Below are 288,358 nucleotides of genomic sequence, written 5' to 3'. Positions count from 1 at the left end.
GACAATAAACATTACTAAGCACTTTGTGGAAAACACTACAGAAAACAGCTGTATCCTTATCTTCCTCCACATCAAAGGCTAAGAGAAGACAGACCCATGCTAAACTGTAATGAAGCACCCTATCCCCCGACTCCTCAAGGGTGTTATTAGAGGTACACAAGTAAGGAACTGGGACTTTTATCCCTGCTCCCTCCCCACGCCCTGTTGTCAGTAGAGACCACATGGGAGCCTGGGCTCAAACCTTCACCCAGGTAATGAGGTACCCCTCCACCCAGGTAGTGAGACCTTAGGAGTCTAGTGAGAATCAAGTCTTTCATCCCTGCTCAGCAATAATGAACACACCCCCATGGTGTTAGTGGTGACCGTGTTAGGGGAAGTAATAAGGTGCCCTCATTCTCTCAGATAAGGGGTGTAAAAGGGGATCTAATGGAGAGTCTGAATGTCCAGCCCCACCATGTACAACAGGAATCCCCTTTGCCCAGATGTTCAATCTCTCTTGGCAGTAACAGGGCAATGCCCCAATCATGACGCAATGTCAGAGAAGACCTCCTGAAACAGTATTTCCAGACTCGTGATACCCAGCCATACCCAAGTTTCAACTGAAAATCACTCTCATACCAAGAACCATCACTTTCTTAAACTAAATATTCAGTCAAAAGAGGTTAACAGGGCTGGGGTTGTAGCTCAGTGGAAAGTGCTTGTCTATCATGTGTGAGGTATAGGGTTTGATCCTCAGCACCACATAAAAATAAGTAAATAAAATAAAAGTATCATGTCTATCTACAACTAAAAATAATAATAATAAAATTTGTAAAAAAAAAAAAAAAAAAAAAAGAGGTTAACAATTGCATGGCATAAGATGTCAGAACTTAAAGTAAGAATTTTTGAACAGATCAGTGGCCATGATCACCTCTCAAATGTGGTGCTCTTTATAAACACCTTTTCCCACACTAAGGAACCAAGACTGTGGAAGTGGAATTTGGTCACATACATTGCAAACATATATATTTATATTATAGTAAATATAAATCTGCATGGTACAGCGGAAATATCTTCATATCAGAGCTGAGGAAGGTATCAAGAACTATTGGAGTCATGTCAAAAGCACTCTGAAGGGTCAGGGATGTGGCTCAGTGAAAAGAGCACTTGCCTAGCATGTGCTAGGCTGTTGGTACAATCCCCACATTGCAAAAAAGAAAAGAAGCAAGCCAGTCAGCCACATGCAGTAGTTCATGTCTATAATCCCAGGAGGAGGCAGGAAAATCACAAGCTCAAGGCAGGAAAATCACAAGCTCAAGGCTGACCAGGGCAACATAGCAAGACATTATCTCAAAATAGGGTTAGAAAAAGGTCTGGGAGTGCAGCTCAGTGGTAAAACTCTTGCCTAGCATACATGAGACTCTGGGTTCAATCCCTAGTGCTGCAAAAGAGAAATGCGACTCTAGTGACTCTGACTGGCCAGCATTGGAGCAATTTAAGCCTTGATGATGATGATGATGATGATAATGATGATGATGATGATGATGATTGCAATTGTTATGGTTTGAATGTGAGGTGTCCCCCAAAAACTCAAGTGTGAGACAATACAAAAAGGTTCAGAGAAGAAATGAATGGGTTAGGAAAGCCTTAATCCAATCAGTGAATTAATCACCTAATAGGATTAATTGAGTAGTAACTGAAGGCAGGTGGGCTGTGGCTAGAGGAAGTGGGGCAATGGAGGTCTGGCTTTGGGGTATATGGTTATATCTGGCAAGTGGAGATCTCTCTCTCTGCTTTCTGATCATTATGCGAGCTCCTTCTCTCCACCCCACTTTTCTACCGTGATGTTCTGCCTCACCCAGAGCCCCAGGGAATGGAGCCTGCTGTCTGTGGACTGAGACCTCTGAAAACAGGAGCCCTCAAATAAACTCTTCTTTCTCTGTAATTGTGCTGGTCAGGTCTTTTAGTCGAAGTAGTGAAAAAGCTGACTAAAATAGCAATGGATTGAAGCACATCAGAAACCTTTAAATTTATGAATTGATAATGATCTAATAAAGAGTCATTGACATATTTGGTAGACACAAAGGAAGCAACATTGTTTTTTAAAACTGGCAAAAAAGGAGTATTTATTTTGTTTTTCCTATATAATTTTACCTCAGAATAGTTAAATATCAAATATTCTTTATAGAATTACACAAGGAAAGAAGAATACAATTAGAATATTTCTGGTTGGCACCCTTTAATGAAATAATGAAGACAGGTAATAATTACCAATGAGCATTGCAATAAAAGAGATAACCAGATGAAACCACATAATACCACACAGGAAGAATTCTAGGGGAAACATCTGAAGTAATTATGAGCACCATAGGGACCAAAAAGTACCTTTATTTGAGGATGTAATCAAGAAAATTCAGACTGGGTAAATTGCTACAGGAAAATTCATCATTTAGTAGTAACAAAAGATTATGAGAGAAAAAAAAATGGGAGTGTATAAAATAAAAAAAATTATTATACATATCAACCAATTACAACATATAAACTTTTGTGGATTTGGATTCAAAAAATCTGTAGGGTCTATTCATAAGACTATTTCAACATTGAGTATTTCATATGAGAGAATATCATAAAATTATTGATTTTTAAATGTGATAATACTATTATACTTATGAATTTTTAAGGATTCCTCTCTTTTGGATATGTAATCTTAATTTTTAATGGATGAAAGTATATAACATCTGAGATTTATTTCAAAATAACGCAGAAGAAAGAGGGGCATGGGGGTAGGAAGGATACAGAAGAAACAGAATTGATCACAAGCTATTGATTGTTGAAACTTGATTTGGGGTATGTAAATGTTCATTATGGTTCTTGTCCTGCATATATAAATATATACATATTAATTTTTACATGTACATATATAAATCAATTTTTCACAATTAAAATATTAAAAATAAGTTGGGCCCATTGTATTCGTTTCTTGTTTTATTGACACATTATAAAAATTACCATATTTATGGGCTACAATGTGATGTTTCAGTACATGTATACATTGTGCATTAATCAAAGCAGGGTAATTAGCATATCCATCTCCTTAAAGCTTTATTACTTCTTTGTCATAACAACATTCAAAATCTTCTAGTTATTTGAAATATAAAATGCATCACTAGTGCTTATAGTCACCCTATTATAATGTCATTCTACTATAACATAAAATGCCAGAACTTATTCCTCCTATCTAATTGAAACAATGTATCCATGAACCCACCCCTTCCCATCTCTCCCAGCTACCTATTCTCCCCAGCTTCTAGTAACCTACAATTCTACCGTGTATTTCTATAAAATAATCTTAGATTTCAAATATGAGTGAGATCTTGCAATATTTGTCTTTTTTTTGTGACTGACTTATTTTGTCTAAAGTGAGTTGAGTCCTTCTTAAAACTATCTGCTAATGGGCTGAGATGTAGCTCAGTGGTTGAGTAATTGCTTAGCATGCAAGAGGCCCATATTTGATCCCCAGCACCACACACACACACACACACACACACACACGCACGCACACAATCTGCTAATAACAATACACATGAAACCCAGTTATACCTAACATCATAAAAGTGAGCTCAACTTTCATGCAGGCCTGAAAAACTGCCATAGACAAAGTCATAATGTCAGCGTATGTTTATTGGTACTGTTTAACCACTAAGGCAATTTGTCTTGGTCCTGAGTTGGTTTTATATGACAGCTTCTCTTCCAAAGTGCCCATTAGTCCTTTCCACATTCTCAAAAGGCAGGTAGGAAATCTCATCTCCATCCACAATGACATATACAATGTCAGGTACCATTGAGTCGAAGCTTTAAAATGCAACCAGCAATTATGTGCTCTAGACTCCTCATGAATCTGTGGACCATGGAAGATGTTGACCAGTAAGGCTGCTGGGAGTCTCAGCCCCAATTTGTGATATGATGACTATGATCCAGTGGGACTGCCCTATCCACATGGGAAAAAAATAGCAAGTGAAAACAACATGTATTTTTGCATCTTCTGGCATGTTCCAGAATTCAGGCCATGTTCCAGGGTGTTTAGCTCAGCTTAATATTGGATAAACTGACAAAGTCCTCCTAGTCCCATTCAATATTTTCCAGACTGATTTACTCCTTTCCTCCCATCACTTCCTACTTTTCAGATGCACTGAGATTATCCCACCTTGGTAAAATTGTCACAGTGTTTCCAAAGATGCATCCATTTCCCCTGGAATTCAAGTTTTCTCCAGAAGCAGATAAGCTTTCTGCAAGGATATAATACTGGTATACCTTACCTGAGGATATATTTTGATAACATTAACATGTTGTAAGCATCTTACTCATATAAAGAACTTCATAATTTTCAAAGTACTTTTCTTGTTGAATAAATAATATCAAATATTATTGTTACTAGTATTATGGTACATACACACAGGAATATGTAAATATTAGGCACTATTTAATTCTCAAAAATATAAACTAGACATATGCCATTTTTTCTACTACATAGAAAAGTCTAAGCTACCATCTTACATAGTCATTCATTTATTCATCACATCATTGATTAAGGATGTGCTTGCTAATTGCAGAAGCGCTTACATATAATCCCAGCAACTCAGGAGGTTGAGGCAGAAGGATCACAGATTCAAGACCAACCCTCAGCAATTTAACAAGACTCTCAGCCACTTAGAGAAACACTGTCTCAAAATTTAAAAATAAACAAATAAAAAGGACTAGGAATGTGGCTCAGTGGTCAAGTGCCCCTGGGTTCAAACACTAGTACCAAAAATAAAAATAAAAAATGCACTCTGTGCAAGAAGGGCAGTGCTTAGACCTACAAAGTCCCTGCTCTCCTATATTGTATTCTCATTATAAGAATAGAAATAATTGTTTCATTCAATATTGGCAAAATGCAAATTGACAACCATATTCATATGAACCATATTCACAAACTAAAGTATGCAAGAAATAATACACAAATTTGTTTCCCAATAAATATACGTGGTTTCTATTTTGAGCCCTCATTTCCACCAAACATGCAAAAGAAATTAACCTCACTCATGTGGGAAGTTTCCTTCCATCCTTCTGCTGGCTCACATCAGAATTCTCAGGTACAATGCTGTGCAAGCCCATAGCAGGGTCCCTCTTACCCGTCCACCCATGAAAGTCACAACCAGAGCACCCATTTCCTGTTTATATCCCCTCTTAGGTCAACAGTATTTTTGCTGCTGCATCTCAGGGACATGGAAATCTGTCAATCTGTCAGTGGTCCTGTCCAATGGCTGCACCACCTGACAGTTCTGGACTCCTGGCCTGAGCACTGTGAGTTCAGGACACCCTGACCAGGACTCATAGCTTCTCTTCCCATCTGACCTCAGCCAAAAAAATTGCTCGAAGTTCAAAAAAAATTATTCCCCTTCATATTTTCATCCAAGCTATTTCATCTATACCATGGAATTCTCCAATCTCTTTACTTTCTCTGGAAGCCTGCACATTTACGTCAAGAACTAATATTTGAAGACTTAAAAGAAAGAGGAGTTTGCAGTTATTTCTGATCTCCACCACACCAAGTAACTTCCCTCAGGCAATGTGCAGACTACAAAGTCAGATGCCTGCTCGACTCCAGAGAAAAGAAACAAGAAAATAGTTGGAGAAAAAATAATATGCAACACAGTATCCTTGAAGATATCCATTGGCTGTATATTAAGAAAAATTACTTCTAATGTAGGTCTCTTCCCCAAATATAAAACCACGAATCTGGTGTTTAGCAAAGAATTATCCTGTCTTTATTTACAAGTGTGATATCTTATTCATCATGGATTTATTTACATTGCAGCCCACTCCACCCCCAGTTCATCCATACAGTAAGTCACAACTGGAACATCCATTGTCCTGTTTCTAAATATTGCATTAAAGGGATTTATCTCAATGACTTAATTCTGGCTGCTCCATTCCAATTACCCAGGGAAAACTCAGACTCTTCTATGCTATGAAAATGGAGCCCAGGAAATAGCCCAGAGTTAACAGCACTTAACTGTGGATGACAATTTATTTTCTCTCTTATTGAACAGTTAACTTCTCAATTAACTTCTTTATCCAAAAAGTGCTTTTCCCCCACCCAACCCACTGTGCTCCTCAGTCCTAAATACAGGATACCAATAAAGACTTAAAAAAATTTTACAAGAAACACTGTTTCAATTTTTTAAAAAATAAATAAAAAGGACTGGGAATGTAGCTCAGTGGTCAAGTGCCCCTGGGTTCAAACACATTAAAAAATATAAATAAATAAATAAATAAATAAATAAATAAATAAATAAATAAAAAGCACTCTATCAGGAAAAGAGTAATGTCTACATAATTGCTCAGTTTAATTTTTATAGGTGTCCTATATACAAGATGATGGGACAGAATGGGCTAAGCTAACAGAATATCCCCACAAGCAGTGAAAACGTTAATGCCTGTCAGCTACACTGCAGATACTGAGGGTCCCTGTTACTTGAAGTTTATATTATTTATTTATTTGTTTATTTATTTATTTTTGTGCCAGGGATTAAACCCAGGGCACTTAGCCACATACCCAGCCCTTTTTTATATTTTTTTTGCCTTGCTGAAGTTTACACTTTAGAAGGTTCACAGGAAAAAGAAAATCATTCAAGAGCATTTTAGCCCATCAAATGTGTCCAAAGTCAAGAGTTCATTGCATTTTAATTATTCAGGCACCACTTTGCATGTTTAAAAAAATAATAAAACTTAGAAAATAAGCAAAGATAAGAAATGGTCAACATTCTGTCCAAATAGATGAAATTTTTAAAAATTTTGTTTATAAAAAAACATTTTTTAAAACTGTATACTTCCAGAAAGAAATCATCTTAATGAATCAAGGTTGTATTCCTCCAAGATATTTTGGGAATAACATTTATAAAACCATAAATTCCTCTTTCAGGGATATAAATATCCATAGCATCAATAACATGTGGCCACACAAATAAAATCTGGTTCAGAAAATAAGAAATAAGACTGTGTTTTAGCATAGAGAGATTAGGTGATCCATCAAGACCCTATAATCTCATATATTTTAAGATGTATTCCTTTTCTTGTCCTAGAGAAGATTTAAGATAACCTAAAAGGATACATAAAATTCAACCAGATAATACAAATCAAAACAGGAAAGAAAAGAAAAAGGAAAACAACCTCCCAGACAAAATGAGGCCAAGAAAGCAGCTGTAATGTTTCCCCAGAATAATTGATTGTGAGCAGAATCATGTCTCGTGCTCTTGATACTGCCTTTTATTGGTGACAAGTTCTGTTTCCTCAGATGTTGAAGTATAACACCAGAGAAGCATGCCAAGGCAAGCATATTAAGCAGGTTTTATTTAAAGATAGTAACACAGACTTCTCCAGGGAGAGAGAAGGGGGCCATGACTGATGTTCTAGAATCCCAAGAAGCGAGTGCACCCTCTTATAGATTAGGGTCTCCTTTGTTATCCTGTTCTCTCCCCACTTATCTCTCCCCTTCCTGCCCACGTGACCAGGCCCAGGACATGCCGGTGAGATGGCAAAAAGGTGAGAGGCAGATGGGCAGGGGAAGGGCCAAATGGAGCCCAGGGGCCCAGGATGCATTAATTAGCAATTCCCTCCCTGCAGGTTTTTGGGAGGGGTAGTACAGGCAGGTAATTTTGGTGATCAAATGTCCTTCAATTGATGAATGGATAAAGAAACTGTGGTATATATATACAATGGAATATTACTCAGCCATAAAGAATGATAAAATTATGGCATTTGCAGGCAAATGGATGAAATTGGAGAATATCATGCTAAGTGAGATAAGTCAATCTCAAAAAACCAAAGGACGAATGATCCCGCTGATAAGTGGATGATGACACATAATGGGGGGTGGGAGGGGTTAGTGTTAGGGTTAGAGTTAGGGTTAGGGAGGGTGGCAAGAATGGAAGAAGGAAGGACTGTATAGAGGGAAAAGAGGAGTGGGAGGGGTGGGGGAAAAGGGTAAAAAATAACAAAATGAATCAAACAGCATTACCCTATGTAAATTTATGATTACACAAATGGTATGCCTTTACGCCATGTACAAAAAGAGAAACAACATGTATCCCATTTGTCTACAATAAAATAATAAAAATAAATAAATAAATAAAACACATTGAAAAGAGAAATTAAAAATAAAAAAAATTAAAAATTAAAAAAAAAAAAGGGCTCTGGAGACACTGACATTCCAATCTCCCAGGGGCTTTAAGCAACTTCCCAGACACAGATGACCTCCATTCTTTGATTTGACCAGATTCCCTATTCTATACTAATGGCCTGTCCTCAATTCTGGCTTCACTGTGATTTCACCATTGGCAGAAATATTAACTTATATTGAGAGGAAATTTATATTTAGGGGATATTTATCCGTTACTAATCCTCATCATATAGAAGAGAAACTGCAGAGAAAGGCACAGTTAGTCAGCTGGGCACAAAGTTGATCTTCTTTCCTCCTGGCCTCACATCTTTTCTAATTTGTTGCTTCCACCTTAGACCTTGTCTCTTCTTTTCCCTGTGAGCAAATCCCCAATGGATAACCACAGAGGAGGAACAAGAATGCAGAGCCTGAGAGGCAATATACTGAGCCCAAGAGGTATTGACAGAGCTGACTAATAGTCAATTAATCAACCTGTATGTTAAACGCCCCTCATGCACCAGTACCTGTGCTAGCCATTGGTGTGATGAGGAAGGTAGCCCCAAAGAGCACCAACAGGATGTAATCGTCAACATCAGTCAACTATCACTTTGGTGCTGTTTTCTACCTCATCAATAGACAATGGTTTCTAAATCATTATGGGATTTATTGGTGATAGTTATACGTATTAAATTTTTCTTCTAAAATCCTAAACAGAATAAAACATTCGCCGTACCATTAAAACCTTTTGATTTTATTGCCAATATATTCTTAGCATATGTATTAAGAAACTTATGAGGGAAAGGAATGCAGATGTTATAATTTAAACTCAAGTGGACCACCAGGCTGTGTCACATGAGGCCCATCTGAAATATACTTTTAACTTGCTTACTTTTTCCTATTAGCACCTATTCCCATAAAAGGTGGGAAGAAAACCATATTTGATCTTATCTCTTTATGGAAGCAGTAACCAGCTAGAAAAATAACCCCGCTGTTGCCATAGTAGTCGTAAATTATGGAGCCATTCCACCAGAAATTTCATTCACTTGAAAATTGAAGTCCCCAAGTGACAATAAGCTGAGAAAACTGTAATATCGGCTAGATGAAGAGGACGTTGCCAAGTCTAAGACACAGCAAGGCAAGTAGAGGAGAAGTGAGTGCCTCAGTCGACCTCGTCTCAAGTCACAGGCAGAATGGACACACTCAGGAACCTAGTGTTAGAGATCAGATAACTTCCACCCTAAAATATCTATCTGTTGGGGTTTTTTAAAATTGATTTTTAGGAAAGTGATGAAAAGAAAAAGATGTGCTGGCAAGATACTGAAGTTTGTCTTCCATAAACTTGACCTGAGAAAGTGAAAGTAATATATGTAATAATCTTTGGAAGGATGGGGTTTACTGGGGATGGACTCCAGGGCACTTTACCACTGAGCTACATTTCCAGTCCTTTTTGTTTTTTAGTTATTTTTTTTTAATTTTGATATGGGGGTCTTGCTAAATTGCTGAGGCTGATCCTCCTGCCTCAGCTTCCCAAGTCCCAGGGATTATAGGCATGCATCACTGTGTGGAGCAAATGCATATAATGTACTTAGTAGTTATGGTGTACTGATTTATAAACAAAGAGGTGTGTATCACCATTCAGAAAGTCACTGTGGAGTGACAATGCTCCCTGGAGGTCTCTTCCAAGATGGCTGGTAGGTCCCCTACTGCTATGTTGATTTGGTGTGACTACTAACTTCCTTGGTCAACCGTGTGTGGTCAGCACTAAGGATAAGAATAGGGGCTTGTCATGTGACACTGCTCTAACATGTGGATCAGGGAGCTGCTGGTGGTTACCTTCAGTCCAACAAATCAACTGAGAAGCAGGAAATGTCCTTCTGCAGAGTGAGATCCCTGAAACAGAAATAGCTAAGAGAAGGAGAGAGTGTACCAGGAATCCCAACAGCCCTCCTGCTCTCTGTCTGGTCTCTCCTGAGGCCTAGGGGATTCCTGTCCTTGGGTCCATGGGTCTTCCCCAAAGCCTCACTGTCAATTCCCTGTTTCATTCACACCAGCTGCTTTTAAAACAATTAAATGTCCACATCCATTCACCTGGAGATAAGGAAGCTTCTTTAGTCCTTCTCAGGGTCACCTCATTACCATGTCACCCATGTCATCAGCCCCACCTCCTCTTTCCTCTGCTGTTAGGGGAGTTCCCTCAACATTGTCATCTTCTACTGGCTTGTCTCATCTCACAGTGATGAGATGATGTGTGCCTAACACATCATGCCAACATGATGTTTCCCTGGACGTTAGGCTGGTTATCTGGTTTAAGTTTTATCTCTCAGTAGTTGACTGTTTACATTAACTTTTTTTTTTGAGCTGTTAATATGTGTTACACACTGTTCAGAGTATTTTATAGTTATTAATTTATTTATTCAATTAGTTCTCATAACAATCCTGTTGAAGGTACAATAATATCCCCATTTTATTGCCAGGAAAAGTGAGGAACTGAGGGGTAAAGCGATTTTTCTCAAAATTATTTTACAAGAAAATTGTAGAACAAATATTTTAATCCAGTTTTCTGGCTCTAGCGTCTAAGTCCACAACACCAGCCAGCACGGTCTCTCATATGTACACAAAAAAGCAATCAGGAATAGCCCCCAGGTGAAGCTACATTTTAATGAGTGTTCCTGGATTCTGGAGAACTGCTAGCTTTTGGAGGAAAAGTGCTTTAGGCACCTCTAACTATTTTCAATGATGTGTGCAGGCACACAGAGACAAACAATACACTTACACAAATATACAAGTACGAACACACAATACACACATGCAAATGCACACATAACTAGATCCACAGCTGATACAACACTGGCATATATCAAGCAAGCTGTTAAAGTTTTGAGTCTTGGGACCAATACCATCTAAGACAAAGTACGTCATAAACCTACAGCATTGGGGAGAACAGCAAGCTACCAGCAGGCACTTTACTATCCACCAGCTTTAGCTGAACCACTTTGAAATACACAGATAGATTGGAGCTTAAGGACTGATAGGACTCTGAGGACTATTTGTTTGGATTTTTTTAGTTGTTGTTTTTAATGGAGGATCTATCTTACTCCGAAAAAATCTCTTGCTTCCAGATTAAGCTTCATGTCCACAAGAGAAAAAGGCAATCTCTAGTAACTGTGCACGTGTATTGTGCACATATTGAAATATGCCCATCAAGCAGTATATCGAACTAGGGGTATAGCTCAGTGGTGGAGTGCTTGCCCACCATTTATGAGGCTCTGGGTTCAACTCCCATTAGTGCAAATTTAAAAAAATAAAATAAGTAAATTAATCAAATAGCAATGCACCAAACTATAATCACATGTAAATATAGGCTTCAGACACACCAGATATAAATACTGGTATAGTATATAAATATCCCAGATTTATAGAAATTATAGGCTCATACAGAAAAATACACGGTTTGCAACAAGAGATGTAAAATTTGTAGGAGGGAAATTGAGCTCTTGACAGAAAAGTGAAACATTTTCTCCTTAGAATTTTTAGAAACAAATAGCTTCCTGTCAAATACAGCCCTCTGTATAGCATTATAGAAATGCCAACAATATCTCTTTTTTTAAGGCAGTTGATGTGCTAATTTTCATATCTTGTGCAATCTTCGAAGTAAAAACAAAATATTTATCATCCACAAAATTATCTTATATCCTTGGCCCTATATACAGAGAGTCAAAGAAATGAAGAAAACAGGTTGTTACTTATTCTCAACTGTATTGCTCCTGACTTACAAGTGTTGACAATTTAAGAGGCACAGAGCAATAATGTGGAAAACATTTGGACCTAGAGTGAAGAAGTGTGAACTTTGGTTTGGTGTTCAAGGTTGAAACATTCACAAGAATTAAAAAATTATTTCAGCAACCTGTGCTTCAGTTTCCCACATACAGAGTGAAAAGTCTTGGATTTGATCATCTCAGATGCTTCCCAGCATTGGAAGTCAGTGATTCTCTCCCAAAATATTAACTCAAATTTACTGTGAGATGTAAATACTATAGGGTGCTATAGTTGAATGGGTCTCCCAAAATCATGTGTCAGAAGCTTAGTCCCCAATGCAATGGTGCTTGGAGGTAGGGCCTAATGAGTGGCTATTAGGTCATGACAGCTCAACCTTTATAAATGAATTAAGGCTGACTATAAAAGGGCTTTTGCTGCAAGTTCAGCCTCTCTGACACACACACACCACTACCACCACCACCACCACCACCACCACCACCACCACCACCACCACACCTTTGTCTCTCCCATGTGATGCCTTCTGCCATGTGTGACACAGCCAGAAGGTCCTCACCAAATTCCAGTGCCTTGATCTTCAATACCTCAGCCTCCAGAACTGTGAGGAAACAAACTTATTTATTTCATAAATTACCCAGTCTCTGGTGTTCTGTTACATCAGCAAGACCTGGGTTTGGAGTTCCAGATCTGACTGAGGATTCTAACTCCAGCTTACAAGCTTTGTTATCTTGAGCACCTCAAACATAATTTCTTCCTCTCTCAATTGGGGTAATGATGTAAGCAATATATAGACGGACATCTGCAAACAGAATTAGAGAGGATTGTAAGCATCTGTGACAACAGGCCAATTGTTGTCACACAGCAAAAATTAAAGAAAATAGTGTGATAAGTAGTGAGTATTTGAAAATAGAGAAGTAGGGGGAAAGTGGAATCAAGCCCATGGGGACAGAGTGAAGGGATGCAGGGACAGGAAAGGAAGTGGTTGGGAGTACCACTGAATGGAAAACCAGCAACCTACACTTACACTTCAGAATTCTACAAATATGCTTTGTTATCTCAGGAATCTGAGGAGCAGAGAATTTGAACAGCTCATTCACTATAACCCAAAGATTTGTTTTTAACATGGGTAAATGAATACATGAATAGAAGCTACTATAGGAAGTGTGGAATCCCTTAACCACAAGCTGCTGCAGTTGTACCTCAAGGCATTTGTTACTTTGCTCCCTAGAGTTGGGCATTTCCCAGAGGGGGATCTTCAAAATGCCTGCTGTGGAATCATCTAGAATGTTTAAAATGGAGAATAGTAGTTCAGTGGTAGAGTGCATGCTTAGCATACATGAGGTCCTGGGTTTGACTGGCAGCACCCAAAAATAGAAGGGGGAAAAAAAGCAGAATCTCAGATTCCACCCAGGCCTCCCAATTCAGAATTTCTAGAGTGGCACACATTTCTGAAGTGATTAGGGTTATTTCCTAAGTGATTCTGAGCACACTCCACCCTAAGAGCCACTGGAGGACAGGATTAAAGAGTCCCTAATGGTCAAGTCAATATTTCCAATAGCCATTGTCACCCTGGCTGCTGGCTCTTTATGTATAGGTACTTTCAGATACTTTCCAGAGTAACTGGCCTCTGCGGTCTTTTTTTAAGTGCACAATGCCACAAGAGCTTTCTATCCCTGGAGGTTTTATCTGTAAGTCTGTCCAAAAGAATTTAAACAGATTCTTAAAGTGGAATTTGCCCTCTTCCTAGAAAATTTTTAAATGCAGGGATTTAAGACTAAATAACAGAAAATTCATACAGGCTACATCACAGGAAGGAATTTTTTTCTTTGACTCTTAAAAGCATGATAATAGAGTACAACTGTCCTGGCTTCCACAGATTCTGTGGGCTACATATACCACAAATGAAATTTTCATTGGAAATCCAAAGAGATGTGCATAGGCCCCATTTCTGTCTCTACCATCACAACAGAAAGTTATTGTTGCCCAACAGGCAGCAGGAGGAAGTACAAACGTCTCCAGAGAATGGTGACTAATCTCTCTGTGAAGAGGCTGACAGCACCCATCTGATCTGAATTAATGAGACTTTGCCCTTTGCCTGTTCTCTGAACACTGATTTCAGTGGAAAAGATGGGTAGCTGTTGAGTTTCCCAGACGAGTGTGGAAAGGTCGAAGTATTTATGGCAGAAAAATAACTCTCAGATTGCAACTGACTTCAAAACTGCAAATTGTTCTCTAACGGTCTCTCCCTTTAGCCAGATGAACAGATCTAGAATTGGGATAAAGGTTTGTGCATTTCACAGGATATCTTTTTCTAAGCCCCAGGTAATATTCCATAGATTTCAAATAGTTTGGGGGAGTTTACTTAAGTAATCAAGTGATTTTCCCCAAGAGTGAATGGGGAGATCATTCTGGAAGAACCACAAAAGGGAGTTTACGAAAATTTTACAGTGGATTTAAAGGATAAGATGCTGAAAAATAGGCCTACTAATTTTCGAATCATTCATACTAGACAAGTAACAGGGAAGCAACAATTATGTAAATAACCCAAACAAGAAGTTGGTATGTACACCAAGCTCACATAATCTTCTTATGGGTAGAAAGGGTAAATTTTAGTTGCCTTCCCAATAAAGCTCATCAATGTCATTCTCCCTCCAAGTTTTAAAGATGCAAAAACTTGCCCAGAATCACAAAGTCATTTCAAGTTCATAAATACTAAAACAAATAAGTGCTTCTTTAGAGAAGAATAAAACTAACTTTGAGAAGAAACATTTTATTAGGAATTATCATTATGATCATTTTAAGCCTAACTTAAAGGTTTAAAGATCTTCATGAATTATACAATGTCATACTTTATCCTAATTTATAGAAGAAAAATTAAGAAAACACTCATTTTTAGGTATAGAAAAGTGACTTCAAATCAACTTTCTATAATCCAACTGATAGGATGTAAATAATAACTTGGAAATTCCAAAATAAGAGATAATTTTTTAAAATTTATTTACCCTTGCAATTATTTGGAATTATTTAAATCAGGAATATGACACACAAAAAAATATAATAGAACTATTTAAGTTACATTTTAAGTCCCTTATCAGATAGTCAGTAAAAGAAGGTGAATAAACAGAGAAGGAAATTTTTTCTCAATTTGGGAGGAAAATACACTGAAATATTCTTCATTATATTCATTATCTTATTCAAAAATGAGTATAAAGAACTGACTATTGCAGACTGTGAAGAGCTTGCCTATTAAACAGCAGCCCTATAGCTATTAGGAAATGTTCTGCCACTATGTTCAGAATTTTAGCAACGATTGATGGGAAATACATACACACCCATGCACATATATGTGTACATACATAAAATACACACACATATGTAAATTCTTATATACACACATATATTAAGAATTATATGATTCTTTCATAGACACACATATATGTATATTTTATGAGAGTTTAAAAAAGTAAAACTGCTTGTGATTTTTTTTGCTTAGAGAACATAACAACCTACTCAACAATCCTGAACAAGAAGCAGAAGCAGCACTGAAATCTTCAGAGATTTGGAACAGTCACTGCTTGGCCATGAGCCCAGAGCTATAAGTGCCCAGGCCAAGACCACACCAACAGTAAAACTGCAGTCCCAGCATTCATTGCAGCATACCAGGTGTCTGCATTTGCATTATTTTAAGAACACTATTCTGAACCAAGACATTTATATGGAACATCAAAGACTGGAAAGGTGGAGATGCTACCCTATTCCACATCTTTGTCCTTTGTGGTTTATTCATTAAGTTCTATGCTTCTGATAAAAAGAATAAATATATCAAATGAATAGCTTTCATTGAAACAGCAGTGAGCAATAGCACTTTTTCAAGCCATTAAACATTGTTTTAAATGTGGGTGCATTTCTTAAAGCTCTTAGCAGGTCAAAGGGGGGATTGCCAAATTCTTCCTCCATTTCCCAAATTTGGATGATCTGGCAGTGTTATTTTCTCCCTTAACCAGCTTTGTGTGTGGTATGAATTGATCCTCATGCCCATCTATTCTGCTAGAACCATTATACTCAGAGTTCTTCTATCAAAGTAGTTTCACCCTTGGACAAGAAAAGATGAAATTTAAAAAAAAAAAAAAAAACTCACTAGGAAGATGGCACAACTTCAAGGTAGTTTGCCAGAGATCAAGTCAGAAAGAGAGATGACAAGATTTTGTTCAGGTTGGCTGGATTCAGCTAGATTTTAATTCACTCTTGAATACCACTCCAAACTGAGCACAAAGTCCACACTGCACCACACTGCACTCAACATAATCACGAGCCTTTGATACAGGAGGAAAAGAGGGGATAGCTCATCCTCTCACGTGGAAAAATAAGGGGAGGGTAGGAGACAGATGATTACTCTGATCTTTACTGAGGGAGGTGGAATCTGCCACTCTTCCTCTTTCTCCACTTCCATACAGCACCAGACAGCACATATTGCTTAGAACTTTTTAACAGCGGATGGAAGAGCACCCAGAAACACTGTCTTATAATGCAGACTTGTTTAGTTCATGGCCTCAGTCTTTGGCAATCTGTTGTTCCAGAAAAACCTTTCGCAGCTCTTGAGAACAGGAAGGAACTTCGTGTAATGCATCCAGATATCTTTTTGTCACGTTACCTAGTCCAACTTTGGCCTTGGATATCATGCCTCTATCCATAATCAGCCTTAAGCAGCTAAAGCTCAACTTTTGAGGATTTTGCACACATACACACAAAAAAAAATTCAGAGAGTCAGTTTATGGGGGAAAATGCCAGCAGATAATGAATTAGAAAATTTTTTTTAATTTTTAAACTGTGAATAATCTAAGTTTTGCTTTCAGAGCAAAAGAAGAGAAGGGGAAATGAGGCCAAGGGGAAGATCCACAGGAAAGAATTTTCTCTGGCTAAGTCCTCCAAGCCCTTTGTTAATTAAACTGACACCCAACTGGAGTTGTCACAGGGACCTACTCTTCAATGCTTGTGGGTTCCTCAGAGCACCTATAGGCACAGGGTGCCATAGCAGAAAGTATATAAACTTGTAGCATTTGAAAGTGCAGAAAGAATTTAAATAGTATCCATCCAAATCCTTTATTGGTAGGGAAACTGAGGCCCAAAGAGGTAAAGGGTCTTGTCCAAGATCACAGAAATAATCAAAGTATTTCATGGACTTGGTTCTCATCTTTACTATAGGAGCTGGAAGCTCCACTCAGGCCCTCTATACCTGCCAAACTAAATTCATTTTGATGAAGCTCAGCTCAGCTGAGCTTTGTTCCAGCTCCCAGCAGCCACTAGGTAACACCTGTGAGAAACAGTGAAGCTGGCAGAGATTCCAACCCCCCCCACACATACCTGTCAAGGTCAACCAATTTCTCAGAAAAACAGATCAGAACAGACCCCAGAAGTTGGCACCAGTTTTTCCATTTTTTTTCAGACCCCCACCATTTGACCTAATATCCTTCTGAAAAGTACCATATTTTACTTTACCTCTGCCCTTTTCAGTTCTCAGTGAAGTGATTGAGAATGGTAATTGAATTTCAGAATCTTTCCTAAAACATTAGCATACTGTGTGGAAGAGGGAAGATAGTGATTTTACTCTGAGCCACCCTACTATGCTGGAGAGTACCCTCACTCCAGAAATCAGGAATGAATGAAATCTGAAGACTATAGAAAGTGACACCCAAAGAAAGGCAAATGTGATTAGAAGAGAAATGGGCCTGCTGTGAACAGCCAAGAGAATAGGGAGTGTTCTGTTCTCCACTAAAATAGTGGGACCAAGGAGACTCCAGGGAGCATCTTCACAATGTTTTCTTGTGTTTATGGGCAGCTATTTTTTTATTCTACTGAGGAGAGAGAGAGAGAGAGAGAGAGAGAGAGAGAGAGAGAGAGAGAGAGAGAGAAATTGGAACTGAGAGGAGGTGAAAACAAAGATTGAATGAAGTCAAATACTTCAGTCCATTGGAGTGGTTTTAAAAGTGACTGATAATTGGTTTTGAAATTATTGTCTTGGTTTTAAAATCCTGGACCCCTAATTTTCCATGACGATGTGTTTTGGGGGTGAAGGAGGTTGAGCTCTGGGCCTCATTCTTCCCACCTGGCCCACAGATCCTGCCCCAGCTCTGCACTCAAGAAAATTCAGTTTCTTGAATTTGTCACATGAACTCTGATTTAGTTTCCTTGCTCAGTACTATGAACTCTTTCTCTCTCTCTCTCTCTCTCTCTCTCTCTCTCTCTCTCTCTCACACACACACACACACACACACACACACACACATACACACTCACACCATCTCTTGAAGGGAAACCTATCACATAAGAATGACAGAATAAATTCTGTTTTCTTTAGTTGCATTTTAAAATGTGCAAGAAGGAAAAGTTTAAAAATATTTGGGCACTTCAAAATCCAATAAGTGATTTTGTATGGAATCAAAACAAAAATGGAATGATTTTTAAGAGGAAAGATATGATTGAATGAATGAATTAGAAGTGAGTTGCCAAAGGAAATCCTAATTAGGAAGATGCTAGGCCCCCAAATTCCAGGTGCCAAGGTAATCAGTGTAGGCAGCTTCATCAGGAGATTCAGTTCACGCAGCTACAAGAAAGTACACAGGGACTGAATGTCTCAAGTCTCACTGTCCACTTTAGAATATTCTTGGAGAAATGAAAAAAGTGGTGAGGAAGAAAGGATAGAAAAACCTCAGAGTTAGCAAAGGAGTGTTGAAGAGGCGGTTGACATTTTCACTTTGATGAGTAACCTGGGCTGGGTATCATGAGCAGGGTGTGTTGACTGTGTTTCTATCCTTAGGCTTTTAATATTGGTTTTCTTCAATTGCTCCATCACAGGTTTATCAGAAAGCTATATTCAATTAATATGTGTCACTTCACATATTAGGTCCCCAGCACACACACAGGGCCTTTCTGTTGTTGTCATTTAATCCTCAAGGAAGATTCAATTTTTTGAAGAAAATGTGAGTAAGGCCACATGCTAAGCCCTGCTGGTCTAAGTTACTCCCCTAGGAGAGCCTCGCTGGAGTTTGCACACTCTGGGAAGTGTGGGGACTCTGCCAGGTAACCCCCTCACTCCGTATCCTGAAGGGGGAACTGCACCAAACTGTTGTTCTCTGGAACATTCTTCCTCCTCTCTGCTCATCAAGTTATATTCACCTTTCCAAGTTCCAAGGAAAATCTCCCCCTTTCCAGAAGTGTTTTAGTTCTATGTACATTGAACCCTCTTCCATTAACCCCTATCAACACATGAAACTCAAAATTTCCTGGTAATGTTTCAGTGTTAAACATCTCATCTTTCCCTCAATAAGCAAGTTCTCTCAAGAGGTAATGACCAAAAATCTTATTTCTTGAGCATCTATCTCCCACCATCCCTAACATGGTGTTGGACCCGTGAAGTCTCAGTAAGTACTCACCAACTGAAAGACAAGGAGGCTGAGGCCCAGTTAGGAAAGGTGGAAAAGTGAAGGACAGAATGGAAGTAAAGAAGCTCTTCAACTGGGAATGACACTTGAGGATGTTCATGGAAGAAAGAAAAAGACCCAAGGAAGAGACATGGAAGGGTTTGTGAGAGGAAACCCCAGGTCAGAAAGTCTGTGGCAGCTACAGAAGCATCAAAGTGTGGAAAGCCAGCACTTGCACAGGGCTGGTATTGTTTAATTAATCCTCACAGCAAATCTGTGACGTAAGTACTGTCATGATCCCCATTTTACAGATGAGGCCGGAGAGAGGTTAATCGACTTGTATGAGATGGAAGAGCTGAGCGGTGTCGGAGCCACAGTGCAACCCCAAGCATTCCAGCTCCCAGGCCTCTGCCTCTTACTAGTAGGGAAGGTAAGGAGGGAAAGATGCAGGATGGTACCCAGCTTTTGAGGCAATGTCTGATCATTGATAAGAGTTCAAGATAAATTTTAAATATTTTCAAATTCAAATAGCTTTATTTGCAAACACAGAGAACCAAATACAGCTTGGTTTTTCTTTCCATGCACCTCATAAATTCAGAAAATTGTGAAAACACACAAACACACACACACACTCATACTACATACACACAACATGCCACATACATACAACACAGATATATACACATACCTCAGCACACACCACATATACATGCATATGCTACACATACACCTATATATAGAGAGAGAGATTGATATATATCTTCTACAACATACCATACATATATACACACAACACACAACAAACATGCATGGGACACACATACATGCAGACCATACTGCATACTATACCACACAAAATTCATTCTGCTCAGACAACACATACAGCTCACATACACAACACACACTATGCTCCACAAACATAAAACATACAATCACAATACACACACGATATATACACACAGACACACAGACATACAACCACCTACATACATACCACACACATACACACACATGCGCGCACACTTGTAGCAATGTTTAATACACCTGTGGCTGTGTGCTGTCCCACAATGTGTTTCCTTCTTGTGGAGTGGTGGCATATAGGACAGCGTTCAATGCTCTGACAGCTGCAGCATGCACAAATCTCATTGCCTAGTGGCCGGCAGGGGTGGTCAGTGGGGCAAGTGTGACCAGACCCACTAGCACCAAGTCCTGAGCCTGATAAGCCCCAGGGCCTACTGGGGGGCCCTCACTACCCCTCTGCAACCTTAAAGCCAGGCCTGAATGTCAACCCTGGGATGAGGGCCCTAAAGCCCCCACCGCCAGCTGCTGCCCTTGCCTGGAGCTGGGCAAACTCCTCAGCCTGGACTCTGCTACTAAGAATACAGCCACTAGAGCTGGTCCAGTTTCACCCACATGCTCTACTGGCACAGCCATGAGTCCACCAGGGCTGCAGGTGACCCTGTCCCTTCAGTGCAGGTGCCCACCCCTCTGTGGACACTAGTGCTGGCACCGAGGGCCCCACCAGGAACACCCTTCCCCCTCATTCTTCCCCAAGCCTGGTGAATCCAGTCTCTCCCCACCTGAGACTGCCAGTCACTTCATGGCTCAATTCATCCAGGACTGTGAAGCTCCCATTGTCCCAGTATACAGGGTTCATCTTATAGCAGCTGTCCCACCAGAACCACCCCCATAACGCTAGGGAATCAGGCCTTGGATGGAGTCACATGGTAGCAAACATAAGTCCAGATGCAGCCGTGGCTCTGACTCCTCTTGGTTAGGTCCTACAGAAATTAGGGCCATGACCATGCCATACACAGTTCATTTATTAGCTCTGTCAGCCCTGTCCTGGAGAGTGACTCCAGTCACCATGTGAGAGGGAATGTCGCTCTGAGCAGTGTGCACTAAGCACCCTCATCCCAGAATGCTACCTAAACCCATGTGGGCATCCTGAGATGAAGCAGGATGCAGGCTGACTACCTGCGTCTGGCCAAGTCCCCCGGCATCCCCAGAAGGGTCTAGATCCACAGCCTCATTGATCCCAAAGGTCTTATGTCTGGTTGGGCTGGTCTTTTTAGCCCATTTACAATGACTCCTACCAAGGAGCTTCCCAATAAACTTTGGAATCTCTAGAACATATAACTTTTTTTCTTTTTCCCTTTCCCATGAGCCACATGATTACAGCAGTTCAAGCTGTATAAAAGTTGTAAGAGCCGATGGCAAGGTTTGAAGTCAAGCATCCTAATCCATGGGGGAATAAACAACTACCAGTCAGAGCACTTTGTGACACTTAGAAAGTCCAGTGATACTGTTGAAGGTTCAAGAGTGGGTTGTACTGAACACTCAGTTTAGGATTTGGTCACAATTGTGGACAAACACAAAGGGATAAGCAACACCCAAAGGCCTCCTATCTTCAAGTTGAGGCACAGAATTTTTAAAAAGGGGTAGCGGGAGTAGGATCCTAGATTTCAGGATGGTGTTAGTGTCAGTTCATTACTCATTCATACAGAATGAAAGTTTATTTAGCTCACTGTTCTGGAGACTGGGAGGTTGTGTTAGTCAGCCTTTCATTACTATGACGAAGTACTGGGGAAAATCAACTTGAAGGAGGAAAGATTTATTCTGACTCACAGTCTCAGAAGTTTCAGTCCATGGTCACTTGACCATTGTTTCTAAGTCTGTAGTGAGGCAGAATATTCTAGCAAGGAGGGTATGGCAGAACAAAGCTGCTCACTTCATGGTGACCAGGCTCACTTCATGGTGGCCAGGAAACAGAAAGAAAGAGAGTGTGGGAGAGGAACAGAGAGAGGAAGGACACCAGGACAAAATAAACCTTTCAAAGTCATGCCCCAGGAATGAATCCTCCAATTAGGCCTCATATCTTAGTTTCCATCCCTGCCCTGAATAAATAAAGACTGCAGGCTGGCAACCAACCTTTTCTTTGGGGGACTTTCTAGATCCAAGCCTTAATAGAGGATAAGGACTGCATCTGGTAAAGGCCTTCCTACTGGTGGGGACTCTGTAAGGCAGAACAGGACAACATATGGCAAGAAAGGCATATCCAAGAGACAGCCAAAGTAGCTTTTATAGCAGACTGGCTCTTGAGATACCCCATTAGCCTATTCACCCACTAATTCATTAATCTATGAATGACTGATGCATGGCCCTCATGTCCTAATCTTCTTTTAAAGGTCCCACATGGTCTACCTCTTAATAGCTCACAATGGGAATTAAATTTCAACATGATTTTTGGTGAGAACCATCAAACCAGAGCAGATGGGGATGTGTATCTAAGGAAATTGAAGTCTCTGAAGTCCTGAGGCCAGGAAACATGCATGGCCAGGAAACAGAAAGAAAGAGAGTGTGGGAGGCTGGCCTTCCTTCTTGCTAGAAAAAAGTCCAGAGAATAGTTGCCCTTTCCTAGAGGCCTCACATGTAGCAGATGTTTACTCAGATACCACAGCCTCTGACAGCTGGCACACAGCAATGGTCAAGATGAGTGTATTCTTTTTAGTCCTCATCACTAAAGAGGACCAAAATCCATTGATACTCAAGGTATAATGGCAGTATTCACTCTCTTGCTCCAGGTCTGGGTAATCTCTGCAGTACATCCTAAAATAGTTCACAGGGAACTGTTTCATCTGACAAACCACAAATCTTCACACAATGGTGTGTACATGGCACACAGGAGTGGGAAGGATTGTAAGAACAAAAGTAAGAAATATGCATTCCACAGCTGAGAGAGAAACCCTGAAAATAGTCAGACAGGGCCTACCACATTGGTGGCTCTTAAGAGTCCAGTGGTCTTGGAAAAAAGTCAAAGACAAGTCATTACACCCCTACCACTAAGAAAGAGGTGCAGCACTTGGATTTTGAAGACCGCACACACTGCACTTTGTAATTGCACCTTAGTGTCCAGGTTGGGTATCTCAGAAGGCTACCGGAGTATTGAGGGGTCTGAGCACAGCAGTTTCTGGCTCCAGGACAAGCTTCTGAAACAAGTCATTACGTGACAGATCCAAAGGGTTAGAGGTCTCCGTGGTAGATTAGAAGACCACATGGAATGCTTAGAAAACCCAGTGTAAGTGCAACACTCACCCCTAAGTCTCTGGAACATGCAGAGAACTAATTGGCTCTTTAAACACAGCTCCTGTACATTACTGAGCCCAAATAAGGAGTAAGCCCCTATTCACACTTCCAACTGAAGCCTCCCATCATGAGCTGGGTATTGATCTTCCACATTTCAGTTGTTTATTAAGGTATAACAAACTGCCCTCAAAATAAGCAGCATAAAACAACAATTTTATTTGCTAATAGCTCTCTGGGTCAAGGTGGTTGATTTTCTTACATAAAGACTCAGGACTCTCAAAAGTACTAAAGTGGAAGTAGATCAGCCTGCTAAAGACCCTCTCAATTCATATTCCAAATATAATGCCCCCTTCTAGCATACCTAAAAGTCTCATTCCATTATAAAATGAGACCAGGCTCTAAATCCAGAACTTCACCATCTCCTTGGGTCCAGGTACAAGGGAGGTTCTTGGAGCAGCTCTACTTCATCAGAAGAAACTATACTCAAAACACAAGGGGTTCACTCCACATGCACCAAACCCAACAGCAAGATCAGGAGAGGAAAACTACAACAGGCATTCCCAATCCAAAATAAAGAAAATGGAAGACACACAGTGTTCACTGATCTGTAATTATGTGAAACCCAAATGGGCACATGGGCTTTGAACAGATTCTAGTTGTGGAGGGTGGAGAGGGAATGAGCTTTATTTTAGTCACCCTCTTTGTCACTGTGACCAAAAGACCTGACAAGAACAATTTTAGAGGAGAAAAGTTTTACTTGGTGCTGATAGTTTCAGAGGTCTCATTCCATAGATGGCCAACTCCAATGCTCTGGGCCCAAGTTGAGGCAGAACATCATAGCAGAAGGGTGTGGCAGAGGAAAGCAGCTCAGGACATGGCACTAAGAAGCAGAGAGACAGCTCTGCTCACTAGGGACAAAATATATATCCAAAGGCACATACAGTAACATACCTCCTTTAATCACACCCTACCTGCCTATAGTAACCATTCAGTTAATTCATTTAAGTGGTTTAATACATCGATTAGTTTAGAGCTCTCATAATCTGATCGTTTCACCTCTAAACTTCCTTGCATTGTCTCTCACATGAGCTTTTGGGGACACCTCAGATCTATACCACAACAGATGTTAAGGACTTTCAGTGTACACATGTGTGGGTCCACATGTCTCACATCGGTTCCTACCAGAGAGCATGTGTATCACAGGAGACAACATATTAAACAAGATAACTCCTCCAGGAGATGTTATTGGTGCTTATAAGTTGTTGTGTTTCTCAGCTATTTATTATTGTAACAAAATCTGAGATAATCAGCTCAGAAAAAAGAAAAACTGTATTCTGGCTCAGAGTGTGTAAAATTCCAGTCCATGATCAATAGGCCCCATTGCTTTGGGGTCTGTTGTGAGGCAGTACATTGTGGTGGGGTGCTCATGGTGGAGCAAACTACTCACCTGATGGCCAGGGCATGAAAACAGAGGAGGAAGAGACCAGGGTCCCACAGTCCCCATTGACCCTAAAACCCTTTACTAGGCTGCATCTCTTAAAGATTCCACCATCTTCCTAGTAGCACCAAACAGGGGACCAAGTATTTAACACATGAGACTTTGGGTGATAGTTAAGCTCTAAAGAGCAGCAGGTATCACTTGAATAAAGCAACCATGGTGGCAGGAGAGCATTCACTGGCCCAGACACATGGCCTCCACTGTTACTGTTCATCTGGATTCCAGTCTGCCAGCAGTAGAGCCTTCAAGTCAATCGATGTCAAGCAGTAATTAATCTGCTAGTTGGTTAATTACGCTATACATATTTCACCCTGGAGGGAGTACAATTCATCTTTACAGAATTGACTCAAGACACTAGTCCATTTCCCTATGTGCTATGTTGCTGCCACCATCATTATTTGAAGAGTACACCTTTGTTAACCCTGAATCTGGCAATATGGAATAAGGTGATGATCCCTTGTCATCTAACACTAAAGGACCCAATTAATAGTGTGACAAGGGTCACATATTACATTACTTTTAAGAGTCTACTGAGCCCATCTCCCCACTTCCATTTATCTTCTATATCACTGTCAATTTTTCTCGTAAATAAAAATCTCATATTTGTACTTCCCAGGCAAAAACAGTCTGATGGTTCCCTGAAATCTGCAGATTACAGACCTGACCCCTCAGAATATTACATAATGTATGATATGGCCCCGATTTTCTCCTCCAATCACATGGAGCACTCTCCACCCCTTCCACACTGTCTTGCCTTGTTTTCTGAAGGCTCGTGCCCTCTTAGGCAATGTCATCAGCACATTCCTTCTGGATTATCCTTGTCTCAATTCTCATTCTAGAACCACCCCCAACTCCTTAAAGACCTGTATAAACAATCCACAATTGTGAAACAAGTTGCCACAAATTTAGCAGCTTAAAATAGTACACATTTCAGTGCCTGTGGAACAGGAATCCACAGCTGCATCCTCTGCTTCAAGGTCTCTCACAGGGTGCAATCAAAATGTCAGCTGGGGCTGCAGCCTCATCTCAAGGTTCAACTGGGGAGCGATCTGCTTCCAAGATCATGTGACTGTTGACAGGATTAATTTCTTGCAGGTTATTGGATGAAGGTCTCATTTTCTTGCACACTGTCAACTAGAAGCCACCTCAGCCCCCAGCCACAGGGGCCTTTCAATAGGGCAACTCCCAAGATGACAGCATGCTTCATAAAGGCCAGCAAGGGAGAGAGTGTACTAGGAAGATTCAAATGACACACTAAGGCAACATAGTCACAGAACTGTCATACCACCACCTTTGCTAAACTCTATTGATTAGAAGCAAGTCAGAGGTCTCATCCATGCCCAAGAGGAGGGTTATACAGGGACGTGAATACCAGATGTGGCATCATAGTTGCTGTCTTATTGCCTACTGACCACAGGACCTAATTGTATCACCAATGAGGTCTCCCTAAGTCCCCTTTGTCCTGTGTTGACACAGTGCCTTATGTCTCAAAGAAAATCTTGCTTATATCCTCGCAGCACACCCAGGAAAAATATCTTGGCCTGGCATCTTATTACTCATGGTTCTTCATGTCAGCCATCCCCAGTGCCTGTCCCAGAGCTCTATGCACAGAACAGGGACCAGGGAGTAAATCCTTACAGCCTAACTCCTCCCAGTCTTGGCTTTGCTTCCTGGAACAGAAGAAGGTGGGAGGTTTACAAAGGTGGATTTCTATACATTTACTCTCTTTCCAGTTTTCTGCTTCTCATAAGAAAAATGCTCGTAGATTTGACGATCCAATCAAACAATTATTCTGTTTAAAACTGAAATCAAAACTTAGGTTGTATGTGTACCTGATTCAGCCTAAGGTAACTTATATGCTAAAAAAATTTTAGTCATTGTTTCCACGGAAATGTTTAGCCAGAGGAAAAAAAGATGTATTGCATTTATTCACACAACACTTCAAAATCCTCGTGAACTCCCTGTGGCGTAAGCTTTATTGCCTCCATTTCGCAGCAAGGGAATGGAGCTCAGTTTAAGTAATTTGTTCTTGACAGAACCAGAGCTTACACTTTGGTCTGGATGCTGGTATCCTTTCATTCTACCACTCTGCAGCCCCTAGGCAAGGAAGCAAGATCCCAAACTACTGGGTTTCACACAACTAGGCAAATGTAAGTGTCCTAGTTGGTAACTCCAGATTCTCCTCTCTGGAAGCTTCAGCAGCCCCATCTGGTGGGTGGAGTGACCTTGGCCAAGCAATACAGGGCAGTGAAGGTATTGTAAGCAGAAGCAAGAACCAAACTCTGGTTTGGAGAGCTGTTGCTTGAATAGAGCTTATGAGACTTAGAAGTATGGTCATTCCTCAGTACCCTCACTGATTGATAGGTTCTAATTTCTATCTCCAAGCCCCACATTCCATCCCCTCACAGATTCCCCAAATCCTTGACTGCTCAAGTCCCTTATATAAAAATGGCATCCTTTTGTATATAATCTGCATACAACCTCCTGTACACTTTAAATCATCTCTAGATTACTTATTACATCTAATACAATTCCTACTTGTCATTCCATTTGTATAAATTCTGCACAGTCTTCAGCATACAGCAAGTTTTGCTTTTTGGAACTTTCTGGATTTTTTTCCCTAAATGTTTTCTGTTCACAGTTATTTGAATCCATGAATGTGGAACCAGTGAATGTGAAGGACTGACTGTACATGGAAGAACCTCTAATTCTCTAGCTACTAAATCAGCTTTAAAACCCTTGCTTAAAGAAGTCATTTGAAAGGATGCTGTAGTCAATTTCATTCATTACACCTCTGTGATTTCCCCAGTTTGCCTCAGAAATGCTGGGTTATGGGCAATGTCCCAACAAGTACTGATTTACTCTATTAAGACCCCTCTCATGGGCAACGCCCAAAACTAACCATCAGCTCTAATTCATCTTAGTCCACCCAGTAAGAGGGCAGACACAGAGCCTCCCTGTCTCCTTTAGAGGAATTTTACGGTCACACTTGGTGGAGGCCAGCTGGACAGGAGTCATTCTGGGGAACAGAAGAAGATAAGGAAACCAACAACAATAACATGATTCACCCAGCCTCCCTGCGTGAGTATTACCATGTAGTACTGAGTGGTTTAGTGGTTTACCATTATCAGAGGAAAATCTTATTTTAATGTAAAATATCCTCAGGTGCCACCAGTTCATTTATTAACAAATTTGTTGTTTTCAGAAATATTTTCTGCATGCCTACTTGGCCTCAGAGCTCTCTTCTGATCACAGGCTTCAGTCTTCTTCAGGTTCTCTGCCTAATAAAGTAGCAAAATGTACTAAAAAGCGCTGCAAACCACTCTTCAAAGGCCCTGCTAACAGGATCCAAAATGTTTATTTACTTCCTCCCAACCTCAGTGAGAGGAGAGAACAGAGAGAGAGGAGATGACTCCAGGGTTTATTTCAGACCCTGAGAGGGAGGAAATTGAATTATCTGTTTAATCAGCTCATTGTACCATTTTTAAATATGACTATTACTGACTTACAGTGGATTAACTCCCTCCAGGGCAGTACTTGAAAAGGCAAGCATAAAATATGGCCAAGATTTTCCCTTCTTTAGAAATGCCATGTCATGGGAAAGAATTGGACTCTATCCCTCACATCCCCATCCCCCTGTCTCCCTCTCCCTCTCTCCTTTTCTCTTCCTATTATTAATAAAAGAGATGTGTAGGAACTCAAAGAAGGATCTGGGTTTGGCAGACTCTGGGCTCAAACCAGATAGGACACTTGGTGGGGTGAATGGAGCAATGCATCAGAGAGCTAGACACTCAAATGTGTTCATGCCCCAAGAAAATTTGGCACCAGCAACATGGACGAGTCACCATTTTGCTATATGGGGAGAATTCTAGAGCAAGAATTCTCAAGAAGAACCCTAAGGTCCTCCACTGAGTCAGAAAGAGATTCTGACTTGAATCTTCAAGCCCTATAAACTGCAGCTCTGAAAATGTTCTTGTAAAAAAAAAAAAAAATGTCGAAAGTCCTGACTATGAGCCTGCAAGGCCTGGGAGCCTGCAAGTGTTCGTGGTACATGGAGTATGAAGACTCTTGGGTTACCCCTTACGCAGGTAATGAACCAAGTCCACTGCCAGGGCCATCACCAACACCAGCTGGAACATGAAGGGGGCCCATGGGATCAGGTGGTATGTCCCTGGGTCCATATGAACTTGAGAAGGGCAAGAGATAGTCCCAATGTTACAGAAAGAAGCCATCAGGCTACTCACCCCAGAGACAAGGCAAATTGCCATGGACCCCTCTCTGGCTCAGGAAACATGAAGAACCAGGTTTTGGAGCTTTGTCATGACTAGTTACAGACATTGAGAAAGCACCTTAACTCTTCATCTCAGGTTCCACATCTATACAATGGAGATCATAGGTTTGATCATTTGAAGAGGTCAATAATTTGTGTAAAGTGATTGAAACAGAGACTGGAACACAAACGGTGCTCAACACCTGGTCGCTGATGCTTATTAGACCTGTCCAGGGATACCTCGGGGAAGGAGGGGTCTCTGGGCACCTCTGAGAAGAGGCAAAAACGGGATGTGTCTGTTGGATGCTGTGACTTCATTTCACTCCATTCCAATGAAAAAGTTAGCAATCAGGAAAATGCCCAAACCAAGGGAATTAAAATTGTCATTAATTAATAAACCATAATTCTAGTACTCTAGGTAGAGAAACAGAACTTTCACTCAGACTCAGTGACAAAACCAAACTTAGCTCCCAGGGAATGTGTGATCCAAAGTTCTCTGATCAAGCATAAGTTTCATCCTCTTGTGTCCTGCCCTGTGTATAGATGATATTTACTAAGTGTCTTAGTCTGTTTTCTGTTGCTATAACAAAATATATGAGAAGAGGAAATTTATTTAATTACTTATTTTGGTACCAGAGATTGAACCCAGGGGCACTTAACCACTGAACCACATTCTCAGTCCTATTTTACATTTTATTTAGAGACAGGGTCTCACTAAATTGCTTAGGGCCTCTCTAAGTTACTGAGGTTGGCTTTGAACTTGCAATCCTTCTGCACCACATGGTGACATGTGCCACCATGTGATGCTAGGAAATTTATAAAGAATAGAAGTATATTGAATTCATTGTCTGGAATCTGAGAACCCCAAAAACATGGTGCCAGCATCTGCTTGGCATCTGGTGAGGGTCTTCTTGCCACACCATAATGTGGGAGAGGGCATCTTTGCTGTGATAGACCAAGTGTGCTAGTCCCAGTCTGATCTCTCTTCCTCTTCTTATAAATGAATTGATGCCATCATGGATGCTCCAACCTCATGGCTTCATCTCATTCTAATTACCTCCCAAAAGTTCCACCTCCAAATACTATTAGCATATGCTTTTGGAGAGATTGCAACACATGAATTTTGGAGGGCATATTCATTCCATAGCACTCAGCAAAAGTATTAACCTGGTGTTTTTTTTTTTTCCTTAGGAAGCATAATAAGCAATCAACAAATATTTATTAATTAAGTAAATGAAATCAATGGGCATTTTGTATTTGGTGTAAGTATCTGGAGGAATACAATTTGGTGAAATAAGAATCATTTGTAATCCATGTGGACACTAAAATTAAAATACAATATACTCAAAGAAATAACTTGTAATCTATTTTGGAAAAATAAAATTAAAATACAATGTGAGGCCAGAGATTCTAAGGAGACAGTTGAGACTCCCTTTCAAGTTGTTAGGTTTTTTTGTTGTTGTTGTTGTTGTTGGGTTTTTTGTTTTGTTTGTTTGTTTGGGATTGAACCCAGCGGCACTTCACCTCTGAGCCAGATCCCCAACCCTTTCTATATTTTTATTTTGAGATCCTTAGGACCTCCCTAAAATTGCTGAGGCTGCCCTTGAAACAGTGATCCTCCTGTCTCAGTCTCCCACATTACAGGGATTACAGGCATGTGCCATGGCACCCAGCCCAAGTTTGTTTTTAAGATACATTAAAGATAGAACCATATTCAAAACACCATAATCCCATTTGTCCTCTTGGTTGAGATTGCAAGCTAGTGAGAGGGGACACACAGCAGGAACAGAGAAGGGATATACCGACCCCAGAAATTACAGGTTTGCTCAACTCCAGAAACTGGAGTCAGATAGCAGCAATCAGAGATTTGATCTCTACAGGGTCAGCTGGAACCAAGTTTCCTGTGTGATAGGAGACCAGAAACATTCCCCCCATCACCAAGAAACCAGGAACTGATACAAGAATCCACCCATATGAAAGGACACCAAAATATCTGCAGTGATTGCTGCTTGATGCTGTGCCTGAATATAGCAGCTTCCTGGGTGACAAACAGCCAGGACACCAGGATATAGGCCGAATCATTTTCCAGTCCATGTGCTCTCCCACATCAACTCCACACAACTACCCCAAAACTGCCAACACAAGGACTGATGCTAAACCAAGCTTCCAGGGGGTGACAGGAAGAAATCACACAATGGATTTTTACAGCAACACAGTAAAAGAACCAAATTTCCTACTCAGAATAAATCTGCAAATCAAAACTCCAGAACAAATGAGAAAAGGTTTGATTGGAGAGTCAACAAATCAGAATATAAATTTACTCCTGACAGAATGCAAGTAGAACAACCCTAGAATGACTTTTAAATAAGCATACCTAATATTCTCAGGATAAAAATATTAACAAGAATAAAAATGTAATTAAAAATAGAGAGTTCTGACTAAGAACAGATGGATGTGGAAAATATCAAATTAGAAATTCTGGATATCAAATTAGAAACCTTAAATAGTTCAACAGATGAAAATGTTTCGACTGAATTCACTAAAATAGAGAATTAAAGTTTATATAAAAGCAAATATAGCACACTGTTAGATTAAGCGATATGATTAAAAAGACTGAGAACCCAGACAAGGGAGCTATTCTGTAACTTGTAGTTGCTTCTGGAAGTTTCTGGAAGAACTTACTTGAACAAATCCTAGATGCCCCTAACAAAAAGTCATCTTAAAAAGTGAATCAGCAGAAGCAGGAGGGCAGGAAAAGGGAAGGTCCTGGAGAATGAGACTAATCAAATAGCATGTATGAATGAATACAGCATAATAAATACCACTATTGTGTGTAATTCTAAAGCACAATAAATAAAATTTTTAAAAACTCAATGAATTGCAGGTATACATCCTAGAGTAGTACTCTCATTTGTGAATCATTTCACAAATCCTTTACAACAGAATCCTCTAAGTTCAAAAAGCAATAAATTTTTTAAAAAAATAAATAAAAAGAAATACACAGAAGTTAAAGAGAAAATGGAACACCTACATACATCATTGGTGGAAATGTAAACTGCTACAACCACTGTGGAAAAGAGTATGAAGTTTCCTCCAAAATATTAACATAAAATTATCATGTGACCCAGAAATGCCACTTTTGGGCATGTACCCAAAAGAATTTTCAGCAGGAATTTGAACAGATATTTATACATAAGTGTTCATAGCAGCATTATTCACAATAACCAAAAAAGTGGAAACAACTCAAATGTCAATAAATGGGTAACAAAATGTGATACCTATAGAAAGGAATATCCCTTTAAAAAGAAGGGAATTCTAATACATGTGGCAACATGGATAAACCTAGAAGACATTAAATGTGAAAAAAAAAAACTCCCACACATAAAAGTACAAATATTCAACTTATATGAGAGATGTAGGGTAGTCAAATTCATAGAGACAGAGGTAGAATGATGGGGATGGGAAGAAAGGGGATGTCAGTGTTTAAGGGAAACATTTTATTTGAGAAGAAGAAAAGGTTCTGGAAGTGAGTGGCCCTGATGATTGTATAACAATGTGACTATATTAAATGCCACCATTTGAAAAGGGGGACATGGTTAAACATATGTTATACATATGTTACTACAATTTGGCAGGGGGAATTGTCCTGGAGATTAAACCCAGGGTTGCTTAACCACTGAGTCACATCCCCAACTGGTTTTTAATTTTTTTATTTTGAGATAGGATCTTGCTAAGTTACTTAGGATCTTGTTTTTGCTGAGGCTGGCTTTGAACTTGTGATCCTCCTGCCCCAGCCATCGAAGTAGCTGGGATTACAAGCATGCGCCACCATGCCCAGCAGTCACCACAACTTTTTAAATGAAGGAAAGAAAGTAGAAACAGACACTAAAGATCACTGGGTCACAAATAATTGGAGGCCTTCTAAGTGATGCATAATTATTCAGCTTCCTCACTTGCCTCAACAATCTCATATTCATGGACCTGTCTCACATATCATGTTAGGCCAGAATCAGTAAAAAGTTTTGATTATTATCAAAGGAGGCCAAATGTAAAAAGGCCTTCTCAGGGGGTATCACAATACCAGATCTTCAACTCTATTACAAAGCAATAGTAACAAAAGCGGCATGGTATTGGTATCAAAATAGACAGGTAGATCAATGGTACAGAATAGAGGACATAACACAAACCCAAATAAATACAATTTTCTCATACTAGACAAAGGGGCCAAAAATATGCAATGCAGAAAAGATAGCCTCTTCAACAAATGGTGCTGGGAAAACTGGAAAACCATATGCAACAGAATGAAATTAAACCCCTATCTCTCACCCTACACAAAACTCAACTCAAAATGGATCAAGGACCTCGGAATCAGACCAGAGACCCTGCATCTTATAGAAGAAAAAGTAGGTCCAAATCTTCAACTTATTGGCTTAGGATCAGACTTCCTTAACAGGACTCCCATAGCACAAGAAATAAAAGAAAGAATCAACAACTGGGATAGATTCAAACTAAAAAGCTTTCTCTCAGCAAAAGAAACTATCAGTAATGTGAAGAGAGAGTCAACAGAGTGGGAGAATATCTTTGCCACTCATACTTCAGATAGAGTGCTAATTTCCAGAATCTATAAAGAACTCAAAAAACTCTACACCAAGAATACAAATAACCCAATCAACAAAAGGGCTAAGGAAATGAGCAGACACTTCACAGAAGAAGATCTACAAGCAATCAACAAACATATGGAAAAATGTTCAACATCTCTAGTAATAAGAGAAATGCAAATCAAAATCACCCTAAGATTCCATCTCACCCCAATTAGAATGTCGATTATCAAGAATACAAGCAACAATAGGTGTTGACGAGGATATGGGGAAAAAGGTACACTCATACATTGCTGGTGGGGTTGCAAATTAGTGCAGCCACTCTGGAAAGCAGTGTGGAGATTCCTCAGAAAGCTTGGAATGGAACCACCATTTGACCCAGCTATCCCACTCCTTGGCCTATACCCAAAGGACTTAAAATCACTTACTACAGAGATACAGCCACATCAATGTTCATTGCTGCTCAATTCACCATAGCCAGATTGTGGAACCAACCTAGATGTCCTTCAATTGATGAATGGATAAAGAAACTGTGGCATATATATATACAATGGAATATTACTCCACCATAAAGAATGATAAAATTATGGCATTTGCAGGCAAATGGATGAAACTGGAGAATATCATGCTAAGTGAGATAAGCCAATCTCAAAAAACTAAAGGACAAATGATCTCGCTGATAAGCGGATGATGACATATAATGGGGGGTAGGAGGGGTTAGCGTTAGGGTTAGGGTTAGGGTTAGGTTTAGGGTTAGGGTTAAGGAGGGGGGCAAGAATGGAAGAAGGAAGGACTGTATAGAGGGAAAAGAGGGGTGGGAGGGGTAGAGGAAAGAAAAAAATAACAGAATGAATCAAACAACATTATCCTATGTAAATGTATGATTACACAAATGGTATGCCTTGACTCCATGTACAGAGAAACATGTATCCCATTTGTTTACAATAAAAAATAAATAAAAATTAAAAAAAAAATAAAGAGGCCTTCTACTATGGTGTGGAACCTTAACAGCTTTAAGAAAACCAGTAGAATCTTTAAATCTACCAGGACATTATACGCTCAAATAGATTTTTATTACCCATGCTATGTACATGTTTATACCCCATCTCTTGTAGATATATAGTATAAAATATAAGTGAAAGTGTATTTCGAGGCAGAAAAATAAAGCCAAATGTGTTGGATATTATATGTAAAAGATCATTATAGTGCCTTGAACAGGATTGTCTGGGGCAACTCAGAACCTACCCTCGACCATGATCAGATGGGGCCTGAGATCTCTCTTCTCCTGGACAGGGGGAGCTGCAGGCTCAACTCAGCTTCATCTGGATGCTAGTGTCCCCACAGTACTCATATGTTGAAATCTTAATACCCAAAGTGATGCTATTAGGAGGTGGAGCCACTAGAGATGGTTAGGTCATGAGGGACTGGTGACCTTAAAAGAGACTGGCTGGCACATCCATGTTTATAGCAGCTCAATTCACAACAGCTAAACTATGGAACCAACCCAGATGCCCTTCAACAGATGAATGGATAAAGAAAACGTGTACATATACACACGGAATATTGCTCAGCCTTAAAGAAGAATGAAATTATGGCACTCACAGATAAATGGATGGAGCTGGAGAATATCTTGCTAAGCGAAATAAGCCAAACCCAAAAAACCAAATGCCAAATGTTTTCTCTGATAAGCAGATGCTGATTCATAATGGCAGCAGGGTTGTGGGGAGTGAAGGGACTGGAATGTGCAGAGGTGCCTGTACACATGTATGATCACACTACTGGTGTGGCTCTGCTCCATTTATGTACAATGTGTCAAAATACATTCCATTTTCATGTATAACTAATTAGAATGAATAAAAGAAGAAGAAGAAGACTCTTGTGTAGGGCAGGCCCCAAATGGCTGTAATTAGACTCTTGCTGAGACTTTTGACTTGCTATGTTTTTAGTATGTAACCAAAGTCATGAACACCCCAGTTCAGGTAGGTACTCCAGGTATAAACATTTTCTTGTGAGTGTGCACCCACGTAGGTAGCCTCTTGAGAATGTGCCTTCTCTGTCTGGTCTACATATATAAAAGGCCTATGTAAATGGCTCAGGGGACTAAGTGGGGCTGGAGCTGGAGGCTGGGAGACTGCTGCCACTTCTGAATAAAGAATATCTACTTCAAAAGAGAGGAGCGGGGGCCTAGCTGGTTCTCTTTCAGCTATGTGAGAGAACAATGAGAAGTTGGCTGGCCAAGAACCAGGAACAGGGCCCTCAACAGAACCCAGCCCTACTGGCACCTTGATCTCTGACTTCCAGCCTCCAGAACTGTGAGAAATAAAGTCTGAATATCACTCAGTCCATTGTATGCTGTTACAGCAGTCAGAACCAAGACACCACAGAATCAGTGGTCTGCCAGCAGGAGGGACTGCTTAGCCCCATGGACTCCAAGAACCCCAAGTTCTAGATCTCCACAAATTCAGACTGCCCTTCCTATTGCCGGTGCCTCAGTCTGATAACAAGGAAATACACAAACCTCTAGCTTTCCCCATAAAAAAGGCAGAATTAAAAGGGGATTAATTCAGGGGCTGGCCTAGTACACACAAGGACCCAGGTTCAATCCCCACAGCCAACAAAGACAAAACGAGGAGGCAGGCAAATTCCCTACGCTGAAACACAAACCCTGTCTGAAATACCCACAGGGACCCAGAATAACTGTGGGAAGAGGGGATAAGGGGACATGGGACTTTTATTTTTCTTTTCCTAGTCTGTCCTGTGTGACTGGACTTCATCCCACCCCAGCCTGACACTAGGCCCTGTGGTCCTTGATCCTTTGCTCTATCACCATTAACAGTTGGGTTCAGAGTTGAGAAGTGACATCCACTGTAACAAAGAGTCCTGTAGGAAAGCCACATCCCTGCTTGCAGATATCTGGATTTAACATGCACTCAATTGGCATCAAAATCACTCCAGAACGTGGTAAGAATACTAACATATCTAATGCTGGAGTAATTGCTGCAGGTGCCTCTCCTACTTTCCCTCTGTTTGCCAGCAGAGTTTAAATTCAGAGAATATTGAAATTCCATATGCCATAGCTCTGAACCAGAAGAGGGAAAGACCAGGACAGGAAATTAATGACTATTAATTATAAGCCCAAGAGTAAGACACTTTTCCTATTATTTCTTGTTATTTTTGTTACTAAATATATATATATGCAAAAAGCACATAAGAAATAATAAAGAATAAAATATTTCTTTACACTATAAATACTATATACCACGTGGTACATGAACCATAATCTATAAATATTCAGTTTAAAGAATAATTATAAAACAAAAATGTCAGATTACATAAACGTGTCATATATTACTCAATTTAATTTTTATTTATAATGAATGTGGTATGCTAATCACCTTTTTATGGTTTAGACATGAGATGTCTCCCAAAAGCTCCTGTGTACATGCAAGAATATTCAGAAGTGAAATGATTAGACTCTGAGAGCTGTGATCTAATCGGTTCATCCTAGTTTGAATGGACTGACTGTGGGGGATAAGGGAGCTTGGCTGGAGGAGGTAAGTCCCAGGGGGTGTGCCCTGGAAGGGTGCCTTTCCCTCTCTCTCTACTTCCTGACTGCTTGAGCAGAGCAGCTTCCCTCTACCACTGCCATTCCACCATGATGTGCTGCTTCATCTTGGGCTCCAAATGATGGGGTTATGAACTAAACCTCTGAAACCATGAGCCCAAATAAACTCTTCCTCCTCTAAGTGGCTCCTGCCAGGTATATTGGTCACAGCAAAGAAAAGCTGACTGACATACAGGTTTTCATAATTGTACAATATTTTATAACATTTAAATCTCCCCACTACCTACAGCCATCATAGTTCATCCTGAGAATTGGGAGAATGGGCACCGACTGAGAGTTGAGGGTGTGCCAGGCACATCACATGCCTCCTTTCATTTCATTTCACAATGGGAAGTGATTATCTGCACTTATAGATAAAGAAACTGAAACTCAAGCTTAGTATGATTTGCCAGGTCTTCCAGCTACTGAGTGTCTGAGCTAGGATTTCAGCTCCTAGCACCCCCGTGCTTACACCACCAAAGGGGGGGGCGCTCCACCACCCTCCACGGCAGAGCCACGGCACCTTGCTCCACCCCTCTGCCTGCTGCTCATTATCTTTTTCAAATGAAGACTTTAAGGACGTGCTAGCTTTGAATCACATTTCAGTGTTCTGTCCTGTACATGTGTGCTTCTCTGTGTGTGTGTGTGTGTGTGTGCTATCAAATGTAAAATTATGAAAAGCTGATTAGCACACCACATTTATTGTGAATAAAGATTGGATTGTGTAATACGTGACATATTTGTGTAACCTGACATTTTTGTTTTGTAATTATTCTCTAAAATGGATATTAATAGATTACAGTTTATTTTGTTTTGTTTTTTGTGGTACTGAGATTGAATCCAGGGGCACTCTGCCACTGAGCCACATGCCCAGTCCTTATTTTATTTTATTTTATTTTATTCAGTTTTGAAATAGGATGTCGCTAAGTTGCTGAGGCTGGCCTAGAACTTGTGATTCTCCTTCCTCAGTCTCCCTAGTGGCTGGAACTATAGGCATGCACCACTATACCTGGCAATAGATGACAGTATTTATACTACATAATATACAACATTTGTAACTTAAAGAAACATTTTTTTTCTTTAAACTATTATTCTGCTATGTGCTTTTTTGCAACTATATAGAAATATTTATTGGCCTTATTTTCAGTGTGGGTTTTACTATTATTCAAGTAAGGTAAGGCCAACAAATCAGGGAACAATTGCCATTGAAAGATAGCTAATTACTCACAGGACAGGAAATGGCACCATGGGGACCATATGAGGAAGCATCAGGGTTGGTCAGCAGACAGCAGAAGAAAGGAAAATTAGACGAGAGTCTTTTTGGTAGTTTCTAGAGGAAGGAAAAGACAAGTCAGGGTAAACTGAATTAGAGTGGCTGGTTTGAATCATTTCAGTGGGCTCTGGGACTCAGAGGCTGTCCTAGTGCCCAGGTGACTCTGGAGAGATTAGGGGGGAATAGTAGCCCAGAGTGTAAAAATTCAGTAAATGATGCAACTGGGGTATGGCTCTGGATTGGCTGGTTTACATATGAAAGGTAAGCTTGCAGGCGAGTCCTTTACTATCTGTAGGAATTGGCCAGTCCTCAGAGGGAAACACCCCCAAGACCAGCAAGGTCCCAGATGTCACAGCATCTGAGACACACAGGTAATAGAGATCTATGTACAGAAGAATTAACACAGCAGGCCCGATGCTTATCCTTTGAAAGATCTGCTTATGAGGTCAGCCAGGTCAGCCCTTTGCTAGATTCTGAGAATGGGGACTTTGGAAGGGTTTCCGCCACCCTTAATAATAGAGTGGATCACCATAGAGCACTGTGCAAACAATACGGTTTATGCTGAATATCAGCTTTCCTCCTGGGAGTCTGGGATTTTGGCATGTGTCAGGCAGCCACCAGTAAATCCCTGGGCACTGAGTTGCTAATGAGCTTCCCTGGCAGACAACACTTTGCACAAGTTGTCATAACTTGTTGCTAGGGGAATTAAGCATATCCTGTGTGACTTCCCTGGGAGAGGATTCTTGAAGGTTTGTGCCGGTTTTTCTCTAGATTTTGCCCCACGCATATTTTCACTGAGCTGATTTTGCTCTGTGTCCTATTACTGTAATGATTCACAACCATGAGTTCCACTGCATATTCTGTGAGTTCTCCTAGTGAATCATCAATCCTGGGGATGATCTTGGTGACCCACAACACAGCCTATCTCTCCATCCAATGCATACTAAAGCCAAATACATTTGTAGTGCCCTTGTTCTAAAGAACTTATTTTTTAAGCAACATTAACCACCATTACATTTCTGATATGTTGAATAAAAATTAAACTTCTGATGGGCTTCATCCATGAGGGTGTTTTGTGATTATGCCGTTCCCCAGCTCTCTGAAGCTGTTTTTGATTCTTAATTCAGTAACACAAGGGAATCCCTCCCACACCCCTCCCTCATGAACTCCATTGCTCCATTGATGCCCGTCTCTGGACTTTGTAAAATGTTGTCAATTTTGGAAAAAAAAATTTTTTGACTCTTTATTTTTTCAAATAAATATAAATACACATGCAGTTATAAGAAAGAAACAGTCCCCCTTCCTTGCACCTTTACCCAGCTCCCACTGGTAGTAACATTTTACAAAACTATAACACAATGTCTTGACATCAGTAGACTCCACTATCTTATTCAGAATTCCCCAGTTTTATCTGCTTTCTGTGTATATATTAACTTCTATACAGGTTTATCATCAATGTAGGTGCCTATATCCACAACCACACCCAAGATACCAAACTGTTCCAACTACAGAGGGATCCTGCAATTTATCCTTTTATAACTACAACCAATTCCCCTCCCCCAGAACCATAAATCTGGTCTCCATCTCTAAAATATTATATAATGGACTCATTCAGTATGTAATCTTTTGTGATTGTTTTTTTTTAATGAGTAAAATTCCCTGGAGATTCATCCAGGTTATTTCAAGTATAAATATGGCCATCCCACCAGACATAGTGATGCACACCTGCAATCCCAGTAACTTGGATGGCTAAGGCAAGAGAATGCCAAGTTCAAGACCAGCCTGGGTAACTTAGTGAGACCCTGTCTCAAAATAAAAACTAAAAGGTCTGGGTGTATAGCTCAGTGGTTGAGCATCCCTGAGCATCCCTGGGTTCAATTACCAGTAATGACAAAAAAAAAATACATACATATATATATATATATATATATATATATATATATATATATTTATGTGTGTGTGTGTGTGTGTGTGTGTGTGTATTTATTCTCTCCCTCCCTATAAACGTATCCTTATCCATGGTTTTACTTCCCATAGTTTCATTTACCTGTGGTCAACCACACTATTAAAATATTAAATGAGATTTGCAAAACTAAATAATTCAAAAGTTTTAAATAACTTTTACTATGATCTACTATTATAATTGTTCTATTTTATTATTAGTTATTGTTGTTTATCTCTTACCATGCCTAATTAGTTTAATTATAAATTAAACTTTGTCAAATGTATACATGTATAAGAAAGAACATAGTATATATAGATTTGGTACCACATGAGGTTTCAGGCATCCCTTGAGGATCTTGGAACATATCCCCTATGGATAAAGGAGAACTACTGTATGTAGTTTGTGCCCTTTCATTACTAAGTAGTATTGCACAGCACAGCTGGACCACAGATGGTATATCTATTCACCTGTTGAAGGACACCTGGATTGCTATTTGGGAACTTATCAATAAAGTGCAATGTACACTTCTGTGCACACCTTTCTGTGTACATCTGTTTTCATCTTCTAGACAAATGCCTAGGTCAGACCACAATTGCCTGTGTCATTTGTTGAAAATCTGCCAAACTATTTTCTGAGCAAAAACTATTTGCTACCCCAGATCCCATTTGGATTGACAGCAGAGGTAATTATAAGACACCACAAAACCACATTCCCCCTCTTAAAAATTTGCTTAAGTGTTATGAGTCTGTCTCTAAAGGAGCTAAAATAGATAACAGAACACAATATGCCACTGCCCTTCCCATGCCAGCGCAAACACTACCTGTCTGTTTCCTCCCCACCCCCACAAAGCTTTCTAAGGGAAGCTGTCCAAGATCCCCCCCAGGCCAAGTGGATGTTTCATCTGTACCTTACCTGTCCTTACAAAGTGTTGCCACCTCTTTTGAAATTACTGCAGTAATTGTCTTCATTGCTATGCTCTCAATTCTCTGAGAGCAGGAATGGGGAAGGTCTCATCTGCCATCCTACCCTCAGTATCTAACCTCCTGCCTTCACACAGTAGGTGGTCAATGAACCTTTTTTGTGGCTGAATGGGCAGTCCTAATCTCAAAAGTCCATTAAATACAGTACTTCAGGCACCCCTTATCAACTGGTTAAAGTTGACAAGAGTTAAAAACCTAGTTAACCTGAGGACAACACTCACCAACTGTGGTTGACATGAATTCATGTTTCCTACATATTACCAAATATGTATTAATGAATTAACAGTTTCTTCTAGAAGAACAAATGGACTTTTTTTGCTTGCCATAAGCAAAACTCTTTGCTGTGCTTATAGATGCATATGTCAACCTTCAGTGTTTAGATCTAAACAACTAAACTAATCTGTCTTAACTGCTTACTAATAGAATTCGTGATCTCTAACACAATTGTTTTCTGTATTTTCAAATTCCATTTTATGTCATTAAGTTTCTTTTAGTGCTAGGAGACATGTTTCCAAAGGCAAGAATTCAATATTGCCCTAGAAATGATTATCGCCCTAGAGATGTATGTAATTGAATGCATAAACTAATTCCTGCCAAGGGGCTTGGATACTTCTAATTAGTCTGAGTGCACAAACCCCAGAACAGGAATTCATCCAGGCTGTTTCTACTGCTTCCAAAGATGCCAGTGTCCTTCGACTCATCATTCATCCCAGAAGGTCTCAGATTCCTGCAAAGGTAAGATGAAATAATAACTGCAAAGTACTTAGAAAAATGACTAGAAAATAGTGAGCATGTATATTCATCAGGTCTTCCCCAAAAACCAGAATTAATGGTACGTATATACCGAGAAGGAAAGATTTCAAGAAATTGGCTCATATGATTGAGGGGGCTGCTAATCTGAATTTGCAAGGTAAAATCTGGACATGGTGGCACATACCTGTAATCCCAGTGGCTCTGAAGGCTGATGCAAGAGGATTGCAAGTAAGGCCAGTCTCAGCAATTTGGCAATGCCCTAAGCAATATACTGGGACCCTGTCTCAAAATAAATACTAAAAGGGCTAGGGATTGTAGCTCAGTGGTTAAGTGCCCCTCGGTTCAATCTCCAGTATGAAAAAAAATGTCTGAATTTGAAGGACAGGCCACCTGCAGGCAGAATTTCCTCTTCCTAGGGAGAGGGGGAGCCATTCCATTTTTCTCATAAGGACTTCAACTGATTAAATGAAGTCAATCCATATGGTAGAGGGTAACATGTAACATGTTTCATTCTACTGATCTAAATATTAATTGCATAAAAAAAAAAAGACATGCACAGCAACATCTAGACTGATGTCTTTTTACCAAAAGCTGGGTACTGTGGCCTAGTTGATTTAACAAAATTAGCCATCACAGCACAGTATAGGGGTAAACAATTATTACGATTTCTGTGGGATTTTCTGGGCACAAGGTTTACTATCAGTTTCAGAAGTTCTGAATTTTGCTGGCACAGTGTCATACACTGGTAATCCCAGCTACTCAGGAGGCTGAGCCAGAAAAATCACAAGTTCAAAACCAGTCTAGGCAATTTAGCAAGATCCTGTCTCAATTTTTTATAAAATAAAAGGGGAAGGGAGCTGAGAATGTAATTCAGTGGTAAAGCATCTGTGGGTTCACTTCCCAGTACCAAAAGAAAAAAAGATGTCCCGAATTTTATCCTTCTAACTCAATGCTCCTCTGCGCCCCTCTCTCTCAGTTCTTTCCACTGAGCTACTATGACAAATAAACTTCAATAAATTCATTGTGCCCTCCCCTTCTTTTACACTGAAACTCATCCTTCCTGAGTTATTCCTGATTGTGCTCCTGTGCCCAGTAAAGCTCAGGGCAGGGGTGTGCCTGGCCCTTTTCTGTTCTCATTCTTCTCACAGGTTGAGACTCTCCTACCCACAAAGAAAAAATCTTGTTTCTTTTTGGTTCCTGCCATTCAGCTATACCACCTCCTCTTTCCACACCAAAAATTGCATGCAGTTCAAACCTTTCTCTCCACCCTCATCCAACCATGGTCCTGGGAATCAGGCGTGTGCTCGAGGGCAGCTACCCCACCAGCTGGCTTCTCAATACTTGCTTTCCTGAATCCTTTGCTCTTCCTCCTTTGCCACCCTCATGTTCCTGGACACTGTGAAAATTGTCACGCCTTGGTAATATCTTCCTATGAAACTGTAGACTGAAACACACCTCCCTGACCTTGTAGACTCTGCATCTGGTATGCTCATTCCATGAATTCTACTATAATATCGTTTTTACCTTATTACAACCTCCAGGTCCCTGACTTCTGAACTTAATCCAGTGTATGACTTCCTGACAACTTCTTCTTCTTCTTTGTCCATCCAGGTTCTTATTTCCCTCTTCTGTAACTCTGCCCTCTCTCTTCATTCCCTCTCCTTTCCTCACCATCTCTGCTCAATGAAAATACAACTTCCTGCCTTCTCTTACCTTCTAAAACAGACCCACCACAGCCTCGGCCCTCAGCTCACCTGGACCCTAAACACCACCTGGGAGGACTGTTATGCTTCCCTTTTTTTCATGGTAACTGGTTCAAACTCTCCTCTTACCCAATTATCCATTGACAAAGAGTCTTTATTGGTACACTGTTTCTAAGTCCTGTTTCTCTCATTTTCAAGTTTGTTATTTGTCTGCTTGTCTCTATTTTTTCTTAAAATCCATAATCTAACAGAAATAAGCTAAATATTTCTTGAGTCAATTTTCGGTTCTTTGCAAGAAATAAAGATCCATCCATCAAAGCTCAGAACTGACAATAATGGAACATTTTAACACATTACTAGGTCTGATTATAGGATTGGACAGCCAGCACTTTCTCCCGGTGACTCTATAATGGAAAAATAAAGTTGGCTGCAGAAATTGAGAGGAAGAACAAGTATAATGTCTTGCAAAATTACATACAGATATGAAGTTGCCAAGCCACCCACATTATCATTATTCTGCTGCCATTGTCCCCTGTGTTCTTCTTGGTAGCATCTGAAGAAAAGATTAACCTTGAGAACTCTGATAAACTTACAAAATATGAAAAAGTTCCTTAGTATATCAGGGCCACACAAATGTTTGTAGATAAGAAACCAAAAAAATTATAGTAACAAGAGCAATCAAAAGAAAAAATATATCTGCAGGGAGTTAGAATTATCTTGTGTACTTCAAAAGCATTGAATATATCCAACTAAAATATTTTAAAAGAGTTCTCTTCTCTCTCTGGATTTTTTAGTCAGAAATCACATCTACTTTGTGCAGAAGCCAATACAACTTGCAAATTCTACATTCTGGAATTTCTTTTCCACTTCTGATGAAATGGATGCAAAATTTGCTCTCAGTGTAGGAGGTAGACTTTCCTGAATCAAGAAGAAGCCAAGAGGATGTATAGCTCTCACATGAATTAGTAATCAGAAAACAGACTCCTGTCTTTATATTTTATTCATAAATCACTCCCAGGGACTTGGTCTATCTGCCCCATGACTTCAGGCACCCAGATACCTTTTCAAAAAGCTCATGATTCTGTCTCTGTAGAAACAAGTTCTCCCCCACTGATGAAATGCCTCCCTTGGCCAATACACCAGACACCGGTAGAAGAAAGTTAAATATGTCAGAAACGATTTTCCAAACCATTTTCATATGACCTCCTGAATCAATGGTAAATTACAGAAATGAACTATGGTTAACTCAGGAAGAATTTAGTAGAGGAGTTTGAGATATTCAAAATATCTCTCAGGGCCTGGAAAACCAGCAGCCAAGATTATATGATCAAGCTAAAAATCCAAAATTACAAGTTGGCCCAGGGAGACCTCTCCACTGTCACTGCCTTCCCAGCTTCCATCCCCAACAGCAGGCTCTGGATGCATCACTAGGAACTACAACTCTCATACTGGCAGGACTTGGGAGTGGACACTGCCCATACTACCACCCATACCTGTAAAGAAGTCCCTTCTTTGGAATACCAGCTTCTGAGCCAAAGATTTACCCAGATGCTTTTGAGGGAGGAACTGATGTCACTGTGAGCCCATGAGAGCTACATACTAAGCATGGTGCTATGAGCTTTACTGGGATTATCTCACATAGGCCTTCGAACAAACACAAGGCAGATGTTACTATCACTATCATCAAGAACATCATTTTTGTTGAGGCATATGAATGTCGTAGAGATTAAGTCACTTTCCCTAGATTAGAAGACAAATCAATGGTAGAGCCTGAATTTAAACATTCAGACCACCATGCCATATGACTTTTTATTAATATATCTGAAAGGATCTCCAAAGGCTGTCCACCACAGCCAGCTTTCTGGATCATTTCTGGTTTATTTCTTTTATTAAGTGTAATTGTTTAATCACTACTTTCCAAGTTAATGTTGATGTCAACTACTTAAGTTTTGACTCCAAGTCATCTGTGGTTTATACCATATTCCTCAGTATGTGCAAATACACTTTAAAGTGCACATTGACACTGCAATCAAAGATGTCTGCTAGTATAGTGGATGCACATATACATACATGTGTGTGCCTCTACTCCATGGATAGGTAGGTAAGTAGGTAAACCCTCAATGTGTGCTATTTTTAAAACCCTACCTGTTGTGGTTCCAGGCTAAAAGTTGAAATTTCTCCGTGGAGACACTTTATCTTTGTCCTGGGAGGGACCATTTTTATGATCAATTTTGTTCATATGGGTATAAGCTTTTCTTGAACTTTGGTGAATTTATCCAAATGCATCTGGCTCTATTCTATTTTATTATGGTTAAATATGGAATAAGTTACCTCTCTGGTGGATGGAATATGACTCTATAGGGATGATAAGGTAAGGAATTTGGGGTTCACACCACTCATACTGCTGGTTATCTTGATGAGTTCTGCTTGCTCAGACATTGAAGTACAACACCAGAGAAGTGCCAAGGCAAGCATAGAGTAGAAAGTAAGAAGCTTTATTTAAAGAATAGTAAACCAGACTTCTCTGGAGAGTAAAAAGGGGTCCCAAAGGCAGAATCTGTGGGATGAGGAAGTCTTGTCCCTTTTATACATCTAAAGTTTCCTTTGTTCTACTGCCTTCTTCTCCCTTATCTTGTTTATTTTCCACCATCCTGGGAAATCGCTGGTGGGGGGCCAGAGGTGAGGAGCAAGGTGAGGTTGCAAGGGTCAAGATGGAGTGCTGGGCAGAAAGGGAGCAGCAGCACAGGGGGGCATTAATTAACAGTTCCCCGTCTGTTCAAGAGTTGCTTCATTAACAACCTTTGGTGGAGGGAGGTAGCATAGGCAGGTAATCTTGGTAATCAAAGGGTTCCGAAGACATAAACATTCCAATTTCCCAGGGGCAGTCTCCAACTTCCCAGACCCAAATCAGCCTCCATTTTCTCAATCCAACCCAATCACCTATCTACAGTCACTGCCCGTCTTTAATTCTTGCTTCACCACCAGACTTGTAATCTGGGAATTCAGGGTCCTGAGGTTCTGTGGGGAGGGAAGACATGAGTCAGAAGCCTCCCGCTCAACCGCCGCTCCACCACAGCCCAGAAGATGCCGGGCAGCAACCCACCACAAGATTGGCAAGGCGAGGCGAGGCGATGTGAAGGACTCTGCAGGTGAAGGCAATGGCTATGAGAACGCAGAGGAGCAAGCTGTTTCCTGTTCTGAGCGATGATCTGCTATGTCACCTCCCAGTGTGTATACCAGCTTTGAGTTCATTCACTCTGTTTTACAGCAAAGGGGACACCGCTCTTTCAGCATTTGGGACACGGATGAAATGGACTAGAGAAAGTCACTGTAACAAGCAGAGACAGTGGCATCATGCCTGGCCAGAGATGATGACCACCAACTCAAAGCCACTTGAAGCAAGAGGAGATAAACAAGGACGGGCAAGGTGAATGCTGAGAACAAACCAGGATCTTTGGGAAGGGGACCAGCTTGCTACCCCTCCAAGTGCTCAACTGTGTTGTTTACATGTTTAAGGAGAAGGTGAGTCCTGAGGGCTATAGGGTTCAAAGACAGAGACACCAAGGTAAATATAAAGGAGGAGTTTTCAGAAAGAAAGGTAATAATGGTAATAATTAAAAGTTGATAATCAGTTCCTGAGGATAAAAGTGAGGAGTCTAAATGTATTTTCAGATGTGTGAAAGGGAAATGAGATTTTTAAAACTGAATTTTCTCTAAAGCAATAATACTATGCCAAAATCCACGGCAGTAACAAAATTCCCCTAAGTTATTGCTTTATTAAAGTATAATGTATATCCCTGAGGAACTCTAAAATAGGATTCTGGCTAAAATCCCTTTTTTAACACTCACTTTCATTTAACATTAATGACTAAAGCTATGAGATATATACTCTATAACTTGAAAAGACTGTTAGTCATTCTCAAGTGTTTTATTAAGATGTCAAGATACCATGTACAAATAAGAAATTGTTTGACTTTTTTGTCTTATCATCTCTCACCCAAGGCAGGGGGCCTTTGACTTGGAGAGGATGATTTAAATAATGGGTAGTTTGATGTCCTTTTAAAGTGAGAGGCACAGTGGTTTTAAAGTACAAAAGAAAAAAGGAGAGAAAAAGAGACACAATTAGAGGAAACTGCATTTTCAGAGGGCAACATGAATGCCTTAGTAAACAGACTAATGTCCACCTCATTGTTACTGTGTTGTCACTTGTAAAGCCCCATGTGGCTTTTAGAAATGGAATAAATCTTCATTTGAAAAGGTCTTTGAAATAAGGACATGAAAAGCTATTGGAGGGGGGAGTGATCACAGATTTCAAATGAAAGATACTGTACAGTTTTTTTCCATTTGCCACTGAAGCCTTCTATACATTGTCTCTGAGGCTCCAGGCTCCTAGTTTCTCTGGCTTGACCCCTGCTGTGTTTAAGGCAAATATGGTCAGTAGCCCTTTGTCCAAGCCCTTGCTTAATATAGTCCTCCAATTTGACCCCCTCAGATCACCAAGTCCTCTTCCTCCAGTATTCCCTAATACCCCACTTCCTGTCAGTGTGGTAGCCAAGACTGGAGATAGGTGCAAGAGGAGCCACCAGACCAATATACCTCAGAGTGTCTAGATGGCTTCCATGAGCCACCTCCTGACCTGCCCTAGTACAGACTATGCACAGATTGTGCACAAGTGTAGGTAATGATTTATCTATGATTCCTACTTGCTGAGAACTTTCAGTAGAACCATCTGCACCAGCTATAAGCTACCAGTAGTTTTTGCTTTATACAAACTTTGTTAGTCAGTTCTGCATAACTGTGACCATAATACCCAAAGAGAACAACAGAAGAGGTAAACATTTGTTTTGTTTCACGGTTTCAGAGGTCTCAGTCCGTGATTAGCTGACTCCATTACTTTGAACCCAAGGTGAGGCAGAACATCACGGCAGAAGGGTGTAGCCTAGAAAAGCTGCTCAGCTCGTGACAGATAGGAAGCAAGAGAGTGCAAGAAGCCAAAGACCAAATATATAATCCCCAAGGCATGCCTCCAGTGACACACTTCCTCCAGCTACACCCCACTTGCCTAAAGTTACCACCCAGCAATCCATTCAAATTATTAATACATCAAATGGATTAATCCACTGGTGACATTACAATTCTCATAACCTAATCATTTCCCCTCCTACATTTCATAGGAGCTTTGGAGGGACAATCTCACATCCAAATCATAACACAGACTTTTTATAATAAAGAGTTTAATACAGCTTTAGCATGATAGATACAACAAACACAGAACTGAATATCTCCTATGAATTTATCCTTGTGAGTGTGTTTTGAGGTCTCTAAACCCATGATTCTCTTGATGAATACAAACGTTTTACATGTGTTTCTTCTCACCTTTCCTGATTGGGAATTACTAAATGTTATTAGAATCATGTACTCCTAAAAACTAAAAAGCAAACTGAAAACCTACAAACAACTGGTCTACCACCTCTAGGTCCTGGATCTCTGCATCCCACCACCCCTTGGAAAGCCAGTTCTCGTTCTCTTCTTAGTTAACCTTCTGTAGTTAAAGGCTGCAAGAACAGCTACTTGCATGATAAGGTAAGGCAAAGAGTTCAACATTTTAAATGCCCATCTCTTCCACACTGTGCTTTCCTGATCAAGTTTGAAACAGCCTCATAGATTTAACTGGCAATGCTAATTGTATCGTCTGACTGGCCAACAACAACAACAAAATAACAAAATCCTAATACCAAATCACATTGGCATAAATTTTAGGAGTAGTCCCTTCTGTTCTTGGTTATATGCTTTCCAAATTTATTCATCTCTTGGTATTTTTTTTAATTTCTCTTTTTGCCCTTCTTAAGATAACTCCTGCAAAGAAAAAAAGTATTTGAATACAATTGAAAAGAAGCATGAATTAGTCTTACTGGATGCCCAAATATTAATACATATAAAGCATAATTGACTTTATTTTTATTTTCCTTGCTGGAATTGAAGCTACAACTCTTTCTCATTTTCTTGAGAACATGAGGGAGATAAAATAAGACTGATTAAATCACATGTATGACTAAACACCACTAAAGAAAGTATTTACATTTTATCTATATTAAGCAAGTCCACAATGACAAAGTTAGAGAGAAAGCAAAAATAAAAATTAGGTGAAATTCGAATAATTGAGCACAGAGCCTTTAATTTTAAAGAGGCCTCACTAGTATAGAATCTGAAAATGTACAACTGATTTCTTACTCAAGAATGGCCATCTTTGAGCAAACTTAATTTAAATGTCTCAATAAGCTAAGAAATTCTGGGAAAACAAACTCAGAGAATTTTATCCATTTTGATGGGAACAGTTAAAAACCTAATAATCAATTAAATAGTACTCTTTTCTAGGTAACCACTTTCCAGTAGAAATATAAAGCAAACCACAGGTGTAATTTTAAATTCCCTAGTAGTCACATTTTATGAAGTAAAAAGAAACACAAATTATATCAGTAATATATTTTAATTAATCCTATAAAATCAAAATATTATCTCAATACATAATCAATACACAACTTATTAAGACATTTTGTTTTCTCTTTTTCATACTAAATCTTTTAAGTTGGTACATATTTTACATTTACAGCACATGTCAATTTGGACCAGCTGTAGTTTAGTACTCAAAGCCACATGTGACCAGAGACTACCTATTAGCATACCACTAGATGATTAAGATATAGAGTATGATAACATAGATTCTATAAGTGTTCAATTCTTAGCTATAACTGATAACTACCTTAATTATACAAATAAGTTGTTTTTAGTTTAAAAAGACAGAAATAATGATTCCTGAAATTGCCATTTTGCAAACTATTACATCCATTTACATATAAAATATTTAGTTCCATCGAATGAATAAATATGTAGTTTATCAAACATAGGAAAAACCCTTTAAGACATTTTAAATAAATAAGAAACTAGAAACTAGTAAGCAATAAGTTTGTCAAACACAAACAGAATTCACAAGACTTGTTAAGCATAAATAATAAGTAGACTGCTACACATGGAAGGAAGCACCTTCCAAATATATCTAATATGCATGAGGCACTTGTGTACTAAATATTCATAATATAATAAATATACAAGAGACACTATATATATACATGGGATTTACTAAATATGCATGAGTGCTGCATATTCATGAAACCTTCGTTTGGCTGCCCATTGGTGACACCATTCCAGTCTCAGGTGACATTCCGTAAGACTCACAGATGGTCCTTCCATCTGGTTCACCCCACCTGTTAACTTGCTCTTCTCTTTTCCTTGCTTCTAACTGTGATTTCAACTGATGGAATAAGCCATGTGATTAGTGTATATTACCTGGGTCTGTGGGCCCTTCTGTTCTGTGGCCTCTGGGCCAGCCTGGCTTGTAGTGCATCACAGTGATTTCCCACAATTCAAAGTACAACAAGTACTTTGAAATGTTTCAGATGCCTCATTCTAACAAAAAATAAGCCTTATCTAGCTGGGCATAGTGATGCACATCTGTAATTCCAGTGACACAGGAGACTAAGGCAGGAGGATCTCAAATTCAAGGCCAGCCTCAGCAATTTAGCGAGACCCTGTTTCAAAATAAAAAATAAAAAGTGCTGGGGATATAACTCCGTGGTAAAGTACCACTGGGTTTAATCTCAGTACAGGGAGGTGAGGGGTAGACAAGAAACAAGCTCTTTTTTTTTTTTCTGTAAATAGTTCAATCAAAATAACAAATTTGCAGCAGATCAAACACAAAATCTATATGAGAATCCAGCTGCTTTCTGTTGAGACAAACATTCAAAAGACGATAAAATATACAATAGTGCTACTCTTCCCACTATTTTTTGTTTTGAAAAATGTATTTTCATTAAAATGTTATTTATGTTAATATGTAATTAGTGTTATTATTTTAAAACAAATCAATAAAGATGCTTAAAGTTAATTTGCAATATGGTAAATATCAATAGATATAACTCCCATAAATAAAAGCCCTTTTGCAGATCATTTTTAAGAGCTTCAAAGGTTGAAGGCCAAAAAGATGAAAAACTGTTGCTCTAGAGAAGGTCTGTGTTGTGCCCAGATCACGAATCCCCAAAGACCACCAGGGAGCCGTCTCTGATGCAAAAGCAAAAGGGTCTTTATTGCAAGCTGAGCTCGGATTCACAGCATTCACTGACATAGCAGGTACTGGCTGAGAGTCCTGAGTCTCTATTCAGCGGGATTTTTATGAGCTCCACAGTAGAGCAGGAAATTTGAACAAAGCAACATACACAGTTGGCTGATCTTTCAACATGTGTGGTTTGGCATGTTTCCATTGGCTTAGGGTATCCATGTCTTAACATTTTGACATATATAGTTTGGAATGCTAGGCATTGGCTTGTTAGCTCCCTATTGGTTGTTTGCCAAAGGCCAGTCCTAATCTAGTAGCCTTCCTGGAATCGGCTATCTAGGCCTGAAATCTTTCATGCCCTAGACCCAGCCTGTCATGGTCGTGGTTCAGTCTGATGCATGCATGACTTTTTCAAGTATGTCCACAGCCACACTGGTTATAGAAGCAAGAAAATCCAGCCGAACCTGATAACCACCAACAGAACAGATAAGTAAACTATGGGATACTGTAGGAGGCCGAGCGCACATGTGCGCCGCCCCTCCTCCCCCGTGCGCAGGCGGCCACCGCGCAGCAGCCCCAGCAACCTCCTGCGTGAGGCCGCGTGGGCGAACCATCCCTATGCAGCCCGCGCCGGTGGTGGCGGCCCCGGCCCTTCCCCACCCCTCAGGGGGCTGCCCCGGGAGCAGGACTCTGTGGCCGGTGGCCGAGAACGGCCACCAGTGCCCCTGAGCAGCAGTGCTTGCGCTGCCAGCGGAGAACCTTGTGAGTGAGGCCTCAGAGGAGGAAGATACAGAAAGCTGGGCTCCTGGGGGCGCCACCGCAAGACCGCAAGACCGCAAGTCCGGCACTTTAGCCTGCAAGACCTGCAAAGAGAAGCATGCAAGGAAGCATCCCCCAAAAGTAGAATAAAGAAGTTGGTCCTTCCCAGTCCGCCTCCAATTCCTTCCCGCGGTCTCTGGCTGCAGGCAGCAACAGGATACTCATTTCACGAATTAGAGAACTGAGGTTAAAGAAGATGGAAACGCAGCTATAATCATTCATATAAGATGAATCTTGAGAAATAACATTGATATTTTGAAAAAATTAAGACTACTTATGGTGTAATTGTATTTATATAAAATTTAAAACATGAAAAGCTGAATAATATGCTGATTAAGAGTATATCTGAGGTAATAAGAAAGCAAGGAATGCTAACCACAAAATTTAGGGTAGTGGTTACTTGGAAGATAAAGAAGAGGAAGTGGGGACAAAGAGGCCAGGAAGACACTTCTGACCTGGTAATGAGCATTTCCTCAAACAGCTGGGAACAGAGGAAAGGTGTCCAGGTGTTTATTTGATGATAGTGAAGCCAGAATTGGGGACAGGCAGTCAGTGCAGAAATAGGGGATCAGGTCAAATTGAGGAAATAGAGGCCATGAAAACCATCTGCCTCTGGAATTTGGAGACTGCCCCTGGGAGAATGGAGTGTCAAGGGTCTCCAGAGCCCATTGATTACCAAGTTTACCCACCCTAATCAAGGACTGCAGGCAAGGAGCTACTAATTAATGCCCCATGGGCCCTCGCCTGGCTGAATCACTTTGGCCCTCCCCCTGCCCATCTGCTTCTCACTTTATGCATCTCACCTGCAAAACCAGGCCTAGTCACATAGGCAGGAAGGAGAGATAAGGGAGGAGAGAACTGGAGAACAAAAGAGACCTTAACCTATAAAAGATGTAGGGTGTGCTCACTTCTTGGGATTCTAGAACATCAGCCATGGCCCGCTTCTCCCTCCCGGGAGAAGTCTATATTATTACCTTTAAATAAAACTTGCTTAATATGCTTGCCTTGGAGTGCTTCTCTAGTGTTCAGACTTCAACATTAGAGGAAACAGAACTCTTCACCAATAAATGGCAGTATTAACAGGATAATTACAATATTATTTATATCTTTAAAAATACATTTGCCTTCCTATATCTGCAGGTTCCACATCCACAGATTCATCCAACCACATATGGAAAATATTGAGGAAAAAGATAGATTTGTGCTGACTATTGGGTAGTCTGACCAGCAATGATTGTGTATGTGCTGAGCATGCACAGACTTTTTTCTTGTCATTATTCCCCAAACATTGCAGTATGACAACTATTTCCATAGCATTTACACTATATTAGGTTTTATAGGTAATCTAGAAATGATTTAAAGTACACAGAAGGATGTGCTTGGATTACATGCAATCACTATGCCATTTTATATAAGGAACTTGGGCACCCCAGTGAAGCCAGAATTGGGGACAGGCAGTTAGTGTAGAAATAGGGGATCGGGTCAGATCAAGGAAATGGAAGCCATGAAAGCCATCTGCCTCTGGAAGTTGGAGACTACCCTGGGAAATGGAATGTCAAGTGTTGGGGGCTGTGCCATGCTCACATCGGCAGTGAGGAGGTTAATTAATATAAGCACACTCAGGTGATTTATCACTGGCCGTATTCAGTTAAGTCCACGCGCACAACGCATGCACAGGTGTTCCCGAGTGCACCTGCTCGGGCCTGCTCGTTTTAACCCTTGCCATGATAGGGCAGCTGGCTCCTCCCCTGATTGCAACTGGCATGGCCCTGCCCTCCGCCTCCTGGAGGGAATATAAGTGGGCAGTTGGTGGGGGCACAAGAGTAAGAGCAGCAGCTAGCAGAAAGAAGTGAAGTAGAAGCCACTAGCAGAAAGGAAGAAGAAAAGGCAGCAAGCAGATAGAAGCAGCTCGCAAAGAGAAGCAGCAGGCAGCAGTGGAAGGCAGATCACAGAGTGGAGAATTGAGAACACACCTCTAGATCACAGATAGGTAGATCACAGTATGCAGGACACATCACCAAGAAGCACCTCAGATAGACGCACCCTTAGTTCACAGGATGCAGGACGCACCTTTAAGAAGAAGCAGCAGAACTAAGAAGAAATAGATCTCTGATAAGCGTAGAAGCCTCTCTTTCTCTAAAACTTTCTCTCTAAGCAAAGTCTCTCTTCCTGATAAGCAAAGTTTCTCTTCCTCTAAGCAAAGCCTATCTTTCTCTCAAAGTCTCTCTTCCTCTATAAATTAGTGAATATAAGAAAAATAGTTTATTTCCAGGTCCCTCCAATAAATACCTGCGCAATTGTTGCCGCGGGAGGCGACAGTCAAGGATCTTCGGAGCTCATTGATTACCAAATTTACATGCCCTTGTCAGGGACTACAGGCAAGGAGATGCTAATGAATGCCCCCCTCCCTTACCTGCCTGAATCATTTTGGCCCTCCCCCTGCCCATCCACTTCTCACTTTATAAAACTGAGCCTAGTCACGTAGGCAGGAAGGAAAGAGATAAGGGGGAAAGAACAGGAGAATAAAACCTATAAAAAGGACAAGATTTGCTCATCCTATGGATTCCGCCTTTGGGTCCCCTTCTTCCACCTGGAAGAAGTCTGCTTTTACTTTTCTTTAATAAAGCTTCTTACTTTCTACTCTGTGCTTGCCTCGGCTTGCTTCTCTGGCATTATACTTCAACACCTGAGGAAGCAGGACTCATCACCAGTAAACGGTGATATCACCAGGACTTTGGTAAGGAGGGTGGGGATTCCTGGAACCTATTCCCCGCGGATACCAAAGGAGGTGTAAAGGAATGCTAAACCCAAAATTCAGAATAGTGTTTACCTCAAAGATAAAGAGGGGGAAGGGGAAATAAATTTTATAGGTATCCAACATTAGATAAAAATGTTTCAGCTTCAAAAGCAGAGAGATGTTAGTGCCCATGCTGGGGAAGGAGGTAGGCTGATTCCATGAAATGCCTAGCACTTTCAGTGGAAGACAGAAAATGCTAGTGCCTTCTGCTTGCCCCCACCCCTCCTGTCTCTTGGCTGTCTTAACAATAGACATTCTGTTTTACATACCAAGTGACATGGGTCAGCTTAGGCTCTGAGAGCAAGGCTAACCTGAAAGATGCTACTTCACTTGACCAATTGCCAAGCAAGTTGTGTGTAAGTAACCTTTGGAGGTTCCCCAATATCTGCCTCCTTTAATGCTTTTAAGCAAAACAAGTATTAGAACAATCATGAACACTATGATCCTCTTTCTTTTTTAAAATATTTTTTAGTTGTAAATGGACACAATACTTTTATTTTACTTATTTATTTTTATGTGGTGCTGAGTATCAAACCCAGGGCCTCACACATGGTAGGCGAGTACTCTACCACAGAGCCCTAGCCCCAGCCCTATGATCCTCTTTCAACAGAGAAAGATGTTCCAGATGGAGGCTTCAGAAAGAGACTCAGCACCAAGGTGAGCCCTGATGACTCACCCTGTGGTGCGGGCACTATGTGGTGCATGTAAACTGAGCCAAGCTCAGCCTGAAGCATCCATCCTGGCTAGTGCAGACTTTGTGCACAAGAAATAAATTGATTGCCATGTATGGCATTTGAGTTGAGGTCATGACACTTCCTGTAAGAAACCCACAAAAACCACACCGGACATGGGAAATCACATAAGGGAGTTTATTAGGCAAACAAAGTGTCTCCCTGCAGGGTAAGAGAGAAAATGAGAGGAAAAGAGAAAGGACACGTGCAAGAGAGAGTGTGAAAAGCCAGGAGGAGAGAGAAAGAAAGAGAAAAGCAAGAGAAAAGATGGCAGGGGAGCTATCCTTAAGCAGTTGAATTCCGGGCTAACAGGGCACCAATAACGGAGAAGGATATTTGCAAGCTGACTGATGAACCAATAGCTAGCTAGGATGTTCACAGACTGACAGTAGTTGGGAGGCAGGGAAAATGACTGCACCGGAGAGGGCGGGGAGAGCAGCTTTCAGACTGACAAGCTAGGTTGTGATGCAACTGTAAAGGGAATGGAAGCAGCTTTGTATTACACTTCCCAATCTGAAAATCTTTTCCACAAATTCATCAAATGACCCTTTATACCACTTTCTACTAGACAAGCCACCTGTGATCCCTCTCTTCCACTCCCACCAAGACATGATAAAGGAAAAGGAGAGTATACAGAGAGGGTAGGATGAAAAGCTCCAATTGCCTCCATCATCAAGGTGACAGTCCCTCCCAGTCAGGAAGGAGCACCCTTGGGGCCTTCTCTCAGCAGGAACTGAACTGCTTCTGGTCCTCACTCAGCTGGCTGCTTCTGGACCCTGGGCCACTTGGGGATCCCCAGACAATGGGGCTGGGTCATTTCACTCCCTTTGGCTGGCTTTTCCTTCTCTTTTGTCATTTACCTTTGTTAGCTGTTGTGTGTGGCTCAAAGGGAGCTCCTTCTGAGCTGGATAGAGCAAAGGAAGAAGAACAAAAAGAGAAAAAAGATCTCAGTGTTGCTTAGCAGCACAAACTCCAAACAAACCAGCACAATTAGAATAAATTATCATGGGAGGAAGCAAGGATCACTCCCTCCTGATCATCCAGACAAATTACCGATTTCAAATGGGTTAGAGGCAGGCAGACTTGAAAACAGGGGACAGAATAAAAATAATTGATGGAAATGCAGCCATGGATTCTGGGGCTGTATGTAAAAAAACAGAACTTCCTCACTCAGTTCAGCTCAAACTTTCAGCCCAGACTCGCTCCTCAGTGCTGGAAGTGTCTGCTGCTAGTGACAATGTGGTGTGTGTGGTTAAACTTCAAACAATCCAAATGCTGGAAGGGTCATCAGGCAGTAAAGATGGGGTTTGTTTAATACATCTACAGTTTATTATATGTCAAATTCTATTCTAATGTCATATAAATGTTATCTCATGCATTCCAAATAACAACACAATGAGTTAGGTACTCCCATTATCAGAAGCCAAAACAGTGGCACATAGAGGTTAAGTCAGTTGCTCAAGGTCACAGAGCCTGTGACCAAGTAGCAGGACCAGGACATGTGTTGAGGCAGTCAGGTTCCATAACCAGGCTCATCAGGTCACTATAAAAAAAAGCACAAAATGTAATGCTGTGTGTGGAATGATGGGGGAGGGTAGTTTCTGTGTGACATCACTAAAGTGTGTGCTGATACAAATGCAAAGGATGGTAACCTGCAGGATGCTTCAGAGATGCCCTTGATCTCAAAACTCACTCTCATGAATGCTTTTATATTTGCAAATAATTACAGTGAAGAAACCCTTGCACAAAACAAATAATGTACATCCTGAGCGTGCAGACTCTGATCATGAACATGCAGAATGTTTTGCCTTGAAGCTGTTGTGAGTTGGAAAGGAACCTGGCCCCATCTTGCCCCAACCTCAGAACTTACTTGTTGTGGCTTGAGATTCTTGGCTTATGCTCTTATAGCCTATGGGCTGATGGAGCATCTGTAGTACCTTCACAGTTGTCTCATCTGGGTAGATGGTCCCAGGAAGGATTAGAGGTAAGGACAGAGTGTAATAAAGGGATGAGATAAAGTTGGTATATGTGTGTGGCGGGGGAGGCAAGCAGGAGGAATGACAACAGAAATCCCAAAAGTTTGAGAAAGGAGTCAAATAGGTTTTCAAAATAAAGGGTCAGTGAAACACGTGCAGAAAATTCAGAATCGGGAAGGAGAGGCAGAACGCAGCATTGGCTGCGGAGTTCTCATGGGCTCCCAACAGGGAGGTGGCTCTGCTACAGCTCCAAGAATAAGGGTAGTGGGCTCCATTTTATTCTGATATTAGAAATTGTTACCAAAATATAAGGAATGCTTATATACACTTTGCCTTTATGGTTGACTTGCTTATTAATGAAACTGATGCCCAGGAGATATAAGAGCATGAGCCAAGAATCCCAAGTCACAAGTGAATCAGCCCAGAAACTTCTGCCTGTACCTCTCCTGGTCCTTCCACTTTCACACGAGAACCTGAAGTGAGCAAGGACGTGACTCAGCCGCACCATGTTCTTTTGTCTTTGCCCCAGTTTTCTCCCACTGCAGCTCACAAATTTTTCTTCCTCTAGTGTGAAGATTGACTTGAAAATTCAAAATGATGTTATCTTCAATGCACCTTTGAGAATTTTAAGAAACTGCTGCCTTTCAATTTGTCCAGATGTGCACATAAAAGCAAGCAAGCAGGAGCACAAGTATCACTTTCATTGTCTGCTTTGCAGAAAGGAAGAGTGGAGATTTTGCTCGTGGGTCAAGGTCCTAGAAAAAACAAACCTGCTATTGGAAATGACATTTCACGATGTCCACCCACGAATCAGTGACCAAAGCAAGGCCATGATATTCAACTCCACAAACCCATTTGCATTGATGGGAAATTTTAAAGGAATCCATCTGTGTTTTATTCACATAAATTAGCATAGCAACGATAATTGCTGAGTGGCATTCAAAAAGCAGATGTTGGCAGGTAACTATGAAAACAACCACACTCAGTTTGGAAATTTAGGCCATGAGAAAGTATAGACAATTACAGACCAGTGAGTCCTTCATGCTAATGACTCCCAAATTTGATTCTAACCTGAATTGGATAGCATAGTTGTGGAGTGCCATTCAATCTTGGGAAGCCCCTTTTTTATAAGAAGATGATCCCACTAGACTTGTTCCTGGTTATTGGAGTAATTCAGTACCAACAATGAACTAGGGCATGTAATTAACCCCTCTAACATCATGCATGATAATAAAATGCACAATCTCATTTCATCTTCATAACAAAGTTATCAAGTAGTCATTATTAACACTATTGATGGAAAAATTGCACTTCCAAAAAGTGTTCTGCCCTATGAACCATAACCATCCTTTCTCAAGAAATATCCTACCAACCTGTCTCACAGCCTCCCAGACCCTCCTACCATGTCCATTATTGAAGAAGTCAAGCAATTCATTCCATACCTCTTGATTTCTTTAAAAAAGAGGATGATTTAGTCCCAAAGTTCCCTTCATTTTCAGCTGCTCAACCTCCCTGCCCTGCCATAGCTGAACACTGTCCATTCTTCTCAAGAACCCTAAGACCTTCAGGCTGCAGAAGCAGCTCAGCATGGTCCATCCCCTTCTTTCCTCACACACTGGAGCCCATGCCCCTTCAAAGACCTACTTTCTCACAAAGCTTTCTCAGGTTCTGCAAGAAGTGGGGCCCTGTAATCCCTCTGCTTGCCAATGAAACCTCAGGGGGTAAACATTCTATCTTTGATGGGCTCTCCTATTTTTAAGTCTTCTCTCTGATTACAAAATTAATTCATTTGCAGCTCAAAAAAACTGAGTAATACATAAATATATAAAGAGAAAACTAAAATCATTCCTGATCCACCAGAGATAAATGTTGTTGAACACTATTATCTATTCCTCCCTTGGGTTTCTTCACTATACCTTATTGCATTCCTTCTGTGTGTTGTTTCACACACACACATTGAGCATCTAGTGTTTACCACCTCCTATGGCAGGGGTAGGATACAGGGTAGTGGGTTAGACACCCTCTATTTTAAGGAGCTCACTGCCTTGAGGAGGTAACCTGAGCCAAAAATATAAAAATCAGAAATTATCACCTAGTTACTAAAAGAAAATTAGAGATTGCTGTAAAGAAAAATAAGGAGGGAATGCCAGTTAGTCAGGGGGTTGGGGCAGACATCCAGGAGGAAGTAGACTTTGAGGAAGTCTCATCCTGAGTGGTGAGCAGTTATCTCCTGGAAAGAACACTTAATACACAGTACTGCAGATCCCAAATGAAAGGTCGGTCAAAGGAAACCAACGATCAGCCTGGTCTGAAGGCCATGCTCCTCAGCTTGGGGACTGGACCTTATAATTTAAAAAAAAAAAAAAATGAATACAACTCTAGCTTCATTTGTTTTTAGTTGACTTTGAAAATCACTAATTTGGGAAGTCACACAGCTAAGCAATATATTAGTTTCCCACTAGCTTACAGTGTCTATGATATGTTGGTTAAAGCAGTTGCCTAGATCACTTTCCAGGGACTGGAAGGCCACTTTTATGGAAACCACCAACTCTTCCTTGAGCATGCCAAAGTTCCTGATAGGTGGCCTTTTGACATCGAGAGATTGAAGACACCATCATCAGATCACATGGATACTGTCATTCTCTGAGCATGCATCCATGAAGAGCCATGAAGTTTGATTACACATGAGCAGACCACTGATTACTTCTCCTCCAACCTCCTCTCTATGTGTTTTAAATTGCTCTGTTTCTTTGTCCCACAAATACCCTATCATTGGAGAGGAAGATCTGAGATTTGGGTCTCCCTCAGTCTCTTCGAGAATAAACACTTTCTCTTTTGCAAAGCTCATGGTCTCAGCAATTGGCACACTGTGTAACTGGTAAAACAGGCCTGGTCTGGTAATAGACCCTGGTGGAGCATTCAGTGGGAGAAGCTAATCAAAGAGTGACTCACAAGGTCGCCAGGACCACCATGGGCCAGGAAATCAGAGGAGGAGCCAAGGCAAGAGGAAGGAATGGAAGATGGTCATCAAGAAAAGCTGTTGATCCAAGATACTTTTTGTAGGTAAAATCTGAAGGAATGCAGAAGTGTAGAAAGAGGGAGAAGTATGAGCTTCAGTATTCTCATTCAGTCTCAGTTGAAATCATCTTTAAAACCAAAGGACAAAAAAAAAAAAAAAGTGCTTATCTATTCACTATGGTCTGTTTTCAAAAAGGAAAGGGAACCTCAGAGAACATGAGAAGTTAGAGCCACAGACAACACTAATAACCATCAGATGAGCCAAATCGTGATGATTTTTCAAACCTGTTTACATTTTTCACCATGAAATGGAATAACTTATTTATAATAAATACTCCTGTGAGCATATCATCTAATCATGTTAATTTTTTATAAAAGCTTTGGTTTTGAGACTATAAAATCTGTCCTACTAATTCACGAGAAATTTTACTTATTTATTAGATAGGGGCTATCAAAATTTAAAGTTACTTATCAAATATGTGGCAGCTAATTCAACTTTGACTTTACTAATCTTGTTCTAATTGACCTAAATCACAGTTAAACATTTCTTAGCGTTATGAAAAAGCATTTGTAAGTTTTCATTCTTCCCAATACAGGTTATATAAGTAAAAACACATTGTGATCATAGCAAATTTAAACTTTAAATATAATACAGCACTGTATTTAAATTTTTAAGTGCTTTCTGATCATAGCCGATCCAAATTTTAAATATAATTAGAAATTGTTTTTCTATAAATGTACACATACTGTCATATATCTATTCACATTAATTGAAATTATAACCCTATTTTATTCTACTTTTACTTAAAATATCATAAATTTGCTTTATATCATTAAGAATTTTTCAACAAATTGATTTCCAGTTGTGGTGGGGTATCCCACAATATAGATATCTTCTGACTGATAGATTAATTTCCCCATTAATCATTTTGATTTTTCCAATCTATTGCAACAGCTATGATGAATCTCTATGAAAATCACTTATGGTTTCCTTAAAATAGTCTCCTGCCAATGTAGTGACAGATTCAAAGTGTGTAAATACACCTGAAGATCTTGAAATTTACTGCTTTATTGCTTTCTAACACAGGGTCACTGATTAGTACTTCTGCACTCCTCTGCCCAGCAATCTACATTCCCTGACTTTGCTCTTGCCTTCTCCTTCTTCCCTCTATTTGCTGGCATTGACTTTCCATCTCAAAAATGTTAAGACATGTTCTGCATCCTGTGCCTTTTGACATGTTTCTAATCAAGCCAAATTCTAAATAGCATCATCCCTCCCCAGGATTGTAGGTTATTCTCACCAACGGTACCTGGATTGGTCACTCCAACCCGATCACTCCCTTTGAGGTCCCCCACTGACAGCTGTACTGAAACACAGTTTAGTCTGGTTTCCCTTTCTGAGACCTACTCCATCTTCCTTCTTGAGATGATATCAAGTACTCCTACCTGCCTGGAATAAATTAATACATGTTCTGAAGCAGGAATAAGAAGTGATTTCCAAGACCTCTAAATGCAACCACAATGTAACCCAAATGCATCCTTCCAAGGCTATAGTACTTTGGGGAACTGAGGAATGTAAGTTCACATAGGCTATTTGATGTAATTGTAGGAGGTTTTTTGAGTTCATGATATGGCCACACCATGAGAATTGGGCCAAGTCCCCAACAATTCTGACTCCGGGAGAAGCCAAATCCTACCCAGTAGCCCCCTGTCATTACTATGGTAATCTTCGAAACAGAACTGTGCAAAAGAGTTCTGATGCTGACTGCTCCCCAGGCTTGGCTTGTCGTCAGGTGTCCCAGATATTCCCACACCAAACCCTTCAGACCATTGCCTCACATAATTCCCCAGGGCAGATATTTTGCAGATGCATACTTGTTCACTGGGAGCTGTAACTTATCTTCCAGCCTAGAGGGACCCAAACTGTCTCTGTAAGATAAACAATTGACTGCAAGTGGGCAAGTAGAGCACCCTGACCTAAGAAGGGCCCAGGTCCCCTGGGATGAAGGTCAGGTCATATAACTGAAACCGAGCCATAACACAGCAACTTCCCTTCTCCTAAAAATTGTTCAAGTTATTTTTCAGGTGCAGAACACTAGGACCTGACCTAAAATGACATTCAGAGCCTGGTAGAACCTAGTCTCCCATAGGGAAATCTGAAGAAGAAGAACAGAACCTAGAGGACTCTCCAGATGAGAAGAAGGGTACCATCTACCATTACAGAATGGACAGAATTATCCAGAAGTTTCACCAGGACCACAGTACCCAGTGCAGACTACTTGCCAGTACTCCCACTTTCAACCAATCAAACCTCTATTACACACTTAAATTCCTTCCCTATTGACCAGTCTAGAAGACAGACTTGAGTGTGCTTCTGGTCTTCTTGCTGGTCAACCTTCAACAAAGTTCTTTCTTTTTGCAAGAAACTCAGCACCACAGTATTGGCCTCCATGCACACTGGGCAAATAAGTCCTTGCTCCTCATCATAACCAGGTACACACTAAGGCCAGCAGGGGAGCTGCTTGGATGAAGGGGCCCCTGGAAGGTGGCAGAGAGAAGTGATGAGTAGCAAGTGAGGCTCCAAAACCAACTACTGCAGCAGGACTGCTGTCTTGTCCCACTAACTTCCCCCTTCCCAGTTCCCCCTCAGCAAGAAAGACCCATGAGAGCTCTGCTCCCCACACACATATATATGTGAGAGTGGGTCTCACTGGCACAGGGCAACCCATGGCAGACCCAGTGCAAGCACCATGTCCTCCTTGGGGACTGAATGCAGCCCAGCTATGAGTATATGGTTGGCAGATAACCTCAAACCTCTTTTCCTCAGATCTTAGCTCACTTGCAGAGAAGGATGAGCTACCTCACCCTTTACTCAGGAGAGGCTGAGCCAGGAAAAAGGTAAAAGCCCATCCATGTTGGCAATGTTTGCTCCAGACTCCCTAGGGTCCAGGCATGCTCTTTGGGGTCTCCTCCATCTTCTTTTCCCACTGTTGATCCATAATAAATATCTTGTACCCCAAAGTCTGCTTCAGTGGCTACTTTCAGACAATGCAGTCTGCAACCATAAGAGATACCCAGATGATGCTGGATTATACTCAGACTATGGGCAACTGAAAGGAGAAAAGAAAGGGGGTGGGAAGGAAAAGACAGTGAAGAAAGGAAAGGAGGAAAGAAAGGAGGGAGGGAGGGGAGAAAAACTACATGGTGAGGGAAGTGCCTTAATTCTTTCGAGGAAGGAAATCACAACTTCCCAGAGCAAGTAACCAACCCAGATGATCTAGTCTGTGACACTGAGGCCTAGTTTGTGACAACAAGTTCTTTTCCTGCCTAAAGAGTACTACGCAAACTAGATAGTGTGTCTGACTTAAGACAGGGACTCAAACACAGTGTCCTTCACCAGCAGCTGACTGAGTGACCTGGGCTCCTCTTTGGGCTTTAGTTTCTTTATCTTTGAAATAAAGACTTCTAGAAATCTTTCCTATTACTTTGTTCTAATAACTACAATTCTAAAGTGCTATACATATATTTTTAGGATATTCTATCCTAAAGAGTTTTCATTGTTCTGGAAATTGTGGTAGCATAATTTCTGCCTGGTGCATTACCAAGACCAGTGGCTATTATCAGGGACATGAAGTCTTCATCTTCAAAAAGGTCCACAAATCCCCAGAAACAGTAAATGAACTCACAAGTGTGTTTATGGGAAAAGGACCCATGAAGTTTATGGTAGCTTTAAAGGGGTCTATGACACCACAAAAGGTTGAGAAAACCTTATTTAAATCCCACAAATACCATGTCTTTACTAAATGGGACGATTTTCCTGAAACAGATGTGGCAAATAAACAACAGATTTGGGCAGTGAAGACGAAGAGACAGATTTAATAATAAACATTCCACATGTTTGGAAAGAAGAATTCAGAGAAGAAAAGACGTAAGAGGCTGTCACAGCCAGGTAGGGGTCCCTACCTCACCCCCTCTAGAGGGAGAAGGGCTCCAGTTCTTACACATGAACAACAGGAAGATGAGACTCAGAAGGAACAAACAGACCCCTCTGTGGGTTTAAGGAATCAGAGAGCAGAGAGAACTGAGCCATGTGTTGCAAATGAGGCTGAGGAGGCAGCCAGACTCCTAGAGGCTCCATTGCTCGGCAACAGCAGGAAAGGGCTACATGGCCTTTCCCATGGTGTCCCAAGTTCCTCAGAGTCCAAAAATGAAAACACATAGGCTCCCTACTTAACCCTCTTGAACTCTCGAGAGGGAACATTTATTTATTCAACAAATAATTTGGTAGGGTGTGGGGGGAGGCAAATCAGTGCCAAGCAATAAAGAAAAAAATCAACAACAAAAATAGGACTTCCCCATGGGTGGCAGGCTGAGGTAGCCTTATCATGAGGACACAGAGTGGCTGTGAGATGCTGAGCAAAGACAGGAAGGTCTGCAGGCTCCTCGAGGCAAACTCCAGTACAGACAGAACCAAGGGCTACTGCCAACACCATGGCACTGCCCAAGAAGCAACCTCAAGGAGAATGAAGCAGCCCTGGACTGACCCAGAAAGGCTTAAATGAACTGAATTGACCTCAGTTCAAGTTTTACCATCAGTAGACAGAGGTCTCAAAACAGAACTGAGTTAAGTTCTTTTAAAAAGACCAACTTTGGGGCTGGGAGTATAGCTCAGTGCTGGAGTTCCATTCCCAACACAGCAAAACATAGATAAATAAATAACCTATCTATAACATAAAACTTGCCATTTAAAAATAACAAATAAATAAATAAAGACAAAAAAGAAATTAAAAGGCAGGATTTGCACATTGTGTTTGTGGCATGTGTTCGACCAGTTTAGTACAGATCTCCCCTTCCCTAGAATGAAGGAATTAACAGTCCACACCACAATCCAAGATTCTTGTACAGGAGAGAAATTAGTGCTGGGAATGTTGAATTAATAACGCAGCAAAAATCTTCCATTCACAAAATAACTGTCTAATGCATGCCAACTTTAAGGCAATGCATATACTCACTGTGGCACACTAGTAACACCCAAGCTCTTAATTCAGAGACTTACCCTATACCATGCTTCTCTGCATGCAAGCAACACAAACAAAACCCTAATAATCCAGTTCAGTCTCTGGATTGTGATTCCATTGTCTATCAAAGCAGACATTCAGTAGACATTCAGCAAATGTTTAAAAGGATAAGAGAATGAATTTCATCTGATATTTTCTTTACTATCATTTCCCTCTTTTCAGACCTTTATTCCATATATAGCATTGACATCTGGATGTCAAAGCACAATGGAAAGTGGTTGATTTCCAAATACATAGCTGGAAGAACACCAGGTGACAATCTCAAGGGCACCACTGTTGCAATCACAGCAACAGCCCTTTCACCATAGTTGAGCCTCACAGTCACACTCTAAGGAAAGTATAATCCCTATCCCCCCAAGTACAGGAGAGAAAATCAACATCCTGTAAAGTGAGACAGCCTGCCCAGGGTCACAGAACCAGTGAGTTGTCAAGTTGAAACTTGGCCTTGGACCAGTCTATGTCCAAAGGCCCCATACTGGCTGTCAGTCCAGTTGGAGCTTTTAAAATTACATTATAGGTCTATGACCAAACTACCATGAAGGCATCCAGTCTTATCTGAAATTATATCAAGGTCAAGCCCAGTCTGACCTCATGCTTAATTCTGTTGCTATGGACTATACAGGCTACACTTGCAAGCTTCCTTGCAGTCACTAGCCTTTAGACACAGAGCCATGTCCTATTCTTAGTGCAGAGGAATTAAAACCTCATGAATAGACCAAGGAACCCAGGCCTGTTGGATATTATCAGCCTTCAGTAATCTATGTTGAGGTTCTGCATCCTTGAAATGGAGAATCAGTACTTAACTGTATCATGTAAGAAGCATTAGCAACAAATTGCTTTAGTTTGGATTTAGAATGTATCCCAAAGACCCATGTGTTAAAGGCTGTCCCCAAGGTGACAGTATTGGGAGGTGGTGGAACCTGTAAGAGGTGGGGCTTAGTGGGAGGTCTTTAGATCCTTGGGGGCATGCCAGTTAAGGGAATTATGGGGCCCCAACACCTCCTTATCTTCTTTGTTCCCCAGTCATGAGGGGACCGTTTTACTCTGCCCCATGCTCCCATCCATTATGTGCTTCCTCAACACAGGCTTTAAAGCAATGGGCCAGTGGATCATGAATTGAAACCTCCAAATCTGTGAGCCAAAATAAACCTTTTCTTTTTATAAATTGATGATTTCAGATAGTTTTTTATAGCAATGAAAATCTAACACAGGTTTTAAAAAATTGTGATATAAGCCTTGACTATGGCCTCCAAAGCCTGCATTCAACTCCTGTTTTTAGGTGGTGGTGGGGGTGGGGGTGTTGTGTTATTTATTCTGGTCCCAAAAGCCAGGACTCAGGGGATCTTCCTGCCTTTGGTACAGAGGGTACACTCAGCAGAGAAATGAAGATCAGGGTACAAATGTAACAAGCAGCATGTTTATTGCAAAGTAAAGATTACAAAGTGAACAGATCCAAGATGGCGGACTAGAGGGAGGCTGCATTCTTTGTTGCTCCGTAACTCCAGTTTCAAGCAGAGGATATCTGTTTCTTGGTAAGGCAGTTTTTGCTGCTTATCAATCCCCTGCTGTTTACCCCATTTGTCTGCTGTGATCACCTTCAGTCTGCCAGCATATCGATGCACTTTTTGAGTGCAGATTGCTCACTGTCAGGCACCTATCATCTGCCATTTGCCTGCCTCTCGCCTGTCCATCGCCTGCCTTACAGCTATCCATCACCCAATGCACAAGGTTCACCTCCCGATCGACAGTGGAGCACCAGCTGCCTACTGTTGCCTGGAAGTTCTCTGTCACAGTACCTGCAGGTTTGATTACACATGGCTGCCGCCATTTTGAGACAAGAGCCAGGCCCCGTAGGACCCCTGGCCGGACTGACTGAGCCCCATCTCCAGGATCCCTCAGCCGGACCCATCACTCCCTGCCTCTGGGGCCCTCACATCGACTGACTGCTCCCTGCCGCCAGGACCCCCAGACCAACTGACTGCGCCCTATCACTGGGACCCCAGACCAACTGATTGCAACCGGTCTCCAGGATCCCATACCACACCAAACACACCCGACCTCCAGGACCCCTGCCTGAATAACCGCATCCCACCTCCAGGACCTCCTTCTGACCATGTCCACACCCTGAGCTTCAACTCCCCATTCGCCAACACATTTCGAAGCCAGAGCGGCCATCTTGGATAATCCTGGAAGCCATAGCTCCAATATTTAGGTGGGGCAAATCCCATCCTGAGACGCCTGCTGGAGGCTTGAAGCTCTCCTGCATCAGGCTACTGAACTCTGGGAGGTTTCATTACTATATGACTGTTATACTGTAGATTTTCTTTTTTCTCCTTATTGAAAATTTTTAAGTTTTTATTTCTTTACTTTTCTTGCTCTTTTCCTTTTGTTTACCTGTTCCCTCAGAGTCTCTTTCTCCCTTTTTTGCATGTTAACATCCAATTTCTTTTGATTACACTCTCACACTTTCTATTTTCTAGAACTTCTGTATATTCTTTTCTTATCCTATTAACAACCACATTCTACATCCCTCTGCATCCTCCATTTGAAACTGCAGACTTTATTGCAAATCTGTTTTACTGAAGATAATATTTGAACTCATTCTGTTTATTATGACAATTTTGTTATTGTCCTCATAGGGGCTATTTGGTCTAGGATTGCATAGTGTCTGAATTGGGCACTGCTAATATTGATCTCCCCTTAAAGAAAGGGTTTTGGAAACCTATAGGGCCTCTATAAGCCTATAGGGGGAAATCTGTAATACCCCAGATCTGCACTGCTAGAGGGGAAGATACATGAACAACATGAAAAAACAAAGGAAGAAACGGATCCAAACAAATCTAGATTCTATATTAATAGAATCCAATGACAGTATGTTCAAAGAAATGTCAGAAAAGGACTTCAGATTATACATGATTAAGATGATTCATGAAGCAAAGGATGAGATAAGAGAGCAAATGCAGGCAATGAATGATAATACCAATAAGCTGAAAGAGCAACTGTAGCAAATGATCATTTCAACAAAGAGATAGAGATTCTCAAAAAAAAACCAAATGGAAAAATTGTGATATAATACTCATAAAATTTACCATCTTAATCATTTTAAGAATTCCTTTTGGCTTTTATTTATAAAATTAAATAAATTGCTTAAGCACATATTACCTTGAGCACCCCTATTCCTCCTAGCAGTGGGAAATACAAAACCACTTCCAGTTTGCAATGCTGAGAAAAGCAAGAGATTGGGGACCAACATTGTCCAACATCAGGCTGAGCACAGCATACAGCAATCTGGTCTCCAGAGATAGGAAAACAATTACTGCTGCTTTCAATACAGCACCTCCTTCAAGTTCAGGCTCGGGGGGACAATGATAGCTTCTTCATGTCTATTCACTTCTGCTTTCATACTGCAAAGTTAACCTTAAATTCAAGCTACTCTTTCTGATAAAGTGAAACTATCTGGAATTATCTGGAACTTTAGTATTTGTATTTATTTGTGTATTTTATCAAACATTATTATTTGTATAGTCTATTAATTATAATTTATCTGAAAGTTAATCATCTGGAACTGTATTTATCTGAAATTTGTACCATCTCTCCTTGAAATTGTTATAGAGTTAGAAGTTAACTCTATATACACTACATAAGTTGGAGAGTTCAGAATAGGGTGAAATTTTTTCATAATTAAGGATATTCTCTTATCTAACCTCACTACCTCTACTGTAAAGAGAGATAGAAATAAGATATGTCCCATAAACCCCACAAGGTCATAATGAAGATTATATATTAGAAACACATGGAATGAGAAAGCTCATAGCTAGTATAACAGGACAGCTGGAAAAAACAACTTACTAAGAGAGAATTCTAATGAACTATGTTCTTTATTTGGAAGGTTAGGAACCAGAATCTTTGCTTTAAAATTCAGGAAAGATCTATGCTTCCACGCAGTCTGCATATGAATATAAATCAATCCCTAAATGACTTTCTTGACACAGGGCTTAGACAAGGAACATAAGAATATTTTGAGGAACCAGAATCCAAACTTAAGTATTTACATGCTCATAGTGAAAGAAGTACAGGGCAGTGATTTGTAACATTTTTGTTTACACATTCCCTGTCTTAGTCCATTTGTGCTACTATAACCAAATACCTGACACTGGGTAATTCATCAAGAACAAAAACCCATTTCTCACATTTCTGGAGCTAAGAAAGTCCAAGATAGAGGTTCCAGCAGATTTAGTTGTCTGATGAAGGCTATCTCAGTGTTCATGATGGTACCTTGCAGTCTCATCCCCTGAAAGAGAGAAACACTATCTCTTTACATGACCAAAGGCAGAAGGGCAAAAGTGACAAAGAGTTCCTGTCAAGTCCTTTTATAAGGGCATTTAATTTCATTCAGGAGGAAGGAGACCTTATGGAATAATCATCTCTTGAAGCCTCACCACTTAATATAATCACATTTTAATAACTGAATTTTGGAGAAGAAACCAAGCCATAGCACCCCTTCAGGGAATCTTGAAAAAATGAACCCTATTATTTTAAAAAAATTGTATCATTCTTTCTTCCTCTCAAATTCATGTCTACCATCTATTCCTCCTCAAAGTTTGGCCTATTTGACCTAATTGTTGTGATTACAATCTTTTAATCTCTCTATAAGACAGATGATAGATGATACCATTAATTTTTTAAATTTCCTAGCTTCTTCTGGACTTAGTTATTTTCAATATCAACTTTTCATAAATTTTAATAATTATTTAATATTAACAAGTAAAATTTTCATTAGGACTGGAGGTGTAGTTCAGTGATAGAATCCTTGCCTAAGGTATAGGTCATGTATAAGGTCATGGATTTGATCCCCAGCACTATGAAAAAAAAATGAAAAAATAAATGATAGATAAAACATTTCACCAGCTAAAAGGGGCTATGTTGAGTTTTTTCATGTATCTATGTCTGAAGATTGAGGAGAGGAGACAGGAGTAAGCATTAATTATATGCTTACATTTTCATCGATATAGCTCTAGGTGCTAAGGATTATTGTCACATAAATAAGCATATGGAAAAGGAGGAAATCTTTTATACTCTGTCACTAGAGTTCTTTAAATTGGCAGGTCTTTTAAAACAGCAAATACTTACTGAGCATTAAAACATTATTTTAAATGGTCTACAAATCAACTATTTACTTACATTCTAATTCAACTGGAGATACCATTTGATTTATAAAATGAGTTAGTACTAAGTCACTATCCTTCTCAACATGGAGAAAGAATTTGCAAGAAAAAAAGGAAGCTTTACTCAGACTTACCCGATAACCATTCATTATACTTTTTCTCTTAACCTAGAAACAATTAATTCAAGCTAAAACTGAGTAAAAACAAAACTTATAGAATTGAATATTCAATATTTGTTGTACTGATTAGAAGCTAAAACATACAGATTCATACTGAATTGCAATATTTTTGGTTGTGTCTATCTGCCTTAAAAAGATGAGACTGGCTACTGACATGCATGCAAGTCAATACCATGGTACCAGTTTTTGTAAAAAGAAAGATTTTTTTTAACAAAGAATTTTATTAAAAGTCAGATAAGGAGACTGAAGGCAGGCTCAAATCTGTCTCCCAGATCAGAAAGTGAGAGGGTTTTTAAGGGCTTATGGGAGCCGAAGGGTCTGATAACATCTTGGATCCTGATTGGATGCAGCTGTCCTTCACAGTTTTCACTATTTCAGTCCTGCGCTGTAACTGCATGGTCAGCTCCCCTTGCCCTTGACTGTAGTTCATGGAACTCCCGGCTCTGAATCTTGGGTTCCATTGGTCTGAGACATTTTAGTCCAGTGTAGTTTAGAGTCATCCATAGGTTATGCACCCGGGTAGAAAGGGGTTTGTCAATTCCAGTATCTCAGACTGCTCCTTTGTTTTGTAAAGTAGGAAATAGGTCATCATTGAAAGGAGAAGAAAGAAAGAAGTATGATTTCCAAAGCATGGCCACATGAAGGGTGCTGTCACAGCAGATGCAGCTGGATGCTGAGATCACTTTCTGTTCCTTCCTCAGCAAACGCCCAGTGCCCTTTCATCCACTTTAGTGCTCGTTCAGTCTGAATGCCCCTCTGAGCTCCATGTGGCTCATTCCAGGTGGACTGTTTGGGGCTTCTGGGGAATGGCCATTTCTAGTTGATGCATGGTCATGGTGCCATCTTTATTGGCTGCATCTTTGCTCGGGGATCCCAAGGATGTCAGTGTCCATCCAACTCTAAAGGCAGCTCTTCTGCTTGAGCGCAGCAACTCCTCTCCTGCGTGGGTAGGGAAAAGTCTCATCCAGATGGGATTGAAGCCAAAACTGAAAATGGATCATTCCTCAAGGAAAGCAGGGATAGTTGAGAATGACAACAGCTGAGGAGTCTGGTTGGATAAGGACTGGCAAGTACCTGCTGAATTTAGAAACAAGGGCATCACAGTTACAGTATTTGAGAGCAGTTAGATGAGAGGAATGCAGCCAGTCAGCTGAATGGGAGCCAAAGATGCAGAAAAAACCCCTTGCAGAAGCCCAAGAATCACTACCTTGTCATTCCCCTTGGAAAACGTTTCCCAGTTCCTCCATGTCAAAACAACCAGGAGTCCTGACACAAGAAACATTAATTTTTCTTAAGATATTCATCACATTCTGCCTTTTAGTGGAGACATGATTTATCTGCCTTCCTATGTTATAAACTTTATGAAGACATAAAGTCAATCTTCAGGCACCCTTTAATTCACTCACCACATATACAACACATTCCTCACACACACAACGCATACATACACTCTGCACACATGTATCATGAACACTATGCACACATAAATGCACAGCACGCACAAACCACATATACACAGGATGCACCACACTTACACTCCTCACACACACCACAACTACAATACACACTACACGGATACTACACATACAAACACTATACATACAACAAATCACAAAATGCACGGCTCTCACTATATACACATACACCACACACACACATCACAAACGTACTACACATACTGCATAGTTATGCACACAGACACCACACATGCACAACACACTTACATACACCCTAGGCAAAGTGTTTAAATTAGTTCCCACACACAATAGTTGTTTCACCAACATTCACTTGAATTGAATTAATGTATTCCACATTGAAAAACTTATAAGCAATTTTTTTATTATTTGTTCTAATTAGTTATACATGACAGCAGAATGCATTTTGACTCATTTGTGCACAAATGGAGCACAACTTTTCATTTCTCTGGTTGTACATGATGCAGAGTCACACCATTCATACATGTGCAATCATACATGTACATAGGGTAATAATGACCATCTCATTCCATCATCTTTCCCACCCCTATACTTCCCCACCCCTCCCCTAACCCTAACCCTCTGCCCAATCTAAAGTTCCTCCATTCTTCCCTTGTCCCTTGAATCAGCATTTACATATCAGAGAAAACATTTGGTTTTTTGGGATTGGCTTATTTTGCTTAGCATGATATACTCCAACTTCATTAATTTACCTGCAAATACCATAATCTCATTCTTCTTTAAAATGAATAATATTCCATTGTGCATATATACCACAGTTTCTTTATCCATTCATCTGTTGAAGAACATCTAGGTTGGTTCCATTGTTTAGCTATTGTGAATTGAGCTGCTATAAACATTGATGTGGCTGTGTCACTGTACTATGCTGATTTTAAGTCCTTGGGGTATAAACTAAGGAGTGGAATGACTGACTGGGTCAAATGGTGGTTCCATTCCCAGTTTTCTAAGGAATCTCCATACTACTTTTCAGAATGGTTGCACAAATTTGCAATCTCACTTGCAATATGAGCGTACCTTTTCCTCCACATCCTCACCAACACTTATTGCTGACAAGCAATTATTAAGATAAATATTCTACCTCACTGATGCATTGTCACATTCCATGGTGGTGAACTGGAAATTCTGTTCTTAATCATTTGATTTATTTTCATCTCAGCATCAGGTTTTCACCTTGAAATACAACAATTTAAGTAAATCTGCACCAGACATTAATCATATGCTTATTAAACATCTTTTTGAAGCCTGGATATACATGACACACCTTTTCAAGTTCATTGCTTGAGTTAGTTTTCAACTAGGTTGTCAACCAAATGTGAATACACTTGGCAAACAGTGGTTCTGTGAATAGTGTGAGGATTTGTCACACACGGCTCAGCTTGAAGCAATGCTTGTTGAGGTGCACTGGCCTCTCCTAGGTACCTCTTCTCTGGGGCACCATGTTCCAAGAGCTGATCCTCAACTTCTTAGTCCCAGGACCATGATTTCACCAAAACACTGAAAACCAGTCAGCCTTCCAGAGGTTCAGCTCCACAGATGGTGGCATTGTGAGCATAAGACCACCTCAACAGTTCAAAAAGTGAGTGACTGTCCAGGATTGGGACATCCAGGTAGTCCACTCAGCATGCACTTCTTCAGTTTACAGTCTCATCCATAGTGTTTATCAGAATTTCTTCTGGCCTGGAACTCTTTGGAACTGAGGATGACCCTGCCAGCAAACACTCTCTGGAATGAGTGTGCTTCTGCCCCGGCTAGAAAGATGGCCAGGTACCTGGTCACCTGAGGCAGCCTCTCTTCCCTGGATGGTGTTAAGTCACTCTTCATGCATTCAGTTCATTTTTCTCTCTTTTGGCCCATCCAGACAGTGTGCACAAAATGATTCAGACATTTACCAGGACTATACCTTGAGGTCTTGATTTTTAGGACTCATTTATATGTTGTTATCCAAAATATGTCTTATATAAGTCATATTTTGTTCCCTTCATATTTATTTCTTTTTCTGTGTGTGGTGCTGTGAATAAAACCTGGAGTTGCACACGCTAGGGAAGTGTGCTCCACCACTGAGCTACACGCCACCCCAGCATGTTTCTGATATGCAATCAGCTATTTCCTGCTGACAGTACTATCTATGTAAAGGTTTCTCTGTGGATTATGTGGAACCAGGACACCAGGAAGATGGGACCTGCCTAATCCACACTTTCAAGATCTCATTCTCAATCAAAATACCAGCCTTAGATGCTTTAAAATATTTACATTATTAGGAATATTGAAGTATACAAAGACCAACAAATAAGAAAATGATTGTCATTGAAAAGATAGATTATCAATCACAGCTTCCAAGAAGGGGTATGTCATTCTATTAAGTGAGGTGGTTCTGGAAAACACCAAAGATGGTCAACAGTAGGGATGGGGAGTGGGGACAAGAGACTTCATTGTGTTTTCCACTGAAAGGAATGAACAAGACATAGTAAGAAATTTCAAGGTTGACTCATTTGAGTAATTCCAGCAGACTCTCTAGAGCTAGTTTCCCAGGGTGATTATGGTGGGTGGTTAGGAACTCAGAGTGTGAGACCCTAATAAAGGAGGGACTTGTGGTATCAGTTCTGAATTGTTCAGCTTATATTTGAAAAGCATACTCATAGGCAAGTTGTTTACTCTCTCTAGGAATTGGCTAGCCCTGGGAGCATCAATATCTCCAGGGGTCAACAAGGCTCTAAATGTCAAAGCATCAAAATTCAGAAAACAAGAGACCTGATTAATAACTCCTCAGGGAGTCTGGAAAGGGTAGTTTTGGCTCTACAACCTCTGCAAATGAGACAAACACACTAGCAGGAGGTCTGGGTAGATGCTAAAGGCCATTGCACCTGTTCAATGCAGGACTTTCTGTATGGCTTGAGGAAGACTCAAGAGCCTTGTGCTCAGGCAGTCACAGCCAAGAAAGAAATGAGAGGAAACAGCACACACCACTGTTTGTTATGGTTCGGATATGATGTGTCCCCCCAAAGCTCATGTGTGAGAGAATATAGGAATGTTTAGAGGTGAAATGATTCAATTATGAGAGCTGTGATCTAATCTGCAAATTAATCCATTTTATGGGTTAATAATTTGAATGGATTAATGGGTGGCAATTTTAGGCAGGTAGGGCATGGCCGAAGGAATTATGTCACTGGGAGTGTGCCCTTGGGGATTATATTATCCCTGGCTTCCTATACTCAAGCCCTTTCTCTCTCCTGGCTGTCATGAATTGAGCAGCTTTCCTCCACCATGCCTTTCTGCCATGATGTTCTGCCTCACCTCAGACCCAGAGCAATGGAGTCAGCCTACCACAGGTTGAATCTCTGAAACCACGGGCCAAAATAGACATTTCCCTATCAAAGTTATTCTTGTCAGGTCTTTTGGCACAGTGACAAAAAAGTTCATTAGCTTTTACAAGGTAAAGGGAAATAAGGGACACTAGAGTTGGCATAGGTACTTATCTGAGTTAATAAAAAGGACAGGAAACACTCATCTGAGGAGTCTTAAGGAAGCCTATGGAAATTGCATTGAAGTGTATTTTGGGAGATTGGTAACATTTGAGAGAATGGAGTCAAAGGATATTCCGGGTAAAAACAAGAACCAGAGCAGCAGCATTGGATTAGTCAGTGTTCTCTAGAGGAATAGAACCAACAGGGTATGTGGACGCATGATTATAAAGCAGAATTTATTATGGTGACTTAATCAAAAAATATATGATCACAATGGCCATCTCCAAGAAGTTGGAGCCTTGGAACAAGAGGAACCAATGAGGTATCTTCAGTTCAAAACCAAAGGCCTGGAAGTTCCCTGGAGAATCATTGAGGAGAGTCCACATTGAATGAGTGAAGAAGTTGAAGTCTAATGTATACAGGTGATGGCAGCAGCAATAGATGTACCCACTCAGAAGAATGGAACTTGCACCCACTGTAACTTCCTCCTTCTTCCACCTTTTGATCCATCTGTACCTCAACCTATTGAACAGAGATGCCCACATTCAGGGTAGGTCTCCCCCTTCAGTGCTATTCCACATGCCATTTGTCTCTTGAAACACCTTCATAGACACACCCAGAAGTCTCTTAACACTAGATGTTTTCTATCCATTTCTCATACCAATCACATTGACAATCCAGACTAACCATCATGGGGACAGTAGGGATTAGAGTGGGGTGTGCTTTTAGAGAACAGTAAGTGTCATTCAACTCCTAAACTGTCATGGAGGAGAAGAATGGACTCTAGGCTAGACAGAGATTTTTAAAAATTCATCCTTGCCAGCATTTATCATCATCTGTATTCTTAAAACTGTCACATTTTTAAGTCAACATTTAAAGTCCTCTGGAGAGGATGTGAAGAAGGAACACTTTTACACTGTTGGTGCGATTGTAAGTTAGTACAGCTGTTGCAGGAAACAGACTGGTCTAGAAGCAGCAAGCAGCACTTGGAAAGGAGGAGAACTTTATTTTACACCGGAGGGCCCAGAGGAAAACAAAAACACCAAATTCTGAGCCCTGATCCACAGTTTCCCAAAATATTTACAGGTTATTTGATCATCTTAGACCCATCCTATCATTGGGGTTTTTTCCTCTTTTTTAAAAAAATTCCTAATCTATGCGACTGAAGGTCTTATTCAGGGTCTCTATCATAAAGCATGCTCACAGAACAAATAAGAAGAAATGGCTCTTTTCACAGACATCTATTACATTTCAGGAGGGAGGAATCAGACTCTTGGGGCAGTAATTGACAGTGTAAAAGGTAAGGAACCATGGTTAATTAGGCTTCCTAGAGAAAGGCAAAGAGAATGAAAGGGAGGTGACCCATTCCCCGGGCCTTGGACTCTTACCGTAACATTTTTGTAATTTCATTTCACAACCACGTCTGGTTTTGCCATCACATTTCCCCCACTTTGATGCCATTTTAAACCCTTTTAAAGGCATCCCCTCTGTCCATGTTCTCCAAGTTAATCCACTGGGAACTCCAGAGGACCATTTGGAATTTCATGGCCTGCTAAACAGGAGACAAATCAGAACAGTGTGTTAAGGATGCAGGGACCAAACAGGAGTGTCAGGAGGAGCATGACAGTAAACTAGACCAAGGTAGAAAATAAGAGTAGTCCATTTGTCCCAGGTAGCAGTTGGTTCCTCAAGCTTCTGCCATGTGAAGATTAGCCAGCTTCTGGAGTGACTAAAGCAGACCTGTTGTCCTTGGGAGCTGTCAGGGTATAGCTTGTTTATTTTGGATGGTCAACTGGCCCAGTGCAGTTGGATCAAGAATGCACTGCCAACCACCAGAGGCTACTTCTACCCTGCTGTGATGAATCCAAGGGACTACCTTTTCTATCTTTACTGTAATAGGGCTGGATGAAAAGACAGTGAATGGACCCCTCCAAAGAAGCTTTTGGAATTGGACTTGACTATATTATTGTTTCAAAAAAAAGCAAGTAGCATCTCCTGCTTTAAAGGGGTGGGCATGATGCTTTTTAATTTTAGATCTTTTTATATACTTCTTATAATGAGAGGAGGGTGCCCACAGAGAATCTCATAGGGGGAGAATCCTGTCTGCCTAATAGGGCTTGATCTAATTATTAACAGAGCAACTGGCAACACCTGATCCAGCGTAGGTTGATTTCCTGATACAGTTAGTTGTAACTTCCTGGTGATCTCTAACCCCTTTGCTGTCAATTTGCCACCTTAGCTATGGATGTTGACCCTTGAGCAACTGTGCTTTATAACTCTCCTGCCAGGTGTTTAAGACCAACTTGGTCAAAATTGACCTTGTCCCTATCCACCATTAAGAATCAGCTGAAATTCCTTAGGGAACTTATGAGAAGACTCTTAGCTTCTCTAGTGCCATATGCTAGGATAGATCAAGGTCTTGCTGATATGGCTTCCGTTGGAAGCATTAGGCAATCATTTCCCTTTTCAGTGACCCTCCTCTTTGCAGAATGTGCCCTAGTCGACTTCCTATTATCTAGGGTTCCATTGATCTCTCTGATTGGGAGTTCATGTGGCCCACAGTTGTAAAACCCTTAGAGAAGTCCCTGTTGTTCCCTGGGTTTGAGCTGACCTCAGAGAGCAAGAGCCAAATATTGGCTATTTTCCTTGGCCCTTTTTATCTTTAGTCTCTAATTTTGGTTTTAATCACTCAGCAGGCCAGTTTTACCAGTCTCAAAATAGGAGTACTGGGTTTTAACTTTAATGTCTATACTTTTATAGTTACTTACCTCTTCCATTTAATTGAGGTCAGTATTATACTGGAAAGTCAGTTTTATATTTTGTCTAGCTTATAGCTAATGGCTCATTATCTCAAATTAACTCTGGTTATTATATTAGAAGCTGTGCTTCTGTAAAGTACTAACAGATAACAGTTATAAAGTTTAAAAGGAAAAATAAAATGAAACTAACAAGAGTAAAAACATATTTAGTTTATATTATAGCTATGAACCAAAAAATATAATTTTGTAATTCTAAACTTTTAATTAGCTACATATTATATTTTCTTTTTATTTTAAGATCAAAGTAATCCTTGTAACAAAAACCTATCTTTTGAACTTAACTTTAAATAAACTTGAGTGGTTATTCTAACATGGAATAAGGTGAGAGACAGAATTTTAACTCAGGTGTGGTGGCCTCTTGACAAAACTTAAGTCTTTATCACCTTTAAACAGGTCAGGCTCTCCTTATTATCTTTCAAAAATGCGTTTAAATTTCAATTTCAGTGTGAAGAGTAACACAAAATTGTGTATATAACTTATTAACAACAGGTTACTTTATCCAGCTATAAAACATCAAATGACATGAATAAATACCAACCAAATTTGTTGTTTTTATACAAATCTGAGACTTTTGCTACAGATATTTTTAGTTTAGAGAACACCAACTTGTCAAAGTGCTCTCCTAACTTTCACATTTAACTAAGTTTACCTTTTAAAATACAATTTAGAATCTAGAGTGTATGGTAACAATAATCAGAGGTCTGCACGGATTAACAAAAAAATCAAAGGATAGCCTTAAGCCTTAAATCTCTTATCCATTTAGGAAATAGTGTTAGTGATCAGAAATTGACTTAGTCAAACAAAGTAAACAGATATAAGACAGATCTTCAAATGACAGTGTGGCCATGTACAAAAGAGAGCACTAATTGGTTATTTTTCCAGTAAACTTACATAAACTTTCATTTTATAAACTTTTAAAAATGTTAATGGACCTTTATTTTATTCATTTATTTGTATGTGGTACTGAGAATTGAACCCAGTGCTTCACACATGCTAAGCAAGCTCTCTACCACTGAGTCACAACCCCAGCCCCTCATTTTATAAACTTTTATATAACATTTAGACAAGGCCTAGACAGATGGAGTTTTCAGATGCATACATGTACCTAGTCACATATTTTGGGTCTCAACTATATTGGTATAAACTAAATAACAGCTGTTTGTTTAACCAGTTACAAAGTAATCATTTAAGACTTTAAAACAGGTACAAACCCTAATTCCTTTAACATAGTTTCCCTAAGTAATAAAACCTAACAAATACAAGAAAATTATCTTGATAGATAAGAGCAAACCAATGTTTTAGACTCTACTTCATATCAGCATATTAAAGTTCAAATAACTGATTGTGCTAATTAAAGCCAATTTAATCACAGATTAAATTGAGATTCACCTTCTGCAGAACTTCTGCAACTTACTTAGATATTTGCAACTTGCTTACATCCTTAGTTCTGTCCTCTCATCTTGGACTTTAGCACAAGAATATTACTTTACCAGACAAAATACTTTCTCATTCAGGAACATTTCTTTTGCCTTCTAATATATTTTCATACCATAACTGTCTTTTACCTTTTTTCCTTTTTGGATTCTGACCATTTTTAAAATTTATACTTTGAAACAATCCGTATGAATATTTTTATTTATTTAATTTACATGACAAATCTTATCCCAGAAGAGGGATCAGACAATCTAGTACATACAAAAACTTTTCCTTAATATTTTTTTTTTCAGGTTGCTGTCAAAGTGTTGGAGCACAGGATATTTTGAGCCTGATCTGTCTCCCTTATCTTCATCATAATGTCATCAACTTTACGTGAGTTCCCCACTGTCAATTGTACACAGAGGCTCCTTTTGGGACTTTCTCTTACACTAGGCATATTAATATGCAATGAAGGAGGGCCTTTCCATCCTTTTCCTAAGGCTTCCTTGAAGATCCCTTTGCGGAAGCTGCCTACAAAGCCACATATGGCCTTAGTTCCTGTCTTTTTTTTTCCCCCCTCTGGGTACAGTTACTTATTCTGCCAGTTTCCTCAGGCATTTAGTTTGATGAGATACTCTAAAAATAAGAACTGCTTTGTCCTAGTGATAGATATCCCCTGGCCAAATGGGGTGTCCTGTCAGAGCCTAAAAGAGGAGACTATCCCTGTCCCCAGGTCATAAACTAACAGTGTACTGAAACCTATTGCCACATACTTTGTGACCAGCAGCTTCCCTCTCCCAGGGTTAAAGGGGCTGGAAGGCAGGGAAGAGGCCAGGTTCTCTGGTCATTTTTTCTATAGCCCAGGTAAATTTTCTGGCTTCCCCCTGTAGCACACCCCTCACCCCCCACCACCACCACTCCCCACCCCTGGTTTAGGGCTATGTCCTTGACTCACAGTGAGATGATCATGATCTGTGGCTGCCTAGGCCAGGCTGAGAAACAATACTGGGTGTGCCAGCCCTGGGTTTAAAAGACTTAAATCTTTTTTTTTAACCCTTTATTCTGGTGTCCTGTTATCCTTGCACACCAGAGGCAGTGCCTTTTGGCACCTTTAACTTAGTGCCTGACTGTTCAGACTCCTTATAAAGTGACTGAATAAATGCCTGCACATATAGAATCTCTTTTATATATTTAACCCCTGACAGACCAACTTTAACTGTAAGATTGTATAATTATCCAGAAAACCATTTAAAGGCCAGATAATGACAGTGATACATGTTTCTCTTAAATAGGCCCATACCTATAGGTCACATATTCAGCCAAGATTTTTTTAAGAGACTACTGGTAAGATCAGTATAATATGGCCCATATCCTAAAGGTCCAGTAACAGATACGAAAAAAGATAAACAAGAAAGCAAAGCCAGGACTGACAGGCTCTTGAGAACCTTTAAAACAGAAGAACATGCACATAGAAATTTTTCCTTAGCTTGGAGAGCGAAGGACACAGGGCGGGTAGAGGAACGAGAGCCTCTGCAGCTGGCTTCCCCCTCTCTGCTGGCATCATTCCCGGAGTCAGAAGTCGGGTGGGTTGACCTTGAGGGGGCCGAAAGATTGAGCCAGAATACTGAAGGATTCTTGGGACCAAATAAAACAACAGTATTTTATCATCCTCTGAGTTTTTTTTTTTTTTTTTTCCTTCTTTTAATCCTTGTATGTAGAACATACCTGAAGGTAGAATTTTAACCCTTAATCATCTTGTTTTTAGTGAAGACTAGAAAGAAAACAATCTTAAACTTTCCATTGACCAACAATTAAAAACACACACATTTATGATATTTATCCCATTTATGTTAAATCTGATTTACCCATTTTTTAACTTAGGTAACCCATGAAAACCAAGTTTAGGTAACATCTTAAGTCATCCGTTTTTGAAGGGAAATCCTAGAAGCAAAGGACATTAATCATACTTTAAACGATTTATACAAAAGAACACCCTCCATCATCTGATCACCTAGGGAAAAAAAAGTGTGGGTTAGTGATTTTAGAGACATCTTTATTTTTATCTCTATTCATTTTAAGTCACATGAAATTAATTTTTTAGTGTATTCGAGAGTTAACCCTTGAATAAAGACAGCAGAAAGAAAAGCAAAGGGCAATAAATTTCAGTTAGACAAAACAAGACTAATTGGCTCAGGAGAAAAGATGAATTTGTCATTAAAAAAGAAAAAAACAAAAACAAAACTTGAGCTCAGAAAAACAGACTAAAAATGGTACGGCCGTAATTACACATGGAACAACTTCCACAAGTATTTTCATACTCACACACTCAGGAATTTTAAAACACTGTCTCCCCCCTTTCAGAGTGTCCCTTACTGATGACTCCCCTGCTGGAGTCCCTGATACCTGTGGCCCCACTACAGGGGGCCTTGGGAGGTGACCAAGCTCCCGTTTGATCCTACTGACAGGTCTGATCAGGGTTCCAGATCCCAGGATTTTACCTTTATCTTGACAATTGTGCAGGTGCGAGTCCAACTCTCCAGGGAGTCCAGTGGCAGTCGCTGTGGAGGTGCAGGTCTCCCAGGTGAAGGAGATTCCAAACTATAGGGTGGCACCACCTCATTCGATTTGAGGGGCACCACCACTCCAGCATAAGCGGCCAGCAGCACCGGTAGCACAAAGGGCCAGCATGATTGTTGCTTCCCAGTCAGGGAACCAAAATGTTGCGAGAAACAGATTGGTCAAGAAGCACTCAGAGAGGAGGAGAACTTTATTGCATACCGGCGGGCCCAGAGGAAAACAAAACTCCAAATTCTGAGCCCCGGTCCTCAGTTTCTCACAATATTTATAGGTTATTTGACATCATCTTAGACCCATCCTATCATTGGGGGTTTTCCTCTTTTAAAAAAAAAAATTCCTCATCTATGTGGCTGAAGGCCTTGTGCAGGGTCTCTAACCTAAAGCACGCTCACAGAACAGATAAGAAGAAACAGCTCTTTTCACAGACATCTATTACATTTCAGGAGGGAGTAGTCAGACTCTTGGGGCAGTTATTGACAATGCAAAATGTAGCGACCCATGGTTAATTAGGTTTCCTGGAGAAAGGCTGAGAGAGGGAAGGGAAACTGACCCCTTTCCTAGGCATTGGACTCTTACCATAACGTTTTTGTAATTTCATTTCACAACCAGATCTGGTTTTGCCATCACTCAACCACTATGGAAATCAGTATGGAGGTTACTCAAAAGACTAGGAATGGAACTACCATATGATACAGGTTTACCACTCCTTGGTATTTATCCTAAAGAATTAGTCATCTTACTACAGTGATATATGTACACCTATGTTTACAGCAGCACAATTCACAATAGCCAAACTATGAAATCAGCATAGGTGTCCATCAGTGAATGAATGAATAAAGAAAATGTAGTTTTACTCAGACATAAAGAAAAAAGAAATTATGTCATTTGCAGGAAAATGGATGGAACTTGAGGACGTTGTGTTAAGCAAATAAGACAAACTCAGAAAGTCAAAGATTGTATGTTTTTCTCATATGTAGAAACTAGAGAGGAGAAAGGAAAAGAAAGGGGGTGGGGTGGGGGATCTCATGAAAATTAAAGGGAGACCAATAAAGTAGAGGAAAGGGGCCAGAGGAAGGGAGGAGGGGAAGGAAAGCAGAAATGCTAAGGAATGATATTGGACAAATATTCTGTGCATGTACCAATATGTAACAACAAAGTCCACAATTATGTACAAACGTAATGCACCAATTTAAAAATAAAAAAGCATGGCCTTAAGTTTTTCATTCAGGTTGTTGACCCAGTTTGAGCTCTTTTTTAATATGGTGTCAGATAGAGATTTATTTACCTTCCTATTTGTTTAGCATATGGATATGTAATTGCTCAAGAAATATTTGTTGAAATGACTATCATTTTTCAAAGATACTGAATTGCCCATGCACCCTGACAAATCAGCTGTCATATTATTTGTGATCTAGTTCTGTACTAGAGACTTCTAAATCCCATTGACTTATATGTTTATTTTTATGCCAAAATCACCATCACCAATTACTGTGCCTTTAGAGAAAATGTTTACATTAGGCACTCTAAGTCTCCAAATTTGTTATTCCTTTGGGTCTTCTAAGTCCTTTGCATTTCGGTATAAATTTTTAATTCAAGTGAGTTCATTCTCTTTATTTTCTAATTTAACATAGGCTGTTCTAAAACCTTGCCTTTCATATAGTATGCAGTTTCATTGATTGATTGCTAAGCGATTGACATAATGTCAAAAAGGTAATAAACTCTGCATCCATGTGCTGCTATTCAAAATGGTGTAAGCGCAGTATTTATCTCTTAAAATTATCTTTTATTCAAAATTCATCTTATGTGATCAAGTAGAGCACGTTAGCATACAAGAAGACCTGCATTTAACCCCCAGCATAACACACACACACACACACACTCAAAATCAACTTGCCAAGCATATATTATATATCTGTTCTATGCCAGGTGTTCTGCATGTATTGTTTTCTTCATCTTCAGAGTAACCATGAGCACCTGGCATGAGGGCAGAGTTTGTCAAACTCACCCGCAAGAGGTCTGTGTTGGTGCAGACCTGGCAAAAACTGATTTGAAGGGATTTCCAAGAGAAGAAAGGAATTTTCACAGATACAGAGGTTATGTCCCAACAGTTTCCCTCATGCTCCTGGGCTTGTCCTCCAGATGCTTCATACCATTGAACCCCTATCAGGATGATGACCATGACCCCGACTCACAGGTAGCACATCTCAGCTTGTGTTCCTGAACCTACAATGATCATAATAACCTAGAAAGCATTAAAAAAACTATTTCTGGACCTTAGACCAAATCTATTAAAGCTGAATTTCTGAGTATTTCTAGTACTGCCTTTTTAAAAGTTCAATAAATCTTTTAGAAACAACTGCAGTAAGCCCTGAACCATACAGATTCACTTGTTATTGTTTTTCCCTCACCAATAAACTTGTTTTCTACTATTCTCATCCCTTTTGCTAAGACAGCAAAATTTAAACAGAACCCTGTGTCCCAAACCTCTATCATTGGTTTAATTTCTAAATTAAAAAGACACTTATCTGGTTCACTCCAAAACTTTTTTAATTACACAGTGACATGAAAACTGTGTGAAATACTTAGCCCTAATCTAGAGTCAGTACTGAAAAGGAAAATTAAGGACACTGAAGTGATGGACATTAATTCAATTGAAAAAAGCTGGATATGGATAGTAAATCAGATAAAAGTGAAAACACACTTATTCAGTTGATCAGTGTTCTGTGGTTGTATAAGAGGATACTCCTATTTTTAGAAAATACATATTGCTATATTTAAGCCTAAAGAATCATGATGTAAAGGCATTATTCACAGAACTTGCAAAAGACATTTCTTTAATTCATTCAAAAGAATAAGAGACTCAGAATAGTCAGCACATTTATGAGCAAGAGCAATGCAGAAGGCATGACAATCTCTGATCTGAAATTATACTACAGAACTATAGTAACAAAAACAGCATGGTATTGGTATCAAAATAGACATAAAGACCAATGGAATAGAACGAAAGACACAGAGATAAACCCACATACCCACAGTCATCTGATATTTGACAAAGGCCAAAAATATTTGTTGGAGAAAAGACAACCTTTTTAACAAATGGTGCTGAGAAAACTGGATAACCACATGTAGAAGAATGAAACTAGACCCCTATCTCTCACTGTTAGGTCGGGACTTTAGGGGCTACATGAGAGAGAGCAAAATGACTGAGGCAGTGGACAGCACGCCAAACAGTGACCAATCAAACAGGGGCAGGTAAACTCCACTGGTCCTTATGTTCACCTATCACTCAGCAGGACCCCTGCCTATTCTGGCCTATAAAGACCCTGGGCAGTTGGGGCTACGTGCAATTTTCTCTGGCTCTTTACCCTAACCTGTACCCCCAGGGCTGGGAATTTTGCAAAGAGCCAAATTCCAATAAAGTTTGCTTCAGCCCTTTCTGTCCGCTTTTGTTTGGCCACCAGCCCCTGCCTTCGAGCTTACATTCACTTCAGCTCAAAAGTCAAATCAAATGGATCAAAGACTTAGGAATTAGACCAGAAATCTGGCAACTACTAGAAGAAAACATAGGGTCAACACTCTATCATATAAATGCAGGCAATGACTTTCTCAACAAGATCCCTAAAGCTCAAGAAATAAAACCAAGAATCAATATGTGAGATGCCATAAAATTAAAAAGCTTCTGCACAGCAAAGGAAACAATTAAGAACATGAATAGAGAACCTACAGAATGGGAAAAAATCTTCACCAGCTATTTCTCTGACAGGGGATTCATATCTGACTGTATAAAGAACTCAAAAAATACCATCAGAAAAACCTCAGATAATCTAATCAATAAATGGGCTAAAGAACTAAACAGATATTTCTCAAAAGAAGAAATAAAAATGGCCAATATATGAAAAAATGTTCAATATCTCTAGGAATCAAGAAAATGCAAATCAAAACTACACTAAGATTTCATATCATTTCAGTTAGAATGGCAATTATCAAGAACACAAACAATAATAAATGCTGGCAAGGATGTGTGGGGCAAGATACACTCATACATTGCTGGTAGGATTGCAGACTAGTGCAACCAATCCGGAAAGCAGTATGGAGAATCCTTGAAAAACAAGAATTGGAACCACCCTATGACCCAACTATTCTACTCCTTGGTATTTATCCAAAAGAACTAAAATCAGCATGCTATCATAATGCAGCCACCTCAATGTTTATAGCAGCGCAATTCACAATAGCCAAATTATGGAATCAACCCAGATATTCATCAATAGATGAATGGACTAATAAATTGTGGCATATATACACAACAGAGTTTTTTCAGCCATAAATAAGAATGAAATTAGGGCATTTTCTGGTAAATGGAGAGAAATGGAGAATATCATGCTAAGTGAAATAAGCCAGTCTCAAAAAATCAGGGTCAAATTTTTTTCATATGTAGAAGCTAGAGCAAAATAAAGGAAGGAGGGGAAGACCAGATATCATAAAGCTGTAGGGAAGATCAATAGAGTAGAAGGAGATCAAGAGGAAGAAAGGAATGATGGGAAAAGGGAGGAAATACAGAATGAATTTTTTAAAATTGTGATAAATGAATATAAATATACCACAGAGGATTTCACCTTTATGTATAAGTAGAAAGAACCAATCAAAAATAAATAAATAGATGAACTAAAGGAAGATCAGTAGACTAGAGAAAGGAGAATAGGAGGAGGGAGACGGGAGGGAAAAGTGGGGTGGACATGAACTGAAATCAAATTTCAAGAATGTACAAATTTGTCGAGATGAACTCAACTACTGTGTATAACTATAAAGCTCTAATACAAAATTAAAGGAAAGAATCATGATGTATATAACTCACCATCAAGTGGCTCAGGAAAATAATGTGTGTGTGTGTGTATGTGTGTGTGTGTGGAGAGAGAGAGAGAGAACAAGCACATCCAAATGATAAATTGGGTAAAATATTTTTTTAATTGTGAATTTGTATAAACAGTTTTGTGCTACTTTTTATTTAGAAACTTTTTGTAAATTTGAAATTATTGCCAAACAGAAATTAAGGGGAAAATTTAATTTCATGTTGATTTTTAGCAGTCTTTTACATCAGTCAAGCTCTTCACACAGAATCAACTCATAATCCCTGGGAAATTTTCTGCATTTTAAAGGAACTAAATGGAACCACCAGTTCCAGTGCAATATGCTTGCATAAATAGAACAGTGTGAAGTTACTAAGCAACTCAAGGCACCTTTCCCTGGCTCTATTTAAAGACTAAGTCAGGTTTTCCTTTTTAAAACTTATTTGAATAGAATCCAACTATTTTGTGCACTTCGATTCTTTTTTCTCTTATTTTCCAATTCTCCAAAATCCTTCACGAGGGTTGGTTTACAGGTATGCATTTCATACAAACTACCAATATTGACCAAGCAACTACTGCATGTAGGAGCTCATGTTAGGCATTGGGAAGAGCAGGCCTAGCAACAGTCTGGGGCAGGGGACGGGTTTTGGGGGCGGGCGGTGGCAGGGGCATGCTTGACATAGCCTGATTCCAAGTCATACCTGAAGAGGCAGGAATGGGCATGCATGTACTGTGTGTGTGCCTGCACCACACACACGCGCACACACACGCACACACACAAAGTAACTTTCTACAAGGGTTGGAGGACAGGGCAATGCCCTTTTTTAAAAAAAGTTTTAGTTGTAGATGGACACAATACCTTTATTTTATTTGCCTATTTTTATGTGGTACTGAGGAATGCCCTTTTAAAGAATCCTGGAAGGGCAGCTCAGAAAGCAACCTCAGGACTCAGCAGAGAACACCATTAGCTGAAACCAAGAATTGACAGGAAGACCAGTGTTCACTGCGCGTGAGCTGGGTCTGAGGCTGACTCCCCATTCTCACTGAACCCTGTCAACATCCAAGTGGAGAAACTAAGTTGTAGTCAACCTCAACAACACAATGGGGTGGGAAGAGATCCTCCAATAATTCTTCAGAAATGACAGAATACTGCATTGCAAATATTCACGCCACAGTAAGCTAGGGGCATGTTCAAGAAGGTTGAGGCAAGGGAAAGTTTAAGAGGTAAAAAGGGAGAGATTTATGTAAGCTACTAAGATCAAAAGTTCATTGGTCTTGGAGACCTGAGGCAGAAGTTGGCAGCAGCTCATTGGTGGAGAAGCTGTTACTGGGTCAGTGCTCTGTCCAGAGCATCTTGTCTGAATTGCTGCAGACTTAAAGAATGTTAAACATTGTTACAGAAATCTGTGCACACATAGGCGGCATGCAAAGTACAAGGCGCCTGCAGAACAAGAAATTTCCTTGGAACCTTTAGAAAGTCCTTGAGAGTGTACTTATCTCAGACAGGCAGACATGTCCCTCCCCTCTTCATCACTTCTAAGTTCCAATTTTGTCTGGGTCTGACAAGTATAATTTCATCTTGGTATCATCAGCTTTCACAGTCACATAGCTGATGGGTAGGGGAGCAGAGATTTCAACTTCTATCTCACCTCCACAGCCATGGCTGGGTTTTGTTTGGTTTTTATTTTAAGAGTTACTCTAAATATTTCACCATGAATATTTAACAATAAAATTCTGAAGATCAGCAACATCTTTTTCTTCCTCCTGAGCAAAGTGAGGACTTTAGAACACAAACTCAGATCATGATCCTCCAAGACGTTCAACTACTATACAATATTTTTCTTCTATTTTTTAAAAATGTTATCCTCCCAAATTAGTTATCATTCATTTTTCTTATTCCCTCAAGTTCTATTTCTGAACTCCATTCTGTCTACTGGGTCATATGTTGACCCTTATTTGATATCACATCAATTTGAATGCTTTAAACCAGATACTGTTAAGTTCCCCAAATGTGTTCTTTTTTTCAAAATTATTTTGGTTCTTCTAGGTCATTTGTATTTCCATATAAATTTTAAATTGGCTTGTTGATTTCTTGAAAAAAGGATGGCATTGTTTTGAGATTTATTGAATTTATGGACCAATTAAGAAGTATCAATGTGTCAATCATATAGCATCTTCCAATCCATGATCATCATATAGCTCTTCATTTATATTGTCTTCTTTAATTCATCTCAGCAATCCTTTATGGTTTTAAGTGTACAGGTTTGTGCATATTTTATTGGATTTTATGTAGTATTTCATATTTTCTGCTATTTTAAATTTTAATTTGTACTTATGGGCTGCTAGCAAAGAGAAATGCATTTGATCTTTATATATTGACTTTGCATCTCATTTGCTAGTTCAAGGAATATTTATACCTTATTTCAGATTTTCTACAGAGATGATAATGTCATCTGTGAATAAATACAATTCTATATTTTCATTTCCATTTCCTTGCTTTCTTTTGTTTGCTGTCTTATACAAATGAGAACTTACATTTCAACATTAACTAGAACAAACATTGCTGACTTATTCCGTATTTTAGGGGTAAAACATTGAATCTTCAACCAGTTTATATTTCAACTGTAGATTTTTAGTAGGTTGCCTGGTAAAATTGAGGAATGTTCCTTTTATCCCTAGTTTTCAGGGAGTTTTATAGTGAATAAATATTGAATTTTGTCAAATTATTTCTTTGCATATATTGAAATTATATGATTTTTACATTTAGTCTATACATTTAATGAGCTACACTGATTGATTTTTTAAATGTTAAATCTACCTTGAATTCCTGTGATAAACCCTACTTGTATAAAAAAGATGTATTATCTTTTTTATATATTGTTGGATTCAGGTTGCTCAAATTTTGTTAAAATTTTTACATCAACGTGCATGGAAAATGTTGGCTATAGTTTTCCTTCTTGTAATTTTTATTTATATATTTACTTATTTACTTTTTTATTTATTTTTGGCTTGTGGTAACATAGTAATTTTGGTCTCTGAAAAAAATAAATTCAGAAGTATTTCCTCCTCTTCCTTTGTCAGAGAAATTGCTATAAAATTGCTATTTTTTCCTTAATTGAGTATATTTCATCAGAGAAACTACTTGGATATGAAGCTTTCTGTTCTCTGTTGAAATATTTTTACCTAAAAATTCAATTTCTTAGCCAGGCGAGGTGGTACATTCCTATAATTCCAGTGGTTCAGGAAGCTGAAGCAGGAGGATTATGAGTTCAAAGCCAGCCTCAGCAAAAGCAAGGTGCTAAGCAACTCAGTGAAACCCTGTCTCTAAATAAAATACAAAATAGGGCTGGGGATGCAGCTCAGTGGCTGAGTGCCCCTGAGTTCAATTCCTGATACAAAAAAACAAAAAACAAAAACAAAAAAAAGGTAAAAAAATTCAGTTTCTTTGGTTGTTTCAGAACTGTCGAACCTTAAGGGAAATTGAGACATAAATTGATTAAGAAGCAAAGTCATTATTTCTTCATATATTTGATCCTTCCTGTCCTCTCCTCATAGTTTATTATTCATATGCAGATCACTTGATATCTTTTCAATCTTTTTTCTCTCTGTGCTTTTATTGTTGTTTTCAGTATTACTATGCTTTTCTTCTGCAACGTCTAATTTTCTATTAATCCAATCAAGTGTGTATGTCATATCTAATAATATCCCTTTTATCTCCACAAGTTTAGGTCTTTCTTAGTATCTTCAATCTCTCTCCTCATCATATTTATGTTTTCCTTTAGATTCGTGAGCATTTGAGAGTATTAAAATAGGGTTATTTTTCAACTTTGTTGTCTATTAAAAGTCTCATTTTATAATTTCTGGGTTTGTTTCTCTTGAGTGATTTTTCTCCTGGTTTTGAATTATTTCCTTTCTTTCTTCTTTCTTTTTTTTTTTTTTTTTTTGTCTTTGCATGTTTTAGATATTTTTAATTGTATGTTAGACATTGTGACATTTATATTGTATACTGGATTTAATTTTATTCTTTTGAAGTGAGTTGACACACAGGTTACTTAGGAACAATGATTATTTCACAGCTTGCTGTTAAGCTTGTTAGAGCAGTTCCCAAGCAGCCATTATTAATCTAAGGATAATTTAGCTCCACAGGTAAGGTATGACTCTTCTAAAATCTCAAGCTGACTTTCCATGTATTACAAAGTCTCTCCACCCTACAGGTTAGAATATACATTGTTCCCAGACATGTATGAGTTCTGGGTTTGTTTAGCCTACTGTTCTTCAGCTTTGTGGAGACTCCCTCCATGAATGCAAAAATCAGTATTCAAAAATTTTGAAGGGGTCCCTCTTTAGATCTTCAGAGTTTGCACTATATAGCTCCCTTCTCTCCAGTATCTGCCCCACAATTCTGGCAGCTTTGGTCTCTACAAATGCTGATACTCTTCTCTGCCACTGAGCTGAACCACTAGGCAGTCAGCCAGAATGATCCCAAGGCATATCTTAATTTCTTCTTTCAGGGATTGCACCAAAAGGGATGTTTTATATATTTTGTCTGACTTTTTAGTTGTTTACTGTGGGGCAGTTTGGTGAACAGATTCAAGGGCAGTCCATGGTACTGCATCCTAGTGATCATACCTATGTGTGCTCTTGTCCCCTTGAGTGTGGGCAGGACTTAGGACTTTCTTCTAACCAATAGAATCTGGTAAAAGTGGCAGGCTGTATGTAATCGTAATACCTAAAATTTGAATGTCCACCTTGGGAGAAGATAGTCTCTCTCCCTTGATAACTTTGAAGAAACAAGTTGCCATATGAGCTGCCAGTTGGAAAGGCCCACAGTCAAAGGGCTAAGTGTGACCTCTGGCCAAAAGGGAGTAAAATGTTGAACCGCTCAAGCCAGCAGCCTGCAAGAAACTCAACTTTTCCAATAGCCATGTGAGCATGAGAGTGAAGTCCTCCCCAGACTTCAGAGACCACCAGCTTGGACAACCTTCATTACAACTAGGGAACAATTAAAATAAAACAGATAAAGGCAGATTGAGGTGCCCCAAATCATTAGACCAAAAGAACCTAAGAGATCAGCCGTCAGTCCCACATACCTCCATGTAAGATTTTGACCCTGTGCAACATGCTATAGTGTATGTAACTGAGAGTTACAGTTTTCATTAGAGCAGAATACTGAAATGTCGGAGATAGCCACGAGGGTCATCTAGCCCCTTTCTCAGTTCTTTTCCCCAAAATTTCTTTGATTTTTCCTTTCTCTGCTTCCTTCCTGAAAGCTGAGTTAGGTATATTTTCTAAGTTCCCCAATCCCTTTCTTCCAAGACAGCTTGCCAGCCTGTTTGCACCAATCTGAATTCCTGACAAACAACTGATATAACCCCTTTCCCTTCTTGTGCTTTTTGCCTTTAAAACTTGCTTAAAATCTATAAGACTCCAGAGCATATTTCAGTCAGCCTAAAATTTGTGTCCAAATAAACCCTCTTTTTTCCTCAATCACTTTGTGCCTCAGTTTCTCTCTAAGGGACTACAAACTCTAAAGCAAAAGACCCAGTGGAGCCACACACAGATCTCCGACCCACAGGATATAATAAATATATGTTATTTGATCCTCTGAGTTTGTAGTAACAGTATTGTATAGCAAAAGAAAACTAATGCAGAGGTAATCCTTAGAGCAGTTAATGCTTCATGGGCAGAAGCAGAAGTCCAGCTCCACTCCCCCTCACTCCTGAATCCAGACACATCCCTAGACCCTTTTTAATCTTTTATTTCAAGACAGGGTTTTGCAAAGTTGCCTAGGCTGGCCTTGAACTTATAATTCTCTTGCCTCAGTCTCCTGAGTTGCTGGCATTACAGGTGTGCACCATCTCACCTGGCTCCAGATCCACTCTTAAAAGAATATATTCTATTTCTACTTCCTCAAAAAGAATCTAAAAATCTATACACATTCTTGTTTTCCATAGAAGACATAAAATAAGAATTTATTCTCATTAAAATAAGAATAAATGTGAGAGAACGATCAACTGGCCCACATATAAAGGTCTTTTACAGGGTAGAGATTAAGAACACAGTGGTTGGAGTTTAAATCCTGGCCTTGCCACCTGTGTCCTGTTACCCCTCACCCCCCTTCTCCGCAGTGCCCTTCTCTGTAAAGTGAGGCTAACACCTACACACAGCAGCCCCGAGGGCCACAGATGGGCCAGTTCAAGGAGAGTGCCTATCACAGTGCCAAGGGCATGAGAGTTCAACACATTCTGGTTATCAGTTTGTTCTTTCTGGTGAAATTAGTAGGATTAAATAGCATTTTTTCAGTCTTTGGTTATCAGTAGTAGGAACATGCAGATCTGGAGGAGTATTCTAGAATAACCATGCAGCAAATATTTATCAAGCTCCACTTTGTACAGGTATTGGCTGAACTTTAGATATATTTTGGTGAATAAAATATACATAGTCTCCAATCCTGTGATCCTTACAATCTAGTGTGGAGGACATTAAATGATAGATAGACGGATAGGAAGATAGATAAAACAACGACTATAATTAGTTTGATCAAGAAATCTCATTGAAACTAATAAATAAGATGATATTTTTCCAGCAACTATTCCTATATTACTCCAGTAAGTCCCAAGTTTTCCATTCTGCAAATATTTCAATGAACTTGATGCATGAATTAAAATAGGTTAAAAATCTTAATCTAGAGCTTATATGCTAATATTAATTAGTATTATGATCATCAAAAGTATATTATCATTTAATTACACTACATATTATATAGTATTACCAAATTTAAGTTTTTATAGGTTTTCCACATTTGGGACAATCAGGCAAAATAGATTAATTTCCTCCATCAAATTAATTTGCTCCATTTTACCAAGTTAGTACCCTTAATGGAGTTTCAGCCTGATTCTCTACTTTACAGTTACTTTTAATTATTAAAACAATCTGGTCAATCTATCAATTTCATAGCCAATTAAATTTCTTCTCTCATTGATACAAAGTTTCAGTTAGACATGGGAAATAAAATTTAGGGATCTATTCACACAGCGTGGTGACCATAGTTAATAATAATGTATTGCATATTTCAAAATTGCTAAATGAATAGGTTTTAAACATTTTCACAACAAAAAGTAGGTAAGTTGTTGTATATTGTAATTAGCTTGATTTAATCTTTGTATAATATACACATACATTAAAGCAACACACTGTAGCCTATAAACATAATTATCATTTGTCAATTAAAAATAACAAATGAACAAACAACACATTTTTAAAAATTACTCTCCCTCTTCTGCAGCACTCCTTCCTGCTGGGTGGGAGGGCTTCTGCAGCTGGAGGGGTGGAAGTACAAAGAAATTCTGTTTTACCTCTCACACAAACACCACCTTTTAACTGCCCATCCCTTTGCTTTGGAAAGAGCAAGAAAAAGAAAAATGATATTTCCCTTCATGATTCTGCTCCTGTTGAGTTTGCCTACTTGGTTATAACTGTTAATCCATTGTATGAGCAAGAACATGGTGAGCATGAGACTGCTGCTGTGTTTTTATTAATTTTAGTTGTCTGAAATTGGTTTATTGTCCCCAATAATTCCCACTAACAAATGAATCCCAAGCAGCCCCCTGACATACAAGTGGTACTTTGCAAGATTTGATGTGTCTTTCAGCTGTTTCCCAGAAGTGGCATTATGCAAAAGTTCTCAGATGCATCTACTTACCTTTTCCCACCTGCAGTGATCACCAGAGAACCACAGTTCCTAGTCTCTCCTGTCTACACAGCCCCAGTTCCCTCACCCTAAAGGAGATCTTGCTCCTCTTTCTACTTCTCCAAACTATCATTCCATCTTTCTTCATGTATGTTCCCCCAGGTCTGGCAGCAAAAGGATATGCCGGCCAATGCCATAGTTCAGAGGATATCCTAATGAGAAGTAAATGAAACACCAGTATCCCTTACTTTCAGCACTCACAAATTTTGTAGCTTTGTATAATCATGATTCAGGGAGGGGGCCCTCTTGGTTATAGTAGAGGCACCCTCTCACCCAACCTGTGGGCCAGTCCATAGTCTTTTCATAAACATTGCCACCTTCCCAAAGGTCACCTATCTCTGTATGTCCCCTGCCATACTACCATTTCATCTCCCATTTTTGAAGATTGAAACCTGATGCCTCCTTGGTTGCCAAGGTCAAGGAAGAAAAGTTAGAGCTTCTCCATTGTGGGTCTTTCACAATCTCAGCCTGAAAGTAACAAATCTCACCAGCCCCTCCAGCCATTTCACTTGTGTTTTTCGAATGGGAAGGGACTGGGAGGAGCAGTCTTCATGGACCCAGAAGGAAAGAGTAGTGTCCACCTTGAAAAGGAAAGGAAGGTGTTCACCTCCCTGTTAAAAGTTTCAAGTTATTACAAATTAGGTTGCATTTAATGATATCCCTAATCTCTAATATCTGATTTCTGATTTTCTATAATACATTTCTAGACCACTTTTGGGGATTCCAGAGGTGGATGTTCACATTGTTTCAGAAAATTCCATCCTTTTTAGAAAGATGGAATTGCTTATTTTCTTTGGTTTTGCCTGTAAGTATTTTACCTCAATGTGAAGGTTCCCAGTGCCCTAACAAGTAAGTGCCACCCTGTCCTCCATTGATGAGAAGGCCCAGGCATCCACTCAAGGTCAGGACCCAGAACAGTGATTAGAATGTGGGAGACCCAGAAAAGGCAAAGATATGAAATCCAGAGAAATGAACATAAAGTGTGGATAGTGGGCACCTTCTCAACCTTTATGGTTAGCAAGGCACTTCTTCCAGTAACTTCCTCAGGGCAGGTGAGCCCACTGCACATGTATATTTCTCTAAAAGTTTCCATCAGAATAGGAGCCAGCTTTTAAAAAGAGTCCTTTTATTTTTACTTAATCCATGCTTTTCCACACCCTTGGTTCTCCTAGAAATTCACTACCTAGAGAATGTACACCCTCATGTTACTTCCAGAGATGCTAACAGCTTCTGAAGAGAACTGGGCATAAGCTCTTTCATGGTGCCTTGGGTCTTTAGAGCACATCTTTGTTTATAACAGATGCTAGTTATGTTATGATCATAGCTTGGTATGGACCAAACCCAGCCCATAAATGATGAACTTTCTAGAAACTGCTCTCTCTTACAGTTTGGTAAAAATATTAAGCTCTAGTGTCTGAGAGGTTAGGTGAGGTTCAGCCTTCCAAGGACAAAAATAAGAGAGAGCAGGAGAGGTAGAAGACAGCAAACTGAAGTGGATGTTGAAATTTCTGAGTTGATGGGAACATTGACATCCCCTTATTATTAGTAAGAGCATGAGGATCTGGGACTCTGGCAGAGCTTTCTATAGCAATTTATGAGTCACCCCGATTCCCATTTAAGGCAGCCCTGCAGCTCTGTGTAATTACATGGAACACAGTCTCAGCAGTAGTCTCTTGACAAACTTAAATTATATGTAGAAACTTGCTGTGCTAGTTAGTTTTCCTTATTGTAATGGAAGACTGAGATCATCAGGTTATAAGGAAGAAAGATTTTCTCTGATTCATGGTTTTGAATGTTTCAGCCCAGCATCATTTGGCCCATTGCTTTTGTGCCTTTGGAAAGGCAATGTATCCTGTCGGGGAGCACATAGCAAAGCAAAGTCATTTATTTCATGGCCAGAATACAAAGAGGGTGAAAGAGGATGAGACTGGGGTCCTACAATCCCCTTTGAGGGCACATCTCCAGTGACCTGAAACCTCTCACTAAGCCCTACTTCTTCAAGTTCCCACTACCTCCCAATAGCACCATGCTTGGGACCAAGCCTCTAACACTTGGGCCTTTAGGGGACACCCCAGATCCAAACCATAGCCCTGGGTCCCAAAGGCCCATGTCAGTCTCACAATCAAAATGTACTCAGTTTATCCCAAGAGTGTCCAAAGCATTGCTTAAAAGTCCAAATCCAAAGTCTCTTCTAAGGTTCAGCATAAAGAGCTTTGAGTCCTATAAAAAAAATTTTAAGTTACGTACTTCCAAAATATAATGGTGGGAATGGCACAGGTTACATATCCCATTCAAAGCAAGAACGAATTGAACCAAAGCAACACTAAAACTCAGCAGGACAAACAACAACTCCTACGGCTCTATGTCCAGCATCCAGGGATGCTTTGGGATGAGGCTCCCAAGGGTGTAGGAAGACCAGCTTAGCTGGTTGCAGCACACATGGCCACTCTCCCAGGCTGGCTTTGCATGCTGCCTGCAGATTCCTTTGGCAGGTGTTCCACATTCATTTCACGGCCTTCCAAGCTTTCCTTTGAAGTCTTAGTGGAAGCCTCCGCATCCCTATAAAACTCTTGTTTTCTGCATCCCTACAAAACTAGCATTGCATGGATGATGCCAAGATCTGCTGCTGGCACTAACTGTACTTGGGCCCACTTGACCACTGCAGTCTGAATGCCTTGCCTGCTTAGACCATCCTTGGTGAGGAGAGTGCCCCGGGCTCTCTTCTTAAAATACTCTGTCCTAGATTGTCTTTGAAATAAATTTGCATTTCTCTATCTCCAAGTCTGTAATGGCCATGGCATTCCTAAAGATATCCTCAGGACATCTCTCCTATTGTCCCCATTGCAGAGCACTTGGCTTCTCCTACTTTTTTAATTATTATTTTTCAGTTTGACTTCTTTTTAATGCTACTAATGTCCTTGGTAACTGTGCCTTCCATGTCAGCATCTTAAAATGCTTTTCTGGTCAAATTGTAAGATTTCCAAATTTTTCTGCTGTGCTCTTCTGAGCTCCTGATTCTCCCTGTAAATTGGGATAAAAGTGGCCAGTAATACCCAAGCTACTGCCTGAATGCTCTGCTGTCTTGAAATTTCCTTCACCAGATGAACTAGTCCATTACCTTTAAACTCAGCCTCCCACAACATTTCAGGGCATAGACAAAATGCATTTAAATCCCTTACTAAGATGTGACAAGAATGGCCTCTAGCCCAATTTCCAATAGAGTCCTCATTTCCATCTGAAACCTCATCAATATCAGCTCTACTGTCCACATTCCTATCAACATTCTGGTCTTCTGAGCCCTTGCCAGATCAACTGATAAACACTGCTTTACAGCACTCTAGACTTTTTCTAGTCTAGTTTTTTTTTTTTTTTTTTTTCCAAACTCCTTCTGCAGGTCAATTTTTAGAGTTTTTCTGCATCATCAGGCAAATACAAGTCAGAGCCTAGGAAGACCTGAAGTTTCTGAAAGTGAACTCACAAGAACTCTCAAGAATGTTTCGGAGAGGAAAGAGGAGGGAAACTGACCACATTCCTCACCTCCAATCTTCAGGTAGGGATAAAACAGAACAACCCTGGTTGTGAAGTAGAGTCATGTATTCATAAAGCATCTGAAGAAATCCAGATGTGCAGGTGGCATACAATCTATCCTATATGCACTGTCTACCTGCTTATAGGTGCAGAGTGGCCTCCATTTTATCCCAGCCTGTCACCACTGAGGAGTACATGAGTAACAAAATGTCCAGACCCTCTTGGTTGAGTCCTCTGGGTTTTCTTTGGGATCAGGAAACCCTATGCTGGGGCTTCTGTAGTCCTGGTTGAACACAGCATACAGCTTTTTCTGGTATGTCTACTGTTTGCTTTTTGTTTGTTTGGAGTTTCAGTTTGGGTTTGGTTGAAGTCACTGTGATAGCAGCTATTCCCAGACCTGGGAATGAGGGTGAAAACTTTGAACCAGGCTCTCTGCTCTGAATGCAAAGGGAACACAGGAGATGCTGGGAATATCTGGAGAGAAAGAAAAAGCCAGAAAGAAATAGAATGGGGCAGTCCTCAGAGTTTCCACAACAGTCAACACCAATTCCTGTATGTTCATAACCAAGGTCACAGCAAGATCATGAACACTGAATGCTTCAGAATGACTTTCACAGAGCCAGAGAGGTCTCTCCTGGCATAAACTCTTAATATCAGACTAATCCAGGAAATGGTGTAATTTTAAATATAATCTCAAATAACAACACTTCTGTGCTTATCTGGGAGACATTAAGTAGGATACCTAATTCCTGGATGAGGTATAAGCACTTGCCTTTAGTTCTCTAAGTTAATGAGACAGGAATTACTTGTCTACACAAATAAAAGAATTACACAAATTATAGGAACTACACAAATAAAAGAATAAGTATTTGTTTTATGTCATTTATTCTGAAAAAGACAAAGAAAAAGTGATTCAGTTCTGCTGTATGGTAGATAGGAAATGGACCATCCCAGCTCTGTGCAGCTGACTCCAGAACAAACCCGTCATGAACACAAGAGGCCTCCCTCTGATAATTCCCCATGATTCAGCCTCAAGAAGGCAATGTGCCCAGCACACAGTCACATGCTGGAATCTTTCCTCTCTTATTTGTAATAAAAGCTGAAAATACCAGATTACAGGTTTTGAATCTATACTAAGTGGTAAACACCTTCCAAACTTTTCCAGGTTCAGGAAAATCTGACTTATATGAATAAATAAATAAACATGAGCTGACCTCCTGGCTGAGCAATGGTAGCCTGGCCACAGCCGTGTTCACTCAGTCCTGCACCAAGAATGGCACTGCTGAGTGGAAAGTAGGGTCCAGTTGGACAACCCAGTGAAAAGGCAGAACCACCTTTTCCTCTAGGAAAATATGAAACACAGTCCCTGCATGTAGATCTGAGGTGGGCAACACTGACTGCATCATATGCTGCTCTCTGGCCCCATGCTTTTCAGCAACATCCTGGGACTCTGGAGACTGGAGGGGGCTGCTGTGTACATAGGATACATCTCCCAACACTGTGGGGGACGAAGGGAAGCATGGTCAATTACCACCCACTTGGAACAAGCAAATGCCCTTGGTATACTTCATGACGGGCTGGGAAGAGCAATCATTCTTCCATGAATGAGATTCCCAGAAAGCATGAATTTTAAGCCTACACCATTAGCCATCTATCTCCTACTTTTCTGGCTTCTCATCTGCTTCTTTATGTTCTTTCTGCTAAGTGTCAGAAGGACTCAGCCCTTATCTCTCAACCTTTGCTCATGGCCTTTTGAGAAACTTTTCTTCCCTAGTATTGGATTTAGCAAGGAGAGTCCTGGTTAACTCCTCCGGTTTTGCATTTCCATCTGATTCTCACTCTTAGTTCTTTAAAAACCAGTTCCACTTATTCCCTCTTCCAATTCTAGCAGTATATGGAATTGTTTCCAGGAAAGAAGTCTCAAAACCTGACATCACCTTCCCTAAAGCATTCAGTCAGTCCCTAACCTTTTTAAGCAGTCTAAACAATGGCTTAAAATAAATCAAATGTAACTAAAAAGAAAAACTTAAAAAAAACTCATATAGACATGAAGTCTAAACTTAGCTATTTACTAATAAAGAGACTTTGAACAACTTAGTTACTTACCTTCCTCCTCTGTAAAATGGGATAAACAGTTTTTATACTATTGTGAAGAAGAAGTGAGGTAACAAACATAAAGCATTTGGCATGGCACCTGGCATATGGTGAAAGCTCAATCCCCAAGTTTCTGCCCTGGTTTAGTCACTTGTATGGCCTACCTGAACAACATCCAATGCCTCCTCACCTGTCTGCACTCATCACACCTGGATAGCCTACAGTGCCTTCTCATCTGTCTGCAATTATCACCTCTTTAGCCACAGGTGCTACACAAAACTAAAATTCTAGGCAACAGCCTCCTATGTAGTACTGAAATTAAATGTGCTCCATTATCCTGGTCTAAATTCTCTCACAGATTTTTTTCCATGCCCCTACTGCCCTCCCCTAGTGATTCTACACAGTCTTATTTGTTTCCAGCAACACCTGCAGCTCAGATCAAGAGACACACCTTCCACTTTCACTGGTCCTGTGGAAACCTCCCAAAGATTCTGCCCAATTATCTTCTGCAGTAGATCCCAGCATACATACTCATATACCTGACAGAGGAGGCAGTTCACCCTACTTTCCCTTCTCTGATATTTTAAAACTCTTACAAGTTCTCAGTTGCTGTTCCCTTACAATTCACTAAAACTCCAAATCAACTCCCCAAAAATGTGCCCTGGATCTTCTGTAGTGAATGAGATGATCCCACTGAAGAAGTTTCAATTTTCATCCCACATCCCAGTAGATGCTTCCATCTCAAATGTCCTTGGAGCCAATTCTGACTGTGTTTCTAAGGCTGGTGGTTCACATTCAGGGGAAATGCTTAAAAGGAGAAGCTTAGAGGAGAGACATGGAGGTGGGGTTGGCTGATGAGGAAGGAGAAAAGTCTCACTTCCAGGAAGTGAGACTCACATCGTGCACTGAGTTCATGGCCCATGGTCAGTGTTATAGTTTGGATATGGAATGTCCCCCAAAATCTCATGAGTTGAAAACATGGTCCTCCATACAACAAAGTTCAGAGGTGGTGCTTTTAGGCAATGATTGGATCATGAGGGCTCCGACTTCATCAGTGAAGACAACTGGGAGGTGGGGCGTAGTTGGAAAATGTAGGTTAGGTCACTGGAGGCTGCCCTGGAAGGTTCTATCCTCTCCCTAGCCACTTCTCCCTTCTCCCCCGCCCCCTCTCTCTCCATTCCAGGCTGCTATGAGTTGAGTAACTTTCCTCCATTACCCCCTCTACCATGATGTTTCTCCTTCAAGTCAGTCAACCATGGAATAAATTCTCTAAACCATGAGCCAAAATAAAACTTTCCTTTTCTAACTTGTTCTCATCAGGTATTTTTGTCACAGCAACGAAAATCTGACTAACACAGTCGGCAAGAAGCAAAACAGGTGGAAGAGCAGTCAGAATGAATGGGAGAGATGAAAGAAGGAGGGGAAATGCCAACATCAGGAAGGGCTTAACTTGGAACTTAACTTCCAAGTTAAGTGGAAGAAAATCCATGACTTTACCTGGAGCTAGCTTGGGACTGGAGGCAAAAGAGGTAGAATATTGCTGATGGCCCCTGGGATGAGGAATGATTCATGAGACATGACTTCCTCCTCTCTCTGAAGAGAATAAAGTCATCGTGCACTTTGCATAAACACTGAAGTGAAAGTTTGCTGCCATTTTGATCTTAACATCAGACCAATCTCTCCAGAATGCTTACGTGATCATTCACTATTCAAAAGTTGTTTGTGGCTCTCCCACAGGACAAAGCCCCATCTTTGGGGAGCATTTGAAACCTTGACAACAGGTTCCCATCATGGGATCCCACCCACTGCCCACAACCTGCACTCTCCAGATTAGCTTCGGGTACGGCTCCTGTGCAATCACTCCTCAGATTATTGCTTCATCCAATTCTACTGCAGCTAGTAACCAGGCTCCAGGGTCTACTTCTTGCCATATCTCATTCTACTCTTGGGTCCTGAGAAAGCACCTCTTGCTTTCTATATTCATGGAGTACTATTTCTTCTACTCTGAACCAGATACAGAAAGACAAACACCACATGATCTCACTTATTTGTAGAATCTAAAAAATTTGTTCTCATAGAAGTAGAAAATAGAACAAGTTACCAGAGACAGGGGCAGGGATGGGGGACAGAGGAATGTAGAGATAAAGGCCAACAAAAACAAAGTTGTAGTTAGAAGAAATAAATTCCAGTGTTCTATTGCACAGCAGGTTGAATATAGTTAGCAATAATGTAATATTTCAGAATAACTAGAAGACACTCAGAGCAACCACTGGGGCTCCGGGTGGCTGCCTGAGGAGGAGCTGCGTGGCGAGCTGTTTGGACTCAGAGCAATTGCTTCTGAACACTGGGGGACTGACCGGAGGAAGAGGAGGAGGAGAGCGTGGAGGGTCGCTTGGTCTAGGAGTGACTGCATCAGAGCTCCGGGTGGCTGCTCAGAGGAGGAGGTGAGTGGTGAGTTGTTTGGACTCAAAGCGACCGCTCCTGAACACCAGTGGCCTGCGCGGAGGAGGAGTGCGGTGGGTCGCTTGGTCTCGGAGTGACCGCTCCTGAATACCCAGGGGGCTACCCCGAGGAGGAGGAGGAACAGGGCAGGTCACTTGGACTCGGAGTGACTGCCTAGGGCTACGGGCGGTTGGCGGGAGGTGGAGACGCGAAGTGAGTTGCTTGGACTCCTAGTGACTGCGTGGTAACACCGGGCGGCTGTCCAGAGGAGGAGGTGTGTGGCGGGTCTCTGGGTATCGGAGCTATTGTACGGAGCTCCAGGAGGCGGCTCAGAGGAGGGGCTGCATAGCCAGGCGATTAGGTGCAGAGCAGGGTCCCAGGACCTAGGCGGTTTCTTGCTGGAAGAGTCCCTCAGAGACACGCTTAGGGGCAGAGCGAAGGTTCCAGGACTGCGGGCAGATTCTCTGAGGAGAGGCAGCCTAAGGAGACTCGTCTGTAAAGGGTGAGGCTCCCAGGCCAAGGAGGTAGGTCCGGGCCCCTGGGACCATTGGAGAGGAAGGCAGCCCAGTCCAGGGGGTAGTTGTAGATTGAGGGGAACCTCTAGGAGGGGAACTGACCAGCGAGACTTCCCCACTGGGTGAGTCTTCCCTGCCAGGTGAGGTTTTCCCACAAGGACAGTAAAACCAGAGACACAGGCACAAACAGGACTTGCCTCAGCCTGCAGCCTAGTTCCCCTTTGGATGACCATTGGTCAACAAGTGGAGGCACCTCTGCCCACTATCAGGGAATATACCCCACCTGAGGGTCACCACCCCTACAGAGGCAGTTTCCTTGTGGAGCACCACATTGTCAACTTACTCCAAGACTTCAGGCTACTGAAGGATAAGAGGGGATATACTAGCAATCTTCAGGGACATTTTAAGTCAATAGAGGAAATCTGCAGTATCTTAATGATCCACTGATTCCTGAACAATATGAGAAAACAAGGGAAGAAAATACCCCCAAAAAATCTAGATGTTACATCAATAAAATCCAATGACAGCATGGCAGAAGATATGACAGAAAGGGAGTTCAGAATGTACATAATTAAAATGATCAGGGAAGCAAACGATGAGATGTAAGAGCAAATGCAGGCATTGAATGATCACACCAATCGACAGTTAAAAGAGCAAATACAGGAAGCAAAAGATCAGTTCAATAAAGAGTTAGAGATATTGAAAAGAAAAAACAAACAGAAATCCTTGAAATGAAGGAAACAATAAACCAAAAGAACTCCATAGAAAGCATAACTAATAGGATAGAACACCTGGAAAACAGAACCTCAGATATTGAAGAAAAAATATTTAACCTTGAAAACAAAGTTGAACAAACAGAGAAGATGGTAAGAAATCATGAACAGAATCTGCAAGAACTATGGGATATCATGAAAAGGCCAAATTTGAGAATTATTGGGATTGAGGAAGGCTTAGAGAAACAAACCAAAGGAATGAACAATCTATTCAATGAAATAATATCAGAAAATTTCCCAAATATGAAGAATGAAATGGAAAATCAAGTTCAAGAGGCTTATAGGACTCCAAATACACAAAATTACAACAGACCCACACCAAGGCACGTTATAATGAAAATACCTAACATACAAAATAAAGACAGAATTTTAAAGGCTGTGAGAGAAAGAACCAAATTACATTCAGGGGGAAACCAATACGGATATCGGCAGATTTTTCAATCCAGACCCTAAAAGCTAGAAGGGCCTGGAACAACATTTTTCAAGCTCTGAAAGAAAATGGATGCCAACCAAGAATCTTATACCCAGCAAAACTTACCTTCAAATTTGATGATGAAATAAAATCATTCCATGATAAAAGCTAAAAGAATTTACAAAAAGAAAGCCAGCATTACAGAACATTCTCAGCAAAATATTCCATGAGGAAGAGATAAAAAACAAAGAAGCAAATCAGCAAAGGGAGGAATTATCCTAAAGGAACTGTCAAATAAAGGAGGAACCAAGTTGTGTAAAAAAAATAAATACATAAATAAAATTTTAAAAATGAACCAAATGACCAGGAATACAAATCATATCTCAATAATAACCCTGAATATTAATGGCCTGAATTCACCAATCAAAAGACATAGACTGGCAGATTGGATTAAAAAGAAAGATCCAACAATATGTTGCCTGCAAGAGACTCACCTCATAGAAAGAGATACCCATAGACTAAAGGTGAAAGGATGGGGAAAAACATACCATGCACATGGATTCAGCAAAAAAGCTGGAGTATCCATCCTCATTTCAGATAATGTGGACTTCAAGCCAAAGTTAGTCAGAAGGGATAAAGAAGGACATTTCATACTGCTTAAGGGAACCATAAATCAGCAAGATATAACAATCATAAACATCTATGCCCCAAACAGTGGCTCATCCATGTATGTCAAACAAATCCTTCTCAATTTTAGAAACCAAATAGACCACAACACAATAATACTAGATGATTTTAACACGCCTCTTTCACCACTGGACAGATCTTCCAAACAAAAATTGAACAAAGAAACCATAGATCTCAATAACACAATAATTTAGACTTAACAGACATTTATAGAATATACCATCCAACCAAGAGCAAATACACTTTCTTCTCAGCAGCACATGGATCCTTCTCTAAAATAGACCATATATTATGCCACAAAGCTAATGTTAGCAAATACAAGAAGATAGAGACACTACCTTGTATTCTATCAGATCATAATGGATTGAAGTTAGAAATAAATGAAAGAGTAAAAAACAGAAACTACTCCAACATCTGGAGATTAAATAATATGCTATGATATGATGAATGGATAACTGAAGATATTAGGAAGGAAATTGAAAAATTCTTAGAGGTAAATGAAAACAAAGAAACATCATATCAAAATCTCTGGGACACTATGAAAGCAGTACTTAGAGGAAAATTTATTTCATGGAGTGCATTTAATAAAAGAAGTAAATCTCAAAAAATAAACGACCTAACACTACAGCTCAAAGCCCTAGAAAAAGAAGAACAGACCAACACCAAAAGTAGTAGAAGACAGGAAATAGTTAAACTCAGAGCTGAAATCAACGAAATTGAAACAAAAGAAACAATACAAAAAATTGACACAATAAATAGTAGGTTCTTCGAAAAAATAAAAAAAAATTGATAAACCTTTAGCCACACTAACAAAGAGAAGATGAGAGAAAACCCAAATCACTAAAATTCGGAATGAACAAGGAAATATCACAACAGACACGACTGAAATACAAAACATAATTAGAAGCTATTTTGAAAATCTATACTCCAACAAAACAGAAAATTTCGAAGACATCAACAGGTTTCTAGAGACATATGAATTGCCTAAACTGAATGAGGAGGACATACTAATTTCAAGTAATGAAATAGAAGAAAAATCCTACCAACAAAGAAAAGTCCGGGACCAGATGGATTCTCAGCCGAGTTCTACAAAACCTTTAAAGAAGAGCTCATTCCAATACTTCTCAAAGTATTCCATAAAATAGAAGAGGAGGGAACCCTCCTAAACTCATTCTATGAAGCCAATATTACCCTGATACCTAAACCAGACAGAGACACATCGAGGAAAGAAAATTTCAGACCAATATCCTTAATGAACATCGATGCAAAAATTCTCAACAAAATTTGCATACAAATCGCATACAAAACATATTAAATCACAAATCGCATACAAAAACATATTAAAAAGATAGTGCACCATGATCAAGTGGGTTTCCTCCCAGGGATGCAAGGTTGGTTCAACATCAGGTAATCAACACATGTAATTCACCATATCAATAGACTTAAAGTCAAGAATCACATGATTATTTCAATAGATGCAGAAAAAGCATCATGCTCAAAACACTAGAAAAAATAGGGATAGTGGGAACATTCCTTAACATTGTAAAGGCCATCTATGCTAAGCCCATGGATAATATCTTTCTAAATGGTGAAAAACTGAAAGCATTCCCCCTAAAATCTGGAACAAGGCAGGGATGCCCTCTTTCACCGCTTCTATTTAATATCATCCTTGAAACGCTAGCCAGAGCAATTAGACAGACCAAAGAAATTAAAAGGATAGGAACAGGAAAAGAAGAACTCAAACTATCCCTATTTGCTGATGATAGGTTATATAATTAGAGGAACCAGGAAATTCCACCAGAAAACTTTTAGAACTCATAAGTGAATTCAGTAAAGTAGCACATAAATCTAATGCATTTTTATACATAAGTGATGAATCTTCAGAAAGAGAAATTAGGAAAACTACCCCATTCACAATAGCTTCAAAAAAATAAATACTTGGGAATCAATCTCACAAAAGAGGTGAAAGACCTCTACAATGAGAACTACAGAACACTAAAGAAAGAAATTCAAGAAAACCTTAGAAGATGGAAAGATCTCCCATGTTCTTGGATAGGAAGAATTAATATTGTCAAAATGGCCATACTACCAAAAGTGCTATACAGATTCAATGCAATTCCAATGAAAATCCCAATGATGTACCTTACAGAAATAGAGCAAGCAATTATGAAATTCATCTGGAAGAATAAAAAACCCAGAATAGCTAAAGCAATCCTCAGTAGAAAGAATGAAGCAGGGGGTATTGCAATACCAGATCTTCAACTCTACTACAAAGCAATAGTAACAAAAACGGCATGGTATTGGTACCAAAATAGACAGGTAGATCAATGGTACAGAATAGAGGACATGGACACAAACCCAAATAAATACAATTTTCTCATACTAGACAAAGGGGCCAAAAATATGCAATGGAGAAAAGATAACCTCTTCAACAAATGGTGCTGGGAGAATTGGAAATCCATATGCAACAGAATGAAACTAAACCCATATCTCTCACCATGCACGAAACTAAACTCAAAATGGATTAAGGACCTCGGAATCAGACCAGAGACCTTGCATCTTATAGAAGAAAAAGTAGGTCCAGAGCTTCAACATGTCGGCTTAGGACTAGACTTCCTCAACAGGACTCCCATAGCACAAGAAATAAAAGCAAGAATCAATAACTGGGATAGATTCAAACTAAAAAGCTTTCTCTCAGCAAAGGAAACTATCAGCAATTGGAAGAAAGAGCCTACAGAGTGGGAGAAAATCTTTGCCAATCATACTTCAGATAGAGCACTAATCTCCAGAATCTATAAAGAACTCAAAAAACTCAACACCAATACTACAAATAACCCAATCGACAAATGGGCTAAGGAAATGAATAAACACTTCACAGAAGAAGATCTACAAGCAATCAACAAACATGGAAAAATGTTCAACATGTCTAGTAATCAGAGAAATGCAAATCAAAACCACCCTACGATTCCATCTCACCCCAATTAGAATGGTGATTATCAAGAACACAAGCAACAACAGGTGTTGGCGAGGATGTGGGGAGAAAGGTACACTCATACATTGCTGGTGGGGTTGCAAATTAGTGTAGCCACTCTGGAAAGCAGTGTGGAGACTCCTTAGAAAACTTGGAATGGAACCACCATTTGACCCAGCTATCCCACTCCTTGGCCTATACCCAAAGGACTTAAAATCAGCATACTACAGAGATACAGCCACATCAATGTTCATTGCTGCTCAGTTCACAATAGCCAGATTGTGGAACCAACCTAGATGTCCTTCAACTGATGAATGGATAAAGAAACTGTGGCATATATATATACAATGGAATATTACTCAGCCATAAAGAATGATAAAATTATGGCATTTGCAGGCAAATGGATGAAACTGGAGAATATCATGCTAAGTAAGATAAGCCAATCTCAAAAAACCAAAGGAAGAATGATCTTGCTGATAAGTGGATGATGACATATAATCGCGGGTGGGAGGGGTTAGTTTAGGGTTAGAGTTAGGGTTAGGGAGGGGGCAAGAATGGAGGAAGGAAGGACTGTATAGAGGGAAAAGAGGGATGGGAGGGTGGGAGGGAAGGGAAAAAAATAACAGAATGAATCAAACAACATTACCCTATGTAAATTTATGATTACACAAATGATATGCCTTTATGCCATGTACTAACAGAGAAACAACATGTACCCCATTTGTTTACAATAAAAAAAAAAGAATAACTAGAAGAGAAGACACTGAATGTTCTCACCGCAAAGAAATAATATATGTTTGAGGTCACAGAAATACTAATTAACCTGATTTAATCAATACATACTACACATGTATCAAAGTGACACACTGTACCCCATAAATATGTATAGTTATTAAGTGCCAATCAAAAATAACTTTCAAAATGTTTACTAGAAAAATAAAAACTCATTGTCATAACAGACTGATTTGGTCATACCGTCACCAGGGGAGTACTGAGTCATAAAATGAGTGGACAAAGTTCCTGCCTGGAGGAGTTGAATATATTAAGTATACACATGCACATGCACACACACAATCACGTCAAAACCCTCAACTGATATCTGAGGTCAAGTTCCCTAAAAGACTGTGATTGGTAAAACCTCAGCTGGCAAGATCAAAGGTTTTTTCATTTGTTTGTTTTTGTTTCTTGTGGAGTGCTTTGGTACCGGGGATTGAAGCGGGGTGTTTAAACCACTGAACTACATCCCCAGGCCTTTTTTAAAAATTTTATTTTGAGACAGGGCTTCACTAGGTTGCTTAGGAGCTCACTAAATTGCTGAGGCTGGCTTCGAACTCATGATTCTCCTGAACTGTGGGATTACAGGCATGCACCACTGCATACAGAAAGAAAAAATTTTAATGGAAAAGAGAAATATGTATACATTTTACATATTTGTCAGTGTAGATTTCTGCCAGTCCATGAATGTTCAAACTCCTTCCATTTGTTGTGCATGTGCTAGTAAATACAAGAAGAGGTGTTTCCATGAGTTGTACAATCTATTCTTGCAGGGGACCTTCCCCTACATTAATTTATTGAAATCCAGAACATTGCACAGAGTGAGTTTTTTACAGCTTCCCTGAAATGCAGACCTTTTTTTTTTTTTTTTTTTTTTTTTTTGGCAAGGTTCTGAACCAAATCCTCTCAATTTGAAATTTGATTTCTTTTGCACATTTGCTTTCCCAAAACTCCCTGAAGTAACCTTGTACAGTATCAGCCCACCAGGTGCATAAATTCACACAACATGCAGGCGAAGTGTTCTCAGCTGTGGGCAGCCCAGATGACCAGCCTTTCCCTTCACTACTCACCCACACAGAACGTGCAGAGAGGAAGAGCAATGACTCTTGAGAGCAGCAACAATGACCTGCACATATAAAAGTCCTTATTTGTCCTGAAAATACTTCAAACCTGCAAAAGACTAGGAAGGACAGGTCCTGAAGGCCCAGGAGCAATTCAGATGGTGTGGTCAAGTTCAGAGTGGAACCCCACCATCTACCAACTAGTGACACAAACAAAACCAATCTTGATACTGGTGTACATAGTATTTAATAGAGAACAATTATATTACATGAATAGAAAAAAAATGTGATTTTAAATCTTAATCCAACCCCACATCTACCTATAGCTGAATGGGTGCCCTCATTTCTGAAGACCTATTTGGTTCATGCCTCTCACTCTATGCTTTCTTACCTTTGGAAGAATTCTTATCTTTGCATATATCATTTCTCCCCTCACACCTCCCAAGATGGTTGCAGTTTTCTTGTGAGAAATGATGGTGCTTTCTGAATTTCTTTATATGCCATTTGGTCTTTGACCCAGAAAGGAAGGAAGGTTTCTGATGCTGGGGCCACATTCCTGGGAGCACTGATGATGCTGGACCCAGACTCAACCATCACAGTACAGAAGAAGTGGCCCTGGAAGTGACAAACAGTCCATCAACCCCATATCAACTTTATTCACAGGTCCTTGGTGCAGGGCATCCCTATCTTTGCTAGAGGAGCCAGCTTTAACACCTCCCTGAACTTAAGTGAGGTAATTCTGGCAGGAAACCATCTGAATGCCAACTATTACTCATAAAGTTATCTTTTATGGTCCTCTTCCTACATCTTATCAGTGGGAAAAGGAGAAAATGTGGGGGAAGGAGCTATAAATCTTGTGTTAGTCAGCTTTTCATTGCTGTGACCAAAATGCATAAAAAGAACAAAATGGAGGAAGAAGAGTTTATCTTGGGCTCACTATTTCAGTGATTCATTCCATGATCAGTCAACTCCTGGGACAGAGGGGACACAGAACATGATGGCAGAACGGCATGGCACAGGGAAACTGCTTAGTTCATGGCAGCCGGGGACAAACTACAAACCCCAAAGGCATGTCCCTAGTGACCTACCTCATCCAGCCCATACCCTACTGTCTATAGTTACCAGTCAGTTAATTCATATCAGTGGCTAAACCTACCGATGAGGTTACAGCTTGTAATTTAATCATTTCACCTCTGATCATTCTTGCATTGTCTCACACATGAGCTTTTGGGAGAACACCTCATATCTAAACCACAACAGACATGTCTAGTATTTTGTGATGCTGAAGGTCATGGTTTAAGTTTATGGGTGTTGAGAAGTAAGTTCCAGCTTTCCTGTTTGTGTTTTCACTGTCCAGGCTGAGCATGGTACTTAGCAGGTCATAAATATTAATTCCTTCAAAATTGTCTACAATTAGCAGCAGCTTGGTAGGAAAAAACAAGATAATCAGGAATTCAGTTTACTTCTCAATGTCAAAAATGTAAATACACCAATACTATTCAATAATAACTGAATAATTTAATATGTAGTCACTCAGACATCTTCCTCTTGGAAGAATAATTTTTGTTAAAATGGAATTTTAATACCATTTAATGGGATTTTATCTAAAAATATGGATACGACATTTCTAAGAGTATAACTACCAAAGGTCTATGTTTCATTCATGTAGTATGATGTGAAAGGCCACAGCCCTTGAAAGAAGACCTCCTCCTCCCAGTTGCCCCCACTTGCCCTGCGGATGTTCACAGTGACTCAAAACATTTCAGAACAGAATCCAGAGCAGTGAGAAGAGGAATCATTTTGGAGGAACTGTACCAAAATCATACCTATCAAGGACATTGTGTGTCCTTTTTGCATTGAAAGATGTTAAGAGCCCAAATCCAGTGAGTGACTTCATGTTTATGGATTATATTTCCCTACCTTGAAATGTGCCACTAAGATCCTTCCCAGAAGGCCAGGAATAGATTTTCCTCAGTACAAGTGCACCGCATAAAAGACTGGAAGTCCAGACAGGTGTTCACAAAAGCACCACTTCCAGCCTCAGGAACTCACACTGCCACCCGCCCTGCCTGCAGCAGGATTTAGGGAGCATCCTCTCTGGTGTGCCCTTTGTGGGGAGACAAATATGAAAAGTAGGGCAGGATTTAGGGTATCTGCTTCCAGGGCCCCCAGCATCAGATTCTGACTGTGCTCACAAGAGGACTAAGTATCACAGAGGCCAGTCTTGGGACGTTGTAATTGTCATCAGGAGGAACTCCATACTGCTAGATCCATGTCCATGTTAGGGTCGTCCTTCCAAGAGCCTCCTCTTGCAAGCTTTTCTTATTCACTGGTTCCCCTGACAAGCCATACCCATAGAGAAACTGATGACAAAGTACTAAGGAAAATCCCCACGCCAGTGGGTTCTGGACCCAGATGAACAGACTCACTCTGGAAATCCTTTGCAACTACCCGCCCATGAAAAGTGGAGCTCATACTGAATAAATATTAGTGCAAGTAAGGATTATTCAATATTGTTATGAAATGAAAACTTCATCTGCTTTACAGCATAGCCTTGTTGGGAAAGGACTGGAAAAAACATTTGCATTCTAAGTAGTCGTTGTTTGGGTGACTTGTTCTTACACTGGCAACCATGTAAACTAAAATCCAGGTCTGTAAGCAGAACTCTGACAAGTACCCTGCTCCCTCTCAATCCTCCAAGGTCTTTGGAAGGTCACGCTCTCCAACAACCCACAATGAAGTCCACTTCAAGTGATGGTGGTGTGCACAGTGGGTACCGGCACTTGAGAGATTAACATGCATGTCTTCCCTTCTTTGACAAAGGGAGCTCTGTTAGGTTCAGGTACCTCCCTTCCTCCACCTGCTTTCAGGTAAATGGAGCTGTTATAAAGTAAGCAAGGTCATCCCGCTGAATCCCCCTGTCCTGCCATTGACTGTGCACTTCTTTTGAACAGAGAGAAGTACATAATGTTTGTAGGGATTTCCATAGGGACACAGAAAGAAATACGTGGACAGAAGCTGGGGCAAGTCTGGGGTCAGTCAGCTTGCAGCTGGTAGATGCATAGAAGAGACTGAGCTAAGATAAAAGAACAGGATGCCCCTGGACATTTTTTTTCTTTTTTTTTAGTACCAGGTATTGAACCCAAAGGTCCTTAACCGCTGAGCCACACATCCCCAGCCCATTTTTATATTTTATTTAGAGACAGGGTCTTGCTGAGTTGCTAAGGACCTCACTAAGTGGCTGAGGCTGGCTTTGAACTTGTGATCCTCCTGCCTCAACCTCCTGAGTCACTGGGATCACAGGTGTGCACCCCTGGACTTGTAGAGGACAAGGCAAATTATTTTAAGCTAGTTCGAGTCAAGTTTTCTACTGCTTAGACAAAAGCTTCTTAAAAGACACAGCTATGTAAAAGATTAGACCTTATAACTCGACACTAAATACTTTGCAAGCCAAAGTTATTAAAAGAAATCCAAAATTCCATTTCCTGTGGTCTTACAATTAAGTGGTAGAATAAAAGTGCCATGAATCATAGAACTGGGGTTCTAATTGGAATTTGGGGGTTCATTTAATCTATTCCAGATTCTAAATCTGGTCAAAGTTTGTCTGGTCAAAATTTTCAGGAACCACTTGGATGAAAACATAAAGATTATAGTTATTAAAAATATGCAAGTGGTCAAAGCTGAGGGGCACTGCTAATAAAAACTAATAACAGATTAAGGATATGAAAATTTGAACAGAATTTATTTACATATGAAAATAATTTCCCATGGCCAGATATGATATATTCCAGAACTGTAAAGATTTGTTAGCATTAGGAACCCATAGATTAATTTGAGGATCACCTTAGGAGATCACATCAATAGGGCAAATATGAACTTCCATATGAACTTCCAATAGATACCACTGGAGCATTGACAAAACTCAGTATCTGTCACTGAATGGGGTAAACTGACGCAGAGTAAACTAGGAGAAGGCATATTCCATGACATGATAAATGTTGAGGCCAACAGCTCTATCTTGCACAATAATGAAACACTAGGGGCTTTAAAATTAAGATCTACAAAAAAGTGCTATTAAATAGCAATAGCCTGTGAAATAAGACCAAGATAGTAACTAATAAGGAGCATTTCAAGTTCTAATAATTTCTGAAATTTTAAAAAAATTTTTTTACAGACTGCATTTTGATTCATTGTACACAAATGGGGCACATCATTTCATTTCTATGGTTGTGCACGATGTAGATTCATATCATTCGTGTAATCATACATGTACATAGGGTAATGATGTCTGTCTCATTCCACCATTTTTCATACCCCCCTCCTTCTCATTTCCCTCTACGTAATCTAAAGTTCCTCCATTCTTCTCTCACTCCCCGCCCCATTATATATCATCATCCACTTATCAGGGAAAACATTTGGCCTTTGGTTTTTTGGAATTGGTTTATTTCACTTAGCATGATATTCTCCAATCCCATCCATTTATCTGCAAATGCCATAATATTATTCTTCTTTATGGCTGAATAATATTCCATTGCATATATATACTACAGTTTCTTTATCCACTCATCTTTTGAAGGGCATTTAGGTCAGTTCCACAATCTAGCTATTATGAATTGAACTGCTATAAACATTGATGTGGCTGCATTACTGTAGTATGCTAATTTTAAATCCTTTGCGTATAAACTGAGAAGTGGGATAACTGGGTCAAAAGGTGGGTCCATTCCAAGGTTTCTGAGGATTCTCCACACTGCTTTCCAGAGTGGCTGTACCAATTTGCAACTCCACCAGCAATGTACAAGTGTGCCTTTTTCCCCACATCCACACCAACATCTATTATCTGAACATCATCTTAACCTTTTCAACTCGGTGAAGTAGGTGCCATCACCTACTTCATCATTTTCAATTTTACAAACAATGAACCAAAGCCTAAAGAAATTTGATAATATCTCATTGATAATATGAGGCAAAGCTATATTTAACCTAGATCTCTCTGTTAATGATAGAACAGAAAGAATGGGCATATCTATTGAAAAGTAAATAAAATTATCATTACTTGCAGGATATGTGATTATATATCTAGGAAAAAAGGATGAGTGAATGGATGAGTGCAGAGAGATACATAGACTAAAAGACAGATTGGACAAGGAAATAAACTCACCTTGGTAGTCCCAAAGGATTGCGAACTCCTTCTACTCTGGCCCTGCAAATCTCCCTCTACTTCAACACCAGCCTGACCCTTGCAATTGACCAAAATCTGCTTTTCCCCATACAATCTTGTTCCATATTCCATCATGCAAACTTGACCACAGCACCTTCTTGTCTGGTATGGATTACATCCATACAAAGATACTCCATGAGTGTCTTTCAATATGTTTCAGGCTCCCTCGGGGGCAATGATCAGCTTAACCCACTCAGTGGGAACATGTAAGGACACCCAAAGAAGATGGGAAGGCAGGAGACAGTCTCTGAAGAAGCAGCTACCTCTCAGAAAGTGCCACAGAGCAAGGCAGTGGTTCTCAGGACACACCACCAACTTTCCAACAGGCTGATGGTGCAATGTTTCTCAACCTCACTCCTTCCTCCACTCAGCTGTCATCCAACTCACCTCCCCACTCTCCTCTCTGCCTCATGGACTTTTGCTTATGGTTTTTATTGCCTTTTTCTCTTGCCAGGTGGCTCTTGGTTTACATCAATCTCACTGCCTGCTACATTCATTTAAGTTTCGTAAGCTAATACCTCAAAAGAGAAGGCCACACCAGACTACCTGCAGCAGGCCACCTGAGACTGTCAGTCTTCTCCCGTTTGCTGCCTATGGACCAGGCTCTCACCTGGATCCAACCAGAGCTTCACAGAGCAACCAAGGTAAAGTCCCTGCACAAAGCCCAGCCAAGGTCATTCCTAGGCAATAAGGGACAGGCCCTGAGATGATTGTTCTCAACACACGAAAATGTCCTCTTGTAGTTTGGTGACACCCTGCTCAAAATTTCACTTATGCAATTATTTCTCCAACGATTTCTCATTTGTGCAATCAGAAGAGGGTGACAGCCACATGATCTGATTGATATCCTGATGTGCATCCTGAAATCATGTGACACAGGTTTACCTAACCTTTATACACCAAAATGTTACCTACATGTTTTAGCATTGAAATAGAAACATTTTAAAACGACAAAAATAACGTTTTTGAATGAACATTTTAAAATAAAGTAGAAGCTTAAGAAGGAGATTTGTTTGGTGTTATTCCAAAGGTAGAATTTGGCCCCAATGCTGAAAAATACAAAAAAAAAAAAAAAAAAAAAAAAAAAAAAACCCGATACTGGCTAAAAATAAGAAATACTCTAGCGCAGTTTCCAGTCACGCAGGGTGCCTGACACTGGTATAGATCTAGTAGAGGCAGGTTCTGCACCTGTCCTTTTCACTTCATGAACTACATTTCATATTAACTACACATTACACTCTCCTTTGAATCCTCATTTTAACCCTTCCAACTCTAGATGCTAAACATTGTTAGAATACACAACCTCTAAAATCTTTTCAATTCTCACTTGGCATTCCAGAATAGCTCCTCTCCCTGCACTGGTAGCAGTGGGTTTCTTGGAGGGGGACCCGCTCAAAGAGTCAAATTTGTGTGTGTGATGATAGGAGGCCCAGATCCCTGCTTGTTGCTGTAGTTATTGGTATTGCAGGGCTCAGGTCTACATTCTTGTTATTTCCTTTGTATCTCCTCTCTTCTATGTTCCTTCCACTTCTCTCCCCTTCTTTGGGGTTAGGAAAGTATTTTTAGTACTCCATTTTATCTCCACTTGTGACCCTTCAGCTTTATTTCTTACTTTCAGTTTATTGTGGTAGAGTTTGCTCCAAGAATTAGATGTGCATTCTGAAATCATCAGTTCACTTTTCTATTATGTCACACCGCTTGATGTCTAATATAATCACCTTACAAGGCAATAGTCCCATTTCCTCCTCCCTGTAACCTTTGTGTCATTGCTCCACATATTTTAATACCATATGTTACAAACACTGTTATTTGGTGCCTTGTGTACATTGGCTCCTTCAACTAGTCCCTGATATTTTCTTCCTTCCTTAGAGAAGGGAAAAAGACAAAGTTGGGAAGGTGCAGCACCTTGGACCAGAATGGCTTCAAACATAGAAGTGTTCCTTCAGCAATTCTACCACAATTTTGAGTACTTAACACTTTCTCTCTTAAGAACCGAAAGAAAATATGAACTTGGTGTCAGATTTTGCATACAGTATTGAGGGATCTTAAAATTTCTTCTTTCCAACTGACTTTCCCACTGGCAACTTGTTAAGGAAGTTAAAGGAGCCACATCTCTTAAACAGAACATTTTGTACAACAAAAGAGAAATCTCTTCTTGATATCTGAAAGATTTCGTCACCAGGTTTAGATTTGGCCACCTACAAAAAATTCACTATTAGCAAACTATACAGATAGAAAGTAGAAAAGGGTTTGCTATGGGTGTGGGGAGAAGGAATTAATGTTTAAGGGTACAGTTTCCATTTTATAAGATGAAAAGTTATGGTTACAGATGGTGATGATGTTTTCACATTACGAACATGTTTAATAAACTGAATTATATACTTGAAAAAAAAAAAGACACCTCAGCTGGCCTAGAATGCTAGGACCTGGTCTTCTTGGTTGGGTTCTTATAAAACCAGGAAAGATGTAAAGTGCTTGTTTGTGTCTCAGAAGAAGACACATTCCTTCAGGATGATTTTTGTTTCTGATAAGGCCCTCCAGAGAAGAAACCAAAGTCACCCAGCCCCACTCTAGGTGAACTAAATTTTGTTCATTGTCATTATATTGCTAAATTCTCCGTGGGAGGATACAATTTAGGTATTTTTAAACATAGAATGTATGAAGCATGATCTAGAACTGTGCATGTGCGGGAATCCACATGCAAGGGTGGGTCTCCCCGGTATGAATATGCTTGTCTTCCCAGTGAAATTCCCTTGTTTCCTTTGTTCAGAGAGACACTGCTTTGGGAGTCATCCCCATGCTCTTCTTGCTTGCTGTAAGTGATCGCCCTTCCTTCAGTTTTCTCTCTTGGTTTGCTCATGGGCTTTGTGCTCGCCAAGGGGCAAAACCCACTGTGTTTGGTTAAACACAGAGGTAATGAAGAGATAATTCAATCCTATAATATTAATGGTTTTATGTAAATTGTGTATATACAGGTGTAATAACACATTTTGTAACTATTGGGCTTTGTTTGGACTGATTTTTAAATGCTTAATAGCATTTGTTCTACCACGTGTATGCCTGATGAGGTTTACGAGCATTTACTACTTAGATTTGGTTTGTCAGATTTATTCATTGGCTGTTAAGTGTCTGCAATTCAACTGAACATGTAAACTTCGAGGGTTTAATCACTGAATGTTAATAAAAAGAATTAAGAAAAAAATGAAAGTGAAAAGGTTTAATGGAAAAAAAGGTGCTTAGAGATAGTTAATTTTAATATATAGGATAATAATTAAAATATGATGACATGGGAATATTGCTTCCCATGTACAAAAGCACTTCTTGGAAATTAAAGAACTAACAATTCCCAACAGAATGACTGTTACTGATTTCTGCTTTAGAACTACAGGGCTGTGAATAACGAAACTAAAATCAGAACCTATAACATCAAAGCATCACTGTGTTCTCATGAAAATCAGAAGACTGCAGTGTTCCTGGTTATCAGAACTTTCAGATGTTGAATGTTTAAAAAATTTAATTTATAGACCATTAACAGGAAAACTGATCTGCTACATATAGAAACTGTAGTTATCATGAGAAAAGTTCTATTTAGTATTTTCCAGGTTTCTGCAAGTAAAAAATATCTAGGACTAATCAATTTTAAAACTTTAAAACTTGCAGTCAAAAAAAAATAATTGGTTTGACCAAGTCATGGAAATTCTGGCAAATATTAAGTGTACCCTTTAAGGAAAATCCCTGAGTCACAAGAACCCACTAACAAAAACACCTATCATTTTAACTTTCCCACAAGATCTCTATGTTGAAAGTGAACAGATGAGCCTATGAGTATCTTTCTACAGAAGAAACAACATAAGAATTATTAGCCTTAGCACATTAACTGAACAACTCAACATTCAGAAAACTGCTAGGAATAAGAAGAAAAAAAAAAGAAATAAAAAACTGAAAAAGGATGAAAATAAGAGTCAAAGAGACCAGCTAATGGTTTTTTGTTGTTGTTGTTGTTGTCATCATTGTCTTGGTAGGGGAAAGTACTTGTCACATATATACTGCTAAAGAGCTGTAGTTCCAGAAATAAAGGAGCAGGAGAGAAATAAGATCTTTTTTGGCAATATTTAAACCAAAATTATTAAAACAAAACAAATGTATAACTAAAAAGAACAAAATTTTTTATTAAAAAAATGAGGTACTTTAAGAAATAAACTAACCTATAGGTAAAATTTTTCATGGAACTTCATGAACAAATCTTTGGGACCATAGGATGTTAAAAATTAAGATTTCAAAGTCTCTAAATATAGTCAATCCCCATGTAAGAATGTTTTCGCTAATGACAGACTGCATATACAATGATGGTCCCATAAGATTATAATGAAGCTAAAAAATTCCTATCTTATAGTGACATTGTAGCTGTTGTGACATCTGAGCCTAACATGTTACTTGTTTGTGTGGTGATGCTGCTATAAATATGCCTACTGTGCTTCACAGTCTTACAAAAGTAGCCCACATACAATTATAAGATACTTAATACTTGATAGTGACAATAAATAACTATGAGCTGGGCACAGTGGCGCATTCCTGTAATCCCAATGGTTTGGGAGGCTGAGGCAGGAAGTTCACTGCCAGCCTCAGCAACTTAATGAGGCCCTAAGCAGCTTAGCAAGACCCTGTCTCAAAATAAAAAATAAAAAGGGCTGGGGATGTGGTTCAGTAGTTAAAATCTGTTTAATCTCTGGTCTCCCATCCCCCAAAAAGACTATGTCACTGGTTTATGTACTGGCTATGCTATACTTTCTATTGCTATTTTAAAGTATACTCCTTTTACATGTTTAGTAAAGTTTATTGCAAAACAGTAAAAGTTTATTGTAAAAGAGCATGCAGTTACACCAGCAGCAGGCTCATTTACCTCCTGTTTACCCCATCTCTTAACTGCATCAAGTGTACAAATCAAGCGATTGACCTAGACCATCTAGGTTTGTATTAAGTACATTCTGTGACGTATGCACAACCAAAATGCCTAAGGACATACTTCTACAGAATACAGCCCATCATTAAGCAATGCAGTATGTATTGTTCACTCTAACAGTTACAGTGTTTGTGTCTGTGTAATACTGACAGATAAGAGATGATTCAAAGATAATTTCAAAACATTTATTTGCCATTCACTACTTTGCAACAATTCTCTCAATCTGGTTTGAAAGGGATAACAGGTGACTTTTGTTTAAAGTCCAAGTAAGGAATAAGAATGAAAAATAAAACATCTGGAGTGAGAATTCTTTAATAACTATATTAATTTTCATAGAACAATAAATACAGAAATTGCAAGCAGTATATGTAACAGTAATATTTTCCTTAGATACAGAAAACACCTACTTTTATACAATTGAACAAGTGAACACTTTTTCAAAATCAGTACTGGAAACAGCTACACAACAGAAGAAAATCACAAGTAAAATTAAAAACTATATTCTTGACCCTAAATACTGAGGTTCCCACTCCAGGTAGTCCTCACCGGTAAGGGGAAGGTGGAAGAAGACAGTTCAGCTTCGAGCTGCAGCAGTCTGAGGCTGCTCAGATTGGAGCTGCTTGCCAAGATATTCCCTAGAAAATAAGAGTAAAATGACATGGCAAATTAGAACTTCACTTAGAGAAAATCACTTTCATGATCTAAAAATTACTAATAAAACAATCCTGGAAAATAAAACAACTTCATATTTCAAAAGTACCTATACTAAATTCTACCCTTGTTCATGCAAAAACAACTCATGATACATACAAACTAGTAACTGAACACACAAATAGGTAATATAAGCTAATGTAATTACTTCTAAGGGAAAGTCTACTTCTTGTTCACATAAAGGTCTGCTTATTACTGCCAGCATTTCTGCAATCTGTGTTCAAAAATCAACTTAATTATGATTCCAATGAGGATCTTATTTCCAAAGAAGAGTAAGTCGTTGTGTCTAATTTATGTGACCACCAAAAGGGAAGCGATCTTATAAATTTTATCAAACAGGAAAAGAAAATGTTTGGGGGCACTATTACTGCTGCTACTCTGGGAAGGCCTGCAACTAGGGAGTATTTGTGGCTGCATAGGTTTGTTTTATTTTCCTGTGGGGAGGGAGATAATATTACAAAATTTCCAGGTCTTGTATATGTACTTTTTTTAATACATACCTAAGAACTTAAGCCTGAAATTAGATATGCTTCATTTTAAGGAGGGCTACTTTTGAACATTAGCCTATTTTACTACAGTTTCTTAGAAAACATTGAAAAGAATGAATTCAAAAACACCATTTAACCCTTTAATTATAATAAGCTATGGTTCTTTCAGTAAAAGACCCATGTCAAAGACCAGGTTCTAAATGTAAGTTTCTAAGACAGCAGGCAAGAGCAAGTGGCAAAGCCCCCAAGAACTCAGACTATGAAATGCTAGGTGATCACCAAGAGTCCTTGTGAATTTTACACACAATGCTTCCAAGTGCTCCATCCTCTCCAGAGACCTGAAGGGTGGTTCAATCCCCTCCAGATAGAACTATTGTGTACAGGACAAAAGGGTCCTTCACATAAGAGATTCTGTTGAAGCACAGTCAAAATAAGAGGACACTAAAACACAGCAAAAGTGAGATGTCCTGGCAGAGAATTTAAAGACATGCCCAACCATGGCTTCCTCCCCAACCCTCTCTTGCTCCTGTTTGTGTTCCTAGTCAAAGTCATGTAATATGGATGATGGCCTTTCCTACACTCCCATTTTTTCATACATAGAAGGCAGCCTAGAGGCATCTACTTCTTCATGGCCTAACATGTAGAAAACTCAGCACCACTTTTCCCATCTGCTCATGAGAGTTTATGTAATTTCCAATTTGGGGGAGGACCAGGGCACTCACAGATTTAAAGCCAGTACAACTGAAAACTTGTACTCCAAGAGTCAGAACTTTGTAAGACTAACATGAAGACTATAGGTCACAAAATGCCAAAAGTCCATCAAGAAAAAGCAGATAGGTCCATGGAAAGAAGAATCAAATCCTTTCCTAAGGCTTTTCTGAAATTGCTCAGTTAGTTATGGCAGGTGGCTTGTTAAAATAACAGATGGAGTTGAATCATGCTCAAATGAAAGGATAATATACTTTGGAAAAGACCGAATCTGCCCAATACTTTGGAGTGAATCTGCTCCTTTAGCTTGGCTTAATAAAACATTATAGTCTGCTTCCCTGATCCCAAGTAAGAACATGCAGTCAACTGAAATATTCCGAAGACCTAGGGAGCCAAGCTACTCAGAATCCTCTGTGCCCCAAGAACAGGGAGTTTGGATCAAGTGGCTGCAGGCTGGGAACACAGACTGGCTAGTACCATTCCACCCTTTATCACAAAGCATTTATGGAAATTTCCTTACAGGTCTGGCCACAGGCCATCCTCCAGTACCTTATAGCATTCCAGTGAAGTGGGTGTTACTGTCTCCATTTTATAAGTGAAGGACCAGAACCCCAGAAAAATGTCAACAACGGAACAAAATGACTTCAGGGCTGACCAGGGCTCTCATCCCATCCTCCCCCTGCTGTGGGGCTGCCTAGCCTCCAAGAAGAGCTGGGAAGCTGCAGAATGTAGAGACTGTTACTATGTTTATTGATCAGAAAACAATTAGGGTATAACTAATTACTTCAAGTTAAAGTTACATTATTGTCAGATAAAGGAAAAATTCGAATGAATCTTACTTCAGAGAATTATAATCTATAATAAAGGACTCCAAAGAGATGTTTAAAATGATTTAGCATGCCTTTCTATGTATGAAGATCAATATAACAATAAAATTCAATTTTTAATTCACTCAAGAGGTGCCCAATTTGTATCAGCAATCAACAGGAGTTTGACATTAAATCTTTACTTCTACTTAAAAAGCAAAATTTGAAAAGTATAATATTTTTCTTTCCTTTAACTTCATCCATAACTGAAGTCTCTTGGGATCCCAACATCTCTAGAGTTGAAACAAGGGGGAGTTTTGAAGACCCACTCCACTTGGAAAAATCCCAGAACAAAAGATAGAACGCTATATGTGCCAGAAGAGTTTATATCTAGCAAAGAAATACTGAAAACTGTTCTTGGGTTCCTACAAAACACCAAGAGACAGCTGAGATTTGGCAGAGGCAGTCTGAAGGTGACATGTTCTACTGAGGTTCTATTCTGCAGTGAGCCAATATACCTGGGAGTCAGCAGCTAGACTACATTAACCCTCAGAATAACAAAAAGGCTTTGCTGTATTACAATTAAGCACCATACCTTCACAGTATAAAACTTGTTTAAAGAGGAAAACATTTTTATTTTTTTTAAATCTAACTGAAGACACTATGATAGTATTCAACATGCTAACTTCACCTATATAACTGAAACACATGATAACTTCAGCAACATTATTTCATGCCAGGAGAAAAGTGAATTTTCTATTGGCAAACATTAATCAATGAAAACCACTAAGTCATTCTTATTTTCCCTTTCTGCTGACTCAGTAGAAAATCCATCACCTTTGAATTATGCAATTATAAAACAAGTGACTTAGTCTTGTTTTCTTAAAAGCTAATTCACTATTGTTTAATCATAACTTTAGTGGTTCTTCCAGTTTTTCTGATTTTGAACATTAAACATAAAGCAAATTTTGTTTTAATAAGCTAAAAAATAAAATTTTGTTCCTCCTATGTAACAACAGAACCAAATAAAAATCACAGCACTCTGTCTCATCTGCATCAAATTTATAGAAACACTTAAATTCTAAAAGTTAAGTAATATATAGTCAGACTGTTACCACAACATTTCAAAATCAGCATAGGAAACATCACAACAAATACCTACTATTTTATAACCTGAAACTGACTAAGAACTACACTAATTGCTTTGACATACATTTTCTTACTCTTCACAATAACATCTGTAAAAAGTATGATGAACCCCAGTTTAGAGAAACTAGAAGTTAGCAATGATGAATGACATACTGTAAGGTTAGGATAACTAGTTAGTGGTGATAATTGTATTTATAATCAAGTCTGTCAAATTTTAAAACTCAGTTTTAATGAACCATAAAATGAAAAGGAGAATAAGAGAGACAGTGGTTTTCACTGATTAATATGTTTGCCAGCAGAAAATTCACCTTTCTCCTGGCACTAAATTATATAGCTGAAGTTAGCATGCGTTTCAATTGTATAGGTGAAGTTAGCATCACCACCATAGTGTCTTCAGTCTCAGTTTTAATGAGCAAAGTACTGCCTCATAGCACCATATTCTACCTCCCACTGGTTGGAGACATGTTATTGGATAAAAATTAGAATGAAGAACATAAGAACTTCACAATGTGAATCCTCAATTTTTTTCTCAAATATATTTTCATAGTCACTTAGCTACTTCATTTATAGCAGCATCTAAATTCAAAGGTAGATTAGCAGAATCATTAAATAGGTAACCCACAGCATTAAAGAAAAAGTCAATGATTCTAAAAATAGCCTATTTATGCAAGTTGTAGTCCTAAGACCCAAAATGTGCATTTGAAAAAAAATGCATTGAAGAGCCAGAAGAGGATTTTGAATGTTCTTACCACAAAAAAAAAAAAAAATTCAAGAAGTTTTATCATCGTACAATATATACATAAACTAAAAGATCAGGTTGTAGCCCATAATCATTGTGTCAAACAAAACTGAAAATAAAACAAGCCAAAAAGAATTTATAATAAACATAATTTATGCAATATTTGTGATATGATATTTCTTTCTACAAGAATTCCAGTAATCAAATCTTTTTAAATGAGTTATAAAATCTAAATACCTCTAGCCAAATCGTGAGTTTCTTTAGCTCTGGTTTATGTTGCAGAAGAGTCCCTCTATACCCATATCTACCTGCTATCACTAGGCCAGCAATGCCTTACCCGCTTCATCATTTTCTAAGGTATGGTTATGACATGCACACACTGAGCCACTCAAAGCATCAGAATTGGCAGCAAATACTCCTTTTCCTTTTAAAGATGTTGGTTCCTGATCTGCAAGGACTTATGACCAATGGCAATCTATACAATGTAGACCATGCCCTAGCTGACCATATTACATACAAATCCAAAAGCTTTCCTAGCCTACACAATTGTCCTTTAGATAATGATTTCCCCATGAGATACACAAAAACTAAAATATTTCAAAACATATAGGCCAGTTGTTTCTTCAATATGAATTATAATCACCTGCAATGAGTTTGAGCTATATAAAGAATAAAGATTATGCAACTTTGATATACTACATACAAGGCAACAAGAGTTGTTAAAGGTTTATCTGATATTGCCTGGTAATGAAGAATATCAACTATAAATTTGGGGTGTACCTGGCTTCCTCCCTCTTATTTTTCTCCCCATATCCACGGGCCTCCAGGTCTTACCGATTCTGTTTCCTCAGTATACAGAACCTACCCTATCCTCCTCACCCTTGATCCTGCCTTACTTAGTCATATATTCCTCATCCATGGCTTGGAAGCAACTGCAGCCTCCTCACTGGCATTTTTCCTCCTGTGTTACCTCCTCCAATACAGTAGCCCCCACTCTCTCTAAAATGGTATTGCTAAAATAACACTGTTATTATTTTTATTATTGTTTGGTAGATTTCCACTACCTTCAGGAAAGAATTCATATTTCTCAACACAGCAAAGATGGCTTGTCATGATCTGGTCATTAGGCATATCTCCAATTTTACTTTTAGCTTCATAACCAGACTCTAGTCATCCAGAACCACTGGTAACTCCCCAAATGGATTGGGCTCTCTCTACCTCAAGGTGTCTGCATACACAGCTCTCATCCCCTAGCACTCCCTTCTTCCTCTTGGTTCCACCCTCCCCCCACTACCTCCTCCTAATCTGTTAATGGCTCCCACCTACTCTCTGCCCAGAACCTTCCATGGCCTGCACAAGACCCACTCTTCAAAAACCATGTAGACCTTTCCCACAATGTCACAATTAAGCCTATGATTGTTGCCCCCACCACAGGATGAACAATCTAGCATTCACCCCAAAAGATATTCAGAAAAGTTAGATTTGTTTAAATTTGAACATCAAATATAAGCCAAAAAAGTATGTGATTAATGAACCTACCACCTACTCTCACCAACTTTCTATCACAAAAGTTTTCAAATTGAATTCAAATGAATTTAAGTAGAATCTATAATTAACTATTTTTTCAGTTAATAAATCATCAATAGAAATGGCACAACTACTTCCAAAGGTTTTAATTTCTTAAAAATTTCAAACATTTAAAAACAAAAAATTAGCCAGGTGCAGTGGCACATGCCTATAATCTCAGTGGTTTGAGAGGTTAAGGCAGGAGGATAGCAAGTTCAAAGTCAGCCTCAGCAAATTAGCAAAGCTCTGTCTCAAATATAAAAAATAAAAAGGGCCAAGAAGATGGTGGAATAGAAAGGTTGTTTCCCTGGTAGCTCTGAAGCAAGAAAAGCAGACAGCTAGTTTTTCAGCAAGGTGGATAAATGAACAAGAATTAGGGGGGAGAACTTTACTGGAATTTAATACTGGACATTCAAAACAGACTAGGGATTGAGGAGATCAAATACAATAAAACAAGGGAAAACTCTCCAGACCCACAGTCACTGCAGCAGCTGGAGGCAGAATGGTCTTTCTGTGAATGCAGTAAAGCAATAAGGGAATTAAAGGAACCCCGTTCTCGGGAGAACTGAGGCATGTCGGGGAATAAAAAGTTTAGAGATCAGAGTTACTGCTTACAGTAAACTGCACTGCTCAATATCCTTGTACAGGAAAGAAGCCACCATCTCTCTCCCCATGGCATGCAGAAGGAATCATTTTTCAGCCAAGTCACAGAGGCCAGTAGCTAGGGGAGTCGATTTCTGGCAGACCTGAGCCTGACTTCAAAAACAAGCTAGGCAAACCCACACTGTATGGCAGAGAGTATCCTAGTGACCAGGAGAAAAATCAAGCATGGAGAGAGGTTTATACAGGGGAATATTGGTCTTGGAAACCCACCTAGCTTCCCCCGGCCCTTCCAATCCAGTTGCTTGCAGGACCAGCTAGGAGAGAAGCTCCTGACCAGGAATTCGAAAGGGCAGGGGTGGGAGAGATTGAGTTTGGATCAGAGACCAGGAATCATGGGGTCCAAAGGCAACACAGTGGGCTAAGAACAGGCTCCTACATCACACGAATGTCACCCAAAGGAGATTCCTGGAGAGTAGTCTTCCAGCATGGACCAGCAATTGCTGCGTCCTGGAGGTGTACTGACTTAAAAATCTCCAGACCAATTGGCATTCAGCAAAGAGAATGGAGTATACCTAAGCCTACACCCCACTTCACAGAGTTCCACCCCCAGGATTAACCCTCTCAATCCTATCAACCCCACCCACCCTGAGGGTGGAGCAACCATCATACTCTAGACAACCCTACCTAACTGCTGAGAAGGGAAGTTGAGAAATCTCTGAAATCCAATAGTACATTTCAATTTTGTTTTGTGTTCTTTTATTTTTACTTTCTTCTATTTTTAATAGTTTTAGATGTTTACTTTATATATATTTTCTCTCCTTTATCTGTTTCCCTTGATTCTCTCTCTTTTCTCCTGCTAACAGCCAACCTCCATTAGCCAATCTCTATTATTCCCTTTTTTACGCTTCCTAAAATTTTTCTCTTCTATCTACTCTCCTCCCTCCTCATAAACCATATCCTACACAACTTCTGTTCTCTCTTTGTCCACCACTGGAAATTGTAAAACCTTTTGCAAACTTACCGTTTTTATTGTAGGCAATGACTAAACACATAATTTCTGTTTATTTCAACAAAACTGTAGACATCTTAGTAGGGGCTATATGGTTTAATATTGCATACTGTTTGCACTGGTGGCTGTTATTAAAAGGGTAGGTACTGGAAATGTTCAGGGATACTATAAGTCTACAGGGTAGAAACTGTACTGCCTCAGATCCACACTGCTAGATGGGTGGACACACAAACAACATGAAAAAGCAAGGGAACAAATCACACCAAAGAAACCAAGATTCTCCAATAATAGAATTCACTGACGCCACAGTGGAAGAAATGTCAGCAAAGGAGTTTAGAATATACATAATTAAACTGATCCACAAGGTAAAGGAAAATATAAGGAGTAAAATCAGAGATAAAATTCAGGAGGTGAAAGATCACTTCAATAAAGAGATAGAGATTCTGAAAAGAAATCAAGCAGAAATCCTTGGAATGAAGGAATCAATAAACTAAATTTAAAATTCAATGGAAAGCATTACCAACACACTAGACCACTTGGAAGACAATGTCAGGGAATGAATACAAAATATATAATCTTAAAAATAAAACTGACCATGAACAGAAGATACTAAGAGACCATGAAGAGAACATCCAAGAAATATGGAATAACCTAAAAAGACCAAACTTAAGGTTTACTGGGATAGATGAAAATGCAGAGATACAAACCAAAGGTATGCACAATCTTTTCAATAAAATAATATTGGAAAATTTCCTAAAACTGAAGAATGAAATGGAAAATCAAATATAAGAGGCTTACAGGACCCCAAATGTACAAAATTACAACAGACCCACATCAAGGCACATTATAAGAAAATGCCTAGCATAAAGAATAAGGATAGAATTTTAAAGGCCCCAAGAGAAAAATGTGAGAGTATGTTTAGGGGGAAAATAATTCCAATCTCAGCTGATTTCTCAATCCAGACCCTCCAAGCTAGGAGGTCTTGGAACAACATATACCAAACTCTGAAAGAAAATGGATGCCAACCAAGAAACTTATACCAAGCAAAATTAAGCTCCACATTTAATGACAAAATTAAAACTTTCCAAGATAAACAAAAGTTAAAAGAATTCACAACTAGAAAGCCTACACTACAGAACATTCTCAGCAAAATATTTTGTGAGGAGGAAGTGAAAAACAACACCACAAGTCAGCAAAGTGAGGAATTACACTGAAGGAAAAGCCAATCGAAGGAGAAACCAAGACAAGATAAAAACCAAAAATAAACCAAAATGACAGGGAATACAAATTGTATCTCAATAATAAACCTGAATGTTAGTGGCGTAAGCTTATCAATCAAAAGACATAGACTGGCAGATTGAACTTTAAAAAAAGACCCAACAATATGCTGCCTTCAAGAGACTCCTCTCATTGGAATAGACATCCACAGACTGAAGGTAAAAGGTTGGGAAAAAAACATCCCACTCACATGGACTCCATACACAAGCTGGGGTTTCCATTCTCATATCGGATAAAGTAGACTTCAAGCAAAAGTTAATCAAAAGGGACAAAGAGGATCATCGTGGAGGAGGCGGCTCAGCACAGCGCTTGGACTCGAGCAGCCACTGGGGCTCCGGGCAGCTGCCTGGGGAGGAGCTGCGTGGCGAGTTGTTTAGACCTGGAACGACCGCTTCTGAACACCGGGGGGTTGCCCGGAGGAAGAGGAGAAGCTCGGCGGGTCACTTGGTCTAGGAGTGACTGCATCAGAGCCACAGGCGGTTGCCAGAGGAGGAGCTGCGTGGTGAGCTGTTTGAACTCAGAGCGAGCGCTCCTGAACACCGGGGGACTGCCCGGAGGAAGAGGAGGAGCGCTGCGGGACGCTTGGTCTAGGAGTGACTGCATCAGAGACACAGGCAGTTGCCAGAGGAGGAGCTGCGTGGTGAACTGTTTGAACTCAGAGCCAGCGCTCCTGAACACAGGGAGGTTGCCCGGAGGAAGAGGAGGAGCGCAGCGGGTTGCTTGACCTAGGAGTGACAGCATCAGAGCCACAGGCAGTTGCCAGAGGAGGAGCTGCGTGACGAGCTGTTTGATCTCAGAACAACTGCTCCAGAACACTGGTGGCCTGCCTGGAGGAGGAGAGCGGTGGGACGCTTGGTCTAGGAGTGACTGCATCAGAGCCACAGGTGGTTGCCAGAGGAGGAGGCGAGTGGTGAGTTGATTGGACTAAAAGCAACCGCTCCTGAACACCAGTGGCCTGCCTGGAGGAGGAGCGTGGTGAGTCACTTGGTCTCAGAGCCACCGCTCCTGAACACCCGGGGGGCTACCCCAAGGAGGAGGAGGAGGAACAGGGCGGGTCACTTGGACTTGGAGTGACTGCCTAGGGCTACGGGTGGTTGGCGGGAGGAGGAGACCCGAAGTGAGTTGTTTGGACTCCTAGTGACTGTGTCAGAGGCCGGGCGGCTGTCCGGAGGAGGAGGTGTGTGGTGGGTCTCTGGGTCTCGGAGCTGTTGTGCGGGGCTCCAGGTGGTGGCTCGGGGGAGGGGCTGCGTAGCCAGGCGATTGGTGCAGAGCAGGGTCCCAGGAGCTAGGTGGCTTCTTGCTGGAAGAGCCGCACAGAGACACGCCTAGGGGCGGAGCGAAGTTTCCAGGGCGGCGGACAGATTCTTTCGGAGAGGCAGCCTAAGGAGACTCGCCTGCGAAGGGTGAGGCTCCCAGGCCCAGGACGTAGGTCCGGGCCCCTGGGATCGTTGCAGAGGAAGACAGCCCAGCCCAGGTGGTAGTTGTAGATTGAGGGGAACCTCTAGGAGGGCAACTGACAAGCGAGACGTCCCCACCGAGTGAGTCTTCCCGGCCGGGGAAGGTTTTCCCACAGGGACGGTAAAACCAGAGACACAGGCACAAACAGGCCTTGCCTCAGCCCACAGTCTAGTTCCCCATTGGATGACCATTGGTCAACAAGTGGAGGCACCTCTGCCCACTAGCGGGGAATATATGCCACCTGAGGGTCACCACCCCTAGAGAGGCAGCTTCTTCGTGGAGCTCTGCATTATCGACCTCCTCCAAGACTTCAGGCTACTGAAGGATAAGAGGGGATATACTAGCAATCTTCAGGGACATTATAAGTTGATAGAGGAAATCTGCAATATCTTAATGACCCACTGACTCCTGAACAATATGAGAAAACAAGGGAAGAAAAGCCCCAAACAAATCTAGATGTTACATCAATAAAATCCAATGACAGCATGGCAGAAGAAATGACAGAAAGGGAGTTCAGAATGTACATAATTAAAATGATTAGGGAAGCAAACGATGAGATGAAAGAGCAAATGCAGGCATTGAACGATCGCACCAATCGACAGTTAACAGAGCAAATTCAGGAAGCAAAAGATCATTTCAATAAAGAGTTAGAGATATTGAAAAAAAAACCAAACAGAAATCCTTGAAATGAAGGAAACAATAAACCAAATTAAGAACTCCATAGAAAGCATAACCAATAGGATAGAGCAGCTGGAAGACAGAACTTCAGTTATTGAAGACAAAATATTTAACCTCGAAAACAAAGTTGAACAAACAGAGAAGATGGTGAGAAATCATGAACAGAATCTCCAAGAACTATGGGATATCATGAAAAGGCCAAATTTGAGAATTATTGGGATCGAGGAAGGCTTAGAGAAACAAACCAAAGGAATGAACAATCTATTTGAAGAAATAATATCAGAAAATTTCCCAAATCTGAAGAATGAAATGGAAAACCAAGTCCAAGCGGCTTATAGGACTCCAAATACACAAAATTACAACAGACCCACACCAAGGCACATTATAATGAAAATACATAACATACAAAATAAAGACAGAATTTTAAAGGCTGTGAGAGAAAAGAACCAAATTACATTCAGGGGGAAGCCAATACGGATATCAGCAGATTTTTCAATCCAGACCCTAAAAGCTAGAAGGGCCTGGAACAACATTTTTCAAGCTCTGAAAGAAAATGGATGCCAACCAAGAATCTTATACCCAGCAAAACTTACCTTCAAATTTGACGATGAAATAAAATCATTCCATGATAAACAAAAGCTAAAGGAATTTACAAAAAGAAAGCCAGCATTACAGAACATTCTCAGCAAAATATTCCATGAGGAAGAGATAAAAAACAAAGAAGCAAATCAGCAAAGGGAGGAATTATCCTAAAGGAACTGTCAAATAAAGGTGGAACCAAGATGTGTCAAAAATTTTAAATATGAACCAAATGACTGGGAATACAAATCATATCTCAATAATAACCCTGAATATTAATGGCCTGAATTCATCAATCAAAAGACATAGACTGGCAGATTGGATTAAAAAGAAAGATCCAACAATATGTTGCCTGCATATCACCTCATAGAAAGAGATACCCATAGACTAAAGGTGAAAGGATGGGGAAAAACATACCATGCACATGGACTCAGCAAAAAAGCTGGAATATCCATCCTCATTTCAGATAATGTGGACTTCAAGCCAATGTTAGTCAGAAGGGATAAAGAAGGACATTTCATACTGCTTAAGGGAAGCATAAATCAGCAAGATATAACAATCATAAACATCTATGCCCCAAACAGTGGCTCATCCATGTATGTTAAACAAATCCTTCTCAATTTTAGAAACCAAATAGACCATAACACAATAATACTAGGTGATTTTAACACGCCTCTTTCACCACTGGACAGATCTTCCAAACAAAAATTGAACAAAGAAACCATAGATCTCAATAACACAATAATTTAGACTTAACAGACATTTATAGAATATACCATCCAACCAAGAGCGAATACACTTTCTTCTCAGCAGCACATGGATCCTTCTCTAAAATAGACCATATATTATGCCACAAAGCTAATGTCAGCAAATACAAGAAGATAGAGACACTACCTTGTATTCTATCAGATCATAATGGATTGAAGTTACAAATTAATGAAAGAGTAAAAAACAGAAACTACTCCAACACCTGGAGATTAAACAATATGCTACTATATGATGAATGTATAACAGAAGATATTAGGAAGGAAATTAAAAAATTCTTAGAGGTAAATGAGAACAAAGAAACATCATATCAAAATCTCTGGGACACTATGAAAGCAGTACTTAGAGGAAGATTTATTTCATGGAGCGCATTTAATAAAAGAAGTAAAACTCAAAAAACAAATGACCTAACACTACAGCTCAAAGCCCTAGAAAAAGAAGAACAGACCAACACCAAAAGTAGTAGAAGACAGGAAATAGTTAAACTCAGAGCTGAAATCAACGAAATTGAAACGAAAGAAACAATACAAAAAATTGACAAAATAAATAGTTGGTTCTTCGAAAAAAGAAACAAAATTGATAAACCTTTAGCCACACTAACAAAAAGAAGACGAGAGAAAACCCAAATCACTAAAATTCGGAATGAACAAGGAAATATCACAACAGACACGACTGAAATACAAAACATAATTAGAAGCTATTTTGAAAATCTATACTCCAACAAAATAGAAAATTTCGAAGACATCAACAGGTTTCTAGAGACATATGAATTGCCTAAACTGAACGAGGAGGACATACACTATTTAAATAGACCAATTTCAAGTAATGAAATAGAAGAAGTCATCAATAGCCTACCAACAAGGAAAAGTCCAGGACCAGATAGGTTCTCAGCCGAGTTCTACAAAACCTTTAAAGAAGAGCTCATTCCAATACTTCTCAAAGTATTCCAGAAAATAGAAGAGGCGGGAACCCTCCCAAACTCATTCTATGAAGCCAATATCACCCTGATACCTAAACCAGACAGACACACATCGAGGAAAGAAAATTTCAGACCAATATCCTTAATGAACATCGACGCAAAAATTCTCACAAAATTTTAGCAAATCGCATACAAAAACATATTAAAAAGTGCACCATGATCAAGTGGGTTTCATCCCAGGGATGCAAGGTTGGTTCAACATCAGGAAATCAATAAATGTCATTCACCATATCAATAGACTTAAAGTCAAGAATCACATGATTATTTCAATAGATGCAGAAAAAGCATTTGATAAAATACAGCACCCCTTCATGCTCAAAACACTAGAAAAAATAGGGATAGTGGGAACATTCCTTAACATTGTAAAGGCCATCTACGCTAAACCCATGGCTAATATCATTCTAAATGGTGAAAAACTGAAAGCATTCCCTCTAAAAACTGGAACAAGGCAGGGATGCCCTCTTTCACCACTTCTATTCAATATCGTCCTTGAAACTCTAGCCAGAGCAATTAGACAGACCAAAGAAATTAAAGGGATACGAATAGGAAAAGAAGAACTCAAACTATCCCTATTTGCTTATGACATGATTGTATACTTAGAGGAACCAGGAAATTCCACCAGAAAACTTTTAGATCTCATAAGTGAATTCAGTAAAGTAGCGGGATATAAGATCAATGCACATAAATCTAAGGCATTTTTATACATAAGCGATGAATCTTCAGAAAGAGAAATCAGGAAAACTACCCCATTCACAATAATTTCGAAAAAAATAAAATAGTTGGGAATCAATCTCACAAAAGAGGTGAAAGACCTCTACAATGAGAACTACAGAACACTAAAGAAAGAAATTCAAGAAAACCTTAGAAGATGGAAAGATCTCCCATGTTCTTGGATAGGAAGAATTAATATTGTCAAAATGGCCATACTACCAAAAGTGCTATACAGATTCAATGCAATTCCAATTAAAATCCCAATGATGTACCTTACAGAAATAGAGCAAGCAATTATGAAATTCATCTGGAAGAATAAAAAACCCAGAATAGCCAAAGCAATCCTTGGCAGAAAGAGTGAAGCAGGGGGTATCACAATACCAGATCTTCAACTCTACTACAAAGCAACAGTAACAAAAACAGCATGGTATTGGTACCAAAATAGAAAGGTGGATCAATGGTACAGAATAGAGGACACGGACACAAACCCAAATAAATACAATTTTCTCATACTAGACAAAGGGGCCAAAAATATGCAATGGAGAAAAGATAGCCTCTTCAACAAATAGTGCTGGGAGAATTGGAAATCCATATGCAACAGAATGAAACTAAACCCATATCTCTCACCATGCACAAAACTAAACTCAAAATGGATTAAGGATCTCGGAATCAGACCAGAGACCCTGCATCTTATAGAAGAAAAAGTAGGTCCAGAGCTTCAACATGTCGGCTTAGGACTAGACTTCCTCAACAGTACTCCCATAGCACAAGAAATAAAAGCAAGAATCAATAACTGGGATAGATTCAAACTAAATAGCTTTATCTCAGCAAAGGAAACTATCAGCAATGCGAACAGAGAGCCTACAGAGTGGGAGAAAATCTTTGCCAATCATACTTCAGATAGAGCGCTAATCTCCAGAATCTATAAAGAACTCAAAAAACTCTACACCAAGAATGCAAATAATCCAATTGACAAATGGGCTAAGGAAATGAATAGACACTTCACAGAAGAAGATATACAAGCAATCAACAAACATATGGAAAAATGTTCAACATCTCTAGTAATAAGAGAAATGCAAATAAAAACTACCGTAAGATTCCATCTCACCCCAATTAGAAAGGCGATTATCAAGAATACAAGCAACAACAGGTGTTGGCGAGGATGTGGGGAGAAAGGTACACTCTTACATTGCTGGTGGGGCTGCAAATTAGTGCAGCCACTCTGGAAATCAGTGTGGAGACTCCTTAGAAAACTTGGAATGGAACCACCATTTGAGCCAGCTATCCCACTCCTTGGCTTATACCCAAAGGACTTAAAATCAGCATATTACAGAGATACAGCCACGTCAATGTTCATAGCTGCTCAGTTCACAATAGCCAGATTGTGGAACCAAGCTAGATGTCCTTCAACTGATGAATGGATAAAGAAAATGTGGTATATATATACAATGGAATATTACTCAGCCATAAAGAATGATAAAATTATGGCATTTGCAGGCAAATGGATGAAATTGGAGAATATCATGCTACGTGAGATAAGCCAATCTCAAAAAACCAAAGGACGAATGATATCGCTAATAAGTGGATGATGACACATAATGGGGGGTGGGAGGGGTTAGTGTTAGGGTTAGAGTTAGGGTTAGGGAGGGGGACAAGAATGGAGGAAGGAAGAACTGTATAGAGGGAAAAGAGGGATGGGTGGGGTGGGGGGGAAGGGGAAAAAAATAACAGAATGAATCAAACAACATTACCCTATGTAAATTTATGATTACACAAATGGTATGCCTTTACGCCATGTACAAACAGAGAAACAACATGTATCCCATCTGTTTATAATAATAAAATAAAATTTAAAAAAAGAATAGAAAATAGCCAAATAAATAACCTAACATTACACCCCAAAGCCCTAGAAAAAGAAGAACAGATCAACACCAAAAGCAGAAGACAAGAAATAATTAAAATCAGAGCTAAGATCAATGAAATGAAACAAAAGAAACAATCCAAAACATTGACAAAACAAAAAGTTGGCTCTTTGAAAAGTTAAATAAAATTGATAAACCCTTATAGCCAGGCTAACTAAGATAAAGAGAAAACTCAAATTACTAAAATTCATGATGAAAAAGAAAATATAATGATGAACACTACTGAAATACAGACACTAATAATAATAATCAAGCTATTTTGAAAATGTATACTCCAATAAAATAGAAAATCCTGAAGACATCAACAAATTTCTTAAAGACATATGACCTATGCAAACTGAATCAGGAGGACAAACACAATTTAAAGAGATTAATTTCAAGCAATGTAATAGAAGATGCCATCAAAAGCCTATCAACTAAGAAAAGTCCAAAACCAGACAAAGGCACATTCTACAAACCTTCAAGTAAGAATTAATACCAATACTTCTCAAACTATTCCATGAAATAGAAAAGGAGAGAACCCTTCCAAACTCATTCTACTAAGCTAATATCACCCAGATACCAAAACCAAACAAACACACATCAAGGAAAGAAAACTTCAGACCAATATCCCCAATTAACATAGGTGCAAAAATTCTCGATAAAATTCTGGCAAATCACATACAAAAAGATGTTAAAAAGGTAGTGCACCATGATCAAGTAGGGTTCATCCCAGGGATACAAGGTTGGTTCAACATATGGAAATCAATAAACAAATTCACCACATCAATAGAATTAAAGACAAGAATCAAATGATTATCCCAATAGGTACAGAAAAGCATTTGAAAAAATACAGTACCCCTTTCATGTTCAAAACACTAGAAAAATCAGGAATAGTAGGAAGATACTTCAATATTTTAAAAGCTATGTATGCTAAATCCAACGCTAACATCATTCTAAATGGAGAAAAATTGAAAGCATTCCCTCTAAAAATCACAACAAGACAAGGACACCCTCTTTCACCACTTCCATTAAACATCATCCTTAAACTCTAGTCAGAGCAATTAGAAGAAAGAAATTAAAGGGATACAAATAGGAAAAGAAGAATTCAAGTTATCCCTGTTTGCCAACAACATAAAAAATAAAATATGTGGGACTCAATCTAACAAAAGAGGTGAAAGACCTCTACAATGAAAACTACAGAACATTAAAGAAAGAAATTAAAGAAAAAACCTTAGAAGATAGAAGGATCTTCCATGCTCTTGGATAAGCAGAATTAACACTGTCAAATGGCCACACTACCAGAAGCACTATACAGATTTAATGCAATTCCTATTAAAATCCCAATGACATTTTTCGTCAAAATAGAAAAGCAGTCATGAAATTCATTTGGAAAGATAAGAGGCCCAAAATAGCTAAAGCAATCCTTAGCAAATGAAGCAGGAAGCATCACAATACAAGACCTTAAATAATACTACAGAGCTATAGTAACAAAAATGGCACAAGTATTGGCACCAAAACAGACATGTAGACCAATGGTATAGAATAAAAGACACAGAGACAAACCCACATAAATATAGTTATCTCATACTAGACAAAGGCACCAAAATATACACTGGAGAATAGATAGCCTCTTCAACAAATGGTGCTGGGAAAACTGGAAATCCATATGCAGCAAAATGAAATTAAACCCCTGTCTCTCACCCTGCACAAAATTCAACTCAAAGTAGATCAAGGACTTAGGCATTAGAACACAGATCCTGAACCTAATAGAAGAAAAAGTAGGACCAAATCTCCACCATGTCAGCTTAGGAACTGACTTCCTAGCCAGACTCCCAAAGCACAAGAAGTAAAATCAAAAATCAATAAATGGGATGGAATTAAACTAAAAAGCTGCTTCACAGTAAAGGAAACAATAATGTGAAGAGAGAGCCTACAAAAGGGGAGAGAAAATCTTTGCCACCTGCACCTCAGACAGAGCATTAATATCCAGGATATATAAAGAACTCAAAAAACTTTACACCATTAAAAACAAATAACCCAATCAATAAATGGACAAAGGAACTGAACAGACACATCACAGGAGAAGAAATACAATGGGTCAACAAACATAAGAAAAAGTGTTCAATATCTCTATCAATTAGAGAAATGTAAATTAAAACTACACTGAGATTTCATCTCACTCCAGTCAGAATGGCAATTATCAAGAATCCAAGCAACATTATATGTTGGTAAGGATATGGGGCTCATACACTGCTGATGGTACTGCAAATTGGTGCAACCACTCTGGAAAGCAGTATGGAGACTCCTCAGAAAACCAGAAATGGAACCATCATTTGTCCCAGTTATCCCACTCAGTTTATACCCAAAGGACTTAAAAGCAGCATACTACAGTGACATCAATACTACAGCAAAATCAATGTTTATAGCAGCTCAATTCATAATAGCTAAACTATGGAACTAACCTAGGTACCCTTTAACAGATAAATGGATGAAGAAAATGTAGTATATATACATGATGGAATATTACTCAGCCATAAAGAATAAAATTGTGGCATTTGCCAGTAAATGGATGAAATTGGAGAATAAGTGAAATAAGCCAAACCCAAAAAACCAAAAGCTTAATGTTTTCTCTTGTAAGTGGATGCTAATTCACAATAAGGGGTGGGGGGTGGAGAAGAATAGCAGTATTTAGGATTAGACAAAGGGGAATGAAAGGAAAGGAGGAGGATTGGGAATAGGAAAGATACTAGAATGAATCAGATAATTACTATCCTATGTACATAAATGATTATATGACCAGTGTAATTCTACATCATATATAACTAGAAGGTTGAGAAATTATACTCCATATATATATATATATATAATATGTCAAAATACATTCTACTATTATGTATAACTAATTAGAACAAACAAAAATGTATATATATAAAATAAAGAAATAAATAGAAATTTTGAAAAGGATATTTCATCTAGTAGACTGGCAAATATTTAAGTAATTTGATAATATCCAATGTTATAAAAGGCATAGAAAAATGAACCCTTTTATAAAGTGCTGGCAGAAATAAAAATTGATATAACCTCTGCCAAACTATTTTGGTAAAACTAGACAGATTATTTAAACCCTGTTTGATGGAAATTTAATGACATAATTTATTCATGACAAAGTTATTCCCTTAACCAGCCTAAACATGTATCACAAAACATTTTATCACAATTTCATCATCTGGTTGTCAACTATATTTATACTGGTATGTACATACATAAGAGTTAAACTCAATAATTTATAGGATTATTTCCTTTAAACTGTATTTCTAATCCAATGAATAAAGAACCCAATGAATTCCAGCATTTATAATTATTCTTCAGGTATACAGATCATTTAGATGACTTTGTTTTTTTTTTTTTTTGCGGTGCTGGGGATCGAACTCAGGGCCTTGTGCTTGCAAGGCAAGCACTCTACCAACTGAGCTATCTCCCCAGCCCAGATGACTTTGGTTTTAAAAATGAATATTACAGACCCTTTCAATGCCTTTGTCTACTTGTTCTGTTAATTGTTATGCAGCTGTGCTATTCATTGATGCATTAAAACTCATTCAAGGGGGATTAATTCAAAAAAATTAAAAGGCTAGGGATACAGATCAGTGGCTAGGCTCCCCTGGGTTCAATCCCAGGTAACAAAAAAAAAAAAAAAAAATTCTAGGCAATGTCTATGCCAGGATAATTGCCAAATATTAATTTTCAAATGATTTTTCTAAAATTCTTAAAGGAGGAAGAGGCTTTGAGGGTCATCAACCCACCAAAAATTATGGCTTGCTCAATCATCTAGTGAATGCAAGTAATCTAGCCTAGAAAAACTTTAAACGCTCATAATTTTAAAGGTGGGAGTATACAGTAGGTTTAACTTCTGGGAAGGGAAAGTTGCCAGTTGCTCTCCCAATATCCTTTTCCTCTCCTTCCAAATGAAGAGAACACTTGAATTTTACTAGAGACATGGCCTATCAGAGCAAAAACTTCATTTTCCAGTTTCGTTGCAGCTATGTGCAGTCATCAGACTGAGTACTGACCAATAAGGTTTTTTAGCAGAAGTAGCAGGGGGGATTCTTGGGAGCCTTCCCACTGCCTGGCACATCCATCACTATCACTAATAGGCATGAGGATGGCAGTATGCTGAACTGGAAGAACTGTGGGCCCCTTAGCACTTCTAGTCTGCCCAGAGTCCCACATTTTGATGTGAGACAGAAACAAACATCCATCTTGTTTACGATATGGTTATTTTGGGTTTCTGTTATATAATTAGCGGAATCTATCCTTCCCATTAGTTCTTCTCGAGTAAAAATATTAGTATCTGTACTAGATACACACTGGAAAGTGTATATGACTGGATCAGTTAACTGGGGATCTAAAAAATATTGCATTAACAGCCTATCCATACACAAATAAATCCAAATACAGGCAGTAGAACTCAAAGATTTGTTTTTTTCCAAATACTAAAATTCAGAAACCTTCCTCAGAGTCCTGTTTCAATATGCAGCAGTCTTGACCCAATTTTCACCTGACATTTGTGGTCCCCTTCTTCTAAATCTCAACCACACAGATGAACAAAAAGACTACTGGAACAGCTACTGAGCCAGAACAAACTAAATAAAAGTTTAATAACAAACAATGCAGAAAATCTTTAGTATCCTAGAAAATGGTCAGCAAAGTTAACATAAAACTCTGACTGTATAATAATGTTGTATAACTTACACAAAATGAGAAACAAACAATAAAAAAATTCTGGAAAAAAAATGCCAGAGTGTGATGACTTCTTTTATATTGCCCTTTAGAAAGAACTTTAAGTTTCAAATAAAATATTAATTATGTTTCTAAAAGCATAATACAATGAGCAAACTGCTCTACAGAGTACTGACCATTGACAAATTATTTAATGGGTGAAATTTTTAATTAGAAATATTTAATTAGTAAAATTCAAATTCTCTCTTTTAAACATGTAAGACCACAATTTATACTCAAAATTATCCAAAGATAATCTGAGTAAAAAAATTAACAGATATCTATTCTTTGAAAATGTTAGTTTTTCTAGTTTTATGCCACAAATGAGGACACTTCCAACAACAGTACAGATTCTATGTGTACCACAATCCTACACATTTTCTTTTGTTTTTAATAACTGACCATGGATATATGCCCTTAATTTATCATATTTGCTCTCATTTGTCATAATATAAACAAATGTGAAGCTTTTATTCTCCCTGAAATTTTCAGGAAACTAACTGGTCCCTACATGACTTTGTGCCCATTCTTATACAGTCACAATCTTTTAAAAGTATGCCTTTAATATTTTAAATTTAATGTACTTAAAATAATTTCTTTCTATCAAGAAGTAAACAAGACTGAAGTAAATTAAGGCTATCCAATTCTGAAGTGATACTATTCTGCCATATACCAGAAGGAACTTCAAAATATTAAAAAACAGAAGTACAAACTACTAAACTATTTTATTACCAACAAAGAACTTCTGTATACTTGAAACCCTAAAGCACAAAAAGACAAACTATAAAAGTAGTACAAAAAAATAACCCAGCACCACAAAACTAAAACAGAAGAGTCATATTACTTCAAAGAGACCACAAGTGATAATTTTTTTTCTAAAGTATGAATGTAAATAAAGTTAATTCCAGATCCAGTTACTTGAGAGAGGAAAAAAAAAAAAAACAGGTCTTGAAATTGCCAGGTTAAAATCACTACTTATAAAAAAATTCTGAAATGGACATTTAAAATAAATTTGATACAGGTCTTTAAAAATATTTTAAACTTCTAATGATACAAGTTATACAATCAATTTTATTATTAAGTGAATAGAACAAGAAAAGTGACCAAATGAGATAGAAATTGCCCTTGTGATTTAAAAAGTCAAGATACCCAAAACAAGTACAAGCAGTATTCATTTAATCTACAAAATCTGAAGGCTATAAGAGTTATATTTACTTGATTAAATTACTCATAATACATTCTTCTACTCCTAAAAAGATCTGGAAAAATACTTAGCTGATGGGACTCTGGCTGAGGTCCAGTTTCCCTAGAAATCATTTGCTTATCCCCAAGGTGACCAGTCACCTTTCCTTTCAGTGGCAACAGAAACATCACCCTAAATATAAAAGTTACATGGGAAATGGACGGAAAGGCATCTCTTTCCATCAACAAAGAACCAGGAGCAGCAGGCAGTGATTAAAGGAAGCAAAAAGATGAGAAGGCAAGGTAATCAACCTACTGGGGCCTATCCATTAGTTCCCACTGGTCTTCAGGCCTTGGGAGAGAAGTGTCTGATTGCTGGGCTGGACCTGCACACAGCCAAGCTTCTCTGCACAGAAGTCAGGGTGTGAGAGGAAGAAAAGAAGGGAAAAGAGAAGAAGAAAAAAAAAAAGTCCTATCATTGAACAAACAGCAGACATGGTAGCTGCAACTGAGACAGAAATGGCAAGGACTTGGAAGCAAGAATGAAAAAGAACAATATGGACAATGAAAACAGGAGAGAAGGGACAAAAGCAGGAGGAGCTCCATAGCAGCACCATTCAAGTGGCAAAGCAAAGCCCTGAAAAGCACCTTGTTAGGAAGAAGTGTCCCTGGTTGGGGAGGGGAAACAATCGACCACATGCCTGAAAGGTCCAAATAAGCCTTACTGAAAAGCACAATGGAGTGACACCAAGTTTGGGGTTAACAGATTGAGGTTCAAATCCAACTCCCAAATGGGAGAATATGAGCAATTAACCAGACCTATACACCAGACTTCATACCTGTGAACATAAGAATAGTAACATCTGTGAAGAGACATAGGAAGCTAAACAAAGTATGTCCCTGGTTGGTGCCACTTGGTAACTCACTAATGTCAATCTCTTCCCTCCCATAGTTTGAAAGGAAATCATTGTACTGCATCCCATCTATTATCTGTAGCACACAATAACTGAATGTTCAGAGTATTGAACAATACTCTGAACATTCTTAAAAAGAGTCATACCATTCATGTGGCTTACCGAGTAAGCGCTAGGTCCCAGCACCACAAAACAAATAAAATAAGAGTCACATTACTTCCTATCCACTACCTAATCCCATTCCCAATTCCCAAATTACAAGTTTGAAACTCAGAAAGTTAAAAAGTTTAGCTTTAATGAAAAAAATACTTATTTTGCATGAATTGGACACCTTACCCCACCTACCAATATTTACCAGTTTCTTTCAATAAGCATTTATTTGCTAAAATGAGTCCAGACAACAGTTGTTTAACCTCACTATTAGAAGTATTAGGAAAGGAAGTGTGTCTACTCATTTACTGGTATACAATCCCCGCCTGATTACTCCTTCCTGAGTAATAATCCCATCCTGCCTCTTCAGAGGCCTCTCACCATCAATTACCCAGCACTTCAATCTTCCATTTCTACCATTCTAACTCCCCGATGGCAGCGTTTAAGCATCTCCTACTTAAAAACAAATTATAATAATATAAATCCAATCTCCACCTCAGGCTTCCACTAAATGCTGGCCTCCTTCCTCCCTCTCCCATTGAAGTATCTTGAAGAGTGTGACCACAATGGCTTAATGTTTACTCTGTCACCATCCTTGACATGCTGCAATCTGCCTTCTGTGGCCACCAAGGGTCCTAGTCCAGATAACCACTGGCATTCTTGCTGCCACATCTAAAGTATGCTTTTCAGCCTTCCCTTTGTGTGTCCTGTTGACTTTATTTTACTCTGCTCGCTACTTATCCAATCCTTTTTTATCTTTTGTTTCCCTAACAGCATATGTTCCCTCTAATTTCCCATCATTTCTCTTTAGAGTACAGAAATCTTTCTTACCACCTCTCCCATTATATAAAATCCACTCTTCTTCTATTGGTGCCTTCAATGTTTTCTGTCACAGTGATTTGTAACCTTTTGTGGATCACATACCTCTTTGAGAATCTGATGGAAATCACGGACCCTTCCCCCACTGGAGACTATTTCAGGGAAACCATCCAAACACCTCCCAGGGAAGGAGCTCCTGTTCTACATAAACTTTTCTTCGGAGTAAGCTTGCCCTTTTCCATGACATTCAATTCTTACTCCATTCATTAAATCTATCATTCTTGCTCACATCTTGCTCCTCAATTCCAAACCTATATTTCTTTGGCTATTACACATAGACATCAAATTCAATGTGTCCAAATAATGAACTCACTGCCATTTAAATCCTGTTTCTCCATCTAAATTCCCGTATTCATAAATGAAATATAGCCAGTTCCAAGCCAGAAGCCTAAATGCCACACTGGATAGACTCATTCACCACCAGCTCCATTCAATAATCAAGTTCTGACAACACTTCTTCTTTTCTTTTTTTTTTTTTTTCTTTCTTTTTGGTGGTACTTTGGATTGAACCTAGAGTTGCTCTACCTCTGAGTTAAATCCATAACCCTTTTCATTTTTTATTTTGAAACAGGATCTCATTAAATTGTAAAGGCTGGCCTCAAACTTGCAATTCTCCTGCCTCAGTCTTCCAAGGTGCTAAGATTATAGGTATGCACCACTATATCCAGCTACTTCTATACTTTAATATTTCAAAAAAGTGGTCTTTTTTCCTCCATTTGTGCCATCACCATTATCATTTAGAGCATAATTATTTCATCTCTGAATAGTCCCCTAACTCGTTTCCTCCCTTCTAAATTTGCCATATGTCAGGAAGGATGACATTAGGAAGCACAATTCTTTTCATGATACCCTCAGACTTAAAAATCCTCCAACACTTCCTGTTGTTCTCAGGAAAATGTATGAATTTCAAAGTGACAAGAAAAGCTCCCTACATCACCAGCCTCATTTCCCCTTCGTGAGTCCATCCTGAGCCTCACCAAGGCTGATAGCAACTTGGCCTGTGTGGCTACTGGCCTTTAAAATGGAGGAAGGCCAGATCCAGCTACATAGAGTGAAAACTCATAGAGGAAATTCAAGAAGTGGTATGAAAAAATATCTAGTTAAATATTCTCATAATGTGTTATGATTTGGTTCTTAAATGTCCTCCATAGGCTCATATGTTAAAGGCTTGGTCCCCTGTCTATGGAGCTTATTGGGAGGTAGTAGAGTTTAGGAAGAAGTTTGGTCATTGAGGGCATACCCCTGAAGGAGATATTGGGACCCCAACCCCTTTGTGACCCCTTTTGCTTCCTGTTCACTGTGAGTGAGCATTCTTCTCTACCATGTTTGCCCACCATGACGTTCTGCTTTGCCTCAGGCCCCAAAACAGTAAAATCAACTGACAATAGACTGAAACTCCCTAGCCAAAACAAACCTTTCCTCCCTTAAGTTGTTTATCTCAGGTATTTTGTCATATTAATGGAAAGCTGATCTAACACACAAAGATTACTCGTTGAAATGATAATGTAGATACATTAAGTTAAATAAAATGTATTATTGAAATTAACCTCAATGTTCTTCTCATTTTTTTTAATGTGGCTACTAGAAAAGTTTTGATTTTCTCATGTAGTTTGTATTTGAGTCTCACATTATATTTCCTCCAGGCAGAGCTGCTCTTAATTATATGATTTTGTGCAGTTCCTTCAGCTTTGTCCTTTCTGGCAACATCTCCTACTCAACAATACTAGTTAGGTGTTATTCTGAGTCAGGCATTGAGTATGAGCTGACATGAAAGCAAGCAAAGCACAAAGACTCACCCTCAGGGAGCCCTGGAACACCTTCCTCCCTCTTTTTTTTTTTTTTTTTAATTTATTTTTATTGTAAACAAATGGGATACATGTTGTTTCTGTTTGTACATGAAGTAAAGGCATACCATTTGTGTAATCATACATTTACATAGGGTAATGGTGTTTGATTCATTCTGTTATTTTTTCCTTTCTCCCTCTTAAGCTCCTGCTTAAGGCCTCAGAATAAGCATTCTTCTTCCAGAAGACTGTCCTGATTTCACCAGGTAAAATGCCTCCCTTTCCCTAAAGAATACAAAGCACAGTCCTATCTTAGCATGTGCTATCATTTTCTGTGCTTTCAGTATTCCTGCTTAGTCTCTAAATTCCCTGCAATGTCATTATCAGAGTCTACAACAAAGCCCAGCACAAAACAGCTGCTCAATAAATGGTTAATGAACAAACTAATAACTCATATAATTAGTACTTGTGGTTTCAGTTCTAATGATGACTGAGGACTGGAGATATGATAACAGGGACTTAAAAATCTTTGAGCCAAAGCAGGTGTTCTCTTCAAATCCCCACCTTCAACAAGCACCAGAAACCAGCACATTTTGTTCAACCAGGACAATTTTTTTAAAGTTATAGTTTGTATCTTTAAAATAGTACAACCAGAGAAAAATGTATTCAGCATTTTAGGAAACCAGAAGTAGAAAGTGTGAAGCAAGTTCACAGTGCACTGGTCACCAACCTGACCGTGTCTGTGACACCAAGCACATGATAAATTATATAAAGCAGGTTTATTACTTACAGATAGGCAGGAAGGGATGAAAAAAGTCTAGGATTTACTACGAGCACATACCCCAAGTCTTAGGAAAACTGCCTGAGGCAGACAAAGTCTCAACTACAAGTGGCCCACTTGCACACAACTAAGGCTTCCCAGAAAGCAGTCACCTTGGATTTTATACTCTGGGGGTCACACAGCATGCTGGGCTGAAGCATTAAAAGACATTTTGTTGGAGTGAGAATGGGGAACTGAAATGCCTAGGCTGCTCTGGCCAACTCTGCCCATCTGCAGGATGTTGCTCCCCAATACACTCCAGTTATTTTTGAGAACTATAAATGAGAAAGAGGAAAGAAATGGGTCAGTTCAAGGCTATCTGGAGAACTGTTCCACAGAATGAGGGGTCAGTCCTTCAGTGCCCTTGTAAGGGACAGGCCTCAGTTACTCTACTTGTCCAAGACATCCCATTGCATGGGTTTAGCTTAGCAGGTAAAGGAGAGAAAATGGCCAATGAACAATCCAGGATAGAAGTAAGGGAGCTTCCTACATCCAGAAATTTGAAAGGGCACACCCAAACCGAGTCAGCTAAATTTGGGAAGCTGAACCAGAGAATCAGGAAAGCACTATGGTTTATTACCCTGCTGCATTGATGCAACCAAGGCAGTCGGAAAAGCCAGTCTATAGACAAAAACAAATCAGATAAGCTATAAACGCGAGCAATCATATGGCCCAAAAGAGAAGGCAGATGGAAGAAGCTGCTGCTCTACTTCCTGCCAGTTTTCAGTTTCAGTGGATGGTGTGACTTCACCTACAATTCGTTTCTGTAAGCTACCTGCTGTCCTTACAATGTATCTTACTATATTTAAGTTAACTAGAGTATGCTTTTGTTCCTTACAAATAAACCATTTCTAATGAAGATAAAGAACAGGGGGAAATTGGTTTACTATCTTTCCCTGATAGAATCAATTACATTCTGTTTCACTGATAGAAATTCTAGTGGCTAATTCATTTCTTTAACATTTACATCATTTCTTAGATAAATGTGTAGGATCCTCTGGCAATCTATAAAAATACTGCAAAGTGTAGTGCTCAGTGGACTACCTGGTGAGCGGACGAGGCACCGCAGGTCCGCAGCTGCCAACGCAGCGAGCGCTCTGCCCGCGTGAACCCGCCAGGTGTCGCCTGGCTCTGGCATGCAGCAGGCAGGCGCTGGGTTTGCCCAGCAGTGTGGCTCTCGCTTCGAGCCTCCCGATGCCTACGACCAGCGCACCCTACAACCTAGTGGGGCTCCTTCCTGGGCGGCCAGGCGCAGGACACGCCTGCGGGGAAGGCAAGGAGGCATGACAGCACCCCCAGCTGTCAGTCTGCCATTCTAGCCAGCCATTGGTCCACCTGTCAGCTTGTGCTAGGCAGCCATTGGCTTAATCCATAGCCCACGAATTCTAACTGCTCAGCAATTGGACCTATTGTCCTACTAAAGCGAAGCTCCCCCGTTCATGCTCTCTCTCCAGTGCTCTCTCTCTTCTCAGGGCAGACACTGTTAGTCTGCCTAATAAAATCTCTTGTGTGAGTTCCGTGTCTAGAGTGGTTTGTCTGGGCGCCTTTTCACTTTTCACAAAGATTTTAAGGTTATCATTTAAGAATCATTTGTTACCATACTACATTTTTACCAAAGATCTAAGTTAATAAAATCAGAACTTACAGCTTTACTGAAAATAATGTTAAAGAAACATTAGGACAAAATATCAAAATTGTCATAGGTTGTCAAAAGACAGTAAACTGGATATATTTGATTTTAAGTACACAAAAGATATCTTAGAAAATCGGTGCATGTGTATGCCTAACATGTATACACATGAATATAACCACAAAAATTTCGTACATAAGCAGAACAAAATTAAACAAATGAAAAAAGTAGTCTCAAAATTATGCTAAATGTTCTGACAATTTTAACATATTAGTCATGAATATATAAACCCTACCAAATACATCTTGTCCATTTCTATGTCTAAAAAAATGAAGAAAATTAACATCTGCAGTAATCTATTTTACAATTTATTTTCTTAAAATTGTATTCATGTGGGAGAACACTCACTCTGATATCCCAAATAAAATCTCTAGTACGAATTCTGCTGAAAAGCTTGGTCATTAAAGAAAAAAGAAAAGAAAAGAAAAGCTTAGTTAGAAGAAATTTTTCTAATAGCTTTATTATGTCCATTATATTTATTATGTCTCTAGAAGAGATCAAAGATATGCCATTTTCAGAAAATCATAGCCAAGATGGGAAGCTGACATGGAGTCATATTTTTTTCAAGATAACTACCTGAAGTGAATAAAATAAAAAATTTATCTTATTTCATTTCTCCTTTCCTTCTAGTATCTTGTAAATAATACTCGGGTGCCAGAAGCAAAGAAAAAATGAAAATAAGATAAAATTCTCACTGGCTACCAAAAGGTAGGCTCTGGAAAGCCAAGTGTCTGGCCTCTAGCCTCCTCCCCAGTCTCCCTGTACAATCCAGACAAAGGTTTTTATTGAATCATTGCTTTATCTCTGCTTAAGATTCAATTTCCTGTGTGCCGATGAATATAGACCTCTGACTCAAAGGCATTACACCTATTAAAAAAAAAAGTAAAATCTCAAAAGGAATTTTGCAACCTTTATAGTAATAATTAACTCAGGTAAGAAAGCACCAATGGATGCTAGATAATTGAGAAAGAATCTATTGGGGAACACAAGTATAAACAGTCTTGAGGTACCTCCCCACAGCTTACTCACTCATTACAAAGGGAAAATAAGTTCATGTTTTATCATGGACAAACCTAATATACTTCTGTAACCAGTGATCAAAATTAACACTACCAAAAATAGGGCAAATGAACTCAGGAGTTGTCAGAAACACTGACAATACATCCCTTTTTATGGGTGTCCTGCCAAAACACATGAAGTGAATATAATCTGGAGGAAACATCAGATGAACCTAAATGGAGCAGTATTCTACAGAGCAATCACCCTGTAATCTTTATAGACTACAATGTTTAGAAAGATCAAGAACTGTTCTGCTTAAAGGAGATTAAAGAGACATGAGGTATGGTCTTGGACTAGACAAAAAATATTTGCTATCAGACAACAGTATAAACAGGAGACAAGGAAATTTGAATATGAGCTATATGCTGCACAGTATATAAAAGAACATTCCTCTGGGGAAGAAAGGTCAAGTATTTAGGGTTAAAGGGTCATACTGTCTACAACTCATATAGTTCAGAAAAAGAGAGCACAACACAAATGTAGCAAAATGTCAACAACTAGTGAGTCTAGGTGACAGGTTTACTAGACGAGTTCACTGCACTAGTCTTACAATTTTTCAGCAGTTGAAACTGCTTCAAGTTTTAAAAAAATAAATAGAAGACAAAGTCTCATAAGAAAAAAATTTTTTCTTTCCTACTTCCATTTTCCATCATAACCAGAAGGGTGGAAGCTCCTGCTTACAGTTATGGAAGCAGGAAGGGTCAACTGTACCAACTCAGGATTTGCCAGAGCTCTAAAGATAAATCCCATTACTTATATTTTAAAAATTCTAAAAGAAATAAAATTGGTACTCATATTACTGTGATTAAGTTGTCCTGAAATGCTAAGGCAATACATGCTTTGAAGGTGGCCTTGGCCTCAATCCAGCCACTCTGAGTCCCAATTTCCTCTGTGGCAACCTGCTGTGACTCCTACATACAGCATACTCATCCAGTGCCTTTGTCTGGAAATCCTCCCTATTCTCCAACCACATCTTCACCAACTCACTCCTTGCTCTTAATACTTCATCTAAGCACACCCTACTCAGACCTGGGTCCCAAGCTCCTGTAACACCTGTATGTACTGTCATACTCAAGGCACTGTGTGCTAGGCCTTTATGTTCCACTTTGTATTTCTCTACTACTTTAGCATACACCGAATCGTTTAACAAACATTCCTGCCCAAGTTTCAATCAGGAGACTGATCACAGAAATAAATGTAAATACCCCTTTAATTTCCTCAACTGAGAAAAAAACTGAGTACAAATGGGACAGAATAGTGTTCAAACCAAACACTAAATTTTTCTCCTGTTTCTAGAATAGTTAAACAAGGTACGAAAACTGTCATCCAAGAGACTGTTTCAGGCCTCTACAAGGACCTGGCCCTTAGTTAAGCCCTTAAGGAAAATGTGCCAAGTCAAGTCAACATGTAACAGCACGTAGAGGGAGTGGTTGTGGAGTTTTTTTTGTTTGTTTTTTTAAGAGCTGGGAAAAGAACCCAGCTCACACTCAGCAAGCGCTCTACAACTGAGCTACACCCCAGCCCTGTGGTGGAACTTTGATAAGGCCTGGGTGTCAGAAATCTGATCTTTCAGGGAAACTTTTGCCCCCTTCAAACATCTGGGCATTATTTTCTTGAATCCATTTTGTTAATGGATGACAAATTCTATTAACTCACCTAAGGGAGGTTCAATTTAGGCTATTAAAAAAGTAACTACTGCATAATTCCTATGAAATGTAAATTGATAAAAAGTTAAGGAATATTTATACCAAAAGCTACCTTTCATAAGATGATAGGCTTTATGCCCAACCTCTCTCTTTTTTTTTTTTTTTTTTTTTTTTTTTTTGCCAATTCCTCAGGTTTAAATAGTGATTACAAAAAAAAAAAAAAAAAAAAAAAAACTGTCAGTTCATTTCTGTTACCTATGACGTTTTTTTCCTCGTCAGGATGTAACATCTGGGTGGTACACATACAAGGAAACTAAGAAAATAATTCAAAAATCTAATCTAAATCTAAATCTAAATCTCTTTTATAAATCTCGCTTACTCCTTAGTGAATTTTTACCATATTCTACAGTTAGATTTATCATTTGAATCATACACACATACATACAAACACACACACACACAAGCCCATGAAATGAAATAAGCCAAGTGAACACGAATGTATCTTCTGCACTCACAGGAAGAGAAAAGATAGCATTTAGAAGCCAAGCAAGTCAATGCACAATTTTATTTGTTTTTCTCTACTCTTACTGGACAAGGTTTTTTCTTATTTTTGGTTTTGGTTTCGGTTTTGGTTGGTCTCTGCTTTCACTGATTCTCACAAACCCAGTTCTAGAAACAAAATGATGTACCCCATTTGTGTATAATGAATCAAAATGCAGTTTGTAAAAATTTTTTTAAAAAGACTATGTAATAAAAATCAGAAAAAATAAAATCTGTTTGCTCAAGAAGCCGATCCTAATCAAAGCCACATTAACGGAACCCACAGATACTTGCACCTCAGTTACACATACCCTTGTGTGAATCTGTATTTGATTTTATATTTAATTATAAAGTGCACAGATTCCATTATCCTTCAGGGTTTTATTTTCTTTTATGTTTTACTTTCAAAAATGCTCTTTGCCCATCTTTTCCAAATATTTATTTTGGCTGGTACTTTGTAACAATCTAAGATTTATGTTTTTGGTGGCATTTCCAAATCAATTATAATTCAGTGATACACAGTGTCCAGAAAAATTAAGTTAGTATAGCCTCAAGAGAAACTTCTGACAAGCAAAACAGAGGCAATTTGACACTGAAAGAATGAATTGTTCAGCTGAGAGTGAAACAATTCCTCCACTTTACTAAGAATTGGTTTTAACTTTCTTTTTTTCTTTTTCTTTTTTTTTTTTTTTTTTTTGGGGGGTGTGTGTGTGTGTGTGTGTGCGCGCGCATGTGTGCCTTTTTGAGTATCAAACCCATGGCCTCAAGAATACTAGGTAAGTATTGTACCACTGAGATAGACCCTCAGCCCTGATTTTTTTTTAAAAATCCAGTTATATCTGGTTTTTTTGTTTTGTTTAAATGCATAAAACATATGACACGAAAGATACATTCAAAGGCTCCTCCACTAAAATTATCCTAAGAATAGGTGGAAAATTCCAGGCTTCCCAGAGAGAGACAATAGTTTTCTAAATCAATTCTGGAAAAATGTTAAATCTGGAAATGTTATATGTTTATTAAAAAATTATATGGAATCTTTAGTAACATTAATGATAAAAAGTTAAAGTACATGAGGGATTTTGTTTCTTCAATTCAGTTCATAAGTAAGACTTTTTTTAAAGACTTTTAATTGCTGTATTTATAAGTAAACAATTACAAAATAACTAAAATATCCTAAGTGGTATAAACATCAAGAGAATAAAGCAGTATTATCCATACCCTTGGCTTGCTGAATTTCTGTTATATTAATTTTCCTATATATAAAAGATCTAGAGAGGGTTAACACTCTTATAACTTATTCCTTTGGTTGGAAAAAAATCTATACAAATAGAAAATTCTGCATGAGATTGATTCTCTACCTACAAAATTCTGTGTTTCTTTCCTGAAGTCCTGAGCTGTCCATATGCACATACTGTTGCTTCTGAATTAGAAGGCTGATTACATTTTAAATCATTCTGTAGGAAAAAAATGATGACATTTTACGATGTTGAATTATAAAATATGAACTAGGAGTACATACAGAAGTTCTCAAGAGTAAATGGTCATTATTTATTTTTGTCAAATCTATGAATATAAAAAAATCTAGCCATACTAAAAAGAATAAGGGATGCACCAGGAAAGCCACAGTGAAAACAGAACTGTATTTTGTCATTTGGAGGGAGGAGATCAGTGAGAAGGACTGCCCTGCTAAAGGTCTCCTAAACAGAGAGAGACCTAGTATGTGCTGACCAGCCCATCTCTCCAACTCTACTGCAACTCTATTCCTCCCCCAGCATGCCTGAGTGTATGCAGGAATATCTGTAATCTATTACCCCACATCAATACAGATGTCAAGGAGAAGGGGAAAAACAATGGCCATTCTAAGACCTGCAAATTCATGGAAATAGTTTTGAAATCAAAATTGTGAAAAAGAATTAAGTATTTTCACACTATTATAACTCCATACTGCATGTTACATAAATTCAAACTTATCTCTATACTACAAAAAAAAACTGAATATTTAACTCCTTAAAAAAGAATCAAATCAAGATCCATAGCCAGCCCAGTTCACCATTTCCTAAGTATCCAATTACCCTTACAATGTATTACACTTAAAAATTTTTAATTCCCTGAGGAGAAAAATAAATGCTAACTTTACTCTATCCAAAATTATGATTTAATCTAATACACAGAAACTTTAGGAATAAAACAGTATCAAAAAACTAAAAATCATCTAGGATAGAAAAGTAAAAAGCAAGTCAAAGTTGAAAGTCTGGAAAGCACCCGGGGATGTCAGGAAAGGCTGCTGCTGCCTGGCAGACATACTTCTATTTTCATCTACAATTATATTTTAATTATTTACAAGTAATTTACTTCACTATGGAGTACTAAAATAAATCATTTTAAAAATTAAGTTAAAAACAAAATCTAAGTGAAGGTTAACTCAGTTTTCAGGTCTTGGTACGAAAGTAAACAATTTCAAGACATCGGTTAAAAATTCTCCCAATAAACACCAGGAGCATTTTAAAAACATAATCTCCAAAAAACCTGTTTTAGGTAAATAGAAAAGTCATCTTTACCAGAATAGTTTAATAAAGACAACTAGGTTTCACAGAGATATGGATCCAAGTTCATTTTACATTTGGGGATTTTAAGTTTGCAAATTTAGCCTTACATTAATCCAATGTAGAAATAAATTGCTATTATTTGAGTAGTCTTCAATCTCTAGCATAAAGAGTCATGCAAATGTAAAAGTCACAACAAAATGTAAAGGTCACATGTAAATTCTTATCTTCCTGCATATAAAATCTTCCTTTACCTCTTATTAATGTATAAGAAAATACTGAAACTATGTTTCTCCATTAAATGCAAAAGAAATTTATCATAACTGAAATACTGAAGTTAAAATAGCTTGGCACACTCTGATACATGGATGGTGATACATAAGGGGAGGTGGGTAAAGGAAGAATGGAGGAACTTTGAACTGGGTAGAAGGGAATGAAGGGAGGGGAAGGGCCACTGAAGTGAGAAAGATGGTGAAATGAGACAGACATCATTACCCTATGTACCTGTATGACTGCACAAATGGTATGACTCTACATCATGTACAACCAGAGAAATGAAAAGTTGTACTCCATTTATGTACAATGAATTGAAATGCATTCTGCTATCACATATAACTAAATAGAACAAATTAAGAAAATAGCTTGGCACATAATTAGAGGGGGTAAAGGATACTCTCTCTTCAGCTAGTCCATGACAGAAAGTAAATAAACCAGTTTCTGTTTATAAAAATACATATAATCATACATAGGAAAAATGTACTATGAGACTAAGTTGCTGAATTCAAGAAAAAAAATTCAAATTTTAATTCATCTTAAATGCATCATCATTTGAACAACAAAAATTCACAATGGAAAAAAAAATCTCCCCTACTGGTCAAGAGAAAAGGTTAACGTCCTACTTCATACTCATCTTTTCTTTCACATCTGGAGTATATACATTTTTTAGAAAAAAGAAAAATACTAATCCCAAAATCAAATTTAAGAAAAAGAATTAAATTTTTTCATTAATACGAGAATTATATTTTAGTATGCCTAATATCAAGAAAAAGGGAAAATAAAACTGACTTTCAAAAGGAACTTTAGAAAAACATCAATATAAGTTCATTGATCCCCACAGCCTTGAACTCTATTAAATGCTAAAATTCCATAAACTAATTTCATAGAGGAAATATAAACAAGCCAAAAGATATCGAAATACTAAATAATTCATTTATGTTGAAAAATCTACCTCAAGGTAAAGTGAAACAAGGAGAGAAATCCAGTGACACTTTAAGTTTTGTCCTCTTACTATTTAGATAAAAAGTCATGCCCTCTACTTTGATTCCATTCTTTTTGCACTTAAGATAATGAAAAAGTACAAACATTTTCAGTCCATTAAGTGATGTTGGTACTGGCTCTGAGAGCCACCTGAAGTCCACTGACCTCTTATCTCAACTTTTATTGTCTGGTCCAGGCCTTCAACCACCTCTATCAAAGACCATCATAAGAACCAACTATAACAGTCTTCTTGATTTCAGACTTACCCCTGTCAAAGGTATCTTTTAAAACTATAAATCAAATTCTGTCATTCTCCTATTTATAAACTTTTCCATAGCTTTCATTTCACCTTCTAGAAGTAATTGTCAAGCAGCATGACAAACTCCATGATCCTATCCCTGCCTAACTTTCAACATATTTTCCCATGTTGGTCCTTGTACTGTCCCTTTAAGTTAGAGTTGCTTATCCTCATTACTAACATAGAACATTTTTTAAAGTAGGGGCTGTCTGTGTACTGTAGGATGTTTACCAGCATCCCTGGCCTCTATCCTTTAGGTACCAATAACAGCACCACCCTCAAGTGTCACAACCAAATATGTCTCCATGCATAGATTTAAACAAGCCAAGCTCATTCCTGCTTCCTGGGCCTTCTCCCCTCTCCTTTTTTCTATATGAAATAGTAATAAGCCCAAATAAATTAGCTATCTGGCTGGTTCCTCATCATTATCATCTCAGCCTACTCAAGAGAGACCTTCTCTAATCATTCTCTATAAAGTTGTACTGACCTCCATCCTATTATTAGCCCAGCACTTAACAGTGTACAAAGCAAGTACTCAAAAAGCAGTTGTGAGAATGCATAAATGTCAGGGTTCATGTGAAAAGTGCTTAAGTGTCAGGACCGTAACATTTAATATAGGAGGCCACAGCAATACTCCTGAATATTTACATTTGCCTGCATCTTTAAATTTACCCATTCAAATGCACCATAACTCTTTCCTTTAGAAGTGCTGGGAACATTATTTTCAGTTATAAGCACTGCATATTTGTTACTTGTGTCTTAACAGAAACAGTCTAAAACAAGAGCATCCTTCAGTAAGGTAAAGAATAGAGAGGCATTTGAACTGTTCAGAAGAGTACTGAACAATCAACCTGCAGCTAAAAACAGTCAGGAAAAATGGAATGCTCATCTGTTCTATCTTATAAACAAAGGGCTTACCATTATGTCTAAGCAGTTGCTCTTTATTTTATGTGAATACAAAAGGTCAATAATCGTCATTTTAAAAATAAAAACAGATGAGAGGAAAGAAGAACTAGTTACTTCTAATGCAAAAGGATATAATGAATGAAATGTAAGCATTGAATTTGAGTTAATCAATCAGCTTTTAGTGTTTTCATATGAACTGATAAAATTCATTCAGGTTAACCATAGGCTGAATAGTGAGACCTTACAAAACTGTAAAATCAGGGGCCCAACTAGATTCCATTTTTCAACTCCAAAAAAGACCGAATGACTTACATCACAAGGGTTCTTTCAATAACTTCTGGAGTTTTTTTTTAATTAGTATTTTGACTATGTCTTTCTTAAGAGTATTAGTGTAGTTCATTTTCAAATTATCATGTCATTGCTCTAAATTAGTAAAATACAATTATAGGATTTTAATCAAAGTCACTAACTTTAAGAAGAAGCATTCATTAGAGCATTTACAGAACTTTTAGGATGCGTAAACAAGAGCTTGCAAGTCAATGTACAAGTGTGAGTGAAGAGCTGAGGCATACCAGTTGTGCACCATGAGCTTCTGCACAGCCAGCAGAGCATTGTAGCGGACCTGCTGGTCTTCATGATGCATGTGGTTCATTACCAGCTGCTTCCCACCGAGCTGCTCAATAACCCTGCAGACAGAAGAAAGTTGGTGAAGATGCCACAATTACTTTCAAACTCATGCTGTTCACAAGCAAAAAGTTCAAATACTAAAGGATTTTCAAAAATTACAATAGGTGGAAGTAAACGGACATGTGTCTTCTTATATCATTTGTCTCTGAATTGTAGCTGTAAAGTATTAAAATATATTCTCTTCTGAATTCTTAATGATAAATCCAACTCTTAATCTCCTTTCTGAGTCAGAGGAGAAAGGAGATCATCTACCTGGACACCTCATAGGCCATAGAGTACTCTAGATGATCATTTTCTGGATAGTTGAGTATTAACTTCTTTATTACCAGTATTCCTGGCTTGTTTAAAATCAATAATGAGTACCGCCTATTACTTATTACTTACATAAGATCAATATTAAGTCCAGCAGTTACCATGCTGTGCAACAGATACAAGCTTGATGCAGATAGTAAGGCAAAGAGGGTTAAAGAGCATCCATGTTAATTTCCTGGAAAAGATCTGATTTTATGATATCTGCCCATTTTTCATAACCATGGGATATGCCATGTAACCTCCTGGGCAATGAAACAGAGGAGAAAATTCATGTCTTCAAGAGAACCAAGATGACTGACAACCAACACTGCGCTCTATCACTGAATCCCCTGACACCCTGAAAATTTACTTACTACAAAGTAAAGTGAAAATGGTTATTTTATTCATAAATAGAAAGAGGTTCTCTGTTCTTTGCAAAGGTATAATTCTAAACAGATTTATGGAGTCTCTTTTAAACTCTAGCACAACAGTGTGAATTTCCATTGTCCATTCTGTATCCACCAGTATGATCTGATTGGCAATATCTATTATTTGTCAAGTACAAGAGACACCTTAATGAAATAATGCATTCAGTGGTTGCATTAACCTCGCAGATAAGTAAGGCTTCTAATATCAGTAAGAAATGAGTGGATGAGGGTCAGGGATGAGAGGGAGGCTCTCATCTGCACACCTTTTCATATTTTATTTTAGGAATCTTTTCAAAAATATGTTGAATTTGTGGGGGAAGAGTACAATGTAAGAATAATCAAACATTAACTGAGTGCTTACTATGTGCCAGGCACTGTGCTTTGAAATGTTATCTGATATACCAGCTCAGTTATTAATCAGATGGGTTACATTTAACAACTTCTTTGTTGTCTAATAAGGTAAATTCCTCCATGCCAACAGGGAAAACAAAGGCATCTCTATTATAGCATTGCTGTAAAGATTAAAGGACACAAAGCCCAAGTCCCTGCAGTGTGGTAAGCCCAAGTCCGCTGCTAGGATGATACTGGTTTTGATGACACCAAGGCTACTTGCTACTTCCCTTCAACCCAAGCTCCTAACTATTATAATCCAAGTGATCTTTGCAAAATACTGAATATGATTTTCCATGCTTAAAATAATTCAGTCACTACCACCACTCTTAACAAAAGGATCTAAATCCTTAAAATAGTCGACAAGGCCCTTTACAGGCTCATTTGGAGCTCCTGCCTAGCTTCAGAGAGCAGGATAACATACTTCTTGTTCCCGGGGCTTGCTCTGCACATTCAGTTTATGGTCAAAAGCACTATTATTCCTACCTGAAAGAAACTTATTTGACACGCACATTTTCTCCACAGGCACTTCACAGCCTCTTAGGCCTAGGAACCTACTGAGTACTTCAGCATTATACTGCTACACTGGGGAACCATTTTAAACAACAAAATCAATAACAACAACAACAAAAAAGCCCACAAGACCCAGATATGCAAACAATGTGGCACTAAATAGACCATGTAAATGATTCTCATTGATAGTGGGACAGGAAACAAAAGGAGGCAGATCATAGCCTTGTTCTACCTCAGTTGAAAATGTGTCCATTGATGACTCAACTTTTCACCACTCTATACAGGTCCATGATTGAACACAAGAGTGCCATGAGTGTTGATATGGGGATTACAAATTCATTTTAGTAGGTAGTGAAATTTACCAATCTAAAATCTGCCAATAATGAGAATCAACATACAGTCTCAGAAAGCTGCCATATTATGTATAAAATATGATGATTGAAAAAACAAAGGGATCAGATATCATTTATAATAAAAATATGAGCACTTTTCTACATGTTGGACACTGTGCTCAATGCACCCTATTTTTTTAATCTCCTGTAACCCCATGACAAATGTATTACCAAGGAAAATACAAAGGATTGTTTTTGACATTTTAAATCCCTGCCTCTCATACTATCTTCTCATACTAGGACCAGTCAAGAAAATTCTGTAGAACTTTGCTTTTAATAATTGATATCAGATATGTGTATACACATATTTACTGAAAGCATTCATTTTCAATCTACATGATTCTGCTCTCCACCTCACAGAATCCAGCAGGTCCTAGAGTAGAGATAATCTTACCCCACTGGAACTCACTGCTATAAAATAAATGGTCATTTCTTGTCTTCTCAATTCCAGATGCAAGTGAAGCACCAATTAGATTCAGATTATAAATATATCCAAGATGCTTGGGGAAAAAAAACTGAGAAAAGAATCTTCCAGTTGGCAGATTTCAATGAGAGATCATTTTAATAAAAGAATATTTTGATGATTTAATTTGGAATTAAGATTCAAGTACTTCATTTTTTAGCTATTGTCTAATATGGATAACCTTGCTAACTATATTTCAAAACACACTGAGTCAATAAAATAGCACATTAAGCTTTAAAGACTTTGATATTATAATACATGATTATTAAGTTCAGAACATTTGAGGAATGCACCAGCTGGTGAAACAGAGAAATGTAATTTTAGAATACACTTTAAATATCCTACAAAGCACAGAACTATATTTGTTCTAAAGGTCTTTTTCCCTCTTAATATAGTTTGATTCAGATGAGTTTTTATAAAATATTCTGATAAGGAGTCTGTTGTTTAGAATTGTTTAGAAGCTAATGAAATTATATCACTATATTATGATTCCATGCATATTATTAAAAACTAATTATTAAGTTTCAGGTATGATACCATTTACATGAAGTGGATACTTCTGTATCTATGTACCAATATGCCCTCTAGAGCCCTTAAGTTCAATGAGCACAGAAACCACACCTATTTTGTCCCCCTTGTAATTAGGAAGGTCATTAATTCTTAAAAAACAAAAGGGTAAAATAGGGAAGCACTTTCTAAACATAAAAGTATTAGAAGAAACCACAAGGCTCCAAGGGGCAATACTCAAAATGGTAATCAACATATTAATAAAACATCAATGATTTCATGAACAATTTTCACTATGTAATAACTGTAATTTCTGTATGATAAGAAATTACAAACAGAAGTTGTTAATGTAATAATGTAATTTAACATAACAATGCTCCTGCTTGACATAATAATATAAATATCAAATTTTTAAAATGTTTATCTTAAATGCTAATATTCCTATTAAATCAAGTAAGTAGTCAAAGTATCAATTAAAACCACAAGATGCCATTTTCTCCTACAAGAGGTTAAAGAAAAATAGCACTTGGTGCTATAGTGAACATCATGAAAACAATGTTCTCATACATTGTTAATGAAGAGTCTGAATTGGCCTACATTTAATAATGTTTTTAAAGCACTCACATGCTTCATTTTCATTAAATCTATTTCAGGGACCCAGCAAAGGGAAAGTAATTGGAATGCAAAGATAGTCCATTCTAATAATAATAAAAAATTGGAAACAAACCAAATTTCCAATAATAAAAATTAGAAGCTGAAATACAGGTAACTAGGTAGCATTAGATTATATTTTTAAAATTTAAATGGGAAATATTGACATAAACAACTAAAAGCAAGGGATAAAAGAGGAGATATTACATGACCACAGTTTTAGAACAAAAAATATATATGCATAGGGGAAGAATGAAAAATTGTTATATTCATCTCATGGTTTGCAGTACCAGGGTGCTGTTTTTCCTTCATTATTCTTTTCTGTAGTTTTCAAGTTTCTATAATGAGTACTTATTACTTTTCATGAAACTATAATTTTCAAGACAGAAATTAATTGGGTTTGGTGGATAAAAGGTTTGTGCCACTATCAAAACAATCTACTTGCATGTGCTGTGCTAGGCTTGGAACAAAGGAAATAAGAAATACTTTGCTGAAAGAGTTGCCAAAAGAATTCATACTTGTTCTCTTAAAAAACAGACTTATGTCAGGTAAGTATTATGCCCTACTGTATGGTGAGTACTATGCCTAGTCAGATAATAATTGCTACTTTTGAGAAGTTCACAATCTAGTTGGGGGAAGGAATATAATCAGGTTATCATCATACTAATTGCAAAATATTACATAATGGAGATATTATACAGAATACTGTGCTTCTATGCTTGAAGATAAGCATCTCCCTCAAGTCACATACAGGCTTGTTTTATGATGTTTAAGTATTTATAAACAATAAGGACAAAGAAGTAGTCATGAGTAATTATGGAATGCTAAAATCTTCAAATACAATCATAGCTCCACCAATTTTTTTCTCACATTCTAAAAGGTCCTGAGTTTGTTAGTTTCAACACTGTTACTGAATAAATATGATAAATCTGTGGGTATATATGTATATATGTATATATATTCTCATAATAGAACTTTGATGAATATATTAACATTGCTAATAACAAAAGCAGTTGATAATTATTGAGTATTTATTGTACACTGTTCTAAACCCTGTATTTGGAATAACTTCATTGACCTCATTAGAAAGGAATATTATCTTTCCAATTTTATGGAATAAAGAACCAATTAGCAAGTAGAATTGCAACAATTAAAACACAGCTTTTCCATACAAAATAAAACAGCCCTTTTGTCCCATTTAATGTTTTTTCCTTGATATAATAATGGCACCCTGATTTTCTAATTTTTTCTAAGAAAACCTGTACATCTTTTTGTTGTTAATGTATCTAAGTGCATTTAATCATGTGACCAAAATCACCTCCTCTCTAACACCTGACTTGTCTCCATAATACTTTGAAATATATAATTTCAATATTATGTTTCTAGTGTAACTTTTCTTTAAAGATGTTGTATTTTACTTTGAACTTGCTAAGGTCAATCGCAGCACATAATTCATCTCTGTAACTACGAATAGTAGTAGAAAAATAACACAAAAAAATCACAAAAAGATTATTGAATTGAATTATACAAACCAGAGAAAATCTTAACATGAAATTTCTAATGTGATCTCTGATAGCTACTACATAATACTATTATTGCAAGTGCTCTTATATTTTTATACTACTCATTTTTAATTGTTTTTATCATAATTCCCACTATTAAGGTAATCTTGATTCCATTACTCAATTAATTCCTCTACTAAACCACTCTGTTTTACATAAGCACATTACTTAGGATTCTATGTTGAAGATTTCAAGAAATCCAAATGAAATTAATCATTTTCTCTTACCGTTTGCCTCGTGGATAATGTCGTACATATTCTCCAACATCATGAGCTGCAACAGCTAAGACTTGTGGGTCATCTGACACCTCCAGAAGTTTTGTCAAGATTCTGTAATAAATTTAATTCACAGAGATCAAATTCTATTTTTTTTCTACAGAACACAGGCATAATCTAACATCTTCAAAGTAAACGTTTATAAACATAATCATATTCTTCTAAGGACTTCATTATTGGGCTGGGGAGATAGCTCAGTTGGTAGAGTGCTTGCCTTGCAAGCACAAAGCCCTGGGTTCAATCCCCAGCACCTCAAAAAAAAAAAAAAAAAAAAAAAGACTTCATTATTATGCATTAATTAGCAGTTTTTAAGCCTTTATACATATGTAACAGCTTAACTTGATTCACAACATATACCATGCTTGAGTCCCAAAATATCACAGGCTCCTTCTCCCTTTAAAGAAAGACAGAATATGAGTAAAAATAATTTTAATATAAGACTATCGGTGGATCTTTGCTAATTATATTTGTTAAATAAATCACTTGTAAATTATAGGGCCAATTGTTAGTTTTGGGACAGATCTTCTTGGCTCTCTACAATAAAGATGATAGACTGAGCACTAAGACACTCTCTCTTGCCCTATCTCTAATAAAAGACTGGGACTAAATCTAATTGCTAAAGCAACTGAATGTTTTCAAGAAGATGGCAGCCTAAATCTACCCTTTTGACTCTTTTGCTTATCTAATACTTTCCCTCATGCAACCATACAGAGTAAAACTTCTGTAGGAGCCTCACAGGTATTCTGAAACTATGAACTAGGGATTGAAGCAGAGAAGGCTGCTCTCTACCTCTCTCCTCAAAGACCACAGTGAGAGGGTGCAACCACCCAGTTGATGTACAAGTCCGTGGGTGATGCTGCTCAGAATCGAAGGAGCTGGAGAAAGACTGCCTTCCTCCTATTCAAGAAGCACATCATATCTGTTAAACTGTTCAAGGGTCCAGAAATGTGAATGGGAAACTTCTCACCTCCTTCTACAAGCAGAGAATAACTATAATAACCAATCAGGGTAAGTAATGTTTAAATAGCTAGGTAGAACACTAACATAAAAACAACTGTTTTTTAATATGCAGATATAGTCACTCAGAAATAAAGACATAGAAACCTTAAATTATCAAACTGAACTCAGTAGTGAATTGAAAAAAAAAATGTATTCAGCTCTCAGCTCAAATGTACCCTCTGGCTTAAGAGCTCCATCACTTTAAGACAGTACTCTCTGTGATACTCTTCTCATACCTCATTTTGCTTCATAGTACTAATTGCCACCCACCATTACATTCTCTTTCCTTAATTGTTTAGTCTTTCCCAAATACAATGTAAGCTTAATGAAAATAAAGACTTTTATTTGCCAACGTATGTAACAACTAGAACCATACTGACTATTCAAAAGATGCTCCAACAAAAACTCATAAGAAAAACATAAATAAATAATTTAAGTGTTACATTGGTGATGCCAAATGGGAAAAATAATTTTGACAGCTCCTGACGGAATGTAACATACACAGACCCAGAAATTCTATTTTTAAAACACTTCCTTACAGAAATGTTTTCACATTTCCACAAGGATGTATACGTTCACCACCTTTAAAATGTCTATAACAGGGCTGGGGGTATACTTCAGTGGCAGAGTACATGCCTAGCATGCACAAGGTCCTGATTAAATCCCCAGTACAAATAAAAGAGAGAGATAGACAGACAGACAGACACTAAGTCATTTTAAGTGACTCCAAGTTGTAATACGTAAAAAAGCAGCAAACTAACACTCTTAAACGCCCTTAGTATGATGGCAAATGTAGAAAAATTCATCATCACTTATCATCATTCATTATATTTACCCAGATGAAGTATGCCTAGGCCCCAAAAGAACACTGAAGAGTCTACCTTTGGTTCTGGTTCCCCCAGGAAGCAATCTGAGTTGGAAGAGCAGTGAAGAAACCTGTTCTCTTTAGCTGTATATGCCTTCAGGAGTGCTAGAATGGCTTGGACCAGGTCTATTTGACATAACTTGGATTTCATAGATTTAGCGATACACACATTAAAAAAGGTTATCTAATTTTATCAGGATGCTTAAGATGTTATTATCCCTTGAAATTGCTAACTATTTTTAAATATTTAATAAAAAAATTGAAACCGCTGAGTGGTTCATTTGTATACAAACCATTCATTTACAAAATATGTCCTATTTCTTAAAATCGTAGTAGGAAACAAAACACATCTTTGCTTTTATTATTTGCATTACAGCAACTACGTGAGAGCAATAAAACCCTATATTTGTTCAAAATTTTTATCAATCTATGAAATTTGCTTACTTTGGTTTCTAGATAACATTTATTTGGCAATGTATTCTAAGACTGAGGCCTAAGATTGCTGAGTACCTTTTCCTGTCACATCTTAGCCTATCAGCTAGCTAAAATCTATTAAAAGGAAGCACTGATAAAGACCCCTGTTGTCAATCAAGAAAACATTTCATCGTGAAGTAAATGCACACCTTCTATTTTCTGGATTAAATGGAAATTGAAATTTGCATTTCCAAGTTATAAAGAAGAAAGGAATGACCACTTATTATACATATTATGCATGTTTCAAACTGTGTAAATATATTCTCCGTAACACCCATAAGTGATGAAATGGAAGTCAGAGAAGTTAGTTAATATGCCTTCCAACATTTCAAATCTTGAAATGATGTTGAAAAAGGTGAAACTGAAATCTTAATTATTATCTGCCAACTGTCCAGCCACACACACACAGCACAACTGCACCCTGATAGCAATTCCTTCAACTCCAGCATATAAAATCAAAAAAATGAAACAAGACATACATTCAATTTTCCATATATTTATGTTTTGAACACTTCAAATAATGCACATCTTTTATAACAGGACAATTTACAAGTTATCCTAAAGTTAAGTTAAATTCAACTGAAAACATTTAATTTTAATATATTTTAATAAGATATGACTTTAGGAAATTATAAGCAAATTGTGTTAAAATTTCTTAAGCATAACATAATACTTATTCTGAATACCTCAAACTGGAGGGAAGTCAGCAGATTATAGCTCAAGTCAAACTTAGTTGCCATCTCCCTTTGTAATAAAGTTTACACACACAGCCATGCTCATATTTTACTTATTATTCATAGCTGCTTTGTCACCATAATGTAAAAGTTAAATAGTTGAGACAGGGAGTAAATGATTCAACAAGTATAAAATATATAACATCTGGGCCTCTATAGAAAAAAAAGTGTATCAATCCCTGCCTTAAATCATCCTCCATGTGGCTGAAATCCTGATACCTGAAATATGATGTAAAACCAACAGCAATGGTACCTCCTGGACACTTGGAATCACAGGTCCTACTCTAAACATATTGAGTTAGAATTTACATTGGAACATGATCCCATTAATATTTGAAAACAGTCTTAGACTCAAAGAACACTAGAATTAGAAGGAATCACAGAAACTTTTTAGTCAAATCTACCAAACACAGAAATTATTTTAATGGGGCTGGGGTTGTGTCTCAGTGGTATAGTGCTCACCTAGAAGGTGTGAGGCACTGGGTTCAATCTTTAGTACCACATAAAAATAAATAAAATAAAGCTATTAAAAAAGGGTTTAGTTTAAAAAAAAAGAAAGAAATGATTTTAATGGTTCCTTTGGGGGGTCATTTAGTCCAGTGAATAGCTTCAGCAACAATGAAAGCACCTTCCTACTATCCGTAAGTCTGTTAAGTGTGCTTTCTATTTTTAATATTTAAATCATTGATAGAAATGTCCAAAATAGGTTATAAAAAATACTCTTTGGGTAAGCAAAAAGAGTTCCCTCCCAAGTCATCTCTGAGTGTAGTTTGTAAGTCAATAATAGATTCATCAATCATAATCTAAACTTCCATCACTTTAACTACAAGCTGTGATTCTGTCAAACATTCCAATGGCACCCAGAGAGCAACATACCACAGCTTTGTAGTTAAAACAAACATGACTTACAACTCTGATGTTTGTCAGAAAGGCTATCTTAAAGTGTCTATATATAAATTCAAAATCAAATTTAAGCTATTCTTCTGATTGATCACTCAACAAATTTGCTCTGCTCTCTTTCACAATGTTTCCCTGTTTTATAAACTTGTTTGCTCTTTGGTTTTGCTTTTAACTATCATCTCCATGGTTTTTGATATTTCAGGATATTTTCTTATTCAAAACACATACCTACTTCAAAACTATAACATAAAAGCTCCAAGATATTTTCTGAATACCACTGTACTCAAAGGTGACAGAGGAAAAAACAAACATATCACATACTTGCTAAGTCTGAAATTACCCAAAAATAGGTCATAGCCTGACATAAGTGTGGTTCTCCACAGATAAAAAGGTCAGCCCTCACAGTGCTTTTAAAATAGCAGCATTAAGTAATGACTGCATCTGCATCTATCTTATCAGATGGTTTAAAGAACAGCACTAGTATACCCTTCTCTTCAATCATCCTATGCAACTAATTTTCAGGAATATGATGAACAATGATTTCAAATATCATCATCATGGAAACATAAAAGAAACAACATACCACTGTTTCTGGTTATTCAGAAAAAACAAAAAGGATCATACAAAGGTAAAAAGGAACAATATGATGGAGTAGTAAGAATTAAAACCTAATGCCAGGATGTGCACTTCAAAGGCTCTTATTATGTGTATTATACCTAGAAATAAGGTCTAAACAAGAGATATATACATGCCTAAATATATTTCATCAAATACATGTATTTACCTTTTCTCTTTCTGTCTCAGACTACACTGTTCAATATGGCAGCCACTAATCACGTATGGCTATATAGGCAAGTGATCTACCACTGAGCTACATCCCAGTCCTGCATGTAGCTATTTAAAGTTAAATTGATAAAAAAAATAATAAATTCTAAAATTAAGGGTTTTTGGTGATACCAGCAACATATCAAGTACTCTTTGGCCATAAACTACTGTACTGAGTAGTACAAATATAAACAATTGCTACTATCACAGAAAAGTTTCATGGAAACTGAAGTACAAAGTGAAAAATTATAAAAGGCATCTGTAAGAACATCAAAAAAACCAAATGCACTGGAATAAATATAATGAAATATAAGCAATACCATAACATTATCTGAACGTAATCTACATAAACAAAGGAATGTGCCATGTTCATGGACTGGAGCACCATAGCAAGTTTTTTTAATATCAGTTCCTTCTAGAATGAACTACTGATTTCATCTGAGTCAAAATCTCATTAAGACCATTTACTTGACAAGTTGATCCTAAAATACATATGGAAACATAAAAGGCAAAATCCAAGACACCTTGGAAAAACAACAAATTTGGAACACTCATGTAATGACTCACTATAAAGCATGGCAATTAATGTAGCACTGGAGTAAGAACAGATAGATAATGGAATAAAATAAAGAATTCAGAAAGACATTTGCAAAATAGAGATTCTAGCCAAAGCAATTAGGCAAGAAACAGAAATATATTCAGATTGGAAAGTAACAAGTAAAACTCTCTATTTGCAAATGTCATAATCTTGTATTAGAAAATGCAAAAGAATTCAATTAAAAGCTTTTGAAACTAACAAAAAGAGTTCCAAAAGACTGAAAAATATGAGATCAACCCATAAAAATAAAATATATTTCTTTAAGCTTGCAGCAAGTAATTGAAAATGAAATTAAGGAAAGTTCCATTTGTACTAGCATTAAAAGAAAAAATATTAAGAATAAATTTAACAAAAGAAATGTAAAACTTGCACTCTAAAAATTTAAAGAATGGTCAAAAGAAACATGATCTAAAAAACCAGGAAAACTCTTATTTAGCATCTATGTATTAAATATCATTACGAGTTATTTATAGCTTCAACATAATCTCTGCTAGAGTTGCAACTGGCTTCTTTATGGAATTTAACAAGGGGATTCTAAAATTCATAAGAAATGGCAGGAGACCAAGAATAGGCAAAACTATCTAAGAAAAATAATAGACTGCTAGTATCCTATTCAACATACAAAGTGCATGGAAGTCATTACCCCTTCCTCACAACTAAAAAGCTTGAAAATGAACTCTTCTTAAATTCATCAGAGAACTGAGGTATATATAAGTGTACACTATTACCATGTAAGCTCGAGAGAGGTAAACACAGAGAATCAGAGCTTACTGAGAGCAGAAGTTACTGCTGGCAGGAATATTTCAAGTATAACTGACTAACTGCTAAAGATTGAGTGATGACTAGCTTAAAAGGGGGGAAAAAGTCCTAGAGGCCCAATTTCAGGTGGTGGGGGAGGGGATTCACAGTGCTTGGGCTAATCTAAAACTACCTGTATCTATTAAAGAAATTCAATCAAGAATGAATCTTACAAAACAGAAAACAATGGCCCAGTTTCAGGAGTGAACTCTGTCAAACATTCAAAGAGAAAATGACACCAATTTTCTACAAAATCTTCCAGAAAACAGAAGCAGAAGGAATACTTTTTAAATCATTCTATAAGACCAACATTACCATAATCCCAAAATCAGATAAAGAATCATAAGAAAGGTAAATTACAAAGCACTATTTATTATCAGCATAGATGTAAAAAGAAACCCTCAACAAATACTAACAAATCAAATCAAACAGTATAAAAAGAATTATGCATCATGACCAAGCAGGACTGATTCCAAGTGTGCAAACATGATTCAATATTTGAGAATCAATTAAAATAATTCATCCTATCAACAGGCTAAAGAAGAAAAATTACATGATATCATCAATAGGTACAAAACATCATTTGACAAACTTCAAAATCCATGCATGATAAAAAGAAAATTCTCAGTAAACTAAGAATAAAAGGAATTTCCTAACTTGATAAAGATGATGTACAAAAAAATCTACAACTAAATCATACTGAATGGTGGACACTAGATGTTTTCATCACTCATATTTGCTCTCATATTGGAAGTACAGCTAGTGTAATAATAAGCCAAAAAAGGAACTACAGCAAAGATACAGTATATAGAGTTAATACTTAACAGTTTTCCTATACACCATCAATGAACAATTAGAATTTGAAGTTAAAAACACAGCACCATTAGTTAGCACCCTCCAAAAATGAAATACTTAGGTATAAATCCAACAAAATATGTAAAAGATCTATATGAGGAAAACGAATGAAAGAAATTAAAGAAAATCTAAGTAAATGGAGATTCCATGTTCCTAAGAGGCAAGATACAATAATGTGAAATTGTCAATTCTTCCCAACTGGATCTATAGATTCAATGTAATTCCAATAAAAATTATTTTTGTGGATACTGACAAATTAAATCTTGTTTCCATTTGTTTAGTTAGGGAAAGGCAAAAGACTCAGAAAGGTTAGTACAATAATGAAGAACAACAAAATCATAGGACTGACCCCACCAATTTCAAGACTTACTCTAAAGTTATAGTAGTCAAAGATAGTGTGGTATTTTTTAAATTTATTTTTATTGTAAACAAATGGGGTACATCTTGTTTCTCTGTTTGTACATGAAGTAGAGACATACCATTTGTGTAATCATACATTTATATAGGGTAATGGGTGTATAATTCATTCTGTTATTTTCCCCCCACCCCTTCCACCCCTCTTTTCCCTCTATACAGTACCTCCTTCCTCATTCTTGCCCCCCTCCCACCACCCATTATGTATCATCATCTGCTTATCAGCGAGATCATTCATCCTTTGGTTGAGATTGGCTTATCTCACTTAACATGATATTCTCCAATTTCATCCGTTTGCCTGCAAATGCCATATAATTTTATTATTCTTTATGGCTGAGTAATATTCCATTGTATATATATACCACAGTTTCTTTATCCATTCATCAATTGAGGGGCATCTAGGTTGATTCCACAATCTGGCTATTGTGAAGTGAGCAGCTAAGAACACTGATGTGGCTGCATCACTGTAGTATGCTGATTTTAAGTCCTTTGGGTATAGGCCAAGGAGTGGGATAGCTGGGTCAAATGGTGGTTATTCCAAGTTTTCTGAGGAATCTCCACACTGCATTCCAGAGTGGCTGCACCAATTTGCAACCCCACCAGCAATGTATGAGTGTACCTTTTCCCCACATCCTCGCCAACACCTATTATTGTTGCTTGTATTCTTGATAATCACCATTGTACTTGGGGTGAGACGGAATCTAGGGTAGTTTTGATTTTCATTTCTCTTATTACTAGATGTCGAACATTTTTTCATATATCTGTTAATTGCTTGTAGATCTTCTGTGAAGTGTCTGTTCATTTCCTTAGCCCATTTGTTGATTGGATTATTTGTATTCCTGGTGTAGAGTTTTTTGAGTTCTTTATATATTCTGGAAATTAGTGTTCTATCTGAAGTGAACTGCTTTCATAGTGTCCCAGAGACAGAGATATGCTGTATCTTTGTTCTCATTTACCTCTAAGAATTTTTTTCCCCCTGATGTCTTCTGGTATCCATTCATCATTCAATAGCGTATTATTTAATCTCCAGGTGCTGGAGTAGTTTCTGTTTTTTATTCTTTCATTTATTTATAATTTCAATCCATTATGATCTGATAGAAAACAAGATAGTATCTCTATCTTCTTGTATTTGCTAACAGTACCTTTGTGGCATAAAATATGGTCTATTTTAGAGAAGGATTCATGTGCTGCTGAGAAGAAAGTGTATTCGCTCTTTGTTGGATCGTATATTCTATAAATGTCCATTAAGTCTAAATTATTGTGTTATTAAGATCTATGGTTTCTTTGTTCAATTTTTGTTTGGAAGATCTGTCCAGTGGTGAGAGAGGTGTGTTAAAGTCACCTAGTATTATCGTGTTGAGGTCTATTTGATATCTGAAATTGAGAAGGATTTGTTTGAGGTACATGGATGAGCCACTGTTTGGGGCATAGATATTTATGATTGTTATGTCTTGCTGATTTATGCTTCCCTTAAACAGTATGAAATGTCCTTCTTTATCCCTTCTAACTTTGGCTTGAAGTTCACATTATCTGATATGAGGATGGATACTCTGGCTTTTTTGCTGAGTCCATGTGCATGGTATGTTTTTTCCATTCCTTTCATCTTTAGTCTATGGGTATCTCTTTCTATGAGGTGAGTCTCTTGCAGGCAGCGTATTGTTGGGTCTTTCTTTTTAATCCAATTTGCCAGTCTATGTCTTTTGATTGATGAGTTCAGGCCATTAACATTCAGGGTTATTATTGAGATATGATTTGTATTCCCGGTCATTTGGTTCATTTTTGTTTTTTGACACAACTTGGTTTCTCTTTTATTTGGCTGTTCCTTTAGGGTAGTTCCTCCCTTTGCTGATTTACATCATTGTTTTTTATCTCTTCCTCATGGAATATTTTGCTGAGAATGTTCTGTAAAGCTGGCTTTCTTTTTGTAAATTCTTTTAGCTTTTGTTTAGCATGGAATGATTTTATTTCATCATCAAATCTGAAGATAAGCTTTGCTGGGTATAAGATTCTTGGTTGGCATCCATTTTCTTTCAGAGCTTGAAAGATGATGTTCCGGCCCTTCTAGCTTTTAGGATCTGGTTTGAAAAATCTGTTGATAACCGTATTGGTATCCCCTGAAAGTAATTTGATTCTTTTCTCTCGCAGTCTTTAAAATTCTGTCTTTATTTTGTATGTTAGGTATTTTCATTATAGTGTGCCTTGGTGTGGGTCTGTTGGAATTTTGTATATTTGGAGACCTATAAGCCTCTTGTACTTGATTTTCCATTTCATTCTTCAGATTTGGGAAATTTTCTGATATTATTTCATTGAATAGATTGTTCATTCCTTTGATTTGTTTCTCTAAGCCTTCCTCAATCCCAATAATTCTTAAATTTGGCCTTTTCATAATATTCCATAATTCTTGTAGATTCTGTTCATGAATTCTTACCATCGTCTCTGTTTGGTCAACTTTGTTTTCAAGATTAAATATTTTGTCTTCAATGTCTGAGGTTCTGTCTTCCAGGTGTTCTATCCTATTGGTTATGCTTTCTGTGGAGTTTTTAATTTGCTTTATTGTTTCCTTCGTTTCAAGGATTTCTGTTTGTTTTTTTTTTTTCAGGATCTCTAACTTTTTATTGAAATGATCTTTTGCTTCCTGCATTTGCTCTTTAACTGTTGATTGGTGCGATCAACCAAAGCCTGCATTTGCTCTTTCATCTCATCATTTGCTTCCCTGATCATTATAATTATGTACATTCTGAACTCCCTTTGTGACATTTCTTCTGCCATGCTGTCATTGGATTTTATTGATGTAGCATCTAGGTTTGTTTGAGACATTTTCTTCCCTTGTTTTCTCATATTGTTCAGGTATCTACCCCTCTAGTACTGAAACTCTGAGATATTGCAGATTTCCTCTACTGACCTATACTGTCCCTGTAGATTTCCAATAACTCACCTCCTAGCCTTCAGTAGCCTGAAATCTTAGAGGAACTTGATAATGCAGTGCTCCACAAGGAAGCTGCCCCTCTAGGGGTGGTAGCCTTCAGGTGGGGTATATTCCCTGCTAGTGGGCAGAGGCACCTCCACATTGTTGACAGATCATCAGTCAAAAAGAGGACTATCCTGCAGGCTGGGGCATGGCTGGTCTGGACCTGTGTCTCTGGTTCTACTACCCTCGTGGGAAAACCTCACCCAGCAGGGAAGACTCACCCAATGGGGAGTCTCACTGGGCAGCTCTCCACCAAGAAGTTTCCTTCGGTCCAGAACTAACACCTGGGCTGGGCAGTCCTCCTCTGCGATGTTCCTGGGGTCTGGAACTAACTCCTGGGCCAGGAAGCCTCACCCTGCTAAGCCCATGGCCAAAATCATTCTAAAAATGGTGAAAAACTGAAAGCATTTTCCCCTAAAAACTGGAACAAGGCAGGGATGCCCTCTCTCACCACTTCTATTCAACATTGTCCTTGAAACTCTAGCCAGAGGAATTAGGCAGACCAAAGAAATTAAAGGGATACAAATAGGAAAAGAACTCAAACTACCCCTATTTGCTGATGACATGATTATATATTTAGAGGAACTGGGAAATTCCACCAGAAAACTTTCAGAATTCATAAGTGAATTCAGTAAAGTAGCAGATATAAGATCAACGCTCATAAGTCTAATGCATTTTAATACATAAGTGATGATCCTCAGAAAGAGAAGTTAGGATAACTACCCCATTCACAATAGACTCAAAAAAAATAAGAATAAAATACTTGGGAATCAATGTGACAGTGTGGTATTAAAAGTGATTACATCACTAGATTACTGGAACAGAAGAGAAAGTTCAGAAATAGACCCACACAAATATAGTCAACTGATATTGATGAAGAAGCAGGTTCAAGTCAATACAGCAAAGTCAAGTCTTTGCAAAACCTATAGAAATGTACGATACAAAAAGTGAATCTCAAGGGAAAAAATGGACTTCAGTTAATAATAAAATATCAAATGCTAGCTTATCGACTGTAATAAATGGACCATACTAATGCAAGACGTTAAAATCAGAAGAAACTGCTGATGGGAACGGAAAGGAAATATAAGAATGCTGTGTACTTTCTGCTCCATTTTTATGTAAATCTAAAATTTTTCTAAAAATTAAAATCTATTATCTTAAAAAGTTACAGTAATGTAATTTGTGCATTGTTTCTTTTTTTTAATTTTCATTTATTTTAATTGTAAACAAATGGGATACATGTTGTTTCTGTTTGTACATGGAGTAACAGCATACCATTTGTGTAATCATACATTTACATAGGGTAATGATGTTTGATTCATTCTATTATTTTTTCATTTCCTCCCACCCCTCTTTTCCTCCTACAGAGTCCCTCCTTCCTCCAGTCTTGCCTCCCTCACACCCCCCCATTATGTGTCATCATGCACTTATCAGTGAGATGATTCATCCTTTGGTTTTTTTTACATTGGCTTATCTCACTTAGAATGATATTCTCCAATTTCATCCATTTGCCTGTAAATGCCATAATTTTATTATTCTTTATAGCTGAGTAATATTCCATTCTATACCACAGTTTCTTTAGCCATTCATCAACTGAAGGACATCTAGGTTGGTTCCACAATCTGGCTATTGTGAATTGAGTAGCTATGAACATTGATGTGGCTGTATCTCTGTAATATGCTGATTTTAAATCCTTTGGGTATAGGCCAAGGAGTGGGATAGCTGGGTCAAATGGTGGGTCCATTCCAAGTTTTTGAAGGAATCATCACACTGCCTTCCAGAGTGGCTGCACTAATTTGCAGCCCCACCAGCAATGTATGAGTGTATCTTTTTTCCCACATCCTCTTCAACACCTATTGTTGCTTGTGTTCTTGATAATCGCCATTCTAAATGGGGTGAGATGGAATCTTAGTGTAGTTTTGATTTGCATTTCTCTTATTACTAAAGATGGTGAACATTTTTTCATATGTTTGTTGATTGCTTGTAGATCTTCTTCTGTGAAGTGTCTGTTCATATCCTTAGCCCATTTGTTGATTGGATTATTTGTATTCTTCGTGTAGAGCTTTCTGAGTTCTTTATATATTCTGGAAATCAGTGCTCTATCTGAAGTATGAGTGGCAAAGATTTTCTTCCACTCTGTAGGCTCTCTGTTCGCATTGCTGATAGTTTCCTTTGCTGAGAGAAAGCTTTTTAGTTTGAATCTATCCCAGTTATTGATTCTTGCTTTTATTTCTTGTGCTATGGGAATCCTGTTAAGGAAGTCTGATCCTAAGCTAACAAGTTGAAGATTTGGACCTACTTTTTCTTGTATAAGATGAGGGTCTCTGGTCTGATTTCAAGGTCCTTGATCCATTGTGAGTTGATTTTTGTGCAGGGTGAGAGATAGGGGTTTAGTTTCATTCTGTTGCATATGGATTTCCAATTTTCCCCAGTACCATTTGTTGAAGAGGCTATCTTTTCTCCATTGCATATTTTTGGCACCTATGTCTAGTATGAGAAAACTGTATTTACTTGGGTTTGTGTCTGTGTCCTCTATTCTGTATCATTGATCTTCCTTTCTATTTTGGTGCCAATACCATGCCGTTTTTGTTACTATTGCTTTGTAGTAGAGTTGAAGGTCTGGTATTGCGATACCCCCTGTTTCATTCTTCCTGCTAAGGATTGCTTTAGCTATTCTGGGTTTCTTATTCTTCCAGATGAATTTCATGATTGCTTGCTCTATTTCTGTAAGGTACATCATTGGGATTTTAATTGGCATTCCATTGAATCTGTATAGCACTTTTGGTAGTATGGCCATTTTGACAATATTAAATCTGCCTATCCAAGAACACAGGAGATCTTTCCATCTTCTAAGGTCTTCCTCAATTTCTTTCTTCAGTGTTTTGTAGTTTTCATTGTAGAGATCTTTTACCTCTTTGGTTAGATTGATTCCCAAGTATTTTTTTTTTTTTGAGGCTACTACAAATGGAGTTGTTTTCCTCATTTCCCTTTCAGCTGTTTCGTCGCTTGCGTATAAAAATGCTTTAGATTTATGCGTGTTGATTTTATAGCCTGCGATTTTGCTGAATTCGTTGATGAGGTCTAGAGGTTTTCTGGAGGAGGTTTTTGGATCCTCTAAATACAGAATCATGTCATCAGCAATTAGGGACAGTTTAAGTTCGTCTTTTCCTATTCGTATCCCTTTAATTTATTTCTTTTTTTTTTTTTTGTAACAAATGGGATACATGTTTTTCTGTTTGTACATGGAGTAAAGGCGTACCACCTATGTAATCATAAATTTACATAGGGTAATGTTGTTTGATTCATTCTCTTATTTTTTCCCTTCCCCCCACCCCTCCTACCCCTCTTTTCCCTCTATACAGTCCTTCCTCCATTCTTGCCCCCCTCACTAACCCTAACTCTAAACTAACCCTAACCCCTCCCACCTCAAATTACGTGTCACCATCGACTAATCAGTGTGATCATTCGTCCTTTGTTTTTTTGAGATTGGCTTATCTCCCTTACCATGATATTCTCCAATTTCATCCATTTGCCTGCAAATGCCATAATTTTATCATTCTTTATGGCTCAGTAATATTCCATTGTATATATATATACCACAGTTTCTTTATGCATTCATCAACTGAAGGGCATCTAGGTTGGTTCCACAACCTGGCTATTGTGAATTGAGCAGCTATGAACATTGATATGGTTGTATCTCTGTGGTATGCTGATTTTAAGTCCTTTGGGTATAGGCCAAGGAGTGGGATAGCTGGGTCAAATGGTGGTTCCATTCCAAGTTTTCTGAGGAATCTCCACACTGCCTTCCAGAGTGGCTGCACTAATTTGCAGCCCCACCAGCAATGTATGAGTGTACCTTTCTCCCCACATCCTCGCCAACACCTGTTGTTGCTTGTGTTCTTGATAATTGCCTTTCTAATTGGGGTGAGATGGAATCTTAGGGTGGTTTTGATTTGCATTTCTCTTATTACTAGAGATGTTGAACATTTTTTCATATGTTTGTTGATTGCTTGTAGATCTTCTTCTGTGAAGTGTCTGTTCATTTCCTTAGCCCATTTGTCAACTGGGTTATTTGCATTCTTGGTGTAGAGTTTTTTGAGTTCTTTATAGATTCTGGAGATTAGTGCTCTATCTGATGTATGATTGGCAAAGATTTTCTCATTCTGTAGTCTCTCTCTTCGCATTGCTGATAGTTTCCTTTGCTGAGAGAAAGCTTTTTAGTTTGAATCTATCCCAGTTATTGATTCTTGCTTTTATTTCTTATGCTATGGGAGTCCTGTTGAGGAAGTCTGGTCCTAAACTGACATGTTGAAGATGTAGACCTACATTTTCTTCTATAATCTGCAGAGTCTCTGCTCTGATTCCAAGGACCTTAATCCATTTTGGTTTAGTTTCGAGCACGGTGAGAGATATGAGTTTAGTTTCATTCTGTTGCATATGGATTTCCAATTCTCCCAGCACCATTTGTTGAAGAGCCTACCTTTTCTCCACTGCATATTTTTGGCGCCTTTGTCTAGTATGAGAAAACTGTATTTATTTGGGTTTGTGTCCATGTCCTCTATTCTGTACCACTTTATACCTTTCTATTTTGGTACCAATACAATGATGTTTTTGTTACTATTGCTTTGTAGCAGAGTTGAAGATCTGATATTGGGATACCCCTGCTTCACTCTTTCTACTGAGGATTGCTTTAGCTATTCTGGGTTTCTTATTCTTCCAGATGAATTTCATAATTCCTTGCTCTATTTCTGTAAGGTACATCATTGGGATTTTAATTGGAATTGCATTGAATCTGTATAGCACTTTAGGTAGTATGGCCATTTTGACAATATTAATTCTGCCTATCCAAGAACATGGGAGATCTTTCCATCTTCTAAGGTTTTCTTTAATTTCTTTCTTTAGTGTTCTGTAGTTCTCATTGTAGAAGTCTCTCACCTCTTTTGTGAGATTGATTCCTAAGTATTTTATTTTTTTCGATGCTATTGTGAATGGGGTAGTTTTCCTAACTTCTCTTTCTGAAGATTCATTACTTATGTATAAAAATGCATTGGATTTATGAGCATTGATCTTGTAACCTGATACCTTACTGAATTCACTTATGAGTTCTAAAAGTTTTCTGGTGGAATTTCCTAGTTCCTCTAAGTACATAATCATATCATCAGCAGACAGGGATAGTTGAGTCCTTCTTTTCCTATTCGTATCCCTTTAATTTCTTTGGTCTGTCTAATTGCTCTGGCTAGCGTTTCAAGGACGATATTTAATAGAAGTGGTGAAAGAGGGCATCCCTGCCTTGTTCCAGTTTTTAGAGGGAATGCTTTCAGTTTTTCACCATTTAGAATGATATTAGCCATGGGTTTAGCGTAGATGGCCTGTACAATGTTAAGGAATGTTCCCACTATCCCTATTTTTTCTAAGTGTTTTGAGCATGAAGGGGTGCTGTATTTTATCAAATGCTTTCTCTGCATCTATTGAAATAATCATATGATTCTTGACTTTAAGTCTATTGAGATGGTGAATGACATTTATTGATTTCCTGATGTTGAACCAGCCTTGCATCCCTGGGATGAAACCCACTTGATCATGGTGCACTATCTTTTTAATATGCTTTTGTATGCGATTTGCTAAAATTTTGTGAGAATTTTTGTGTTGATGTTCATTAAGGATATTGGTCTGAAATTTTCTTTCCTCGATGTGTCTCTGTCTGGTTTAGGTATCAGGGTGATATTGGCTTCACAGAATGAGTTTGGGAGGGTTCCCTCCTCTTCTATTTCATGGAGTACTTTGAGAAGTATTGGAATGAGCTCTTCTTTAAAGGTTTTGTAGAACTCGGCTGAGAAACCATCTGGTCCTGGACTTTTCTTTGTTGGTAGGATTTTGATGAGTTCTTCTATTTCATTACTTAAAATTGGTCTATTTAAATTGTGTATGTCCTCCTCGTTCAGTTTAGGCAATTCATATGTCTCTAAAAACCTGTTGATGTTTTCAAAATTTTCTATTTTGTTGGAGTATAGATTTTCAAAATAGCTTCTAATTATGTTTTGTATTTCAATCGTGTCTGTTGTGATATTTCCTTGTTCATTCCGAATTTTAGTGATTTGGGTTTTCTCTCGTCTTCTCTTTGTTAGTGTGGCTAAAGGTTTATCAATTTTGTTTCTTTTTTCGAAGAACCAACTATTTATTTTGTCAATTTTTTGTATTGTTTCTTTCGTTTCAATTTCGTTGATTTCAGCTCTGAGTTCAACTATTTCCTGTCTTCTACTACTTTTGGTGTTGGTCTGTTCTTCTTTTTCTAGGGCTTTGAGCTGTAGTGTTAGGTCGTTTATTTGTTGAGTTTTACTTCTTTTATTGAATGCGCTCCATGAAATAAATTTTCCTCTAAGTACTGCTTTCATAGTGTCCCAGAGATTTTGATATGATGTTTCTTTGTTCTCATTTACCTCTAAGAATTTTTTAATTTCCTTCCTAATGTCTTCTGTTATCCATTCATCATATAATAGCATATTGTTTAATCTCCAGGTGTTGGAGTAGTTTCTGTTTTTTACTCTTTCATTTATTTCTAATTTCAATCCATTATGATCTGATAGAATACAAGGTAGTGTCTCTATCTTCTTGTATTTGCTGACATTAGCTTTGTGGCATAATATATTTTCTATTTTAGAGAAGGATCCATGTTCTGCTGAGAAGAAAGTGTATTTGCTCTTGGTTGGATGGTATATTCTATAAATGTCTGTTAAGTCTAAATTATTGTGTTATTGAGATCTATGGTTTCTTTGTTCAATTTTTATTTGGAAGATCTGTCCAGTGGTGAGAGAGGCGTGTTAAAATCATGTAGTATTATTGTGTTTTGGTCAATTTGGTTTCTGAAATTGAGAAGGATTTGTTTGATATACATGGTTGAGCCACTGTTTGGGGCATAGATGTTTATGGTTGTTATATCTTGCTGATTTATGGTTCCCTTAAGCAGTATGAAATGTCCTTCTTTATCCCTTCTGACTAACTTTGGCTTAAAGTCCACATTATCTGAAATGAGGATGGATATTCCAGCTTTTTTGCTGAGTCCATGTGCATGGTATGTTTTCCCCCATCCTTTCACCTTTAGTCTATGGGTATCTCTTTCTATAAGATGAGTCTCTTGCAGGCAACCTATTGTTGGATCTTTCTTTTTAATCCAATCTGTCAGTGTATGTCTTTTGTTGGATGAGTTTAGGCCATTAATATTCAGGGTTATTATTGATATATGATTTGTATTCCCGGTCATTTGGTTCATTTTTTTAATTTTATTTATTTTTTTTGACACGACTTGGTTCCTCCTTTATTTAATAATTCCTTTAGGATAATTCCTCCCTTTGCTGATTTGCTTCTTTGTTTTTCATCTCTTCCTCATGGAATATTTTGCTGAGAATGTTCTGTAATGCTGGCTTTCTTTTTGTAAATTCTTTTAGCTTTTGTTTATCATGGAAGGATTTTATTTCATCATCAAATTTGAAGGTAAGTTTTGCTAGGTATAAGATTCTTGGTTGGCTTCCATTTTCTTTCAGAGCTTGAAAAATTTTGTTCAAGGCCCTTCTAGCTTTTAGGGTCTGGATTGAAAAATCTGCTGATATCCATATTGGTTTCCCCCTGAATGTAATTTGGTTCTTTTCTCTCGCAGTCTTTAAAATTCTGTCTTTATTTTGTATGTTCGGTATTTTCATTATAATGTGCCTTGGTGTGGGTCTGTTGTAATTTTGTATATTTGGAGTCCTATAAGCCTCTTGAAATTGGTATTCCATTTCATTCTTCATATTTGGGAAATTTTCTGATATTATTTCATTGAATAGATTGTTCATGCCTTTGGTCTGTTTCTCTATGCCTTCCTCAATCTCAATAATTCTCACATTTGGCCTTTTCATGATATCCCATAGTTCTTGGAGATTCTGTTCATGAATTCTTACCATCTTCTCTGTTTGTTCAACTTTGTTTTCGAGGTTAAATATTTTGTCTTCAATATCTGAGGTTCTGTCTTCCAGGTGTTCTATCCTATTGGTTGTGCTTTCTATGGAGTTCTTAATTTGGTTTATTGTTTCCTTCATTTCAAGGATTTCTGTTTGGTTTTTTTTCAATGTCTCTAACTCTTTATTGAAATGATCTTTTGCTTCCTGTATTTGCTCTCTTAACTGTCGATTGGTGCGATCATTCAATGCCTGCATTTGCTCTTTCATCTCATCATTCAATGCCTGCATTTGCTCTTTCATCTCATCGTTTGCTTCCCTGATCATTTTAATTATGTACATTCTGAACTCCCTTTCTGTCATTTCTTCTGCCATGCTGTCATTGGATTTTATTGATGTAACATCTAGATTTGTTTGGGGCATTTTCTTCCCTTGTTTTCTCATATTGTTCAGGTCAGTGGACTGCTGAGATACTGCAGATTTCCTCTATTGTCTTACAATGTCCCTGAAGATTTCTAATATATCCCCTCTTAGCCTTCAGTAGCCTGAAGTCTTGGAGGAACTGCGGTGCTCCACAAGGAAGCTGCCTCTCTAGGGGTGGTGGCCTTCAGGTGGGGTATATTCCCTGATAGTGGGCAGAGGTGCCTCCACTTGTTGACCAATGGTCATCCAAAGGGGAACTAGGCTGCGGGCTGAGGCAAGTCCTGTTTGTGCCTGTGTCTCTGGTTTTACCGTCCTTGTGGGAAAACCTCACTCAGCAGGAAAGACTCACCCGGTGGGGAGGTCTCACTGGTCAGTTTCCATCCTAGAGGTTCCCCCTCAATCCACACCTACCACCTGGGCTGGGCTGCCTTCCTCTGCAACGTTCCCAGGGACCCGGACCTACTTCCTGGGTCTGGGAGCCTCACCCTTCGCAGACGAGTCTCCTTAGGCTGCCTCTCCTCAGAGAATCTGCCCACAGTTCTGGAAACTTTGCTCCGCCCCTCAGCTTGTCTCTGTGCGGCTCTTCCACCAAGAAGCCGCCTAGGTCCTGGGACCCTGCTCTGCACCTAAATCGCCTGGCTATGCAGCCCCTCCTCTGAGCAGCCACCTGGAGCCCTGTACAGTACTCCAAGTCCCAGCGACCCGCCGCACTCCTCCTCCTCCTCCGGGCAGCTCCCCGGTGTTCAGGAGCGGTCGCTCTGAGTCCAAACAGCTCACCACACAGCTCCTCCTCTGGTCAGCTGCCCGTAGCCCTGATGCGGCCGCTCCAAGTCCAAGCGACCCGCCGCGCTCCTCCTCCTCCTCCCGGCAGCCCCCCAGTGTTCGGGTGCAGTCACTCTGAGTCCAAACAGCTCGCTGCGCAGCTCCTCCTCTGGGCAGCCCCCCAGAGCCCCAGTGGCTTGCTCTGAGTCCAAGCGACCCGCCGCGCTCCTCCTCCTCCTCCTCCTGGCAGCCCCCCGGTTTTCAGGAGCGGTCGCTCTGAGTCCAAACAGCTCGCCGCGCACCTCCTCCTCTGGACAGCCCCCAGAGCTCCGTGGGTTGCTCCGAGCCCAAGCGCTGTGCTGAGCGGCCTCCTCTACAATGCTCCCAGTTGTCTGAGTTCACTGCTCCGGTGGGGGGAGGGGTGTCTCGTTGGGTAACTCTACTTCACAAAGTTCCCTGCATTCCGGGACTACCGCCCCATCCGGGACACCTCCCCAATGGGAGAGACTCACCCGGTGGCTTTGAGTTGGTCCCAAGTCTCTCAATATCTCCTCTTCTTGAATCCTGAGTCCTGGAGCAACATGAAATGCAGCCACCCTCTAGTCCGCCATCTTGAAACCCTCCTGTGCATTGTTTCTAACAGTCAAATCTGGCAATAAATTTAAGTGCCTATTACTTAGAGATTGATTAAATACAATGAACTCATTTTTAAAAAGAGAAGAAAAAAGGTCAAGGTTGTTTCCCATTTTCATAACTTACTATAAAGCTACAGTGATCAAGACAGTGTGGTACTGGCATCAGGACAATCATATACACCAGTACAGAGTCCAGAAATAAACTCGTACGTGTATACTCTGATAATTTTTCCAAAAGGGTCAGTGTGTTCAACACACTGAACAACCAGATAGCCACATGCAAAAGAATTAGACCTTCACCTCACACAAATATAAATATAACTCAAAGTAAATCACAGACCTAAATGTAAGAGCTAAAACTACAAAAATATTAGAGGAAACATAGGGATAAATCTTTGTAAGATGAATTTTGGTAATGGATTCTTCAATACAAAACTAAAAGCAGAAGGAACCAAAGAAAATACAAATTGGACTTGATCAAAATCCTAAAACTCTTATGCTTCAAAGAATACTATCAAGAAGGCAATGAAATATGAGTCAAGGATTTGCTGGTAAGGGGATGGAACTGGAGACTATCATTCTAAATGAAATAAGCCAGACCCTAAGAGTCAAAGGTCAAATTTTTTTTTGATATGCAGAAATTAGTCCAAAAAAAAGTGGGAGAATTCCATCAAAAGCGAAGAAAGACCAGTGAACTAGATGAAGGGGTTTGAGGGGTTAGGGAGGAGGGGCAGGATAAGGGAAGAATGGTGGAATGAATCTAACCTAACTTTCCTATGTACATATATGAATATGTCACAGTGAATCTCACCATTATGTACATCCACAAGACACTAATTGAAAAAAAAAAAAAAAAAAAGCAGAAAGCTTAGTAGAGTAGAAGGAAGGATGTTATATATAACTAAAAAGAATCAATAAAAAGAAAAATGTATATAAAGCAAGATATATATATGTGTGTGTATATACATATACACATATATACATACACACACATATATACACATACATCAAGGATTTGAACAGCTACTCCTCCAGAGAAAACACAGAATGGCCAATAAGCATAAGAAAAGACCTTTGAGATCATTAGCATCAGAAAATAAAAATAGAAACCCCAATGAGCTACCACTAAGATGACTACAATCAAAAAATCAGATAATAACAAATCTTAGTAAGGAGGTAGAAAAATCAGAATCCTCATGCACTATTGGTGGGAGTCTATAATTTTATAAATATTATAATTTTAATAGAATTATTTTAATACATTTTGTTATGATTTTACATTATAATTTCAATAATTTTAAATTATTATAATTTTATAATTGTGAAGCCACTTTGCAAAACTGTCTGGCAATTCCACAAAGAGTTAAATGAAGAGTTACCACATGACTAAACAATTTCACCCCTAGGTATCTACCCAAGCAAGAGAAACAAAAACTTTATATCCACATACCAACTTCTACAGCAAGTAATGCTGGTGGTATTATTCACAATAACCAAAAATAGAAACCACCCAAACATTCATTATTATTCATTATTTTTGAACTGATGAGTTCAAAAATAAAATGTAGTCTTATCCATACAATAAAATATGACTCAACCATAAAAAGGAATGAAGGAACATGAACCTTGAACACATGGTAACTGAAAGAAGCCAATTACAGAAAGGACAAATATATGACCCCATTAATGTGAGATTTCTATAATAGACAAATTGAGAAAGACATAAAGCAGATTGGTGGTTGTTTCAAACTGGGTAAATGGGTAGATAGAGAGGTGATAGCTAATGGGGATTCTTTCTGAAAATATTCTAATATCAACTATGAAATGGGTAGATAGAGAGGTGATAGCTAAAGGATATGGGGATTCTTTCTGAAAATGTTCTAATATCGACTACGTTGACATTCATGCACAACTGTAAATATACTAAAAACACTGAATCAGATATTTTAAATAGACGGCTGTACAATATGTAAATAACATCTCACTAAAAAAGGAAGATACCTGCACATATGTGGGTCACCTTACCATGATGAAAATAAGCCTGCAAAACACTGAAAAAATGTTATTTTCAACAAGGGTGCTGATTCAATTAGATATCCATATAAGGAAAAGAGTGGATTTTTTTCTTCTACTTCATATCTTACCCAAAAAACAATTCCAGATAGAGTGAACTTCTAAATGTAAGAGGTAAAACAATAAAGCCTCTATAAAATAAAATAGAAAGGTAGCTACGTGACCTTGAGTAGGCAAAAACTTCTTAACCAAGACACAGGGCATACAGGGAAAGATTAATAAATTGAGCCACATTAAAATTTAGAGCTTTGGGCTGAGGTTGTAGCTCAATGGTAGAGTGCATGCCTAGCACATGTAAGGCACTAAGTCAATCCTTAGCACCACATAAAAATAAATAAAGGTATTGTGTCCATCTCGAACTAATTTTTTTTTTAATCTGGAGCTTCTTTCATCCAAATGCCATAAAAAAGAGTAGCATGAGACAGAGAGTGACAAAATAGTTGTAATGAATATATGAAAAAATAACTCATACTCTGAATACAGAATTTCCATAAATATACAAAAATATATAAGAATGGGTACATCTCAAGGAAAAGATATCCAAATAAAAAGGAATTCAAGGGGCTGGGGAGATAGCTCAGTCGGTAGAGTGCTTGCCTTGTAAGCATGAGGCCCTGGGGTTCAATCCCCAGCACCCAAAAAAAAAAAAGAATTCAACTAAACTATTCAGCATGAAAACATAAATTAAAACCACAGAATACATAAGATTTAAAGAATGACAAAACAAAAGTTAATGAGGATTTGAAATAACAGGCATTAAAGAGTATAAAGTGGAATAAAAACTTACTTCAAGAGTTCATAATTCTTCTCATTTAGCCTCACAGCATTCTCTCTCCAAAATTTCTCAGATTTGTGCACAGGACTCCATTCCAACCTTCCAGATTTAAGTTCTGAACTATATTCATCAAATGAGCTATAAAAATTTTTAAGTGAATATAGTATATAAGAAGAATTTGAGTTATTCTAAAGTTAAGCATAATCAAATGTCTTCACTGGTGATTTAATTATGAAGACTGACAATAGATAGTAACAAACTATCCCTAAATAAAGTTTAAATAGATTAGATAACCTTTAATAAATCATGTGAAATTTTATTCAAAATACTAAGGTCAAAATTTTATTCAAAGTACTCGCTCCTGAAAATTTGAATACTGCATGAACTATTTAAATGAGCACTTGTTTTCAAACTCCTTACCCCAACAAGTACATGAGTATGTATCAGAAAAACAATGGTAAATCTATCACAATTTCTACTGTGACACTTGAAATACTGTTGTTTGCCAGATTACTAGGCACAATAATGTGAACATACATAAAGGCAGAGTACTTTAACATAAAATAAAATATCATACCCTAATACCATTAGACTATATCACAAACTATGATTATACATCATAAAAATAAAATCACAAATATTTCTACAATGTTTTACAATGTGACTACCAATAATATAGAGGTAATTTATTAATTGAAATAATCCATCATACATTAATTGAAAACATCTATAAATTACAACAAACTGAAATGTATTTTAATTCAAAAACCCAATAGGTGTACAGTAACTTGGTTATACAAAACTTAATAATATGATAATCTTTAATGTGGTCAGCTAGTAGACAATGTCAGAGCATGCTTAGATTTTCTTTCAAGTAAAAAAAGAGATGTAGCCATTAAATGTTGACTAGTAATTCAGTATAAGCATGATGAGTAGGTGATTGGGGTGTCCTGTTCAAATAAAGTAGTTAGTTTATTGTAGGGCCACTTGGTATAAAAAGTAAATTAGACCAGGCACAGTGACACACACCTGTAATCCCAGCAACTCTGGAGGCTAAGGCAGGAGAATCGCGAGTTCAAAGCCAGTCTCAGCAAAAACAAGGTGCTAAGAAACTCAGTGAGACCCTGTCTCTAAATAAATTACAAAATAGGACCGGGGATGTGGCTCAGTGGTCAAATGACCCTGAGTTCAATCCCCAGTACCCTCTCCACCAAAAAAATTAAACTAATATTTTTTTAATATTCATATCCTACACCTTATAACAACAAACATAGAGATATGCCAACTGTACATATCACCCTCATTCACTGTATGTAAATATAATGGGAGGAATCTCCCCAAAGGAGAAGAAATAACACACAGTTCTAACCAACTGTTGCCATATAAAAATGGTATCTCAAGAGAAGACAACATATCTTAGGGAATGCTCTTGATTTTCATTCTTTGCAATCAATTCATATTTTCTGAAAAAAACTATGCAACTCAGCATGTGCACCTGTAATACCAACCCCTCAGGAGGTTGAGACAGAAGGATCCCTTGAGCCCAGGAGTTCACAACCAGCCTGGGCAACACAGCAAAACCTCCCACCCTCTGCCAAAAACAAAATAAAACAAAAAGCTATGCGAGTACAAGTCAAACAAAGTCCAACAGATTCAGTATATGAGAAATTTTTAAAGTAATAATACTAACACACCTAAGGTCCTGGACACTTTCACCAAGTTTTTCCAAAAGAAATTTGATGTCTTCACTGATATCTTCATCATCATACTTCTGCTGTTCCAAGTTCTCCAATTGTTTCAGAACTTTGCACTGAATCATAGCCAAAGCATATTCTTGGCGAGTTTCTCTTTCAGTTGACTTTTCTAAAAAGTTCTGGGTTAGACAAAGAGATAATTTAAAAACTTTATAATTTGTTATGTGATGTTCCCAGACTTATTTCCTTTTATTCCCTCTCTCCTTCTCCTGTTCTCAGATTTAACTATCACTTTTAAGTGAATGACTTCATCTTGGATTTCTCTTTCCTGAGTGCCTGTCCCTTATAAGAATTCTATCTTTGATTACTTACATACATTTATGGTTTCAATCTGAAATGTCTCTCAAACACCCAGGTGTTAAAGGCTTAGTCCCCAGCCCATGGTGTTACCAGGAGGCAGTGAGAACTTTAAAAGCCAGAGCCTAATGGAAGAAGTTATGTCGCTGGAGGAATACCTTTGAAGGTGAAGGGGATATTGAGACCTTGGCCCCTTCTTTCTCCCTTTGCTTTCTGGCCACCATGAGGTGAGTAGCTTCCTTTACCCCATGCTCCCCATATAATATGCCCCTCTGCTACAGGCCCAAAGGCAATGGGGCCAAGAAACCACAAAACTGAAACTTCTGAAACCATGAGCCATAATAAACCTTTCCTCTGTATGGGTTGATTATCTGAGGTATTGTGTCACCATGATAAAAGTTGACTAACACACATACTTACTGGCTTACTAAAATCTTTATTGACCCAGACAAACTTCACAACACTGAACATTAAAATCAAAATCCATCACAATCATTTCTCATGGCTCTGCTCCAGAGCACACTACAGTGAACTCCATTTGTTGCCCAGTTAGAACACTACGGATACTAAGAAAAAGAGTACCCCTCTAATTATTTCTCTAGTTAACAGTCAGTTACATATTCCCCCCTTAGCAATCTATGCACATAGAACAGTAGTTATAAAATTCTCTTGACTGAAAATTTTTATGACATTCAGACAAGTTCCCTAACTTTCTTCTGAGCTTTTCTATTTTAAGAGTACTTATGAAGACAGTAAAGGAATCAACAAATTAATAAACTGTTCACTGAATTAACCTAGGAACAAAAACAAACAAGGAATTTTAACTAAGCTTATAAAAAAGACCTATGAAATCCCCCAAAAAATTCATATAACAATTAATTCTAAATAAAGTATACTGAAATTTCTTTTTGCAAGCAAGTTATAATAACCCTAACAGTTATGCTAAATACAGAAAGAGACTGAGCTTAGCATGTGGAAATCAGTGAGACCAATGTCTACTGTTCTTTCCCTTTACGTTCCCTCAGATTTTAAGTGCCTTGAGAGTAATGTCTCATTCTTCTTTATATCACTTGTGCTTGACTCAGAATCTGGCTCAGAATTGATATTAAAAAAATTGTGAACCTAATATTGCTCCTTAGTGCTTATATCTATAATATCACAAATTACCTGCAATCTTCTTTTATTATAAATATATGAATACAGTAGCAATAGCATAATTCAATCTGCTTTCAGAATTACTTCAAAACTAAAATATGAACTTTCACTCAAGTAGGACAAAGAACCTAGTTGATAAATCCCTCTCTTGTGAGAAACAACTATAAAACCTAGACACAATAAGAAAGCAACTACAAAAAGGAAAAGCAAACAGAGGCAGACAAACTCTGCAGTTCACACTCTCTTGGGGAATCAATACAAATACCTGTCACTGAAATTTTTATTTTGAGACCAAGTACAATCTGTGCATTGGGCACAATGGCAGTCAGAGAACCTGCAGTAAAGCCAAAAAATAGTCTTTCTAGCCTAGACAGAAAGTGAAGCTAGACAACCATACATGCTGACAAGAAGAGAGGAATTCCAGAAGACTGACAGCTAGAAAGGAGATTCAAATTTCACCTAATCACATTTGACCAACCCCTTAAACATGCATGCACAGGACAGACTCAAAGCAGCTCTGCTAAAGACAGAATGTCTGCAACCAGAGCTGCCACCCAAGGAACAAAGTCTCTGTTCAAAATTGGTCAAGAGAACCATCCACCAAAACAAAGAAAGCAAATTTCAGATGAGAAAAACAGCAGAGTGTAAAATCTCCACAACACAGCATTTCAGGTTACAATCTAAAACCATTTGACACCAAACAAATCATAACGAAATGGAATACAGTCTCAGAAGAATCAATTGAGTCCAGTTCCAGGATGCATCAGATGTTAGAACTAACAGGATTTCAAGGCAACTATAATAACAATCCTCAATTAAATAAAATACAGTTTTCATGGACAAAAATCTCAGAAGAAAAATAGAAATTATTTTAAAGTATCAAATGGAAATTTTTGATGTGAGATCTCCAACTTCTGAAATTAAAAATTAGTTGATGCCAAAGTCAGGTGGGAGCTGTGGCAGCTGCCGCTGCTGCTGCCACTGCCATAGTTTGTCACCAGAAGGAAGATGGCATATCTGGAGGAACAGTTGTCTGATGAGGAGAAGGTACATATAGCAGCAAAATTCATCATTGATGCCCCTCCTGGAGAGTTTAATGAGGTTTTTAATAATGTTTGATTACTGCTTAATAATGATAATGTTCTCAGGGAAGGAGCAGCCCATGCATTTGCACAGTATAACTTGTACCAGTTTACTCCAGTAAAAATTGAAGGTTATGAAGATCAGGTATTGATAACAGAACATGACGACTTGGGAAATAGAAACTTTTTGGATCCAAAAAACAGAATCTGTTTCAAATTTGATCACCTTAAGAAAGGAAGAACTGATCCAAGACCTTACAAAGCAGAAAATGCAATTGAATCATGGAGAACTTCAGTAGAAACTGCTCTTCGAGCTTACGTAAAAGAACATTACCCAAATGGAGTCTGCACTGTGTATGGTAAAAAAAAAAAAAAAATAGATGGACAACAAACCATTATTGCATGCATAGAAAGCCATCAGTTCCGGAGCTGGGGAGATAGCTCAGTTGGTAGAGTGCTTGCCTTGCAAGCACAAGGCCCTGGGTTTGATCCCCAGCACCAAAAAAAAAAAAAAAGAAAGCCATCAGTTCCAAGCAAAAAACTTTTGGAATGCTCATTGGAGGTCAGAGTGGAAGTTTACAATCACTCCTTCAACCACACAAGTGGTTGGGATCTTGAAAATTCAGATTCATTATTATGAAGATGGTAATATTCAGCTAGTGAGTCATAAAGATACACAAGATTATCTAACAGTGTCTAGTGGGGTGCAGACAGCAAAAGAATTTATAAAGATTGTAGAAGCTGCAGAAAATGAATACCAGACTGCCATCAGTGAGAATTATCAGACAATGTCAGACACTACTTTCAAAGCCTTACGTCGACAGTTGCCAGTTACATGAACTAAGATTGATTGGAACAAGATTCTTAGCTACAAGATTGGCAAAGAGATGCAGAATGCATAAGATGAACATTGCAGACCGGATCATTTTAGTGTCTTTGCATTTAAAAAAATTGTTGCAAAAGTATTCAGAACTATCAAGCTGCCCAGTCATCATGGGCTATTGCCATTTAAAATCACTGTAATTAATTAGTTTGGTTAGAGCACAAAGCTTAGCTATCAACCATTGTTTTTCATTTCTTTTGTTCAAAGAAGGCTGAAAATGAATTTAGTTTAAATATCTTTTACTTTGTGTTATTCTTTCCTTTCTTACAATGAAAGGATGATTCCTCTTATGGTTAAAAAGTCTTTGAAAGCATTTCAAAATATTTTACTTACTGTAACCCTAATATTGTCTTTTGGCTTATGAAATGGGTAGCCTTTGATATAAGCTCACTTCTTTTTAATGGGATCAGTAACAGACATTCTAGTTTAAGGTGGTTGATAGACTTAGCCATATATGCTGCTAAAGAAATTGTCTACCTTTTCCCCCTCACCTCTTCCACTTATGTAAGATTGAGATTAGAGGGAAAGCATTTTTTGTATTAATTGTTTTAAACCTTTCAGTAAGGTTATTTAGCTAGTTAACTAAACTTTTTTTAAACAAGGCCAAGGTCTATTGCTATTTTGAGATTCTGAAATTAAATGAGAATACTTACTTTGGAAATGCATCTAATGCTTTTTTCTTGTGACAGTTACACAAATTAGCTTGAATTCCGTATGACCCTGAGTTATTTTTATCATAAAGCCACAAATGTATTATAACAAGGCAAATTGTAATATATATAATCCTGAACTCATGACCACGTCTCAGTTTTTTTTTTTTTCCCGTGGATTGAAAACTACTGAAATTCAGAGTGACATTAAATTCAAATTTTCCTATTTGAGTAGAAAATCACCAGTAAATCCTACACTATTTTGAATATTTTCTTTGGATATTGTAATTCTCAACTCGTTGTAACTTAGAGAAACTGGGAGTACATATGGTGCACAGTCTTAAGTTTTTCCATCTTTCTATGCATTATGAGCATGTTTTCAATATTTAAAACAATAGATTTACTGATACTACAGGAATTTCACAAGCCTGTGGTGAATGTTAGTATTTACTATAAGGAGATGGGTGGATTTATGGGTTCACTGAGTAGCGTTTTGATGCTTATACTGGAGTGGAATCCATTTCTTACATACTCCCACAGACATCTGGGTCTAGAAATTTAAAAAAAAAAAAACCACTCTTATTATGTATAATAAAATACTTCATTAGCTTGAAAAAAATTAGTTGATGGACTTAAGAATCAAATGAAGATGAAATAGGAAAGAATAAGTGAACTAGAAAACAGATGATCAAATTATTCAAGGAGAAGAGAGAGAAAATATTTTTAAGAAATAAATAGAGGCTCAAAAACCCATCAGTTATATGAAATGCTCCAATATATGTGCAACTAGAATACCAAAAGGAGAGGACAGGGAATGGGGCTGAAATTTTATTTGAAGAAATATAGCTGACAATTTCCCACATATGATGTGAGAGAAATTTTCAGATATTCAATGGACACCAAGCCCAAGCAGATGCACATCACTTGTCAAGCTGAGAAAAGTTTGTTTGAAGGATATTTTTGTTGATTATAACATTAAATATAGAATTCTATGTTTACATTTCAGAGATAAAATGACAAAACTGAAGGACAGGCACCAAAGCAACCCCAGTAAGTACTTAAAGACTATAAGGGTTGGCAATGCTTTCATCTACTAAAATAGAAAACATTCATTATTTTGGTCAGTCCAATTTGGAACTGTTATCTAAAGTCAGAAAACTAGTCATATAAAGAATTCAAGGGCTGGGGTTGTGGCTCAGTGGTAAATGCGTTTGCCTAGCACAGGTGAGGCACTAGGTTCAATCCTCAACAATACATAAAAATAAATAAATAAAATAAAGGGATGGTGTTCATCTACAACTAAAAAATATTAAAATATATATATATATATATATATATATATATAAATTTTAAAAAGAATTCAATTAACCCAATAGAAGGTGAACTTTGAAAAAAGAGAGCAAAAAGCAAAGGAGCAAACAGAAAACAGTAAAATGGCAGATCCAACCTAATCACTTTAAATACCAGTGAAGTGAACACTCAGGTTAACAGGCAGACATTATTAAAACATATAAAAATTCAAGAACCAAGTATATATTGTCTAAAAGAGACAAACTTTAAATATAAAAATCACAGGGTGAAACTAAAAAGATGTAAAAAGACATACCATTCAAACCATAAGAATAAGAGAGCTGGCTTGTCATATAATTTCAAATAAACTATATATTTGAGAAGAGAACATTATCAGTGATAAAGGAGGAGGACCTTTCACAATGACACAAGGGGCCATTCATTAGAGAAATGCAACATATATAAATGTAATAATAGAGCTTCAAACTAACAGAATTAAAAGGAGAATAAACAAATCTACAATAATACCTAGAGATGTGAACAGCACACTGATAGAATCACTAAACAAAGAAAATCAGTACACAGAAAATCTGAATAATAACTATCAACCACCCTGACCTAATTGACAACTATAAAACACTATTCCCACCTACAAAATACAAATTCTTTTCAAGTGCACATGGTACATTATGAGTCATAAAACAACTCTCAACCTTCCAAGGGTTAAAATCTTACAGAATAGTTCTTTAGCTAAATGGAATTAAATTAAAGACCTGTAAATGTCTACTTTCTATTTGGAAATATAATCATGTGCTTCTAAAATATCCACAGGTCAAAGAAGAAATCAATGACATTAACATTTGAACAAGCCTGTGTCCTTTACTAAACTGTGAAATCCTAGTCCACATGATCCAACTAGATAACATAGATCATGTTTAATTCTTCCCTTAACCCCAGTTCCTATTATGACTATTCCTAAGAACTATTCTCTCCCAAGACATTATTTCCTTCTACAAATTCTTTTGAGATCTTAAATTGTGCAGAACCCTAATCTAATAACCTCTTCCTTTATGAAACTCTTCCCTTCCTTATTTCCTTTTGTGAGACTTTTCTTGTTCTCTTCTATTAAGTTTTCAGTTACTCTTTCCAGTTACATTTCCTACCACCATCTCTTCTAACTTTAGAAACATATTAAAGTTCTTTTGTTCACATGGTCCCTTATTAATTCCCCTGCATGTTTGTTTAAACTCTATATTTCATAATTATCATAATTAGTGGTTTCAACTATAACTTTGACACATTCAATATCTCAATAAGACAGTCTAGAATTCTCAAAATAATAGCACTTCCAAATTTAGTGATCTTTTATTCTCCCCTTTTCTTCAACTCTGTCAAATCAATCATTAAGCCAAATTTTTCCTTGAAAACAAGTTTTCATTTCATCTCTTCGTCTGATAAAGAATATAAAAAAAAATTTTTAAGTCAATAGACATGCAATTATTCTATCAAATTCCTGTAAGGTTTTAAATGTTCACTTTTACTTCCTGTATTATCCACTGCAGGTTATGAATGATTCACTGCATATGCTTGCACAGGTAATGAAGATCACACTTAATGCTCACTTTCACTTTCTGAACTTATAACTGCAGGCTATGAATGGTTCACTGCACTGCACTGCAGTGGTAATGCAGGTCACACTTTAAGATTAAAAATGTCACAGTCTTGCCAGGCATGGTGACCCATGCCTATAATTCCAGTGGCTCAGGATTCTGAGGCAGGAGGATCATGAGTTCAAAGGCAACTCAGCAAGACCTTGTCTCTAAATAAAATTCAAAAAAGGGTTGGAGATGTTGTTCAATGGTTAAGCACCCTGGGTTCAATCCCTGGTGCAAAAAAAAAGTCTAAGTCTTCCCAAAATTCATCCATACCTATATCTAATAAGCAAGATGGAGATTTAACCTGAGACATCTATGCAGAATTTCTGAAACAGGGAATAAGGGATAGATTTCAGAATACAATTTTTTCATGGCAATATAATTTTTCTATGCCAAAGAGGTGAGTGAAATAGTCCCCGTACACTCGAGCTAGAGCTGGCCTCTTTGAAAGGGTTACAACTATGAACTGCTTGCACAGGAAGATGTACATGCTCATAGCTATGAATGTATGAATAAGTGTGTATAGATGTGAATTAAAAGTTGTGATTAATATAGTTAATGAAAAGAAGATGTTAATTTTATGGTAATTCTTAAGCCTTTCTTATGAAAATTATACAGTTTTAAACAAATATAATTTCCTATATAATCACACATATGTAGCAAACTCTTGATTAAGCAGAACTAAAAAGGGAAATAAAATTCACAGCAGATATAGAACTCTGGACAACAAAGATAATCTCCAATGTCTGTCTCAGTCACAGCTCCAAAACCTTCTAACTTATTTTAGGAAATAAAGATTGACAAATCAATTTAACCAACAGCAAAAACATTTGCAAAGACCTGGGGTTCCACACCTACCATGAATAAGTGAGACTGACATTTTCAAAAATAAAATTCATCCCTCAAATGGAAAAATAATAATAATTAGCAGCTGCTAGATTTGCTCAGCTCATTGGGACTCGATAAGCTTCCTAAAGTCTCTAGCACAAAAATTTCCTTCTCAGTTTCAGGATGTGGGGAAATAATACATGACTAGATCATTCTCAGACAAGCTCATCAGAAAAATCTTTTTTAAAAGATATAGGGATTTGAGAATGATTTTTTCAAAACATTTTTCCCATTTGTTTAATGGTCTAAATCAAATGACTTTACTATGCCCTTATGAATGGCTTGATTTAGCTCAGTTGTATGTATCAAAATTGTGGATATCTAAAGACATTCTTTTGAATTTTAGTCCTTAGCATACTCACATAAATAACTGCATTAACCCAAAGTAGCATAGGAGAGCCCCCAAAACAAATATTTCTGCCAATGGTCTGGGTCTATTTAAATAATCTGAAATTTAAAAAACTAAGAGACAATGGAAGCCCAAAAATTGTCGTTAAAAAAATTCATACATTATGGGTATAAACTGACACTACAAATATAGTTTAAATAAGATTTTAAATCTTGCTTAATATTCATAAAATATCCATTCTCCCTTATAAATCAAACAAAATAGTGCTAGATCTTTGCCTGGGCTTACCATTAATAAGAATCCAACTTACAGAGAGAGAAGATTTAAAGAGGTAAACTGTTAGTATTCTATGATTTTACAGAGAGAAAAGACAGAAAAAATATGTATTGTATATTCACTATTACCAGACACCTCACTGTTACCTCATTGAATCCTTACCTTACCCAAACATGACGTTGGTTAAGTATTACTACACACCATTCACCAATGAGGAAACCATCTCAGAGTTCAAGTCCCTCCCCCAACACTAAACAAACAAGTGCTGAAATCTAGGTCTATTCACTCCAGACTCCAGTTTCACTTTCTACTGCACCACATCAAAAGGAAAATTAAGGAGCTATACTACTCTACTTCTCAAATTTCAATACAAAGGAGATACATAATCCAGAGAGCTCCCATATCAGTTCAAAGGAAAAACTAAGAATCTTAGTCTGGTGCTATACTTCTTGTGGCTTTTTGAGCTTTGTACATTGTAAACATGGTGAATTCATCAAGTCACCCAATCAACACAAAGATTTAAATAAAATATGAAGGCATTTTTTTAAAAAATGACTAACATACAGAAAAGGATACGTAGATGTAAACTGAAAAACAATACAGTTCACTTCCATATTAATAATTACTTAGGAAATTATTGATCTATCAACAGAAGTGAAAAAGTCATACAAAAAACAAAAATAATAACAATTCTAGATTATCTTTCTAGAATAATCTAATTGCAAGGACATTAAGTCAAAGGTGACTATTTTCCTAATGGTTTAACAATTACAATATATACCTTATTTTCTGAAAAGAGCTTTCAATACCAAGTTTATAAACAATGTTCAAATTAGGGGAAAAAAAGTTCATGGACTAACAGAAAACAGGAATTCTCTTCCTCTAGTCTTGCTTTCTGTGATGTTTTTATGCGAATTATTGTAATAAATGTCTAATATATATATTTTTTTTTGGTGTGGGGGGGGGTGGCTGTGCTAAGAATTGAACCCAGGACCTCACACACATACTAAGCTCTGCCCCTGAGCTACAACTCCAGCCTTAGTAACTTTAACATATAAACTGAAAAATAAGAAAGTTCACTTCTAGAATAATATAATTACACTGTTACCACATTGAAAACTAGCTGTGAGAGACTCTGAGATCGGCTGATTCTCAATTTAGCAGCAGCTTCAAGCAATAGACAGTATGTCATGGAATTTTATCATCATAGTTTTAAATAAGAGAACAAAGCAACCAAATGTTTAAAAAAAGGAACTGAAATTACTCAATAATCAACAAAAACATCAATAAATTCAATGCCACTATCCTATTCCTATAGAAAGTTTTTTCTTTCAGTGCTTTTTTGTTCAGTCTCTTGTATAGTGACACACATTTACTGGGGTTCTACTATATACCTAAGATTGATTTAGCACACATTTATTTTTCAAAAGGCATTATTACCCTATGGGTGTCAATAAGGTCTAGTGACAAATTTAGGAAAGATAATAGTACTCACACCAGAAACATAAAAAAAAAAAAAAGATAAAGTATGGAGAGGCAAAGCAAATGCCAAAGGCTCAGAGGCCAACCCAGGAGCCCAGCAAACCTGACCTCCACTGACCATGGCAGTTGTGCTCACTACCAACTTGAGTGCACACACCATCTGTAGTTGTTAATGTCAACCATGATCCACCCAAATTGTGAAGGAGGGCAAGAATTCAGAGACTTTCCTAGTTCCTTCCTTCTGTTTTTCAGTGCCTACTAAATTCATCTGAAATTGATGCCTTGTGTATGTAGGGAATAGAAATTATAAATAGCAAAATTTAAAATGTCAACAGGGTTCCATTGGAAAACTGTAGATAATTTATACTTTTTTCTTAATATTTCTCTCATTTTATTTTTAACTCTAAGATCATATGTTTATAAACAAATGAAAGAACTAAACTAGTTCCATTTTTTAAAAGGTAAATACTTCACTTAAACTAAAAGATTTTAGTAAAATATGGAGTCCTGTGAATATAATAGATTAATAAGGAGGAAAGACGAGAGAAATTCACATTAAACAAATGGAATTGAAAGGAGCTTTAATCTTCAGAGAATAAATATATCAAGTTGAAAAGTTGTAGTACATGCATAAATTTATTTCATATGAATAAATTTTTAAAAAGAATCAGTTCTTGTTTCATGTAGACAAAGGATGCAATAAGATAGCAAAAGCAGAGCTGACAAAGAGGCTTATTTGAAGAGACTGGGCTTTGGTGGGTTCTTCCTCTTTAAGAACTAGGCAGCACATCTGCCTAGTTCTCAAGAGGAAACGTTATGGTTACTTTTTTAAATATTGAGAAAGGCTCTAGTTAAGCTGCCCAGGTGACCTCAAATTTGCAATCCTCCTGCCTCAATTTCCCCCATTGCTGGAATTAAAGGTGTGCAACACTGTGCCAGATCAAGAGGAAACTTCTTAAAAGCCACAGAATAATTTTTATATATAAAAGAATATAACTTTTTATAAACACTGACAATTGAAAGCAAAAATAATGCCCAGGGCAACACTTAGTCAACAGCTATATGGCACTGATGTGTCCGGATGTGAATACAAGTTAGGGTGAGTTGATACCCAGGATAACTGAAACTGTTAGTGTTGGCCCCACAGTTCAATGCCCAGAATGGTTGATTTATAGAGCAAATCCATACCTTCAGAAAGTAAACAGCCACAAATGCCAGGGTGGCATGTTCAAGAGTCAGACTGTGTGCTGTATTTATTCTCCTAGAATTCACTGAGGGAGAGGGGAGTTATTCTACAGGTAATTCCAGAAGGTTCTTTCTTCACTTGTGAACTTTTATTAACCTCTCCCCACCTCTGAACTTATAAAATCCTAATCATCTCTTAAAAGATTCTTCAAGCTGTCTCCTCTCTGGAGTATTTCCTAAAATTCCCTATTTCACTCTCCAACATTTTTATGCTGGTTTTACTCTTGTATATATTTTTTTCTTGTATATTTTTTAATCAATGCATTGTACAGACATTATTTAATTTACTCAGTCTGTCTTCATCAAAAATAAGACCTTCAATGTCAAGCTATATCTTGGTGTTTCTATTACCTGTGTTTTATGTGTATAACACATAAAGGTGACTCAAAACTTTTTTGTGAATTAAAGGACACGAAGAAGACCCTATTTCTGGAATTTTTCATCATTACTAAATAAATAAGAATACAATTAATGAAACACTTAAATAATACACTGTTCAGCTCTTACAATAATTCAAAGTAAAGTCTCATTAATGTGATATACTTTTAAAACTGATTATTATTTAATCTGCACTAGACTGAAATTTGCCTTGACAACTCATGTAGAAAGAGTTTGCTAGAAATACCAATGGCAGGAATGTTTTCTCTGATAAGTGGATGATGATACATGATGGGGAGGGAGGATAAGGGAAGAATGGAGGAAGTATGGATTTTGTAGTGGGATATGAGGGGTGGAGAGGAAGTGAGGGGAAGGAAAGATAATGGAATGAGACAAACATTATCTTATGAACATGTATGATTACATAAATGGTGTGACTCTACTTCATGTACAACCAGAGAAATGAAAAGTTATATCCCATATGTGTACAATGAATAAAAAATAAATTAATTAATAAATAAATTAAAAAGATTAGTATATAAAACTAAGAACTGTAATTCCAGGAGGTATAAAAATATTAAATGCAATTTGTCACTCATTCACAACTACAGATTATATAGATAGTTATTAAATGTAATTAAAAAGTCAAAGGCAATAATGCCAAGATCATCAGAAAAGAAAGAAAGAAAGAAAGAAAGAAAGAAAGAAAGAAAGAAAGAAAGAAAAGAAAAACAAATGGCAGAGCTTCCACAGTGAGAGAGAGGAATAAGGAGGCACCTACATTAAACTAGTTCTTAAGAGTAAACTTCAGAGCCACAAAAAAAAATTTTTTTGGAACCCAGGGGCACTTAACCACTGAATCATATCCCCAAGCTCATTTTTATTTTTTATTTAAAACAGTATCTCACTAACTTGCTTAGGGCTCCAATTTGCAATCCTCCTGGCTCAGCCTCCCAAGAAGCTGGAATTACAGGCATTCACCACCATGCCCAGTAAGGGTAACAGAAAAATTTTTATATGAAAAAGTGTTACTTTTTATAAACATAACAGCTGAAAACAAATGTAATGCCCAGAGAAACACTTAGTCAATGATTGGTTGGCACTGAGCATATCCAGTAGGCCATACCGGATTTTACTTTCTACCTCACGAGAGGATCACACTGAATATCCCTTCTCCATGCCTTCAATCACTCTCTCAAGCTTCCTTAGGCAGCTAGGAAATACACAGGGTTCAACACTTTTAGGAGGTATTTTAAACAAAGGAATTCAACTTCTCCTCTCACATTACCTGTGGTTTTCCTTTTCATAGTTTCTCCCCTTTTAATGGCAGTCTTAAGGTCCCTGAAAAATGCACCAAAAGAAGAAAAAGGCAGAGGGGCAGGGGGATGTGATGGCAGATTGTTTAAGAAAAAGATTTTGGAGCTGATAAATTACACTGAAGTTTCAATCTTACACTAACTGAGGAATCAACTTCTTTTTTTAAATTTTTTTAGATGTTGATAGACCTTTATTTTATTCATTTATTTATGTTTGGAACTGAGAATCTAACCCAGTGCCTCACACATGCTAGGCAAGTGCTCTACCACTGAGCTGCAACCCCAGCCCAGAAATCAGCTTCTTAAATCTTGGTTTCCTAATCTATAAAATAAAAATAATAATAGAACCTATTGGTTAATCATGAAGATTACATAAAGCAATGCATGAAAATGACTCATTAGATGTAACAATTACGATTCTCAACATCAAATACAAGTTAGCATGGTGGCTAACAGCATAAGTCACACTGCCTGAGTTTGAATCCCTGCTCTTTTACTTCTTAGCTATTATGGCAAATTATTTAACTTCTCATGGCCTAATGAGAGGTCATGCATGGAGTTCTTGGAATAATTAAATGCATAAGACATTTAAATAATTACAACAGTGCCTGACACAGATAAATTCTCATAAACATTAGTTGTTATTATTAACTACAGACATCCAAAAAAGAGTTCCTACACATCAAATTTTAAAATTTAAAAGGTGACAAATGCTATTAATAAGCAATTTATAGAAAGAAAATAAATGGTGAATAAAATACTAAAAGAAGTTCAGCTTCATTCAGTATTAACAGAATGCAATTCAAAACGATTTAATTTTTCATCTAACATTTTGTAAAAATCAAAAGAAAGATAATATTAAATGGGCTAGAGTTGTGGTTCAGTGGTAGAGCACTTTGCCTGGCATGTGTGAGGCCCTGGGTTCGATACTCAGCACCACATGTAAATAAATAAAATAAAAGATCCATTGACAACCAAAAATATATTTTAAAAATATATATTAAATACTAGTGAGAGAGTAGAAAAGCACCAATTCCCAATACACAGTTGACAGAAATATAAATTGGCACATTTTTGGCAGGTGATTTGGCATTATCTAAAGTGTAAAACAGCATTATCTTTGACTCAGAAATTCCATCTCTAGAATTTAATTCAGAAGAATTATTCATCAAAGTGAGCATGCATACAAGAAATCAACTGAAATACCCACAAGCCCATCAATGGTATACGGATACTTAACACTTAAACCAACACGGTGGAATATAGCCATTAAGAGGAATGCTGAAGATCTATGTATAGAGAAATGAAAACATATTCATTATGAATTGTTAAGAATAAAGCTAAAGAAATAAGAAGACAGTAGAATGAATCCAACATAACTTTCCAATGCTCATATATGAATACACAACTGGTGTTAACTCCACATCATGGTATATTCCATGTATGTACAATATGTCAAATACACTCTACTGTTATGTACATCTAAAAAGAACACATTTTTAAAAATAAAGTCAAAGAATAATATTTATAATATGATGCTATTTTATTTTTAAATATGAAACAAAACCATACATCTATTTATATATTTATCTCTACAAAAAACCTCTAAAAAGTGTTAGTGACTGCATTTGACAAATGTGATGTCTATACTATTTACGTTTTTGTAATACATCTGTACTACTTTCTATTTTTGACTTGTTTATTTAAAGAAAGCAAAAGAACAAATAATGATCAAAAGCACAGTTTCTGAAGCAAACAACCAGTAATATTGCCTCTGCATCTCCATTTATAAAGCAAAGACCAACCCAAATACCAGTGATACCCCTATACCAATAATAACAATACCAATAATAACATACACCAATAATAACAATAATAATTATGTTATAGGGCTCTGATGAGCACTAAATGAGTTAACAAAGGGAAAGCCCTGAGAAATACCTGACACAGAAATGCTACATGAGATATGTCCACTATTATTAGTCTCAGGTAGAATTCTTAAGAGATACTACACCAAAAATGTCATCTCCCCAAATCCCATCTGAATCCTAAGGCAATCAACAAAATTATCAATAGACAACAGACAATTGTTATAGTGAAGACATCGGTTCTGGGGACCCAATTGATAATACTTTATTTCTGTGTTACAAATGCTGAGCAACCTACAATTCAGAGTCAAGTGTGGCTCCTTTCTTATTCTCAACTTCCTCATCTTTTCAAGGGAGGAAGTTGACTTATATAATTCACAAAATTCTAATATCCTAATAACATACCTACTGTTAAAAATAATTATACATATTTATAGTTCCCTTAGAAACATACTGCTAATCAGTAGATCCAGAATCTGAAATACAACTCCATAATAAAGTATGGGCCCCAGAGAAAAATCCTTTAATAGCGGTCTCGTGGCAAACGCCGAAGAAGGGAGACTTTCTTCATCTGAATGTAACCAAATTACCATTCCTTACAATTATTCTATAACTCATTGGTTTAGATGGTTTCCTCCCACCTGCTCTACAGACCCATGCCATAAACACAAATCAGTGATTATTTTACTATGTTTATCAGGACTATAAATAATACATAAAGGGCAAGTAATTTTTCCATCTGCTAAAAATTCATATATACCACACAAGAGAAAATGCCACTCTGTCTCACATAGACACACCACCACCACCACCACAAATAATAATGATAACAACAAACACTAAGCACTTACACGAAATGCTGCAAGAATGATTCTTGTTACTTTCTCTTTGACAGATTCTTGGAGGATGTCGGAGAGGACAGGAATGATATTGTAGCGACGCAGGTGTTCACACATTTGAGGACTGAATGCCAGGAGCCATATTGAAAAAATCATTTGATATTGGAGTTGAAAGCCACACTTGTTACTCAAAACTCCCATAATGCTGAAAGGGAACAGGCATTTAGAAAACATTTAATAAGATGACACAACAAAAAAGAGTGATTATTCTTTTTGTACCCTAATGGAAAAATCTCTCTGAATTATGTCCTCAGTTTCTTTTCCACCAGCAACAGCACACAGCCAAACAGCTACTCACAGAGGGCCATTTTCCACACAGCTCCTCTTAACCCTCTCTCCAAAAGTCACAGGACCTCAGGCAGCAGGAGCACTTGCTGCAAGGAAGCAACAAGAAAGGGAACCAAGACTTGTAATAGGGCACAGAGAATGGTAAGAAAAATGTGACAAGCAACACAGAAGTAAAATCAACAGGAAGTCATGACAAAACAAATGAACATCTTCAAGTCAAATTTTATATCAAGATTTTGAATCTGTGCAACCAAAAGAATAGATTTCATATACCCAGAAAACTCAGAGAAAGGAAGGGATGACTTTGGAGGAAATCTGTGATGAATCTGAATTTTACACAGTTGATCACAGAATTAGGGGGGTCAGAGAAAATCCTCAGTAACTTCTAGTTTGATCTTTTACTTCACTGAAAAGGAAGCCTGGAAAACTCCATGGATATGAAAGAGATTTCTCCAAGGCAGACAGTATATATAATAGAAGAGAACTAAGCAAATTTCCCTGCAGAATGCCTACATTCAAACAATGAAGGACAGAAATCATCAAATAAGACCATAAAAAATGACCACCAGGATTAAGGGGAGCTCAAACACACAAAATGTCCATAAAGTGACCCCTACTATAAACTGTGGACCTCAGTTAACAGTAGTGTGTCAATTATTGATGCCTCACTAAGGACAAATATACCATGCTAATTTAAGATGTCAATAACAGGAAATTTTGGTGTTGAAAGGAAAGGGGGACATATATGGAAACTCTCTACACTTAAATTTTTTTTTCTGTAAATCTAAAGTTGCTCTATAAGTAAAAGCTGAATTTTTTTAAAATCTAATTTTATAATCTAAACCAATTAACTTAGTAGAAAGCTTGTATCAGTGCTAATTCTCCATTTTTGTGATTTATATACAGTCCCGAATTATTAATTTTCTCATAGATGGTTCACTAATGTCAGTATCTCAACTGTTGAGAAATCATGTAATTTTATACTATCAGCATCCTAGAGACTGATTTCCTTGATCTCTGTTCCATTACTCAACTAAGTCTTCTACACTTGGTTTTGTGTTGTGGGGCTGAGAACCTGGGAACCACATTTCTGCTGTACCAGCTGGCTCCCTGTTAGGTTCCCTGTCGGCCAAAAGGGGACGCTAGAGGCCGACTGCAAGGATGGAAGAAGGAACTGTTGGCTTCCTGTTTCTGTGGCATCCAGTAGTTCTTTCCCTTGGCAGCAGTTGACCTCAGTTTGCAGTTCTTCCAGTTCAGCAGAAAAAACTTCATCGAACACCCTCAGAGACACCAGACCAAGCCAGTGGGGGGAGGGGAGGCTCTCCCCAGAGGACTGAGGACCTGCATGAGGCACTTCCTCAGAATTTAGAGATGTCAACATCAGAGGGATGGTACCTCCTCATCAAAGGTCCAAATTTTGGATGCATTCACCCCTCCTTCAAGCATGTAAGTTTCAGTGATCCTAACCTGTGACCATTGCTCCCCTTAGCTTTAGAGATGTACTTGCTACCTCTCTGACACTTGAGTCATTTTTTCATTTAGTTTTCAGAACAAATTAGATAGCAAATGTATACGTACTTAATAATTCTTCAAATCAAATTTTCTGACAAAATCAGTTTTATTTTGTTTTTTTCAATAACAAGAAGGTTTGACCCAGGGAGTTCACAGACAGTACACTATTGCTGAAAACAAAGTAAGAAAGATTTCAAAAGAGGGAGTTGTTGAAAACAATGATGTTTTCAGAGATGTTTAGGAGAGTTTTAAATTTACATACAATACATATGATTACATTAGAAAAGAAGTCTTCTACATCTAAATATTAGACACAAGAAATATCCTAATAAAGACCCTCTTTTCCAGAATAAGAACCCTTGGCAAGAAGTACATGCCAAGATACCAAGAACATAAAGACACAGGATATAATTAAATATACTGATTTAACATATTTGCTGAGGAGTTATGTGGAGGTACAGTGGTGCAAGGTACAGGGGAGATAAAGGGAAGCAAAAATGATCCTGTCCATGCTCTCAAATAGCTTACAGGCCACCATGGGTGGAGGGAGGATTCACTGAGGAAAGAACCTGAGAAGTGAATGGGACATTTATCACTATATAGGTCTTTGCTATCTCTCTCATTAAGAAGGCAAGTTAAATATGACTGCTAAGTTTTTTTAAAAAAATGCAAATTTGCAAGGGTGATGTAACTTTAAAATCACTGAGAAGGTCACTAAATTAAGTTATAGAATACTAAAGGCTGCCTTTGATGGGTTCTAATATTTTCTGACTAGATTATAAACTTCTTAAAGGGAAGAGTCATATATCTTTGTATTCTCCATTACATGCAGCACAATACATAAAGGAAGTATAACCAGCAAATCCAAGATTAGAAAGAAGACTAAAATCCATGAGGCCAAAATCAATATTTAGTATTGTTTTACTTTTTAATTAAGGTTATTTTAAATCAAACTAATAAAAGGAATAGGAAGACAAAATAGCTGGGTACCGGTTAACATACACTTTGAATGAGTCACTGCCCTCCAAACCCATAAGCATCTAGTACTTCATCACACAAATCACCCAATAATGTAAGATTTCAACAATTTTTTAAAAACCCACCTTTGAATTTTGCATTACCTTATACTTTCAAAATACTTCAAATTTGGGGGTATAAAAGTTCATAAATGCTAGTTGAATTGTGAAGGCAATTAACCCCAAGAAACGGCCACTTTTAACTTCAATATTTAAAAAGTCAATGCCAATCTTCAAACTGTGAAGTCTACAACATCAACACATGGAAAGTATTTTTTTCATCTTACATAAGTACATATATATTCAAAAATAGTGTTGTGTCATGTATACAGTGGGTTTTTTTTTTTTTTTTTTTTTTTTTTTTTTTTTTTTTTTACGGTGCTGGGGTTTGAACCCAGGGCCTTATGCTTGCAAGGCAAGCACTCTACCAACTGAGCTATATCCCCAGCCCTACAGTGGGTTTTTTAGCCAAAAAAGAAAGCAGACTATATTGATCAAAATGTACTTTTTTAGAATCACTTCCTCTCACTAAAATTACTTTAATTTTTTCCTCTTCATATTAGTCCTGCTTGTGATTTGAGAAGCACCAAAATCTTAAAACTTTCAATGCTAAGCAAGACAGGTGGAAAAGTAGAAAGTATGTTGTAACTCTGAAAAATGAAAGGACTAAATAACTTTTCTAAATTGCTACCCTATTAGCAAGTTTAGATATACCTTTATTAATGTCTAAAGATTTATTTATTTGATTACTGCTAATTTCATTAGTGGTCATTAACATACCAAAATACATAGAAGAAAAATGAAAGAGCCTAGAATATTTGGATATTCTTTTGTTGCTGAGTACTTAGTACTGTTGGTTGTTCTCCAAAATACTAAGTATGAGTAATTAAAACAGCAGCATTTAAAGTCCATATACCAAGAGAATCCACTGGACCAAATTTTAGAATCTGAGTTAATTTTTTGAACAATATAAATGTTTAAGAGATTGCCATTTCATGACTTTTATTTTCTCACAGACCTTCCAAAGGGGGAAAAAGTCTAATTTTTGTTTAGTAGAATAAAATTCATTTTATCTTGCAATGACTATATGGACCAAATTGAGCCTTTTTATAAATAAAGGATATATGGGATCTTGGTGATCTTGGGCTATTTCATCATCCTAGATATTATTTCATCATTATTCATTAATTTTTATTAATTATACTACTAAAAGACTAAAATAAAAAAGAGACCTGTGGAACAAGATACAATAGTGAAATAAATCATTATCCCTTCTTACTGCACTGCCCAAAATATGGCATCATCTTTGTGAAAAGTAAGAAGACCTGAAACTCCATTTTTGTAGTCCACATTTAGAAGAGTTAACATCACAATCTTAAGATTGATAGTCTTAAGATCTGCTTGCAAAGTTGGCCCTTGGCTGACTTCTGGGAACTTGGCTAGTAACCAGTTCCCTACATTAATACAAAATTTCCCCTAAATCTTAAGGGTAGCTTACTGTACCTATATAGTTTGTACAAACATTATGTTGACACATGCTGTGAACATCCACTGCTATGGTTTGAGTATCTGTGTCCTTCTAAAATTCATGTTAAAATCCTAACTGCCAAGGCAACAGTGTGATGAAGCGAGGTCTCTGGGATTAGGTCATAAGGGCAGAGCCCTCATGAATGCAATTAGTTCCCTTAACAGGAGCCTAAGAAACCATTTGGCCCTTCTGTCACATGAGGTTAGAGTGAAAAGACAGCCAACCATGAACCAGGGAGCAGGCCCTCACCAGACACCAAAACCATAGTACTTTGATCTTGGACTTGGTCATAAACCACTCAATCTAAGGTATTTTGATTTACATAGCAACTTTCTTTTTGGAGTCTGAAATTTTGATGTATTATAGGCAGGGGGTGTCTACGTTACTAACTTTCAGTAAAATCCTTGGAAGCTGAGACCATAATTGGTTTCTTGGACAGAAATCTCACACAAATATTGCTGCATTTTTGTTGATGGGGGAAGGGACACTCAGTGGGACCTCATGAAAGTTAGGGAGCATGAGAAAGCCCACAGGTAGATTCTTCCAGATTCAGTCTTTGGCTTTCTCACTTACAATCCAGTTGTGCATCCTGACCATATCTCTGCAATAAATTTTAGCTATGAGTCCCAGCTGCTGACTCTATGAGTCTTGCCAATGAATCTCCCAACAGCAGAAACACAGTTGAGAATTCAGAAATTTTTATTTTCTACCCATAATGATGATTAACAGAGAAATGCATTTCACAATTATTAATCAGAAGACAAGAGCAAAGTGAGAAATAGCATTCTATTCTAACAATGATGGTGAAAATGTGAGTGTTTAACTGAATATGTCATAAATGAATTTTCTCAGATTCAAGAATTAATGAGTAAGCAATATATTTTTTCTAAGGATGAAAAGGAAATACAATATTCTCCCCTGTTGGTATTAAACATGAAAGTCTTCAACACAATATTCCTCAACAATATTTTGCTCATGGATATGTGATGATCTTTTCATTGTTTTATGGTATTTATGTATCAAAATTTACTTACTACAAAAAGAGCTGTTATATTTAAATTCCTATTAAAATTTCTAATAGTTTTTACTTTCTCTTTATTTGTGATTGTTAATTTTTCATAAAAAGACTAAAACTGTATTTTTTAGAAGAACTCTAGACCAGATGGCAAATTGAAATGGCTATTTTTCCTGACAGACTCAGGGTTAAATAGCCATAAATATTTTGAAATTTTGCATATTCCTATAAGAATAATTACTAACTCACTGAATCAATAGAAACTGAGTAGTATGTGATTTAATCCAATTTAGCTGTTTGCAGAAGTCCAAGAAAGTCTAAGAAACTGCAAGTTTGCTGAGGGAATCCAGAATATGCAGGTGCCTTTCACAGGTATTTCCCTACAGTGGAGATGTAGCATAAAGGTCTGAAAGAGTTTGATAACATGCACGTATTGTCAACTATTACTCTAAATCCTTGCTTACTGAGGAATCTACTATTGATAACCTGACTTCGTATATATATTTTCCAGAAGAGAATGCCCTTACTAACTGAAAAGAGTATGTAATAAATTGGTTTTCCAGTGACAAAGCAGAAATTCCAGTATTTATTTTGGGATTTTCTTAGGTTGTTTGTTAACAGCTTCTAAAAGTTTTCATACCTACAAATCCATACCCTATAAGAATGGGCTAAATTGTATGGCTTACAAAGAATAATTTACATTTACTATTTTCTGGGGGCGAGGGGGATATTTCCTTATTGATTTTTAATCTGCATTCACCACAAAATACTTTTATAATTATTTTGTATTCTGAGTACTTAGAATTCATCTGTCCATCATTAGGATCTTAGAAGGCTTCAACCTCTTATAAATACACAAACCAAGTAAAGGAAGGGGAAATGTTCGGTTTGATAGTTATTGACTTATAAGAAGGTTAGCATAATCCATTGTTAAACAGACATGAAAAATATAAAATACTTCTGTTGGATGATTAAATGTATTAATTTCTTTGAAAATGTCAGGGAGAAATGCTTTTAAATGTTATTCTACAGTAAAAGTAAAGGGCACTCACCAGTTTACCCCATCTGCTTCCACCCAGGCAAAGCGGTACTCATTGACCCGGAGCATCAGCTGCAGACACCCAGCAACACACTGCACATACTGAGAACTCTACACAAAAAGAAGTACATAGTTTTAAAATGGGAAAGCATTTAAAGTCATGAAATTATGCACATCCATTTCTACATGAAAAGTTTAGATTTTTACTAAAATTTGTTAGCATCAGCACATCAGAAATTCCCTGATATCTTTTCAAAAGTTGGGCCTCATGTTTGCCTTTATCTCTGCTTCTTAGAAATGAAGATGATTTTGTTTCCCAAATTACATTTACACAATGCAAGACAATTTAGCAGATTATACCTCATAATGCAAGACAATTTATTTCCTTTATTAGGGAAATAAAGACATAAAGTAAAAGTATATTTGATATGGTTTGATAAATAAGCATATTGCCTTGCAACATTTCAAGTACTCCCAAATAGAAGTACTATAGGGAGAGATTAGTGTTCTACATGATTATACAAATACCAAAGAACAATAATAAAAATGAAAAGAATAGTGGATGCATCAAGACAGGCATATAACTAAATGACTTTAGACAAGTTACTGAACCTTTCTAATACAGTATTTAGTTTGTTAGTTCTTAATGAGGACAACATTGAATGGATACTATTTGTTTAAGGGAAATAATTCATTGAGCACATAGCTAGGTGTATTTTCAAACAAAGATCTGTATGGCACATTAAAAAAGTCAAATTAAACACCTGTAAAAGTCAGTTCATGACTTTTAAAACTGTCAGTTCAATAGCAACTACCTCATAGAAATTGAGTTTAAATCTGAAATTTAAAATAAATATGAATTATTCCCCTAGAAGTTGTAAACCCCTCCTTTTTACCAAAGCAAGTAGACACCACCTGGCCTGCACTCTTCTTTAAAGATTTATAATAAGTCTTTTATTTTTAAGAAGTGGAAAGACTAAAGGAAATTTCAGATTCTAGCTTTCATAAAGCGCATACTATTAAAAACAAACTTTTTAAAGGAAAGAATCATAGATATTATAAAAATTGACTAGACCTACTAATACATGACCACACTAAACTCTGTATTCTCATTTATATAACATTTGTAAAAATCTAACACTTCAGAGACAGTCTGGGCACTCAAATACAAAAATGCAATGATATTATATCATTTGGTAGAAATAGACAAATGTTATCAAAGAAAAGGTTATCTTATACTCCACCTAGAAAGTAGTAACACAGTTCAGACAACATATCCAGGAATATAACCTGCCTGAAAACTCAAAGCATTAGCATAAATTAATGACAAAAATAGTGCATTTTCAGCTCTAAAACAATCTCCATGATGGAACAAAATATGTATTTTTCCAATTAAACCAGAAGGTAGAAACCTTTGCTAAAGAAGAGGAATTCCACCTTTCACATTTAGAGAGAGATCTTGTAGAAGATTCTAGACATAAATGAAAATGAAAAAAAGCCATAAGAAAGGGTACTCTCTCCTCTTCCATTGATCATTTTTCCCTCAACACAAAAATTTCTTGATTTATTATAAGTCTTTTCTGTGTTTATTCACCATGTATATTGAAATCTGTAACACATTACAACTATGTATTCTTCACTATTGGTTGCAGCTTCATTAAAATGAGCACATTATAAATGAACTGGTCCTACAGCTGAGGGTCCTCTCCCTACTACACACTAAAGTAGTTGTCATACCTTTCCAGAGATTAATCTCAAAGTCTAGAGTGATGACAGCATGGCTTGCTAAATGACTAAATTCTTGTCTTCAATTAAAGTAGACCACATCAGTTCCTTGTCTTTCATTTAAGTTGTCTTCCTACTTTCTATTAAAAATTATTCAATGATTTGTTTTAAAGAAAATAATCAGCCTTGGATCAATCCAGTCACCATCTCTAACCCTACAGAAGGGCAATTTAATACTGCTAGAGAAAATCATACGACCATGCAAAGCCATAGCATTCTGGTCTGTTTTCTCCTCCATTCCCCAGAGTGGCTCTCACATATTCACCACTCTCCTTCTGACCTTTCCTCTTCCCTCACTCCCAGCAGGTAAGGAAAAAACAGAGACCACTATTAGAGAGTCACTCAGCTACAAACATGTCACCCCCAAGTTGACCCACATTTCCTACCATTCATGCCTGTCTCTCACCTAGGGACAAACATGGACAAACATGGTATTTCTCCCTAGGACAAACACCTAGGGAGAAACAGGTGTCCCCAAGATTCATAGCACCAGCAGGGTCTGTATTCTTATCCGCTTCCTCTCATATCATGCTCCATCAATTAGAACCCCCTATGAGTTCCCCCTCTCATTCCTTAAAACTTCCCAGGAACAGTCTGAGAAAAACTGAGCTCCTACACTTGTACACTGTCAAAGGACCCTGTGCTTCTCCTCAATAGGAAGTGGCACATATTTACTGTAATAATCGACTCTGTAATTACACATTTAATGCTGTCCTCCCAGACACAATGTAGCCCTCTGAAGGCAGGAGGCATGCCATTTTGTTCAGCACCTCATTCTCAGCATCATGCATTATACCTATGAGACACTCAATAAATACTTCTTGAATGAACAAACAAAAGAATGTGCAAATAAACTCTATACCTCATACTAATTCGAAATGAGCAATACCCAAGTAGATATGATTTAATGGCTTAAAAGTCTAAGACTGTGATCAAAATTGTTATACTGATAATAATCAAAACTGTGGAAATATATAATTTATCATTATTACCCTAACTCTTCTTGGAGCCAAGAAAATCTGATTGATTGTTCAAGTATTTCCTAGAAAAATTACAGACCTAATATAACTGCCTACTTTTTAAATTTAAATTGTCTGCAATTTCAGAACTCATAAAAATTTCTAATTTTCAGTTATGTCATCCTACTTTACTAGGAAACATTTATAGTACTAATAGCTCTTTTAGATCAATAGTTTCCATTTAAGTTGCTAAGGTAATTAATTTCTCCCCTAATGAAGTATGTATTTGGACTGACTTATCCAAGAGTCAAGCAAAAAAGATGTTTTAGATACTCATTGTACTATTTCCTGAATACTCTTTTTGTTTTAAAAACATTCAACCACATTTAGTTCTTTATTTTAAACATTTTCCTGTAATAAAAATAAATTTTTAACCCTTATAACTATCAAAAATATGTCAAAAATGAGCCAGGCACAGGATGCACTCCTGTTAATTCCAGTAACTTGGAAGTCCGAAGCAGAAGGATCACAATTTTGAGGCCAGCCTGGGCAACTTAAGAGAGACACCATCTTGAAATTAAATAAAATTTTAAAGGCTAGGGATGTAGCTCAGTGTTCAATCCCCAGTAATAAAAGAAAAAGAAAAAAAAAACTTATTTTTGCAAACACAATTTATTAATGTGTATATTTTTCAACATACTTTCAAAAAATAAAATTAAATATAAAATAAAAGGAGAAATAAAAATTTCCCATTTTAATAATACAAACTGTTCATTATTATATACAAACACTTCTTCAAATGGGGAACACAATGCTTACAACGTTGTTAAAATTTGTTGAAATTAAAATAATGAGTTAAAAGCTGGATGCAGTGGTGCAAGTCTATAATCCCAGTGAGCTAGAAGGTTGAGGCAAGAAAATCACAAATTCAAGGCCAGCCTCAGCAACTTAATGAGACCCTGCATAAAAATTACAAAAAAAAACCTCAAAATAAAAAGGGCTGAGGATATGACTAGTGGTAGAGCAACGTTGGGTTCAATCCTCAGTACCAAACAACAACAACAACAAAAAATATGAGTTTAGAGAAAGGTGGAAAGAAAAAAGCATCCCCTGAGGGATCCAGCAAAGCAAGGTTCTCTAGTGGAAGTCATTTTTACTTGCTCTGAATCAGGAAATTAAACAAACAAAAATATAACCAAGAAGTGAAACACCACAGGCTTAGAGGGAAAACTAAAGCAAATACTTTGATAATGTCAAGATTCTTGAAGACAATATAGGTTGACATTGGAGACTGTAAAAAAATAAAATAATGAAATCCTGGCATTTCCACTCACATACAGTTATTATTACAAAAGATAGATTTTTGATGGAAGGAAAGAAATGCAGGGGAAGAGGTAGGAGAAAACCTGAGCACCTACTATGTGGAAACTTCATAAGGAAACAACACATATTTTTTGTTTCATCTCAGTCTTCCAGCAACACTTTTAAGTGTATATTATTCTGCTTATTTTGTAATTGAAGAATCAGAATTTTAATGAGATGATAAAACTATTCCAAGTCCATACAACTAACTTGTAAAGGATCTCTAATCCAAGATGGCCTAACATCACTCTTTCAATCATACTGTATAACTTCTCAAGGAGTAAGAAATTCTCATTGCTGAGCAATTTTCATTTCTTCTGGAAATGTGCTACATACATTATCCCATTTTACTGTGAAGTCAGGTTGCTTATGGCAAAACTTTTAACATTTCCTACATGCAGAAAAAATAAACAGACATATGAGGAATAAAATAATAACAGTGATTTTCCTATGAAAGCATTTCTCTCCCTATTTCCCCCCCCCCCCCCCGGTACCGGGAATTGTACTTTACCACTAAGCTATATCACCAGTTCTTTTTTATTTTTTTATTTCAAGGCAGGGTCTTGCTAAGTTACAGGTATCAGCAGATTTCTCACTAAGTTACTGAGGCTGGTCTCAAACTTGCGATTCTCTTGCTTCAGCCTCCCAAGTTGCTAGGAGTTGACATATCCTTGCCTTTTCATTTTTGAAACACTGGTAAAAAAGCAGCAGTTGGGATCATGTATGTTTATTGTTTTGAACTGAAAATGAAAAGTTAGCAACTAAAATATTCATTATTCTTGTTAAAAAAAAAAGTCAGATAGACAGGTTAACATAGGAAGTGAACTCTCTCATAGTGTTCTTCTCACTGTCATGTATTATTCCTGAGAATCTACCACAACCTGCACTCTATGCAACAAACCTCAGTGATAGAAAAAAGACTGTCTTTACTTCTCAACACATTTAAGTGCATACTACTTACATAAATACTCTGATGTTGCTGAAAATACAAATTCACACCATATTACAGGAGAATAATCATATCAAATGAAAGGAAACTGTCAGAATACACCTTCCTGGTGAATACAGTCTCAGATTCATATTCTGCAGAATTACAAAGTCATTCAAGAATTGAGGAATTACGGCCCACACCAAGACCCGGCCCAGTCACCCAGCCCAGAGACCACATAGCAGCTGATCATCTATCAACACGTGGGGTCACCTCTGCTCACTAGCAAGGATTATTCCCAACCTGGAGGCCACCATCCCTACTGAGTCACCGCACTTATTGGGACACCATTCTTGGGACACCACATTATCAAGTTCCTCTCAAGCATCAGCTATTGAAGCCTAGGACTTTTGAATAGTACAGTATAGTTTTATTATAGTTTTTTTTTATTAGTAGTTATTCCTATTATACCTATTATTCCTACTTTTCTTTTATTGATATTTTTCTATTTTCCTCTTATCTATCTGTTTCCTTGGAGACTCCTCCCTTTTCTCATGCTAACAACCTATTTCTTTTATTCTCCTTTTTCCTACAACCAAGTGCCTCTATAGACTCACTTCTTATCTCATTAATGTTATTCCTACACCCCTCCCAATCCTCTTTGTCCACCATTAGAAATTGTGGCCCTTATTGCAAACCTATTGGTTATGCTGTAGACAATAATCAAAAGCATCAACTCTGTTTATTAAGACAATATGGTTAATATCTTAATTGGGACTATCTGGGTTAAGGATGCATATTGTTTGTATTATGTGCTGCTAATATTGATCTCTCACTTCAAGGTGAGGTATTGGGAAACCTGCAGGGACACTATAAGTCTAAAGGAGGGAAAATGCAATACCATGGATTTGCACTGCTAGAGGGGAAGATACATGAACAACATGAGAAAACAGGTGAAGAAAGTGTCCCAAACAAACCTACATGTCAAATCAATAGAATTCAATGAAAGGATGGCAGAACAAATGTCAGAAAGGGAGTTCAGAATGTACATAATTAAAATGATCCAAGAAGCAAAAGATAAGAGAGCAAATGCAAGCAATGAATGATCATACCAATAAAAGTTAAAAGAGCAAATGCAGGAAGCAAAAGATCATTTAAATAAAGAGATGGAGATTCTGAAAAAAAAAAAAAAAAACAGAAATCCTTGAAATGAAGGCAACAATAAACCAAATTAAAAACTCAATAGAAAGCATAACCAACAGACCAGATCACTTGGAAGACAGAATCTCAGACAATTAAGACAAAATATTTAATCTTGAAAATAAAGTTGGCCAAACATAGAAGATGATAAGAAATCACAAACAGAACTTCCAAGAATTATGGGATATCATAAGATCAAATTTAAGCCTTATTGGGACTGAGGAAGGCACAGAGATACAAACCAAAGGAATGAACTATCTATTCAATGAAATATAATCAGAAAATTTCCCAAACCTGAAGAATGAAATGGTAAATCAAATACAAGAGGTTTACAGGACACCAAACGTACAAAATTACAACAGATCCACACCAAGGCACATTATAATGAAAATATCTAACATACAAAATAAGAAGAGAATTTTAAAGGTTGCCAGAGAAAAGCATCAGATTACATATAGGGAGACACCAATACGGTATCAGCAGATTTCTCAGCCCACACCTGAAAAGCTAGGAGGACCTGGAACAACATAGTTCAAGCTCTGAAAGAAAATGGATGCCAACCAAGAATCTTATACCCAGTAAAACTGACCTTCAGACTTGATAATGAAATAAAATCCTTCCATGATTAAAAAAAGAAAAAAACAAAGAATTTACAAATAGAAAGTCTGCAGTAAAGAACATTCTCAGCAAAATATTCCATGAGGAAGAGATGAAAAACAGTGATGTAAGTCAGCAAAGGGAGGATCTACCCTAAAGGAATAGTCAATTAAAAGAGAAACCAGGTCAAGTTAAAAACCAAAAATAAGCTAAAATGACTAGGAATACCAGTCGTATCTCAATAATAACCCTGAATGTTAATGGCCTAAACTCATCAATCAGACAGACTGGTAGATTGGATTAAAAAGAAAAGACTCAACAATATGCTGCCTTCAAGAGACTCAATTCATAAAAAAAGATAGCCAGAGATTAAAAGTAAAAGGATGGGAAAAAACATACCAGCACATGGACTCAGTAAAAAACCGGGAATTTCCATTCTTATATAAGATAAAGGGAACTTCAACCGAAGTTAGAAGGGATAAAGAAGGACATTTCAGACTGCTTAAGAGAACCCTAAGACAGCAAGATATAACAATCATAAATATTTATGCCCCAAACAAAGGCGCACCCATGTACATTAAACAAATCCTTCTCAATTCCAGGAACCAAATAGACCACAACACAATAATACTAGGTGACTTTAACACACCTCTCTCACCACTGGACAGATCTTCCAAACAAAAATTGAACAAAGAAACCACAGAACTCAATAACACAATTAATAATTTAGACTAACAGACATATATATAATATTGCATCCATCAATGAGCAAATACACTTTCTTCTCAGCAGCACATGGATCCTTCTCTAAAATTGACCATATGTTATGCCACAAAGCTACTCTTAGCAAATACAAAAAAATAGAGATACTATTGTATTCTATCAGATTATAATGGAATGAAATTAGAAATCAATGATAAAATAAAAAACAGAAACTACTCCAACACCTAGAGATTAAATACTGTGCTACTGAATAATGCATGGATAAGAGAAGACATCAGGGAAGAGATAAAAAAGTTCTTAGAGGTAAACAAGAACAATGAAACAACATATCAAAATCTCTGAGACGCTATGAAAGCAGTACTAAGAGGAAAATTCATTGCATGGAGCACATTCCATAAAAGAAGAAAAAGTCAACAAATAAACAACCTAACATTACAGCTCAAAGCCCTAAGAAAAGAACAGATCAACACCAAAAGCAGTAGAAGACAGGAAATAGTTAAAATCAGAGCTAAAAATCAATGAAATTGAAACAAAAGAAACAATTCAAAAAACTGATAAAACAAAAAGTTGATTCTTTGAAAAAATAAACAAAATTGATAAACCCTTAGCCATACTAAGAAAGAGAAGGAGACAGAAAACTCAAATTACTAAAATTCTTTATGAAAAAGGAAATATCACTACAGACACTATTGATATACAAACATAATTAGAAGCTATTTTGAAAATCTATATTCCAACAAAACAGAAAATCTCAAAGACTTCAACAGGTTTCTAGAGACATATGATCCACCCAAACTGAATCAGGAGGACATACACAATTTAAATAGATCAATTTCAAATGAAGAAATAGAAGAAGTCATCAAAAGTTTACCAACCAAAAAAGTCAGGGACCAGATGAATTCTCAGCCAAGTTCTACAAGACCTTCAAAGAAGAACTCGTTCCAATACTCCTCAAAGTATTCCATAAAATAGAAAAGGAGGGAACCCTTCCAAACTCATTCTATGAAGCTAATACCACCCTGACACCAAAACCAAAGACACGAGGAAAGAAAATTTCAGACCAATATCCTGAATAAACAAAGATGCAAAAATTCTTAACAAAATTTTAGCAAATCATATATGAAAATATATTTAAAAGATAGTGCACCAAGTGGGTTTCATTCCAAGGATGCAAGGTTGGTTCAACATTCGGAAATCGATAAATGTAATTCACCACATCAACACACTGAAAAGTTAAGAATCATATGATTATTGCCATAGATGCAGAAAAAGCATTTGCTAAAAATACAGCACCCCTTCATGCTCAAAACACTAGAAAAAATAAAGATAGTAGAAACATACCTCAACATTGTAAAGGCTATCTATGCTAAACCCATAGCCAATATCATTCTAAATGGAGAAAAACTGAAAGCATTCCCCCTAAAAACTGGAACAAGGCAGGGATGCCCTCTCTCATCACTTCTATTCAACATCATCCTTGAAACTCTAGCCAGAGAAATTAGACAGACCAAAGAAATTAAATGGATACCAATAGGAAAAGAATAACTCAAACTATCACTATTTGCCAATGACATGATTCTATATTTAGAGGATCCAAACTATTCCACCAGAAAATTTCTAGAACTCATAAGTGAATTCAGCAAAGTAGCAGAGCACAAAATCAACACTCATAAATCTAATGCATTTTTATTCAAAAGTGATGACTCCTCTGAAAGAAATTAAGAAAACTACCCCATTCACAGCAGCCTCAAAAAAAAAAAAAAAAAAAAAAAAAAAAAAAAAAAAACTTGGGAATCAATCTAACAAAAGAGGTGAAAGACCTCTACAGAACACTAAAGAAAAAAATTAAAGAAAAACTTAGAAGATGGAAAGATCTCCCATGTTCTTGGATAGACAGAATTAATATTGTCAAAATGGTCATACTACCAAAAGTGCTATACAGATTCAATGCAGTTCCAATTAAAATCCCAATGATGTACCTCATAGAAATAAGAGAAAGCAATCATGAAATTCATCTGGAAGAATAAGAGACCCAGAATAGCTAAAGTAATCCTTAGCAGGAAGACCAAAGCAGGTGGTATCACAATACCAGATCTTCAACTATACTACAAAGCAATAGTAACAAAAACATCATGGTATTGGCACCAAAATAGACAGGTAGGTCAATGGTACAGAATGGAGGACACAGAGACAAATCCACATAAATACAGTTATCTCATACTAACAAAGGTGCCAAAAACATACAAAGGAGAAAAGATAGCCTCTTCAACAAATGGTGCTGGGAAAACTGGAAATCCATATGCAGCAAAATGAAATTAAACCCCTATCTCTCACTCTGCACAAAACTCAACTCAAAATGGATCAAGAACATAGGAATTAGACCACAGACCCTGCACCAAATAGAAGAAAAAATAGGTCCAAATCTTCATCGTGTCAGTTTAGGACCAGACTTCCTTATCATGAGTCCAAAAGCACAAGAAATAAAAGCAGGAATCAGTAACTGGCATAGATTCAAACTGAAAGGTTTTTTCTCAGCAAAGGAAACAATCAACAATCTGAAGAGAGAATCTAGAGAGTTCACACACAGTTCAGTTCAGATAGAGCACTAATCTCCAGAATATATAAGGAACTCAAAAAACTTTACACCAAGAATACAAATAAACCAATCAATAAATGGGCTAAGGAAATGAGCAGACACTTCACAGAAGAAGATCTACAAGCAATCAACAGATATATGAAAAAATGCTCAACATCTCTAGTAATAAGAGAAATGCAAATCAAAACTACGCTAAGATTTCATCTCACCACAATTAGAATGGCTATTATCAAGAATATAAGCAACAATAGGTGTTGGCGAGGATGTGGGGAAAAAGGTACAGTCATACATTGCTGTTGGGGTTGCAAATCAGTGCAGCCACTCTGGAAAGCAGTGTGGAGATTCCTCAGAAAACTCGGAATGGAACCACCATTTGACCCAGCTATCCCACTCCTTGGCCTATACCCAAAGGACTTAAAATCAGCATACTACAGTGACGTAGCTAACCAATGTTTATGGCAGCTCAATTCACAATAGGTAGATTGTGGAACCAACCTAAATACCCTTCAATAGATAAATGAATAAAGAAACTGTGGTATATATAAAGAAGAATAAAATTATGGCATTTGCAGGTAAATGGATGGAAATGAAGAATAGCATGCTAAGTGAAATAAGCCAATCCCAAAAAGCCAAAGGCCGAATTATTTCTCTGATAAGTGAATGACTGATACATATCAGAGGGTGGGAAGGAGGCAAGAATTGCCTTTAGGAAGAATGGATAGTATAGAGGAAAATGAGGGGTGGGGAGAAGAAAAATAATAGAATGAGACAAACATCATTACCCTATGTACACGTGTGATTACACAAATGGTGCAACTCTACTTGTGTACAACCAGAGAAATGGAAGTTGTACCCCATTTGTGTACAATGAATCAAAATTAAAAAAAAAACTGGCAGGAATAAATTATCTCCCTACAATTAAAAAAAAGGAATTACAGAATAAATACACAATAAAAGAAATACAAAAGCACTAGTGATACTGTACCAAAGTAAAACTAATGTTTTAAAATTATCTATGGACAATTTTCATTACTCTCAATGATGATGTCATATAACTTAAGTGCAAACAAAATTAAAGAGATAACACAGTATTCACCTATATTTTGAAATTTTGAACTCATGAAAAAAATCTGTATTGAAGCACAGAGCAGCTGTCTCATAGATACTGAATGAAAATATTCAGTGCATTGGTATCAGGAACAGATGAACTCTGGAAACATACTGACAAAAATAAACTGTAGCAACCACTCTTACATAAAATTTAAAGATCCTGATTTACAGTCCTATGAGCATTTAATATGTTTCATGACTACTGAATGACTCTCTTCTCTTAGAACAAAAAGTACATACATGTACACAGGTGTGGTTTCCTTGCTCCTATCAGAAAGACATCAACTTAAAGTGCACAGGACAATATCAGGGGTCAGTAGGGAACTGGAACCAAAGGAATTCTCATACTTTGTTGAGGGGTATACAAATTGATTTAGAAAACTGGCAAGATGTGCTAAAATTAAATTTATATAACTCGTTACCCAGCAATTCCATTCTAGAATTAGGCACTCCAGATGTATAAAGAATGTTCACGGCAAGATCTTTCACAATAGCCAAAACTAGAAGCAACCACTCAATATCCAGCAATAAGAAAAAAATAATGCTAAATGCAATCTGAATAAATTTCATAGACATAATGTTGAACAAGCAAATCCAGGTACATATAGACTTCATGCTGTATGAATATGACTTCAGTTGTATGCAGTTCAGGATCAGATTACACTAATTTATGGTAACAGATGATATAGTAATGATAACTATTGTCAGAGCTGAGTGAAGCAAGATCTCAAACAGGAAGAATTGCAAAGTATAAATTACAATGTATGAATTACAATGTATAAATTCATCCTACCAACTAACATCTGATCTGTGCACTTAACTTTACATAAGTTATGATATTAAAAAAAAAAAAGAGGAGTGTTGGGGATGTAGCTCAGTGACAGCCCACTTGCTTACCATAAATGAAGCCCTGGGTTCAATCCCCAGTACTTCCAAAAAATAACGGTAGGGTGGGAATGAAGGAAAGCAAGAGAGGGGAGGAAACAAAGGAGAGAGTGAACACCATAACAAGAATCAGAAAAATTGCCATACTATCTTGGGTGCATCACTTAACCACTTCAAAATTGTTTCATCATCAATAAAAGAAAATAATAACAGCCCTACCAAACTAAAAAACTATGCTATAAAACAGAATTCAGTTTCCATAAAACACTAGATAATTATAGGGTATACTATTATTATTACCTAATATTCAGGAACTAAAATGCATATAGCCAAGAATTCTCTTGAAGATGACTTATGAAAAAGATCCTTTAGCCAATATTCATAAAATATCTAGATTAAATTAAGAAATATTCTTTAAAAATTTCACTGATATTTTACAAATTTATAAATGTCCAAGTTAACACCTTCAATATAATTTGCTTAATTAATAATGTAATTACATAACTATTGAGAATCTTATAAAGAAAAACTATTGTTAATATAACTAAGAAAACATGATTTACTTGATAAATTGCTAATTTATATACAACTTTCAAAAACACATCTAAGACATAGTATTAGGTTATCTTATTATTATAGGTGCTATGCTTTCAAAATGACATGTAAAAGGTAATCTTGTAATAAAATACTTCACCATTTAATTTTCTTTCACACTATGTGTTTATGTATGGGTGTGTGTATACATAAATGTGTGTGTGTACATGATCACTAGGAAATCCTAAAAATTCAATCAGAAAAATAATTAGGTTTCTTCCTTTTCTTAATATTCATTTTGTATACATATTTTAAAGATTCCCAATATTTAAAAGTATTAACTTCATGGTAAAAGAACAATGAAAAACCATCAAGAATTGCTTTGAGTAAATAACAATGCTCTTAACATTTACACTTAAGGCAAGTATAGTCACCCACCTTATCTACAGTGATATGTTCCAAGACCCCTTGCAGATACCTGAAACTGCAAATAGTCCTAAAGTCTAAATATGTTTTTTTCCTATACACGCATACCTATGATGAAGTTTAATTTGTATATTAGGCACAGTAAGGGATTAACAACTATAATAAAATAAAACAACTGCAACCACAGACTATGATAAAAGTTGTTTAAAACTCACAAGTTTTTTTTTATTTCTGGAATTTTCCACTTAATATTTTCAGACCACCACTAACTACTGGTAACTAGAGAACAAAACCACAAAAGAGTGGGGAACTACTATAAACAACTGCAAGTTACTATACGTCCCCACAGACTTCACAACTCACCATCTATAGCAGATTATGATTTCAGAACATTATGCATTGTGTGAATTACTGACACAACCCACTGATGTCTACTGCCTGGACAGCACTTCTCATGGACTTAGAAACAAAGCAAAGAATTAAACCAAGAATACCCTTCACCTCTTCTGAAAAACTGAAAAAAAATCACATCATCACAGCAATAAATTAAAAACAAGCCAAAGAAGTAAAACCAACCTCCATTAACAAGAACAGAACTGCTACAGAATTTAAGGAATGTAACGAAAAGCCAAAGAAACTAAATTGTTCCCCGCACCATTCTGAAATGTTGTCATGGCATGATAAAACATGGATGAATCTTGAAAACATTATGCTAAGTTAAAGAAGCTAGTCACAGAAAACCATGTACACAGCTTCATTTCTATGAAATGCTTAAAAGAGGCAAATCCAGACACATGAAGTAGATCTGTGGTTGCCAGGAACTGAAAGAGAACAGAAATGGGGAAAACTGTGATGTGTACAAGGTGCTTTTCAAATTTTTGAGGTGCTGAAATTTTTCACAGATTGTGGTAATGATTGTACAACTACATAAATGTACTAAAAACCACTGAACTGCAAGTGGATGAATTTTATAGTACATGAAATGCATTTAGTTTTTAAAACCTTAAATAAAATTGAAAATTTACTTCCTTACTCACACTAGCCACTTCCAAGTGCTATGTGACTAGCATGTGCCATAATGAATGGTAGAGATACACAAAGCTTCCTTCATCACAAAAAATTCTATTGGATGGAACTGTTCCAGAACACTGAGATATAAGATATAATCAGCAAGGAGAATTTGGCAATTCCAGACTTTCACTAATAATGAAACAATGTCCTCTAGAAATAACTAATGCTAGAGTAGATCTGCAACAAAAGTAGACAGGGAAGAGCTGCGGAAGCTAGCAGCCATTTTGCTCTCCTACACACAGGTATTAAGTGTAAGTGGTCAGAAGAAAAAGGAAAAAAGATTCCCAGATTCTAAGTCTCCCAAAGACTGTAAGAGATTACAGTATTCTCCCGTCAGGTGGTGAGCACAACAATTCACTTTCCAGATTGTGAAACTTCCTCAGAAGAAGAGATTTATAATGCACATTCAAACATCAGAAAAGACTAAGCAGATTGAGGTAAGCAGATGTAATTTGATGTTGTATATTATTTTCACAACTAGGTAAAGAGAACATAACACATTATAAGGAAAGTCCACCTTTGTAATATTACACATTCAATTAAAATATTTGTAATGATCCACTCATAACTTACGATGATGCTTCTGTGGATAATTTTTTTTTAAATGGTTGAATTATGTTTCTCATGCTGCACTGTACAAATTTTCTTGTTTTATACTGCCATCAAGGGGCAATATTATGTAATGCAGTATACCAAACTGCTTTCTACATTCTCTGAAAACCTAAAGGGGAATTTCAAGACACAACACTGGCTTATTTCAAAGTCTGAGTAGGTAATGTAACCTGAGGAATACTTAAAATTCCAATCCTGTGCAGTTGCCTCAAGAATAATTATCTCAGTAAGTAATTCATTTCACTGGGGTTTCTCCTACTCATTAGTTGTATGACCTGGGCAAACATGAGTAAAACAGTGGCAGGTACATAAGTGCTCAGTAAATATTAGCTATCACATTAACATTCATTCATTAAAATACAAGTACCAAAGGAAGGGCTAACACTGAACTTGAGGTCTGCTTTCCAAGTTCATAGGAAAAGTATTTTTCATCTGAAAAATAAAAGCCTTCAGGAAAAGTCAGAGAATATGTTCGGTTTGAGGGCATTAAGGTAAGAAGGTAAGAAATCAAAGGCCATCTTCTCCTTACGCACATTTAGCCCTGATGCTAATTTCATCTGGGATATATGTGTACGAATCTGCCAGATAAACTAAACATACTGCCAACTCAATCAGTTTTGTTCTTCCAATACACTGGACAGAAGAGCAAAATAAGAATGTCATGTCAGTAGAGCCTGCACCTCCTTACATCTGCTTTAATAACTTAAAATACCTGAAAAAGCATTTAAATAAGCTTATAGGAAAAATGATTCTGAAAATATCTTTAAAAAAAATCTACCAATGTCTAAAATATGCAAATTAAACAACTGTTTGAAATTTAAAACTAACAGAAATTCAAGTCACAAGAAATAATTTCCAGTTTAAATATTTGCTTATGACTAAATAACTAGGCTTCCTCTCTACCATTTCCTCTCCCCATCCTAGTCCCAAGAATGCTCATCTAGTTCTACACTGTATTCTGATTCCACTTCAGATTCCCTTTTCTGGCCTAACATACTATTGGTCAAATCCTTCAACTTGTGCCCCCAAGCTCCTGACTTTGACAATATATTCTGCTGCTATCTAGTCTTAGAACATACATAAAGGTATGTTCCATTCAGATCATGGAAGCTCCAGTAATCAAAATGGATATTAAATGCTTTGTACAGGGCTAAATTTAGTACTATTACAAACAGCTTGCATACACTACTCTCCAATGATGCTTTCAAGTCTACCTACTCTCTAAAGGTGCTTTCAAGAAATATTTCCAGCAAATGAAGCTAGTTAACACCTCACCTTCATTTCTCTTTTTCCCCCCATATCTTTCTCTCAACTGGTTCCAGTCATGCCCATCCTTACTAAACATTTTACCAGTTCCTGAGCTATTCTTAGAGTTCAGCAAAGTTAAACCATTCCCAAATGGTTTATCCAAGAAAGGAACTTGGGGAATCATGATTAGTCTTAATCCTTAACCTTCTGGTTCTACAAAAAGGTGAGGACAGAGACTGGTTAAAAGCAAAGGTGAAAGGGTCCAGGTCTGATTACCATGTAGTCCACAAAAAGTCCTAAGCAGCACCGTGCAACAACACATTTTAGGGCCATCAATGAACTGAATCTCTGTCAACTGTTTGATACATTGTTCACCCACTGGTTAGACAGATATTAACTAGCTTTATTTATTTTATTTATTTTGGCTCATGGGTTCAGAGTTTCAGACAACCATGTAAAGAAAGTAATTTCATGATTATTTATGCAGTTTTACACATGAATTGAGATGCTTGCTTTGATATTCAGGTCTAAAATAGACTCTAAAAGAGAACAGAAAGAACAAGTTTCTTGTCTACCATAGAAAAAGTCATCACCAAAGATCATATTTATATATAGTTTTTGTTATGGCTGGGATCTGAAATGTTCCCCCAAAAGTCTCATGCTTTAAAGTTTGGTCCCCATTTGATGGATTAATAATTTAAATAGACTACTGGAAGGTGGTGGACTACTGGCGGGTGGGGCATGGTTAGAGGAAGTAGGTTACTTGTGTCTTGGGGACTATATTCTCATCCTTTTTCCCTCTCCCTACCTCACTCTTCCCTTCCTCCCTCTCCTCCTCTACTTCCTGGCTACCATGAGCTGAGCAGCTTTCCTCCACCACACCCTTCCACCATAATGTTCTACCTCTTCTCAGGCCCAAAGCAGTGGAGCCAGCTGACCATGGACTGAAACTCTGAACCCATGAGCCAAAATAAATCTCTCCTCCCTTAAGTTGTAGAGCAGATATTTTGGTCACAGCAACAAAAAGCTAAATAACACCACTCTGCAATACAACTGTCCTAACTGGAGGTGTACAACAAACACATCAATATAACTGACCTAACTGGAGGTGGATAACACATCAAATCTATAGATTTACATTTGGGCAACTAGTAAACCCCTTCAAAATTTTAAAAGTCTAAGACTCAAAATAATTTATTTTTAGAGTGTTAGGAAGCCAGTAAAGTAAGGAGGAATGTACTTACATCACTTGAAGAGACTGTTCCTGTTTCAACAGCAACACCGCTACCACGAAGTTTCTATTACGAAATAAATTACTTATTACTTAGTTTTAACTTCTAACCTGACAGAAGCTTATAAAAGGGACCTCAGTGAATTTAATAATTATTTCCCTAATCCTATTTTATAAAAAGCATGAGGATATAAAATATTCTAAATATCATTATACTCTTCCAGATAATCTTGATAGATTACTAAAAATGCAAGAATAATCTGATGCTAATCTGCAGCTAAATTTCCTACGTGAAGCTAATGAAAATTTCCATTTCAGAATTTACTGAATTGTTTTTCCAATATGAAGACTGCCTCACACGGAACTACCTACATTATATTCTGTGGCAAAGCTTTTCAAAATAGGTGCCTGACAATAGGAGATAGTACATGAGACTGAAGATTAGGTTATCCATAGCAATACTAACAAATTATGACAATCAACACCTCAAATACTATATAGAAATGACCAAAGAAAATGTAAGGTAAAGAGTCAAAGGTTGAAAATGCAATGAGAAAAGTAACAATGAATTTCTCAAAGGAAATGTTTGTTTTATTCAGTAACTACCAAGTAGCTATCCCAAAAAATGCCAGTATAAAGTCAGAACAAAATATCCAAACCTGTAACTAACTTGAGCTTTTGAAAGTTTAATTCCTCTAAAATCAAGAAAATTATATCCTTTTTATGTGGGGGGAACATTTGAGAGAGAAAGAACACTTTTCATAGATGGCACTGTTCCATGACATTTGAGCAAAGTAGTAAATAAAATCACAAATAATCCTACACTACTTTCTTTAAATAAGAAGTCTACAATTTAATACTGATAAAAGGCTATTGAAGAACTTACTGCTCATAGCAAGAGAGCAAGACTAGAGTAAGCTGAAGCAGTGTACAGACAATGAGAAGCAAAGCCAGACAGCTGGTACCCTGAAGGGGCACACTGTAACAGGATGACTTGCAAAGCAGAAATGCCAAACCATAACTGAAAGTGCAAGACTGAGATAAAAAGACAGCAATAGATAGATACAGAAAAGATCTTGAAGACTAAATATTTATCTAATATCAAGAAGTTCAATTCTAATTAAAATTGTTCTAGACACTGAAATATTTCCTTCCACAAATGATGAGAGAAGACCTTTCCCACAATTGTTGTGATGTGGTTACAACCATGTAACTGTGTCATTAACAAATGAGGCAGTTTAAGCAATACTTCTATGAGGAAAAGTCTAAGGTTAAACTGCCCAAAAAGTGAATGGCAGATTATAGTAGCATACTCTCTGCCCTACCAATTTGTACTTTATGAATCCAGCTACAATACAGCCTTAAAAGAAAGCTAATGTTAAAGCAGAACGAGGTTTATTTAAAAGGATAATTTCAAAATAGAAAAAAAAGGATCAGTTTTTCCTATTTAACTAATAAGCATTCTGATTCCAAATGATACATATTTAGAAATTTAAAATTTCATTTTCACAAACCTATTTTTTATGCTTTAAATACTATTTGTTAAATACCAACTCAGTAAAACCATCAAATTGGTGGTTCTTATAAAAAATATTTTACAAAACTAAGCCCACAAAAAGTTAAAATTGATGTCATTGACATTAAAAAGATTTGTTTCATCCAAGACACTCTACATATCTCTAACCAAACATAAAAGGCAATTAGCCCAAGAGGCAGGCAATAAGGCAAAAAGTAAAGTTAAGCAAAGTGTCATGGCATCTCCCTCTCTGATACCTCAAATTAAAATCTATTAAAATAATAAGGTCACCTAAGACCTAAATTACAACTTTCCAAACACTTCTTTCAAATAGACACTTTTTTGTAACCTAAGGATGACAATATGACAATTATCAATATTACTTCTACTGGTTTCATTCTTCCATGTCACCTACCTACTACATTTTTTCCCCAGAATCCCCACCCTGACACCCAACTTTCTCTCCTTTTCTGAGCATCATTTCCACCAAACCTCCTCCTTATCACCTAACACTTAGACACTAGAAACCTAAAAGAAATACTCTGAAGAGCCATTATAAATGATCTATATTACCCACTTCTGAGGAAACACTTATTCAAATAAATACAGAAAATTTGTCAATTTCCTCAGAAAATCTGACATTTTTCCAGCTGTTACACTAGCAAGCCATCTTTCTCCATGAAGAAGTATTTTTAGAGAGGGCTGGAAGCAACCTAGATGACCAATAAGCAGTTTCACTTTGAGCCTTACTATTCAATTCCACAATCATACTATGGTATCAAAAAAACAAGGCACTATGTGAGTCATCTCACAGCTGGATTGGGCAGTTCCAGACTTACCTAGGACATCTGGAAGCCTAGAACAGACTTTTGACCAATACAAGGATAAGCAGATCAACTAACATTCTATAAATGCTGTCTGCAGTTTATAATACCACTGGTGGCACGCGGTTTGTTTAATGGTGCCACCAGTTAGATGACTTGACCGGTTATGTTACCAAAAGGAACTGAAAGACCTCACTAGAAGTTTTTGAAGAACTATCCCAAGAAACAAGATTTCTTGCACAAATCTTTATGACTCGAATTCCTGAGGCAGATGTGGAAGTAGCCTGGAAGTCCTTGGGTCCTGGAGCTCACCCACATATTCCCTCCATATGCACAACTACTTCTCCTTTATCAGAAGCCTTACGTGAGCATGCTCTTTGGAGTTGTGTAGGTCCTCGCAGTTCTCCAAGCTGTATAATCTTGGCAGCCACCTAGAAGGAAGACACTCCCTGACCACTGAAAAGCAAGAGTGGGAAAACCCAAGTGGCAGAAAAGACAGAAAGGTTTGAATTAAAGTCAAAGAAAGAAAAATAAAACATGCTACCACACCCAAGAGTAGTTTGGCTTATAAAGTTCAAAATGGGATTATTTTTAATAAAATGTTTTTTGTAATTCAACCTATGTACTATAAATAGCTTAAGAAAACATGGATGTTACGTTCCTTTGAAGATACTAAAAGAAATTTCTGTTACCTGTGAACTCAGCTGAGTTTTTATCCAATTGAAATAGTAATTTAAGTCACTGCCTTCCATAAGTTCTTTTCCCCAAGCTGCTAATTTGGCAATAATTCTTGCTGCCTGAAAACAAAAAAGGAATATATTTGAATACCTTACTGATTCAAAATATCACATCATTTATCTTAAAAGTCAGGACTTCTAATCACTTCGATGTATGGCTTTTATAGCACTCAATTTCTGCAAAATTAGTTTATAATTCATATTCTTAAATTTATTTTTAAATATGAACATTCAAAATGTACTTTAAAATATTTCCACTAAAGTGAACCAAAATTAGATGTTTTAAGAATCTCATTTCCAGCTACTTGGGAGGTTGAGACAAGAGGATCACAAGTTTGAGGCCAGCCTGGGCAACTTACAGAGACCATCTCAAAAGTAAAAGGGTTGGGATAACTAAAGGCCCTCAATTCAATTCCCAGTATTAATGGCATATGCACTACTTGTGCATACAAGTGAAAAGGAAAAGACAAAGAAACAAGAGATCCAACATTTTTACTCCTAGCATAAGCTCCACCAACACACGGCAAACCAACAATAATCTGACCCTCAAAAGCTGAAAGGCTGCCCAAAAGTAATATAACTCATCATGGGGCTTATGTTTGCTCTTTATATATTTGTCAACTTTATTATAACATTAGAAAGATATTTCAATCCACCATTTTTCATACCCTCCCCATTTCCTTCTACATAATCTAAAGTTCCTCCATTCTTCTCTCATCATTACCCTATGAACATGTATGATCACACAAATGGTATGAATCCACATTATGTACAATCATAGAAACGAAATGATGTACCCCATTTGTGTACAATGAATCAAAATGCAGTCTATAAAAAATTTAAAAATAAATAAAAATAAAAAAGAAAATACTAAACTAAGAACTTGAAAAAAAAAGATATTTCACTCAGGTAAACAGACAGTGAAAATAGCCCTCTACAATTTATAAGAAGGAAATATATTATTGCCTTTTTAAAAAGTTATTCTTAAAATGCAGATTATTCCATTAGTCTTCCTTTTTAACTTCCTATTTTATAAATATTTTATTACATATACAATATATGGATGCACTAATACATAAATAAATACAGAAACACATGGAGGACGAGGGGGAGAGACAACATACATGCACAAAAACGTTTCAGACAGTAACCTCTGATCTGAACAATTTAAAGCTACCTACTGAAACGAGGAGCAGACTCCAAGTTCTTCTTCCCCCTGACCTGGCCCTACTCCACTCCTGCCCTAGGCCCTCCACTGAACATAGAGAAGGCTTGTTTATGAAAGCATTTATTCTGCCAACCTTCCTCTTATCCCTTCTCCACACTCTATGAAAGATTCTTCAATGCCAGGGCTTCTAAAAACAGTTCTTCAAGCTAAGTCTACAACAAGACTGTTTAAGATATTAAAAAGCAGATAATTACTTAATTAAAATGAAATAAAACAGTTGCTGCTTCAAAGGAAAATTCAAGTTCTATATGGTACATTCTGGTAAATCCTGCTATAGAAAATGTGAGCTGTTTGCACATGTAAATTCACCACAGACTGATACCAGTGAACTCATCATTACCCAGTCATCTACAAAACTTTGTGTCAGAGTAACTATATCTCTTTCCAACTCACTAATGTCCCCTTTTTACTAAACACACCATTGAGGAAAACTAATGTCACGGTAGTTATGCCTCTGAGAACGGGCAGGTTACCAAGTCATAAATGGCCCAGGTGTTTCTTATCTAAATCAGAATGTGACCATAATTCTGTCAGTTTAAACACAAAAAAAAAAAGGCAAAATAAAATTTCTTAAAAATATATTCCTTTGTTATATCACCTATATACATATATTTTAAAAACAATGTGATCAATTCAGAATTTACCATATGAACAGTAAAAGGGTCCTGACGATTCAACATTGGCAGAAAGTAGGGCCAGGCAGTGCTCTTGCTACGTTTTGCATAGTCAAAGAAAATGCTGACACGCTGGTGATTTTCCTAAAAGAGAATAGAAACTGTATCACTAATCCAAATGAATTTCACTAATGAAAGCAATAATTGTGTCTCCTTCTCAACTTTTTATTTTACATCCCATTAGTGTGTGTTCTTTTTCCCCTCTGCCTATGTATATAATGAGTATCTCCCTCATTATTATTATGGGGCAGGGAGTGGAGATGGTGGTAGGGACAGATTCTTTACAAATAAAATCACCTTTATGAACATGATTATTTTAAATCACAAGGTGGGTCTCTACATTACATTTCTTCTCAGCCTGTGCCCTCTGACCTGCTGCTCCCAACCTATCTTGACACCTCTTTGGACACCAAAGTGTCAACATCCTGGCCACCATACAAAGGAAATCTAAATTAGGAGGGGGCATAACAACCTAGATGAGAGGTATTAACAAACAGGCAAGGAAAACAGAACTACATAAATCTCAAATGTTCAAAGTTACTTCCAGCATATCTTGATAGAAAACTCAGGACAGATAAACACAGAAAAAAACCAGCATATCACTCTAGAAGGGAGATGTAGGAGTTGGTTCAAATTATGCAAATATCTCCTAAACTTTTCTGCACATAACTAAAATCCACTTTCTCATTGGTTAAGTGAATATAGTTGCTAAGCAGTAATATTTTCTAAAACCACATAAATAATAACATCTTTTTCTTAATTCTTTTTAAATATACTGGTTTAATATTCATCTGTGCTAACAGCAACCTATCTGAGGAAGAGACTACCATCTTCCTAAGCAATTACTCATTAGTTCAGAATAACAGCTAAAATCATTATGATAATGACTTTGACAAAGGACTCAAAATTCAAGTAAGCCATTATTACTTCATTGGATCCAGGTTACAAACATTTAAGAGAATAAGGATAATGTCCTTCTAGTCTGGTGCACTGGGCAATTGCTGTTGATATGCAGGCACAGCAAATAAAATAATAAAGAAGAAAAAATACTTAGGCATAAGTTAATAAGAAATGTACAAAATTCTTTATGTGGAAAACATTACAACACTACTGAACAAACATGTATTTAAATAATTTGAATGACATCCCTTGTTCTTGAATAGAAAAATTCCATAAAGATATCATTTCTCACTAAATAGAAAATTTAAAGCAACTCAATAAAAATGGCAACAAACTGTTTTGTAGACCCAGATAAGCTAATTTCAATTTCATACAGAAGAATAGTCAGGAAAATACTGAAGAAAAGAAAAAGCTACGAAGGGATTTAGCCATAAGACCCTCTGTAATTAAAACTGGCTGGTACTGAGGCATAACACAAAGGCATTCCAAAATAATAGTACAGAGGGTTCAAAAATAAACCTAACTACATGAGAGGTTTACTGTCAAAGACAGCATCTCCAACCACTATGGCAAAAACAGATGTTTTAATAAACTGTACTTGGACAACTGAAGGGCCATTTGGAAAACAAATTTTAGATATATGCTTATAAAACACACAAGAATCAACTTTAAATGAATGAAATATGTAAATGTAAACAATGAAACTATGGAAGTACTAGAAGACATGAATGAATTCCTGTATAATTTAGGTATAAGGAAAAGTTTTTTATTAGGACTCGAAATCCAGATTTTAAAAATTTTTGATAGATTACATCATAAAAATAAAAATTTTTCATAATGCAAAAAATACCATAAGCAAAGTTAAAAGTTAAATGACAAACTGGGGGAAAATATCCATGCTAATGTATTACAGATATATCAGTTCATACATTTGTTAAAAGTTCATATGTACAATGTTCTTAAAAACAGGGCAGGAAGATCTAAACCTTCACAGAAAAACTAAATAGACAAAATAGATGAAATTATTCAGGGAGGCAAGGGACAAATATAAAAGTGCCTTTAAGAAGGGAAGATGAAAAAAAAAAAAAAAAAAAAAAAAAAAGAAGGGAAGATGTTCAATTTCAGATACTGGAATTTGCAAAAAAATGTGACAGCCTGACAATGACCTCCACTGGCAAAGGGAATGCAGAATTATATATGGAGTCCCCTTTTAACTAGCAATTCAATTTACCATAAGAATTTGCCATGGCTGGGGATATAGCTCAGTTGGTAGAGTGCTTGCCTTGCAAGCACAAGGCCCTGGGTTCAATCCCCAGCAGTGCAAAAAAAATAATAATAATAATAATTTACCATGAAGTATGCTCCCAATCATTTGAAAATACGCTTGTACGTAAGATTACTCTTTGCATCATTATTTTTGATTAATGGTAACCTCGATGCCATTACCTAGGGGACTGATCTTATGAACTATGTTACATTCACTATTGAGGTACTATGTGGTTATCAAAAACAGAATAGGGGGGATCTCCATGAACTCATAATGATTAGTTCCCTATGTATTAATTAGAACCGTGAACAAATAGGCAATGATATTTTGTTAAGTGAAAGAAGCAAAAAACAAAAGACTATATCCAATATTTCTGTAAAACAAAAAATATATACATGTATCTGCCTGCCCATTGTTGCAAAAAGAAAAACAACAAGGATAAACCAGACATCAATGATATTGATCACTTATAAGAAATAGGCAGGAATGGGGTGCAAGGGATGGAGTAAGACTACCAATATTTCTCTCAGAATAACTCCCTGTATAGTTTTGACTTTCTGGAAGCATGTCAATGTTTTACACACTCAATAAAAAAATAAAAATACATAAGGATAAAAGGAAAAAACTAAAGTAGAATGCCAACAGAAACAAATTATTCTAACAGTAGCTCAAGAAAAATAACATAACCTCTCTGAAAGAAACCTGAACACAATACTCTTGTTGCCAAAAAGAAAGTTTGGTCCTTGTCCCCAATGCCAATTCCATAATGAGGGCATGGTTTTGAGAAAAAGGAAAAAGAAGTTTTATTGCTTTGCTTGCAAAGGAGAAACACAGAGAACATCAGGAGGGATAGGGTTTTCTTGTTTTTTTGTTTTTTGGTTTTTGTTTTTTATTTTTATTGTAAACAAATGGGATACATGACAAGGGGGTTTTAAAGGAACTCTTCAAGGTTTACATTCCAGGTGTGCCCTGAGGGGGTCCCAGGCGCCCTGATGGTGTGTTAACATTCACTTGTTAATTTAGGAGATAGTCACTTCCTAGATCCTCTGGCAGATTTCTCCTTTCTGTGGAGCACAGATTACTCAGGTAATCTTGTTCCCTAATCCCAGGTTAGGGAGAGGGAGAAGAAGAAAAGGAAAAAAAGCCTCAGAGCTAGAATTCAAAAGGCAAAGTGGATCACTGTTACACTCTGACTACACACCCTCAGTTTAAAAGACAAAGACCCACAAATAAAAAAACTCCAGGTAAAAAGCTGTGCTTCACTGTCATAAGTACTGACAACTACTTTCTGTGTTTTATGGGGATAATAAATGAGTACATACAATGAGAAGAGGATCTTAAAATGTCACTATCACAAAAGAGTTACAGTGAATCCTATGGTGTTGAGCTGAAAAGGAATTGGGAGTTATCGGTGATTGGCAGTTTTTATTCTATCAATATTTTATGTGTACATACATATATAAAACATAGGCTGTAAGCCAACTCGCAACTCCCTCATTCCAGATGCAGTCCTACACAATAACCACGGTAAGCAATGCAGACAGTAACATTTCTGCTTTTTTGATGCTGTATCAACTGAGCTATCACAGTCTCTATTCTTGTTTTTCTTTACTGTTTTAAAGGAAAAGGTTTTAAAAGAGCCTGGGATTAATATCAGACAGGCCAGAACAGCCCAGGATTGCTATTAATCCTTCTTTACATTATAAAGTCACTACCTTTCTACCAGGATGGGTAGATAGCTCCATTCTTCTTAACTTGGAACAATGTCTTCTTAACTTGGAACAATGGTCACAGTGCAAGTCAAATAGCATGCTATGGGTACTTTTTTTCCTTCTTCTAAACGGAGCAACATTCCTTAAATTCCCTACGACTGACACCTTTCTTCAAATCTCTTGAGACTTGCAGGCACTGGACTCAACAGCTAGAGAGCCTGACTCATAAGACCTGCTCTACAAACCAATAATCTAAGTACAGATTATACTCTGGTATAAAATACAAAATAATAAATAGGTCCCTCTGCATTCAGGGGCAACTAAAGCAGTAAAGTTTTCTTTACTGCTTTAAGGAACAAAAGTACAGAATCCCCTGTGCCTAGCATTGGCCTAGAACATATAGGCATCAAAATTCACTGACTGAAAAAGCAAAGCCATGTCATCTTTAGTACACGAAATATCCAGAAAGCCTCATGTGATTCATCAGACTTTTTTGGTATTCAATGCAAAACTCTGAGGTATCTCAACAACATATGTATGCTACATATGGGTCACTTGATATTCTGAAAAACAAAAAATAGTTTATGTGTGAATACTTCCATCTTTAGCACTACCAATGTGATAAGTGAAATCTTACAGAAATGTTATTACTGTGAAGTAAACAAAAAGATGAAGTCACCAAAGTTATTAAGAAAAGAGAATACCTACCTGCAACATATCATCAACCATAGTTAGTATGTACTGCACTGTCTGTTCTTTGGAGATATGAGTCATCAGATTTATAAAAGTTTTAGCACACTAGGAAAAAGTGAAATTAATGTTAATTATTATTTTCATTTGCAAATATACCATTTTAATGGAACTTCAAAAAATCATTTCTCTTTCAAAAACAGAATATAAATTCTATTAGCTAGCAGAATTATAGAAAATGTACACCTTTTACAAATATTGTTGAAGTATGGGAGGACCTTACTATGACTTGCATCAGTTGTGTTGTTTTGTTATTGTTGTATTGGGTACTGAACCCAAGACCTCACACATGTATGCAAATGCTCTTTCACTGAGCTACATCCCCAGCTCTTTTTACTTTATTTTGAGACAGGGTCTAAGATGCCCAGGCTGGCCTCAACTTGTAATTCTCTTGCCTCTGCCCCTCAAATAGCTGGAATTACAGGTATGCACTACTGCACCTAGCAGATTTCTTTACCATTTCTACTGACAAACCTCAAAATGTTTACTACTGTTAAATAGACATACCTAGCCATGATCAATTCTAGATTACACAAGACAGCATAGTAGTATAGACAATTAAAATTTGTACGTAGATTTGAATCTTTCATTCTTTACTTTTTGGGCTTACTGAGAAGTAGAAAACTGGAACAAGAGTACTGCAGATTGTAATGAGAAGGCCTTTATCCATTTCCATTCTACAACATATAAACTACATAACGATCTCTCCAGAATTCAATAAAAATTGAAGCCAACAATAGATTATCTATTAATTTTCCAGAGATCACTATAAGAATCACACCAAGTAGTATTCAGGGCTCCTTCAACCACCCAGGGTCCTATATCAGAAAATCTGATCAGTGATAGAAGTGCATCTTATTTGGGGTCTAGGTTCTAAACTCAGTGTATAAATCAAATACGGCACAAAGTTATTTCTTAAAGTCCTTTAAATCACCCCAAAGTTATGTCTTTATGAATGCAACACCATTCAGAAATAGGTTTGGATTCATACTTCAAAAAATCTTTTGTACCCCAAGGATATATAAATTGAAATATGTTTCATTCTGTATTCATGCATTCAATAAATCCCCAATGTAACAAATAGCAAGCAATAAATCCTATGCTGTAGGAAAAATGTATATACCTTATCAAAATTATATTCATTCCAGAATTCATCCTGTATCTATCAGTCATCTTCCTTGGAAAGACAGTCTATTAACTACTGAACAGGGGAATTTTAAAGATTATAAAATATGCCTATAATAATCTACAAATCATTTAGAAAGAGTAATAAAGAACTGAAATTTTTAGTCAACAGATTAAAATGGAAACACTTTCACTTCTTTTAACAAAACAATATAAATTGCCCGTGACACTTTTGTTACAACTTTTGTTTTCCCCAATATAATTCTGCCTTTTTTAAAAAATCAAATCAGATGTTTATTTCTTGGCAACAACCCAGAAAAGGTTCATTACACTGGAGACAGCAATTAAGAAAGAACTTGTTTACTTAACTAAAGAGTTTTACCTTATTAACACCATTTCCCCAGTCTTACTGAGTACATGATAGGGACTCAATATGAGTGTGTTGAATAAACACTGAATGAGATGCTCCTTTCAATGCATATGTGCTTGGCATGAGGAAGTTTTGCATAGGATGACACCAATAGCAAGCATCACAATGGAAAGGAGGGAACAGATTTGCTTACACAATTGAAACCTCAATATGGCAAAGAGCCCCATAAACCAAGTTTAAAATTCAACAAATGATTCAGAAAATATGGCATAGAGCTGGTATGTTTAACACATGAAGGAATCCGACAAATCAATAAGAAAGTTATAAAATTTCTACAGAAAAGTAAATAAAGAATATATAGAAGCAGTCGCTATGGAGATATAAAAGACCAAAAAATATTTTTAAATGTGTGACATTATTATACTAAGATACTGTTTTAGAATGAAAATTGAAATGCCCAAAATATAAGAATGAATGGTTAGACCCAGAACAGGTGCTGAAACATCTTCAGCATGCTTGTACACTGCTAGCAGGCCTTACAAATTGGTATAACCTATCAAAAGGACCTCTTTATAATGTATATCAAAACTCGTATAAATGTTCAAGTTGTTTGATCAACAATCACATTTCTAGAACTTATAATGAGGAAGTAAGAATGTTCATCTCAAGACTTCTTAGAGAAAAAAATGGAAATAACTAAATTATGTAGGGTACTGGTTTAGAATATGGTTCATTCATTAAATGGAAAACTACAAAATTATTTTTAAAAGCCACAGTAATATTGCTCCAGGTATAGGGAGAGGAGATATGCAGTTAAATGCAAAGAACAAAACCATGTACATATATCACCCTATTTTTTAAGTAAGTATGTAGGTTATATATGCATAAAAAATGTTTAGAGAGATAGTTGAAAGTGTTAACACAGGTCCACCTTGAACAGGAATATCAGGCAGAATAATAATGCTTATTTTATTCTTACTGTATTATAATATTTTCTTATTTTTCTACAACAAACATGTATCACAAAAGAAGGTAAAACTAAGTGTGGAGGCATGCAGCTATAGTCCCTCCTGCTGAGGCAGAAAGATCACAAATTCAAGGCCAACCTAGGCAATTTAGCAAGATCTGCCTTTTTATAAAAGATATAAGGATGAAGAGTGCTTTCCCAATATGCGCAAGGCCCTAGGTTCCAATCCCAGGACCACATTAAAAAAAAAAAAGGCAGCAAAATATCAACATATATGTAATTATATAAACATTTTAAATTATTGTATATGAAAAACTCCAATTCAAAGATAAACAATATATTAAAAAACACTTTTGCACCAAGTGCAGTGGCCCACACCTATAATCCCAGCAGCTTGGGTGGCTGAGGCAGGAGGCTCATGAGTTCAAAGTAAACCTCAGCAACTTAGTGATGCCCTCAGCAACTCAGCAACACCTTGTCTCTAAATAAAATACAAGAAGGGCTGGAAACGTGGTTCAGTGATTAAGCACCCCTGGGTTCAATCCCTGGTACCAAAAAAAAAAAAAAAAAAAAAACTTCTGCTATATAGATGGCAAATGTTAATAGATTTTCTATGTTAAAGGACTGTATAAGGAGCTAGGGGAATAGCTCAGTGGTAGAGTGCATGGTTGCATGTGCAGGCAAGTTCAATCCTCAACACCCCAAACAAGGCATAAAATTAAAAGAACCAAAATCTTATAGATTAAAATAAAAGAACCCCCAAAAGTTCAAAATAGATATAAAAACTGAACAAATCAAAGAGAAAAAATATAATCCCCTGTAATCAAAGTAATAAGAGATCACTTTTAACCTACAAAGTAGACAATTTTTAATTATTTTAGGCAATTCAAACATTACTAGTGAGAATGTAAAACAGAAAAAAAATCTTTAAAAACAATAAACTAATTTTAAAACTTTGGATGCTTTGAAATAGTAGCTTCTCTTCTAGAAATGTATTCTAAGAAGGTACACAAGAACAGAAAAGAATGGAGGCATAAACATACTCAATATGACTTTTTTCATAATTAACGAGAAAACCTGAAATGACTTAAATGTTTTCCAGTAAAAGAATTTTTAATTAAATTATAGTGCAGGGCCGGGGGTGTAGCTCAGTAGAATATATACTTGGTAAACACAAAGCTCTGGGTTACATCCTCAGCACCGCACACGCACAAAAAAAAATTATGGTGCATACCTACAATGCAATATCACAGTCATTTAGATTTTTTTCTAGGATTTTTTTTGGAGGGGTGGGTGCTGAGGATTGAATCCAGGGCCTGCAAGCATTCTACCACTGATCTGTACCTCCATCCCTTTCTAGAATTTTTTAATGGCATGGAGAAGTAAGTGCTCATAGCAAAATATATATATATATTATAGATAGATCACCTGGCTGCCTTCTGTTTGAAGCATTTCTTGCTTCTCTTCAGGACTTCTTTTCATTTCAAATCTTTGAATAAATTCACAATCTTCAGCAGAAATCATCTGCCCCCTAGAAAATAAGAGTAAGTTGTTTTGTTCAATAAGAGTTGAACGGTCACTGTGAGCAAATGATGGAGAAATTTCTAGACCTTCTCCTCTCTCCTTTGTATTATTTAATAAACATTATAGTCGGACATTGTTTTGGTCTAGGCTCCTGCACTGGGTCCCAACAAACTAAAAATCAAAATAGAGTCACTCATACTAAAGACCCCACATCACCAAACTGAAACTAAGCTGTTATTTGACCTTGAGAAATCAGGAGAGAGAACCGCCAAATTTCCTAAATGAGACAGTTTTACCAGGTATGATAATGAAGTTCACCCTGTTTAATCTTTACCAAAAAAGTAACCTGATTATTAACCAGTATTTTCCTATTGTTATGATTCTCTGTTCCCACCTTACAAAGAATGTAACTTTAAATGACCATTTGGTTTTTGTCCTCTATTTCTTCTTTCTTCAGCCTTTGTCTAACAAAACCAAACTCTTCTGCTCAGACCATCAGAACACATATTCTGTTTTATGGAGTGAAGTGTTACCTGATTCTAGAATCACAAGAAATGCCAATTAAGATCTTTAAATTTGTTTTAATATTTTTCTTTTGACAATAGGATTGACATACAACTTCTGCCATCAGAGAGACTTCAAAGTTAAGCTCTAACTTTTATTTAGTGATGATGTGATATCTGTGGAACTTGAGTTAATTTATCTACAAAATAGGGAAAACTGATGAAATTAAGTAATTCACACAAGATGGCCCACAGTATGCACTCACTAACGTCACCTCTTAGCATTAGCCAAAGTCTCACCCTTTATTCCCCTCCTATGCCAAATCATTTAATTGGCTGTTCAATTAATCACAACCAAAGTCACTTCACAGTAAATTTCTCCAATCATTTCCTTCAGCATATTTTTCCCTATATATTCAGAATAGATCATCCTCCTCTCTGAAAAATAACCTTTCCATTCTGATCTTGATACTTCACATAGTAATCTACATGATTCTGTTTTCCTCCCTGCTCCTGAGGGGTCCCTTCATCTCTGGCTTTTTGTTCTTCAAGATTTCTCCCCAAGGCTCAATCAAGCTATTTCTTTCAGGGAGATTCAAACCAACAGAGCCCCTCTTCCTTCTCAATTTTCACAGATTCAGCATCATCACCACTGAATCTGTCAATTTCTATTGCAAACCGGGCTTAACCTCTCAACTTCTCCACTCATCAAGGACTCAAACTTGTCACAGTCAACAATACCCTCATCCTAATCTTTTATGTGTGTGTGTGTGGTACCAGGGACTGAATCCAGGAGTGCTTAACCACTGAGCCACATTCCCAGCCCTTTTTATTTTTTGAGACAGTGTCTCACTAAGTAGCTTAGGGCTTCACTATGTTGCTGAGGCTGGCTTTGAACTTATGATCCTCCTGCCTTGGCCGGTGAGTGACTAGGGCATGCACCACTGTGCCATCTTCCCATCTTAATCTTTACTTCCAGACCCTTCTAAAATACACGTCAGCAGAGTCTCTGTAAGACTCTGGTTGGAAGGAGTCTGGAGGGAGTCACAACAAACTATCTGAAGCTCTACAAGCCCTGAAAATTCTTCCAAGCCTCAGCTCCCTGCCTGAAGCTCCCTTCACTGCAACCCCCAGCTCCTCAGGGTGAATAACTTCTATGAGTATTTTCATGTGTTGTATAAAAACTTCGCTGATGCTCCTAGTTCTTCCTTGTTTTACACACGCACAATATATTTCTCCATGTCACAATTCATTATTTGTTTAAAGGTGTGTTTCCTCATTGGACTTTAAACTAAAGAGGAAGGGAGGTGTATTATGATGCTTGTATCCTCAAGATACAGTTTTACTGGATTTCAGTTTGAGTAGAATACAGTCACATCCACTCATTTCTGTACTATTACAAAAAAGTTCAATCAAATATAAATACATTTCTGCTCTGTACTTAATAGAAGAAAAAGTAGGGCCAAATTTCCACCATGTCGGCTTAGAACTGACTTCCTCAACCAGACTCCTAAAGTATAAGAAGTAAAATCAAGAATCAATATGTGGGATGGAATCAAACTAAAAAGCTTCTTCTCAGCAAAGGAAACAATCAAGAACGTGAAGAGATAGCCTACAGAACGGGAGAAAACCTTTACCATCTGCACTTCAGATAGAGTACTAATCTCCAGGATATATAAAGAACTCAAAAAACTTAACACCAAAAAAATCAATAACCCAACCAATAAATGGGCTAAGGAACTGAACAGATAATTCACAGAAGAAATACAATCAATCAACAAACATACGAAAAAATGTTCACATCTCTAGCAATTAGAAAAATGCAAATCAAAACTACTGTAAGATTTCATCTCGCTTCTGTCAGAATGGCAATTATCAAGAATACAAGTAACAATAAGTGTTGGTGATGATGTGGGGAAAAATGTACACTCATACACTGCTGGTAGAACTGCAAATTGGTACAACTACTATGGAAAGCAGTATGGAGATTCCTCAGAAAACTTGGAATGGAACCACCATTTGACCTAGTATCCTCGGTCTATACCCAACGAACTTAAAATCAGCATACTACAGTGACGCAGTCACATCAGTTTATAGCAGCTCAATTCACAATAGCTAAACTATGGAACCATCCTAGATGCCCTTCAACAGATGAATGGATAAAGAAAATGTGGTACATATACACAATGGAATATTACTCAGTCTTAAAGAAGAATGACATTATGGCATTTTGCAGGTAAATTGATGGAACTGGAGAATATCATGCTAAATGAAATAAGCCAAACCCCAAAAAACCAAAGGCCAAATGATTTCTCTGATAAGCAGATGCTAATCCATAATGGGGAGGAGCGGGGGTGAAGAAACTCTGGATTGTGCAGAGGGGAGTGAAGGGAGGGGAGGGGATGTGGAGATGGGAAGGATGGGAAGATGGAATGAGATGGACATTATTACCCTATATACACATATGATTACACTACCAGTGTGACTCTATACTACGTTCAGCCAGAGGAAGAAGAAGTTGTGCTCCATTTGTGTACAATGTGTCAAAATGCATTCTACTGTCATATATAACTAATTAGAAGAAATTAAAAAATAAAAAAATATATAAATACATTTCTGAATACTGTATTTTTATAACATTAATTTGTGAAAGACAAGAGCATATTGGCCTTTTGACACTGAAAAACTCATCCATAGGTTTTATTATGTCAGCATATGTGATACAAAATTCATTGATTATAGATGCAATATTCTGCCCCTAACAATCTGTATGGTCTTTGGGGAAAAGCATATTCCACACCCTCTAGTATCCGCACATCAACAGGCACACAGTTAACATTTGGTGAATATTTGCATACAGACATATAGAACAGAAGGGTTTTATAAAAGAAACCTATGAATGGACAACAGAATAAAGGCAAAGAAAAAGTAATGTATGTAGTACAAAGGCCATGGAACAGGAACAAGAAAAACAGGCAAGTTAAGAGCTCTGTGTCACTAAAAACATTCCAAATGCCAATACTAGAGAAAGTTCTATCAGCCTGCTAGTACTATCTGATCAACAATATTATTCTATTTAGGTTATAAACAGATTCAGTCTTCATAAACATGAAACTTCCTGTCCTTCTGGACAAAAGTATTAGAAAACAGCTCAGAATCCTAATTTCACATGGAATTTAAGTAACTACAGAGAAATGCAAATCAAAGAACATTTTTAAATTCCTCTTCCTCCTCCAGTCCTTCAGTCAGTTGTCCCACCATAATCCAGCTCCTTAAAGTGATAATCTAGAAGTCATCCTAGACCTCTTTCACCCCACACATCAAATCAATCACCAAGATTTTCTCAAATCTATCCAATTCCACCCATCCTCACAACCTTAACTACTGCTATCACCTCTCCCTGGCTTAGGTTTGTTACCCACAAATCCACCCTTGGTAAAGTCATCCAACCAAGAGACAAATCTCATCATTTAACTCCCAGCTAAGAACTTCAATAGCTACAGCAATGATTTTAAAACTGTGCTGCTTAAATTCTAGTAAGATGGTGAATAGTCTTAAAAAGGTGGCTCTGAGGAACATGTTCCCAACTCCATTCACCTACAATTTTCACTTACTTTACATGCTGAGATTCCTTATTAGACCTCAAAGTCAACCATGGGCTCTACAGCTTACACATTACCCTGAAAAAGCACTGACTGACAGGATTAAGTCCAAACCCCTTCTAAGGTTACCCATGTATCCAGGACCTTCAAAATGGGCTCTGGCTACCTCTCAGCCTCAGCTCTCCCCACTGCCTGCTTCCAAAACATGAATGATTGTCACCTACTGCGCCATTTTTGCTTCCTTGCCTTTGCTCATGATGTGTGGTCTACTTGAAAGATTGCCCTTTTTTGTCACATGGCTAAATGCCATTCATTCTTCAAAACTCAGTTCAGAGACCATGCCCTTCAGGAAAAATTCCTGAAGGTATGATTAGCTATCCTTTTTCTTAGTACCAAATAGACCCTGGGCATTTTTCTATTAACATAGTTAACACACTAAATTAAAATGATCTGCTCGTGTAGTATAAGTTCCTTAGGGGACTGCATTCTATATCTTTTTACAGCTACAAAGGCTAGAAAAATGAATCAAAATGTGGTCAATAAAAGTTTGATGAGTGACTAAATTAACACATAAAATGATCATTTTTGTATACTATATATCCCTCCTACAACAAAACAAATTGCTAAATAAAAGCTACAGATTCTTCAGTTAGTTTTTATAATGTGTATGCAAATTTGAACTGAATTTCCTTAATATTTCACTGTTATAAATATAGCAACAGGCCTGAAGGCTATGGATTTCATTTCACATTTACTGTATTGAAGCTAAGAGCAGTTAAGTGATTAGACAGACACCAAACCAACAGAGAGAACCAAAATTCAAACCCAGCTCTTGAAACTCAAAATATTCATGATTCGTATTATAAGAACTATCTGGCAATCATCTGCCAGCACTCCGATCACCAGGGTATACTGGACTCACATGATGTGTTTAGGCCCTCCTCCCCTTCTTCCTCCCTCCACAGCCCATGAACATTCCTCCCATGTTTCCCACTCATTCAAAAAGTGCTTCTTCCCAGACATAGGAGAACAAAAGCACTATTAACTATTTCCCACTAGTCTCAAGTTGTTTCCACCATACTTTGCTGTCTCCCTGAAACAACTAGTTATTCTGAGGAACAGTTTCTTCCACATTTACTAGTATTTTTCCAGCATTTCTCTCATAGAAGCATGACCATGAAAAACTCTGATGCAAAAGCACATGATTATCCATGATTCACAGTACTTACTGAAGATAGGACTGCCAGTTTACTTTATTGGCTCGAACTTCTGCAGCCTTGGCTGCAATAATGTTGGTTGGAACAGCAGCATCCACAGCACCTCGAATATCCATTTTGGTCATCTAAATTTTATGATCTTGAATGCTTTTTAACAGATCTTCAGTTTAGATGCAAAGTAAAAACAGTACCAGACATTAATTTTTCATTTATAACTATTAATATCATCATCATCACTTTAATGTCCCCATGCATTCAACTCAAAATTAAATATCCTCAGCCTGAAAATACTAATGTTATATTTCAAATCTTGTCTGCTGTCCCATAAAAGGATTCTCTACAGGCTTTTTCTTTTCCAGGAAAGGTTTTTTATTTGTTAGTCCTAATATCACAGTGAGATTTTTAAAGTGACCATTTAAGATACTGATATCAGAAACGTGACTATATAGAATAGGCATACAAATTTGGAAATTTTTTTTTTTTGGTTGAGGATTGAACCCAGGGCCTTGTGCAGGCTAAGGAAACTATTTTAAATTTATACAATTGAGTTTGACTTTCCTCTTCTGATAGAGAAAAAATATAAATCTGCATGTTACAGATAAGGCCAATTACTATATTAATCACTAAGCATCATTTTGAAGTAACACATTAAAAATTATAAGACCTTCCTAAAATTCATTCAAACAAAAATATACATAGTGGTAAGGTAATTTCTCAGAAGACAGTGCTTTCAAGCAACCAAAATTCATAATATTTCCAAAATCAATTTTGGGAGAAATTTTTGGATCAAATACCTATTACAATTTATATACAACCAACGAGTGCCTGTGTTCATAACAAGAACCTACAATAATAAACATTTTACGTAATTCTCATGCCTAAAACTTAACAGATAATAGCTTATGCCTGATTTTACAACGACACAAAATATAAGTTCCCATTCGCAAAATATAAGTTATTGGTCATGGCCACAAAGAAGCTAAAATCATATCAGAAATTCTATTCCGAGTTCCTAATGACCTTAGTCAGTTTGAAATTTAACCTCTGTATCTGAGGATTTGCTGCCCAAACAAGCAAGTGCAGTTCAGGCTGCCGGGGACTTGGTTAAAACAGGCTCAACCCGGGCCAGGCTGGAACTCTGGAACCTACCAGGCCCAGCCCCAGAGGCCTTTCCTGGGGTGGCTCGGGTGCCTCAAGACTGTTATCTAGGTCCCTGAACCACTAGCACCTCCAGCAGGCTGGGGGCATGGCCTAATCCTGGAGAAAATATCCTTTTTATCCACCCCCTTCACTCCCCTGCCCACCTTTCAACGTTCCTTCGCCTTGAGGAGAAGGCTGTGCCTTTCCGCAAACCTGACTGAGGCCTGGAAGGAAAGAAATCTGGCAAGCCCAGGGGGGAGGACAGGTGGGGCCCGGAGGTAAGGGACAGCGCGCACCAAGGAAGCTGGGGAAACCGCAGTTGTAGTCTCACCGGGGCAGGTGCCTTACCTCTTGAATCCTGGGGACTCCACAACGCACCCAATGAAGACGAGAAGGGTGCGGCGGCCGGTGTGTCGGGGCCGCAGCCAGTCTGGGGCGCCGAGTCGGAGCCAAGTTGGCGCTCCTGCCGATTCCCGGGGCTTGAACGACAGCTGGAGACTTCAGGGCAGGAAAAGTGACGGGATTCCGGCACCAAGGAGACGTTGAGGGGGCACAGGTAGAAGGAAGCCCAAGCTGCCGCAGAATGACAGCAGCGCGGCTCACGTGAACCGTGACTGGTTCACGTGACCGCCGCGGAAGGCGGAAGCCGGGAAAGTCCAAAACACCCGGAGGAGGCGCGTTGCTCTGAGGAGGGTCGTGCTCGGTGTGACCACGACGTCTACCCCAGGAGCACACGGCTCGCGACTGCTGCGAGCAGAACCTGACCCGAACTCGCGCCCCCAAACCAGCGTCCCGCCGCGGGCAGCTCAGGACCCCGGTCGGAAATAGCGAACGAGGCCAAAACTTAACTGTCATTCTTTGAAAAGAGTGATTTAATGCCTTTCAATAGTTAGGTTTTCTTTTGGGTTTAAAAAGTCAATGAAGCAAGCATTCTTATTCCGATTTTAAATATAAAACTGAGACTGAGAAGTGAATCACAAAAGTCGTCTTGACCTAGGGTTGCAGATCTAGCAAATAATATATGTTCCATACAATAATTGCAATTATAATAAAAAGTTATTTATTTTTTATTTAAAATTCAGATTTAACTCAGCTTCCCATATTTTATCTGCCACCTCTCTCTTAAACCCAGGTTTTCCTTTTGGATGGCCGCGGCCACCCTTCTTTGTCTTAAGACAAAATGATACTACACTGGTAATACATATTTAACAGCATATTTTGGCGAAAAGCACTGGAAGTGAATTATAAATATAACCAATACGTTTCTACTGAATATATTGAGGTCAAGTTTTAAAACAAAACCAATATTGTAAGTTAAAAAAAGAAACATAGTAAATTTATAAAATTTTATTAAACCAACATAAATTTATTATCTTACTATTGGGTAGGTCAGAAGGCCCAAAGGAGTCTCATCAGTCCACCAAGCTTTTGGTAGGGTTGAGATCATTCTAGAGGCTCTAGAGAACTATCGGCCTGCCTTCTCAAATTTGTACAGGCTACCTGCATTCCTTGCCTCAAGACACACTTCCTCCATCTTTAAAGTCAGCAGCATCACTTCTGTCTTTTTCTACCACAGTTGGAAAGGGTTCTTCTCCACTTTTATGAACTCTGCTTATTATACTGGTTTCACCTGGATAATCCAAATTCACTCTGCCCATATCTAGGTCTTTAACCTTATCACATCTGCAACTTTAGTCCCTTTTGCCACTTAAGATTTTCACAGGTTCAGTACATGGACATTTTTAGGCAATCATTATTTTGACTATCACAAATTAGAAGGAATGATTACACAGTAACATAGATGGTTGTGTAAAGATAGACAGTGACCCTAATATTATATGTCTGTTATTTTTCTAAAGTAAAATGTAAATATACACAGATATAAGGGTATATATATATATATATATATATATATACACTTGTACTTTATTTAATATATAGTATTGTTCATGGAGCACAAAGAAGAAAATTTGGTAGATTTATCCAGACCACCCAGGGTCCATATATTTCAAGCAGTCATTACAGTAAAAACATTTTCAAAAGGAAAATGTTAATGTCATAGAAATTTGACATTACTGAACAGTATAAGGACTTTTTTTTTTTTTTTTTTTTTTTTTGCGGTACTGGGGATTGAACTCAGGGCCTTGTGCTTGCAAGGCAAGCACTCTACCAGCTGAGCAATCTCCCCAGCCCATATAAGGACTTTAAAACACTTCAATTCCATTTGCTGCCTTCTGATTTATGTTTTTTTCTTTTTCTTTTAAGTAAAATTTTAAAAATAATTGTAGCCAATGGGTAAAATGTTACCTTTTCTAAAATGTGATTCAGGGTGCAGTGGCACACGCCGGTAGTCCCAGCTACTCCAGAAGCTGAGCAGGAGGATCAAGGTCAGCCTGAGCAATTTAGTAAGACCCTGTCCCAAAATAAAATAAATAAAAAGATCAGAGGATGTAGTTTAGAAATAGAAAACTCCTGAATCCAATCCCCAGTACCACCTCAAAAAAAAAAAAAGAAGAATCGGCCAAATTAAATTATATTTTTATTTTGTGTGCATATATGAATATGTAACAACAAATTCCATCAGTATGTACAACTGTAATGCACCAATAAAAATGTGGGAAAAAAGAAGAAAACTGAGTTGTAGATACATAGATATTGCTTACATTATTCTGTTTATTCTTTTTCAGAAGACTGATCATTTGGATTGAGTTTTCCCCAACCCCTACCTGTGCTGAGGATTGAACCCAGGGCCTCAAGGATTCTAATCACAAGTTCTTCATCTGAAATACATCCCTAACCCAATTGAGCCCAATTTGAAGCAAAACTATAGCCTAAATTAATGAATTATTTGCTTACCAAGAAATCACTAGAATTAGAATCTAAAGGTTACAGATATAAACCTATAGGTCAGAAGCTGTACCTTTTTTGGGGGGGCGGGGCGGGGGAGTGGCAGGCATGGTGGTGATAGTAGAATTGAACCCAGGGCCTTACACATGCTAGGCAAGTGCTCAATCTCAGAACTACATCCCCAGTCGTGTTATTGTTTTTGTTTTCATTTTGAAACAGAGTCTTGCTAAATTGCCCAGGCTAGCCTCAAATTTATGATCCTCCTGCCTAGGCATCCCTAGTAGCTAGAATCGCAGGCATGCACCACTGCACCTGGATTTTAACTCTAATATTTTAAGTTTGATACATATTTCCAAGGTTCTGGGAGTGGGAAAGTGTCTTTGAAACTGTGGAAATTTGAAACTGTGGGACTTTAGGGGTTATTACAATATCTAAGGAGGGAGTGCTGCTGGTACTTGGTGCCCAGAGACCAAGGATAATAAATGGTAGAGATCAACATCAGAGGGTGTTTTCTGGCTAAAAATATCAGTAGTGATCCTATGGAAAACAGGTGAATGGCTCTCTGTTCACTAATCTGTCACTCTATATAAGAAGGCAGATTCCAGACTGTAGTGGGGACATGGCCTTACTATTACAGAATGGCATCCTTATGGAGCATCTGAATGCAAAACTCTGCACTGCCAGAAAGAAGTAGTATGAGTATATACCCTAAAGTTAAGTATGCACACACCATAATCCAGCAAACTTCCAGAAATCTCTCCTACAAAACTGTTAGCAAGAGTGTACAAAGATGAATGGACAAGGGTTTTCAGTGTAATGTTTCTTATAATAGCAAAACAAAAACAGAAAATAGTATGTGTTAGTAAGCCTGGGCTGTCATAACGAAATACCGTAGACCAGAGGGCTTAACCAACAAATTTACTTCTCACAGTTCTTAAGTTGGAATTCCAAGATTAAGGTGCTGGTCACTTAGTTGCTGGTAAGAGCCAACTTGCTGGTTTGTAGATAACCACTTTCTCTCTTGTGTCCTGCATGGTAAAAAGAGAAAGCAAGCTCTCTACTGTGTCTTCATATAAGAACAGTAATCCTATTGGTTTAGGGCTCTACTCTTCTGACCTCATTTAACCTTAAATATCTCTATAAGGACCGTATTTCCGAATACACTCATATTGGGGGTTGGAATTTCAACATATGAATTTGGAGGAGAGTGGGACACAAAATTCAGTCCCTAACACAACCAAAATTTAGTCCATCAATAGATGAATAGAGAAAATAATACAATGTCATACACTAAAATATTAAAAACATTTAGATAAAACTTGAGTTCTGACAGACTTTTATGCTATGTTAAATGAGAAAAGCATGCTCAAGTAAAATGTATAGAATAATATATTTTGTTGCTTAATTGAATATTTATATTGTGTGTTTATGTGTACATACCACTATAAAAATCTATAATGACACAAATAAAAGTGTTTCTCAAAATGGGTAACTCTAAGGAGTGGGAGGTGATATGTGGATTTTCACTTTTTTTTTTTTTTTTTCCAGTGATCAAACCCAGGGCACTTAATCACGGAATCACATCCCCAGCCCTATTTTAGTTTTTATTTTGAGAAAGGGACAGGGTATTACTAAGTTGCTTACGGCCTCACTAAGTTGCTGAGGCTGGTCTGGAACTTGTGATCCTCCTGCCTCAGCCTTCCAAGTCACTGGGATTACAGGCATGTACCACTGTACCTGGCCAGGGATTTTTACCTTTTACTTTAAATGCTCTGGATAATTCCATGTGTTTAAATCAGCATGTATTACTTTTTAACAGTTAAAAAATGAAGACAGAATTCACCAGTAAAGTCATCCAGGCCTGAAGTTTTCTTCATGGGAAGGTTATTTACTACAATTACCCTATTCAGGTAATATGTTTATTTTTAAGTGAACTTTAATAGTTTGCATCTTTTGAGGAAATTTTCCATTTCATCTTAAGTTGCATCATTTATTAATATAAAATTATTCATGAAATTCCCTATTATTCATTTGATATCTATAAAATTAGTATTAAGTTTACCTCTCATTCCTTATATTGGTAATTGGTAGTGTCTTTTGTAAAAAGATCCTTTTAACTAGAGGTTTATCAATTTTATATATCTCAAAGAATCAGCTTTTGGTTTCATTGATTTTTTTACTCCATTTAAATTCTGTTTTCTTTTCCTTTTTTTATTTTTTCAGGGCTGGGGATCAAAACCAGGACCTAGCACATTACTAGGCATGCACTCTACCACTGAGCTATCTCCCCAGCCCCTTTGTGGAAGCTTTTTAACTACAGTTTCCATTTCTTTGACAGATAAAAGGCTATTCGGAAAACCCATTTATTCTTAAGTGAACTTTGATAGCATTTTATGTCCATTTCATCTGACATTGGAACTTAATATATGTACATTAGACTTTAACATTATCGCGTAGTTCACAGATGCCCTGTTATTTGTTGTTTTCTATTTTCTTTTTGGGTTAATTTATTTTGTTCCATTTGTTGATTGTTATTTCTGTTTCTTTTTCTTTCTTTTTTACTTGGGGTAATTTCTTTGGTCATGTCTTCAGATTCATTAATTTTTTTTTTTTCTGGTGCTAAATTGCTGAGGCTGGCTTTGAATTTGCGATCCTCCTGCCTCAGCCTCCTGAGCTGCTGGGATTAGGGGTGTGCACACCATGCCCGGCTTCCCCTGGATTATATTACAACAAGTTGCAGATCACATATCACTTCTTCAAAAACATTTCCTAACTTCCCAGTTCCTTTGATCCCTTTTTTTTTTTTTTTTTTTTCCTATTAAAGCATAATTACAGTCCCATGTCAGCTGGACATTCTTTTTTTTTTTTTTTTTTTTTTTTTTTTTTTTTGGTGGGGGAGAGACGGTGGGTACCGGGAATTGAATTTAGGGGCATTCAACCACCACTGAGCCACATCCCCAGTCCTATTGTGTGTTTTCTTTAGAGACAGGGTCTCACTGAGTTGATTAGCAACTCACTTGCTAAGACAGGCTTTGATTTCAGGATCCTCCTGCCTCAGCCTCCAGAGTCACTGGGATTACAGGCATGTGCCACCAAGCCTGGCTTCACTAATGTTTTATTCTGTAATCCTGTCAGGTAAAGTTTTCATCTCTAAAATTTTGATCTGAGACATTTTTATATCTTCCACGTCACTACTTCACATTCACATTTTCCCCTTAGTTTCTTGAACTTGTGGAATACAGTTATAATAATTTTAATGTCTCTGTCTACTAATTCAAATATTTGTGTCATTTGAGGGTCAGTTTCCAGAGTTTGGCTTATTTCCTCTCCCTAGGTCATATATTTCTGCTTCTTTGTATGTGTGGAAATTGTTTAGTAGGTGCCAGTTCTGATGAATTTTACCTCCCTGGGTGTTTGGAATTGTTTTTATTCCTATAAATATTCTTGATATCTGTCCTGAAAAATACTTTTTTTACCCACAATTTGATCCTTTTGGATTTTGCTTTAAGCTTCATTAGGCAGGACCAGAGGAATATGTGCTTTAAGTTTAATTTTTCCAAATACTGAGGTAAAACACTTCTGAGTTCAAAGTACCCAATGCCTTGTGAATTTTAAGTGATCCCTTTCTGGTGTTTTGGAAAGGGTGCTATTCTAAGCCCTTCATGAGCTCCAAGGATGGTTTCCTATGTTACCCAGTGGTTCTTTTCCCAGCCTTGGCTGCTCACAGCACCGCACAATCAGTGCTCAGCTGGTCCCCTTGAGGACTCTCTGCAGATATCCAGGTTATCCCTCTGTGCAAATGTTCCTCTTCAGTCCACTGTTCTCGAAACTCTAGTTTCCTTGGCTTCTCTAGACTCCTGCTCCATCTCCTCACCTCCAGGGTAGCACTAGCCTCCACGTGGGTCCCCCTCCCTGAACCAGAGCTTAGAAACTTTCACTAAGCAGGAAACTAGGGCATCCATGGGGCTCACTTCATTTGTTATTGGCCACTTGGGGATCACTACCCTTTATTGATAATGCCCAATGTGCTAAGGTACCTTTTTTTTCCCCCCATGTTCTTAGTCAAAATTTTTAGCTGCTTAAGATGAGTAAATTAAGTCACTGTCATTTCCCTTAAACAGAAAAGAAAATCTGAGTTTCTTTTTAAAGTAAGTCTAGCCAGGCATAGTAGCACATGTCTATAATCCCAGCAACTTCAGAGGCTGAGGCAGGAGGATCCCAGGTTTGAAGCCAACCTGGGCAATTTAGTGAGACCCTGTCTCAAAACAAACAACAAAAAGGTCTGTGGATGTAGCTTGGTGGTAAAGTTTCCCTGGGTTCAGTGCTCAGTACAAGAAGAATGAAGAAAGAAGAGAAGAGAAGAGAAGAGAAGAGAAGAGAAGAGAAGAGAAGAGAAGAGAAGAGAAGAGAAGAGAAAGAGGGAGAGAGGGAGGGAGGAAGGAAGAAAGAGAAGGAAGGAAGGAAGGAAGGGAGGGAGGGAGGGAAGGAGGGAGGGAGAAAGAATCCAGTCAATCAATCAGGCTAAGGAATAAAGCTTACATAGAGGAGAAATAGAAACAGAGAAACAGATCATGTACTAATAAACTCCAAAAAGCTGAAACAGTTTTTATTTTTAAAATCAACAAAATATGTCCTGCTTTACTTCCAGCCCAAGGGGCAAATGGTAAATTAAACTTTCACCTAAATGTATTCAATTTCTTTGTTCTAGGAATGGTCCTTCTTTGGTCCTTCTTCAGCATCCAACATTTTCCCATGTCACCATTATTTTAAGCCCACACTTCTAAGGAAACTAGTTTCTACTAATGATATATAAAATATGTATCTCAGTGCCTCTGACACCGGAAGTCATATCAGGATGGAAGCCTTGAGACTTGAGAGAATAGAAGCAGAATTCTGGGATTTACAGAATGTAGTATTATAAATCGTGAGATGTCAATTATTTCTGAGAAAAGGATGAAGATTTGAACCAAACACCTGAAAAGTCAAATGTCAAAGTTTCCCTTCTTCACACATTTTACTGAGTGGTTATAGGACATGGATTGAATGTGAATGAAGCTGAAATAAGATTGGAATTTATATCATGGTGTGCCCAGAGGCTCATCAATAATACCCATGGAAGTTTCTTCCTGTATGTCAATGTGAAAGCAGTACATAGTCTATTAAATGATTATCATATTGCATATAACATTATATAAACATATTTGAACAAAACTGGTCTCTGTTTTCTGAAGCCTAAATTAAAATCAAGTGAAGATGAAAGGAATCAGTTAAATCAATATTTCTATATAGTTTAGGATGGGATGTGGATTGAAGACAATTTGAGTATCATCAGTGTCAAAAAAAATAAACCACGGACTGGAGTTGTGACTCAGTGGTACAGCACTTGCCTAGCATGTGTGAGGTACTGGGTTCAATCCTCATCCACATAAAAATAAATACAATAAAGGTCCATTGACAACTAAAAAAAATTTTTAAATAAATAAATAAACCTTAAGAATGAGCTACAGTCAGCAGGAACAATAGAAATTGAAGAATGCTAAAGCCATGATCCTGGGGAATGCATCATATATGAGCAGGAAGAGGAAAAAGAATGAAAAGAGCTGCTTGGATAAATAGGAAAAAAAAATTTACAGGAGACTGACAGCAATAGAGTATTTCAAAACACAGGGAATGGCTCACCATGTCAGATACTATACCCAAGTCAAGTAAAAGGTGAGGAGAAAAAAGATCCAAAATATTCGGTTAATATTCAGTCATTCCTGGTTTTGGTGGCACAATTTCCAATGGTGTTCTGTAGACAGAGAACAGTTTTATGGAATTTTTTAAAGGCTGAGGTTAGCAGTGGTCTTTCTGCTTTACTCCCAGCCCAAGAGGCAACTGACAAGTTACATGATTAAAACAATAGTTTTTATATGTTATTAAAGATTTATTCCTTTAACCTGTTTGGTATGACTTTAAATTCCAAAAACCAATCTTTAACTTCCTTTTTATACTTTAAGAAGCTAATATCTGGTCTGCTACCACCCTAAAACTTTATGACAAGATGATTTGTCACTACCATCAACTAAAATTGCTTATTTATAGGCCAGGTTTCAGAGAAAGCCAAGTAGAGAATCTAGAAATGTGTTCCTTTATTCATGCAGAAATTTTCCCTGAGGTATCAGCTAAACAGGGTCTTTCACCCCCCCCCCCACCTGCAACACAGGCAGTTCCTCCAACTGTCCAGTTAGCTCTGATGGTTGAAAGTTCCCTGTGTCCAGACCCCAGTGTGTACCTTCATCATCAAAGCACTTTTTAAATACAGCGCTTTAAGATATCATATCATAAAAATAAAATTTTATGCCATTTTAGTGAAGAAAGTCGGTGTTACACAGGAGTAACTCGAACTGCTACATGTTGTATGTGTATATTATTGTCCAGAGAATCTGTAAGGGGCAAAACTACCATGAATAATTTTTTTATTTGATGATTAACCAAAAATTAAACTTGCTAAAAATCAAAGAATTCAATATCTTGACATATTTTGTTTATAATAAGATAGCATTGACTTACATTTACAAACAAGGGGGATAAACTGTCATTTTAACAGTTCAATTCACTTGTTGAATTTTAAGACTGAAAGGAGGTAATAAGAAAAAATAGTCTTATCATAAATTTCATGTAAATTGAATCTAAAAGTGACTAAGTGAAAAATATCAATGTGTCAAGAGTAAATATACTGAAAAGAGATTAAAAAGAGAAAACTTTATTTTAATTCTGGGGGAACTACAATTAAAAATCAGAAATAAAAACAGGTTAAACCACTGTTATAAAAATTGGTAAAAAATTGACATATATAGGTATTTTATGGGCAGAATTGTTCTCCTCATTTCCCCAACCTCCACAAATCTCATAAAGTCCTAGCCCAATAGACTGTAGAATATGACTATAGTTGGAGGCATGGTGCTGAAAGATATAATTTGCTTAAAAAGATGTCATTAGACTGGATCCTGATCCAAGATGTCTTTATAAAAAGAAGAGATTAGGGCACAGGCATTGCCAGAAAATGTGTGCTGCCTCCCTATTTCCTGTAGAACAAAATCCAGACTCCCTGGGCCAGCTGTCAATGTCCTCTGTAATATGTACCCAACAGCCCACAAAGCTGGTGGTCTACTGCCTCCCTGGTACTCCAGACCACCTGCTGGTGCTCCTGTCATCACATGTTCTGTTGAGACTGATGGGCTCTGGGACATGTCCAACCTTTGTCTGCCTCTCTTCTAATATTAGGAACGCCCTTGGGCTCTTCTCTACCCATCACATCTCATCCAGAAATTCAGGCTCAGCCCATGACCTATCCATAGCCCTTAATCTCTATGCCATTCAGTTGCTATATAATCCAAACCTTAAACATTTCTCTATATTTTTATAGTATACTGCCATCAAAGCTTACATAGGTACACACATATGTTTATTCAACATACATTTGGGGGATTTTATATGTGTCAAAATATATTAAGTATTGGGAGTGAAATGTCAAATAAGATATGGTCTCAACCCTTTAATATTCTTTTTAAGTAATTCTTATTGTCAGGAAATATGTATGTTGACCAAGAGTTTGCATACTGAAATAATAGCTTTTTCTCTAAATACACTTTTAAAAAATATTATTAGGCCTAAATTTTTATTTATTCTGCCTACATTGTCAATGCTGCCTTCTCCTAGTAATTTTAACCTCTTAAATTATTTTGTCTAACCAGAGAAACAAATTGTACCCCATTTGTTTACAACAACAACAAAAAAGTAAATGGATGGAGAAATATTCAGCATGCTAAAAAAAAATTATTTTGTTTGTTTACAAACTGTGCATTCTCAAAGGGGACTATAAAGTAGTATTGCCCGCAAGGCAGCAAAAAATTGTCCTTGATATGGGAAGATCTTACTTAGGCAATACACAGGGCTGTGTACTACAATAGCTCAATACTACCTGGCAAAATTTTATTCCTTGATAATTTGAAGAGAACATGATGAAACTGAAAAAGAAAATTTAGTCCTTAATATTCAACTTCTCTTTAAAAGAGAAATTAAATTCCATTTTTAATTTTAGTTTAATGTTTCTCTTTGGGATTTAGGGAAACAATGAAGAAAAGGATGAAAACACTGCTTTAGACTCAGGAAAGACTTTCTGACTATATTAGTTCCTCCTCTCACAAATGTGGAGACTGTTTTAAAAATTAGAAATTTATTCTTTGTCAGTTCTGGAAGCAGAAGTCTAAAATCAAATTTTGAGCAGCACCATGTTGCCCTCACAAGATTTGGGGGGAGCATCTGTTTTCTGCTTCTTGCAGCTTCTGGTGTCTACCAGCATTCCTGAGGTTATGACTGCTTCACTCCAATCTCTACTCCATGGTCATGTTAATCCCTCCTCTTCTTTTATGAGGTCATTGTCATTGAATTAGGGCCCACCTACATGACTCAGGATGATTTCAATATCCTTAACTTAATTACATCTGTGTTTTAGTCAGCTTTTTTGCTGCTGTGACCAAAAGACCTGACAAGAACAATTAGAGAGGAGGAAAAGTTTATTTGGGGGCTCCCAGTTTCATAGACAGCCCGCTCCATTCTGAGGCATAACATTATGGTGGAAGAATGTGGTAAGAGAAGCAGCTCACATTATAATCAGAAATCAGAAAGAGAGACAGAAACAGAGACAGAAACAGAGACTTTACTCACCAGATACAAAATATCTACCCCTAAATCATGTCCTACCTGCATTGGGTTACCATTTGGTTAATAATCCCTATCAGGGTATTAATTCACTGATTGGGGTAAGGCTCTCATAATACAATCATTTCACATCTAAACCGTCTTGCATTGTTTCACACATGATCTTTTGGGGGTTACCTTATATCTAAACCATAACAATCTGCATTTTCCAAGTGAGAAAATATTCATAGGTTCCAATTATTTAATGACATATCTTTTGGTGTCCACCATTCAATCACTACCCTGTCAAGTACAGATCTTAATCAAAATTAAGCAAAGGGTAGGAAACAGAATATGGTCAAGCCTTACCTAGGTTGATGCCTAACTCTCTAATTTTTGTTACGAACTCATGTGTCCACCAGGATTGATTCTGAAGAGTTTACAAGTCAATACATTACAGATTGTGTCTCCCCATTATTCATATGTTGACACCCTAACCCTTAATGTGACAGTATTATGTGACAGTATTAGTAAATGGGGACTTTGGGAGGTAATTATGGTTAGATAAGGTCATTAGGCTGAGGCCCCCAGTTTAGGATATATATATATATATATATATATATATATATATATATATGTATATATCACCACATATATGCACCAAGGAAAGGCCATGCAAGGGCATAGCAAGAAAGCAGTCATCTTCAATCCACAAAGACAGCCCTCACCAGAACCCAATCATGCTGAAACTCTGATCTCAGACTTCCAAAACTATAAGAAAATACATTTTTTTGGTTAAGTCACCCAACCTGTGGTATTTTATAAAGGCATCGTCAGCAGACTAATTACACAATACAAAGTGGTTTGTTTGTTTGGGGTTTTTTTGTTTGTTTGTTTGCTTATTTTGGTACTAGGAATTTAATCCAGGGGCACTTAACCACTGATCCACATCCCAGCCCTTTTATTTTAAGACAGGTTCTCACAGAGTTTCTTAGGGTCTCACTTAATTGCTGAGGCTGGCTTTTAACTTGTGATCTTCCTGCCTTAGCCTCCAGAGCCACTGGGATTACAGGCATGTGCCCAGACAAACAAAGCTTCTTAATCACACCACCAGAACAAAGTACAAATAAATGTAATTTACAACAGTGGGAGACTAACTGCCTATAAACAGGGACAACATGTAAGAGCAAGTATGTTTAATTCCTCTCTTCCCCATTTAGTTGGAGATGCATTTATTGAGTGTCCCAAATCCACCAGACACTTCAATTTCCTTTGGAATTTCTGTAGAGTAGCTCAGAAGCAAGTTGAGGAGCACAAAGATAGTCATATAATTTCACTCAGTACAATAACAGGTGTATCTAAAGTTAATCTGTGAGCCTGGAAAAGGAATCCTTTGCTGCTGCACCCATGAAGAGGAAGAGTGGTCAGAGGTCCATTTAAGGACTAGTATTTGCACTAGTCCAGGACAAGTCAGGCAAATCAAGGAACTGAAAGCCATCCTAGGCAAAAAGAGAAAGAATAGTCTTGTATACTTCTGGGCTCCCTTCTCACTTTCAAATGTGTCCAGTTTTAAGCTTACGTTATTTACTGCATGACAAATAAAACCCAGAGCATGTTCTAGCAATGAGACCTGATCTGCATATCATCCTCCTTTTACCACCTTAGCCACAGACTGGTATGATGCACAGGCTTCATGGGGTTCCACAAAATGCTTCTCTTTCAGAGAGGCCCAAAGTCATGGGACAAAATCAGATGGGTTCAGTGAGCAGATAGGGGGCTGCTTCACAGGTTCCCCCAGGATGACTTTCTCAATATATCTCTTGGTGATTTTCTTAGTCTATTTGCACCTAAAGCAAAGTATCATAGACTTAGTGGCTTATAAACAACAGAAATTTATTTTCTCACAGTTCTAGAGACTGGAAATTCAAGATCAGGGTGCCAAGCATCTTCCTTGAATCATTTCTTTCCATTTTGATTTACAATCACATTTGAATTAGGAACACATCCCTACCTACAGGGGACAGTCATAACATATCTGGACATTCACATTAAGAGGCTCTATCTGGAATAGAACAGTAAGATCTGTGGATAAGCTCCTGATCCACAAAACATAATCCTTTTGCTTTGATTAGTGTAACTTTCCAAGGAGGATTCCAGTGGACTCAGATACAGCCCAGTATTATCCAAAAGAAGAGCATCAGGATCCTGCACTAGTATTGGTGAAGCCAGGCCACAGAATTCACGTGGGGCCTTTGCCATCAAAACATGTCCTGGCTTTCCCAAGACGACCAAGAGAGCCTCCAGGAATATTTTTCCAGGCCATCTATGTGGACACAATTTCTACCACTGTCCAGGGCAGAGAGATATAACACAAACACTCACCAAACCACAGAAAGCGAAGAGGAACCCCAGACTGTGCCCAATGTCGAGGTAAGATGAACCCACAATATCCACAATGCTTTCTTGACAAGGGAAAGGATTATCCAGAAAGAAGATAAAGCCTGTCAGTTTTAGTGTCATTGCTCACAATGTGTTCAAGATTTATAGAGAATGTTTTTGAATCAACTCCAAGGAAAAACTAGAGCTTTGATGAAAATCACCTGATTTGTCCAGTTTTTACCAACCGAAACAGCTTCCCTTTACCATTATTTTTGTTTGTATATTTGTTTGTTTGGATTTCATTTTTGTTTTTGTTTTGTTTTGTTTTGTTTTGTTGATGCTGAGATTAGAACCCAGGATCTCAGAATGCTAAGCACGTGCTCTTGCACTGATCTACCCATCCAGCTGATTTTCTATTCATTTTAGGCTATATCATTTTTAAAAGCAGAAAACTTAGGCATATATTTTATGGATATTGATATTAGCCCTTGAAGTCTTTCTTGAATATAAGTATTATATTTCATATAATAATGAAAGAAAAATTATAGACTGATTTCTACAAAAATTGCTACAGAAAAAATAGATAAGCTAATATAGGAACATATGAACATTGAAGAGCTAAGGGGTGCTGTTTCTAAATGCATAGTTTCCTAAGGCAAATTTCCTCAGTATTTGTTTCACAAATACTGGTAATTTTATTTTCCCAAAGAGCAACAATTTTCTTGTTCAGTGTTGTGTGTATCTTTGCAGAAACTACAGTGTAAGGCTGTAAATCCTCTTAACTATTAATAGAAGCATATATTTAAAGGTTATTTGGTGTGGAGGGGGATCGGCATGTGTTAATGTCTAACAAATCATAGGCAGAGCTCAGAATGAAATGCTACAAAATCATACCACAGCAAAACAATCCAAATACTTCAACCCCAGAAAACTCTTCCATCCCTGTGTCATGATTTATATTCTGATTATAATTATTATTTATTTTCAGGCTCTCTATTTAAGTCTCTAGGTCATTCCACTATTGTTATTTTAACCAACTGACATAAGCAGAAGTTTTAAAAAACAGTGATTAGGAAGCTTTTCCTGAAGAAATGTTCTGCCCTTTGCTTTTAAACTTTCAGACAAATAACACATGAATTTCCACACACCCCTATCACACACCCCTATCACCTCAATCCTGGGTCTTTGCAAACTAGAATGAATGGGCATCTAAAGTAGACAACATATACAAAAGATATTTCTAAAAGATAGAACTTGGAGGACTGGGGTTGTTGCTCAGTGGTAGAGTGCTTGCCTACTGTGTATGAGGCACTGGGTTCGATTCTCAGCACCACATATAAATAAATGAATAAATTAAAGGTCTATCGATGTCTAAAAAAAATTTTAAAGAAAAGGTAGAACTTGGAGCTACTGTGAGAAAACAGCAACAGAAACAGCAATTACAAATACACACAAACACATAGTTTTGAAGATGAATTTCCTAAGTATTAGTTTCTACCACTAGGTAGAAATATAGAAATATTTTGTATGTGTAAATGATATATAGGTATGTACATTTTATATGTAAATATATTGTATTTATGTAGATATGTTGTTTGTTATATGTTGTATATATAATATACATATATATACATATATAATATACATATATATATATACATATATATATGTATATATATGATACCAAAGTTCTTGCTGTTGGGGAGCAGGCTATGCTTCAAGTGGAATCAGAAGCAACTGAAATGGAAAGATATCACAAATCAGCAGAAGGTTGGGGACGTAGCTCAGTGGTAGAGTGCTCTCCTAGCATGCACGAGGCCCCAGGTTCAATCCCCAGCACCACAAAAAAAAAAAAAAAAAAAAAAAAAATCAGCAACACACCTTCCACAGCATCCTGGAATCCACTGGATACACTGTCACTGGGCATTCCAAGCTGTCATCCTGATTTTGTCAATCCTACAAAATGGGTTCCAGCCTGCATAGATGCAGATGAGGGTAGCAGAAAACCACCCAATTGGAATGTTACTGTCCATTTCACTCATTTTTTCTTTAAAAAAAATCTTTTTATATTGCATTTGAACACGGAAAAAGGAGAAATGTCCCTCTTCTAGTAAATACATATATGGTACAGAATCAATTCATTTTTATTTCATTCAGTTCAATTAATTTAATCCTTACTACCTGATAAGCCTTGGGTTATGTGCTATAGGAAATAAAGAGAAAGAGAAAGATATGCTCCCTCTTCTCTATAGACTTATAATATATTGAGAACAACAACCAAATTGACATATAATCGGCATGATTCAAGTCAATAATGAAGGATACCTACGTAATTACATTCTTTCAATCAATATTGCAGTAAAACCTCAGGGATGGAATGTAATTGATGTGGGGCAAGATGACTGCAAAAGACCTAATGAAAGTGTGAAAGGAGTGAAATTTAAGGAAGATATAAAATAATGTCTAAAAACAGAAAAGTCAAAAATGGGAACATGAGCAGCATGTGCCTAGGTGTCCAGCAGTCGGTGGTAAAACCCTCCAAAAGTTCTCAATCTCAGGTGTGAACCTGATGCAAAAATTAACCCAAAGTGGATAGTGGGCTCAAATATATAACTATACATAGGATTAGAAAAAATTTTAGGAAAAATTTTTTGTAACCTAGAGCTAGGGAAAGAGTATTCAGACATCAAAAGCATGACCCATAAAAGAATAAAAATCAATAAATTGAGCCTCATCTGAATTTCAAGGATTTTTTTCTCTACCAAAGACCCTATTGAGAGGATGGATAACAAGCTATAGTTTCATAAGAAAGTATTTATAAACTCCATATCTACTAAAGTCCTTGAACCTAAGATAGGTAAAGAATTCTCAATACTCAATATTAAAAAAAAACAATCCAATTAGAATATGTGCAAAATATATGAAGAAATATTTCATCTAAGAGCATATACAGATGACAAATAAGTAAGTAGACAGAAAGATATCTAACAACATTAGCTACCAGGAAAGCAAATTAAAACCACAGTGAATTCTAACTACATACCTAGCAGAATGGCTAAAATGGAACAAATCGTGACTATAAAATTATCTAAAATAGCCTAAATGGTTACAATAGCGAATGCTGCAAGCAATGTGGAGAAACCAAATCATTCATACATCACTGGTAAGGATGTAAAGTGGTACAATCTGGAAAACAATTTGCAGTTTCTTACAAAACTAAACATCCATCTTCCATATAGCCTGGCCATTTCACTTTTGGTCATTTATTTCATATAAATGAAAACCCACGTTCACACAAACCTCATACAACAATGGCCACAGTAGCTTTATTCATAATAGTCAAAAACTAGAAACAACACAAAAGGCCTTCATGGGATGAATGTCTAAACAAACTGAGGTATATCCACACCATGAAATACCATGAAGCGACCTGAGTGAATAAATTTATTGATGTAAAACAATTCGTATAGATCTCAAGGAAATGATGGGGGGATGGCAAACCCAAAAGACCACATGCTCTATGATTCCATTTATATGCCATTCTTGAAATAAAATCAGAGATTGAAAACAGATTAATGGTTGCCAACTATTAGGAATGAAGGTAAGGTGGTGGACATAGCTACAAAGGATAATACTTTAGAGGGAGCTGTGTAGTAATGGAACAGCTGTGTAGTAATGGAACACTATCTTGATGATAGTGGAGGTTGTACAAATCTACGTGTGATAAAATTGCATATAATTATTTTATATATACACACACACACACACACACACACACCTCTCACATAATTGCATGTAATAATTAATAAGTTCTGTGAATTGTACCAGTGTCAATTTCCTGTGTTTTTTTTTTATTGTTTGTTCTTTTTAGTTCTACCTGACAGTAGAATGTATTTTGCAATATATATATACAGGGAATACAACTTCCCGTTCTTCTGGTTATATGTGATATGGAATTATATTGGTCATGTATTCATACATGAACATAGGAAAGTAATGAATTTCCTGGTATTGATATTGTACTGTTGTTATGCGGTCTCTGTTGGAGGAAACTGAGTAAAGAGTGCAAAGGTTGAATGTTCTCTATAATATGTGGATGCTAACACACAACAAGGTGGGAGGGGAAGAATAAAAGTTCAGTAGATTAGACAAAGGGGAATAAGGGGGAAGGGAGGGAGACAGAAATAGGAAAGACAATGAATGAGTCTAACATAACTTTCCTATGTACATATATGAATACATCATAATGAATCTCCACATCAAGTACAACGCAAGACTGGGATCCCAATTGGAATAAAGTGTACTCCAAGTTTGTATAAATAAGTCAAATTATATTCTGCTATCATGTATAACTAAAAAGAACAAAAAATAAAATAAATAAAATTTTTAAAATAGTATTTGAAGGCCTATATGCGCATATGTAAGTACCCTGTATAATGGGCCTGGTGACTCCCCACCTCCACCTTGTGCCCTTAAGTGATTATTTCACTTTGTGGACTGAACTTACCGAGTTCTTCTAATGAATATAATACAGCATGATGGGATTTCACTAATGAGATTAGTTTATAAAAAGACTCTGGATTACATCTTGGGTACATTCTCTAGCTCTTATATCACTCACTCTGAAGGAAGTCAGTTGTGAATCATGTTGTGAAGTCCATGTGAGTTTGGAAGTGTATTTCCTGAGGCCTGAGGTCTAGGTATAATTGTGTGAATGAGCTTGGACAAAAGTTCTTCCCTGTTGAACCTTAAGATGACAGCATCTTTGCTCAATACCTAATTAAGAACCAACCACTTAAACTATTCTCAGACTCCTAACCCACAGAAACCATAAAATAATAAATGATTTTTTTTAGCTGCCATATTTAGAGGAATTCATCACACAGCAATAGATGATTAATATCATGCATATCAAGCCCAGAAGTTGGGAGAGAAAAACTAAACAAGGTTCATTAATCCATTCTTTATTTAGTATATCTTCATCTGAGCATCTGTCATTGCATTAACAACAGAATTATAAACTAAAAATATCTTTCTCATGTACTGTATATCTTGGAGTCCTAATAAATCACTTGTTGATTATTTTAAAAAAGTGCATGGAACCACCCTGCACATTTTTTGGTAACTTCCTGTGAATCTATAATTATTGCAAAAAATGAAAAGTTAAAAAAAATAAACAAATCTTCAAAGGCAGTTTAGATCAAAGTTACCAACACTCTAATTACTTACATTTTTTGTGGTGGTTATTCTGGTTGTTCTTTTCATTTGGATTCTTAACCAACTTCATTAAGTAGCACTGATGTCATCAGACCTGTTTTTGAGGTGAGAAAACAAGTTTGGAAATACTGTTGGTTACGTGTGTGAAGTCAACTGAGTGGTGATGTGAACCTAGGTTTTCTAACTGATTTCAATGCTGATTTATAGACTCTGAAAGTGATTTAGAAAGCAGACAATAATTTCATGGGCTTAAATCTAGGCTTCTTAATGCATCTTTTTTCTGTATATATTTTGCCCCAAACATTCCAACATGGGCCACTTACATACTGCAAGATAAACTAATACCCCACAACACACACATACACGGGTATACACACACACTCACACTCCTGTCTTCATTGAATTTTTTTTTTCCATCAGAATTTTTGCTTCCTTTTGGGCAGGAGGTGCAAATGGGAGGCAGGATGCACCCTGGGCCATCAGTCTTCCCAGGTAGCAGATAGGAGAAAGTAAGGAGTTGTTACAACCACCCTGGTAAGAAGTCCAATCTCTTATCTATTGATTCATATGTATGCATATGTTTATATTCTTTCTCAGTAATGAATGTGGTCAGAGCTTAAACAAGAGAGTTATTTCCACAAAATTGTTTTTCAGTTCATTCCAACATCAATGCCCTTCTAAGTGGCACTAAGTTGCCTTAGAGTTGTAATTGTTCTCCTGTTCCAAACACATGAATCCTTGAGAGCTGATCAAAGCACTTATTCTGAGACTTTATACAATGAAAAGAGAAGAGTAAAATTTTCAAGGCCCCAAAGGGCAATTACAAAAACAATAGAGTCTTGGATGATGGAATGGATAGAGAAGAAGGGTAAAATATCTTAGTAGGAAAGTGATTACCCTTGTGGTATCCAATACCTTAATGTTAATGCATTCGGAGGACAAAACTTTTCTATTCTGCCTCCATTTGAGAAAGGTGGAGTCCACTGCAGAATTCAGTTGTTTCTTATCTTTCTGAAGGCCCTCTGAAAAGAAGTCCCCAGTAATTAATTTAGCACTTGAGATATTCACAGACCTGTTTCAAAAGGCTCATTTGGAAGTCCTGTCTTGATTCTATCTACCATAGTTAGCGTGAACATGCTTATTGGCAATCCTCCAGTACCTATCCTAGGGTATTTCCAAGTGAGGCAAAGGTAGTTAACTCAATAGCTTTCAGACTCAGGGTCTTCAGTTTCTCAATGAGCCATACTAATATTGTTTCTTCAAATGAGGACCACAAAAACAACCTTGGAAAAAGTGAAAAATATTCTTTAGTTTCCTGCTTATAGTTTACCAAACCTAAAACAATCCATGTGATATGAAGAACAAAACAAGTGGGCAGGGGAGATATTGATCAAAGGTCCATAGTTTCAGTTAGGAGGAACAAGTTTTGGTGATCTATAGTGCAGCACGTTGACTGTAGTCAATAATAATGCATTGTTTACTTCAAAATTGCTGGAAGAGTTTTAAACATTTTCAACATAAACGAATGGTAAATAGGTGAGGTGATGGATGAATATGTTAAATATCTTGATTTAATCTTTCTATAGCAAATTAATATATCAAAACATCACATTGTACCTCATAAATATACACAATTATTATTTATCAATTTAAAAAATAGAAAACAGATTTTAAAAGAAAAAACAAAATAAATAAATGCAAAGTCAAGTAATGTTTCAACTTGTCATCAAAAGTACTTGCTATCAATCCAGAGACTTTTGTTATGTACCTAATTTAGGCAATCCCTTAACTTGATGAAACATGTCAGATTCCAGCTAATGTCTTTCAAAATAATAAATGAAATGGTGATCAATTTAAAAGTGGATGGCAAAAGGCAAGCTTCACAATCCCTCACATAATTTTCATAGAACTCAAGATATGAATGTATTTTCACAAATAACAAATTCATGGGTAATATTTTATCTTGTTTGACAAAAACAGCACATACTGAATGTTAAAGCCTCAATGTAGGTAGTTGTTATGGTTTGGGTGTGTTCCAAAATTCATGCTTGGAGGCTTGATCCCCAGTGGGCAGTGTTGGGAGGTGGAGCCTAATGGGAAACCATTGGATCATGAGGGTGTCACCCTCACAGATTAATGTCCTTGTGTGGGAATGGCTTAGTTCATCTCCAGAGAGAGTTGACATAAAAGCAGCCCACTTCCGCCTCCACCCTCTTGCTGGCCTCCTCCTCACCCTTTCACCTTCCACCATGAAATGACACAGCTCTCCAGATGGACTCCCTAGCCTCCAGAATCATAAGCCAAATGAACTTCCTTTCTTTATAAATTCACCAGTGTATGGTATTCTATAGTAGAAAATGGACTAAGACAGTAGCCCAGCTCAGACAACCTGTCTGATTGTCTGACACGTAGGCTAAATTATGCTGGAGTAACGAAAAGCCCCTAATATATCACAGGCAGGTGAATACTATTGCTTATACTCCCCTTCATATTTTAAGCAGAACCAGGCCCTGAGCCAATGTAATTGCAAAGGGGGCTGGGAAATGTAGAGAAACTCAAGGTACCAGAAAACATTTATAGACTCCGTCACACCATCCACTCAACTCTAATTCAAACACCTATAAATTCAGTTTAAAATTCTGATTGGAACCCTGACCAAGAAAAATAGAAAACTGTTATGTCAATAAAATAGTAGTATCTTATGGTGAAAAACCCTGCTGGAAAAGTCATAAATAGAAAACTCAAATTCCTACCCAAAAAAGTATAGTAGTACCCCTTTATTTGCAGAGGATACATTCCAAGACCCCCAGTGGATGCCTGAAAACACAGATAGTACCAAACCTTTTTGATATTGTGTTTTTCCTATACATAACTATAGTGAAATATAATTTATAATAAGCACAATGATTAACAATAATTATGAATACTGAAATCAAACAATCATATCAATATATTATAATGAAAGTTGTGTGAATGTGGTCTCTTTCTCTCTTAAGATTTGGAGTCAAGATAAATATTAATGTTTTCAGAAATACGGTTAACCATAGTACCTGAAACTACTGTAGAAAATTTGCAGATAAGGGGGAGCTACCATAAGGCATCTCTCATACATCAGAAAAGAATTTGGGTATGTGTTACATCTTTTTAAAGATATATACATACATGCATACATAAGGGAATGAATCATGTATATCTGTGCTTTTCAGATATACATTGAGTTGAAAAAAAAATTAGTGGAATGGCATGGATAATATCACAAGATGCCAGAAGGAACAGTGCAAAAGAAGGAGAAGGGAGAAGGGATAGAAAGTGATGGCTGGGAAAACTTGGATGCAAGCACATGAACACATTCTAGAGTCTTCTAGAAAGAAATGAGAAGACTCCAGATAAGGAATAAGAAAGTGATCTTCAGTAATCAGCTGGGACCTCATTTTTGCAACTTATGGATGAAGGAGATCTGAAAGTCATATATGGTGCCTCTCTTTCTAAAGAATATCCAGCTGAGCTGGGCACAGTGGCACATGTCTATAATCCCAGTGTCTCCAGAGGCTGAGGCAGGAGGATTGCAAGTTCAAAGCCAGCCTCAGCAAAAGCAAGGTGCTAAGCAACCTAGTGAGATCCTGTCTCTAACTAAAATATAAAATAGGCCTGGGGATGTGACTCAGTTGTTGAGTGATGCTGAGTTCAATCCCCAGTAAACACTCCCACTCAAAAAAAAAAAAAGAATGTCCAGTTAACATGGGACTGTGGTTATGCTTTAAAAAACAAAAAAGTATCAAAGGAACTGGGAAGTTAGGAAGTGTTTTTGAAGAAGTGATATTTGATCTGCATCTCGTTATAAAATAATCCAGGGGAAGCTGGGCATGGTGGTGCACACTTCTAATCCTAGCAGTTTGGGAGGCTGAGGCAGGAGGATTGCAAATTCAAAGCCAGCCCAAGCAACTTAGTAAGGCCCTAAGCAACTTAGAGAGAACCTGTCTCAAAATAAAATATAAAAAAGGGTTGGGGAAAAAAAAAAGGGCTGGGGATGTGGCTTAGTTGTTAAGCGCCCCTGGGTTCAATCTCTGGTACAAAAAAAAGAAAAGAAAAAATTTCAGGAGAGAAGGGTGAAAGAGGAGAAAGAAATAAACAGAAATTACAATCTGTTATTAATTATTAAAACTGGGTAATGGCTATGAGAGTTCATGAGCATAGTCATTATGGGTTTTTTTTTGGAAATTAACATAATAATATTTTTTAAGAACCCGGAGATTAGAAGTTATAATTTATCCTTTAAAATTAAATAACCAATAAATACAATTTCCCATTTTCTCTTTATATATCACTATGGGAGCTACCTGTGAATGTTTCTAAGCCAGCATTCAATGAATATAGCACAATTCACCTTGATCTTTCAGAAGAATCTATTTAAATGGGCAAAAGATTCTGTATAGAATTCTAAAAAATTGCTATAATATGTATTCTCATTGCAATTTTCATTTTTTCCAAATAAATATTATTCTTTGCAGGGGGTGGGCACAGGAAGGAGCTACATACTGTAAAAATGCTGGTCAGCCTGGGTGTAGTGTGTCTTTCTCTCTTTCTTTCTGTAAATTTTATAACTCTCAAATTTTGAACTAATGGTTAGGAAAAATTTATCTAAGTCTCATATCCATCCTCCAAAAGGTCCCATAAAAATCATGTTGGCTTTCCTGCCAAAATCAAGCCAGACTTCACAAAGCCCCAAAATTACTGCAAACATCTCAGAAATTTAAAGTTTTGCCTTCTTGCAATGTACAGATGTAGATTAACTTTACAGGGAATCTCAGGGTGTTAGAGGAGAAAGCCATCTACCTCCTTTCTGAATTGATAAACAATTCAGATCAAGCCCATGTTAAGAGTTTATTTTAAAAACTTCTACAGAATGACTTTAGAACTACTGCATTTAAAATGATTGAAAAAATGAATTTTTAAGATGAATGAAATATGTTGAAAGGATAAGTTTGTGCGATAACAATTGGAATATACTCAAATATAGATAAATGAAATCCAGATTGCAGACTATTAATTCATTTTGACATCTATTATGTAACAAATATGTTTTTCCATAAGAATATGTTTTGCTTAATGACTTTGACTTCCCAACATAAAAAAATTGTCAGAATTCATTTTCAAGACATAGATCATTCTAAAGACATTTATTCAAAATAACATTGAAAATGAACTAAAAATATTTGTAAACAGAGTCTCAACACTTTTTTGTAACACCTGTTCAAATTATTTATGTCCAAAAGATAAAAAGAAACAATAGGAGCTGGGTGTAAAGGCACAAGACTCTAATTCCAGCAACAGGTGAGGCTGAAGCAGGAGGATCGAAAATTCAAGGCCAGCCTCACAACTCAGCAAGACCCTCAAAATAAAATAAAAAGGGTTGGGGACATAGCTCAGTAGTTGACAGTCCCTGGATTCAATTCCCAATACTGAAGAAAAAAAGGAAAAGGGGGGGGGGGGGGGCAGGGAGACAGGAGGCTGCCAACTCAGAAACCAGAGTCCAAGAGCCTGTGGAAGGTAGTAGAAAAACAACTCAGCACCAAAAAACCTCCTATCACTGTGTCTCCATCTTTTTAATTCAAACTCCCAGTTGAAAAAATTTGGCCCAGGAACAGTTATCTGGTCATTATATAGATTGTGAAATCCATTTAAATTATCCTGCATGTGTTTTGAGCAACATGTCCTATGGTTTTGCTGCAGTTTTGCAACTTTGAACCAGCTTATGGGAATCGCAAAGCAACTGCAACATGCAAAGGAGAGAGTCCTGTTTTGGATGTTTGAGTCCTGGCATTTCTTTATCTATTACTTACAAGCTCCATAATCATACCTAAGGGATAAACCCACACATCTCTCCCCTTTATTTCTTGTTCTTACCACCCTATTTGGAAAAGTATGTATGAATGGTTCCCCCGTCAACTAAAGTCTGGGGGACAAGGATGGACTGTGAAGTTTTTATGTGATCCTCTCTGGACCCAATGTGGATCATCTCATACCCAAACATTCTGGGTCACAGATATTTTCCCCAATCAGTTATCAATAAAGTGCAGATATCATGTGAAGTTGTATAAAAATAGTTGAGCAAAATAGAACCAAACAAAATGAAAAAGCTTGTTGGATAGAAATGCTCAAAGCTTTTAATATTATCAATTACATACAACATTTCTGCATTCTGTAATAAGTCTGTTCTCTCTGCTTCCGTGAGATAAATTTGAGACTTTCATCTATGACCATTTGTCCAGAAGATCGCATGTGCTGAAAGATAAATTTTTGCAGTTTCCAGATGAAGATTTTTATTCCCCTCCGCATCATGCAAGAAGGACATGATCCTAATTTTATAGACACATTAGTTGCAGAACAAGTTTATAGGACAAAAAGCATATGATCAGCAAATAAAAGCAGGGTATTAGTGCTTCCTTTATGCTGCTTTTCTCTTTTCTTAAAAATACCTCCATACTGACAAATTTTAACAACATATTAGTGCCACTGTGGTCTGCAAGCCTTCCCTTTCCAAAAGCTGAAGTTTTGTGCAAGAAAGTCAGACATCATCGTTTTTGGTCTTGGGGTGTCTAGGGCTTGGAGGTTGGTCAACACTTAAGATAAACAGGTAAAGATGAGGAAGGTTTAAATGGTCAAAAGCTCCAGGTCTATTACCTTGGACCAAACTGGGAGATAAGAAAAGTTTGCCTCCCTGCCTCTTTCACCCAGACTTCACCTTAAACCCTCTCCCAACATCCCCAGACATAACCTAGGTACCTCATTTTCTGGTTTGATTTCTCCCTTAGGGGAAAAAAGTTGGGATTATACATGCAGTTAGACAAAAATGAGTTAATAAATTGCTCTTACTCGTTAAATCTACAGGGATTACTCATATTGGATTCACAGAAATGAACTCCCAGTAGTATGATTTGGATCACATAAAATCCAAGCAGGAGAGAGACTCAGAATTTGAAGTTATTTCCAGTCTCTCCTCAGAAGTCACACTCTATCCTAATCCAAATCCCAGCCGAGTCTAGCACTGGCTGCTTCAACAGAAGGATAGCATTCCTGTGTGCTCTCTTAACTTCAAAATGTCCTCTTTTTCTATCCAACCTTGTCTAAAGGCCAGGTTATAACTGCATGGTTCATTCATCAACAATGTGCCATTGTTTAGATACATGGAATCACAAGGGAAAGATAAAAGAAGCTAATGCTTTGGGGATTCTGAAAATTGGGAAGTCAGAGGGTTCACTATATTGTCAAATTCCTTCTCCCTGAGTCAAGATCCGGAACTCCACTCTTTCCTTCTTGCCACACAACCCTCTACCTCACACAAAGAAGCAATGAGCCTTTCCAGTAGCCCAAGAGCAAGCTGGACTCTTCTCTAATACAGTGCTTTTTAAAAACAGGGGGTAAATGAATGGCGAACAGTGACATCTGGTGGAAGTGCAAGCACGGCAGGATTTCCAGCTAGTGAAACCTAAGGTCCCATTACAGATCACTGAAGTTGGTTTACTTGAAAAAATCCTTTTTACCAACTGAAGAAGTTCAGTAATGTGCATCCTTTTTGTACAAACTGGCCCCAGGTGGTATGATGACATGAAGAATAATGTCTTTGAAATCACAAGAACTGAGTTTTTTTAAATTCAAGTCTAAATGGGATTTCATTCTCAGAATCTTGATTTTATCATTTATAAAATCAAGACAACATACCTCTCACACCTGATCTTTGGGTTCAAAACAGGTTGTTTAAAAAACATCAGATGATATAACCTGTATTTAAAAATTACAATAAACTCTATGAAGTTGTCTTTTTAAATTATATACCTTACTTTTTAAATTTTTTAAATTAAGTATTTATTTATTTATATCAACACTGGGGATTGAATCCAAGAACACTCTAACAAAGCTGTATTCCCAGCCCTTTAGGATTTTTTAAAATTTTGAGATAGTATCTCACTAAGTTGCTGATACTGGCCTTGAATTTGCAATCTCCCTACTTCAAGCACCCTAAGTAGCTGGGATTACAGGCATGGGTCACTGCACCAGCTACTTTAATTTCTTTTTCAAAGCCTGCATCCATGAGTCCAGGCTTCCATTTAGTCCTATGCTGCTATCCTTGGAACCCAATATGCTTTGTTTGTAGCCAGTTTCTCTCCAGTAATTGCTAACCTAGTTATCTCCCTCTGTGAGTGGGCCTTTACTTACTGGACACACAGTAAAAGTCTAGTCAATATTGATTGTTTGATCAATTAGTAGATAGAAATGCATTATTTCCCTACTTCCTTTCCACCCTGTGGATTAAACCTTAATCAGCAATATTATTTCTTGACCCCTTCAAACTAAAATTGCTAAAATTGTCCTTCAGACAAATGCCTTTCTTTCATCCTGAAATAAATCTTGAATGGCCCCCAAAATTTGTAATCTCATGGCAGTGCCAAACTCCAGCTTCCCCAAGAAAAACATTCTTTTTAATACTCCCGGCAAAGCAGTCCAATTCAGTCGTTTCCAGCTCAAAGAAATCAATGACTGCTTACAAGTTCCTCTGTCAGCCAGGCCAGAAGAGAGAGAAAACCGGAGAGCAACAGGGCCCTGCATGGCCCGAGTGAGGCTTGCACAAAGCCTAGTTTATTAAGAACCACTGGAAAGGCTACAAAGCCCAGACAGCCTTCCTGAGCCCTGTCACAAATTGTCCACTTTGAACAGAACAATGTCTTCCTTGTTCTTGCCGTCTTGTTTGTTGATTTTTGGACTCCACCAGTGTGAAATTGGGAGATCCGGCCTAGGATCATGGGGACAAAAGGAATGTCCCCTTTTGCATCATGCCTTCTCTGAAGGCCCATTTTAATAAACCTGTGAGGATGACTTGTGCCACTGGCAGCTTCTATCCCCATCTCCTGTCAATGCAATTGAAGAAAAGATAAGATATAATATTTAGAAAACACAGCTATTAAACATCCTTTTGTCATAAGAAATCTCAAACATACATAAGTCGAAAAAAATAGAATGATAAAATGCTCCGTGCTCATTACCTTGATTCAACAATTATTAATTCCAGATTACATCATCCCTAAATTCTTTCACTTAACAATATTCATCGAATATACGTTACATCCCAGTACCACTTAGGTTTTTGAGACACAGGTCTGAATAAGACAAAGTTCTAACGTTTTCAGAGCTTCATGTCCAATACAGAGTAGTAAGTGCCGTGATTATAGAAATTCAAGAAACAGCTTATCCAATTTAGGAAAGCTTCCCTGAGGACAGAGCATCCGAGAGGAGACTTGAAAAATAAATATGTGATGGCCCAAGGAAAGAAGAGGAGCAGTTTGGACAAGGAGAGTGATCCAGCAGGGGGAACCATTGACACAAAGTTCCAGTCATGAGGATGAAGAAGATTTGGGGGGATCAAAGGAACACTAATACAAGTGGAGCTTTGAGTACAAATGGAATAGTGAAATAAAGATGAATCAACAGTACACATCAACAAATCACAAAAGGTTTTCCATGCAATAGAACTTACTTGAACTTCGTCTTGTAGAGAAATGAGGACCCACTGAATGTTTAAAAGGGAAGTTATACGATCACATTTGCCTTTAGAAAGCTCATCCATCAGTGAAACAGTGACAGAGAGAACACAGGTGCTATGTAGGCTTAGAGGAAGGAACTGTTTAGGAAGCCACCTTAATTTAATTAAGAGAGCTGGGAATTCCCAGTGGGGAGATTCATAAGTACATGCATGGGGAAGCAGCTCTGGAGCTCTCTCTGGAGATTCTGCTTTGCTTCTGCTGTAAGCCAAGGTCATAGTTTGGAGCTAAGGAGTGTGTGTGTGTGTGTGTGTGTGTGTGTGTGTATGTGTGTGTGTGTGTGTGTGTGTGTGTGTGTGTGTGTCCCAAAAGAAGGCACTGGGGACTGATGATGTGCTAGAGGATGGATACCACGTTAAACCCAGAAGTGAGTTGGTTAGAAGCCTAGAGAGCATCCTCACTAAATCACTGTATAGAAGAGAAAGACAAGATATCCAAAGCCATGAGGGAAGCTTGTGGAAAGGTTTCCACCTTCCAACTCTGTGCCCCTTCCTCTACTTGGGACTTTTCTGCTGTTGTGCTTTTGTCAATCTTTTCTCTGCATTTCAGTAGCACCCCAGGAAAGTAGTAGAGCCTGAGCAAACTTAGGACTCAAATGATATCAATAGTGGAAAAAATATATATATATACTTATGTATACACACACACACACATAAAGCTCAGAAAAGAGAAGACTTTTTTGAAGCAGCTCTATGCCTTGCACTTTTCATGCTTTCATTTGCTTCCACCAACTCTTAGCATTTAATGAAAGAATTTTTCATTTCTCATGGTAATAGCAATCTCTGAGAAGACTTAGGATGAAATATTATAAGATGAACCCTTGCTGACTGCTTCATATTTTCCCAAGGGAAACTATATGTGAAATAAAAAATAAATGTATGATTTACAGTTATATTAGACTATTACTATCAAGAATTTTGTAAAGCTTTATGACTCTAAGATTAGCATTCTTTTAAAAACAAATAAATAGAAAATTAGGAAGTAACACAGAGTTTCAACTATATGTATTTCAGTTCAGAATAACAATGTTCTGCATTTCATGCTTTTAATTTACCAAATGTTTCTGGTATGAGAACTTCTAGGATCTCCAATGCCATTGGTACCTAAAATACACTTCCCTAGTTTTAGGTAAGTCAGACTACTATAGAAGCTGCTATTTATTCTTTTAGGATCTCAGAGAGCTAACCAATTTACTAAGAAAAGTGGAGATTAGCTATGTGACTAAGGAGCTAGTACTGAGGGAACTGAAGTCAGCATTTCAGTCTCCAATGTAGATTAGTAAGCATACCTACTCATGGAATTTCCATAATTTGCTGAGGGTAAGAAGAATGAAAACTTGGAATTTGGGTCTAAGAGAATAAATGTGGTCAAAGATGTTTAATTACACTTAGAAACTATCACAGGCATTGATAGAATATAAATCAATAATATCACAGTCATGGATCACTGTCATTGTCATAAATAAATAATGACTGTGTTGGACAGTGGAATGTAGCTGAGATAGAGTGCTTGCCTATCATGGGTAAGCCTCTGGGTTCAAACTCCAGCACTGCAAATAATAACGATAATAATAATAATAACTGTCTCCTAGATGTGATGTCAAGAGCCATCAATCAGGAAGCAGAGATTGGAACCCAGCTTTGTGCCTTACTTGTCCAAACAAATCATTTAACCTCACTGGTTCATAGCTCACTCATCAAATAGCTAAGGGCAGAGTAGGAGAGGGTAATTATTGAAATAACATACATGAGAACATTTTGTAAATGTTCATAACCCAGGGTAAAAAATTCTCAATTCTATGATAAAAATAAATATACAAAATAGCCAGGCAAGGGTGGCACACGCCAGTAATCACAGCAACTCCAGAGTTTGAAACAGGAGGATTCCAAGTTCCACGTTAACCTCAGCAACTTAGCCAGTCCCTAAGCAACTTAATGGCACCCTGTCTCAGAAAAAACAAGGACAAGGGATGTAACCCAGCAGTAAACACCTCTGAATTCAACACCCAGTACCAAAGAAAAAGAAGTTGTTAATAAATAAACTCAAAATTGAATTGAAAAATTATTTTTTGATACCAGGGATTGAACCCAGAGAAGCTTTACCACTGAGCTATATCTCTGACCCCTTTTATTTTTTATTTGAGACATAGTCTCATTAAGTTGCTTCAGCTCTCACTAAATTGCTGAGGCTGTCCTCAAACTTGCAATCCTCCAGCCTTAACCTCCTGAGTGGCTGTGATTACAGGCATGTACCACCACACCCAGCTTCAGAATTGAATAAGATTTAAAAACAATGTTGAGTATGAGTATTTTTGTTTTGTTTTGTTTTTCCAGAAATAGCTTGTTTGATAGAAATATAGAGAGGTATAGCTATACTTACCAAATTATCTAAACTGTAAGCTCTATTAAAAGAAAATATTATCATTTGGACAAATGCAAATATTTTATGTGACAAATACAATTTTTATAGAGCTAGAGATCCCAGGAAAATATCACTAAAGTTTATAAATGAGCTTCTAATTTTCTTATCAATTATCTGAAATTGTATGTAAATAATTTCCTTCCTAACTCTCTGTAGGTACAGACTGTTAGAGAAAAAAAAAAGGTTATATTTGATTTTTTCTAATAAGCTAACAAATAAAGAAAACAGGGAAATCCAGGTAGACCTTGAAATCTTAGGACTTTGGCACATAACCCTTTCATATTCTTCCCATTTGAAATGTTTTTTATTAATTCACATTTTGGATTAGAATATTCAGAATTAGAATAGCACAGTCTCACAAGAGAAAAATCAATATAATGTGTGGTTACACCACACAGGCAGGGGGGACTCTCTCACAGACACAAAATTTTGTTCGGATGTCAAGACCAAAGAGCCCACATACATGAAGAGAGCATGGATAGATTCATCAGTTAGAGACCCTCTGAGGAGAGTGGGGCAGCATCCCAAGCAAGTCCAAAACTGGTTTGAAAGGGCAAAGAGAGGAATGCAATCTGGGGTTTCATGATGGGGTTGTCTTTCTTTGCAAGGGACAGGATTTGCATGGTTTGAACTTCTGGAAGGTGCTACCAAAGGGGCATGAGAACCTGGGCTTGGATTTCCCTATCACTTTGTCCACATGTAGGCATCTGATGTGGGAGAGAGGTGGAGACTGCTGTCACAGTCAAACATAGAAGGAGGAGGGGGAAAAAAGCAAACTCTATAACAATATGAAGAATAACAAAATTGTATACAATATGGTAAGTTTCCCTCCCACCCACTGCCAACCACCAATCTCCTACCAAGGCAACAACTCTTCACCTTTCTTGGCTGCTAGTGTCCTTCCAAAGATAGTCAATTTATACACAAATATGTAAGTACACATATTCACACACACACACACACACACACACACACACACACACACACACCTTATTCCTTTTACTAAAGATCAAAGGGTGAAAGGTTAGAAACCAGATAGAACTAGATTTGCTTAAATTCCTTTAAATCTGCTTTGCTATATTCTAGATTAGACTCCTTGGTCAAATTATTTCACCTTTCTGGGTCTCTGAAGTCTTTACAATCTTCTATAAATGTATATGAGACTAAAACCTGCTTGCAGGGTTATTGAAAAGAATAGATAGCTTATTATATGAATAGTGTCTGAAACATAATACAGGGTGTCCCTTTTATTTCATTATCCTTCTGTCACTTTTTTTTTATTGTAAACAAATGGGATACATGTTGTTTCTCTATTTGTACATGGAGTCAAGGCATACCATTTGTGTAATCATAAATTTACTTAGGATAATGTTGTTTGATTCATACTGTTATTTTTTCCCTTTCCCCCACCCCTCCCACCCCTCTTTTCCCTCTATACAGTCTTTCCTTCCTCCATTCTTACCACCCTCTTTATCCTTAACCCTAAACCTAACCCTAACCCTAACGCTAACCCCTCCCACCCCCCATTATATGTCCTCATCCGCTTATCAGCGAGATCATTCGTCCTTTAGTTTTTTGAGATTGGCTTATCTCACTTAGCATGATATTCTCCAATTTCATCCATTTGCCTGCAAATGCCATAATTTTATCATTCTTCATGGCGGAGTAATATTCCATTGTATATATATGTCACAGTTTCTTTATCCATTCATCAACTGAAGGTCTAGGTTGGTTCCACAATCTGGCTATGGTGAATTGAGCAGCAATGAACATTGATGTGGCTGTATCTCTGTAGTATGCTGATTTTAAGTCCTTTGGGTATAGGCCAAGGAGTGGGATAGCTGGGTCAAATGGTGGTTCCATTCCAAGCTTTCTGAGGAATCTCCATACTGCTTTGCAGAGTGGCTGCACTAATTTGCAACCCCACCAGCAATGTATGAGTGTACCTTTTTCCCCACATCTTCGCCAACACCTATTATTGCTTGTGTTCTTGATAACGCCATTCTAATTGGGATGAGATGGAATATTAGGGTAGTTTTGATTTGCATTTCTCTTACTACTAGAGATGTTGAACATTTTTTCATATATCTGTTGATTGCTTGTACATCTTCTTCTGTGAAGTGTCTGTTCATTTCCTTAGCCCATTTGTTGATTGGATTATTTGTATTCTTGGTGTAGAGTTTTTTGAGTTCTTTATAGATTCTGGAAATTAGCACTCTATCTGAAGTATGAGTGGCAAAGATATTTTTCCACTCTGTAGGCTCTCTCTTCACATTACTGATAGTTTCCTTTGCTGAGAGAAAGCTTTTTAGTTTGAATCTATCCCAGTTGTTGATTCTTGCTTTTATTTCTTGTGCTATGGGAGTCCTGTTAAGGTAGTCTGATCCTAAGCCCACAAGTTGAAGGTTTGGACCTAATTTTTCTTCTATAAGATGCAGGGTCTCTGGTCTGATTCCGAGATCCTTGATCCATTTTGAGTTGAGTTTTGTGCAGGGTAAGAGATAGGGGTTTAATTTCATTCTGTTGCATATGGTTTTCCAGTTTTCCCAGCACCATTTGTTGAAGAGGCTATCTTTTCTCCATTGCATATTTTTGGTCCCTTTGTCTAGTATAAGAAAATTGTATTTATTTGGGTTTGTGTCCATGTCCTCTATTCTGTACCATTGATCTACCTGTCTATTTTGGTACCAATACCATGCCGTTTTTGTTACTATTGCTTTGTAGTAGAGTTGAAGATCTGGTATTGCGATACCCCCTGCTTCGCTCTTTCTACTGAGGATTGCTTTAGCTATTCTGGGTTTTTTATTCTTCCAGATGAATTTCATAATTGCTTGCTCTATTTCTGTAAGGTACATCATTGGGATTTTAATTGGAATTGCATTGAATATGTATAGCACTTTAGGTAGTATGGCCATTTTGACAGTATTAATTCTGCCTATCCAAGTACATGGGAGATCTTTCCATCTTCTAAGGTTTTCTTTAATTTCTTTCTTTAGTGTTCTGTAGTTCTCATTGTAGAGGTCCTTCACCTCTTTTGTGAGATTGATTCCCAAATTTTTTATTTTTTTTGATGCTATTGTGAATGGGGTAGTTTTCCTAACTTCCCTTTCTGAAGATTCATCACTTATGTATAAAAATGCATTGGATTTATGAGCATTGATCTTGTAACCTGCTACTTTACTGAATTCACTTATGAGTTCTAAAAGTTTTCTGGTGGAATTTCCAGGTTCCTCTAAATATATAATCATGTCATCAGCGAACAGGGATAGTTTGAGTTCTTCTTTTCCAATTCGTATCCCTTTAATTTCTTTGGTTTGTCTAATTGCCCTGGCTAGAGTCTCAAGGACGATGTTGAATAGAAGCAGTGAAAGAGGGCATCCCTGCCTTGTTCCAGGTTTTAGGGGGAACGCTTTCAGTTTTTCACCATTTAGAATGATATTGGCCAGGGGCTTAGCGTAGATGGCCTTTACAAGGTTAAGGAATGTTCCCACTACCCCAATTTTTTCTACTGTTTTGAGTATGAAGGGATGCTGTATTTTATCGAATGCTTTTTCTGCATCTATTGAAATAATCATGTGATTCTTAACTTTAAGTCTGTTGATATGGTGAATGACATTTATTGATTTCCGGATGTTGAAACAACCTTGCATCCCTGGGATAAAACCCACTTGATCATGGTGCATTATCTTTTTAATATATTTTTGTATGCAATTTGCTAAAATTTTGTTGAGAATTTTTGCGTCGATGTTCATTAAGGATATTGGTCTGAAATTTTCTTTCCTTGATGTGTCTCTGTCTGGTTTAGGTATCAGGGTGATATTGGCTTCATCGAACGAGTTTGGGAGGGTTCCCTCCTCTTCTATTTCATGGAATACTTTGAGGAATATTGGAATGAGCTCTTCTTTAAAGGTTTTGTAGAACTCGGCTGAGAACCCATCTGGTCCCAGACTTTTCTTTCTTGGTAGTCTTTTGATGACCTCTTCTATTTCATTGCTTGAAATTGATTTATTTAAGTTGTGTATGTCCTCCTGTTTCAGTTTAGGTAATTCACAAGTCTCTAGAAACTTGTTGATGTCTTCGAGGTTTTCTGTTTTGTTGGAGTATAGATTTTCAAAATAACTTCTAATTATGTTTTGTATTTCACTCGGGTCTGTTGTGATATTTCCTTGTTCATTCCGAATTTTAGTTATTTGAGTTTTCTCCCTCTTTCTCTTTGTTAGTGTGGCTAAGGGCTTATCAATTTTGTTTATTTTTTCAAAGAACCAACTATTTATTTTGTTAATTTTTCCATTGTTTCTTTTGTTTCAATTTCATTGATTTCGGTTCTGATCTTAACTATTTTCTGTCTTCTACCACTTTTGGTGTTGGTCTGCTCTTCTTTTTTTAGGGCTTTGAGCTGTAGTGTTAAGTCGTTTTTTGTTGATTTCTACTTCTTTTGTTGAATGCGCCCCATGAAATAAATCTTCCTCTAAGTACTGCTTTCATAGTGTCCCAGAGATTTTGATATGATGTGTCTTTGTTCTCATTTACTTCTAAGAATTTTTTTATTTCCCTCCTGATGTCTTCTGTTATCCATTCATCATATAATAGCATATTATTTAATCTCCAGGTATTGGAGAAGTTTCTGTTTTTTATTCTGTCATTTATTTCTAATTTCAATCCATTGTGATCTAATAGAGTACAAGGTAGTATCTCTATCTTCTTGTATTTGCTAACAGTAGCTTTGTGGCATAAAATATGGTCTATTTTAGAGAAGGATCCATGTGCTGCTGAGAAGAAAGTGTATTCGTTCTTTGTTGGATGGTATAGTCTATATATGTCAGTTAAGTCTAAATTGTTGATTGTGTTATTGAGATCTATGGTTTCTTTATTCAATTTTGTTTGGAAGATCTGTCCAGTGGTGAGAGAGGAGTGTTAATATCGCCTAGTATTATTGTGTTGTGGTCTATTTGATTTCTGGAATTGAGAAGGATTTGTTTGACGTACATGGACAAGCCAATGTTCGGGGCATAGATATTTATGATTGTTATGTCTTGCTGATTTATGCTTCCCTTAAGCAGTATGTAATGTCCATCTTTATCCCTTCTGACTAGTTTTGGCTTGAAGTCCACATTTTCTGAAATGAGGATGGATACTCCAGCTTTTTTGCTGTGTCCGTGTGCATGGTATGTTTTTTCCCATCCTTTCACCTTTAGTCTGTGGGTATCTCTTTCTATGAGATGAGTCTCTTGCAGGCAGCATATTGTTGGATTCTTTTTTTAATCCAATCTGCCAGTCTATGTCTTTTGATTGATGAGTTTAGGCCATTAACATTCAGGGTTATTATTGTGATATGATTTGTATTCCCAGTTATTTGACTCATTTTTGTTTTTTGACATGATTTGATTTCTCCTTTATTTGGCTATTCCATTAGGCTAGTTCCTCCCGTTGCTGATTTGCATCCTGTTTTTCATCTCTTCCTCATGGAATATTTTGCTGAGAATGTTCTGTAATGCTGGCTTTCTTTTTGTAAATTCCTTTAGCTTTTGTTTATCATGGAAGGATCTTATTTCATTGTCAAATCTGAAAGTAAGTTTTGCTGGGTATAAGATTCTTGGTTGGCATCCGTTTTCTTTCAGGGCTTGGTAAAAGTTGTTCCAGGTCCTTCTAGCTTTTAGGGTCTGGATTGAAAAATCTGCTGATATTCTTATTGGTTTCCCCCTGAATGTAATTTGATTCTTTTCTCTCACGGCCTTTAAAATTCTCTCTTTATTTTGTATGCTAGGTATTTTCATAATAATGTGCCTTGGTGTGGGTCTGTTGTAATTTTGTATATTTGGAGTCCTATAAGCCTCTTGTACTTGGTATTCCATTTTATTCTTCAGATTTGGGAAATTTTCTGATATTATTTCATTGAATAGATTGTTCATTCCTTTGGTTTGTTTCTCTAAGCCTTCCTCAATCCCAATAATTCTTAAATTTGGCCTTTTCATGATATCCCATAATTCTTGTAGATTCTGTTCATGATTTCTTGCCATCTTCTCTGTTTGGTCAACTTTGTTTTCACGATTAAATATTTTGTCTTCAATGTCTGAGGTTCTGTCTTCCAGGTGTTCTATTCTTTTGGTTATGCTTTCTATGGAGTTTTTAACTTGGTTTATTGTTTCCTTCATTTCAAGGATTTCTGTTCTTTTTTTTTTTCAGTATCTCTAACTCTTTATTGAAATGATCTTTTGCTTCCCGTATTTGGTCTTTTAACTGTTGATTGGTGTGATCATTTAATGCCTGCATTTGCTCTTTCATCTCCTCCTTCAATGCCTGCATTTGCTCTTTCATCTCCTCATTTGCTTCCCTGATTGTTTTAATTATGTACATTCTGAACTCCCTTTCTGACATTTCTTCTGCTGTGCTGTCATTGGGTTTTATTGATATAGTATCTAGGTTTGTTTGGGACATTTTCTTCCCTTGTTTTCTCATATTGGTCAGATGTCAATGGGACTCTGAGATATTTCAGATTTCCTCTATTGGCTTATAGTGTCCCTGTAGATTTCCAGTGTATCACCTCCCAGCCTTCAGTAGCCTGAAGTCTTGGAGGAACTTGAAAATGCAGTGCTTCCGAAGAAAGCTGCCCCTAGCCTCCTACTGGTTCCAGGGCTTGGACCTGGCTCTGTGCGGAAAGGCTCTCACTGGGGGGCCTGCTCCAAGAAGCTGGCCCTGTGGGAGTAGCCCACCGCTGGAGTGAGCAGGGCTATCTGGGGAAGACTCTAGCTGCCCTGCTCTGCTCTGATAAGCCGCCCCTATCCGTGCCTACCGCCCAGGCTGAGCTTCACCCGGTGGGAGAGACTCACCCTGTGGCTCTATTTTAGTCCGAGTCTCTCAATGCCTCCCCTTCTTGAATCCTGGGTTCTGGAGTGACTGGAGATGCAGTCACCCTCTAGTCCGCCATCTTGGATCACCCCGTGGAAAGAGCCTGCGGCCAGAGGGGTCAGGGCTGCCTGGACACGTCTCTGGCTGCCCTGCCCTGGTCCCAGAGGCTGCCTGCGGGTCAGAGTTCTCCACAGGCTCCGGGACTTGTGGCTGGCTCTGTGTAGAAAGTCTCTCACTGGGCTGTCTGCTCCAAGAAGTTAGCCTTGAAAGGCGCCTCCCGCCGGAGGGAGCCTGGCTGCCCTGTCCTGGTCCCTGAAGCTGCCTGTGGGCCGGAGCTAGCCACGCTGGCTCCGGGACTTGGAGCTGGTTCTGTGCAGAAAGGCTCTCACTGGGGGGCCTGCTCTGAGAAGCTGGAGAAGCTGGCCGTGTGGGAGGAGCCCACTGCCGGAGTACGCAGGGCTGCCTGGGGAAGACTCTAGCTGCCCAACCCTACTCTGATAAGCTGCCCCTATCCGGGCCTGCCACCCAGGGCGAGCTTCACCCGGTGGGGGAGACTCACCCCGTGGCTCTATTTCAGTCCGAGTCTCTCAATGCCTCCCCTTCTTGAATCCTGGGTTCTGGAGCGACAGGAGATGCGGTCACCCTCTAGTCCGCCACCTTGGATGGCCCCATGGAAAGAGCCTGCTCCTTCTGTCTCTTTAGTAGCTTTTTGTCAGCCACATTTGCAAATTCCTCCTTCTCTTTTGACTGAAATATTGAAACTACTCCCTAGATTTTCTTATTTGGTCTTTTCCTTCTCTCGCTTGACTCATTCTCCCTGGCTAACCTTAACTATGTCTGTGACTTTGAGACAGCTTTATGAACTGTTGACTTCATTCAGTTTTAACTCTTGCAGTCCACATGTAAATGTTCCAGTGTCTACTAAACATCTAGCTTTATAAGTCTAACAGACTCTTCGAAACTAGCATCCATCTCACAAAATAGTACCATTATTCACCTGACTTCAAACTAGTAACTTGGGGGCATAATTCTTGACTTTGTTATTATCCTCATTTCATACCTCAACTCAATCCCCATGTTTTCTCCACCTTATTCAAAATTATCTCGAGTTCTCTCATGTCCACATCTCCATCACATTTAACACTTTCCTAGATCAAGTAATGTCATTTCTCAAAAAAAAGAAAGAAAGGAAGGAAGGAAGGGAGGAAGGAAGGAAGGAAGGAAGAAAGAAAGAAAGAAAAAGGAAAAAGAAAAAATTGCAAAGCCTCCTCTCTGGTCACCTCTTTCCAGTCAGACCTGCTTCTAAATAATACCAGAGGACAGAGAAATATTTCTAAAGTACAAATATGATGGTGGTAACTTCCTGATTAAATTTTGTCAGTGGAGACCCATTTCCACCTGAATATCATTCAAGCTCTGCAAGTTGATACAATTTTCTTTCCCTCCCCTCCTCTTCCAACTGTTCCCCACCCCAAGAATTTCACCCAATTCCAATAGCTTTAAATATCACTTTATGCTGATGGATTCCACATTTACATCTCCTAGACTCCTACCCAGACCTCTACCTGGAGTACCAGGCTCTCTTACAACAGCTACTTGACATCTCCATTTGAATGACTCATAGGCATCTCAAAAATCTGTCTTTACCAAGATTCTTGATTTCTCAATCT

At 37.6% G+C, this 288,358-nt stretch overlaps 1 protein-coding gene and 1 pseudogene across 3 annotated transcripts; one reads left to right on the top strand and one right to left on the bottom strand.

Annotated features, from left to right (window-relative positions):
- Positions 1-121,923: 121,923 nt before the first annotated feature.
- On the bottom strand, positions 121,924-249,328 carry Atp6v1h (ATPase H+ transporting V1 subunit H). Of its 3 annotated transcripts, XM_047516354.1 has the most exons (15): positions 249,052-249,328; positions 248,868-248,927; positions 247,576-247,723; positions 242,146-242,248; positions 238,214-238,303; positions 233,597-233,710; positions 231,680-231,784; positions 228,661-228,714; positions 211,394-211,491; positions 204,935-205,127; positions 189,210-189,388; positions 187,528-187,653; positions 164,439-164,540; positions 158,900-159,013; positions 121,924-122,387 (listed from the first exon to the last, which is right to left on the bottom strand). In XM_047516354.1, exons 3-15 carry the CDS (start codon positions 247,686-247,688, stop codon positions 122,327-122,329), a joined length of 1,452 nt encoding a protein of 483 aa, XP_047372310.1. In that variant the 5' UTR covers positions 247,689-247,723; positions 248,868-248,927; positions 249,052-249,328; the 3' UTR covers positions 121,924-122,326. The 3 variants fall into 3 exon arrangements, with proteins under 3 accessions (XP_047372310.1, XP_047372304.1, XP_047372317.1); XM_047516348.1 differs by lacking the exon at positions 248,868-248,927 and having other exon boundaries at positions 249,052-249,327; XM_047516361.1 differs by lacking the exons at positions 228,661-228,714; positions 248,868-248,927 and having other exon boundaries at positions 249,052-249,326.
- On the top strand, positions 191,730-192,705 carry LOC124958398 (F-actin-capping protein subunit alpha-2-like; annotated as a pseudogene).
- Positions 249,329-288,358: the final 39,030 nt, after the last annotated feature.

This window comes from Sciurus carolinensis, chromosome 1, assembly GCF_902686445.1.
Source record: "Sciurus carolinensis chromosome 1, mSciCar1.2, whole genome shotgun sequence".
Taxonomy (NCBI): Eukaryota; Metazoa; Chordata; class Mammalia; order Rodentia; family Sciuridae; genus Sciurus; species Sciurus carolinensis.
This window is presented reverse-complemented; position numbering and strand designations above follow the sequence as displayed.

Coding starts and splice junctions, on each gene's coding strand:
- Atp6v1h (XM_047516354.1), bottom strand. CDS start 247,688: ATGACCAAAATGGATATTCGAGGTGCTGTGGATGCTGCTGTTCCAACC. Junction 233,711..238,213: donor TGGTTGATGATATGTTGCAG/GTAGGTATTCTC, acceptor ATTCTCTTTTAG/GAAAATCACCAGCGTGTCAG. Junction 205,128..211,393: donor GAAGCAGATGGGGTAAACTG/GTGAGTGCCCTT, acceptor GTTCCCTTTCAG/CATTATGGGAGTTTTGAGTA.